Source organism: Diabrotica virgifera, chromosome 1 (assembly GCF_917563875.1).
Source record: "Diabrotica virgifera virgifera chromosome 1, PGI_DIABVI_V3a".
Classification (NCBI taxonomy): domain Eukaryota; kingdom Metazoa; phylum Arthropoda; class Insecta; order Coleoptera; family Chrysomelidae; genus Diabrotica; species Diabrotica virgifera.
Genome location: NC_065443.1, coordinates 203,171,543 through 203,448,995, shown reverse-complemented (window position 1 = coordinate 203,448,995; position 277,453 = coordinate 203,171,543). Strand labels below are relative to the sequence as shown.

Here is a 277,453-nt window from a genome sequence, read left to right as displayed (position 1 = left end):
ATAAATAAATTAAGTAAAAATGAAAAAATTACTTGTTATTTGAGGAAGGTGGAAAAACCATATGTATAACATGGGAGTAAAGTGCCTTTTCCTCCCTTGAATGATTACTGCCCTCCGCTACGCGTCGGGCAGTAAACTTCATTCTCGGGAGGAAAAGTTACACTTTCCTCCCTTGTTATACAAATAGCTATTTTCTAAGAGTCTAAAAAATTACCAAATCTTAATCAATCAATTTAATTAATATGAAAATACATACACAAATTAATTCTTTGACAAGGTTGTCAAAACCAAACTTTCAATATAATTAGTTAGCATGACGACGATCTTCGTCGTAGAAGATATAATTTTACAAAAATATGAGGGTCAAAGCCCTATATATGTTGTCCGTTAAGGAAACATCGGTTAAAGATGCCAACTAAAACATGCATGTTAAAAATATTTTACCATTATGCCCTAGGTAACATCTGAGCTGTAGTGTGACTTGATTACATGGTGGAAGTCAGGTGGCAAGTTATCTTGGTGGTTAGCATGTAAACTTCACGTAAGCACTGATGATGACTGGTAAACCAGTCGAAAACTAGTTCTGATTGTGATGTAGCCCTTTTTAGGGATTTTAAATATACCTTTTATAAAGGATTTACTATTTTTTGTATTTCATGGTATACAGCCAACTACAGGAAAACTTTTTCCTTGTGGAATTTTTATCTAAATATTAGTTTTTTCTACGAGCGTGCAAAAATGTCTACTTTCGCGCACGCATTTTAGTTTAGAAAGTTTCACTTTTCCGCACGCGTGTTACTTTTCGGCACGCGGTTTTTACTTTTCCGCACGCGTGTTAATTTAGATATGTTAATATGGCCTTAAAGTAATTATAATACATGCAATAAACTAATATTTAGATATTATTTACTAATTTATTTCAAATATATCTTATTGTGTTCCTGTTTTAATAAAATTAACGCGACAATTCGATGAAATGAAATTATTTTGACATAATATTCGAAAGTCAAATCGGTAGACAATAACAGTCGTTTTGAATCATCGTCATGGAAACCAAGATCGTCGTCATGCTAACTAATTATATTGAAAGTTTGGTTTTGACAACCTTGTCAAAGAATTAATTTGTGTATATATTTTCATATTAATTAAATTAATTGATTAAGATTTGGTAATTTTTTAAAAACTCTTAGAAAAAATATTGTTCCTAACTCTTGCAGAAAGTCTCTTTTCCGCACTCGACTGCTTGCCGAACTCCCGCTTCGCGTCGTTCGGCAAACTGCAGTCGCGTGCGGAAAATAATGACTTTCTGCACTTGTTAGGAAAATAACTATATTGCATGTATTATAATTACTTTAAGGCTATATGAACATATCTAAATTAACACGCGTGCGAAAAGTAAAAAACGCGTGCGGAAAAGTAACACGCGTGCGGAAAAGTGAAACTATCTAAACTAAAATGCGTGCGCGAAAGTGGACATTTTTGCACGCTCGTAGAAAAATAATTTTACAGATATTATGTCCCCTTGCCTCATTCGTCTATTTATTTTTATTGGTTTGGTGGTTTGATGTGGATGTTTTATTGTGATTGTTGCTTTTTCGTTGATGTTTTTCAATATTACTGTATATCGATAGTCGACCCTTCCATTTATTAGGGAGGATTGTATAGCCTAGGGTTCAATACTGTCAACGGTCTTTTCAAAATCCACAAAAGCAATATATAGCTGTATTCTGTACTCATTAGCTCGTTAAATTAGCAAATGGTCTGTTGTGCTGTATCCCTTTCTTTCAACCGGTAATAAGGTATTACCAGCTGCAAAAATTGATGATATGTTTAGATTACCAATTACCACAGTTATTTACAAGAAATCAGTTCAGTGTATGTCCGGCTCCCCTCATTACTACAGGAAAAGTTTCAGTTGTTCAAAAATCTCTTCATGAAATTGCAGCGACTTCATCTCTATGTGGTGGTCAAGGGACTTCTTCCTGGCCTTATCTTTTCATCCACTTTTCTCTGCAGAATCAATTGCAAGAGTCCATATCTTTAATTATTCCTCTGAAAGTATATGAAAATATTCTATTTCTGAAGTTTATAGGGTGTGGTAAAATTTGCTTTTCCTTATGAAAATATAGCTTCATCTCTATGTATGTGGTGATCAAGGATACAAAAAATGCTCGTGCAAAACCAAAGGTGGTTCAAAAAAGTGTCACTGTAAGGCAGCTAATATTTTATGCAACTCCAAATGTCACGGAAGTTTGTCATGCTATGCTTGTAACAAGCATAATTTAATCCAGTTGAATAACGAAAACAGAATTAACAGAAGATGTCAATATGTCAGAAAGCGATGAACTTGGGCTACAATGGAATAAACAAAGGCTCCGTTGCTCAGAATCAGTGGAGATCTGGGGATGGTTCTTTGTGGGGTGTTTTCTTATAGTTTCTTACTAACTTAAATTAGATGATATTGAAATGACAATAGAAAGGCTGAATCAAATATTGGGCGTCATGGTCTTACCAAAAAAATGGAAGACTAAAACAAAAAAAAAAGCTTTATAAAAATAACTCAAGTAAAAAATTATTTAGAGACAAATAATTATCGCAAAATACATATTTATATTAATAAATTTATATAAAGATAAATAAATATAAAACCTACCTTATTATTTCTTACTTACATAGTTGATTGTTACTTAATTGTTAATCAAGAGAACAAGAGAAGGGAGTTAGATAATAATTAATTTGTCCAAACATTATTTTAGTGCGACGGATTCGTGCAAATATTATAAGAATTGTGCATTTAATGATAGAAGCATATAATTTGGACCACATATACTACACATATAAAGGTTCAAATTTAGGTAGGAGGTTATTCAGATTTTGCCTTTTACCAAAATGGCGGGAATTCAAAATGGCGACTAGGCATATGTGACTAATAGCACGATAACTTTCGAACGAGACTTCAGATTTCAACCTAATTTGACATATAGGTTCTTTTTTTGATGTATAAGAACGAGGTCTTGAACCGGAAGAATCAGTTTAAAAAAGTTGTGTTTTTCCTGGTTTTTATGTAAAAATATGTTGTTTTTTTTTCAATTCTTTCACCCTGTATATATTAATTTTTCAAAAAGGTAATACCGGCATTGAAAACAGCGTAAAAATATTTTGAACTTTTTAGATATGTTAATTACCATGTAATAAATGCATAACTTATCTTCACATGTTCCTTTATGAGGCAGATTCGTGCAAATATTATAAGAATTATTGTGCATTTAATGGTAGAAGCATATAATTTGGACCACATATACTACACATATAGAGGTTCAAATTTAGATACGAGGCCATCTCAGTTTTTGTTCCTTTTACAAAAATGGCGGGCATTCAAAATGGCGACTATACATATGTGACTAATAGCACGATAACTTTTGAACGTGATGTCAGATTTCAACCAAATTTGGTATATAGGTTCTTTTTTGATGAATAATATCGAGGTTTTGAACCGGAAGAATCGGTTTACCAGAATTTGTGTTTTTACTGTTTTTTTTTATGTAAAAATATGTTGTTTCTTTTTCAATTCTTTCACCCTGTATACAGGATGTCTGCGTAACTTGGAACCATATGGCAAACTTTTTTAATATCAATTTTACGAAAAAAAGTCATTCTTTATAAAGTGCTCTGCATAGTCTAAAACCTAAGATGCAATCATCAGATATCATATTTTCTCAACAGTATACGAGGTATGTCAAAAAATATGAATTTCGCTCAAGAGCAAACTACCTTTATATTTCAAAATATCAAAAAATTTTATTATGAAGAATTATTTGTAATTAAAAACCATATTCAAATATGCAATAACAGCCTTCTACTTGAAAAAAAAAATTCTTAAATTACCGATTCCGAACATCATTTTTATTTATTAGACATGTAATAACTCTTTTATTAATAATTTTAGGAAAAAAAGTTATTTTTCATAAAAATCTGTGCATGGTCTAAACCTCAAGATGCAACTATCAGTTATCCAAGTTTGTTAATTTTATACGAGGTGTGTCAAATAATATGAATTTAGAAAGAATTTAGAAATTCTTTCTGAATTCATATTATTTGACTTTGACACACCTCGTATAAAATTAACAAACTTGGATAACTGATGGTTGCATCTTGAGGTTAAGACCATGCACAGATTTTTATGAAGAACAACGTTTTCTCCTAAAATTATTAATAAAAGAGTTATTACATGTCTAATAAATAAAAATGATGTTCGGAATCGGTACTTTAGGAAAATTTCAGAATTTTTTTTTCAAGTAGAAGGCTGTTATTGCATATTTGAATATGGTTTTTAATTACAAATAACTTTTCATAATAAAATTTTTTGATATTTTGAAATATAAAGGTAGTTTGCTATTGAGCGAAATTCATATTTTTTGACATACCTCGTATACTGTTGACAAAATTTGATACCTGATGATTGCATCTTAGGTTTTAGACTATGCAGAGCACTTTATAAAGAGTGACCTTTTTTCGTAAAATTTATATTAAAAAAGTTTCCCATATGGTTCCAATTTACGCAGACACCCTGTATATTAATTTTTTAAAAAAGTGATACCGGCGTTGAAAAGAGCGTAAAAATATTTTTTTGGAAATATTTTGAACTCTTTAGTTATATTAATTACTATTTAATACATGTATAACATATCTTCACATGTAGGTACCTATATGAGGCAGATTCGTGCAAATAATAATATAAGAATTATTGTGCATTTAATGGTAAAAGCATATAATTTTCACCACACATACTACACATACAAAGATTCAAATTTAGATATGAGGCCATCTCAGATTTAGTCTTTTAGAAAAATCTGCCGCCCATAGGTACATGTGATCATACGTTATGCATTTATTAAATGGTAATAAACACAATTGAAAAGTTCAAAATATTTCCTAAAAAATATATTTACACTCTTTTCAATGGCCTTATTACCTTTTTGAAAAATTTATATATACAGGGTGAAAGAATCGAAAAAGGAACAACATATTATTACATAAAAAAAAACAGTAAAAACACAAATTCTGGTAAACCGATTTTTCCGGTTCAAGACCTCGAAGTTATCATCAAAAAAAGAAATTATATACCAAATTTGGTTGAAATCTGACGTTTCGTTCAAAAGTTATCGTGGTATTAGTCACATATGTATAGTCGCCATTTTGAATGCCCGCCATTTTTGTAAAAGAAACAAAAACTGAGATGGCCTCGTATCTAAATTTGAACCTTTATATGTGTAGTATATGTGGTCCAAATTATATGCTTCTACCATTAAATGCACAATAATTCTTATAATATTTGCACGTATCTGCCGCATATAGGTACATGTGAAGATACGTTTTGCATTTATTAAATGGTAATTAACATAACTAAAAAGTTAAAAATATTTCCTAAAAAATATTTTTACGTTCTTTTCAACGGCGGTATTATCTTTTTAAAAAATTAATACATACAGGGTGAAAGAATTGAAAAAAAACAGCATATTTTTACCTAAAAACCAGGAACATCACAACTTCTTGTAAACCGATTCTTCCAGTTCAAGACCTCGATCTTATACATTAAAAAAAGAACCTACATACCAAACTTGGTTGAAATCTGAAGACTCGTTCAAAAGTTATCGTGCTATTAGTCACATATGTATAGTCGCCATTTTGAATCCCAGCCATTTTTTTAAAAGGCCAAATTTGAGATGGCCTCCCATCTAACTTTGAACCTTTATATGTGCAGTATATGTGGTCCAAATTATATACTTCAATCATTAAATGCACAATTGTTTCACATATCGGCTGCACTATTTGTCTCAATATTTGAGACAAATTTATTGAAAAATAAAAAATAATATGGACCTCTTTCTGGTTTTACAATTTAAGAGAATGTAGATTTATTACATAATCAAAAAGGTTTACATTTTAAATACCTTTCTGGGTTCAGGAATCGTCCTGTCATTGTTCTTTGAAGATGTCCAAGTCACTTCACTTATCACTTAATTTGCTGTTTAACATAGTGTTGTAAAATGTTTATGGGAAAATTTTAGAAAATAAATTTATATTAGAGACCACGAAAAAAATGCCTATTTTCGAGGGTCCTTACATAGTAGATAACGAAAATGGGGTAAATAGCTATGTTTTGAGGAAAATACCGGAAAATTGTTTTGCCTCGAGAAAATCAGTTGCAGATGCAAAGAATTTTATCGAATTCAAAATGCGGGGATTTGGAGTAAAATGTTTATGGGAAAATTTTAGAAAATAAATTTATATCAAAGACCACGAGATAATAGATTTTCATCGCCCTGTATCATCATTCTCTTTGCCTTATCCCTATGCGGGGCCGGCTTCCCTAATTGCATTTCTTCACACTATTCTATCTTGGGTCATATCAATGTTAATTCTCTTTACCAACATGTCCTGCCTTATCGTCTCCCCCCAGGTCTTCTTTGGTCTTCCTCTCCTACTCCTTCTAGGAATCTGCACTTCAGCTATTCTTCGTATTGGGTGATTAACGTCTCGACGTTGAACATGACCAAACCATCTTAACCTATGCTCTCTCATTTTGGCATCAATTGGTGCCACAAATAGACTTCCCTTAAAATACTCATTTCTAATTTTATTCTTCTTTGTCACTCCACTCATCCATCCAAGCATTCTTATTTCCGCCACATGCATTCGTTGTTCCTCTTTCTTTTTCAATGCCCAACATTCAGTTCCGTGCATCATAGCCGGTCTTATGGCTGTTTTATAGAATTTTCCCTTCAGCTTCATTGGAATTTTTCTGTCACACAACACACCACTCGCTTCTTTCCACTTCATCCATCCAGCCCTAATTCTACTGCATGCATCTCCATCTATTTCTCCATTACTCTGTAATACCGATCCTAGGTACTTAAAACTATTGCTTTTCACAATCATTTCACCATCCAAAGATACCATTTTATTTGTAGTAACTCCATCTTTAAATGAACATTCCAAATACTCTGTTTTTGTCCTACTAAGTTTTAAACCTTTTTTTCCAGAGCTTGTCTCCACTGTTCCAGTTTTTGTTCTAACTCTCTTTCACTATTTGCTATTAACACTACATCATCAGCATACATTAGGCACCATGGAATACTACCCTGTAGTTTCGCTGTTATCTGGTCCAAAACTAATGAAAATAAATAAGGACTAAGCACCGAGCCTTAGTGCAATCCTACTTTCACCTGAAATTTATCAGTCTCTCCTACACCTGTTCCAACACTAGTCGTTACTCCCTCATACATATCTCTCACAATCTTTACATATTCGCCAGGGACTCCTTTCTTATTAAGTGCCCACCACAGAATCTCTCGAGGAACTCTATCATATGCTTTCTCAAGATCAATAAATACCATATGAGCGTTGGTATCTTTATTCCTGTATTTTTCCATCAGTTGCCTTACAATGAAAATTGCATCTGTTGTTGATCTGCCCTGCATAAAGCCAAATTGATTATCGGATATTTCGGTTTCTTCACGTATCCGACTATCAATTACTCTCTCCCATATTTTCATGGTGTGGCTAAGTAGTTTTATAGCCCTGTAGTTTGTGCATTGTTGTATGTCTCCCTTGTTTTTGTAGACAGGTACTAATATACTGCTTCTCCATACGTCTGGTATTTGTCCAACTTCCATAATTCTATTAAATAGACCTGCTAGCCAAGTTATTCCTGTCTCTCCCAATGCTCTCCATACTTCCCCAGGAATATCATCTGGTCCGACTGCTTTTCCTTTCTTTATTTTTTGAAGCGCTCGAGCCACTTCCTCGTTTGTTATTCTGGTAACCATTGCTGTTACTGTCTCCGTTAACTCCACAGGCTGTCTGTCAAATTCTTCATTTAATTTATCGCTCTGTATATGACCAAAAATTGTAAATATTATAATTTAGCTAGTAACCAGTGTTTTCGCGGAAGGTGAAATCGTTAAGGGATTTGTTAATGATTCTTTGAACGGATATAGACATATTATGCGGTAAAAATTAGAAAGTACATTTATTTCGCGTTGAAATTGGCAATAGGAAATTTGTAAATGCTTCGTAGAACAAATTTATTGAGTTTAGAAGATAAGGGTTTTTGTTTAGCATATTGAAATAACAAAAAGTAATTTGGTATCTCCTAGAATTTAACAAAATGGAAAAGTTGTATGCAAATTAAATAAGTTCTTAAGAAATGAAAACATGGATGTAGTGGGTAGACGGGATATTTGTGATTGGCGGAGAATAATGGATGGAAGGGATGAGAGTGTTGAGTCTGATTTTAAGGAGAGAAAAAATGGTCACTGTGTAATTAATATCTGGAGAGGACAGTTCAGTTTTTATAAAGTGAGAAGTCGGTGTAAAGTGGTGAAATTGGCTTTGCGAGCAGATCGTGGTGAAACGAAATCGTTGACCGAGTTGAGAAGTTAATTTTCCTTGTATCCGAGGAGATTCCTGTGTTTTTTCTCTAGAACGAGTAGGCGGTGGGTATCAATTTGCACAAGATATCGAGCAGAGAGAAAACTGAATAGAGATTTCGAGCGAGTGCTGTTGTTTGTTTGTTGGTGAAGCAGCTTGGACGAGAAGGACCTTTCGCTACATCCTAGGAGCAAGTGTGAGAGAATCGAAGGCTGAGCAATCCAGGAAGAAGAAGTAAAGAAGAAACAAAAAGGTTAGTCAGAATTTTTGTGAAACGGAGAAAGTTTGTTTTATATCCACACCATATTTGTTTATTTTTTGTATTGAGCATTTCTATAGCATAATTTAGCCAATCCAAAATTTCAAAAAGAGATAAATAATCAATTCAAAAGGAAAAAAGTAAATTTTAGTATTTTTGTAAGAATAGTCTAACGAATTATTTAAATAAATTTTTTGTTGAAACAAAGGATATATCAGAATTAAAGCTTAATTTATTAGATCTTATATTTATGGTATATTGGATAAATAAAAAATATTTATAACATTTATATGACAATTTCCCTGTTTTGTCTCTGGATGACGTAAGCAACTAGAGATACTAGAAGCCACAAACCTAAGGTAATGCATTAAAATTAAAATAGTCCTGTGAATAAAATTTATTAGAGAATTAAATTTAATTTTGGTTTTGTTTTACATAAGTAATAATTAAAATAATTAAGTAATTAATCAAAATAAGAATTTGCTTATCAATCTTATAAAAAGAGAGAAATACAGATCATTACAACATGACGTCCCAACCTGTAAGGCATTAAAGGGTATATCTGGTTGCAACTTTGAAAGGGAAGACAGGGGAAAGCAGGTGATTGAAAATTTATTATTGAGTGGTCAAAAATTGATATACTTGAATTATGACATATGAATTTCCTTTAGGTACAATTTCTGATAATTTATTTATTTATTTGATATTTGCATTTGAAAGTTTTTTGAAATATTTGACAATTATTACATTGGGTAAGAGAGAATTTTCGTATCTGCAACATATAGCGTGTTTTAAAGTTTCCTATCTGGCGGGGATAGTATTTCTTGAAAAGAAATGTTTGTGACAAAAAACAAAAGCAAAGAAAACAAAAAACAAGGAGAAAATGAAGGAGATAAAGAATTGCCAGAAAAAGCAACAAGAACATTTAGAAACCAAGTTGGAAAACGCGATGCAAGAAGACATGGAAGTAGTGGAAAAAAAATCAAAGAAAACGAAAGAAAAATTGAGGAAATCAAAACGCAACAGAATTTCGGAGAAAGAAGAGAAATGGTTATACATAATACAGATGACGTGAAAATACGGTTTGGCGTGGATGTAAGAAGATTACACCCAGTGCCCTTCATAAATAGCCTAAAAAAGAAAGTACAACACATCCGAAATTTTTAAAGCTAAAGAAACGATCAGAAACCATCTTAAGTATGAGGCAGGTCTGTGGTTTGATAGCAAGGAAGAAGAATTTGACAGTTGGAAACAGTTTGAAAAAACATTTTTATATTATTTCTGGGGAAAAGTCCAACAATTGGAAATCAACAAGGAATTACAAAATGGGAAATACAATGATAGGATGGGTCTCTCAGAAAGAACATACGCATTACAAATATACAATAATGCAAAACATTTACAATATAATTATTCGTCAGAACAATTAGTCGAACTGATTGCAAGACATTTCGAAGAAACGCTAGAAGACCATATCACGTTGTAGAATTACAAAAACATAGATAGTTTGTGCCAATTCCTACAAATAAGAGAATCACGACTAAGAGAAAGAAAGTAACGAAGATCGCAAGAAGATTACAGACCCCGAGAAACACAGGAATACAGGGATAGAAGACAAAATTATAGGAGGGACTATACAAAACGAGACTTTAATCCCAGGAGGGAAAACGACAACAGAGACAACGGAAGAGGAAATTATGAATAAAAAAATCGGCATTGGAATGGGGACAGGAATCGAGAAAACCAGAATTGAAACACCACACACACAAATCAAGAAAACAGAAATAATAGTAGACAAAATGAACAGGGATATCGAGAAAATCGAAACAGATACGACAGACCAAGAGAAAATAGAAGAGAGGTAAATAATACCCAGATAGAGGAATATGAAGAAGAGAGACACTACGACAAAAATATAAGCAACGAGGAGCAACCGGCATCTTTTCACGAAGGCGCTCACTAGAAACAAAAAACCAAACAGGAATTTTTTGTCACCCGAAGGAATTTATAAAACTGGCAAGGAACAATGATAAAAGAAATGGAATAAATTTAAAGTTTGTGGATGGTTTTATTAACGAGAAACCAATTAAAATTATGACAGACACTGGCTCGGAAATAACACTGGCCAACAGAAAATTAATAGAAGTTAATTTAACAAATTTAATTTATAAAATACCTAGGGTGAACTCAGTGGGCGCAAATAAACGGACATTGGCAACAATAAATGAAGGCATACGAATACATAAAGGTACGATTGGGCAAGAAATTTTATGCACCACAATGTGTGATAATGCCAAATATGTCGCATGACATGATCGTCGGAGTAGACGAATTGACAGAAAAACATGTAGTAATTGATTTCAAAAATAACAAGATGAAACTCACAGAGGAAGATGAAGAAGAACGAGAACATTTGAAATAGGAACATGAGAAACAGAAAATGGACGAATCAGGAAAAGAAGAAACAGTGGAAATGAATTTGGCAACGAAACAAGGACAAAACAAAAGGAAGAAAAGGCGGCAGAAGAAGATAAAAGAAAATGAAACCTGGGATTCCTCAAAAGAAAAGATGAGCCCCGAAGAAGAAAAAATGAGACTAACAAAAGAGAATGAAATCGGGGATTCCTCAAAAGAAAAGATGAACCCAGAAGAAGAAGAAGTGAGATTAATAGACAAAAATAATACATTTGAAACATTGGTATTTGAAGAAGAGGGATGCGAAAATGAGAATGCAGAATACACGATAAACATGTGTAAAGAACTTGAGAAAAAGAAAGAGAAATTATCTGCGGAGAAGGAAAAGAAAAGGAGATGCGGTTGATTTTAAGAAACTATGAAAATTTAATAAATGAAGAAAATAGAGTGAAAAAAAGTATGAACATTCAATCGAGGTATATATATATATATATATATATACGGGGTGTCATATCGGCTGACGCCGCATCCCCACACCTAACCGCCATCTATTTCTATCCTGGGCATCTTCCTCTTCCAAATCTCGGTGTTCCATGGCCTTCCTTATCGTGTCATTCCAGGATAGTCTTGGTCTTCCCCTTTTCTTCCTACCTGGGGGTTTCCATTTCAGGAGTTTCTTTGGCCATCGTTGGTCGTCCATTCTAAGTAAGTGACCGAACCATTTTAGGCTTCTTCTCTCGAGCCTGTCTACCGCTGTATCGTGTGCCTGCAATCGAGGTAAAAAACTTAAAAAACTTTCGATCGAAAACATACCCGATTCCATATAAGTATCGACAACAGGTGAAAGAGGAGATTAATAAAATGTTGGAAGATCAAATCATCGAGAGATGTGACTCACCTTGTATCAACCCAATCGTGATAGTAAAGAAAAGCAGTAGAGAATTGAGGCTATGCTTGGATGCCAGAAATATCAACCAACACACTGTATCACAATATGAATCACCTTTAAACATCGAGGCCATTTTTGTAAGAATTACGGGTTCACACATATTCTCTAAAATTGATTTATAGCATAGTTTTTGGTTGATACCTTTAGCTGAAAAATGTAGAAATTACACATCATTTTCAATCGATGTAAACCGGTTTAAGGTTGCAAAGTGCTTGTGCAGCATTAGTAAGAGCACACATACCATCCTAAATCGTCATGAATATTTCATAGTCCACTACATCGATGATTTATTAATTTTTTCACAAGATAAACAAAGTCATTTGAAAATACTCAGCTATTGCCACTGCTGTCGTTGACGGAAATATTGCCCGAAATACGATATCGATGCGAGTGAGGTGTTTACATCAATTCCTCGCCGTTCCTCGTCAATGTCCTCACAACTCATTACCGAATGACTCACAAGAAAGGAACGTGATGACAGCATCGTCTTGCTCCCTTACTCACTTGCCGCTTTGCCGGAGGCAAGTGAGAGAGAGAGTAGTTGAATGTGAATACTCACTCGTCCTCGCGCTGCCTCCCTTTGACTTCTGACACAGAAAACCGACTCTTGGGGTATGTAGGTGCAATAGCAATAGCATGACGAGCAGCAGCGCGAGTGAGCTATTTACACATTCACGCTGCCCACTTCCCTGCCGAACAGGGCTGGGTATAAATCCGGTAATAAAAGTAATTCTGGAAGAATTGGATACAGCCGGATTAAAATTAAACATCGAAAAATGTCAATTTTTCCAAAAGGAAGTGATATACTTTGGTTTTAAATTTTACACAAGAGGAGTTAGTTTAGCCGAAGACAGAGTTAAGCTCATCGACGAATACCTAAGACCAACAAATCTGAAAACATTGAGAGGTTTTCTCGGTACGATCAATTATTTTAAAAAAATAGTTCCCGATATAAGTCAAAAGGAAATACTTCTAATAAAGTTATTAAAGAAAGGGATAAAATGAAATTGGAAAGAGGAACAGGAGAAGGCTTTTCAAATTTTAAAAGAAGAATTTTCAAAAGGAACAAAAATGTATCACCCCATGTATAATCTACCATTTATACTCCGAACAGATGCATCTATCCAAAAATTTGCAGGAGTGTTATCGCAAATAAAAATGGATAAAAAGTGCCAATATGTTTTATCTCTCGGGTGACAAAAACACATGAACGAAAATATAGTGTGACAGAATTAGAGTTTGCAAGCGTATTATTTTGTGTGAACAAATTAAGATTCTATTTGTTAGGAGCGAAATTCACAATCGAGACGGATCATGCAGCGTTGGTCCACATCATGAAGAATCGATTAGTGAATAACCGAATACACAGAGGCATCCTGTTATTACAGGAATACGATTTTGAGTTCAGATACATCAAAGGAAAAGATAACATCATAGCCGACGCTCTCACACGAGATGAAGACACAGGAAAAAAGGAAGCAATCACGTTACATGTGGGCTTAACACAAGAAGAAGGTATATGTTCGTTAAATGAGCTACGAACAAATCAAGAAGAACTGGACGAGGGAGAAAAAAGAAGAGCAGAGAGGGAAAATGATATATTTTTTAAGAGAGTAGACAGGAAATAACTTTATTTGGTGACACAAACATTGGCAGAGAAAATTATAAAAAAACTACATGAGGACAATGGACATGTCGGCAGCAGGAAAGTTTGGCTGGTTTTTCGAGAAAACTATATCTGCCGACAGGACCACCGTATTGCCAAGGAGATTATGGCAAGAGAGGGCAAGACGGAAGGCTTAAATTTATAATATGTAAAAAAAATAAAACACCGTAATACAAAACTTTCATTTTAATCATTCTTGAAAGAGACCGTATACAGTTACAAAAGTCAGCCATTAAATATTATTAGTAATAAGTAGAATTTTTTTATGAGTAATTAAAAAATAATGTCAAAAATTCCATCTTGCCCTTACCCTGAAGGCAGGATGGAAAGCTTGTTCGGGCAAGATGGAATGTAGAGGAAAGCACTACATTTTACAGTTTACACATATAAAACTGCCATCTTCTGTGTCGGTACACTTCACCACATACACAGAACACATCATTTTGTGAAGACTGTTCTAAATGTTGTACAATATTTTTAACTTTTTCTGTGTTTGTCCCTTTTCCTTTACCTTTTCTTTTATTCTCGCAGGTTCCTATTTCCTTCCTTTAATTTTTGCCCAACTATTATCGTCCAACTTGCCCTAAGTTGCAATTTTCCATCTTGCCCATATGCCCCTTTCCAATAATAATATCAATATTTTAAAAATGCTTTATTATTTCTCTTATTTAAATATCACTTCAGATAACCCGTACCTAATAGATACTTTGTATAAATGCATAATAATAATATGTATTATACACCTTGTTTAAATAATCGTATCACAAAAATTCAATAATTGCGTAATATTTAATTGCGAAAATAAGAATGAAGCGTGTACACTTATTAGCTGACCTGAACTGACTGAGCCGTCACAAAGGAAGGAAGGACACATAATAATTAGTTAAGGTAGGGAATAGGAAATAAATTAGGAAAATGAAATAGGTATACTGGAAAATTGTTTTGCCTCGAGAAAATCTGTTGCAGATGCACAGAATTTTATCGAATTCAAAATGCGGGGATTTGTTGTAAAATGTTTATGGGAAAATTTTAAAAAATAAATTTATATCAGAGACCACGATATCATAGATTTTCATCGCCCTGTATAGGACCAAAAATTTTAAATAATATTATTTAGCTAGTAACCAGTGTTTTCGCGGAAGGTAAAATCGTTAAGTGATTTGTTAATTATTGTTCTTTGAACGGATATTCAATTATGCGGTAAAAATTAGAAAGTACATTTATTTCGCGTTGGAATCGACAATAGGACATGTATGTCCTATGGAATTTGTAAATTATTCGTAGAAGGAGAGACAATAAACAAATTTATTGAGTTTAGAAGATAAGGTTTTTTGTTTAGCATATTGAAACAACGAAAAGTAATTTGGTATCTCCTAGAATTTAACAAAATGGAAAAGTTGTACACAAATTAAGTAAGTCCTTAAGAAATGAAAACATGGATGTAGTGAGTAGACAGGATGTTTGTGATTGGCGGAGATATAATGGATGGAAGGGATGAGAGTGTTGAGTCTGATTTTGGGGAGAGAAAAATGGGGAGATTCCTGTGTTCTGTCTAGAACGAGTAGCCGGTGGGTATCAATTTGCACAAGATATCGAGCAGAGAGAAAACTGAATAGAGATTTCGAGCGAGTGCTGTTGTTTGTTTGTTGGTGAAGCAGCTTGGACGAGAAGGACCTTTCGCTACATCCTAGGAGCAAGTGTGAGAGAATCGAATGCTGCGCAATCCAGGAAGAAGAAGTAAAAAAGAAACAAAAAGGTTAGTTAGAATTTTTGTAAAACGGAGAGAGTTTGTTTTATATCCACACATATTTGTTTATTTTTTTTATTGAGAATTTCTATAGCATAATTCAAAAGGAGAAAAGTAAATTTTAGTATTTTTGTAAGAATAGTCTAACAAATTATTGAAATAAAATTTTTGTTAAAACAAAGGAGATATCAGAATTACAGCTTAATTTATTAGATGAGAAAACGTTGAATTAAATTTTAGTATAATTTTTAAATCTTATATTTATGGTATACTGGATAAATAAAAAAATATTTATAACATTTATATGACATCGAGTGTGTTTAATTTCCCTGTTTTGTCCCTGGATGAAGTAAGCAATTAGAGATACTAGAAGCCACAAACATAAGGTAATGCATAAAAATTAAAATAGTCCTGAGAATAAAATGTATTAGAGAATTAAATTTAATTTTGGTTTTGTTTTACATAAGTAATAATTTAAATAATTAAGTAATTAATCAAAATAAGAATTTGCTGATCAATCTTATAAAAAAAGAGAAATACAGAGCATAACAATAGGTAGCACACATTTAATTATCTTCATGAAAATTTTCAGCAAAACTCACAAAAAATACAACCGGAATTACCATGTTGGCTTTTTCACAAACTTCCAAATGATATGCTGCTCATATTGACTGTTAACTTAACTTTCAACTAACTGAATAACTTCTGATTAACTTCTTGAAGTATTTAGTATAATTTTTAAAACTTAAACAGTTACTGTTTAAGTTTTAAAACTGCTTACTGCTTACAGGAACGACTTAGATAGTATATTATACAATACACCAAAAAATATTTTTCTTTTTGGCTGAAAGCGGCAAACGGCGCCATGGTCTTGACTGTACCAGCGGCACTTGCCGGTGGCTAGCAAGTCGCAAAGAGGAATAACTTCCAACACTACATGTTGCTTCTATAATCTCTACTTAGAATACACTGTCCGGCTTCGCTACTTAGAGCGAGCCGGCGAAGAAACTACTCCTTTTCCACTGCATCTTAAACTTTATCCAAGACTTCTCAAACTGAAAATTCAACTTAGAATGAATCTTAAACCTTGGACACTCTACCTCTCGGTCGATTCTCCCTACCACAATCTCCCATACTCCCATCATCCCTGACCAATAGTTGTAATCAAAAATATCTCCCATTTACTATCAACCAATAAAAAAATAAACGGGATTTCTATTTCACGCCTCCTGAAGGCAGCCATATTAATTTTTGACCAATAAATAGAACTAAACAAAAAGAGATCGGATGTTCTCAGATAGTAACAAGTTTCACACGAAACTGCTGACTTTACAATATTGCACGTGCAGATCGTAACTGCGAACTCAAAGCAATTCTGAGTATAACATAAACAATCTCAACTCTAAGATAAACAATATAGGGATAATCACTCGACTTAATTACTCAGCATCTCCTTTGAAAACATGCCATATTTTTAACGTTTCATACGATGGAATGAAACACCCAAAGATAAAATATAACACTTAATAGATATTCATATACACATCTTAATTCCCAAGAATCTGAACTCAGATATGAAATGCGAAAATTACGCAAGTGGGATAAAATTGTGTGACAATATTGAAAGCGATCTGTCTGATACATACAGAATGAGACGATAATGTTTTACATGAAAATAAAAACTACTAGTTTCTTGATGATGTGGAATTGTCGTGTCTTTGACACCGTTTCATGTTTGAATAAATAGCAGGAATTTTTTATACAATTGACAACGTTGTATTATTTTCTAACACACTATTTAACATTATAGTCGAAGAGATAGAAGCGAATTTGGTGCGTGATAAGTAATATGGAAAAACTATACGGGGACTGGTTGAATTAGTTGTGTACATGACTTTCCCCAAAAGGCGGAAACCAGAGTGGAAGACGAGGGTAGTTTTAAGGGGTCAAAGTCGCGGTTTTTATTATTTTTTTTGTGACGCTCATGATCGAGATCGAGTGCACCAAAATTTGGGAATAAGTAGGTCATGACATAACTAAGTAAAATCTCAAGGGAGATATCTCAAGGTCTTTGAGTTCGCTGACAACGAATACTGCTGCGACGATGCTGTACGAGATAGGTACCTGGTTCCCGGAATCTCCTGGAGTTTTATGAAAATTCGTTTGAAAATAGTTGAAATTTTTAGTGTCGGCGAAGCTGTAAGAGGTACCTGGTGTCCGGCATGTACGTCATCTCCTGGAGATTTATGGAAATTTATTATGAAAATCGTTGAAATTTGTTATCCAGAGGGTTTTGAGGTCGTTGAAAACGAATACTGCTTCGACTATGCTGTACGAGGTAACTAGTGCCCGGTTTCTACGTCGTCTTCGGAATTTTTTTTGAGATCGCTGGACACGAATATTGCATCGAAGATACCTGGTGCCCAATATATACATCATCACCTAGACTTGTATTGAGATTCGTTATAAAATTCAATAGTGAGTAACAGTAACAGTAACTGTAAGGTATTTTTATTATACAATTAAATTTCTTAAATGCATTTAATATTTAATACCAGAAGATGATCTGAGTACCAGGTAACTCGTACAGCATCTTCCCCCAAAAACCCCGAGATAATAAATTTTAACTATTTTTATAACGAATTTCCATAAAACTCTAGGAGACGAATTAGAAACCGGGCACCAGATTCGCGTAGGTACACGATATTCCTGTTCAGCGACCTCAAAAACCCTTGAGTACGAAAATTAAACTTATTTCCATGATTATTTTCCGAGTTGTGAATTTTTATTTTTAAACGCTTTGATATGCACTTTGGAAAATGCATTTTCCGCCTACAATGCAATTTTCATTTGTTCCTGATGCCAATAGTTCACCTTTTTTCCTAAATCTCTCCGGAATCGTATGCAAAACGTTTCATAACGATCCGTCTTACTTTAAAAAGTTGGGGGTGTAATGCTTTATTTCCTCGCCTATAATTCACAGAGATAATATCTGTCTAATGAAATTTTTAGAGTCATTGGCCGAACAGTAAATTTCATTAAAAAGTATGTTCCCCAAAATGGAACAGGCCCGGACACGTGGCTAGAAGTCAAGCAAGTTGGAGTAGAAATAAGACTAGATGAAGACCATCTAGTCCATATAAGAAGCAACATCAGAAGACCCCGACAAAGAAGGTCATCATTATCAACAGCCAGTGGCGGTTTCTCCATAAGTGCACATGTGCACGTGAACCCCCAAAATTATTTTCACATCAACATTCATATATGTAATATTTATCATTCTATAAATAACATTTTAATCTAACTATACAGTAATTGAAATTCGAAATAACAGATTCAAGGAGTTTATAAGTACAGTGGAACCTTTATAACTCGGATTAATCGGGACCGCGGCCGATCCGGGTTATTGAAAATCCGGGTTAGCCGGAGAATATGGTAAAAATTAATAAAATACGGTATACTTACAGATAAACTCCGTTAGAATTGAAATAACATGATGAAATATATATAAATATGCACAGTACCTACACATCTAAATTACTAAAAACACGCAAACACAAACCTAATCAAACGGAAGCGAACAATACAATGCTGTATTCATACAGTCACAATCGGAACGATGTTTTGTTATTATGTATTAAGAACAGTGAAAACTACGACCATTGATTAAAAAATAATTTTTTAAATAGTCTTTCTTAAACAATGCTAACACAGTTTGAAATAAAAAATAAAGGAATACTACAGACAGGTGCCTGTTGTTTCTGCCGGCTTGTGCCATGAGTCATTTTTACTATCGTATAGTTCAAATTACACAAATACACATTATCTCTCAAATATTATATTACATACATACATTGTTATTGTTGAAATGTTTATCTGATAATTAACTATTTTGATGGGAAATAAGCCACAATTAAATTGAAAAAATAATTTTATTAACATTTCGACGCCCAGACGGTTGTCATTGTCAAAATACAAAATATGTACTGAAAATCAAAATGTTTATCTGATGAAAATCAGTCCGGATTAGCCGGACTTCCGGGTTATCGGGGGCCGACTTATCGGAGTTCCACTGTATCTAATAGGTAACATTTAATTATTTTTATTCTATTTCAAAGGAGAAACTTCACGGATGCGAGGCCTTAGACAGAACCCCGCGTTCACCGCTCTCAAGGTGGTTCCTAAACCAATGACTTTTCATACCGCAAAATACAACTCATCACCCACCCCGCTACCCGCTATAGCCAACAAGTTTAGGTGGCCATAGGATCACAAGTTGGATGTGATCTTGGATTGGAATGATCTTATGGTGTTTTCAACGTGCACGGCACACGTATATTTAAATTTTGCTTTCGTGAAGTTCGAATTTCGGAACTATATTAAGAATGGAAGGATTTGTGGATGTAAATGTTAGCGTGGAATATTTAAAATCAATTAAATTTTCTTCATTATATTTAGAAGAAAAATTAAAAATGCCGAAACCAAATTTAGACCAGTAAGGATCTGCGAAAAAACGTCTATTTTTGGATGTGAGAGGTGGCATTCGGATTTTTGCAGATAAAGTTAGGTGACACCTTTAGTAATAATAATTGACTTATGCTCCTTCTCAAATATGCCCGGAACATTAATAAAAAAATTAAAATATTTAAAAATTTCGAAAAACATCGATTTTTTCTGCTTTCTTTGCTTATAACTTTAAAACGATTCGTTTTGGAACCAAGAGAAATAAAATAAAGATAATTGAATTTTGTATGACACACGACTGGTAAAAAATGTCTTAAGGTATTACCTTTTCTGCAATATAGCAATAAATACAAAATAAGGGGGCAAAATAAGTCTGTTGTTATTCAATATTTTTTAACCACTTTGGTGGCACTTAAAGCCTTGTTAATTCGCTTAGGAAATTCTTTGAAACATTCTTAAATCGTGTACCAAATTTCATTAAAATCGATCTAATAAATTTTGCATAATAAATTTGCAATCTAAATGTTTTTAAAAAAGCTCAAATTTTTTAAAATCTTTCTGAACAAAAAGTAGACCATTTAGAAGTTGGCTAATTTTTTTACATATAAAGAGGTGCTCTACCTATCTAATACACTTTACAGAATTAAAATCGGATTATTTAAGGGGCCTCAGCAATGTTTTAAATTTAGAAACAATTTTTTAGCTTATAAACAAATAGCTTTGTTTAAAAATAAAAAAATTAATTTTTAGCAATGCAAATAATTAAAACCGGTTTAATTTAACTTAAACTTTCAAATGCTGTCAGCAGAATTGCTATTTTTATTTTTTAATCAAACGTTATTCGCGTTCAAAAATTGCAATTTCTCGATTTTTTGAAAGTTCCACCGCGTTTATCTCGAAAACTATGCATCCTACGAAAAAACTTGTAAGAACATTGTTTGCTTAGAATTACCCAAGAAATACAAAAAAAAATGTTTTATTTTGCGAAAAATCGATGTTATGTAATTCCTCAAGTTCTTTGTTTATAACAATCTTATCGACATCCGGATCAACTGTTACCCAAAAAATTCGTGTTCTACGGGTCAAAATACATAAAAAAACTTGGGTAAGTCCATCTAAATAAAGGAGCCTGTAGCACCCCCTCCTGGCCACAGCATAATTTGTTTATAAGCCAAAAAATTGTTTATAACTTTAAAACATTGCCGAGGCTGCTTAAATAATCCGATTTCAATTTTTTAAAGTGCATTAGATAGGTGGAGTATTTGTTTATATGTAAAAAAATTGACAAATCTTTGTATGTTCTAGTTTTTGTTGTGTAAGATTTTAAAAAAAGTTTAGATTGCAAAATTATTATGCAAAATCTAGTAAGTCAATTTTAATGAAATTTGGTGTACCTACTGTTTTAGCACATTACAAATATTTTCTAAGCGAATTAGGAAGTTCCAAGTGTAACCTAAGTGATCGAAAATCATTGAATAAGGACAGGCTTGTTTTGCCCCCTTATTTTATATTTATTGCTATTTTGAAGTAAGGGTGATAAATTAAGACATTTTTAACCAATCGCATCTGATAGAAAATTTAATTATCTTTGTTTTATTCTTATACGACTTTGTTTTAAAATAAATAGTTTTTAAGTTATAAGCAAAAAAATGTAGAAAAAAAAACGAAATTTTTAAATATTTTATTTTTTTTATTAATGTTCGGGGCATATTTGAGAAGGAGCATAAATCAATTATTATTAACGAAGTTATCACCTAACTTTATCCGCAAAAATCTGAATGCCACCTCTCACATCCACCTAAAAACAGATCTTTACTGGTCTAATTTGTTAATTAAGAATGTACCAAAGTGCAAACGTCGGGATTATAAATGATTATTTAAAATGGAGATTTGTGTAAAAACTTACAAATTGTGTAGCTGTGAAGCACATATTTGGAGAAGAGGAAGCATAATGAATAAAATAGAAGATACGATTTTAACTATCCGGCGCAGTCCACTTAACTAAATTTTTGATTGAAAATAATTTACAAGACGATTTTTCTGAAATAATTTGAATTCTCCAATTATGTACTTGTTACGATGACAGTGACAACTGCAGAAACAGAACGATGTCTCTCTGCATTGAAACGTATCAAAACTTTCCTTAGAATAGATATGGGCCAGAATCGATTAACTGCACTCGCAATGTTTTCAATTTAAAAAAAATGATTCAAGAAATTCCAAATTTTACTGAGTTTGTTTGTGAATAATTTTTCTAAAAAATAACAGGCGACTGACTTTCGTTACAACTTGCTTGTAACATTTAAACACTAAATTATAATTTTAAGTCAATAAAATACATTATTTATTGTAATTTTTAATAAGGTCCTCTGATTTTTATAATTTGAAGACACTCAAAAAATTTTATATACGGAAATAGGGTCTCAAGGTCTTTTTATATGTTAACATTATGTGTGCACCCCCAATATTTTATACCAGGCGCCGCCACTGTCAACAGCTATTCCATCCATCGTCAGATGTAAGCCTCCCTTAGGTGTGTCCATTTATATCTGTTTGCTGTTTTTTGCATCCATTCGTGGCCAGCCATTTGCTTGATATCATCAGTCCATCTTGTTTGATGTCTGCCTCTACTTCTTTTGTTTGCCCTTGGTCGCTACTCGAGAATTCGCTTTGTCCAGCGGTTGTCTTCCATTCTTCCTATGTGTCCTGCCCAGTTCCATTTTAACATGGCAACCTTCTGGATCACATTTGTTACTTTTGATCGCCTTTTTATCTCTTCATTGGACTTGAGATCACTGGGCTTAATGTTGAGCATTATCCGTTCCATAGCTCGCTGAGTCACTTGAAGTTTGTGGATTATGCTGTTGTTAAAAGCCCAGGTTTCGGTTCCGTATGTCAGAACTGGCAACACGTACTGATCGAACGTTTTTGCCTTTAAAGTGTTTGGCAAGTTTGATTTAAATACTGTTTGTAATCGACCAAATGCTGCCCATGTTAAGGAACATCTATTTAAATCAGCCTTTAGGTTAAGCTTTGAAAGTTCTATTTCTGTCCCAAGTATACATATAACTCAACTTTTTCTATATTATTGTTGTCCAGAGGTATATTCCCATTTATATCTAGGGGGTATTCCCATCTCGGCCCACTATAATCCTTTAGTCCATTATGATACCCCAGGTACATTTTAAAAACCCCCCAGGTCGGCTCGAAGAGTAACAGGTAGATATTAGTACCAGATTAGTAGGTATAATAGTAATTTTATCTTGGAAATTTGGATTCTTTCCGAATTTAAGAAACAGTTTCTCTTGGTTGGAAATGTTTTCCGTGGAATCGAATTCGCTACTGATACATAGGATAAATAAATGGTTAGATGTTTGAGACATATTGAATGTTTGGGTATCTGCTAGGCCACTGCTCATGTAGTCATTATTAGTTTATAATTAGTTTTTATTTTTACTGGGTTATGTATAATTATATATCTACATATTTAATAAAGTTATTTTTCCATTGAGATGTAAAATTATTTGATAGTAACAAATAATATCCCATGAGCCGAGCTGGTATATTTTATATCGTGCAGTTTTAATCTTTGCGCCGACTTGGGACATTTTTAAAAGACCTACCTGTTTCTTGGGCCGAGATAGGTACTGCCCATATCTAGAGATTCGTTGGTAGATATTTAGTTTTTGATTGATTTATTTTTAATCCTATTTCTTTTGATTTGGTATTTAGGTCCAATAGCATTTCCTGCAATTTTTCTCTGTCTTTTGCTACTAGCGTAACATCATCGGCAAATCTCAGATGGTTTAGGTTTTCACCGTCTATCGGCACTCCTTTGTTTGCCTATTCTAAAGTTCGAAACATATCTTCTAGAGGTAAGGTAAATAGTTTGGACGAGATACACAAAACAAGGTACAGGATACAGAACGGCTGAAGAAGGAGAAGAAGAAGAAGAAGAAGAAGAAGAAGAAGAAAAAGAAAAAGAAAAAGAAAAAGAAGAAGAAGAAGAAGAAGAAGAAGAAGAAGAAGAAGAAGAAGAAGAAGAAGAAGAAGAAGAAGATAGGTATCAGAGTAGATGAAACTTTTTTACGCTGCCATAGATGGAAAAATATTTCGTTGCGCCTTGTTGGTCTTTTACATACATTTATATGGGATACACTTACATGAGATACATTTATGCATGATTGATGTTTACCAATCTAGAGGCCAAAAATTTGTGCTTTTACGACATACTGTAAACTAGTACAATGTAGTTAAGAAGAAAAATCCAATAAAACTAATCTACTTATACTTTAATTGTTTTAAGTGAGTAAACACAATGATGTAAAATCTTAATAGAAATTTATACTATCTAATAATATTATTGTTCTTCTAGAGCTATTTCCTTGTAGCATTTTTATAATCAACTATTTTCAATTAGAAATAAGCCACAATTTTACCGAAAAAATGATTTTATTAACGTTTCGAAGTCTGGAATTGACGGTAAACTGTTCAATTGGATAAAATCTTTTCTCGGTGAAAGATATCAGAGAGTCAAATTTCACAACCATTGTTCCAAATTCAGACTACAAAGACAAGGGCTGCCACAAGGAGCTGTCATCAGCTGTCAATTGTTCAACCTAATGATAAACGATGTGCTCGCAATGATTAGAAAGACACCTGGTGTTGATGCCCTCCTGTATGCCGATGACCTCCTAATATGGGCATCAAGTAGCAGTCTGAAAGCGCTCGAGGGAGTAATGAACCAGGCTCTCAAAAATCTAGAAAAATGGGCGGATAAAAACTGCCTAACTGTCAGTACAACCAAAACCGTATATCAAGTACTTACCCTTTCAACAAAGCAGACTGCTGTCAAGCTGACATACAAAGGAGTCGACCTGGAAAGAGAGGATGTAACAAAATACCTGGGGGTGTTTGTACATAGATAAGAAAATGACGTGGAAACCTCAAATCGACGACATTGAAGAGAAAGCCACAAAGAGATGTCGACTGCTCAAACGTCTCACAGCAACAAAATGGGGCGCCACGCAAGATGTCTTGGTAGCACCATACAAAACCTATGTCCGGCCGATACTAGAATATGGGAGTGAAGCTACAATAACTGCGAGTACAAACACCACCTCCAAGCTTGAAGTCGCCCAGAACACTGCCCTTCTCGTCATCACCGGTGCTCCAAAATCAACACCGATTACATCAATGGAAGCCCAGACCGGCATTGAACCAATACAATTCCGCAGAGAGCAACACGCGTTAACCTTCTGGGAAAGGCAAAGACGAATACTTCCACAAAAATAGGACGAATATAGACAAGCAGCCTCACGTCTTAAAACACAAACCACTCCGCTTACAGTAGCAAATCAAATCATGGAAAAATACCACAATGACCTGTCGAAAGCCGCCCCCTTCCCAGCGCAAACTACACTCGCCCGCTGTCTACCAAACACAGAATTGCGTCTTGAAAACCATAACGACCCGAAGCACTTATCGTCAGACATTGTCCTAAGGAAAGCCGCCCTAGAGACGATACACACCAATTACCCAGCGCATGAGTGGCTCCACATCTACTGCGATGGCTCCTCGATGCCGGACTCGGGAAGAACAGGAGCAGGATATGTCTCAACGTTCTCCAAAGGCTCCATAGCTGTGGGTGCCCCTCTCACCAACTATGATGGCGAAATTGCTGCTATACACGAAGCCGCTAAAAGTCTCGAGAATCTCCAACACCCCCAAAAAGTTGCCTTCTTCATCGACTGCCAAGCCGCAATCCTCGCCCTGTCGACAAATCGATATACCGACTGTGCCCAAACAATATCTTGCCGCGTCCAACTATCGAACTTGCTGGAAAAAGGGTGGCTGATTACTTTACAATGGATCCCTAGTCATGTCGGTGTTGAAGGGAATGAAGCGGCGGATGAACTTGCAAAAGAAGGCACTACTCTTCCACAGCCCCCTAGCTTCCAATCGTACACATCAGCAAAGTCCACCATTAAAAGAGGAATCAAAGCGAAGATAAAAGACCAGCAAATACAAGCCGGTGCTTAAAAATCTTGGGCCCACCTAATAGAGTCACCAATCCCTCACAACTTGCCGAGACCCATCAGTGTAGCCGCGTTCAGAACAACTACGGGGCATGACTACCTGGCCTCCCATCTACATCGCATCGGCGTCCGTGAAAATGACAACTGTCCACTATGTAATCAGCCCCAGATGGATGCTGCTCACCTCCCAGAGTGCCCAGCCCTGATAACAGACCCACCCGAGGAGGATGAAGATCGCCTACGAGAAACGGCTCGTCTATACTGGTCAGCGCGCCGCCAAATGGCTAACATGCCAAGGGTGGGCGTTGGCTAGTAAGTAAGTAAGTACGTTTCGAAGCCCAAATCGGGTTTCGTTGTCAAATTACAAAATATAGTAGTATTTTGTATTTTGACAACGAAACCCGATTTGGGCTTCGAAACGTTAATAAAATCATTTTTTTGGTAAAATTGTGGCTTATTTGCCATTGAAAATAGTTAATAATAATATTATAATCATTATATTATTATAATAATATCTAATTATAATAATTTATATTGAATTATCTTTTATCACTGACTTGGTTGATCCACTCAACAAAATAAGCTACATTGGTAAAAACATCTGGAGCTCCATGTTCGAAACAAGGCATGACCCAAAAGCTGGCAAGTCCAAGAAGAGTACCATTTTGGTATAAGGGTTCTCCTAAATCTCCATTGCAATTGTTACCGTAGGCATAGTCGAGAACACAGATATTGCTGTCTTTGTCAGCATAGAGCTGGTGATACATAGAATCTTCAAAAATTTTAATTAACTCGTTGCATCCTGTAAAAAATATTTTTATTAGTCAAATATACATTATAGTTTTCGTTTGAAAGCAGAAGCGCAAGATCATGTTAAGTTCCTCTATTTAGAAAGCCTATCGTGAAAAATGATATGAGGATATTGAATCCCAGAGCTTCAAAACTTTTAGTCGACAAGTGTGGACTCGAGACAATGACAAAGAAAAAAGCCGAATAATTATATAAATTAATTTCGAACACTCCGTGTATAAGTTTTTAAAAAAGATTTATTACAAATAATCTACAAAAATACGTCTTTAATGTCGGAGAACAGATTCTAAACTGAATTAAAAATGAAACATTTACAACTAACATGATAACAAATTATGAAATACAATAATGCTGAAATTGCTGAAACAGTATAATATGCTTCCTGGCCAACGTCCTCTAACCTTGTGTATACACTGCTGTTCCTACACTATAACTCCTCCCCCGTTAGAATGAGGCTCCGTCAGGTAGCTGAGTTTTATTTTCTCCTTGTACCAATGTTGACTTTGTTTTTCTTTGTTGTCTTCGTTTGTAAATAAAATAAAATAAAGATACGATAATACAAATATACAATAGAATAGTCCATACGCTTGGAGTGTGGAATTGTGGAGTTTCCGTTATGATAGGAAATGGTCCATTGGTATGAATTTCTTTAAGTTCTAGTGCAGGGGTTCCCAAACTGGGGGGCGCGCCCCCCCTGGGGGGCGTGAGGACATATCAGGGGGGGGGGCGCGAAAGAAGTTGAACATTAAATTAAATTTAGTTATTTTTCTAAAATTAAAAATTAACCGCTTCAAATACCTCTTTTCGACAACACTGTTGTCGCATTGATGATATGACCGAAGACATACAAATTAGATAGTTGATGCAGTAAAATAATCGCCATTTTTTGCTATTCAACTAGACGAGAGTATTGAGTACTGACATATCACAATGTTATCAGTTAATTGTTTATGTTCGGTATATTCAAAACAAAAGAATGAAAGACGAGCTACTCTTTTCTACAGAGTTGGAGACTGGAGACCACAACAAAAGCTATTAATGTTATGAAAGCAGTGTGAGAGTTTTTTGACAAACATGAACTCTCTTGGCAAAAACTGATCAGTTTATGTACAGATGGCGCACCTTCAATGCTTGGTTTTCGCTCAGGCTATTTACAATTAGTAATAGAGAAAAATGCTGATGTGATTGGGATACACTGTTTTATACATCGACAAGCCTTGGCAGCAAAAACCCTTCCAAATGAACTTATGGCTGTCTTAAAGTTGTGTATTAAAGTACTACATTAAAAAACAGTGCGTTGAATACTCGACTGTTTAAAACTCTTTGTGAAGATTTAGAAAGTGATCACAAAACACTGTTACTTCATACAGAAGTACGATGACGACTCTCAAAAGGAAACATGTTGGCAAGATTATTTGACCTTTGAGATGAAGTAATCACCTTGGAACATCAAAAGCAAAATGAGCTAAACATGGCCTTCAAAAAACATTGTACCCAAGTAATATTGGCTTATTTGTCAGACATCTTTGACTCGTTGAACAGCCTTAACCTAAAACAGCAGGGTGGAGACTCAAATATAGTAGTTACTCATTGTGATTGAGGCTTAGTTACTCAACTTTGGAGGCGTAAAATATCAGCAAACCCCTGAAATTATTCAAATTTCTCTAAAGTAGAGCCAATCTCAGAAGAAACACTCTTCAAGGACATTTATGAAGGATCAAGTTTGAAAATCCAAATATCAAACCATTTGGAGTGCCTAATTGAAGAGTTCCAGAAATACTTCCCAAACACGTGACAATTTTATTTACAGAATGTCAACTGATCCATTTCATGTCAACATAGACTCCCTCTCGCTTCAAGAAGATGCTTTGCAAATAAATCCAAATTATTTTTTGCATGATTCCTCTGCCAAATACTTTGTTATAATTGACAAACCTTCATTTTGGTTCAAATATTTCAAAGTGTATCTTAGTGTATCACGGGAAGCTCTTCATTTATATTTGCCTTTTTCAAGTAACTATATTTGTGCGATTTTCAACACCCGTGGCAATTAAAACAAAGTATCGGAATAAACATGATGTTGGTAGTGACTTGTACTGTGCACTTACTAAAATTCAGCCACCAATAAGCATACTAGTAAATAAAATGCAAGCATATCCATCGCACTAACCAACCTAATCTATTTTTCTTTTATTAATAATTTTTGTATTTAATGGAAACTGATATTGTTGTATCTTATGGCAGAATAAATAAATGTTTTGTTTTCAAGCTAATACTTATTTGTTTTTGTTTTGTTCCTATTTAGGCTCATACAATTTATTTTAAAGGGGGGGGGGGCGCGAGAAGCTTTCATTTCAACAAAAGGGGGCGTGGTACAAAAAAGTTTGGGAACCCCTGTTCTAGTGACTTCAGGTCAATTTTCATTGGTAAAATTTTGATGGGATTAAATCGAAATTTTGGTTGGTTTATTATCAGTGGTCCATAAGTTTTTTCTAAAAAGACCAATTCTTGGTTTCTAAATATTATTTTGCAATTAGAATTTTCAATAAGATATATTCCGGTTAACGTTTTAATCTCTGTTCCTTGTGGACAATTTATAGTTAATTTTTCTGGTGAAGGAAATATAGCTAAAAATTGATTTACTTCTGGGATGATTTCAATATGATTTTTTGAAATTTCGACTCGGATATATTGGCATTCAGAAGAATTTCCATTGGTTATTATTTGTTCTTCACATTTAAATTTATTATTGTTTTGAAGGTGACGAGGGCATTGGAATATTTTACCTTTAGTACATATGTCGTTGAGAGGTTTTATTATATTTTTGGATTTCAGCAAAAATTTTGTGTTTGGTATTATTGCTGAGAATTCTGATTCATGCTCTGTGGGAATAGGTAATAAATAATAGAGTTCAAATTCTAATTCAAAATCAATGGGTATAGAAAGAAAATAGGTTATTTTATTTTTGTCTATTTTACAGTTAACTTCTAATAAAGATTCAAAATTTAATATGTTTTCATATTAACTTCAAACGGAAGTTGAGATTGGTAATGGGAAGAGATTTTTCTTATTTCTGATAAGTCTCGGGATTTTATGATGCTTGGGTGTAAGGTTTTGAGCTTACAGAACGTGAGGGAGTTTTCGATATTTTCTAAAACATTGTATTGAATTAAAGATAATTAGCATTTCATTAAACAAATCTTTCAAATAGACAACATTTTCAAGATTTCCTTGAAAGTTAATGATATTTTTGATTTCTAGTATTTTAGACTTAATAAGATTTAGTTCGTTATTTTGAATGTCGACTACAGTCTGATTAAAATTTTTGATAATTTCGTGGCTTACAGAGTATTGCATTTGAAGTTGATTTTGTAAATTAATTTGGTTTTTCTTTAAATGTTCCAACATTAGATTTATCCTTTCTCCGTCATCTGAATCTAAGTTACCAGTAATGGTTTTAACTGTTGATCCAAGACCATTTATTAACCCTCTTCTTTTCCTTATATGTACTAGTAGAATGAATATTAAAATTATCTAACTTATCATCTGTACTATTCTTAACATACTGAATTAAATTAATAAAATTTTCAGTTTCTGACCTAAAGAAAGTATCATTTGAAATATTAGTTTTGAGATGGTCGTACTCAATACTTAGATTTTTGTGTTGTTCTGAAGCTATTTTCTTGTGGCATTTTTATAATTAAGTATATTCAAATGGGAAATAAGCCACAATTTTACCTAAAAATGATTTTATTAACGTTCCGACTTGGGCGTCGAAACGTTAATAAAATCATTTTTAGGTAAAATTGTGGCTTATTTCCCATTTGAATATACTTGATTATAGATTTTTGTATTCGTTTAATAATGGATTAAGATCATAAAAGTGGATAAAAGTATGACTTGCTTTTTGTAATTTGGTAGGTCCTAGGTTAATGGGTAGAATGCCGATATTGTTGCTAATATCCTTTATGTTGACGGCTGCATGCCCGACTGCGATGCACCTGTAATAAAATTATAAGGTTTTTGTTTAGGTCGTTTAATATTAGATAAGTGTATATCTTCAGTTGTATTTTTGTGTCGAGTAACGATTTTGGCTGTCTTTCTTCCGCGATTAATGCTTTTTATTTCCTCCTTTTGATATTTGTTTTTTGTTTTTCCTTTAATTTGTTTGTTACGCACAAATATTTTGGAAGGAATTATTTCAGGTACTTCTTCACGATTTAAATTTGCTTTTCCAATTAATTTTTCTTTATTTGCTTGTAAATTTTTATTTATTTCTGAATACAGTAACTTCATTTTTTCTTTATGGTTGATTATATGTATATACACCGTTCTTAGGCGTCAACGCCCTTCGGTAGGGATCTATGGGGGAGTTTCACCGAGCCGCAAGCCCTTATCCCTTGCCGTACTGCTCCCTCATAGGTCGATCAGATGCCCGCATATTCAGGTCTAAGCGCCAGATTCATATTTAGAATTTTATACTGACGCGTTAGCCTTTTTGTTTTCCGATGGCCTGGGCTGGGCTTGAACTCTCGTACCTCACGGCGAAGTGAAGTGCGGGTCAGCCGCTAGTCGCACTGAGCTATCTGATCGACTGGTTGATTATATAATTATTATTAAGTTGTTTTTCCAGATCTAAGTCGAAAATAGAAGTATTCTCTAAATGACCATTTATTATTTCATAGGGTTTAAATTTAGTCGCTGAGTGTATACTACTATTATAAACCAATAGGGCATAATTGACTTTTTGTTCTATTGGTTCGTTTTTAAAATCGTCGCATTAAATAATCTAATATGTTCGATAATTGTACTATGGAATCTTTCGGCAATTCCATTGGATTCTGGGTGTTGTGAGGTTATAAAATGGATTTTGATTTTATGAACAGCAAGAAGTTCTTGAACTAGAGAATTTTTAAGTTCGGTACCATTATCCGAAATTATTTGTTCGGGTGTATTATGAGGTCCCCAGGCATTGATTAAATACCATGTGAAATACTACAGTTACTAGGTGACAAAGGATTACATATCATCCATTCTATCTGTGTCGCTGTTTGGAATTCAGGAAAATGGCCATCTGATTGGTGTACCTCAATTTATATCCCACTACACAAAAAAGGAACTACTACCAGATGTGAAAACTACCGCACACTGTCACTAATAACACATGCTAGTAAAATATTGTTGCATATCATCAAAAACAGATTAAAAACCTATCTACATTACCAAATACCTCAGGAACAAGCGGGGTTTGTAAAGGGTAAAGGTACAAGGGAACAAATCCTGAACCTGAGACAACTCATTGAAAAGTCTAGAGAATTTCAAGTACCTATGATTATATGCTTCGTTGACTACCAAAAGGCATTTGATTGTGTAAGCTGGATAAATCTGTGGTCAATTTTAATAGAAATGGGCGCACCAATGCACCTGGTGACACTTATTAAAAATCTATACCAGTCTAATATAGCGACAGTACGACTAGATCAGAAGTTCTCAAACCAATTCAAGACCGAGAGAGGTATTAGACAAGGATGCGTGTTGTCACCTGACTTATTTAACATTTATGGTGAACATGTCATGAGGATGGTTTTAGAAGGATGGGCCGGTGGAGTAACAGTAGCTGGTAAGAAAATCTCCAATTTAAGATTTGCTGATGACACTACACTTATAGCAGCAAATGAGCAAGAAATGTTTGATCTTCTGCGAAGAGTTGAGTACGAAAGCAATAGAGTTGGTCTGAAAATCAATAAAGCTAAGACAAAAATAATGGTGGTCGACAGATTTGACACTATTCAACTGACTAACATATTACAGGAATACCAGATAGTAAACACCTTTGTCTATCTCGGGTCTAGTATAACTAACGATGGTAACTGTGAAGCAGAAGTTCGGAGACGTATTGGTATGGCAAAAAATGCGATGAGTCGCCTAACTAAAGTTTGGAAAGACAGATCTATCTCTCAAAATATCAAGATGAGACTGGTGAATGCCCTTGTATTCTCAATATTTCTATACGGAGCAGAGACTTGGACTCTTCGCGCATGCGAGCGCCAAAAAATTGATGCCTTTGAGATGTGGTGCTGGAGAAGAATGCTGCGCATACCTTGGACAGCTCATAGGACAAACGTTTCCATTCTAAACCAACTCAATATTAAAAAAAGGCTGTCCACGGTATGTCTGCAACGAATTCTGCAATTCTTTGGTCACGTAGTTCGCAGAGGTGACGACAGTTTGGAGAGATTAATTGTTTCTGGAAACGTTCCGGGGAGAAGATCAAGAGGACGATCACCAACTAGATGGTCTGACCAAATAAAGCATTCAGCTGGAAACTCATTCTGCGCAGCTCTTAGAGCAGCTGAAGATAGAGACCAATGGAGAAACATTGTTAGGAATATTGGAGGAAATCACGATCCTCAGTAATGGGGAAACGACAGGAGAGAGATTATGATGAGAGAAATACTTTATTAGGTCGTTTACAACTTCTATTCCTTGGGTGGATTTTAATTTGTAGAGTTGGGCATATTTGGAAAATGAATCGATTACGGTTAGAAATTTAGTGTTTTCTAGTGTGATTGTATCGAGATGTAATATTTGGAAGGGTTTGACTGCTGTGGGGGTAATATTGAAAAATGGTTTGATTGGGTTTCTATCGTATTTAGTTAATTGACAGATTTCGCATAGCACTCGTTTATGTAAGTTTGAATCGAAGCTCTTTGATTGGGCCAGTAATATATGTTTTTTATGCGCGACTCGGTCTCATCTAATCCTCTATGGTTTTGTTTTCCTTCGTGATAGTTTTGGATTAATTCTTTTATTTCATTGAGAGGAAGGTCAATAAGTTTCTTTGTACAGTTAATGAAGGATATTTGGGAATTTTTAAAGAATTTTTGGACGACTACGCTAAATTTTTCGTATATGGGATCCTCAAAATATAAATGATATTTTAATTTTGGGACAGTGTAATCTTTGACGAATTTTATGACATCCTTTTCGAAATTGTTTTTCGAAAATTGTACCAGAATTCTTCGCTTATTATTAAATAATATGATAATATTGGGTATTGCTGGTTCGAAGTTTACTTCGGAAATGATTATTTGATTTTTTCCTACATTTACGGCACATTCTGCGATAGGAATGCCGATAATTGGATTTTCTTGACTGGTGTGTATTGTGTTACCTTCGTCATCTGGGTCATCTGCTTCTTCGCATTCAACTATAAGTGATTCGTTTTCTACGTCATTATTTGGGGTATTAAGTAGTTCTTCGTCAAAATTCATTATATAATCCATTTCTTCTTCGGTATTTGGTTGTGTTTCATTTGTCTCATTTACATTTAATTCTATTCTGGATAGAAAATCACTATTAGTGTTTAACGCACCTTTTTTGTATACGACATTGTAGTCATATTCTTCCAATTTGAGGCGCCATCTAACTAACTTTGAGTTAGGGTCCTTTAAAGAAAATAGCCATTGTAATGGCTTGTGGTCAGTTACAATTGTAAACTTACGACCAAAAAGATAAGGGCGGAAATATTTCACTGCCCAAACAATCGCAAGTAGTTCCTTCTCAATTGTTCAGATCCGATTTTTCCTTGGCTCAATACAGCCCCTAGTGCAAAGTTGCTTGCATCTGTGGTTAAGTTGAAGAGTTTAGAAAAATCAGGGTACTGTAGTATTTGATCATTAACAAGAAGATTTTTACACATTTCAAAATACTGGGAATAATCTGAATCGTTTACGTTTATAATTGCATCTTTTTTGAGACGAGAAGTTAAAGGTTTAGTTAATTTTGAGAAATCTTTTATAAATTTTCTATAATATCCCAATAATCCTAAGAAACCTTTTAGTTGTTTGGTATTTTTTGGAGTAGGAAAGTTTACGATAGCTTTAATTTTGTCTGGATTGGGTTTTACGCCATCTGGTGTAATGATATGTCCCAGATAAGCAACCTCTTTTCTTAAAAATTCTGATTTATCAATTTGAATTTTAAAATTTGACTCTCTTAATCTCTTAAAAACTTCTTTTAAATTTGTAAGGTGTTCTTGGAGACTGGTACTAAACACTATAATGTCGTCCAGGTACACAAGACACTTTTCATTTTGTATTCCTCGAAGTATATTGTCCATAACTTTTTGGAAAGTCGCCGGTGCGTTACGCAATCCAAAGAGCATTCTGAGAAATTCGTAGTGACCGTTTTCTGTATTGAACGCAGTTTTGGGTATATCTTCTTCGGCCATTTCTATTTGATGAAATCCCGAAGCAAGATCTAAAGTTGTGAAATACTGACAACGGCCTAGTTTGTCAAGTAAATCGGAAATATTAGGTAGGGGATATCGATCTCCTAAAGTGATTTCGTTTAATTTTCGGTAGTCAACTACGATTCTATATTTAGGTACTTGGGAATTGTCCAATTTTTTGGGAACGACCCAGATCGGGCTTGATTACGCTGAGTCAGAATGACGAATAATATTTTGATCCAGCATACTTTGAATCTGGTTTTGTACCTCTTTTCTATAGATTTCAGGATATCTATAGGACTTCGAATAAATAGGTATATCGTTAACTGTTTTAACATTATGTTTTACTTTACTAGTAAAAGAAAGCATGTTGCCAGTTACATGAAATATATCTGAAAATTCTTTGATAAGTTTTAATATAGCTTCCCGTTCTTCGATATTCATGTGTTCAGTGCGAACTTTTTAAATTTTTCTGCGTATATATTATTTAGATTAGGGTAAGCTGTGCTATAATAGTTTTCTGAGAAGCTTTCAGCTTCGATGGGTGAAGTGAAAGTAACTTTACATGCATTCTCAGAAGAGTTCAAAATACTGCAAATGGCTTTATTATTTTTAACTTTTGTTAAACATTGTGGGATTTCTACGTTCCCAATTTTGGTATACGGGATTATTACATCGCCATTATTGACATTTTTTATGCCTACGGAAATTATTTGCTCCGTACGAGGAGGCACTACTATACAATTCATGCTGTCCTCGTTAATATTATGATAAAGAATACTTATTTTACTATTTTTTGTTATTAGAACATTATTTATTAAATCTATTTTAGCATTAAGTTTCTTAAGATTGTTTAATCCTAATAAACAATCAAAGCAGTCATGAAATTTAAATATGCAATAATTTAATTTCATAGGATTTTTGGTTTGGAATATTTTAGAAGTAGGAATCACAGTACAAAAATTTTGTTGGCTCCTGCCTAAAGCGGTTGAAACTTGAAAAGGTTTCCGAAAAATGGCATTTTTAAAATATTTTTCTGCTACATTTGGAACAACAAAAGACTTAGTACTACCGGTATCAATTAAAACTTTCAGATTATTTTCAGGAAAATTTATATACGGTAGTTCACTTTTTTTATTGGTTAAATTTAATAATTCTATTCTACTTGGTCCGAGGCAATTTCCTCTAAAAAATTATCATTATCTTCTTGGTATACATTTTTATCTTCGGAATTATTTATTTCGTCAATATTATGTAATTCGTCTTGAATTATATTTTGTGGTTGCATAGCAAAATAATTTTGATTTTGACTACGAGGTTTGTATCGATTTTGATAATTTTGGTTCGGTCTGAAGGTATTATTTGTAGAAACATCGGAGTTGGGTTTGGAAGATTTTGGTTTTGATTAGGTCTAAAAACGTTACTAGTTCTGCTAGTGTTAGGTTGATTTTGATTATTATTAAAATTTCGGGTTTGTGTGTTTTGATACTGAGTTTTTGGGAATTGGGAATAATTATTATTCCTTTGGTAATTATTATTTTGGAAGTTGAAATTATTTGGTGGAACATAATTAGATGAGTTTGATTTGTTTTTATTTGAAAAATTATTTGATGATGAGGGGTTTTGATTTTCGGGAGAATTATTTTGTCCCATATAGATCTGGAAATCATTCGTGAGAACATTTAAAGCTGTGTTCATATCATTAGGGTTTTTAGTACGCATAAAAGTTCCTAAGGGTTTTTTCAGACCTCGTAATAATACTCTTAAAGCCAGACTTCTAAAGTAGCTACCAAGTATCTCTTGTTCGTTACGGTTAGAACGAGTTTGCAACAAAGATATTTGTAGATTTAAGAGATGCTGTATTTTTTGGAAAAATTCGAAAGGCGATTCATTGCCTTGTTTAAGGTGTGTAATTTCTATACTAAGTGTATAAACGTGTCTTTTATCTGCATAAGTGTTTAATAGAGCATCTTTTAAATTTTCCCAAGTTTTTATACTACATGATGAAATATTTATGGCGGCTTCGCCTTTAATTTTTGCTAAAATGCTAGAAGTCAGATATTCATTTTGAAAATCGGTTAGATCGGCTACATTATAAAATTTAGTGACTATGTAGTTTTGACAAGGAAGTAATGCGACATCTCCATGAAAATCTGGGATCATTTCCAGATATTCTTTTTTGAGTTGAGGTACAGCCGGTAAAGCCATAGTTAATTTGGGTTTTGATAAAGTAATTTTTGGAAAAAGATTAGAAGTATTTTCTTGATTTTTAAATAATACATTAGTATTGTTTGAGTCAGAATCTAAATCAGAACTATCTGAATTAATCAAAATTTGTTTCTCTCTATACGACATAAATAAAGGTACTTACAGTAAGAATAGCTTCCAGCTCATCTATGCTCGAGTCCACGATGAAACGGCAGGAACAAGACCTTCACAGGAACTTCAATATTCACTTGAACTTTCCCGTCACTATTCTTCAGGTCAGGCTACTCAATTCACCCAACCAAGAGTCTATATTCGCGGTGCCGGTTATTTATTTGTTCGACTGATTATTAAATCGTTAACACGAACCGGGATTTATATCCGTTAAACCCGTTAAATCAATCCTAATGACTGCGCCAATTAACTTCGAACACTCCGTGTATAGGTTTTTAAAAAAGATTTATTACAAATAATCTACAAAAATACGTCTTTAATGTCGGAGAACAGATTCTAAACTGAATTAAAAATGAAACATTTACAACTAACATGATAACAAATTATGAAATACAATAATGCTGAAATTGCTGAAACAGTATATGCTTCCCGGCCAACGTCCTCTAACCTTGTGCATACACTGCTGTTCCTACACTATAACTTATATGTACTGCACTTATTTTTTTTAACAGACGGAACACATGGTCAGAAGCAAAAGTAATGACAATCAATATGAAAGAGTGGAGTAGATTTATAAGTCTGTAGTGAAATTGTAAATTGTACACCAAAAGGAATGAATGGATTTATAACAAAATAAATGAAAACATCCTAATCGTAGCTCTAAACGGTCATTTGAAGAGATTAAATATTCCAAAATGTGACTACATAAAAAAAATATTTCTGTAACATTATCAACTATTAACTATTAAGTGGCAACAGTAGCGCGAGAAACGTGGTCCAAGATTGCGGCTGTAATTTTGAATATTTTTTCGAGATATTTGGCACACATATTCGTAATATAATAAAGAATGGCGGCACAGCACCCAATTTGAGAAACATGTTAGTAGGTGGAAATTACTCTATAACTAAATAAAATATTGCAAAAAGGAGCCTGTACCGCCATTAAGAACAAAAAATACACTTTCTTCAAATAGACTTTTTTATCCCATGCCTAGATTTTGTGTCACATTGGATCTACTAAAAATCGATTTTCTATAAGAAGAAATCGAACGTGACTAACTCGGCAACATTTAGCACGCCTATGAGTATAAAAATTATTGTTTTTGATAGTATAATCACAGTGTATAATGTCACTGTCAGTGTCGAATTACCGACGCACTGTTGCCTCACTGATGAAAGTTCGCAGAACTTTCGAAAAACAAAAATATTGATGACGCGCTACTGTTTACTCCTAATTATATTAATTATATATTTATTATTTATGATATATTAATTAAAAATAGTATCTCTAATTTTATGATACTTACTATCAATTCCTATAATTGGCAATGCTGGTCTGTACACAAGATGATGGTAGTTATGGAAAAGATTATACGAATATCCAACGATATCGGCATTACCACTTCCCTGTGCTCCAGTTTCAGGAAGTTTAAGGTTGATCTGAACCCCCCCAAAAAAAAATTTGAAGTTCAAAAATTTTGAAAAAATTTGAGAAGGTGTATGTGATTACTAGAAGTATTTTGACAAATTTTGAGCGAACTTCATGTTTTCGTTTTCGAAAAAACTCAAAAATACTCTTTTTTTCCAAGTATAAAGCGGGAAAACCAAACATACAATTTTGTTAATTTTCTTACAGCATAAAGATATAATCCTAAGAAATACTTATGAATTTTTTGAAAATTTTTGATCTTACAGTTTTGCCATAATAGGAAAAAATAATATGTTTTGGCTTATAATAAATCTACCGGCAAGAAATCGGACAAAATTTTAATAACAACATATATAAAACTGTAAGAGTGGAAAATATTTGCAATAAAATGTTGAATATTTTTTTCTAAACATATGAAAAATCTCGTTAAACAAGAATTATATCTTGAATTGCCGCTGTGAATTTGTGCCGCCATGAAGTGACTCCATCTACAACATCGGTAATATTTATGTTCGATAGATAGCAGTACCTTCTGCTAGAATCGCGTCAAACAGAACTTTATCCTAGCAGCGTTGCCATATCAATTACTTTGTACAACAAAACGTGTTATTGTATTATAGTTAGTAGGTAATATAATACAGATATATATACTACTATAACGTCTATTTATAACGCATCAACGTGACCTTCTGAAATTCATTTAACTACTTTTCTTGAAATATTGTCAGTCCCCTTGGCCGTATTAGATTTTGATATATTTAGGGCCGGTACTTTTTGTCTCGATTAAACCCGAGTTGGCTTTTTAATGTTTTTAAGTAACATAAAGTTGTCTTTTTTATTTGTATTTTTTCATGTATCTCTGAAGCTTTGTATTTGACTATATTTTGAATTGGAGCATAAATAGTCTACTTTTGTCAAATAGTTTTTCTAATAACTACCATCCATGGTGTTTCTCTTTTGTCGCACTTATGTTTATTAAAGATTTTAATTGAAATCATTATTTTATCTTTAAAATTTTCATTGTTCATTACTTTTTGCATTTGTGGTGAGCTAAATTTAAAGGAAACCAATTGGACGATATTTAAATAGATATGGAGTAAGAGTACCTAAATAAATAACCACTTTTGAAATTAATTCAGGATAGGTTAAAAAATATTTTCACCTTCATATTAAAAATAAAAAAAGGATCAATACAAAAGAAATAATAACAATCAATTTTAAAAATCTTACATCTATATTGATTTCTTCTATGTACAAAAACAACAGAAATAAATAAATATTAGCGAAGACAAAAGAAAAAATGTGTTGACACTTAATAATATGTTAAATAAACGTATTGATTAGTCTGATGCAAGTAGAACTAGAACTGTTATATGGAGCTAATCTGGATCGGTATAAATTAGATGAGAAAGAAAAAAATCTAATAAACAGTTTCTTTGAGAGCAGAAAGAGAAAGAGTATAGAATATTAGAAAATGAAAACGGCGCGGCAGAATAATCATCGATAAAGAAGTAAAAAAGGAAACGCGATAACGATATCTGGAACAATTGTTTTATCTGATAAGACACGAAGAAAAGCCAGAAATTGCTATCAAAACTGTTTCTTTTAGCTGTAACCTTTCTGATGTTTTTGTGTCCAGCATGCCTACTACGATACGGTCTCGGATCAATTCCTCCTTCAGTTGCCCATAATTACAATGTTCTGCTAAGGTATGTAGGCTAGTAATAAATAAGGCAATGGTTTCACCTGGTTTTTGTACTGTAGAATTGAATTTGAAACGTTCATATATAATATTACGTCTAGGGATAAAATATTTGTCAAAAACATTTAGAACTTCCTCGTAAGTATCTGGAATTTTTTGAAATTGTATCAAAATATCTTCGGATTCTTCTCCCATAAGGTACACTAGGATATCTATTTTTTGTTTTTCTGTCTTTTGGAGCTGCCCTCATACCGACATGTAGCGTTCCAGCCTCTTCCTCCATGCAGGCCAAATTGCTGGGGCCAAAAAATTGAATTTATCCGGAGGGTTAACATTCAATGGTGCTGGACTTACTATACCTTGAGTATTTGCATCAGGAGTAGTATTAGTAGACATTTTCAGTGTTACTTTATGTCGGGTATGATTTCAACCACAATTGACCACAATGCAGAATATTTTCTTGCCCCTTAACCTTGCTTTGCTACTCTTGGCATGTGCTAGTGGTTAATGGGTAATATAGTTTTATACTTAAAATATACGTGCTGCACTCAACACCGCTGCCACCATGTTTAGTTGGGTTCTTTAATAATGACTATTAAGTACTCTTGATTAAGATATCTTTATTTAGTTTGATCATCTTACATCGCTTGTCCCGGTACCGGTTCCCCGGATCAGACCTAACCTAACTTAATCCTAATCCTTGTTCACCTATATGACATCTATATAGGCAACCAAAGATACACTAACAGAACAAAAACAAAAAATATAGTAAAGCAATGTGGATTGTTTGTGTGCTTGGAAAAAGGTTATCGGTATTCAGCCCGAGAATATACACCTCTAGAGACAGCCAAATCCATAAAAACATGTAGCTTGTTAAGTGAATGTCCCTAAAGAAAACAATAACTTCTTCTTTAGCCTGTTTGCATCCACTCCTGGACAAAGGCCTCCCATGAGTTTTCCACTCTTCTCTGTTTTGTGCTCTTTGGTACCAGTTTCTCCCCACTTTTGCTTTGAAGTCATCTAACCATCGTTTTTGTGGTCTTCCTCTGCTACTACTATGCTCGCGTGGTCTCCAATGTACAATGTTCTCGTCCACCTTTCGTTGTTTTGCCGTGCCACGTGTCCTATCCAGTTCCATTTCATTTGCGCAATTCTTCCAGTTACATATTCCACCTTCGTCCTGTTTCGTACGTCCCATTTCAAATATGTTCTCTCAGAGATACTCCTAACATAGCTCGTTCGATGGCCCTCTGTGTTCTTAATCTATTGGCTGATAACCCTGTAAGTGTCACGGTATCCACTCCATCAGTCATAACTGGTAGAATACAACTGTTGAATACCCTTTTTTCTAGGTTTATTGGTATCTTTTTGTTTTTCAACACATCACTGAGTCTTGCAACTGCTGCCCAAGTAATTCGGATTCTTCTAGTTATTTCTGCCGTTTGATTCTGTTTGCCTAGCTTGATCGTGTGACTCTTCGACACTTTCGATCTGACTTCCATCTAAGTCGATTCTGATATTTTGATTTGTCATCACTTTTGTTTTATTTAAATTTATTTTTAAACCGCTTTTCTTCTCAGATTCCTGTTTAAGCATCTTTAGTATGTAGATTAGTTCTTCTGTATTGTTGCTTATGAGCACTATGTCATCGGCAAATCTTAGATGACTTAAAAATTTAAGTGACAATTTAACTTTTTCTTCTAAGACATAAGGCATCTTCTAATTCAATAGTAAATAATTCTATATTCTATATCTGGAATCAATCCTTGCGTTATTCATTCCGTCTAATACGGCCCAGAGTTCTATGGAATCGAATGCCCTATTGTAATCAACAAATGCTGAATGAAGAGGGTTATTGTATTCGTTACACTTTTCGAGAAATGTCCTTATTGTCTGTAGGAGTAGGTGTTCTACGGTACTATAACCTTTGCGATATCCCGCTTGTTCAACAGGCTGGTAACTATCGAATTTATCTGATAGTCTGTTGGTCATTATTGTGGTAAGCAGTTTGTACGGATGTGGTAACAGACTTATTGGTCTGTAATTTTCGAGTTTGTGTTTGCCTCCTTTATTTTGTAGTAGAAGTAGCTGCGCATTTTGCCAAGTGGTTGGAATAGCAATATCAAAGAGGCACTTCTTCATTAGGATTTTAACTGCTTCCAAGGTAGTTTGACCTCCATCTCTAATCATCTCTTTTGTTATTCCGTCGTCTCTATATTTTCCATTTTTCATTTGATTTAAGGCATTTATAACTTCCTCGTTAGTAATAAACCATACCATAATAATAACTTTAGTAATAAACTATACCATTTATACTACAGCCAACGATCAAATGTGTAATTTGGAGAAGTGTCAGAACAAATGGAGATAAGGAGAGGGGCCAGGCAAGGTTACATACTGTCGCCGTTATTGTTTAGTTCTTATTCTGAAGAAATCACACAAGAAGCTTTGGTAAACGAGACAGTCGGCATAAAAGTGAATGGAAATTTAATTAATAACATTAGGTATACCGACGATACAGTCATAATATCAGACAACTTGGAAGACTTAGAAAGAATAATGAACAAAATATTAAGATATATGTAATGGAGAATACGGACTCTCCCTTAACCTCAAAAAACCAAAATTTATGAAAAATAGCAAGAACAACAATATAAATGAAATATTAACGGTAGGCGGCCAGCAGTCTGAGAGAGTAAAAAAATATACTTACTTGGGAACGATAATCACAGAAAATAACGATTAGACTGCAGAAATAAGAGAGAGAATTGAAAAAGCACGTGCCAACTTCGTGAAAATGAAAAAGATTTTATGCAGCAAAGATCTGATATTGGCCCTCAAAATAAGGCTAATTAAATGTTATGTACACAGTGTGCTTTACTATGGAACTGAATCATGGACATTAAATCGAAATGCAATAAATCGACGGTTCTCTTAGCAAGACAGAGACGAACTAGTTTTGGTGTTAGTGAAATAGTTTTCAGTATCTTTTCTGTTAAGTCATTTTTAATATCTTTATTATAACCTTTTTTGTCTTATTCTGAGGTATCTCATGAAACTGCTTACGCAAAAAGATCTCATGGGAATATTTTTCCCAAAAAAAACGCGAGGTTTTCGCCTTGCTTAAACATATTTTGCGGAATTTAAAATCAAAATCCTGTTATTACATCTACAGATGCATATAAAATATGATACATCCATGGCCGTCGTCCACATGTTTACAAAAAACATATTGTTTCCATAATCTATAAGCGCTAAAACAAATTTAGCAATTTCCCTATTCTACTTTGCAAAATTCATATAGTATCACAACACTTGATTATACATTTGAGGCATTCGCACTGTCCGTCAACGTGTTAAAAGGTTTATGTGTATAAACAAAATTTGTGCAATGTAATACACTTTTAGATGATTTGTCGACAGTGAATGGAAGAGGTCGTAAAATTTTATTACCATCTTTCAGTGTCAGTGTGAGATAAGATGAATTCCTTACTAACTGGAATATTTAGTTACGGAGAAACATAATATGTAATTAGTCTATGTTGTGAGGCCGCTCCCGTCTAAAAAAATTCTGATTTGGTTTCTTTGCGGATTCCTATTCAAAAATGTCCCCTTTAAATAAATCAGAAGAGTGCCAGCGAAATTTTTGGGCAAAAATTGTTAAAAAAAATGTTTCTAAACAAATTCACAAGATTACCATTTTTTGTCCAGGAAAATATTTTTTCTTGTTTTTTGGTCATTCTAAGCAAGAAAAATATCTTGTCATTTTTTTCAAAAGTTGATAATTTTCGAGTTAGAGGTGAACTAAAATATGAAAAATGCGAAGATAGACATTTTCGAGGCGTAAAAACTCATATTTAAATTATTATATTTAAGGTTGGCAAGTCCTTAAAGTGAAGTTTAAACATTCATTTTTGAAATTCTGAGTAGTAATCGGGTCTAACTTCAATTTAGACCGTTGTTTTTTAATTGTTAATTATGCGCGTCGATCCGATTTTAATTCCAATGCAGCAGGGTCTATTTCAACAATCTCCTATTTTGCACTGTAACTCTTTAGGTTTTTTGGCTTCTTCTAAACAAAAAAGATATCTTCTCATTTTTCTGAGAAGTTAACAGTTTTCGAGAATACACGTCGCTTGCTGAGAACATTAGTGACGTAACTTCAAAAACGTAGTTTGTAGCGCCTTAACTGTTAGGTCTGGATCCCGCGTATGAAAAAAAAGTTGAATAATAGCAAGCTGAAAATTTGTTAATAGCTTAAGGGTGTCTAGTCGAATAAACTTTGATATGTGTGAACACTGGAACAGGGGCAGTTTTAATTGTGGAACAGGTTAAAAATTTGGAACGGTCACAGCACGAAAACGGCACATTTATTTTGTCCGACAGAACAGACTTAAACTCTTCGAACAGAGATTAAACTCTCATGCAAAAATCAGACTGCTATTTATCACCAAATGGGCGTTTTAATGAGTGGAACATGTAGAATATGTCAAATGACAGGAATTATGACAGGTAATAAATAGCAGTCTGATTTTTTCATGAGAGTTTAATCTCCGTTAGGAGAGTTTAAGTCTGTTCTGTCGGACAAAATAAATGTGCCGTTTTCGTGCTGTGACCGTTCCAAATTTTTAACCTGTTCCACAATTAAAACTGCCCCTGTTTCAGTGTTCCCATATATCAAAGTTTATTCGACTAGACACCCTTAAGCTATTAACAAATTTTCAGCTTGCTATTAATCAACTTTTTTTTCATACGCGGGATCCAGACCTATGTATCATGTATGGATATTGCACGTAGAATATAATATGTTTTAATGTAATACCGCCACATGTTGCGAGTGCTAGGGGTATTTTACAGAAACGTTTGCACAATATTCCGAAGTATGGGAGAGTTGTAGAAGGAAGTAATAGGACAAACAATTTATGTTTTTATTTAACTATAAACAAATTAAGGAGAAGAGCATGCAAAATATTTTTATGAATACCCTTAATATTGGAGATCGATTTATTCGAACAAGTTGGGCTAAGTCAAAAGAGTATAACATCGTTCAGAAAGATAATAGAGGAAATCATCAAAACGCACAACTATAAACGAGAAACTTAAGGAAACCGTAAGAAAACACATAAATAGCTTTGAGCGCGTAGAGTCTCACTATTTAAGAGCTCAAACTCGTAGAGAATTCCTTGATGGATCATTAACCTTAGCTTAGATGTATAGATACTACAAAGAGTAACGAGAAGAAAAGCAGTTGCCATCAAATCTGTTAAAAGATGTACATATGAAACATTTTTTAACACAGAATGTAATATTTCTTTTTTTAAACCGACGAAAGATCACTGCGCAACTTATGAGGTGTATAAACAATGCAATCAAGAAGAAAAATAAAAAGGCCAAGAACAATACACACGTCACAGTCGTAGTAAAGAAAGAAGCCGAGAAGAAAAAGCAAAAAATATTACAAATCCTACATAAAAAATAATAAACTCATAGTAGCTTGCTTCGATTTGCAAGCAGTATTACCTACACATTGCGGAGATATTTCTACATTTTTTTATAAGTCCTGTCTCAATTGCTTTAATTTTACGATTTTCGAAGTAGCATCGCAAACAGTTCCTGCTGTTTTTGGCACGAGGCCATTGCTATGCGAGGAGCAAATTAAATTGCAACATGCCTCTCTAGCTATCTATCTACTTTACCTGCAGGAAAAGATATTATTTTTTATTCCGACAACTGCGTTGGCAAGAATAAGAATAAGGCGGTTTTGGTGGTACTTATGTACTTATATGCAGTTACGCATGCTGAAATAAATAACATTACTCACAAATTTTTTACTGTTTGTCATACCCAAAATGAGGGTGATTCGATGCATGCAGTAATCGAGAAAGCAAAAACACAGTTTAACTCAATTCATGTCAGTGGCCACCTCTAATAAGTGCTGCAAAAAGAAAAACGGTAGGCCCTATAAAGGGAATGAAATGGACGCTGAAGACTTTTTGACTCCAAGTACCTTTCAAAAATTTTTGGGCAAAAATTCACCAAAAATTCGGATAACGAGAAAGTAATATGGAATAATATACAAATTCTTAAAGTAGAAAAGTGTTTTCCTACAAAATCTTTTTACAAAGTTAACTTTGACTATACAACCTATAAAACTATTGACCTTTCTACTCGTCGTTTTTCTGATAATAATAATATTTTAGAGCAATATAACTCAAAACCAGCCTACGAAAAGCCTCCTACTGTAGGAGAGAAAACAAAAGAGCATTTACTGGAATTATGCAAAAAAAAATCTTATTGCAAATGTACATCAATCATTTTATTTCAATTTGTTGAGTTAATTTCACTTTGTTGTGATTTATAATATACAATAATTATAATTATTAGATAAATTTATCTAGTAAACTACCATTTATAACTTTGTCTGGTTTTCATTGTTAATCTGTATAATCGTAGCAGTTATGGTTGATGAGTTATTTAAAAATATAATGCAATACCGCCATATCTTACAAATATTTATAATGGTTAAATATTGCTTGTTTTTCAAAAAAGATATCCATTCGTGTGCTATTGAATTACTAATATTCTAATATTCAATTACTTGTCTTAAAATATCTATTTTGTAGAAGAAGAAAACCGCAGTTGTATCGGTATTGAATGGGATGTGCGATATATTAATGAGCTTTTAAGCTTCGAAAATGCGTATTATCGCATTTTTCAGATTTTAAATCGCCCCTAACTCGAAAACTATCAACTTTTGAGAAAAATGACAAGATACCTTTCTTTCCAATTTCTGGCCAAAAATTTCGCCCTCAGATTTCCTTCCGCAAAGAAACCGAAACATAATTTTCTTTCAGACGGGAGCGGCCTCACAACATGGACTAAATGTTTCTTGCTATTAACATTGTTATTAGGCGTTGATAAAATTACTGTTTAAACAATTTGGCATCATAGCCAATTGAGCCGATGGGTGTAACGATAAAAAAGTGTTCAGGTTTCTACATATTACTGAGTCATCATGTAGAAATCTACAATTAAGTTGAAAATGTTACCACAATGGCATGCTACAGTAGAGCCATCTCTAGGATCAGAAACAAATTAATTGACGGTTCATATCAACCTTAACTGGCTGAACAACGTCATTAAATTGGAAAGCCTCTGTTACTTTTATTAGAGCAATATCGTTATGACCATTACTAAAACAAATGTATCGAAAATTATATATGGAATAAAAATAATCTATGTATGTAGCGTAGAAATATAGGGTAGCCTTGCATCTTTCCAGGATGCTCGCCATTACCTCGCCAGGCATCCCACCGCGGGACTTTAACGTAAACATTTCACCAACGGTTAGGGCTTTAGAGATGATATTTCTCTAAATACAAAATGTATTTCTACAATTTAAAAAATTACAAGATATTCTAATTTAAGGTTCTCCCCTACATTACTTTCAATTACTGTCTGTATAATTTTCTCTCTTGTCTTCCATTTTTTAGTGACTTTCGCCGTTTACGATATTACCTCCGAATTCTATCCTACTGCATGGATTTTAATGAAATTTTGGGCCTAGCCTTTACTTATCTCCTAATTCAAAGTCTACCCTATGCCGATGTGTGCTTTTATCTTGGGGGTGGTTTCCAACCCACCTTAGGGGTGGAAAAATTTTTGGTTAAAATTACCACAGAATTCGCTTGAGAACCTAATTCTAAGCAAAAACTGTTCTATAATTTTTTTGAATACTCAATACTTTTTGAGATATTCGTGGTTGAAAATTGGCCATTTTCATTGAAACATGTTTCATGTTTACCTTTCGAACGGTTTTTTGCGAATACCTTAAAAACTATGCATCTAAATAAAAAACTATATTAAACATTTTTTTAGGTTATAAAAAAAAACAAAGAGACACTTGACTTCATAAGTCTTCTAGTTACAATACAAAAAGGGGAATATTAGGTGAAAATAGTTTGTTTTTTGGTACATTCTCAAATTGGTCTATTCAACTTGAAATAACAGAGAAACGGTCAACTTTAGGTGTATAATGCTACTAATACTTCTTGTAGTGCTTGAAAATAACTTTAAAATGAGCTATGTTAGAGGTTTATTACATTAAAACTAAGCGAAATATGCTGCAAATAAAATTGATAACTAATGTATTTTAAGAAAAAATGAGAAGTAATTTTAACCCCCATCCACCAATATATAAATGCATCGTTTTCAATGCAACCATTATCATCTATCCAATGATACACATACAAACTAACATCTGCTATCATCACCCACATACATCTCCATCTCTAAACTTTCATCCATATTTTCTATGACTATTTTCACCCCATCTATTCACATTATAACCAAATTTAACAGTCTCACTACTCTTTCTGGGTCCCGTTCATGTCACATTTCCATTATTATCTCATAAATCTCTAACACTCAACCCTCTCTCCTATGGTTGACTACATCATATGATGGTCTATTTGTCGAACCCTTAGAGTTCTGATTGGGTAGCCTGCAGGGACCTTGGAAAATGGTCGAATAAATCTGAGCCTATCTTATACATCCCTCCCTGATTTTGAGACATTTCTACATCTGTGTCTCAACACTTGTGATCTTTTATGGTACTTCCACATACTACGGCAACTTCCAACCATTCGAATAATATCGATAACTTGATATCAACATAAAATTGCTTTTCTAAGCCCTAGATGTTCACATAAGAGGGCTTGATAACGTTTATTAAGTTTTCGTTCCAACGCGTAATGTGGCTTGCTTATCACTTTCATTACAAAAATATTCTAACTTTTACATCAAGTTCATTTTCATTCTAACAGAGTATTTACCATAGTGGGAGCGACTGTTTTTATTGTTAATAATTTAACAAACTTTACAATCACAAAACCAACAGGGAAATTTTATCTTCCTGTGGAACTGTCATTTCTGTTATGTCACCATTCAGGATTTCCACTATCAAAGTTACTTGCTTCTACACAGCCATGATGTGAACAAGTCAAATTTAGCTCAATGGTACCTCGAGCGTGAAACCTTGGATATTTTGTACATCCATATGTAAAGTCACATCAATTTTATATGTTCATATGACGGATTAATTTTAAAGGGTTTTTACCCTAATATTTTTACTTTGGTGGTTAGCATGTATGATTCAAGTGAGTATAACCTATAGCTTTTTAAAATCATAGTCAAAATTTTAAATACTTTGCATAACCTTTCGAACGTTCGATCATTTTATCAGGTTATACACTTTTTAGGAAACACTGATGATGATCGGTCAACCGATTGAAAACTAGTTCTGTTTGTTTTATGATGTAGCCCTGTATAGGGATTTTATCAAATATACCTTTTATAAAGGATTTCATGGTTTTTTATATTATAGTGTTATTTCTATGTTCAAAAAGTTAGACGGGTTTAAAATGAATGGTTTTTGAAAAAAAAAGATCAAATTATAGAGCGCATTTTTAAATTTTCTTAAAAATCTTCCTTTTTTTCCATGTAACTTGAAAATGATAAGAGATACAGTAATGAAAAATAAAACATAAATTTATATCTAAAAAAGCCCTACATTTTTGTGTGTTTTTTTTTCGTACATGGAGGAAAAGGAAGATTTTTAAGAAAATTTAAAAATGCGCTCTATAATTTAATGTTATTTTTTTCAAAAACCGTTCATTTTAGTCCAGTCCAACTTTTTGAACACAGAAATATCACTATAATAAAAAGCATTATAGAAGGAAAACGATGTATTTAAGTTCTGATGGATGAGGGGTTAAATATACTTATTTCTTCTAATATACATTAGTCATCAAGTTTTTTGCAGAATATCTCGCTTAGTGTGATGGACATTTAGTATTGCTCATTTTAAAGGTCTTTTCAAGCCCTACAAAAGTTATTAGTATCATTATACACCTAAAATCGACAGTTTCTCTGTTATTTCAAGTTGAATAAACCGATTTGAACATGCAGCAAAAAAACAAACTCTTCTTACCTAGCATACCCCTCTTTGTATTTTAACTAGAAGATTTATGAAGGAACAAATCTCTTTGTTTTTATATAACCTACAGAAATAATTTATATAGTTTTTTTGTTAGATGCATAGGTTTTAAGGTATTCGCAAAAATCCGTCCGAGAAGGTGTAATTTTTCAATGAAAATGGCCAATTTTGAACCACGAATAACTCAAAAAGTATTGAGTTTTCAAAAAATAATTATGGAACAGTTTTTGCTTAAAATTAGGTTCTCTAGCCTCTTCCGTGGCTATTTTAACCAAAACATTTTTCACCCCAGAGAAAGGGTGCGAACCACCCTCAAGATAAAAGTGCACATCGGCATAGGGTAGACTTTGTTTCTAGAGCTATTCCCTACTTACTGTGAAAATATCAATAATACGATGTAGTAGGATGAAATTCGGAGCCAAATACCCTCATTGACTGCCCTAGTTGTAACAATTTTGGTATTATTTCATTTTCAAGAATTTCTATATTTCTTAGCCAATCTAATATTGTTCCCTTTATAAAGCTTGTTCGGTTTACATATTATTATTAAACTTTCTATTTCTTGATTTGTTCTTCTTCTATACCCATTTCTGTATATATTCCTCCATAAATCGCTATAACCGTTTTTGCAGATATGTAAAGCAATAAAGTGCTAAAATCGGCCTTACTTCCGAAAAAAAAAAAAATGACAAGACAGATCTTAATAATTCTTTTTGCATTTTATTCGTGAATGCTCCAGCAAACTTTGTGACACCTAGCCATGACATAATGCATTCTTAAAGTGCATCTAAAACAGACAATAAAAAAAATTCGAAACTCATCAATTATCGGCGGAAATGTGTTCAATTTTGTTACTCAGGGGTTTTTGGAGTCGCTGAAAATGAATATGAAGTCGTAAGTGATCTTCGGAGTATCTGGTGCCCAGGGTACCTACTGTTTACCTCGTCTGGTGGAGTTTTCGGCATACATTTTTTTTAAAAACTTGTCAAAAATCATTACCCGGGCGGTTTTTAGGTTCGCTAACGACGAATATGACATCGGAAGTGATCTCCGGAGTACCTGGTGCCCAGGATACCTACTGTTGGCCTCATCTTCTGGAGTGTTCGGAAAATTCATTAAAACATTAGTCAAAAATCATTACTCGGGGTTTTTTGGGTCGCTGACGACGAATATGACATCAGAAGTGATCTACGGGGTACCTGGAGCCCAGGGTAGCTAGTGCTTACCTCGTCTTCTGTAGTTTTTGCAAATTCATAAAAAAATTAGTCAAAAATCATTAGTTACGAGATAAACATTAGGTACCCTGGGCACCAGGTACTCCGGTGATCACTTCCGATGTAATATTCGTCGTCAGCGACCCCAAAAATCTTTTGAGTAATGATTTTCGACTAATGTTTAATGAATTTGCCGAAACCTCCAAAAGACGATGTAAATAGTAGGTACCCTGTTCACCAGGTATTCCCCCTATGGCACCAGGTATATATAAAAACCCCCCAAGTAATGATTTTTGACTAATTTTTAATAAATTTTTTGCCAAAAACTCCACAAGGCGAGGTAAACAGTAGGTACCCTGGGAACCAGGTACTCCGGAGATCACTCACGATGTCATATTCGTCGTTAGCGACCCCAAAAACCCACGAGTAATGATTTTTGACATATTTTTAATGACTTTGTCAAAAACTCCACAAGACGAGGTAAACAGTAGGTACCCTGGGCACCAGGTACCCCGGAGATCACTTACGACGTCATATTCATTTTCAGCGACCCCAAAAACCTCCCGTGTAACAAAATTGAACTCACTTCCTCCGATAATTGACGAGTTCTAATTTTTTTTGAGATGCCCTTTAAGAATGCATTTTTTGTATGCAGTTTTTCAATAATATGTCATGGGTCACAAAGTTTCCTGGCGCATTCACGAATCGAATGCAAAAAGAATTATTAAGACCCGTCTTGTCGTTTTTTTCCAGAGGTTCAGTGCTTTATTGCTTTCCCTAAGATATTTCCAGCTGATCTACTTTGCCTTGAATCTATCTGCACATACCATCAAATTAAACTAAGAATTGGTGAAGGATTCGACCGTTACCTGAAGGAAGTTCACTTTATTTAATAATAAAACACTGAAAACTTTTATTTTCAATACAGCGGAACCCCGATAAGTCGGCCCCCGATAACCCAGAAAACCGGCTAACCCGGACCGATTTTCATCAGATAAACATTTTGATTTTCAGTACATTTGTATTTTGACAACGACACCAGATTTGGGCGTCGAAACGTTAATAAAATTATTTTTCAATTTAATTGTGGCTTAATTTCCCATCAAAATAGTTAATTATCAGATAAACATTTCAACAATAAAAATGTATGTAATATAATATTTAAGAGATAATGTGAATTTGTGTAATTTGAACTATACGATAGTAAAAATGACTCACATGGCACACGCCGCGCCGCGTCAACAGAAACAACAGGTACCTCTCTGTAGTATTCCTTTACATATTTATTTCAAACTATCTTAGCATTCAACTATTTTCAATGGGAAATAAGCCACAATTTTACCAAAAAAAAAAAGATTTTATTAACGTTTCGAAGCCCAAATCGGGTTTAGTTGTCAAAATACAAAATACTACCATGGTAGTATTTTGTATTTTAACAACGAAACCCGATTTGGGCTTCGAAACGTTAATCCAAATTACTACCATAGTAGTTTATTTATTTATTTATACGGGCAAGCCCAATTCGGTAATACATTAATAAGATATTGATAATTACAGTGTTGAATATATAAGAATAAAATGAGAGAGTACAAAACATTTAAAAAGACATGACAAAGTAAAATAATTACAAAACATTAATTACTAACAAATAACAAGGTTATGACATTGTTAAATATTTAATTTGGTTAAATGGTTCTTAAAAACATCGACAGAGTTACCAAAAAGTAAAAGGTCACCTAGGGAGTTAGCAAGTCTTAGTGTTCTAGGAACAAAAGTAAAATATGAGTAATTATGTCTTCTTCTTCAGGTGCCATCTCCGCTACGGAGGTTGGCAATCATCATAGCTATTTTAATTTTTGAGGCAGTAGCTCTAAATAGTTGTTTTGAGCTGCATCCAAACCATTCTCTCAGGTTCTTCAGCCATGAAATTCGTCTTCTGCCGATGCTTCTTCTGCCATCTATCTTTCCCTGCATTATGAGTCGCAGGATGCCATACTTCTCGCCCCGCATCACATGTCCGAGGTACTGTAGTTTTCTTTCTTTAATTGTCAGTTCAACTTCCTTCTCTTTACCTATTCTTCTCAGTACTTCATTGTTCGTAACTCTATCTACCCAGGAAACCCTCATAATTCTTCTATACGTCCACATTTCAAAGGCGTTAAGTCGTCTCATTGTCTCTACATTTAACGTCCATGATTCCAGTCCATAGTATAGTACACTATATACGTAGCATTTTGTTAGGCGTACTTTAAGAGCTAATGTTAAATCTTTACTACATAGGACCTTTTTCATTTTCATAAAATTAGAACGTGCTTTCTCGATTCTGACTTTGATTTCTGCAGTGTAGTCATTATTTTCGGTTATAAGTGTCCCTAGGTAAGTGTACTTTTTTACTCTTTCGATCTGCTGGCCCTCTACTATCAAGATTTCGTTAGTATTATGGTTGTTTTTACTAATTTTCATAAACTTTGTCTTTTTGATATTGAGAGAGAGTCCGTACTCCCTACTACACCTTACTATTTTACTCATGAGTATTTGCAGGTCTTGTAAATTATCGGCTATTATTACTGTATCATCTGCATATCTGATGTTGTTAACTAAGACTCCATTTACTCTTATGCCGACTGTTTCATCTTCCAGAGTTTCTCGCATTACCTCTTCAGAATAAGCGTTAAATAATAGAGGTGATAGTATGCAGCCTTGCCTGACTCCTCTTTTTATTTCCATTTCTTCAGATGTTTCTGTTTCAATTCTTACTATTGCTCGCTGATTGTAATAGAGATGTGTTATTAGTCTTAAATCTCTTTCATCTAGGTTTTTAGTTTTTAGAATTTCCATGAGTCGGTCATGTTTTATTTTATCAAACGCTTTATTGTAGTCTATAAAACAGACGTAAAGAGAACGGTTAACATCCAAACATCTCTGTGTCAGCACGTTGAAGGAGAATAATGCCTCTCTGGTGCCCATTCCATTGCGGAACCCATATTGAGTGTCACTAATATCCAGCTCCAGTTTAGAGTGTACTCTGGCGTGGATAATTTTCAGCAGAATTTTCAAGGTATGTGACATTAAGCTTATGGTTCGGTAGTCACTGCATTCTTTGGCATTCACTTTTTTTGGCAAACACACAAATGCTGATGTCAACATTTCTCTAGGGATGATTCCCGTAGTATAGATAGCGTTGAACAGTTCTACTATTATGTCCAGGTTTTTCTCGTTGACCAACTTTATCAGCTCGCTAGGTAATTCATCTGGACCAGCAGATTTATTGGTTTTCATAGAGTTTATTGCCTGACTAACCTCTGATTTGGATATCTCTGGGCCTACATCTCCGGTTTGGCTATCTACGGATGTACTAGCTTCTCTCTGGTCATGAAATAGTTCCTCGATGTACTCTTTCCATCGTCGTAGTTTTCGTTCTGTCTCTATTATAGTATTTCCGTTTTTGTCGAGCAATATATTTGAGGTTCTTCTATTTCCTATTCCGGCTAGTTCTTTGACTTTTTTATGTAGGTTGAAGTTGTCATATATGTTTTGAAGTTCTTCTATTTCTTTACATTTTTCAGAGAAGTAGGTTTCTTTAGCCTCCCTAATTTTTCTTCTTATTTGGTTTTGAAGCTGTTTATAGCGAGTCTTATTAATTGTTTTGTTTTTTCTTCTTTCATTCATCAACTCTAGAATTTCCTCCGTCATCCATTCTTCTTTCTTACATTTGGTTGTTGTAAGTACTTTCTTACTTGGATCTAATATAGAGGTTTTGAAGAATTGCCACTGTTGTTCTACGTTGCAATTATTTCTTGGGTTTCTATCTAGATTTGTGTTGATTTCATGTTTCAAATTTTCTTTTGTTTCTTCTGACTTAAGTTTCTGTATGTTAAGTTTATTGTTGTTGCGGCTTTTTTGCGTCTTTTTTAGTTGAAGTTGAAACCTAGCAATAAGAAGACTGTGATCAGAAGATACGTCCGCTCCTGGATATGCCTTTACTGCCTGAATTGAGTTTCGATATCTGTGCTTTATTAGGATGTAGTCAATTTGATTTCTGACGATTTTGTTGTCTTTGTCAGCTGGCGATTTCCATGTATAAAGGCGTCGCTTAGGTAATTTAAAGAATGTATTTGCGACTACAACATTATGTTCCTGGCAAAATTCTATTAGGCGATCCCCTCTGTCATTTCGTTCGCCAAGTCCATATGGCCCTACATTAGGGTAGCATTTTCCTTCGCCAATTTTTGCATTGAAATCACCCATGATCACTGTTATGTCTCTAGATGCTGTGAGCTGTAATGTTTTTTGAAGTTCGCTATAAAAGTTCTCTATTTCTTCTTCATTTTTGTCAGCAGTTGGCGCATAAATCTGAATTAGGTTCATTTTTCCATGAGCTGTCAATAATTGCAACATTATAATTCTTTCGGACACCGGAACGAAGCCTGTTACTGATCTCGTTACTTTTTCACTGAGGATCATAGCAACTCCATATCTGTGTTGGGTGTCGCTGCTTCCAGAGTAATAGATTCGCCCATTGTCTGTATTGAGTTCGCCAGAACTGACCCATCTTGTATCGCTTATTCCTAATATATCGATATCTAGTCGCATCATCTCTTGCTGTATATTCCTCAGTTTTCCAGGTTCATACATACTTCTTACATTCCATGTAGCGATTTTGTAGGTGTATTTGTATATATTTAGGGAACAGGGATTTCGCTGACTAACGGCCTGGGAAGCCCTGTCGTTGCTGTTGTTTCTTCCCCTGCCGAATCTTGGCATCCGAGAACCATGATTAGTAGGTCGTTGATTGTCATTTCTGTAAGCCATGACGATTTCTAGGGATACTCCATGAGTCTTTAATGCAGTGGTTTCCCGTTGCCTTCTGCATTCTTATACCGTTGACCATTCTGTAGGGTTCATCCGCCTTCGAGACCGATTTCTCAGTCTCAGGACAAAAGAGTGCCCTGCCACTTACCAACTCATCCGCCCGAAGCCGTTGGTCAGTAAGTGGGGGATTGCTTATACCGGCAATCATTCGGTGATTATGTCTATGAAAAGAAATATGAAAGGTTTGAATTTGTCTTGTTGATCGTGGTGGAACAAACAACAATATTTTAGCAAGGAGTTCAGGGCAGTAATATATGCCATTGATAATATTAAACAATACTGTAAGATCTTTACGCTTCCTACGGACATCCAGAGAAGAGATATTCAAAAATCGTTCCATATCTGTATAATTATAATTGATGTGTTTTTTGAACCCAATATATCTAAGAAAATTATGTTGAACACTATCAAGTTTGTTCTTGAGGTATAAATAATATGGGGACCAAACTGGAGAACAGTAGTCAAGGTGCGTCCTGACTAAAGAACAATAGAGCATTTTAATAGCGAACACGTTCGTGAAATCACGAGTTGTCCTTTTAACAAAGCCAAGCATTTTCATGGATCTTTGAGTAATATTGTTGATGTGATGGTTAAAGCTCAGAGAGGAATCAAGAACAACACCTAAATCTTTAATTGAGTCTACCGTATCCAATAATTGATCATTTATGGTATAATTAAATACTGATAAATGATGATTCCGACAAAACCGGATAATGTGACACTTGTTGACATTCAAATCCATCCCATTATCAAGACACCAGTTGGCTAAATTATCTAAATCTGATTGCAATGATATTGCATCATCTTGATTATTAATGATTTGATAACATTTAAGATCATCAGCGAATAAGAGAGCAGAAGTGTTAGAGAAGCAGGTGACGATGTCGTTAATATACAGGTTAAACAAAAGTGGACCCAAATGAGAGCCCTGAGGTACACCAGAGGTTACTAGAAAAGTGTTGGAGTAATGATGATTAACCCTAACCTGCTGTGTTCTATTTGTTAGGTAACTGCCCAACCACTTCAACACAGAACCTTCTATGCCATATAATTTGAGCTTATGTAACAAAAGATCATGGTTCACCCTATCAAAAGTCTTGGAGTCAGTATACACTGAATCAATCTGCAACCCCCTCTCCAAAGCTTCAGACAAGGTATCAACATAAAGCAACAAACTAAGTTCTGCTGATTTACCACAAGAAAATCCAAACTGTTGAGAATTTAGTATCCAAGAGCAGTCATAATTAAGGTAATCAGTAACAATACTCTCAAATACCTTGGGAATTGTGCCGAGAATAGGAATAGGACGATAATTCGTTATGTCAGCTTTATTATCTGCTTTGTAAATTGGAGTGACATAGGATAGTTTCCAAAAGTCAGGAAATTTCCCCAGCTGAAGGGATTTATTAAAAATATGATAAAGCGGCCGAGACAGAATAAAAAAAAATCGTTTAAGAAAAATGGGAGAAATACCATCTGGCCCAGGTCCCTTATTGACATTAAGAGTTGAAAGTTTTTCGTATATTTTTGAAATTGGTATAATATAGGAAGATGCACAGACCTTAGACTGTAATAAATTGTCATTATGCTTAAGAGTTTTATTACTAAAATCTGAAGAGAAATGGCTAGCAAATAAATTTGCAATATCGTTGCCATTAGAGGCTAGTGTATTGTTGAGTGGCATTGAGACAGGCATACTATTATTTTTTTTCTTACTGTTTACAAATTTCCAAAAAATTTTTGGATTAGCTTGGATCGAAATCTCAGTTGAATGTATATAATTAGCATAACAATTTTTTGATAAAATTTTGCACTGAGCTCTAAGTTGACTAAAACCTGTATAATTCTCAGGAGACCTGTTACTTAACTTAACTTACCTTAACCAGGAAATTTCTTTGTACAAACTTTTTTCAATGGAACATACATATTAAGCACACAGTAAAGAATATCATAGAAAGTACCTATCATCTCGGAAAGTTCTTTATCACTTATAAGACGTATATAGACACTTATACCGCGTGTCTACTTAAGTTGGAAACATATGGGAAACTTTTTTATTATTAATTTTACGAAAAAAAGTAATTCTTTATAAAAAGTTCTGCATGTCCCAAAACCTAAGATTCAATAATCAGATCAAGTTTTCTCAATATTATACGAGGTATGTCAAAAAATATGAATTTCGGTCAAGGGTAAAGTACCTTTATTTCTCTCAATATCGAAAATTCTTATGATAAAAAGTTGTTTGGAATTAAAAACTAAGATCAAATATGCAATTACATGCTTCTAATTGAAATAAAAAATTTTTCTTAAATTTATGGATACCCAACATCGTTGTTAAATAAGTATTACAAATATGATAACTCGTTTATTATTCATTATACGAAAAAAAGTTATTCTTCATAAAAAGCTTTGCATGGTCTAAAACCTAAGGTACAACCATGATATATCAACTTTTATTAATTTTATACGAGGTGTGTCAAAAAATATGAAATTCTCTCAAGATTATAGTACCTTTATATTTCACAATATTTCAATTAGAAGGATGTAATTGCATATTGAAACATAGTTTTTTATTGTAAACAACTTTTTTAATAACGCTTTTCAATATTGTAAAAAATAAAGGTATTTTACTCTTGAGTGAAATTCATATTTTTTGACATAACTCGTATAAAATTAATAAAATGTGATATATGATGGTTGCATCTTCGGTCTTAGGACATACAGAGCTTTTTATAAAGAATACTTTTTTTTCGTAAAAGTAATAATAAAAGAGTTATCGTATGTGTAATAAATAAAAACGAAGTTAGTATCAATAAATTTGAGAAATATTTGGAAAATATTTTTTTCCAATTAGAAGCACGTGATTGCATATTTGATCTTAGTTTTTATTTCCAAACAACTTTTCATAATAATAATTTTCGATATTTAGAGAAATAAAGGTACTTTACTCTTGAACGAAGTTTATATTTTTTGACATACCTCGTATAATATTGACAAAATTTGATATCTAGTGATTGAATCTTAGGTTTAAGAGCATGCAGAACTTTTTATAAAGAATAACTTTTTTTCGTAAAATCAATAACAAAAAAGTTTCCCATATGTTTCCAACTTAAGTAGACACGCTGTATACCCGATTTGGGCTTCGAATCGTTAATAAAATCATTTTTTTGGTAAAATTATGGCTTATTTCCCATTGAAAATAGTTGATTATAAAAATGCCACAAGGAAATAGCTACAGAACAACATTAAGAAACCGGTATGGGCCTAGCGTTTGTCAAAATTTTAGGAGAGGTAGTATTTTGTATTTTGACAGCGAAACCCGATTTGGGTTCGAAACGTAAATAAAATCATTTTTTGGTAAAATTGTGGCTTATTTCCCATTGAAAATAGTTGATTATAAAAATGCCACAAGGAAATATCTTAGCATTGTTAAAAGACTTTTAAAAAAATTATTTTTTAAACAATGGTCTTTAGTTTTCACTGTTCTTAAATAACATAACATCGTTCCGATTGTGGTGACTGTATTGTGTGTAGTACAGTCTTGTATTAATCGCTTCCGTTGGCTTACGTTTGTGTTTGCTTGCGTGTTTTTAGTAATTTAGATGTGTAGGTACTGTGCATATTTATATATATTTCATGTTATTTTAATTCTAATGGAGTTTATCTGTAAGTATACCGTGTTTTATTAATTTTTACCATATTCTCCGGCTAACCCGGATTTTCGATAACCCGGATCAGCCGCGGTCCCTATTAATCTACTATGCTCCTACATTTTATAGTCTTAACTTGTAGCCGGCACTTATCTCAAAACGAATAGAAAAGGTTTAAGCAAACTTCAACCACGCCTTTAAAGGTAATAACTCATACTTCGTCAAATAGGATTCACTTTACGAAATTCTGATGACTTGTGTTCCAGCTCAATACATTCTCACGTTTTTCGCTGATTCAGCTTTTCGCACAGCTGGCCCAGTAGATACTCATAACTATATTATATAAACAACTCAGAGCTTCTTATCTCACAATGGTATGCACTATGTAAACAAATCAACTCTAAAGCAACATATTCCCGTCGCCAGAAATCAATTATAGAAGAATTTATGATCTCCGAAAGCCATCAAAACCTGTTTGAACCATTGCCGCATCCTCTGCAAAACACAAACAATTTGGGGCTCTTAAGATATCAACGCTAGACCACAGAGAATCGTACAATCAACGAAACACGCATCCAAAACCGTGAGAAGTGAATCACGTCATATTCTGCGTAAAAACAGATCATAAATGCGACTTTCGTGTGAATCAAGAAAGAATTACGTAATACGAAAGATGTCAGGAACTACGATTCTTCGATAACAAATATGGATCTTAACGGTTTGAGCATATAGGGAGGAAACAAAAAATTCAACGAATTTCGGACCGTTATAAACTGAATAAGTTGAGCAGTGGGGAGCTGTTTGTCTAAAGTTGGTCATACAGAATTATGTGTGTATTGTTACACACGGATATTTGCTGGAGTTGTTGTTTGTCCTGAAGGCTGGTGTTTTTCTTTTTTTGTGTGTGTGTTTGGCTATTTCAGTTGATATTTTTGCCTGAAGAAGATACTGGATTTTCTCTCTGGTGGTGGAAAGACTAATTTCAGGCCTGTCTTAAGCACTTTTTGATTTAAAACTTTGTTCATTATTTTTTTCTTGTTTGTTTACTGCTCTTTGTTTAATGATATTCAATTCTGTTTCGAACTTATTTTTTGACATGAAAACTTGACCAATTCTTAGCTTACATTAATTCAATCCATAGCCACATTAAAGGACATCGCACACATCTTATGGAAAATATAATGTCACTCAAATTCAATAAAATTTATACGAATAGATTCGTTTTAAATTAACGGTCAAATCTTATCATTGCGCCAACTCTTAATTATGATTAATTACGGCGCGAATTACAATTAAAATTTATCGAAATCAAATTTTTTAGTCAGTAAAAGTGTCAGTTACAATCACTATTGCTCTGGGTGCTATTCAAAAGAGCTTAAACCCCGCTGGGCCTAAGCGGATTAGTGAAACTAATCCGCTGATTTATGGAGTACCGACAATTTGGGTATTATAAAATATTTTTTCTCTCTCTAACTTATGTACGTATCCATTTGATTTCAGATTTATTTATATCAATTTCTGGTCTTATTATTGAAAATATGGAGTTGGCGCAATGATAAGATTTGACCGTTAATTTAAAACGAATCTATTCGTATAAATTTTATTGAATTTGAGTGACATTATATTTTCCATAAGATGTGTGCGATGTCCTTTACAATAGGAACAGAACAGAATCGAACCAAATATTTGCTAGACATAAAAATTCTCAGACTTGAAAAGAAACGAGTTCTCCGTATTTCATAAACCTTACATGCGTTTGCATTTGTGTATGTTTTTATTGTTTTTTTTTTGTTTGTATATGTACATCAAAAAGTGACTGGAAGGCAGGGGGCTTATGTACCAATTTACTTTACCAATAAGTAACATTCATCATCAATATTCAATGCAGTGGCGTGCTGGCCATATAAATGAATCGGTGCAATCACCGAGAGGCCGCGGCCTCTCGAGGCCGGTCAGATAGGTTTTTTTCACAAAAATTTTTAGATGTAACAAAAAAAATATTTTTTAATTTCTAATCGAATTTTAATTTTGCTAATAATATTAATAAAACATTTTAAAAAAATTTAAATTTTTTTAATGGTAAAATACAGTTAAATAAATAAAGTAAGTAAATGCTACATATAAAAGTAAGTAAAGTAAGTAAATATAGTATGTCCAACAAGTATGTCCCTATATTTATGGTTTTCCAATTTCCTTAAACATGTATGTACTCAGCAAAATAAAAAATGTCTTGCAAATTTTTTTCCGAATTATTGGAAGTATTGAAAAACGATTTGATCAAGACAAATCGTTTTATGATGTTATATGAAGAACTCGTGGATTCTGCTGATAAATGGATTGTATTAAAAAATAGGATTTTGCAAAATACTGAAATTATAGAAGATCGAGTTAATGATGAATATGTTCAGTGTACAGAAACTATGAAGGATGATATTAATATTAATCTTACTGATAATGAACATGAAGTAACAAATGACAATGTTGTTGATATTGTGAAAACTTCACCTCCGTGTGGTACTAAAAAATATATGTATAACAATTGTATAGCTTGCTGTTACGCTGTTTTGCATAAGTACAACTTATATCAGTGTACCTATCCAAATTTAAATAGTATATAAGCATTTATTAACTCTTTCAGTGACACAGAAATATTGCGAAAGAAGCTTTTCAACGTTGAAATACATAAAAAATCAGTTAGAAGTACTTTAACACAAGATCACTTGGAAACATTTATGCTAATCGGTATAGAAAAAGAAGCTTTGTATGAGCTTAAAAATGATGAAATAATCGACGAGTTTGCTCAAAAATCTACTTTAATGCGAAAATTATTGGTCGAGAGTTAAGTTATTATTTTATAAAATAATTGCAAAAGAATGTTTAGATTATTGTGTTGTAATAACATTTTAAATATTGTTGAATTAAAGTATTTGCACTGTACTTGTATTTTGTACTCTCTTGTATAATCAATTTACTAAAATTCAACTTAATACATGATTGAAAAATTCTCAAAATTTGATTTTATTCAGGAAATCATGGTTTCTGTCTTACTGCATACAATATTCGCATACATGTCATTTATTATTTGTAAAATTTTATTCTTAAATAAAAAAATATAGCAAATTAAAAAAATCATTGAGTTTAAAGTTGTATGTTTGATTTAAAAATAATTTATATTTTTGTTTTTTTTTTTATTTTATAAATAACGAATAAAACATCCTGATAATAGAAGGTAAAATGATGGGAGGCCGCTTTTCTATAAAATCACCGGGCCGCTTGAAAAGTTCCAGCACGCCACTGATTCAATGAAGCAATATAATAACTTTACTGATATGTAAGTAAATATTCTCTCTTTCACGTTTTTTACTCCATTTTGTTACAAAAATAATTCATACAGTCGGCATCAGAGTGAAGCTGGTTAACACTTCAAATTTAACTTTAAAATCTAATTTAAAACATACTTATTGTTACCTAATTAATAGCATTACATCAGCTGACTATTGTTTAAGTCATCTGCACTACTTTAATAACTGTTTGTATCGTTATACTCACTTCTAACTGTTATTTACATATTATACTGTAACCTTTCCAACAACCCGTTCATCATTTAAAAATAATCTAATTTTTTTTAGCTTAAGTGCCTTGACAAAAGACCATTGGCATGGTACAGTTAGTCAAGGTTTTTTCCATGACACTTCAACAACCAGGGCACTGAAGAGAAACAGAGAAAAATCAAGGCAATAATGGCAACAGAAAATATGAATTTCAAAGAAGCATAGCAACTACATAACAACCCGAACTACGCAAAAATAACTAGTAACAATAGATTTGCAATTTTAAATAACATTACTATTTTTCCAAGCTTACCTAACCCAACTAACAATATCTCTAATTCCACATTAAATAAACCGGCAAAACGATTTAGTAACACAATAAATACAACTAATAAACGTAAAGTAACTTCTCCTCCAATTCTATCCCATTCCTCTGCCTCAACTAGCGCGAGACCTACCCCTAAATCTAATCCGATAATCCCTAATCCTTACAGGGACGAATTTATTGATTATAAAGAGAAACTAATATTTAACTTTAGTCCAAAGTATAGATTTTCTCGAAATAGTCTTTCAAAATGACGGAACACCTACTAGAATCGGGCCAAGTGGGAACCACTCTGCCGTTGACTTGACTATCACATCAGCTACATTAACAAACAGTATAAACTGGTCAGCATACTCTGACACACTAGGATCCGACCATTTTCCTATTAGAATAGAACTTAAAAATTAATCAAAAATTGGAATAAATCCTTTATAAAAGGTATAAAATTTATTAAAATCCCTAAAGGGCTACATCAGAACAAAACGTTTTCGATTTTATTACAAAATCATCATCAGTGTAAGACCTAAAACTAAGTATAACCTATTTTATTAATGTAAAATTGATATTTAAATTCTGACTAAAGTTTAAAACAAGCGGTTATACTCACAGTCTGGATGCTAGCTGAGCCACCAAAGAAATATATATTTAGAGAGTTTGCTCTTAAAAAAAGCAGAAATACAGCACCTGGTTTAGACGGTTTTACTTATAAAATATTGGACAAATTGCCATCAAGTGCTAAACACATCCTCCTACAAATCTTTAATAATTGGTGGTTGAAACAAGAATATTGCGATACTTTAAAAAATATTTCAAAAAATATTTCATATGTCCTTTACTTAAATTCAACAAAAATCCAGAACTTCTATCATTAGTATGGTATAACTAGACCCAAACCAAGACATCCAAAGTGAAAGTTATCCTCCAACACCAAATTGTTATATATGGTCCACATAATGTTCTGAAAAAAGTCTCATCATTTTGAACGTCGGGTTTGAGGGGGAGAGGAGGAAGAAATCGGTAAATTCGTAGTTTTTTACGTTTTTCGTAAATATTTCTAAAACTATACGATTTAGCATAAACAACCTTCCATACAAAAATCTTCTACATTAAATTTTAAATAAAAAAGGCCCTATGCATAATCCTTCTAAAATAAACGGTTTCAAAGTTACGGAGGTAGTATAGTATAATTGGGCCAAAAAAAGGCCTAACCTAAACATCCAAAGTAAAAGTTTTCCTCCAACATTAAATTGTTCTATATGGTCCACATATGGTTCAGTAAAAAGTTACACCATTTTGAGCGTCCGGTTTGGGGGGGAGATGGGGGAGAAATCGGTAAATTAGTAGCTTTTTTTTAAGTTTTCGTCAATATTTCTAAAACTATACTTTAGCGTAAACAATTTTTTATACAAAAATGTTCTACGTAATATTTAAAACAAAAAAGGTCCTATACATAATTGTTATAAAATCAACGGTTCCAGAGTTACGGAGGGTGAAAAGTGGAGGTTTTCGATACATTTTATATTTTTTGAGCAATTTCCTACTGATTTTCTTTAACAGGATTGGGTTTTATAAATCAAATTTGCTATTTCAGTGGCCGATGGTATGTTAGTGATAAGCCCTTGAAGAAACGTCAACCTCACCACCCAAAATCATCATCAATTGCCCAAAAAATATAAAAAGTATCGAAAACCTCCACTTTTCACCCTCCGTAACTCTGGAACCGTTGATTTTATGACAATTATGTATACAACCTTTTTTGTTTTAAATTTTATGTAGAACATTTTTGTATAGAATATTGTTAACGCTAAAGCATAGTTTTAGAAATATTGACGAAAAACTTAAAAAAACTACTAATTTACCGACTTCTCCCCCCCCCAAACTGGACGCTCAAAATGGTGTTACTTTTTACTGAACCATATGTGGACCATATAGAACAATTTGGTGTTGGAGGAAATCTTTTATTTTTGATGTCTGGGTTAGGCCTTTTTTTGGACCAATTATATTATACTACCTCTGCAACTTTGGAACCGTTCATTTTAGGAGGATTATCCATTGGACCTTTTTTATTTTAAATTTAATGTAGAATATTTTTGTATAGAAGGTTGTTTATGCTAAATCGTATAGTTTTATAGTTTTAGAAATATTGACGAAAAACGCAAAAAACTACGAATTTACCAATTTCTCCCCCCTCTCCCCCACCCAAACCCGACGCTCAAAATGGTGTGACTTTTCTCTGAAGATTATGTGGACTATATACAACAATTTGGTGTTGGAGGAGAACTTTCACTTTGGATGTCTGGGTTATGCCATCTTTTGGATCAATCTTATCATACTACATCTTATAGGCCCATCTCCTTATTATCATGTGTAACAAAATCTTTTGAAAAACTAATAAAATTGAGAGTAGAACATCTTTTAGAAAGTAAAGCAGTTTTTACCTATTCAGAGTATGGATTTCGTAGAGGTCGAGGCACAATTGATGCTCTCATACATTTAGTTTCGGATATTCAACTCTGCTTCTCAAAAAACGAATTTATGCTTGTTTATAGATTTAAAGGGGGCGTATGACGTGGTTGATTTGGATACATTATATTCAAAAATGGTGGCATGTGGTAACGATAAAAATATTATCTGTAAATATATTAAATTTGTATGTGAACAGAAAAATATATTTACGTGACCATAATAATGTGTTACACGGTCCAAAAATATTATATAACGGTCTTCCTCAAGGCTCGATTCTAAGTCCTTTATTATTTAATGTTTACACTGCAGATCTGCATGGCCTGATAGATGACAAATGTAAAATAATACAGTATGCGGATGATATGTTTACATAGCAGCCATAAATCCTACGATGATTGTATGTTTAATCTAAAACGTAACTTTAAGAATATAGATAGGTGGGTTAAAAACATAGGATTTAGCATATCACAAGAGAAGTCTTCGATTGTATGTTTTACAAGACGTAGACAAAAATCAGAGGCAAATGCCATATAGGTGATTATGCTTTTCCCTTAGCAGAAGCGTATACGTATCTGGGCATGATCCTAGATAAAAAAAACTCTTGTGGTCTAGCCATATAAAATATGTTAAACAAAAGCCAGAGCGTGGAATTAAACTTCTGCGTTTCGTTTCCAAAAAAAGTTGGGGTGCAGACCAATATATTTCCTTAATGTTTTATAGATCCTACACACGATCCATTCTAGATTATGGCTGTATTCTTTATGGTTCTACTTGCAAAACAAATCTTTTAACACTAGACAGAATACAATATAAATCTATAAAAATCTGTCTAGGAGCTATGATGTCCTCACCAAGCCATGTAGTTCTAGCAGAAGCTCAAGAACCACCTTTATACAGGCGTAGGCAAATATTAACCAACAAATGTCTTATAAAATACAGAACGTTTAATACAACTATGGTTCACAAAATAGGTCTACTTTTGACAGAAAATTTAACAAATTCTTACTGGAGGATAAAAAATTCGCCTCCTCTTACAGAATCTTTTGTCGATACGAATCTTTACCAACCTTATATTTTACAGCTACCAAAATTTCCTTTTTCCGAGCATGACTTTGAAGTTCTGATAGACAAACCCATGGTACAAAGACGCCAACAATGAGACAAACCATTCATTATAATGCCATCTTATTCAGACTTGCCAACTTTAACAAATCTTATATTTAATTCTATACTAAGCAAATTAGGGAAAAATTTAACAATAATTTATACAGATGGATCAAAAACGGATGAAAGTACTGTGGATGGAATGGCAAAAAATACATCTGAGATATCAGAAATCACAAACATTTTCAACTTAAAAGACATATTTTCTATTATCAGAAGTGTTGGCAAGGAAAGATGGAGGTCCAAATACGAAGATGTTAAGCCGACATTAAGAAATCGTTACTTTTCTATTCATCCATTATTACCTAAAAATATACCTCATTTTAACTACAATTATAACAAAGTACATTCCTCATTAATAACCCGGCTAAAATTTAAACATGGCCATTTTAAATAGCATCTACATAGGATTGGAATCTATGAAATTCCCTTCTGTCCGTGTAACAATAAGTCCATCAGGGATCTGAACCATGTATTCTTTGATTGTCTTAATCATAGGGATCAGACTCGAAACTTATATTTGGGTTTAATTGACCTCAACATTAGCCTTCCAGTTAACATTAGCAATCTTTTATCTCATGCTGACAAATCTACATACAATATCTTAATCAAGTTTATAAACGATTCTAATATAAAAATTTACACATCTTTATAACAAAATTCTGTGGCAATTACAATTTTGTATCAATTATTATATACATAACATTACTTCGTAGTTGTACACTTCAAACACGGTCAAAAAACAGATTTTTTTGAAAAAAGTTATTCAAAAAGTTTATAAGGAAAAATTGACAATACTTTTTTTTTAACGTTTATTAGACAATCTGTTATAACATATAACAATAGGCACATTTTATCTGAGAAATAATGACATGAAGAGATTGTGACCAGCGCCACACATCTCTATAGAGATAATATTAAATTACTCTATTACATATATTAACTTAGCTACTGTAACAATATTAATGTCTGTGCGGTAAATCTAATAGTGTCTGTCTCTTTAACCGTTTTGTTTCCTGATTGTTGTCTAACAAATTAATTGCAAGCACATTCGCGTGGCTTTCAAGACGTACGATGTATTTTGCACCTAACTCCACTATCACTTCACTGACGGTTTTGGTTTCCAGGTCATTGTAAATATCCCAGTTAGTAACAAACCACGGAGCATCGATTATTGAACGTAACACCTTGGACTGGAATCTCTAAATTATGGATACATTCGACTTGAATGCTGTTCCCCAGAGCTGCAGACCATATGCCCAGACTGATTTGAATATTGTGTTGTAGACTAGCAGTTTATTTCTTATCGTGAGCTTAGACTTACGCCCTAGAAGCCAATAATGCTTACTAAATTTTATGCCCAGTTGTTTCCGTTTGTTCCATATATGGGTTCTCCAGGTTAATCCCCTGTCCAAATGCATGCCCAGATATTTTACAGAGGTAACTGAGGGAATTACCTTATTATTTATTGTTACTGTAGGTGATTCACCTTGACATTTTGTAAAAACAATATGGTTTGATTTTTGTTCATTCAATTTAATTCTCCAATTTTGTGCTCATGTATATATTTGATTTAATACTCTCTGGAGTTTTGCAGCAGTTTCGACGGGATTTTTGTGTACTGCTAGGATTGCAGTATCGTCTGCAAAGGTGGTGGTCGTTATATCACGATTTGTGGGTAAGTCGGGTGTGTAAATCAGATACAGTTGTGGTCCCAGAACACTTCCTTACGGTACCCCTGATCTGATGGGATATAGTTTTGTATAGGCTGACTCAAACTTCACTCGAAAGTATCTTTCTGATAAATACGACTTAAGGAGTGTACCTATATAGTTCCTCTGGTAAGTTCTTTTTCAGGTTATACAACAGTCCTTGATGCCAAACTTTACCAAAGCCTGGCTAACATCGAGGAATGCTGCTGAACAGTAACTTTTTCCTTCAAATGTTTTATTTATAACGTTGACCACTCTGTGAACTTGTTCAACGGTGCCATGCTCTTTCCTAAAGCCAAATTGGTGGTCGGGTATCATGTTTCTGTCTGTTAGTATTTGTAGAAGTCTTTTTTCTATTATTTTTTCCATTATCTTAGACATTACTGGCATTAAACTAATTGGTCGATATGAAGTGGGCTCATTTGGAGGTTTTCCTGATTTTTGTATAAGGATAATTTCCGCAATTTTCCATTGCATTGGGAAATGTTTTAGCCTTAGTACCGCATTACACAATTGAGTTAGCATTTTAATTGCTTTGGTAGGTAGATTTTTAATTACCTCACCTGTGATTAAGTCATAGCCAGGTGCTTTCTTTTTTATTAGATTATTGTTGATTATGTTTTGAACTTCTTTGGGTGAAGCGTGTAGTGTGTTTTCTCCTGTCGGGGTTTGGTTCTGTAGGAAATTGTAGATTTCTTGATCGTTATTTGTTGCAGCAGCTGGTATAGGTTTGAAAACTTCCTCTAGGTATTCGCCGAAAGTTTCTGCCTTTTCATTGTTTGTTCTGGCCCATGTTCCGTTGGATTTTCTAATTGGTGGGATATGACGATGTTGCTGTTTTAATTTTTTTGTAGCCTTCCATAGCGCATAATCGCTGGCATCTGACGGTGATAAATTTTCTAGGTATTCTTGAACGCTGTTATTTTTTAGTTGTTTTAGTAGTTCCATTGTCGTGCTGCTCTATTGAGCCTTAACTTGTCATCTGGATGTCTAGTTTGCTTCCAAGTTCTACTCAGATACCTTTTTTCAATTATTTTTTCTCTGACATCTATTGGACAATTAATTTTTTGTTTTGCTTTTGTTGGTGGAGGTGTTGATTTCCATGCAGCTTCCTGAATCGTTGTTGTGTAATTTTGGATTTCTTTTTCTAGTTCTTCTGGTGACTTTAGTGATACGTTTAGTTCAATATTTGCTTTAACCCTTTCTCTGAAAGCTTGCCAGTTGGTTTTGTAATTGTGTAACTTGGACAGAGGCTCTTTTTCTTTAATTCCTGAATGTACAGTTGCTACTACAGGAGTATGATCAGACTCTATATCAAAATTTGATTCGATACTTAGATATCCCCTTGAGAACCCTTTTGTAACAAAGAAATCTAAACAGTCGGGAACTTTCTGCGGGTCTGATGGCCAGTATGTAGGCTGATACGTAGACAAATGGTCCAAGTGTTGTTCTGATATGATTTGATGTAGTACCCTGCCTCTTCCAGGAGCGCACAAACTTGAACCCCAACTAGTATGTTTGGCGTTATAGTCTTCACCTGCCAGGAAACGGTTACCAAGTTGGTTAAAGAGATTACTTAAAGAATTTTTGTTAGCTCTATAATTTGGTGGGCAGTATACAGCAGCTATCGTGATTGGTCCGATCCAATCTTCTATTTCAATGGAGACTGCTTGTAGATCTGGTTGTTCAATCTTTTGTAAAATATGGTGTTTTATATCCTTTCTAATGATTATAGCTGCTCCAGCACTGGCTCTTCTTGCTGCGTCTGGATGGGCAGCATTGTACATTAAATAGTTGGATATTCTAAAACTATTTTCTGATGTTAAGTGAGATTCAGATATTAGAATTATATCTAGATTGTGAAATTTTAAAAATGCCTCAATTTCATTCTTCCGATTTATGACCCCATTGGCGTTCCATAAAGCTATTTTAAACATTTGAGCCATTAATTGTTGGATTTAGTGTTTTGCTGTACTAGATCTCTCAAATGTCTTATTTCCTTGGTTAGTTCAAGGATTGCTTGCTGTTGCTTTTCTATTTGTTGTTGAAGTTGAACGTTTTGTTGCAGGAGATAATTATTTTGCTGTTGAAGAAACGTGGTGAATTGATTGTTTGTTGACTGCGGTAATAACTCTACCCTGTTTATATTTTGAACTTGATTTTGATTTAAAGCTGCTTGTGCATATGTTTTTACCTCTGCTGGAGCGTGTGAGCTGCTTATAGGGTTTTGTGATTCTTTTTCTTGTACTTTTGGTCTTGTCACTTGATTTTGCACAGCTACACCATTACTGGAGCGATATATTCTATTTAAAATTTCAAGGTATACCTGACAACCTTTATAATTTGCAGGATGTGCTCCTCCACATAATGCACATTTTGCTGGATTGCCATCCTCTTTTTTCTTTTTGCAGGTACGGTAGTCGTGATACTCAGCACATTTCACGCAGCGAAATTGTTGAGTGCATTGGTTTCTTGTGTGTCCATAACTTTGGCATCGTTTACATTGCACTATAGTTTGCTTTTTGTGGGGTGTTTCGAATCTAACAACTGCATTTAACAGTTTTGAGATTTTAAAGATATCACCGTTATTTCGATTTCTCTCAATGTCAATAAAAAACAAGTTTTTGGGTGATTTTGTTTGTTTGTCATGGACATTCATTATTTGCTTTACCTTATGTCCTTCTTCTGCTAATGCTACTGTTATGTCTTTTGTGTCTCTGCTGTGGTGTATGTTACGTAAAACTACTCTGTACGATTTTTCTTCTGGTAGTTTATAGGTATGCCTGACGATTTTATTGTCGTCCAGCAGCTTTTTGATTGTTTTGTAATTGTCGATAGCAGTTGTCTGGATTTTTATTTTGTTTTCTGATAACAATTTGTAAGCAAAATCTGACGTAGATGAGCGAATTAATGTTAGAAGACCTGGTAAATTTGAGACTCCATATAGTATAAAAGGAGGAACTTTATCTATTTCCTTTTTGTTATTATTTCTTTGATCTGTATCATCTTCATTTGATAGTGAAGAAAAACGATTTTGTGTGCTAATAGAATTTTCAACTTCACTTACCTTTAAGGATTTCTTTTTCATTTGTGGGCTGGGCTGTTGCTATTTCTTCTCCGCTTCTTATATTCAATTTTTTGGAACTCATTTGGTTGAAATACTTCATTATCTGAATTTTCTTGCTCCATTTTTTCGTTTTCTGACAGTGAGACATTTCTTATTTGGTTTTGATTACTTGTAGTTGGCTTTACTGCATCATAATAATAATTTATCTTCTGCTGAACTTTATTTTGGTGACTTTGATCGGGAATGGCCTGTGTTGACATCGTGAATGGTGTACAATGCATTTGTTGTTGAGTGAGAAACATCCCCTGTTCGTAGTTGTTATGAGCCGCATAATTTTGTGGTACCATTGAGATGGATTGATTTGCATCAAATACAGTTGGATACTGAACATTTTGCGTGCCGTAAATGTTTGGGATGGGTTGCATTTGTATATATGGTGTCATTTCCCCTATATTCATATTTTGATACATTTTTGGTTTAATAATTTATTCACCTAATTTATTAAGTTACGCCACTGATTAAAATAGTCATACCGATTATTGTGTTTAACTTTTTCACAGTATTAGGTATTAATTGTTATTTGTTTTGTTTCTTAATGATGGGTAATTAATAAATACCTTTATACGATCACTGATAACAGCTATCACAAAGCCATAAGACACCTGCACCGGTTTTCGCCTTCAGATGCAGGTGAATGGCCTTTTTAAATAGCATCTACATAGGATTGGAATCTATGAAATTCCCTTCTGCCCGTGTAACAATAAGTCCATCAGGGATCTGAACCATGTATTCTTTGATTGTCTTAATCATAGGGATGACTCGAAACTTATATTTGGGTTTAATTGACCTCAATATTAGCCTTCCAGTTAACATTAGCAATCTTTTATCTCATTCTGACAAATCTATATACAATATCTTAATCAAGTTTATAAACGATTCTAATATAAAAATTTACACATCTTTATAACAAAATTCTGTGGCAATTACAATTTTGTATCAATTATTATATACATAACATTACTTCGTAGTTGTGCACTTCAAACACGGTCAAAAAGCAGATTTTTTTGAAAAAAGTTATTCAAAAAGTTTATAAGGAAAAATTGACGATACTTTTGCATAATTATTTATTACTAATACGAGCATTTTTCATTCACATTTTTTAAACCAATTTGAAAGTTTAGCTCATGCTCTTTCATTTGGCACCTGTAGAATGGATCTAAAATCACTTTTTTCTGACTTATGTTATTGCAAAAAAAAGATGTCTGGGAAAAACAATTTGAATAAAATTTAAACAATTAAATCCATCGCATTGAAATTTCTGTCACATATTAAGAACTAAAAAATCCTCATTTGTCCAAAATTTCAAAGCTGTGAACCAATTTTTACAACAGTTATTACGAAATGAGTATATCAACGTTTATAATACGCCATTTTAAAGCTTTTTCCATTTTTTCGAAGATGTTTGTTCTAAAAAAAACCACAAATTTGGTTTTTTGACACTAAATTGTTTATAAATTAAAATGGCCGCCAGATCATACGCAGAGAATAGTTACAATTTGTTCTTATAGGTATTACCTGGCGAAAAAACGCTTCAGTACCCTGGCTGTTGAAGTGTCACGAACAGGGTATATTTTTGCCTTATTACCCTGGCCTAAGATATTTTCGCAATATTATCTTGTAAGCAATGAATATCATAACTTACCCGTCACTGTCAAACTTGGGATATTTAATAGTTTTTTCTATATTAACTATTTGTTTATTTGAATCGGTTTCGTCATCGATGTAAATCAGTCCAGCAACGATTGTTTCGGGGTAGTTATATAGACATTGTGCTGAAGTAACAACCCAACGTTCATTGATAATAGCTCCAGTACATACATGCAATTCTTCACCAAGTGCTTTCGTTTGTATAGAAACAATAAATGGATATTGTCCTTGACTGGCAATAATACCATTATCATATATTCCTAAAATAAAATATTGATCGTTGGTGTAGTCAGTAGATTAGATTAACAAAATTAACTAAAAATGAATAACCATTTTCAATTTCGTTGCAACACGAAACTACAGCCGCATCATTATTCCATTTCAATCAGAGAGTGTAGAAAGCATCTCTACCGGTTTCAAAACTTATTAGTCTCTCATCAGGAGGCACATATGCTGCCCTCTCTGACTCAACTAGGACAAACCCCGGCGTGCAGTCACGCATTGCAACGAACGTAATAGCAGGGATGCCCTAGCGGCAACTGATAGCAAAAAACTAAGTTCTAATAGCACATAAAACAACATCCAAAAATGTTATTCTACATCCTACCAGATTGAGAACAATGGGAACCTTCTCTGGTAACACCTCCGAGGCTTGTACAATTTGCAAGTCATAACGGATGCTGAGACTAAGGGAGATGAGGGAATTTTACAATTTATAATTCACATCCCATCTGCTCAGCGCGGTAAAGTTCCAACGAGAATGGTTACCTGTAGAAGCCTCGGAGGTGTTAACAGAGAAGGTCCCCATTGTTTTCAGTCTGGTAGGATGTAGAATAACATTTTTGGATGTTGTTTTATGTGCTATTAGATTGAAAACTTAGTTTTTGCTAGCAGTTGCCGCTAGGGCGTCCCTGCCATTACGTTCGTTGCAATCCGTGACTGCACGCCGGGGTTTGTCCTAGCTGGGTCAGAGAGGGCATATGTGCCTCCTGATGAGAGACTAATAAGTTTCGAAACCGGTAGAGGCGCTTGCTGCACTCTCTGATTGAACTGGAATAATAATGCCGCTGTAGTTTCGTGTTGCAACGAAATTGAAAATGGTTATTTGTTTTTGATTTACATGTTTACTCTGATTGGAGTACGAAGGGAACCATTCTCGTTGGAACTTTACCGTGCTGAGCAGATGGGACGTGAATTATAAATTGTAAAATTCCCTCATCTTCCTTAGTCTCAGCATACGTTATTGCTTGCAAATTGTAGAAGCCTGGGAGGTGTTACCAGAGAAGGTTCCCATTTTTTTCAGTCTGGCAGGATGTAGAATAACATTTTTGGATGTTGTTTTATGTGCTATTCGATTGAAAAATTAGTTTTTTGCTAGCAGTTGCAGCTAGGGCATCCCTGCCATTACGTTCGTTGCAATCCGTGACTGCACGCCGGGGTTTGTACTTGTTGGGTCAGAGAGGGCAGCATATGTGCCTCTTGATGAGAGACTAATAAGTTTCGAAACCGGTAGAGGTGCTTGCTGCACTCTCTGATTGAACTGGAATAATGATGCGGCTGTAGTTTCCTGTTGAAACGAAACTGAAAATGGTTATTCATTTTTGATTTACATGTTTATTCTGATTGAAGCACGAAGGGAACCATTCTCTGAGTCGATGGGACGTGAATTATAAATTGTAAAATTCCCTCATCTTCCTTAGTCTCAGCATACGTTATTGCTTGCAAATTGTAGAAGCCTGGGAGGTGTTACCAGAGAAGGTTCCCATTTTTTTCAGTCTGGCAGGATGTAGAATAACATATTTGGATGTTGCTTTATGTGCTATTGGATTGAAAACTTAGTTTTTTGCTAGCAGTTGCAGCTAGGGCATCCCTGCCATTACGTTCGTTGCAATCCGTGACTGCACGCCGGGGTTTGTCCTTGTTGGGTCAGAGAGGGCAGCATATGTGCCTCTTGATGAGAGACTAATAAGTTTCGAAACCGGTAGAGGTGCTTGCTGCACTCTCTGATTGAACTGGAATAATGATGCGGCTGTAGTTTCCTGTTGAAACGAAACTGAAAATGGTTATTCATTTTTGATTTACATGTTTATTCTGATTGAAGCACGAAGGGAACCATTCTCTGAGTCGATGGAACGTGAATTATAAATTGTAAAATTCCCTCATCTTCCTTAGTCTCAGCATCCGTTATGGCTTGCAAATTGTAGAAGCCGGAGGTGTTACTAGAGAAGGTTCTCATTGTTTTCAATCTGGTAGGATGTAGAATAACATATTTGGATGTTGCTTTATGTGCTATTGGATTGAAAACTTAGTTTTTGCTAGCAGTTGCCGCTAGGGCTTCCCTGCCATTACGTTCGTTGCAATCCGTGACTGCACGCCGGGGTTTGTCCTAGTTGAGTCAGACAGGGCAGCATATGTGCCTCCTGATGAGAGACTAATAAGTTTCAAAACCGGTAGAGGTGCTTGCTGCACTCTCTGATTGAACTAGAATAATGATGCGGCTGTAGTTTCGTGTTACAACGAAATTAAAAATGGTTATTCATTTTTATTTACATGTTTACTCTGATTGGAGTACGAAGGGAACCATTCTCGTTGGAACTTTACCGTGCTGAGCAGGTGGGACATGAATTACAAATTGTAAAATTCCCTCATCTTCCTTAGTCTCAGCATACGTTATTGCTTGCAAATTGTAGAAGCCTGGGAGGTGTTACCAGAGAAGGTTCCCATTTTTTTCAGTCTGGCAGGATTTAAAATAACATTATTGGATGTTTTTTTATGTGCTATTAGATTGAAAAATTAGTTTTTTGCTAGCAGTGTTGCAGCTAGGGCATCCCTGCCATTACGTTCGTTGCAATCAGTGACTGCACACCGGGGTTTGTCCTAGTTGGGTCAGAGAGGGCAGCATATGTGCCTCTTGATGAGAGACTAATAAGTTTCGAAACCGGTAGAGGTGCTTGCTGCACTCTCTGGTTGAACTGGAATAATGATGCGGCTGTAGTTTCGTGTTGAAACGAAATTGAAAATGGTTACTCATTTTTGATTTACATGTTTACTCTGATTAGAGTACGAAGGGAACCATTCTCTGAGCAGATGGGACAAGAATTAAAAATTGTAAAATTCCCTCATCTTCCTTAGTCTCAGCATACGTTATGGCTTGCAAATTGTAGAAGCCTGGGAGGTGTTACCAGAGAAGTTTCCCATTTTTTTCAGTCTGGCAGGATTTAAAATAACATTTTTGGATGTTTTTTTATGTGCTATTAGATTGAAAAATTAGTTTTTTGCTAGCAGTGTTGCAGCTAGGGCATCCCTGCCATTACGTTCGTTGCAATCAGTGACTGCACACCGGGGTTTGTCCTAGTTGGGTCAGAGAGGGCAGCATATGTGCCTCTTGATGAGAGACTAATAAGTTTCGAAACCGGTAGAGGTGCTTGCTGCACTCTCTGGTTGAACTGGAATAATGATGCGGCTGTAGTTTCGTGTTGAAACGAAATTGAAAATGGTTACTCATTTTTGATTTACATGTTTACTCTGATTGGAGTACGAAGGGAACCATTCTCGTTGGAACTTTACCGTGATGAGCAGGTGGGACATGAATTACAAATTGTAAAATTCCCTCATCTTCCTTAGTCTCAGCATACGTTATGGCTTGCAAATTGTAGAAGCCTGGGAGGTGTTACCAGAGAAGTTTCCCATTTTTTCAGTCTGGCAGGATTTAAAATAACATTTTTGGATGTTTTTTTATGTGCTATTAGATTGAAAAATTAGTTTTTTGCTAGCAGTGTTGCAGCTAGGGCATCCCTGCCATTACGTTCGTTGCAATCAGTGACTGCACACCGGGGTTTGTCCTAGTTGGGTCAGAGAGGGCAGCATATGTGCCTCTTGATGAGAGACTAATAAGTTTCGAAACCGGTAGAGGTGCTTGCTGCACTCTCTGGTTGAACTGGAATAATGATGCGGCTGTAGTTTCGTGTTGAAACGAAATTGAAAATGGTTACTCATTTTTGATTTACATGTTTACTCTGATTAGAGTACGAAGGGAACCATTCTCTGAGCAGATGGGACATGAATTAAAAATTGTAAAATTCCCTCATCTTCCTTAGTCTCAGCATCCGTTATGGCTTGCAAATTGTAGAAGCCGGAGGTGTTACTAGAGAATGTTCTCATTGTTTTCAATCTGGTAGGATGTAGAGTAATACCTTTGGATGTTGTTTTATGTGCTATTAGATTGAAAACTTAGTTTTTCGGTTTTTTTTTAATTAACTAAATTGAATCTCAGAAAATGTATGGACATAACATATTTGTGGATCTCTATCTACAATCCTGACCCCCTGGAGGGAGTGTAGTGGTCGACGTGATGTCGTGTATTGTCCGTCTCCAAAGATCTCTGTCTCTGTGTAATGAGTCCACCTTTCCCTGTATAATAAGTCTTTCCGCGTTTCCTGCGTTTGCTCTCATTATACATGTCGAATTGTTTAAGATGGACTTTACTGGAGATTCGATGGCTAACTTTGAACTATCTTAAATTTGAATCATTTGTTCTACTGTCGGTCCAGGGAATTCGTAACATTCTTTAAATATGTGAATATTAGGCCAAAATGTCGATACAACCTATTTAGGTTACAGCTTCTGGTTATGATTTAAGAAAGCACTGCCATGGGTCTGGATATGCTCGGAGAGGCTATTCGGGGGTAATGTGCATGCTGTGTCTTAAATAGCCGTAGTCACAAGCTGAAGACGGAGTCTTGCCCCACTTTAGGATATCAGCACATCTACCGCAGAGATTTGAGTCTATTTAGTATCACCTATGGTTTGCGATTCAAATCAAAACCTGTGCCAGCTGATCAGGATAAATTACTCCATGAATATGTAGTCCTATGCTATCTTTCCATATATCCTTCCAACAGTTTTTCATCATTAGCTGCTAACAGTAGCCTGGACGTTATTAGAACCGAGTTTCTTTATTTCAGCCTATCCTTTCCCAAATTGGGAGTATAATGATTTACAATGTATAAACTTTGTAAATCAAGATTTGGGATTTACAATGTATATACAGTGTAAATCATGATTTGGAAGTGCTCCTCGTAGTCGTAACTCGTAACATTCAAGTCTCTTGGTTTGTTTTTCTAGTGCACCTTTATTGAAATTTTAGTATGAGTAGGAAGTGATATGTGTGGAACTAACCAAAAATCTTATTTTATTTATTTTCTCCTGCTACCAAACTTTGCGTCCTGGCTGCAAAACTGTCTTATGCCGCAAGTGGAATTTTGTAAATAGAGCTATTTATTATTTATTACAAATAATAGGATATTGTACAACAAGTGTAAAAAAATACATATTTCTCACGAGCGCAGAAGTTTGTTTTGAGGCACGAGGCGAGTGCCGCCAATCAAGCCAGGGAGAAATATGTAATTTTCTGATCTGTTGTACATGTACACTGTATTTTTTCTATGGATGCGGTTTTGTCAAGAGTTCAAACTTCAAAATTAAATAATTTAGGTGCTTTAGGTATATTATATGCATAAATTGAAATAAAATACATATACTTACATGTAGGTATTTAATATTTTTAAAATTTATATACGTTATTTATTTAAAATTCTAATTAACAGTTATTTTTGAACAATTTTGAAAGGTAATTCCTGGTATGTTTTGATTTGGCACATTTTATTTGTCAACATTAATTGTGTTTGTATTGTGCATGTTAACATGGAAACGGCGATCATATTTATATGGAAAACCGTAGGAGAACCCGTGAGAAAAAAATTTCTCACTGCAATGGCCGACTTTTCTCACTGCATGATAAATTGTTCGTTTTGAATGTATGTAAGTAGTGAGAGAAGTTGCACATTGTATAGCATCCATAGAAAAATATCATTTACATTATAAAAATAAAAAATTTTTAACTTCTGTTAAATAGACTAGTACTGAAACTTGGTGTTCTTCGATTAGGTCTGGATCCCGCGTATGAAAAAAAGTTCATTAATAGCAAGCTGAAAATTTGTTAATAGCTTAAGGGTGCCTAGTCGGATAAACTTTGATATATGGGAACACTGGAACAGGGGCAGTTTTAATTGTGGAACAGGTTAAAAATTTGGAACGGTCAGACCAAGAAAACGGCACATTTATTTTGTTCGACAGAACAGACTTAAACTCTCCGAACAGAGATTAAACTCTCATGCAAAAATCAGACTGCTATTTGTCACCTGTCATAATTCCTGTCATTTGACATATTCTACATGTTCCACTCATTAAAACGCCCATTTGGTGATAAATAGCAGTCTGATTTTTGCATGAGAGTTTAATCTTTGTTCGTAGAGTTTAAGTCTGTTCTGTCGGACAAAATACATGTGCCGTTTTCGTATTCTGACCGTTCCAAATTTTTAACCTATTCCACAATTAAAACTTCCCCTGTTCTAGTGTTCCCATATATCAAAGTTTGTCCGACTAGACACCCTTAAGCTATTAACAAATTTTCAGCTTGCTATTAATTAACTTTTTCATACGCGGGATCCAGACCTAGATCTTTTGATAGTGATGGGGATGGATAAATAATTAGATATTTTTATTGTAAATTGTAAGATTTGTAAGATTAATCGATTTACCTATCCTTTTGGGTAAATTAGGAAAAAACAAAGAAAAGTTATTTACCAGCAATTTTATTGCTATTTTAGTAAAAATTGTGGCTTATTTCCCATCAAAACTAGTTAATTGCAAAAATGGCACAAGTAAATATCTTCAGAACAGAATTAAATTACGATGAATTTTTATTTGGTTGTTTTTGGCTTAAAGTTAAAATCTTAGGAGTTACTCTAGTTACAGAGCAATAATTGAAAACAAAAGATTTCGGCGAGCTTTGTTTATAACAACTTACACTACCTAATTTTTCCTACGGGAATAAAATCAAAAGTTCACACCGATCTACCACAATAGTTATTTATGATATAAGTGTTAAAAGTACACGTTTAAGGCACGCATGTGAAAGTTTGCAGAATGAGCGATAGCGAGTTCTGCAATTCACATGAGTGCCTTAAAAATGTACTTTTTAACACGCATATCATACAATATCTTTTCTACAAACGTAATTACAGGACAATATCTACAAAAACTTTTACTTGAACGTGACTGACATTCCATTTTTATATTTTTTTGACATTACATCAAAATTGTCTATACGGTCAATACGAACTGCAGTGCCTTAAAAATATTTTTCTACAACCACTATTCAAAGTGCACTTTTCTGCACGGTTTTATGTTAGCAAACTTGATATTTTCTCACAGTATAAGATATTTGACATTAGTGTGCAGAAAAGTGACGTTTCTGTGTCGCAAAGTGACGTTTCTGTGCCGCAAAGTTCTTTTCTGCACAGTTGACTACCTCATTCTGAGTAACGTTATATTCTGTTTACATCCGTGGACTACCGCATTCTGAGTAACGTTATATTCTGTTTACATCCGTGGTTAAACTTTAGACAAATATATAACCTATAAGACAATTATTATATTTAACTATAGCATAGAAACTAAATTATGGATGTTACAACTGTTTTATTTTACAATTTTATTCTTATTAAACATTTTATAATTATCAAATAACGAATAAGGATTTAGCAACCTGTGCAAGAGACGTCGAATGAAGTAGGTTTTGTGTAAATCCGTGACTGCATAAATATAATGTCAATAATGTGTAATAATTGTTTAAATTTAAACAAATTAAGGCAGTGCATTAATTTTTTAACTGATTTCTGTGAAATTTATTTAGGTATAAGGAATTTAAATTGATTAGTAGGTATTAATTAAATACAGTTTAAAATTTATCACATAATCGTCGTTTGGAAATTGTGATTTTTATTTTTAGGAAAAACTGTGCTTGTAGAAAAAGTATAGTGTGAAACACGTGCAGAAAGGTAATTTCTCACTCGTTTGAATTGCGGCACTCGCTTGAGCTCGTACCGCAACTTTTCAAACTCGTGAGAAATTAGTACTTTTCTGCACTTGTTGCACAATATACTATTAAAGCACTAGTGCCTTAAAGTAGCATTTTTAACGCACGCATGGAGTGCTAAAAATTGCATTTTAACACGGTTGTAAAAAAAATTATTTAAAATATAAATAAAAAAATGGTTGTTGTTTGGCAAAACGCGACTTAACACGGTTATTTATGCATCTCGGGCGCAAATTTTGCTATCAGGAGAACAAAAATAAAATAAGATCTTTGGTTAAAAAAATCCACAAAATCGTAAATATGTAATATGGGACTAACCAAAAATCTTATTTTATTTATGTTCTCCTGCTACCAAACTTTGCTTCCGTGCTGCAAAACTGTCTTATGCCGCCAGTGGATTTTTGTTGTTCGTAATTAAGAGGAAAATTAGCGATAACAGGTAGTGAAAACGCGTTCCAAGATTGCGGCTGTAATTTTGAATATTTTTTCGAGATATTTGGCACCCGTATTCGTAATATAATAAAGAATGACGGTACAGAGCCCAATTTGAAAAATATATTAATATGTGGAAATTACTCTGTAATCAAATACAATATTAAAAAAACGAGCCTGTACCGCCATTGAAGAGCAAAAAAATACACTTTCTTCAAATAAACTTTTTTATCCGATGCCTAGATTTTGTAAATTTTAGTAGTTCAAAATGACATAAAATCTAGGCATGGGATAAAAAAGTTTATTTGAAGAAAGTGTATTTTTTTGTTCTTCTTAATTAGTCCGTTCTTTAACGGTAAAATATAGCAAAACCTCTAAATTTTAAAGAACCGCTTAGATTGACATGAAATTTGGCACACACATAGCTAACATGTCAAAGAAAAAAAGTGATATTGTGCCGATATGTGCTTTTGCCTTTGGGGTGGTTTTCACCCCCTCTTGGCGGTGAAAAAATATTCGTCCAAAGTAAGTCAGGAAATGGATAAACTGGCTAATTTTAAGTAACTTTTGTTCTATAGAGTTTTTTCACTAAGTCAATACTTTTCGAGTTATTTGGCAGTGAATATATTAATTTTTTCAACAAAATAACCACGCTTTTAGACGGTTTTTCGCAAATAACTCAAATAGTAAGTATTTGGTCGAAAAAAAATTCATAGTAAAAATATAGCCTGTAAAAAATTTTAAAAAATGGTGTATATTTCACGTCTTTATACCTAGCAGAAGCAGAGTTATAGCTAATGAAAAATAGGTTCATATTCATCAAATTCCAAATGGAATATTTTAACGTGAAATAACCAAAAATGAAGCACATTTCTGGGAAAACCCATTAAAACTTATTTAAAGTTTTTAAAAAAAGCTTCATTTTTGTTTTATAAAAAAAATTTCTAGCATCAAAAGTAAACAAGTTACGCTCAAAATAAAGTTAGTAAATAAAGTTAGTTTTTGTTTTGGTAAAAAATTTGAGAAAATCACCCCCTAATTAGTATCTTAAATGAACTTAATCGTTACGACTTCACAAGTTTCTTGACTCGTGTATGTATTGTTTATATGATCTGTAAGTTTCATCGGTTCAAAGTCCTTATTATTGAAAACGCTGTAGTTAAAAAGGTTGAATGAGTCACTGATCACGAATGTATGCAAATTTAGAAACACCAAATCCTAATCAATTTTTGTCTTACAGAAAAACAAAAAAATACATGATAGTCAGAAAAGCAATGCTGACTTTTTTTGTTTTTCGAAATTTTTGGTATCTCTAACAATTTTTAAGTTATTTTAAAAAAGCATATTTTTCAAAACTAAAATTTTTAAAAATTTTACTTTGAAACCAAATTTTTTCAAAAATAAGCACTTTGAATCAATGAAACTTACAGATCATATAAACACAACATAAGTAAAATAATTTGTGGAGCGGTAACGATTAATTTCATTTAAGTTGCCAATTAGGGGGTAGTCTTCCCGATTTTTTTTTTTGCCAAAACAAAAGGGACCAACTTTATTTTGAGCGTAACTTGCTTAAATCCAATGCTAGAAACTTTTTGTAAAAACAGAAATAAAGCATTTTTGAAACAATTTAAAAAAGTTATAAGGGGTTTTCCCCAAAAAGTGCTTAATTTTTTGGATATTTCACGTCGAAATATTCTATTTGAAATTTGGTGAATATGAATATATTTTTCATTGGCTATAACGCTGGTTCTACGAGATCCAGAGACCTAAGGCGTACACTATTTTTTTTTAATTTTTTATAGGCTATATTTTGCTAAGAACGTTTTTTTCGACAAAATACTTACTTTTTGAGTTATTTGCGAAAAACCGTCTAAAAATGTGGTTATTTTGTTGAAAAATGAACATATTCACTGGCAAATAACTCGAAAAGTGTTGACTTGGCGAAAAAGCTCTACAGAACAAAAGTTACTTAAAATTAGTCAGTTTACCCATTTCCGGACTTATTTTGGACATATATGTTTTCAACCCAAGATGGGGTGAAAGTCACCCCCAGGGCAAAAGCAGACATCGGCACAATATCACTTTTTTTCTTTGACATGTAAGCTATACCTATGCCAAATTTCATGTCAATCCAAGCGGCTCTTTAAAATTTAGAGCAAAAACCGTGAAAGAATGTACTAAATGGCGGTACAGGCTCGTTTTTTTAATATTGTATTTAATTACAGAGTAATTTCCACATATTAATATATTTTTTAAATTGGGCTCTGTACCGCCATTCTTTATTATATTACGAATACGTGTGCCAAATATCTCGAAAAAATATTCAAAATTACAGCCGCAATTTTGGAACGCGTTTTTGCTACCTGTTGATCGCTACTGTATCACCTTAATAAAAATAAAATCATGTACCGGGTGTCCCAATAAGAATGGCTCTAGGCAATATCTCAGGAACCGTTTATAGTACAGCTTTGTGAAAAAAATATTTATAACAAAAGTTGCCTCGGGAAAAGCCTGGAAATTATTTTCATAATTGTAGGTCCACCGCTAGAGGGCGTAATTGAATATTCAAAATTAAAAAGTCAAAATTATACAAAATTTACCTAATGAAAGGGTACTGGAAATCCGATCATCGTATTCTTCATAAAATTCTGCGCATATTTGGTTTCACAAGTTTAAGTCTACCTTTGCAAATAAGAGGTGGGGTGAGTGGAAACCTTCTTATAAAAAAAATGGCTGTAAGTCGGGTTCTGCTAAAACGAATTTTCCAAACTTGTTCTTGTTGAAAACAGCTCTTTTTCGTCAATGTAAGAGTCTTATTTTCGAAATAGCCTAATAAGTAATAGGCCAGCTAGTTGGGGTTATTTAATTATTTTTGGAAATCTAGTTTTCTTTGGAGAATATTAAATACAAGTATGCATTTTTAATCTTGTATAACAAAATTAGACCAAATTAGCAACATAATACCGAAAACCGCATGTCAATACTTTTTTTCTATCTCGAGATATCTTAAGAAACGTGTAAATTTTAAACAACTGGTTATGTCACCGGTAAACGATGTTAAGGAAAAGTAGTGTGCTATGGAAAAAACAAAGAAACATTTTCCAGATGTAAACGTATATAATTAATTGAAACAGTAATAGGACAAACAACACTATAAAAGATAACAACGAAATAAAAACAACTACTTACTTATTGACGACCTAAATGTTCAAATTGTTGCCCATCATTTTCGATGCAAGCATTTACTCTTTCAAGAGTAGATTGAACAGCAGTCTCAATTTCTGCTCTCGCAATGCTTTGAATGGCGTTTCGTATTCTCTAGATCATGTTTTCTCGAGTAGTGAGCCTAGCGGCAAAAACAAGAACTTTAATCCGTCCCATAAATAAAAGTCTAAAACAGTTAAATCTGTTGCTGTTCAATCTACTCTTGAAAGAGTAAATGCTTGCATCGAAAATGATGGGCAACAATTTGAACATTTTGGCCGTCACTAAGTAAGTAGTTGTTTTTATTTATTTGTTATATTTTATAGTGTTGTTTGTCTTATTATTGTTTTAATTAATTATATACGTTTATATCTGGAAAATGTTTATATATAAATCTACATTCTATTATTTATTCTTTCCCACCTTATTTAGACGTATACGCTCTGAGCTTCACTGGTGTCGCTCCTGGCGGATTACTAATTCAACTTTCACTGGTAATTTTTAAATTTATTATTTAATTGTTATCGCTTAATATTTGCAACGCTAAAAAGTAATTAAATTATAACAGATTTTTTTAAGATTTTGTTAATCCTTTTGACGTTCTATTGATGAAATATTAATTTCTTACTTCGGATACTTTCACAATTATCGTGTAGATGGCGCTAAATTAATTTATAATTACATATTACGGTACATTAAAAAAACGTAAATTCAGTATTTAAAACGTAAGTATATTTAAGGTAAAAATATATACCACAGCTTTGACCAACTAATATTTTTTATAATTAATGTTTTTAATTTTAATTTTAAATTAATTACTTTGACATTTATGTCAAATTTCCAGTAAACGTTTGCAGATTTTGCCACTACTGGCGCTCGCGAATTTATAAATATCCCCTCTACGTACGAGCTCAGAGCGTATAGAACAAGTTTGGCAACTGCCACTGTGACAGTGACAATTTTAGTTGGCATACTCCTCTGATCCGTCTAAAGATGGGAAACAATAAATAGAATGTAAATTTATAGGTTATTTGGCTAAATTTCCAACCTCCACTAGTTTCATTTCTTTTTAATCTGTTTTCGATCTTTTGCGTTATTTTGCCGGTTATTAGCGCACTCATCACTGTATATTACGATTTATTGGTACACACTACCAGCATTTCAGATGTCCAGTTTCTCCAAATTTCTTCTCAATTTTACTAACGATGAACTGTGTGATAGGCGTATTCGGACATTTTATATTAAATAAATTACATTCTTGCGTTCTGGTTTTATCCTCATATCCAACTATAATTATTTATGCTTCGTTTCCGAATAACGACGGAGTCAAACAAGGAGGGGTATTGAGCCCCTACTGTTTATCTGTGTAATCGACGAAGTAATTAAAAAGTGCTGACCAAAAACAAAAAAGTATACCATAGAATACAGAAACCTACAACAAATAAAAATCGAAGCCTGTGTATTTGCAGATGATATTGTTATTGTGACAAGAACTGGAAAAGCTCTGGAAGAAAACACAAAAATCTGGGAGGCAGAATTAAAAAATTACAATCTAATAATTAATACAGAGAAAACAAAAGGGGTGGCAATATACAAGAAAGAAGTTAACCTAAATATTGAAATCCAAGGCAACAAAATATAACAGGTAGATACATTTAAATACCTTGGAATAATTTTAAATAAGAAGGGACACAAGAAGACGAAATTGGAAATAGGATAAAAGCATCCACAAGAACATATCATTCCCTGTATAAAACTTCTTAAATAAAAAGGAAATAACAAGGAAAACCAAAATGATAATTTATTTAAAACAATCTACGTACCCATCACTACATATGGAGCAGAGAATTATGTATTGAACGACAAACAAGAAAAGAGAGTGCAAGCCGCGGAAATGAGGTATTTAAAAAAAACCGTGGGAGCTAGGAGAACCGATAAAAGACGTAGCGAAGATATTAGAAGATAATTAAAAGTAAAAACATTAAATGAAAAAATTCATGAAAACAAATTAAAATGGACTGGGCACTTATTTAGAATGAACGACAACAGAAAAGTTAAAATGACATGGGAAGCGAGGTCGATAGGGAAAACAGGAGAGGCCGACCAAGGAAAACGTGGAATACAAGTGTGATGGAAATATTGAAGAATAGAGGAACATCGTGGCAGGAAGATAAAAAATTAATTAGGGGCCGAAAAAAGTGGCGTAAGTTCGCAGAGAATAACTAGTAAAAAAGACACCTCGACAACTTCTGGTATAAGAGGATCATCGATTATGTTATAGAATAAAAAAAAATAATGTTTTTTGCGTTTAACTAGCTACAAATCTGTTTTATTTTAATATTTTTTCTGAAATTTTTAATAGGATATATTTCTCATCTTTCTGAACACAATGGGACATGTTTAAAGCTTTTAATATAGACGTTATAAATCCCCAAACTAACGCTTATTTTTCGAGTTTCTGGCCGTGGGTGGTGAATGACTAATTTTGGTCTTAGTTTATGTTTTTGATGGCGCTGAAAACTAAAATGATGTTTATCTTGAATTTTAAGTGAGGGAACATTGTCAAAATCGCAATTTTACCCTAAAAATAAAAAAATTAAATCACGTTTCCCTTAAAAGTAAAAGTTGCATCAGTTTTTTTCTATAAAACATTTTGATCTCAAATTTTCTTTGTACTCTATATTTTAACATAGACGTGATTAAAAAGCTGCATTTCAAATTTGGTCACTTAACTTTGCGATTCCGGAATCTACACCTTTTATTTAAAAAAATCATAACTTGGATTAGGATAAGACTGAAAGCTTCAAGCAGCTCCCATTTTCTTCAGAAAGGTGAGAAATATATACATACTATAAAAATTGCGAGTTAAACACAAAAAACCTTACTAGTTTTTTTTTAATTTTTGGGGTAAAATTGCGATGTTGACAATGTTTTCCCGTTTAAAATGCACAATAAACTTCATTTTCGTTTTCAGCACCATCAAAAACTTAAAGTAAGACCAAAATTGGCCACTCACCGCCATACTTCTTGTTGTGTGAATTAATTTAATTCAAAAATGATTTTTGGGCACTCTATAGAAATAATTAGATATGATAAACAGTGATGAGCGCGCTAATAACCGGCAAAATAACGCCAAAGATGGGAAACATATTAAATTGTGAGATAAAAAAAAAATAAAAGTAGTAGAGGTGTTAAATGTAGCGGTAGTAACATATAAATTGACACTATATTGATTGTTTCCCATCTTTAGACGTATCAGAGGAGTATGTCAACTAAAACGGTCACTCTGACAGTGGTACTTGCCAAACTCGTCCGATACATCTAAAGGTGGGAAACATGGAAACAATCAATATAATGTCAATTTATAGGTTACTATCGCTAAATTTAACATCTCTCCTAGGTTCATCTCTTTTTATCTCACAACTTAACATGTTTTCCGTCTTTTGCGTTATTTTGCCGGTTATACTGTGTACAGTGATGAGCGCGCGCGTCATAATAACGGGCAAAATGGCGCAAAAGATGGAAAACATATTAAATTGTGAGTAAAAAAGAAATAAAACTAGTAGAGTTATTAAAATTTCCGATAGTGACATAATATTATACATTATTGATTGTTTCCCACCTTTAGACCTTTCAGAGGAGTATGTCAACTAAAACTGTCACTGCGTGACAGTGGCATTTCTCAAACTCGTCCGATACGTCTAAAGGTAGGAAACAATCAACATAATGTCAATTTTTAAGTTACTGTTGCTAAATTTAACACCTCTACTACTTATAGGTTCATCCCTTCTCCATCTTTCGCGTTATTTTTCGGTTATTAGTGCACTCATCACTGTATAGTTTGTAGGACACTTTGTTATTTATGTATCTTTCCGCAAGGTTCCTATTTCTCGGTATTCACATTTTGAAAATGAAAAAATAAATATGTATCTGCTGCTAAAAAATTAAGTAATACCCAATGACTTGCAGGTTCAGAAATGCAATTAAACATATCAAAGTATGTACTTCTCTTGATTCTAAGCTTAAAAATGTTCGCGATCAATTTAACCGATTGATTTGCCACTATAAAAGTCAAAATTATATATTATTTGCTACTAATTGTAAGAGTATTTGCTACTTCCACAACAATTTGTAGTCGAATCGCATAGGTACACTTTCCAGGAATAAATTGCTTCAATGAGTTATGCCCATATTATTTCACAATCCTTTGTTTTACTTTATTTTTATATTTATTAATCAAAATAATACAGTGGAACTCCGATAAGTCGGCCCCCGATAACCCGAAAGTCCGGCTAACCCGGACCGATTTTCATCAGACAAACATTTCAACAATAAAAATGTATGTAATATAATATTTGAGAGATAATGTGTATTTGTGTAATTTGAACTATACGATAGTAAAAATGACTCATTGCACACGGCGGCAGAGCGACGTTCATTGTCTCGGATTATCGGAAACAACAGGCACCTGTATTCCTTTATTTATTTCAAACTGTCTTAGCATTGTTCAAAAAAGACTATTTAAAAAATTATTTTTTAAAAATGGTCTTAGTCCCCACTGTTCTTAAATAACATAACATTGTTCCGATTGTAACCGTATTGTGTGTAGTACAGTCGTATGTATCGCTTCCGTTCTGTAATTGTGCTTCAGATAGGTTTGTGTTTGCGTGTTTTTTTGTCTACGCATGAGTTTTTTTTACCAAGACATTAACAATACTCTATACAACTATACGTAATTTAGATGGGTACTGTGCATATATATTTCATGTTATTTCAATTATAATGGAGGTTTAACCGTATTTTATTAATTTTTACCATATTCTCCGGCTAACCAAGATTTTCGATAACCCGGATCGGCCGCGGTCCTGATTAATCCGAGTTATCGAGGTTCCACTGTATTCGTTTTAAAATTATATAGTTACTACAGAAGATTTTCTCCTACCTATATATAATAATATATTATAAAACTTTTTATGAAAATCACAATAAACAAAAAATGTAGATGTAGAATTAAAAAAAATACCACTAGGTACTAGTGCACAGATTCATATGCGACTGAATACGGAAATACTGCACATTTTGATACCAATTTCCAAGTATTTCTTCTTTAAGTGCCATCTCCGCGACGAAGGTTGGCAATCATCATTGCTATTCTCACTTTTGATATTACAGCCCGAAAGAGTTCAGTTGAGCTTGAGCTGCATCCAAACCATTCTCTGAGATTTCTCAGCCAGGACATTTTTCTCCTACCTATGCTGTGCCTTCCTTGAATCTTTCCCTGCATAATTAATTTTAGGAGTTCATATCTGTCACCACGTGTTATATGACAAATGTATTTAAGTTTTCTTATTTTGATAGAATCCAATATCACCCTGCTGTTCTGTATTCTCCTTAGTACTTCCTCATTGGCTATTCTGTCTGTCCAGGAGACTCTCAGCATTCTTCGATACGTCCACATCTCAAATGCTTCCAATCCAATAAGTATTAGTGTCCTATTTAAAGATCAGTAAAATAAAACTTAATGACGATTCAATCATTTATATTACCGGGATTTATTTATGAATGTGGTTCTAGTAAACGATAAAAAAAGACCGATATGAAAGTTTTATTATTAAATATGTATGTAAATCTAAACGAAGTGAGCAAATTTGTCTTGTCCCATGTTTATAAATTTTTATTGAAAGAAATTGCAAATATAATACAAGAAAAAAATAAAATATAATTCGGTTTACTACTCTCCAAAAGATATATGGAAATTTTCCTTTAAATTTAAACAAATTTTAAGGGTTAAAATAAATAAAATTTTCAGTGATCTATAAATAGGACGTTGGCATAATATAATGGGTTCGATAGTTCTTATATAAAGATATCGAGAATATGTGCCATCTATTCGATAAAGACTATACCAGTAGACCGCACTAAGTAGAAAATTGTATAATTCCAAGTTCCAATCCAACTAACCACAGATCTTCTTTCTCCATTTCTGTTATCCTGCTACCAAGTTTGGGCCTCCAGGCTGCAACTCCCTAGGCCACACTTTTTTTAATCATTCGTTTGTTTGTTTTCGTGTCGAGCTGTCGAGTGTGTTGTGGATTTTGTAGCGAAATTAATCTCAGTTAGTTCTATTCCTAGTTCGAGTCAGCTCAAACGGCTGGTTTTAGTAAAAGTTGATTATATCATTTTATATTTAATATAAAATGAAGATTTTTATTCAACATTTACTAGTAAAAGTAGACCCCAACTAGAAAAGTAGGTATATTTTTCCCAATGCCATTTAGTTAAAGTTGGTTCACACAAACAACCGATTTTAGAAATTAAATGTTACTGGATATGAATATGTTTAAATCGTGATAAATAGTTGACACAGTCAAAAGAAAGAGACGAAAACTCATCAAAAAATCACGTGAGATTATACTCGTGTAATCTACATTTACTGAATCGATCCAGTAATAGTCAACTCAAACTAGTAAGAGTTGATTCTATTTTTCCCGCGATCCACTTTTACTAACAAGGTTTAGGAAGAGTCTACTTTAACTAGTAAAAGTTTTTTTAATTAGCTAATGCCTCGACAACTAATGGCCATTGGCATGGTAGGTACGGTGAATTTTTGCAGTTAGGTACCTAGTGTCATGTGTAGTGTGTGTGTTGAATAAGTGTCTTGTTACTTTGCAAAGTCGACGTCATTGTCTTTGCAAAGGTCTGCGGTCTCTCCGGTGAGTACCGATCCCACAAGGACAGAAACTAGTAAAAGTTGAATTAAATTTTTCAAATCAACTCTTACTGCTCGTTTTAGTTGGAGTTGGCTCGAACTAGGAATAGTCAACTCTAACTGAGAATCAACTTGAACTGTAACATACCTATGTAATATCGATTTACATAAAGAATAAAATCCCTTTATATTTTTGTTTATTAAATAAAACATGATGTGTGCAATGCTAAAGATGATCTTAATAATTAATCCTACTTTCTTTGAGTGTACAAACAACAACAACCAAAAGTTATTACATTTATAAATATACACATTAATAAATTTGATAACTTATTTGATTGTTTTTCTATGAGCATATCGTCGGTATACTGCAAAAACCAGATAAATGGCAAATTTTAAAATATTGAGTTAAGTATACCAAAATTCTCAGCTTTTTACGCTCTACCTACATGCAGGTAAAACTCAATAAATGATACGACTTACCATTCAGCAGATAATTTGTGTAATAAACAAATAAGTTACACCTAACCAACTTTTAATTTTCAAATAAAACAATATATCGCTACTTACTTCCATAAAATCAAAGTTCTGTTGCATGTAAAACCAACTAAGCGCAAATTTATATTTGCCGGACAACAATATATTTCTACTGCTGTATATCTACCATATTCAATAAAAAGGCGATAAGTGTCTTTAATACAGTATGATTTATTTTAATTTACAGGTAAAACCAGGTAAGTGATTCCGCCTAAATCTTAAATTTAGGTTTAATCAGCTAGGTCTCTTAACTTTTTCAAACTAATGATAGAATATTATTTCTGATATATGCATCTTTCACTAGCATATCGAATATCAAACACAACTGGTCCGCTTAATTCAAAATAAAGCACTAAACTTTAAAAACGTTTTTTCTCGATTTCGGTATTTCAACATTTACCTGGTTTTCGTAGTATACTGACGATATTATGGAGTGCGCCCCAGATTGAAATTGGTCTGTGTGGTAAGATTAGTTTTAAACTAATTGTTACATTGTCTACCTATCTATAGCTCTTTGTTAGTTTTTATCCTATATTGACCCGCTGCTTCATCAAGCACAGGCCCAAAGATCTTCCTTTTTCTGTTGGGATTTTTCTTTCCCAAATATGTAGCCTCTCTTTGTCTGCCTCTGTTTTCGTCCACGTTTCGCTATATCACTACGAGTTGTATGATGGTTTTATTATAGTTAGTTGTATCTTATATGTCTTGTTAGTTGTTTCGATTTTATGAGGTTTTGAGGGGCTTAAAGACATCTGTTGCGTATTGTATCCAATTGTTTATTTCTTGGGATCCGTTATTGTCTTCAGTTATGGTTGTTCCAACCAAGATATGTACTTAAATTCTTGGACGCGCTCAAAGTTAAAGTATATTTATGAGTTTATGTCATATTTGCATATTACGTTCTAACTGGCTAAATAACCAAAGCCAAGTAAAAAACCAAAATCATACAACAAAAATAAAAATCCGAATCTGAATGGCTACGAAACATTTAACAAATTAGGGTACAAAACAAAATAGTTATTTATGAAACAGTTCGTGAAGTATGTTTTTTGCGAACTCACGCGATGTTTAGAGCACGAGCGACAACGGAGCGAGTGCTATACATCGCGTAAGTTCGCAAAAGGTACTTCACGCACAGTTTCATACACTATTTTATCTACGATAAACAAATAAAAAAACTGTAACTCTTCGTCACTGGAATTCATTTCTGTTCTACAATTTTTAGAACTTTGACATTTAAAAATTGTAACTACAATAGGAAAAATGAAAGAATACCCATGAACGAACATATAAAACACGCTGTATTTTCCTGTCACCGTGTCATACCAAAAATTGGCCAGCGCATATACATGTAATAATTATTATTATGTGTACTTGCGCTGGGCAATTTTCTTTGTGACACGGTGACAGGAAAATACAGCGTGTTTTATATGTTCGTTCATGGGTATTCTTTCATATTTCCGACTGTATGTATTTTCAAACCAAAAAACTGTCAAAACTTTTGTTGTAATTCGTTGCTCATATTGTCATCACCATGAAAACGCGAAAGTTAAGGATATTTGATTATATGAAAGTGTGCCAAAAAACAATGCGAAAAAGTAAATCCCATTTATAATACATTGTTACTTCACGCACACTTTAAACCCTTCACGCACTGCTATCAGTTCTCAAGATGGCGCTGTAAGTGTAGGTTGTGCTAGGTTGGCTCCTGTATATAATTGTGAAAAGTAGTGGTTAATATTTGTTAATAGTTAAAATTTATGATATTTGGTCTTCGTCAAGTAATTATGACCGAAAATATAAGAAAAGCCCGTCAACAACAGAAGGAGCAACAGCAACTTGAAAGTCAGGTTAAACGACTAGAATCTGACGTGAAAGGTGGCATTGAGGAACTAAAATCGCTTATAGGAGAACAAAATATGGATGAGAGTTCCAAACCCAATTCCAGTAGTAAGAATATCTTAGAAAGAATTAAAATGCTGGAAGATAATTTTAATAGATCCCTTAACAGTATCAAAAGCGAGATAGAAAAACTAAGAGACACGTCTAATTCCTCTAAAAAAAGGATGGAATATCAACATCAGAACTACTTGCTAAACGGTATTGTGTTTAACAATATTCCAGAGAGTGAAGAACAACTACATCAACAGGTAGCAAAAATCATTAGTAATAAATTAAACATACAAATATCCGAAAACGATATTAATTTTTGCTATCGAATTGGCAAAAAACAAGAACGAGCTGTCAGTCAAAGGAAACCTCGACCAACGGCAGTTATGTTTATAAACAAGTGGAAGCGTGATCTAGTGTTCACAAACAAAACAAAATTGAAAGGCAGTGGACTTGTTATGATGGAACTCCTCACAAGAGAAAATCAAGCTCTTTATAAATACGCGTGTGACAAGTTTGGCTATAAGTGCTGTTGGTCGTGGAAAGGCCAAATTTTTGCAAGTGTCGGTGGTGAAAGGAAACAAATCACGAGTTTGGATATGGGAGACTAAATCATAATTTAACCAGTGAGTAAAAAAATTTATTTGTTGATTTCTTGCTATTAACAAAAAGTTGAGCTGTGGGGCCAACTATGTGCCATTTTTGACAATCAAAAACACAAACTTAACGTAGAGTCCTAGTTTTTTTTTTGTTTGTTTTCCCATTAATTACTTGTTTCTGTTTATTTATTATTGTAAAAATAAATGTACAGTTCTACAAATTTAAATATTATGCCTCTACCTATTAGTGCGATATAATTATTATTCTCATATTAAATTAGATATTAATAAATTCTTCTTTTTATATTATGATTACTTTTGGTCATATTAATGTAAGATCACTGACTGCACATTTTATTGAATTCAAAAACTGTGTTCTCTTAAAAAAATTTGATGTACTAGCAGTTAGTGAAACTTGGCTTACAAATTTCATTACCGACAAGGATATAGGTATAGATGGGTATAATGTGATAAGAAGGGATAGAAATGGAAATGGGGGAGGTGTGGCATTCTATGTTAGATCTCAAATTAAATATAAAGTTCTACAAACAAATAATAACAGTATTGAACACCTTTGCTTGGAATTGTTCGTAAGTAATAAATCGTATGGATTCTGTGTTGTATACAAACCACCTAAATTTAATGTCCGACATTTTTTTGACGAGTTTGAAAATATTCTATCTGATGTTTTGCCGTTGATTGAAACATTTTATTGTACTGGTGACTTCAATGTTAATTTGTTAAATACTGATTGCCCTGATACTAGAGTTGTCTGTGATTTTTTTGAAACAATGGGGTTACATCAAGTCATAGATCAGCCGACTAGAATTACATCTAGTACGGCAACCCTAATTGATTATATTTTAACTACAAAACGAAGAACAATTCTTGATGTTGTCGTGGAATGTGTTGATTTTAGTGACCACGAGTTGTTGATATCTAATATAAATATAGAGATTAAAAAGAAAGAAATTGTTTATAAGACTGTAAGAAACTTTAAGGCGATAAATCAGACCGTATTCTATGAGGAATTACAATCTCTACCGTGGCGAAATATTTTTGATATTGAGGGTCTTGATGATAAAGTCGAGTTTCTTACCAATAATATAATATGCTTACTGGATCGTCATGCTCCCTATGTAACCTATAAGATTTCGAAAAATTATGCACCATGGATGACTGACACTTTACGTATTATGAAAAAAGAAAGGGACAAAGTATTGAGTTTATACAAGAAATACAAAAACATCCAAACTTGGGAGGAATACAAATCAATTAGAAATATGTTTACTTTAGCTGTCAGAAGAGAAAAAAAGGCTTTCTATTCAAAAAAATTGGATAATAAAAACGGGAAGGATCTTTGGAAATCCTTAAAAGTTATAGGTCTTGGTAGGGAAACTCAAAACAATACGCAACTGTCAGAAAATTTAAGTGATATTTCGGCAATGAATGACTACTTTATAAATTGTGTTCCCAATATGAATCCTAATTTAACACTTAAAAACTTTTATAGTCATAATTGTCGTGTGGACATGGAGGCAAATTTTTCATGTGTTGAAGAAAGTGACGTTTTAAATGTCATTAAAAGTATAAAGAGTGCTGCTACCGGATATGATAAAATAAATATACTAACAATTAATATGTGCCTTCCCTTTTTATTGCCTTATTTGACACACATTATTAATGCTTGCATTCTAAGAGCCGAGTTCCCGTCAATGTGGAAAGTTGCAAAAATTATACCGGTACCGAAAACAACTAATCCGACAGGATATAACGAAATCCGACCAATTAGTATACTGCCCACTTTCTCAAAGATACTAGAGAAAATTCTAAATCAGCAACTACAGGTTCACTTGAGTCAACATAAAGTTCTACCAGAAAATCAGTCTGGTTTCAGAAGGGATCACAGCTGTACTAGTGCCTTGTTAAAGATAACTGATGACATATTTGATGCCTGCGATAATGCTTTAATCACAGTGCTGATACTTCTGGATTACTCAAAAGCATTTGATACGCTTGATCATTCGCTATTAACTTCAATGTTTAAGTATATTGGTATGTCTCAGCGGGCATCGGATATGATATCTAGTTATCTCAGTAATAGAAGTCAAGCTGTTCATTACAACGGTAGGACATCAAACTATCTTAATACAAATAAAGGGGTACCACAGGGCTCTATTTTGGGTCCCAAATTGTTTAGTATTTACACTTCAAACTTTCCTGCAAACTTTCTCTCTTGTAACCAACACTATTTTGCTGATGATACTCAAATATATTTATCTTTTAAGCCTGATGAGTCTGAACAGGCAGTGGCAGCAATCAACTATGATTTAGAAAGAGTTTCTCAGTTTTCGACTAGCCATTGTCTTCGACTTAATAACAACAAGTCGGTAGGCATAGTGTTTGGTTCAGCGGCGCGGAGAGAAATCTTTCTGAGAGACTTTGCTCACATGATCACCATCGATAATTCTTCAATAGAGTTTAAGGAAACTGTGAAAAACTTAGGTTTACATATAGATCAAAACCTAAGATTTGGTGGTCATGTGGCCAAGTGTTTGCAGAAAAGTTATTTGAACCTGAAGTTTTTATTCCAATCTCGTCATATATTTACTAAAAAATTAAAAAAATTGCTCTGTGACACTTTGGTGTTATCACACTTTAATTACTGTGATACCATTTATAATTCCTGTATCACAGAACGTGACAGTTATCGGATACAAAAAATGCAAAATTCTTGTCTGCGTTTGATACATGGTATCCGTAGATATCAAGCAATTAGTTACAAACTTAAAGAAACAGGGTGGTTAAGTATGAAACATAGAAGACATGTACATTCAGCTTGTCAATTCCAAAAAATTATTATTTTCAAAACCCCCCCGTATCTCTATAATAAAATAAAATTCCGTACTGATGTACACAATATTAACATAAGGCATAAAAACACCATTTCTATTCCTTATCATCGTACACAGCAATACAAGCGGTCTTTTACATATCAAATAGCCCAAGTTATGAATAAATATACTACTGGTACTAATTTTACTCAAAACAAATTTAGAAGGTTCGTTATTGAAAAATTAGGAAATATTGCATAGGTAGAGTTGGCTGACATGGTATGAGTAGAGCTTACATTCAAAGCGCATATTGGTAAACTAAAGTTAATTAATGTTACATTTTGATTTATTTTTATTTAAATGTTAGTAGGTAACCTATTATACATAATCCTAGATATTTTTTTTTATTATTTGTTTTGCCCAGGTTAGCTGAACAGACAGGACATGTATTCTGCCCCGCATTATACATCTCCTGAACTGAAACTCGCCTGGAGCTTTTTTTAAACTAATATTCATTATGTGAATAATATTATAGAATGAATAAAGGCCTTTATTATTATTATCCAGATTTAGCCATACGGCTCACACTCCCTCTAAGGGGAAAATTGACTCATCCCAGATACCTACGGTATCAAAAGGATTGAGCTCTGGTGGGACTCTTTCCGTGTTATCGAGCCCTAGGTAACTTGGAATGCAGGTGTATCTCCCAGAAATTTTCGTACGCATCTGGCCGTCGCGAGTAGTACAGCTTTCTGCATGGTCTTATAAAGATGTTCATTCAGACCCAGCTTTTTTATGCTTTCGAGGAGGGTCTTCGGAATGACTCCAGTAGTAGAGCTAATAATTGGTATCGTCTGGGTACTTTGCATTCTCCATTGCCTTCGTATTTGAATTTCCAGATCTCTGTACTTGGCGATCTTTTCAGTAAATTTACTACGTAGATTATTGTTGTTAGGTATCGCCACATCAATTAGTGTTGTTTGTCTTGTTAATTTATTAACTAGTACGAGATCTGGTCTATTATGTGCCACTGTTTGGTCTGTGAGCACAGTGCGGTCCCAGTATAGCTTGTAGTTGCCATCCTCAAGCATACTCTCGGGGACGTATTGATAATACGGGAGATGGTCCGTTTGGAGAAGTCCCAGCTTGATAGCTATCTCTTGATGAAGGATTTTTCCCACTGCGTCATGCCGTTCCTTGTATTCAGTTGCAGCAAATGCCTGGCAGCCCCCTGTAAGATGTTGGATGGTTTCTTGGGCTTGACATCCATATCGGCATCTGTCGTTTTGAACCTGAGGGTCTTTGATGATATATTTCAGGTAATTTCTGGTTGGTATAACCTGATCCTGAATGGCCAGTAATGAACCCTCCGTTTCAGGGAACATCTTTCCTGACGTCAACCAATAGTTCGACGCTGTATTGTCGACATAGTCTTGGCTGACCTCATTGGGATGTCGCCCGTGCAGAGGTTTACCCATCCAGGTGCGCATTTTTTCGTCTTTAGTGAGGTGGTTTATGCGCATTTCTGGTTCCCTCAGTTTGATCGGCGTTGTGTCATCTACTGCGCAAATAGCGCGATGTAGAGTAGATGTCTCAGCTTGCATCTGAAAATAAGATCTTAAATTAGCAATTTGTTTATCTAATTGCTCACCTATATCCATAAGTCCTCTTCCTCCTAGATTCCGTGGTAATGTCGTTCTTTCTACTGCACTTTTAGGATGGTGTTTTTGTGCCTTTGTGAGGTGTGTTCGTACTTTTCGCTGAAGATTTTCTATATCTGTTTTTGTCCACTTAACAATACCAAATGAATAGCTAAGCGCGGAACAAGCGTAGGTGTTTAGTGCCTTAAACAAATTTTTACTGTTAAGCTGTGAACGAAGCAGCTGTTTTATCCTTCGTATAAACTCAGTAGTTATCTCAGTTTTCATTTGCTTATGGTCAATTTTCCGCGCCTGCTTTACTCCAAGATATTTGTATATATCGTTTTCACCCATGGCCTCGATGTTCTGGCCATTCTGCATATCGAATCCACCGGGCTGTATCTTTCCTCTGACTATATTTAAAACGCGGCACTTGTCTAGTCCAAAGTGCATATTAATATCATTAGAGAATGTTTCTACTGTTTTTAGCATTTCTTCTAGATTGTCTCGAGTAGAAACCATTAATTTCAAATCATCCATATACAACAGATGATTAAGCTTCGCTACTACAGTATTGTTGTTTTTAATGCTAAAACCTGAGTCAGTGGAATTTAATAGCTGTGATAGAGGGTTCATAGCCAAACAGAACCACAATGGACTCAGCGAGTCTCCTTGAAACAGGCCCCGGTTGATTGCGATATTTTCCGTTTCGATATTGTTTTCACCAGGTATTCGGAGGTGAATTTTAGTCTTCCAACTTGTCATTATATGCCTTAAAAAAGTCACTATGTTATTATCGACTTTGTATATTCTCAATATATCTATAAGCCATTCATGCGGCACTGAATCAAAGGCCTTTTTATAGTCAATAAAGGCAGTAAAGAGGTTCCTTTTTTTGGTGAATGCCTGGTTAGAAATGACTGAGTCGATGATAAGTTGTTCTTTGCAACCCATAGAACCCTTAGCGCATCCTTTCTGTTGAGGCTCTATGATATTGTTTAGAGCACAGTGTTGGTAGATACGCCGGGTTATACAGGATGTGACCAATTTATACAAAGTTGGAAGACAAGTAATTGGGCGGTACTTGGCTGGATCTTGGGTGTTATTTTGATCCTTCGGTATTAAATAAGTGGTTCCCTGAGTTAGAAATGATGGTATTTCCTGCGGGTTAGAAATAACATGATTAATTAATGTTGACAAGCACTCATGAATACTCCAAAACTTCTTAAGCCAGAAGTTCTGAACTCCGTCTGGTCCAGGAGATTTCCAGTTATGAAGCTCTTTGATGATATTTGAGACCTCATCGGTAGTGAATGGTTCGTAGTTAGCTGTGACGTAGTGGCGACAGTTGTGCTTCGTATCTTCTATCCAGCCAGCATTGTTGTTAAGAGCAGCCGGTGTGGAAAGTTGATTTCCCCAAAACTCATGAATCTCTTCTTGGCTTGGGTAAGACTTGTCGACACTTTCTACGGTGGAATTGAGTTTTCGGTAGAACGCCTTCTCAGAGTTCTCAAAAAGTGCATTGTCACATTTTCGGTTGTTACTAACTTTATACCTTCTTAATCGACCTGAATAGACGGAGAGTTTTTGTTTTAATGTATCCAGACACTGTTGGGCTGTGTTATTTTCCGGATCGTATCTCGAGTGTCTTGCAGTGCTCCGCATTATTTCTTCAGCTCTCTTAATGACTTTTCTACTTGTTACACCTCTTATATATTCTGTTACTTGACCAATATCCCTACGCAGTAATTCAGTTTTTCCGAGAAGTCTTTTTTCCCAAGGTGCAGTCCTGTTACAAGTCCTTCCGTTATTAGTACCCCGTCTTGTTCTGATCTTAACGCCCATTACATTAGCAATTGCTGTTGCTGCACAGTAGATTAGCATATGCAGATATTCCAATGAGTGGGCTTCTACGACATAGTTGGGTAGGACTTCAGTGTTCACAATTTGTATCAGCGCACCTAGTTTCTTACAAGAGTTTATTCGTGGTAGCGGTGGTCTGCTAAGTGGATTTGTTCCATTAAACTCTTGTACAGCACGAGCCATTTCGTTTGCTAGACTATCGCTCAACTCGTTGTTTTCCTGCTCTGTATTGTCAGGTTGAGTTTCTGCTATAGGAATCTCAGGAATCTGCTCATCAAGAACCGCATTAGGGACTTGATCTATAACTAGCTCTTGGTTATTAATCTCCCGTTCGACTTTGCTTTTGATCGTATTGCGTCTAGTCTCTGGGATAAGGTTGTTTCTTATGATTACCCGGTATTGATCTGATATTCTTTGCTCCGATACTTGAATATCTGGGTACTCCCTGCAAAATTCGGCATACAGCTGTTGTCTGTAGCCGATCGTTTCTTGACCGAGGTTTGTCACCTTATAATAGGAGCGCAAAATGCTTTCGTTAATGGACACAGTCCATTTCATGCGCTGCCTCGGTCGTCCCGCTTGAGTGAGCGCCGGCTGATGTTCCAGCGCAGCACCTTCAGCGAGTGGAGCTCTTGCTGTTGTTTGGCTCGCTTGTGGTTGTTGTTGTTGTTGGGCTGTAGCTGTTTGTGTGACAGGGGCCAGCCTCCTCAACACCCTGCCACCGACGTCCCGCATGCTGTCACGTCCAGCGCCGGCTCCAGACGTGCCCTGGCGATCCCCAGGCAGCGATCCTAAACATAAACCATAATTCTCCATATTAATGGGTGTGCATTTTATACCTACTGCCAGGTGTCAGTTTTTGTTCCACGGCAAGTATCCCTGCTACTCTCTGGGTATTGGCGCTACGAATATCCAGAAAGTATCCCCCATTCGCAGGGGGCCGCGCCTGATAGAAGAACTGACAAAAAACTCCCACAGGTTATTATTATTATTATTATTATTATTATTATTATTATCTATAATGACAGTTTTCACAAACTAAAAACTTATACATAATATGACATAGAGTGGATAAAAATATTTATTGTTTATTTAAAATAACTATAGCCTGTGTGTATAAAATATTATCACATTGTTACTTCTTTCATGAGACCGTTTGCTAACCATTAAAATCTTAGTCAAAATGGCATTATAATCGAATCTTCACGTACCTTTAATTTTGTTATCATTATGTTTTATGTGTTTCTTTTTGTAGGATTATTGAATTGATATTTATTTTCGTCTGGAGGTGGTCATGACCCCCGTGACACCAACTTGGATCCACCAATTTATACGATAAATACTAGACCAGTGGACCGCACGAAGTAGGACATTGTAAGGTAATTGTATGATTCCAATTTTCAACCAAAAGTAACCACATATCTTTTTCTATTTCTGTTATCCTGGTACCAAGTTTGAGCCTCCGTGCTGCAACAAATGCCGCAAATTCGTGTCGAGTGTCTTATTTCTCTGGTTTTTGTAGCCAAATTAACCGCAATAATAAAATTTATTATTATGTATTTAATAATGTTGATTTACATCAAAAATAAAATCCCCTTATATTTTATTTAAGTATAATAATACATGTTTGCAATGCTAAAGATGATCTGAATTAATCCTGTTTTCTTTGAGTGTGCAATAAAAATACCAACAGCAACCAAAAATTATTATAAAATTTAAAAAAAATTTCCGTTTGGTTGTTTTTCTATGAGCATGGAGTGCACCCCAAATTGAATTTGGTCTGTGGCATGATTAGTTTTTAAACCAATAGCATTCCAATAGAAGCAAATTATTTTTGGTTTTTATTTAGTAGTATGTTTATGTCACCTTTATATATCATCTTTATATAATATGTCATCTTTATGTATGTCATCTTTATACAGGGTGTCCCAAAAATAACGGAACGGTCGAATATTTCGTGAACTGAACATCCGATCGAAAAACTGAAAAATAAGTGTTAAATAATTTTCAAAAATATATCGAATGACTCCAAACACCACCCCCATTCCACCTCCTGGAGGTAGGGGGGGGGGGGGGGGAGGAAACTTTAAAGTCTTAAATGAAAACCCCCATTTTTTATTGGAGATTTGGATTCCTCATGAAAAAATAAGCAACATTTGTTGGAAACGTGTTTTCAAATTGTGAATAGATGGCGCTATAATCGGTAAAAACGATTGATCGTGTTACCACAGGTAAATTAGAGAAACGGTCTGATATCTCGGGAAATACACTTGCAAATGAAAAATCAGAAAATACGTGTTAAATATTTTTCAAAGACCTATCGAATAACACCAAACGTGACCTTCCACTCCACCCCCTGGAGGTGGGGCGGGAGGTAACTTTAAAATATTAAATGGGAACCCCATTTTTATTACACATTTGGATTCCTCAAGAAAAAATAAACAACATTTGTTCGAAACATTTTTTCGAATTGTTGATAGATGGCGCTATAATCAGAAAAATATGATTTATTAGCGCCATCTATCAACAATTCTAAAAAATGTTTCGAATAAATGTTACCTAATCTTTCATGAGGAATCCAAAACTGCAATAAAAATGGGGGTTCCTATTTAAGATTTTAGAGTTACCCCCACCCCACCTCCAGTTTCTATAATTTACCATAGTGGACGATAAATCGTTTTCTCCGGTTACAGTGCCATCTATCCACAATTCCAAAAAAAGTTTTGAATAAAAGTTGCTAACTTTTACGTAAGGAATCCAAATCTGCAATAAAGGCTGGGGATTTCTGAATGATTTTTGAAAAATATTGATCACGGATTTTTCGGTTTTTCGATCCGATGTTCATTTCGCGAAATAGTCGGCCGTTTCCCTACTTTTGGGACACCCTAAATAATATATTACGTTGTAACCGGATAAATGACTATACCAAAATCACAATAAAGATGCACTAGAAATAAACAAACCAAGACACTTAAATGTTACGAGGATCACTCCCAAATCATGATTTACAAAGTATATATGTAAATTGTAAATCCCAGACAGTGGCGCTCTCAAGGGGGGCGATCGGCCCCCCTCCCCCCCCCCCCCCCCAGAAACCTTAGTTTTCTGAAAAATTGAGAAGTTAATATACATATTAATCCGAAGTGTGAGATCGAACTAATGCATTGCTATTATTGCACAAAATAATTAAATAATCTAACAGTGTGAAAACGTCCGTAGACAGATTATTTTAATAGCCTACGGTTAGTTTTGATATAACGTAACAACATCCTGGCTTAAGAACTTACGGGAATGGTTCGAATGCAGTAGTGCAGAGATATTTAGAGCGGCAGTCAACAGGGTCCGCATTGCCATGATGATTTCCAACCTTCGATAGAAGATGGAACTTAAAGAAGAAGAACAACATCAAATACGGTACAGTGACGTTTCTGTAATGTTGTCGTTGAAGTCACAGTGGCAGTGGCAACACTGTATAAATCACAGAGAATAGAACAAATCTTCTTCAGTCAGACGTTGCTTGCTAGCCTTGCTAGTTGCTACATATTGGCCGTGTATCAATGCCTGGCAAAGTCAAAGGGCTATAAGTGTCAGTTTGCTCAAGCGTTTCCTTTTCCATGTGCAACTGCAAAAGACGACATCGACATGGTAAGTTTGTTTTAATTATGTCCTTAACTCATTCGTATTTATATCTTTAGCTACCTTGGGTTTAACTTAAGGGTTTAAAAGAAAACCTGTAGTTTTGGTGTACCGTAGGCTATAGAGAATTATTCACAGGCCTACCGCTTAGGCTATTAACTCACAAACAAACGTAACATTTTAAGAAAACTGAGTGCCTTTTGAGGGTACGGAGTACAATGTATTATGTACAGCCTATCAAATTTACCTTCATTATTTTGTATTTATCGTAAAATATTGCGATTTGCATACTAAAAGAGGCAAGTAGGCGGTAAACTCTTACAGTGCAAGTGCAATGCCACCATACAATCCAATCTAGCGTGAAACATGTCAACTACGAGCCTACAACACCCATTGAAGTGGTTTTAATTAGTGCCGCATGACTGCAGCACCCACCGGCTGTCTCCGTGCATATCTACCGAAGCTAAATTAGCTAACCTCAGTTTTCGGTGCTGCATCCGGTAGCTCTGAGCCCGGCAAATTTAAACTCAGATACGAAACTAATAAAATCTAACATAGTTTGAGAGACATTTCAGTTCTGAGATGTGATTCGCAATGAAACTAACTACTGTTAGACCATGTTAGATTGTACTTATAGTTTTTATCTTAAAAAAAATATATATATTATTTAATAATTTAGGTTGTTTTAATAAGTATGATCAATAGTTTTGAACTTATTGTCTCCATAACATCATTTTTATGTCTTTATTCACGAATAATAACTTGTTAACAATAATGTAATAACTGATTCTATTATTACAGCCCTAGTAATTCATCTTTCAAATGTATTTTTGAATAACAGTATTTGATAATTTTATGCTATTATTTTCATAATTTTTAGCTCAATTAAATTGTATTAAATCAAGCACTAAAATAAGAATACGTTAACAATTTAATTTTTTTCGAATGTCGTTGTTGATATTTTATTTGATTTGATGTACACCACTTAACACATTCACTGCGTCAAGTGCATATGGGATCTTTGAATAAACATGGGAACGTATGCAATTTTCATGTTTTAACAGGTCGATCGCAGTGAATGCGTTAATTGCATTGAGCTATGTAATGTGTTCTATTTCAGGAGAGCCAGAACAAATTGAAGCTGAAGACTGCACCCGATACAACAGCCCGAAAAAGGAAAATTGTCGATTTTTTCCCAAGAAATACTACAATGAAAAGCTCCAGAACCAGTTTGCTGTGACAACAATGAATTTCCATCTACCTCTACATCATCAACAATTAGTAAGGATTGTAATAAAATGCCAAGCTCCGACTTTAAAGACAAGATTACTAGCAGTACCGGTACAAATAAAACTGACATTTCCAACTATATTGGAAAACAACCTGATGATCATACCATATCTAAAATTCTGGGATCAGACAATATACCCCCTCAAGGGTATTCCTATCCATTTTCTGAACACATGAAAAAGGGGAAATTAGAAAAACGATTTCTTAATAGATCGCATTTAACCGATGATCGGTATAAAGGCTGGTTGACCTATTCAGAGACTAAGAAAGGACTATATTGCAAATATTGTCCCTTTTTTGCGTTTCAGGGTGGAGTTCACAAGAGCACACCACTCCATAAATTTGTCTCAAAACCAGTGACAAACTTCGCTAAACTTTTAGGTAAAGATGGTGACTTAGAATCCCATGAGAGTGCCGAGTACCACAAGGAAGCGGTTATGAAGGGTCTTAACTTTTTGAAGTCATACCACAATCCTTACCTTGAAGTAACAAATCAGATTTCTTCGTACAGACTTCAAAAAGTACAAGAAAACAGACAAAGACTATCCCCTATAATTGAATCAATTATCTTTCTTGGAAGGCAAAATATTCCCCTTCGCGGCCATAGGGATCATGGTGAAATTGATTTAGATAACAGTGCAATTTCCAACGAGGAAAATTTTCGAGAACTTCTTAGATTTCGGGTTCAATCTGGAGATAAGGTATTGGAAGACCATCTAAGAACAGCATCGTCAAGAGCTACGTACATCAGTAAAAGAACCCAAAATGATCTTTTTTTTCTTTGTGGTCAAGAAATTCTAGAAGTTATCAAGAGGAGAATTCACGATGCACCATACTACAGCATCATGTTCGACGAAACAACCGATATGTCACATACATCTCAAATGTCATTGACTCTGCGATATGTGAACAAAGGAAAAGTAAGAGAAGATTTTGTTAAATTTATTGATGTAAGGGCTTCTCTAGTAGAAGAAAGCAATACAGAAACCGTAGATGAAGAACCAGAGATAGATGAAGAAATGAATAAAAACATTGACCCAATGATGGGGGAAATTGTTTTATCAGGGTAAACGTTGGGTAGACTGGTGCTAAAAACAATGAAAGAGCTTGTCATTAGACATAAAAAAGTGTGTCGGAATATGCACGGATGGTTGTAGTGTAATGATATCAGAATCTAAAGGAGTTGTGCAAGAAATCAAACAGGAAGCCAAATTTGCCGTTAGAGCTCCTTGTTTCAATCACAGTTTAAATCTATCACTGTCCAAATCATCTCAAGTTCAGGCTGTTAGAAATGCAACGGGTACCATACAACAAACAGTTTCGTTCTTCACCGTCTTCCTCAAAGAGAAATCACGTTTTGAAACACTATGTAGGTGGCCAGCTACCTGGATTGTGTGAAACACGTTGGGTGGAAAGGCAAACATCGTTTTTGCAATTCAGACTTAAGTTCCCTGAAATCATTCAAGCCCGGGAATCAGTAGCTTCATGGCAAGATTTAAAAGCTGCATCCAAGGTGAGAACCTTGATTTGTGCCTACTGAACAGTACTTTCATTATCACTGTAGTGTGTATGTGCAACATATTTTCACTTACACTGCCTTTTAGCAAGCTACTTCAAAAACCTGATATTGACTTGAAATGTGCATTGAAACATTCTACGGACATGACCAAAGCACTTGCCAATCAACGGAACACAGCGATTGTTTGCTTTAAAGATTTGTTCCAAGAAGCAAAGGACATCGCCGAGAAGACAAATTTTGATATTAGTATTCCAAGAATATCACAAGTTCAGAAGAATCGAGCCAACCACGCAACTAAAGACCCAGAGACATACTTTAGAGTATCAGTGTTCCTTCCCATTCTAGACTCTGTAATAGAAGACACAAAGTCTCGTTTTCCTAAACAAACATTGGAGTTGTACAATCTTCACGTATGCATGCCTGAATACCTGATAACCAACTCTGTTCAGGACATGTCTGAAAAAATTGAGTGTTTAGTAAGGAGGTACAGTGAACTTTTTGATATGTCTCAAGCTGAAATGAAATGCTTATTGAAAGGTGAACTACAGCTTTCGGAAATGCAATGGAAAGACACGGACGAATTTCCAAAAACAGCGCTGGACGCGTTAGACAGTTGTAACAGAGATTTGTTCCCTACAGTCAGCAAGCTACTTCTAGTCTTAGCTACACTTCCCATCAGCAATGCTTCTGCTGAGCGTAGCTTTCAATCTCTAAAGAGAATAAAGTCGTGGCTAAAAACATGGATGCGTCAAGACAGGTTGACTGGACTTGCTCTACTCCATGCCCATCGAGACATCCCTGTAGACCCAACGAAATTTTTAGAACGATTCGCCAAAAGTGGCCATCGAAGACTTGAATTCGATTTGTAATTACATTCTTTTTAAATCCTTATAACTTGTTATTTAATTGATGGATTCGACCGTTACTTGATGGAAGTTCATTTTATCTAACAATAAAACACGAAAACGTTTGTTTTCTATACTTCCACAAAATTTATTATATCTAAGTGACTACAGCTGTTTCGGCGGAGTGCCTTTCTCAAGTAATATAGTTTACAATTTGTTTGCCTTTTTAATCTTCAACTGAAGATGTTGAGGAGTGGGGAGCTGTTTGTCTCGAGTTGGTCATTCAGAATTATATCTGTATTTTTCAGTTTATTAATTTCCATAGATTCTAAAAAAGATAGCTTAAGGCCTTTATTTTGAATATGTAGAATTTGAAACTCTTCATTGAAAGAATGATTATGATCTAGAAGGTGAAGTGCGTATGTAGAAGTGTCTGTTTTTCTATTGTTGAATGCCCTTTTGTGTTCTGCTATCCGTTTGTCAAAAGTTCTGCCAGTTTGACCGATGTACGTTTTCGGACAGTCACCACAAGTTAGTTTGTACACACCACTCTGTAGTTGCTTTCTCTTTCGGCTTTTATTGTTCTTAATATATTTGCTTAAGTTGTTGTTAGTTCTGAAAGCTGGTGTTATTCCTTTCTTTTTTATGTATCTGGCTATTGTTGTTGTTATCTTGCCAGTATATGTGAGAGAGCAGAAGGTACTGGGTTCTTTCTGTGGTGGTGGATACACTAATTTCAGGGCTTTCTTATGGAGTTTTTGGTTTAAAATTTTGTTAACTGTTTGTTCGTTATAGCCGTTGTTTACTGCTATTTGTTTAATGATGTTTAGTTCTATTTCGAAGTTATTCCTTGTCATGGGAACCTCTGTCAGTCTATGTATCATGCTATGGTAGGCTGCTAATTTGTGTTGTGTAGGATGGGATGATGAATTGTGTATAGTTGTGTCAGTATGGGTAGGTTTATGATATATGGAGAACTCATGTTTGTTGTGTAGTCTGGAAATCGTTACATCTAGAAAGTTTATAGAGTTATTCTGTTCTGTTTCTACTGTAAACTCAATATTATTATGAAGTGAATTAATATATGATAGAAATTGGTCAAGTTGTCTGTTAGTTCCTGTAAAGCATACTAGTATATCATCCACGTATCTCCACCAATATAAGAACTGTTTAAATACGGGATGTTTAGAAATTGTTGTTTCAAGTTGGTTCATAAATATATCTGATAGCAATGGGCTTATGGGTAATCCTCTAAGCCCATTGCTATCAGATATATTTATGAACCAACTTGAAACAACAATTTCTAAACATCCCGTATTTAAACAGTTCTTATATTGGTGGAGATACGTGGATGATATACTAGTATGCTTTACAGGAACTAACAGACAACTTGACCAATTTCTATCATATATTAATTCACTTCATAATAATATTGAGTTTACAGTAGAAACAGAACAGAATAACTCTATAAACTTTCTAGATGTAACGATTTCCAGACTACACAACAAACATGAGTTCTCCATATATCATAAACCTACCCATACTGACACAACTATACACAATTCATCATCCCATCCTACACAACACAAATTAGCAGCCTACCATAGCATGATACATAGACTGACAGAGGTTCCCATGACAAGGAATAACTTCGAAATAGAACTAAACATCATTAAACAAATAGCAGTAAACAACGGCTATAACGAACAAACAGTTAACAAAATTTTAAACCAAAAACTCCATAAGAAAGCCCTGAAATTAGTGTATCCACCACCACAGAAAGAACCCAGTACCTTCTGCTCTCTCACATATACTGGCAAGATAACAACAACAATAGCCAGATACATAAAAAAGAAAGGAATAACACCAGCTTTCAGAACTAACAACAACTTAAGCAAATATATTAAGAACAATAAAAGCCGAAAGAGAAAGCAACTACAGAGTGGTGTGTACAAACTAACTTGTGGTGACTGTCCGAAAACGTACATCGGTCAAACTGGCAGAACTTTTGACAAACGGATAGCAGAACACAAAAGGGCATTCAACAATAGAAAAACAGACACTTCTACATACGCACTTCACCTTCTAGATCATAATCATTCTTTCAATGAAGAGTTTCAAATTCTACATATTCAAAATAAAGGCCTTAAGCTATCTTTTTTAGAATCTATGGAAATTAATAAACTGAAAAATACAGATATAATTCTGAATGACCAACTCGAGACAAACAGCTCCCCACTCCTCAACATCTTCAGTTGAAGATTAAAAAGGCAAACAAATTGTAAACTATATTACTTGAGAAAGGCACTCCGCCGAAACAGGTGTAGTCACTTAGATATAATAAATTTTGTGGAAGTATAGAAAACAAACGTTTTCGTGTTTTATTGTTAGATAACTTGTTATTTTATTACTTATAACCTAATAAAACTATTACAATGTATAACGTGAACCTCCTTTTCTCCATTCTAATAGACTAATTTGTATTGTATATTTATTGTAAATTTTAACATTTTAAAAGGTCAAATGTGTTTTGAGCTCTTTCAATTCCAGCGTAAAACTAACATTGTCAGACCAAACCTCTGAAGTTTGACGTTTGTTCGTGATAAAGTAAAACCACCTAAATCGTCAAAGGTTTAGAAAGATGAGAATTGCTTCAGAGGCTTGCCATTGAAAAATACTATCACCCACAAACCTTTTCTATTAGACTTTGAGTTATTTTCAATAGTTCTAAATTGGTTTTTGATACAATCACAAGAATACAAAATATATTTTGAATATTTTATTTGTAAGTTAGCCGAACAATATTTACAAAAAGCTTTAGAGACTAGCTTTTTTATTTTTTATTATAGTGTAAAACTGTTTCCACTCATACTAATTGTAATAATAATAAGTGATTTTCCTTTTTCTCCGTTCGTCACAACCACTAAGTGACAGTCAGTCCATATTCGGTCCATCAACTGTTCAAATGAATAAAATGCGAAGGACGAAGTAGTTTTCAATCCTAATAGTAAATTATTAATATTGAAAATATTAAAAGTATTACTAAAAGATTTTTAAATTGAAAACTTATTGGTACACTTTCCTGGTGACTGGAGTCATTGGAGACTTTCCTGGAATTCTACACTATGCAATTCACATCCCCCGTCTGCAGCTGGTAAAGTTCCAACGGAAAAATGCACCTAGTTACTCTACGGAGTAATACGACTATAAAATAAAATAAAAATGTATACCATTTTTATTCAGTTGCAATGCGAAGGCAAAACAATCTTACTTTTCAATTAGAATACGGAGTGCAGTCCAGTCCCTTGAATCGCGATTTTCGGCTCTTATTGGAGCCTTCATCGGAAGGAACGTAGGCACTGTTCTCCCTATTTTAACTGATTCGTATCGAGAGGTTTTCCCACCCATTGCAACTGAAGTGATGATAGTAGGTGGCTAGCGCCATCTGGCATTGAAAGACGAAGTAGTTTTCAATCCTAATAGTAAATCATTAATATTGAAAATATTAAAAGTATTACTAAAAGATTTTTAAATTGAAAACTTATTGGTACACTTTCCTGGTGACACCTCCAAGACTTCTACAATTTTCAAGTCAAATGGATGCTGCAGTGAAGACGAGAGGAAAGGAATTCTACACTATGCAATTCACATCCCCCGTCTGCAGCTGGTAAAGTTCCAACGGAAAAATGCACCTAGTTACTCTACGGAGTAATACGACTATAAAATAAAATAAATTTACTATTTACTATTATTTACTAATAATTTACTATTTAATAAAATTACTATTAAGATTGAAAACTACTTCGTCTTTCAATGCCAGATGGCGCTAGCCACCTACTATCATCACTTCAGTTTCAATGGGTGGGAAAACCTCTCGATACCAATCAGTTAAAATAGGGAGAACAGTGCCTACGTTCCTTCCGATGAAGGCTCCAATAAGAGCCGAAAATCGCGATTCAAGGGACTGGACTGCACTCCGTATTCTAATTGAAAAGTAAGATTGTTTTGCCTTCGCATTGCAACTGAATAAAAATGGTATACATTTTTATTTTATTTTATAGTCGTATTACTCCGTAGAGTAACTAGGTGCACTTTTCCGTTGGAACTTTACCAGCTGCAGACGGGGGATGTGAATTGCATAGTGTAGAATTCCTTCCCTCTCGTCTTCACTGCAGCATCCATTTGACTTGAAAATTTTAGAAGTCTTGGAGGTGTCATTAGGAGAGTGTACCAATAAGTTTTCAATTTAAGAATCTTTTAGTAATACTTTTAATATTTTCAATATTAATAATTTACTATTAGGATTGAAAACTACTTCGTCTTTCAATGCCAGATGGCGCTAGCCACCTACTATCATCACTTCAGTTGCAATGGGTGGGAAAACCTCTCGATACGAATCAGTTAAAATAGGGAGAACAGTGCCTACGTTCCTTCCGATGAAGGCTCCAATAAGGGCCGAAAATCGCGATTCAAGGGACTGGACTGCACTCCGTAGTCTAATTGAAAAGTAAGATTGTTTTGCCTTCGCATTGCAACTGAATAAAAATGGTATACATTTTTATTTTATTTTGAATAAAATGCCTTTAAAACTCTCAAAATCTTGCCATATTTTTAAAAATTTTCCGGACCCCCTTTCCGGCTGCGGGGCTGCACCCCCCAGACCCCCCTGCAACCGCCCCTCCCAAAATCTGACTCTGAGACCGCCACTGATCCCAGATCATGATTTACAAAGTTGTAAATCATGATTCGGGAGTGCTCCTCGTAACATTCAACGTGTCCTGGTTTGTTTATTTCTAGTGTATCTTTATTGTGAATTTAGTATATTGCCAAGTAAAAAAAAATCCAACAAAAATCAAAATCCTAATTTGGATGGCTACGATGACATTCGACAAATTGTGCCAGATAAACAAAAAAAATTTATTGTTTATGATTATGTATAAAATTTATATTGCGCATATTTAACCAGTTTTTTTTCTTTTTTCACTGTCTTACAAGTCTAGATACTTACAAACAAATAAAAAAACATAAAGGCCTACAAATCGATGAAAGGCAAATATATGCGTATACCACTGCACGGAGCCATTAGTAAACCATTATAATGGAAGTCTGCTGGTTATGAATCAGAAGAGATTAAATAAGCAGATCTATCTATTTATAAGCGAGATTCCTACAGCCTCTGCCGCTTCTCGCATTGTGCCCGCCATATTTTTCTGTCCATCCTTTCGTCTTCTTTGATGACTCTATCTCTTATGATGTGCCGTATGTTTTCTTCCCAGGCAACTGAAGGCCTTCCCCTTCTTCTTCTTTGTTGTGATATGTAATTTAAATTCTATAGTCTCGTTTCATACACACTACTACTTCTATCCATTTTCTATCTTTTTTCGTGATCTCCCACACTTCTACTCCATAAGTCACAATAGGCTCTACCAAGGTACGATAGATTGTCAATTTCGTTTTTGTCTTATATCTTTGGACCAAAGTAGAGAGCTTAGAATGTTTACCGCTTTTTTGCCCTGCTGCATTCTGTTTTCGATGTCTCTTTTGGTAGTGCCTTCTTTAGATATTATAGATCAGAGATATTTATATTCTTTACATGTTTTATGTGGTTCTAATTTCTACAATAAAATTTTAGATTTCTTTGCCAGAGCTTTAAATTTTGCATTTTTGAGTTAAATAATATATTTATTTAGTAACAGTTGCGGTTTCACATACATAAATAATTTATTATGTAATACAGATTAGTTTAGTAAGAAGCGAACGCAGAAGTAACGCCAGAAAGACATAGTTTCAGACTACCTCCTGTAACTTAGGAACGCATTGTATTATTACAATATCATATGCAGGGTGTTTTTAAATAAGTATGATACCCTGTAAGGGGTAATTCTGCATGAGAAAATAATGACAGTTTGCTACATATGTTCGCAAATGCTTCGTTTCCGAGATACGGGTTATTTAAATTTTTCTTATAAACTGACGATTTATGTATAGCTCCAAAACCTGTTAAGATATGCAAATTAAATTTGGAGGTTTTTAAGAGGTAGTTAATGCGCATTGTTTGACATACAACTAAGAATTTTATATTCACTATTGGCATGCATACGGGTAATATGACCCGTACGGGTAATGGTCTGAATTTTTTTATAGAAAAAATTAGTACACTACTGAGATATTTCAAATTAAAAATCATTTTTAATTCCTCGTTCAATTTACAACAAAAAATCTCTCTTGCCTTTTTTTCATATCAGGTGCCGTTTTTATGCAAAAAAATAAAACATCTTAACGTTTACAAAGTATTTGAAATAAGTTTCTATGCATATTGAAACTATCTCGAATACTTTGTAAGCGTTAAGATGTTTTATTTTTTGCATAAAAACGGCGCCTCAAATGAAAAAACGGTAAGAAAGATTTTTTATTGCAAATTGAACGAGGAATTGACAAATGGTTTTTAATTTGAAACATCTCCGTGGTGTACTAATTTTTTTCTTTGAAAAATTCAGATCATTACCCTTAGGAGTCATATTACCTGTATGCGTACCAATGGTGAATATAAAATTCTTAATTGTATGTCAAAAAATGAGTAATATCTATTTCGTAAAGCCTACCAAATTTCATTTGTATATCTCAACCGGTTTAGAGCAATACATAAATCGTCATTTTGTAAGAAAACTTTCAACACCCCGTATCTCGGAAACGAAGCATTTGCGAACATACCTTTATTAAGAAAATTGTCATTATTTTTTCATGTAGCATTACCTCTTTAAGTTTGTCATACTTATTTAAAAACACCCTGTATGTATGTCGTGCACAAAAAACTTCTTTGTTTGTTCTTTGGTGTTAAGAAAAAATTTTCGAGACTTTCTACCAAAAGAAAATAATTTTTACTAGTGTAATAATCTCACTGAAAAAAATGGGATGATGAAATCATAAATTGGATTACAAAAAAAATGTTGACAATAGTCGTTTTAAATTGTTGAATACTTACCACTAACTACTCCGAAAAGAGCAAGGCAAAAACAAAACGCTTTTCTATACATTCTTTGAAATAAACTAGCGTATAATATTATGTATAACTTTTCTCTAGTAGATTTACTATTTAAAACAATTTTTTGAAACCAGTGATTGATATTTATGTGCTTATCTATCTTAAACTTATTATTAAAATGAATAAAGATTCATATCTTAGTTGATAAAAAACCAAATTTTTATAGTTAGAATCGATTTCGAGAATTTTAAAACAGGTCGATTTTTATTTTTAAGTTATGAATTGTTGGCATCTACATCATACTAGTAACGTCATCCATCTGGGCGTGATGACGTAATCGATTATTTTTTAAATGAGAATAGGCGTTGCGTGCTAGCTCATTTGAAAGATTATTTGCTAGAAAGTTCGGCCGCCTGGACGAGTTAAGAAATCAGCAGTCTAAAATTGGAAGAGTAATACGATTGAAAAATGGTCCTCGATCTTTGCTGTATATGGTGACCAGGAAGTCTTATACGGACACGCCAAGCTACGAGAACATAAAATGACGTTTTTTAACTAATTTAAAGAAAATTGTGTGTAATTACCCACTTCGTGGAGTGAGCATTTTATTCTGACATTGGCCGAAGCGAAATACCCAGAACACGTTGTAGGTAAACGAAAGTACTCAATTACCGAAATAAATACGTTCACCGGAGATTGAGCATACCCATAACACCCATAACCCGAAGTGGGTAATCTATTTTACCCACGTCCGGTTGTGAATATTTGAAATTTGCGCAAACGCCGAATAGCTAGACAACCATACCCTACACTAATTCCATAATAAAAAGTAAAATCAAATCAAATTTTCCTTGAAATTCCATTTATTTTAATTAAAAAAATAAATAAACAATAAAATACAACAATAATCTTATTATTGAAAATAGAAAAAAATATTAAACGTTTTCATACATATACGTCTTTTATGTGAGTATTTTTCATACATGTACCACTTTCAATGCTTATTACACACATCTTTTCAGAAAATATTCACTTTACTTGTTAGCACAAGAAGTGCTAACGTGACATTTAGAATTGCATTTTATGTTTGATTTTACACATTTGCAAGATTTGCCCGAACACTTCTTCTTGCATCCACATCTGATGAAATCTTGTTTGGACCCGGATGACATCATTACTTCTATACAGACATTGAGCCGTTCATCAGGTACATCGATGTTATTAATAAATTTATTAGGAGCTACCTGGAAAACTGAAACTACCCTTTCTAGAAAACTGTTTGTCTAGAACTGCATGCTTTGTACCTCATATACTCACAGACTCATATAAATACATAAAGATATCGCACACCTAGTTCAATAGTGCCACAAGTGCAAAACACAATATTCTCGAGAAATGAGCAAAACGTTCTGTAGCAAACTCGTTACCCACATAACAATGATGTTCGCATCATGTTCTAAGCATATACTACCAACATTCGTCGGAGTATATTCTTTTTAGTATATGTGTAGTACAAGCATAGCATCTACCTTAAAAAACATTCTAAATTTCATGTTTTTTGCATATACTTCAAAGTATATTCTCGTACCGAATATACTAAGTATATTCGTGTACGTAGGATCTCGGAATATTCGTAAAAGTTTATTCTTAGAATATACCTTTATCGAATATTCTTAGCACATACTTATAAGTACATTCTTAACACATACTTATAAGTAGATACTTTTAAAATATCTTAAAAATAATTTGTATGTATAGGAAGTATAATATTAGCCTTATAGATTATCAACTTCGTTATTTTTTAGAATACATAATTAATAAAATTTATGTATGTAGGTAGTATTGGACGAATTTCATTTCAAAATTGTTGTAGGGTAAAAAAGTTTAAACATTAATTGTATTAATGTTTACATAGATACTATTAAAAATTCGTTTTCATAATTGAAATGACTTTACCATTTCGAGTTTATCATGAATCATTAGTGTTTTTACATCCTTGGAATTTGAATTTAGGTACATTCAATTCAATAGGCCATTTCGCAGAACCAAAACGTGCCAAACTGCACAACCAAAGCAACCAAAGGCTTTGGCGTTGCCAACCGTCGAGTAAGCTTTTTCCGTCAACTTACCTTAAAAATTCCCACTTTTATAAAAAAAAACTTCCCTCCTGTTTACAAAATCTGAGAAGATATGTTGAATTATTTTCAAATATTTTGATTTTTTCTTAATATTTTACAATTTGGACTGGAACAATAATTCCCTTTTGAGTTAACTTTTTCCCTTTATCACCTTTTCTGTTGAAAATTCCCGCAAAAAGGGAAATTTCTATCCGTTTGGCAACACTGACCACCGATTTTGTTATTCCACAACATTCATAACCCCCCCCCCCCCCCCCATCATATTCTGACCATTTCTATTCTTACCTGAACGGATCAGGGATAGGAAAAAACCGTAAAATGAAAACAGGCATTATTTCATTATTTGTATCATCTATGGATCTATGCAGGCAGTGTTAAGGATGAAAGCGAATGATGTAGTACTAGGACTAAAGAACATACATAATCTGTTTATTTTGTTTGCGGTGCTTCAAAATACATATAATCTATTTTGATAACTCAATATTACTTAAATAGGTAAGTACATATAAGTATTATATAAATTTTAGTTACTTATTATGCATAGTTTAGTTTAGCTAAATATTATATAATGATTTATATAAATAACTAAAATTTATAAATATGTACTTACTTTTTAAGTGATATTGTAGAATGTAGGTACTAACTACATTCTCATTTGCAATTAAAATATGTAAATAGATATTTGGTAGAACCAGTAGAACCTAAGATGAGATTAGGTGATGCTGAAAACATACTTCTAAGCAATATAGCAGTTGATAGCACTTTCTTAGAATATGTATTCTTAAAAATATAATATTCTTCCCATACAAAGATGTGCGGTAGTACGTTCTTAGTATATAAATAGAAGGTTTATAGCACTTCCTTGGAATATTCTAAAAAGTACCTTCTTGGTATAAACTAAAAAGATGTGCGGTAGTATGTTCTAAGTATACACATAGAAGGTTTATAGCACGTCCTTGAAATGTTCTAAAAAGAACATTCTTGGTATATACTGAAAAGAAGTGCGGTAGTACATTCTAAGTATATACATAGAACGTTTAAGTACTGTAATGTAGTATATACTCAGTATCTGCTCTGCACATTCGCAATGGTAATTACGCACATTCTCAGTATATACTTTTTCTGAAAAGTATGTTCTATGAATCTACTAAGAACATGAAATTGTTATGTGGGTATGCCCTGTAAATAATTTATTTTGAGAATGACTGGCTTCAAATTATACAGTTATTCGCTGGATCTTATTACAATTTATTAAAATTGTGAAGAAAGTCATTGTTAAAACGATACCTAGGAGATACGGCGGCAATATAATGAAAAAATCAATTGATTTTTGCAGTTGTGGCCATATTGAACGTATTGAATAATTACATCGGTTGTATTGTGGCAGTGTATATTATCGCCACATCTCCCAGTTATGTCCATATTGCATTTTCAAAACCTCCAAAAACCCTACAGTAAAATACCGAAGTAACTTACTTTATACTTATCCAAAACAATATTTTAGTTCAGGCTGTATTGCACAAGATGGGGCATTATATGTATAGGCAATATTTTACAGCCTTAACACAAAAATCGAATTTTTTGCAGTTGTGGACTAGGTGTGCGATATGTATGTAAACGTTTAATTTCTTTTTTTTTTAAATAATAAGATACTTATTGTATTTAACTGTTTAGTTTTGTTTTTAATTCAAATAAATGGAATTTCAAGAAAAATTTCGCAAATTACAAATACCACAACCCGACGTGAGTAAAAAAGATTACCCGCGTCGCGTCGGGTTATTATTGTTTTGCTCAATCTCCAGTGAACGTGTTTATTTCGGTAATTGAGTACTTTCGTTCACCCACAACACGATCTGGGTATTTTTCAGCTGTCAATGCCCGAATAAAATGTTCACTTCGCGACGTGGTTAATTCACGTTGTCCACATCGCGAAGTGAGTAAAATTTCGGAGTATATAATAATTTAAATTATAAATAATATTAATAATATATAGATAATATTATAAACATAATACTAAAATATAAAATATGTACTAACTCGATATGTTACTGACTTACTAATCGTGGTATTTTCTTTCTATTGCTTCCTCTTTTAGTATGGGTTAAAGTCGGAATTTGGTATTAGATTTGAAAATAAACTAAATGTAAGCCCAAATACTTACGATGTCGGGATAGTATCACGAGGTTTTTCCTGATTTTCCCTCGTGATTTACTAAGGAGTCTCTAGCGCCAGAATTTTATTGCCACCGTTGCATTTGGTTGTCTTTTTAAAGACAGATCACATGCTATGAATTTTTGTGGCGGATATTCTTGAGTTCGGTTGATTTCATGAAGTCAAATGAACTATCTTGTAGTAAAGTCGTCTCAGGAACGCAACTCATCAATATTGGCAATATCATTTTAAAGTATTCTACTTTAAAATGTATAATACATGTCTGAATTGCCGATATAAATGAGTCAGATTAAATAAATTATTAGAACAATTTTTTACTAAGCAACATTTTTGTTTATTTTAGTATTATTTTGTATTTTGACAACGACACCTGACTTGGGCGTCGAAACGTTAATAAAATCATTTTTTTGGTAAAATTGTGGCTTATTTCCCATTGAAAATAGTTGATTATAAAAATGCCACAAGGAAATAGCTTCAGAACAACATTTCTATCCTATGTTTGTAAATTTTATATATCTTCTTTTAAGGTATTACTGCTTCCATTTAAGGAAAGTTGTAATTTTTAAGATCTGTGTCAAAAAATTAGCTTGCCATACTTTATAATTTTTGCTCCTTTCTCTCCTGTATGGGCTTTCTGTGAGTGTTAGATATAACAAATATTATTTCTTTATTTTCTATCCTATGTTTGTAAATTTTATATCGTCTTTTAGGGTGTTACTGCTTCCACTTAAGGAACCTTGTAATTTTTAAGATCTGTGCCAAAAAATTTGCTTGCCATATTTTATAACGTTTTTCCTTTTCTTTTTTTTTTGCCTTTCACCACTAATATTTTTTTATTCTCATATTTCTTTTTTTACGTTTTTCCAATAATACTAGGTATAGGCATCTTTCTCCAAATTGTATTAGAAGATTATTATTATGTTTCAATAAATTTTCTTTTACTTTTTTTCCTGAATATACCTTATTCAAAATATTTCTTTAAATTAAAATCGTCTCCAATTAGCCCGATCAAAGAGCAATCTTATCAAAAAAAAAAAAAATAAAGGAAGGCTGAAAATTTGGGAATAGGTAGTTGAAATTGTCTATTATTATATAAGAAAAAGTTTACAATTCTACATCTCCTCCATTTTACAAAAATGGAGGGGATTACCACTTCTCGGGTGAAAAAATATACATTCAAAATAAGTTCGGAATTATATAAAATGACTAATTATGAGCAACTTTTGCTCTATAGAGTTTTTTCACTAAGTCAATACTTTTCGAGTTATTTGCGAGTGAATATGTTCATTTTTAACAAAAAAAAAATGTTTTTGGAGAGTTTTTCTCAAATAACTCAAAAAGTAAGGATTTTATCGAAAAAAATATTCTTAGCAAAAATTAAGAAAGTGAAAAAAAATGGTGTATGCATAAAGTCTACATACCCACCAGCAGCGGAGTTATAGCTAATAAAAGTAGGTTCTTATTCGTCCAATTCCAAAATCGAATATTTCGAAGTGAAATTACAAAAAAACGGAGCACTTTCCTGGGAAAACTCATTTTAACTTTTTAAAAGAGTTTAAAAAAGGTTTATTTTTGTTTTTTAAAAAAACTTTCATCATTAAAAGTAAGTGGGTTACGCTTAAAACATTGTTGGTCGCTTCTATTTTTTGGTAAAAAAATCGCGAAAATCACCCCTTAATTATCATAAAAAAGAAAATTAATCGTAACCGCCTCACAAGTTACTTTGCTTATGTATTCTTTATATGATCTATAAGTTATTTATTTATTTATTATGCTCAACAGGCCGTGAAGGCCTAGGGCTGAAAGATTTAATTTTTCCTTACAATTACTATTACATATTTATATATAATGCTATATCCTATACTACTATAATATATACAATATTACATTTGTTTGTATAAAACACTTAATACTACACTTAACATTATAGTCTTTCCATACATTTCTTCACCACTTCCTTCCATTGTTTTCTGTCCAAAGCTTTTTCTTTCCAGTTTACAATATTACTTTGTTTTAAGTCTTCATATACGCTGTCCTTCCATCTCCTTCTTGGTCTTCCTATTCTTTTTTTTTGTATTGGCTTATGTAATAGAACCATTTTTGGCATTCTCGCCTTTCCCATTCTTTCTATGTGTCCTAAGTATCGGATTCTCTGTGCTTTGATTGCCGTCGTTATTTTTGGTTCATTATATAGTTCTTCAAGTTCCTTATTATTTCTTCTTCTCCATTGACCGTCTATTTTCACGCCTCCATATATTGCTCGTTGTATTTTCCTCTCCCATCTTTCTAAAAGGTCTATTTCTGATTTTTTAAGCACCCATGTTTCACATGCATATGTAGCTGTAGGTCTGATAACTGTTTTGTAGATTCTTATTTTTGTTTTTCTTGACACATCTTTGGATTTCATTAATGGACGCAATGCTCCATACTTTTTGTTTGCTTTTGCTATTCTTGCTTTTATTTCCCCTTCCCCATGTCCCTTTTCATCTACTTTTACACCCAGGTATGTAAATTCTGAAACTCTTTTAAATGCGCATACATTTTCTCCTTCTATCTCCAATGTGAAATTGTCTTCATTTTCTTTATCTGTTTCTCCCATTATCATGTATTTTGTCTTTTCCTTATTTATGAGAAGACCAAAAGGTTTGGCTTGTTTTATTATATTGCTCATTAATTTTGTTAGCTCTTTCTTACTTGTCGATAATAATGTTAGATCATCTGCGAATGCAATACATTGGTGGCCATTTTTAAAAATCGTTTCCTGTGTGCTTATTTTACTTTTCCTGATTATTCCTTCCAGTATTACATTAAAAAGAGTCGTTGATAGTGGGTCTCTTTGTCCTAATCCTTCCTTTGTTTCAAAATTATTTGATTTATGTCCCTTCCATGCTATTTCGTTTGTGGAGTTATCCATAGTCATCTTTACCATCCTGACGATTTTACTTGGTATGCCCATTTCTTTCATTAGTGCGTACATCTGTTGCCGCTTTACCGTATCATAGGCCTGTTTAAAGTCGACGAACAGGACGTATACTGCTATTTTATGTTCGTAGCACGTAGTTTGGATTTCTTTTAACGCAAATATTTGGTCTGTCGTCGACCTATTACTTCTGAATCCTGCCTGATATTCGCCCAATATCTTTTCCGTGTATTGATTCAGCTTTTTTCTTAAGATGTTTGTCAATATTTTGTACACGACTTCTAGCAACGCGATACCTCTATAATTTTCACATCTCATTTTATCACCTTTTTTATGTATGGGGCATATCCTTGCCCTGGTCCATTCTCCTGGCATTCTTTCTGTTTCCCATATACTTTTTATCAGGCTATGTATCTCCTTGTGTAGTCTTTTTCCTCCTGCCTTTATCATTTCCGCCGATATTTCCGTTATTCCTGGGCTTTTATTGTTTTTTAGCCCTCTTATTTCATTTTCTATTTCTTCCCTCGTAGGTGTTTCTATTACTATATGGTCATCTTCAATTTCCTGGATTGTTCCCCTTTCTTCTTCGTTTTTGTTTAAAAGTTGTGTAAAATAAGTTTGCCAATTTCTCATTATTTCCCCGGGTTCATTTATTAATATTCCTTCCTCATTTTTCATATATGGGTTATGTTTCTGATATCCCCTTTCCATTTTTCTTGTTTCCTGGTAAAAGGATCTTATTTCCTTTTTTTGGAATTTTTCCTCTATCACTTTGAGTTTTTCTTCGTTGTATTTTCTTTTTTTATTTCTGCATGTTCTCTTCATAATTCTCTTCAATTCTCTATATTCTTGTGTGCTAATGTCACTATTATTTCTTAAGTTTTTTATTCTTATTTTTCTAATTTCTTCTGCTATTTTTTGACATTCCTCATCATACCATTCTTTTGCTTTTTGTTTTCTATTACCTTTAATTAATATTTCTTTACTGGTGTTTAAAACTGCTTCTTTTATGCTTTCCCACTTTTCTTCCGGGTCTAGTGTTTCTGGTTCTTCGTTTAGTCTGCTGGTTATTTGTTGTTCGTACTTCTTCTGTGTCATATTATCTTTTAGTATTGCTGTGTTGAATTGTTTTTTGATTTCTTTGTCCCTTTGATTGTCTTTCTTTATATTAGCATTTATTCTATAGGCTGCTCTTACCAAAAAGTGATCTGAGTCACATTCCGCTCCTCTCATACTTTTTATATTTATTATATTATGGGCGTGCTTCTTCTCTATTAATATGTGGTCTATTTGATTTATTGTCCTTTTGTCAGGGGAAATCCACGTTCCTTTATGTATATCTTTTCTGCGTTGGTATGTGCTTTTTATTACCATTTGTCTTTCTGTGGCAAAACCTATAATTCGTTGACCATTATCATTTGATACATCGTGTTTACTGTATTTTCCTGTTATATTTTCATATATATCCTCTTTTCCCACTTTAGCATTGCAGTCTCCCATTACTATTTTGATATCAAATGCTGGTAATCTGTCATATTCTCTCTCTAGTTGCTCATAGTATGCATCTTTGTCTTCTTCGGTGGCGTCTTCTATTGGTGCATGTACATTTATTATGCTTATGTTTCGTTGATTCCCTTTTAACCTGATTGTGCACATTCTATCTGATATCGGCTTGAAATTCATCACTCTGGTTTTCCATCTTTTCTGTATGATAAAGCCTGTTCCTAGCAATCTGTTATTCCCCCCACTTTTAAAAAATACTATATCATCTATTTCTACTATTTCTGTGTCTAATTGTTTTGTTTCTTGTAAAGCTAATATATCTATTTCATATCTTTTTGTTTCTCTAATTAATTCTTTAAGTTTTCCCGTTTCATAAGTGCCTCTTACGTTCCATGTTCCCAAATTAGTTTTCATTTTCTTGTTTTTAATCCCAATCGTCTCCTTGTCCATTGCCGTTGTTGCTACCGTTTCATTTACGTCGTTTAGTTTTTTTGGTTTCTGTTTCGGTTTTCTATTTTTAAGAGTTGTTGCTGATGTTTATTCCATGTCCATACCTCCTCATTTATTTTTATTTTTTGAAATCCTACCTTGACGTTTTTTCCTTCCAATTTAGCCTCTTTTGCCTTCGTTCTGATTTTACCCTGTATCATCCGTTCATTTTTGTCCATGTCGTCATTAATATATATTTCTTTTCCCTTTATGTCTCTCAATTTGCCTTTATTTTTCATAATTTCTTCTTTGTCCGTTGCATTTTTGAGTGCTTTTAGTGCACTGCATAACTTTTAGTGCATTGCATAAAAAATCTTGGACGTTATCTTTTGTTATGTTTTGATCGTAGGTATCCATATCTACTCCCTGCAGTATTATATTATTTCGTCTTTTGTCCTTTTCCATTCTGTCTATTTTATTTTCCAATTCTTCCACTTTTTGTTGGGTTTCTCTGTTTTCCTGTTTCAGCTTTTCATTTTCTTGTCTGAGTTCCTTCATTTCCGCTCTGTACTCTTTTTGTTCTTCTCTTAGTTCCCTTATTTCCATTGTGATAATATTTAGGCTCTCCAATATTTTTTCTAGTTGCCTATCATTCCCAGGCGACCGATGTACTTTTTTACTTCTGCTATCGTCTGCCTCATCTTCCGATTCATCTCCTCTTTTTCTTGTCTTTTCGTCCACACTATACTCGTTCTCAGCCATTTTGTACGTAGCGTTAACTGGGCACACCCGTTTCAACCACGCGGAGGTATGCCCAATTATCCACGCACCAAAATTGCTTTTGTTTTTCGGCAGGTGTTTCTATTTTTTTTAAATCCGGCAACACCGCTTGAAATTTGACCAGCGTTCGCCAGTGTTTATAAGCTTATCTGTTAGCTGTTAACCTCACTTTTATTTGTCCGTTTAGTATTTTATACTATTTTTTACCGTTTTTACTTATATTATTCTTGCATTAGGTAGGGCACAGTTTATACCTTACCTTTTTCACTCACTCAGCATTCAATGTTCGCTGCACCACGCGAAAATCGGGTAAAATGCAGGCGAAAATTAAAACACTTTGTTTTCTATCTAATGCCACGTTGCCATCCGATCTATAAGTTTCGTTGGTTAAAATTGCTCATTTTTCTAATTTTGAAAAAAATGTCATTTTTGTTTTCAAAATAACAAAAATTATTAATAACAACAAAATTTTCAAAGAGTAATGAAATGTACGTTTTACTTTTCTGAATATTTTGGATTTTTTGTTTTCCCGCTAGACAAAAATTGGTTATGCTATGACTGTTCAAAATTTGCATACACTCTTGATTAGTGACTCGTTTAAGCCATTTTAACTACAGCCTTTTCAAACACACGCACTTTGAACCGATAAAACTTACAGATAATATAAAGAATTCATAAGCAAAGTAACTTGTGAGACAATAGCGATTAATTTTATTTTGGATGCTAATTAGGGGGTGATTTTCGCGATTTTTTTACCAAAAAATAAAAGCGACCAACAATATTTTGAGCGTAACTCACTTACTTTTAATGGTAAATGTTTTTTTTTAAACAAAAATACACCTTTTTTTAAGCACTTTAAAAAAATTAAAAGTTTTCCCAGGAAAGTGCTCCGTTTTTTGTCATTTCACTTCGAAATATTCGATTTTGGAATTGGACGAATATGAACCTACTTTTCATTAGCTATAACTCCGCTGCTGGTGGGTATGCAGAGTTTACGCTTACACTATTTTTTTCACATTTTTATAGGCTATATTTTGGCTAGGAATACTTTTTTCGATAATATCCTTACTGTTTGATTATTTGCGAATAACTGTCCAAATACATTTTTTTTTTGTTAAAAATGAACATATTCACTCGCAAATAACTCAAAAAGTATTGACTTAGTGAAAAAACTCTATAGAGCAAAAGTTGCTCAGAATTAGTCATTTTATACAATTCCGAACTTATTTTGAATGTATATTTTTACACTCCCGAGAAGGGGTAATCCCCTCCATTTTTGTAAAATGGAGGGGTGTAGCATTGTAAACTTTCTCTTATATAATAATAGACAATTTCAACTACCCATTCCCAAATTTTCATCCTTCCTTTATTTTTTTAAGTTTTTCGTAAATGTGTGTGTTCCTTGATCGGGCTATATTATTACTTCCAATGTGTTGTTTCCCCTATTATATTTCTTATTTCATACCTAGAAGGCACTTATTTTAAACCAAACTTTTCAAAGCAAAATAGATGAAATTAGGAAAGAATATTGAAATGAAAACATCTAAAAAATTGAGTTAATCCAGTTTATATTAACTTTTATTATGTACAAGAGAACAAGAAATTCGGTACAAAACTAAACAGTACATACAGTGTCTACTTTATGTTACATAAAAATTATATACAACTATCATAATAAATATATACAAATATTTTAATAAAAAAATGCAAGAAATGAAGATGCAACATAAAAATTATGTTAAAACGAAAATATACAATGTAAAAACTGATAGTCCTGGATCCGGCGTATGAAAAAAAGTTGATTAATAGCAAGCTGAAAATTTGTTAATAGCTTAACGATGTCTAGTCGGACAAACTTTGATGTATGGGAACACTGTAACAGGGGAAGTTTTAATTGTGGAACAGGTTAAAAATTTGGAACGTCAGCCTACGAAAAGGTTCCATGTATTTTGTCGGACAGAACTTCCAATTGATTTGTTACCATTTCATTAAACTCTCATGCAAAAATCAGATTGGTGTTTATCACCAACTGGGCATTTTAATGAGTGGAAGACACAGAACATGTCAAATGACAGGAATCATGTTGGTTAGTAATAGCAGTCTGATTTTTGCGTAAGAGTTTATTGAAAGGGTAATAAATTGGATCTTCTGTCCGACAAAATACATGGTACGTTTTCGTAATCTGACGTTCCAAATTATTAACTTGTTCCACAATTAAAACTTCCCCTGTTCCAAGTGTTCCCGTATATCAAAGTTTGTCCGACTAGACACCGTTAAGCTATTAACAAATTTTCAGCTTGCTATTAATCAACTTTTTTTTCATACGGGGGATTCAGGTCTATGATAGTAGCAGGACAAGCATAAAGAAAAAGAAAAAATAAAAATAAATAAATAGTTCTATACATAATATTCAAAAGAATTTAAAATAAAATAGTGGACTAAATGATACATCACATTCATTAAATATTAAAAAAATAACGTACTCAAAACAACATAATATCAAATAAATATATAACTTTTCAGATAAGAGACATCTATAGAGCAATCGAAAACAAACCTAATAGTCCGGGAAGATTGTCGGAAAATAGGCCATTTTTGGGAGAAGTTATATACCAGCAATTTTATTGCTGGAATCGAATCTTAAGGTTGCATATATTAGTAATATCGGTAGGCAAAGTTCGCAGAAAGTGTGCTATTTTGTTTATAAACAAATTACCGCTCCGAAATCTTCTTTTTTTTTAATTATTGCTCTGTAACTCCAAATATTTTAACTTTACATCAAAAACACTCCAATAAAAATTCACCGTAATTTAATTTTGCAGAGAGATATTTTTTTCCGATTTCCGTTGACGAAAATATTCCTCGGAAAATCCGGGTTTTCGCAACAAAATCTTCAATTTTTAAATAAAATTTTAGGAAAGTAATTATTTATCGATAATTAAATAGCTTGGTAACATAAAAAGCTTTTTTGTAGTAGATTATATTTCCGGAAGCCGGCGACAATCTAGCAAATAGTTTAGCAAGAATTAAATTTTTAATTAAAAATTTATAGGCGCAATAATAACCAGAATTATTATCATACACCACAATAACTATGATTTTCGTATAGAAAGGCACTATACCTACAGTTGAGTCCGCGAATCTTTACCCGTGCGTCATCATTTAAAGCATACGAAATAACTTGATGATAAGTCGGAAATTGAAATTTACTAAACGCAACAGCAAGTCACTTACTGTCACTTGCTGTTGCGTTTAGTAAATTTCAATTTCCGACGTATCATCGACTTATTTCGTATGCTTTAAATGATGACGCACGGGTAAAGATTCGCGGACTCAACTGTAGGTAGGTAGGTACCTATCTAACGAACTTTACGGAATTGAAATTGGACTATTTGAGCACCTTCAGGAATTTTTAAACAAATTTTTGGCTTATAAACAAAAAGAATATCTCGGCAACTATAGAATTAAATTAAATTAATTAAAGAAACGGTGTTGGAAAGGACGCAGAAGTACGCTTTTTTTTAAAGCAAAAAAAGTTTAATTGTGAGGAGTGGTTCGGAGATACAACCTGTCAAAGTTGACCGGCATTTTTGCTTCGAAGTTATAAACAATAGGAGGGTAATCTTCGAACCAGTACCTTTTTTTGGTCAGGTCGAACAGTTACTGTTCGATAGAAAAAATAGAGCAGAAATCTATTAGGGTAGAATCGAATGTCTAAAGATAAAAATTTAGTTCCTACGAGTATAGATGTTAATGTTCCTACAGATGTTAATTTCATGTACCTTTAAATTGTATTCAATATGAATAATATAAATATTAATGGTTTGAATATATACACAAAGAACCTAATAATAACGTAACTGCTGATATGCTTGTAGTTACTGCACTATCTGGCATGTTCCTCACTGGACTTACTTTGTGCAGCACTTTCCTATCATTTATCTCTTGGAGGGACCGGAAGGTTTCTTTTAGAACTGAATCGTCATCGGTGCGCATGTTTTCAAATACTTTCACCTAAAAAAATACCTTGTTATATTAAGTATATTAGAGAAAAATTGGAGAGCTGATCATATATTTTAAAGAAAAAATGCGTAAAACTGCTGTTGTCAATATTTTTGATGTGTGTTTATGAGGTTACTGTATACAGTGTATAAAAGCCAAATGGAATAAATTCATTATTTCGTAAACGAGAGATTTTGTAAATAAATCCCGAAACAGGTCGATTTTTTCAACGAACACTTTTCGTTTATAAATTCTCAAAGTCTCTTCGTTTGTTCGTGCGTCACCGCTCCTGCAATACTTAGAGCTGATTTACTGATGGATTCTCATGTAGTTTTGTCTTCTGAATCCAAATCTGAAAACGGCATTTCGATATCTCCAACAATCTTCGAGATAACTGACTTCAAATTCTGAAATGTGACGTCACAATCCTTCTTCAAATATTTATTTTCTGTCGACACACTAAAGTTTTAATTTGAATTTGTTAAACAAAGAATAGGTTATTTACATTTGAGTTTGACACTTCGTCAATGTCAAACTAAATTTTAAATTAGGTATTAATAAAATATAAATGAGATTTTGATAGTGAATTTAATTATTATATAAAATAAATAAGATAAAAATATAATTTGAGTATATTTTGAAAGCAATAATTTATTAACAACTTTAAAAAGGTTTGTACAAGTATACGGCCTCCTCTTTAACAGAAGTACCTAATAATAAATGGACTGTTCCATTTCCATCTAATGTTAACGATTCAAAACACTTTACTACACTTCATCAGTAATTACATTTTTCCCAAATTAAAGAAAAATAAAAAACAATAATTAAAAGGAAAAACCATGAAATCCTTTATAAAAGGTATATTTGTTAAAAGCTTAGAATTAATAAAGTTGAGCTTGCTATAATGGTTACAAATCTCCTTTTTTCAGTATTTTACATTGGAAGGTGTTCTTTAAGTTGACTGGAACATTTTTTGGAGTTTTGACAATGCAAAATTTAGGAAATACATTGCTGTTAATACACTGGGAGATGAACCATATATCCAGCTTGATAGTACATCTTTTGGTGGCTAGACGCATGTATTGATTAGCCAAGTTGACCATACCGTCAATTTAAAAAATCCACGAGGAAAAATTTCCTGTAGTTGGCTGTATACCATTTATTACAAAAAACCATGAAATCCTTTATAAAAGGTATATTTGTTAATACAAATATACCTTTTATAAATAAGGGAGTGCAATTAGAACGAAAACATGCATTGTTTCGAAAAAATTCAAACCAGCTTATATTTTTCTAAAACTGTTTTAGTTAGTTTATATACATATTAAAGTAAAAAATTCTACTCGCAGATTTGGCCGCTAATTGTTTATTAATTGTTTAAACAATAACAATTTTTGTATAAATAATTTTAAAAATATCGTTGAATTCATCATCTTATTTTGATCAAATATGTATCTATTTTGTTTTTGATTATGCTGAATCCGAATATGGCATTACAATTTAAAAATTCTTATACAGAAGCTCTTATATAGTATGTTTGCTTAGCTAGGAACCTCATGCCAAACTTTTTTATTATCAATTTTACGAAAAAAAGTTATTCTTTATAAAATGCTCTGGATAGTCGAAAATTTAAAACTCAACCGTCATATATCAAATTTTATCCATTTTATACGAGTTATGTCAAAAATATAAATTTCGTTAAAGAGTAAAGTATGCACCTTCATATTCCAGAATATCAAAAAATGCTATTATGAAAAGTTGTTTGAAATTAAAAACTGTTTTTTATACAATTACATCATTCTAATCGAAAAAAAAAATTTTTTCAATTTTTTCTCAAATTACGGATACCATCATCATTTTATTACAATTATGATAACTAGTTTATTATCAATTTTACGAAAAAAAGTTATTCTTCATAAAATGTTCTACCTGGTCTAAAATTTAAGATACAACAAACAGATATCAAACTTTTGCAATTTTATACGAGGTATGTAAAAAATATTAATTTTACTTAAGAGTTAAGTGCCTTTATTATTCACAATATTTTAATTAGAAGGATGTAATTAAACACTGAAACATATTTTTTAATTCCAAACAACTTTTCTTAATAACAATTTTTGATATTGTGAAATATAGAGGTACTTTACTCTTGAGTGAAATTCATATTTTTTGACATACCTCGTATAAAATTAATAAAAGTTGACATTTGACGGTTGCATCTTAGATTATATACGATGCAGAGTATTTTATAAAGAAAGAAACTTTTTTCGTAAAACTGATAATAAAAAAGTTATCAATAGGTTTCAAGTTACGCAGACATATATAACGCAGACTGTATAAGAACTAAAAAAAATTTTTTTGTTGAACATTTATTATTGTTGAAGCTTATTATTAAATGTATTTTAGGTAAGTTTTATAGAAAAAAAGTTTTGATCACTTTGTATAAACATTTTTTAACTGGTAATTTTCGGTTTTTGTATTACATTTTTGTTATCTTTCTTAATTTTCTCAAAAAGAAATAGTGTATTTTATTTCTAAAGTAAAATAGTTTAGTGCATTTTAAAGATTACATCCTAAGCTTTATAAAGCACCTATAAAACTGTAATAAATCATAAATCTGTTCGAACTTGAGTAATATCGTCTTAAAATGGTGGTAATTCTGTAAAACTACGAAGTTTTAAAAAATTATATTTTTTGAGACGTCGTATCATTTGAATTAAATTTTTGAGATTTTTTTTGAGAGAAACATCGTTTAGTAAGCTGTCTGAGTTACACATTTTTATATCATTTTTAAACCAAACTCATGTAAGTTTCACTTTCCACCCACACCATAATTATGCCCATACATTTTATTTCTTTTTGTTACAACCATAAGATAGTTAAATTATTCTTCTTTCATGATCAATTTATAAAATTTCATTTGATCCATTAGTAAAAGAATTACATTAAAATAACTCAATCGTGCACTTCGCCGTACGCTAGTTTAAAGTGCGCCAATGTTTGTGAGAAGGGTGACTTTAGAGTTACAAATAAAAAATTATAGAAGCTACAGATTTAATTTTAGAAAAATCTTTACGAAAAATTTTTTTTGTAGAATTTTCTGAATTTTTCAATGGTCAAGTCAGTTTTTTTTTATATTTTATATTTTCGGAGTAATTTAAAAAAAACATTTAATTTCGCAGTTCATTTGTTTAATAAAAAATTAAGCACCCACTTTTCGAGTAGAACTTTTTGATATGTTGTGTATTAAACATTTCTTAATGAAATTACAAAAAGTTCTATCTTGTTTGATTTTTCCGAAGTGAAAATCTATATGCACTCCCCTATCCCCTAAAAGGATTTCATGGTTTTTTGTAATAAATGGTATACAGCCAACTACAGGAAATTTTTCCTAGTAGATTTAATAATTAAAAGTTTTATGTAACTTTATTTATAACTATATATTAATTATAATTATTATGAAAACTATTTTTAATAATAATTTTCTATACTAAAACTTGAAAAGTCAAAGTTGAGGTAAACTGACAAGTAGTTCTAAACATATCCGAATTAATCATTATCATAGACATGCACTGTATAGCTGTCTTTGTCCTTCAAAGCCCACTATCATGACAATAATTTTGGATCACTGGATATTTATGTCCATAATATATAAGGTGTCACTTAAGTTGTACATATATTATGGGAAACTTTTTTATTTTTAATTTTAGGAAAAAAGTTATTCTTCATAAAGGGTTTTCCATAGCCTAAAACCGAAGATTTAACCATCATATATCAAATTGTATCTATATAATAAGAGGTATGTCAAAAAATATGAATTTCGCTAAAGAGTAAAGTATCTTTATTTATTTCACAATATTGAAAATTGTTATTATGAAATGTTGTTTGGAATAAAAAATTATGTTCTGATATACGCAATTACATCCTTCTAATGGAAAAAAATATTTGAAGATTTTTCTCAATTATATGGATACCAACATCATTTTCATTTATAACTCTTTTATTTTTAATTTGACGAAGAAAACTTATTCTCCAGAAAAAGCCCCTCATGGTCTAAGATTTATGATGCATTTATTATAATATATCAAATTTTATTAATTTTATACGTGGTATATAAAAATATGGATTTCGATCAAGAGTAAAGTACCTTTATTTAAAGTTCACAACATTTAAATTAGAATGATATAATTGCACATTTAAACATAATTATTAATTCTAAACATATTTTCATAATAGCAATTTTCCATATTATGAATTTAAATACGTAAATAAACAAAGTTTTCGTTATCATAATGCTCGCATTTTCGGCTTGTTATTTAAATGTGTTATTTTCGCATGTATATCACATTAGTAACGTCATCGATCTGGGCGTGATAACAATCGAAATCGTACAATCGCGAAATAGTTAACCAATTTATTCCATTTGGCTTTTACACACTGTATATAGAAAAATATCGGATTTTCTTATAACAAAAATTTTTAATAAATAAATTTTTTATGAATTGAATTTTTATGAAGATGTATGTATTGAATGCTAGATTCAATATACATAAATCTCTGGCATGACCCAATTATAGAGAACTTTCCAGTAGGGACGTCTGAAACTTGACAGTTAATAACGGCGATAGAATTAAAGCTTCATCTGCCAAATTGGCTGTGATTTATTTATGGCCAATTTCACCAACCACGAATAGTAGTTTATTCAATGAATAAAGTTATTCGACCAATGAAAATGATACATCTACATTTCACCAGTGTCAAATAAGATTATTTTAATTATTTTTCAAATAAATATTTACTCTTCGAATAAATTAACAAGTTAATCTCGCTTTAAATATCAATAACAAAGAAAATTCGTCATTAACTTTAAATTATCAAAATTGTATTTTATATCAAAAACACAATAAAAATATATTCGGCTAATAAATTTTATTCGACGAATACCTATTTACTGATTTGTTTGTTGTTGGTGAATTCGGCCTTTGGTCACCATTTAGTGGCGGTCATTTATTCAGCCAAATAACGTGGATGGATGTAGCGTATAACAATAAGGGCAAATTAAAGAATTGTTTTATCAAAATGGATGTTCTCTTCGGCCAATGGGGTGTTCGATGAGACTATTCCCAGTATCGTGGATAAATCGCTTACATTTACATGAACTCGGTTTTTCACAGTGCATAAACCTGATGATTTTTGGTTCGTGACATCGTGACTCAGGAGTTGGAGGTTCAGCAGGTAAACGACCATAGACAACAACGTGTGTTAGCTGAATTAGCTTTAGAATCTTTAGAGATGAAGCCCATCTTTGGATAAATAGTTTGCAAAAAAAACAGAATTCGCGAATGTAAGAGGATACCAATTTAAATGAGATCCAAGAGCGTCAAATACATATTTCTTTGAGAATGACGTTTGCCAACCCATTACGATTATTGTCAACATCTTTTGACATGAATTGCGTAATATGAACACTAACGATATGTGGCTTTAACAGGACGGTACTATGTGACATATAGGCTAGCAGCAGGCACCCCCAAAATGACCAGGTACTTACCACGGAGAGGTGAATGGCCAATTTTAGAGATACTGTATGTTTTTGACTATGCTGAAAACGAAAATGAGATTTATTTTGAATTTCATAGGGGGAACATTGTCAAAATCGCAATTTTACCCTAAAAATAAATAAAAATAAAATCATGTTTTTTGCGTTTACCTCGCTACAACTCTGTTCCATTTTAATATTTTTTTCTAAAAGTTCTACAGCATATATTTCTCACCTTTGTGAAGACTATGAAAGTATCTGTAGTCTTTTAGTCTTTTCTTCATAGAAGTTATGAATTTTTAAAAATCAAAGGTGTAGATTCGTGAATTGCAAAGTTAAATCGCAAAAATTTAGTGACAAAATTTAAAATTTATCTATTTGATTACGTTTATGTTAAACCATAGAGTTCATAGAAGTTTTATGGGGAGTTTTAGGTCTAGATGAGTTATAAAAAAATATGATATGCTGCAACATTTAATTTTAGGAAAAAAGTGGTTTAATTTTTTTTTCTATTTTTATAGCAAAATTGCGATTTTAACAATGTTCTCCCATCTAAAATTCAAAATAAACTTGATTTTCGTTTTCAGCACCATCAAAAACATAAAGTAAGACCAAAATTAGCCATTCACTACCAATGATCAGTATCTCCAAAAATTAGCGTTATTTTGGGGATTTATAACGTAGATGTTAAAAATTGCACCATTTGTTTTCTGTAAAACATTTTGATCCAAAACTTTCCAGAAAACTTCTTTGTACTCATGTTTTATTTTTGAATTTGATTTAAAATCTATATCTCAAATGTTGACAATCAAATTTTGCGATTAAACTTTGCAATTCACTAATCTGCACCTTGTACTTTAAAAGACTCATAACTTTTACTAGAATAAGACTAAAGGCTTAAAGCAGAAACCATTGTCTTCAAAAAAGTGAGCGATATATAGTGTACAAACTTTAGAAAAAAATATTAAAACGGACCAGTGTTGTAGCGAGCTAAGAGCAAAAAAAACGTGATTTCATTTTTTTTTATTTTTAGTGTACAATTGCAATTTTGACAATATTCCCCCACCTAAAATTTAAAATAAATTTCATTTTCGTTTTCATCACGGTCAAAAACATAATTTAAGACCAAAATTAGCCATTCACCACTCATGGTCAGTATCTAGAAAAATAAGCGTTATATTGGGGATTTCTAATGTCGACATTAAAAGTTGCGTTATATTTTTTCTATGAAACATTTTGATCCAAAACTTACCAGAAAACTTCTTTGTACTCTCTCTATTATAACATACACATCATTAAAAAGCTAAATTTTAAACTTCGTCACACAACTTTTGCGATTAAACTTTGCAATGCACAAATCCGCACCTTTTCCTTTGAAAAATTCATAACCTTTACCTGGATATGAAGAAAAGCTTTAAACAGGTACCGTTGTCTTCAGAAATGTTAGAGCTATATACTGTAATAATTACAGAAAAAAATATTGAAATGGAACAGAGTTGTAACGAGGTGTGTAAACCCAAAAAAACATGATTTTATTTTTTTTGTTTTTGGCGTAAAATTGCGATTTTGACAATGTTCCCCCACATGAAATTCAAAATAAACCTCATTTTTGTTTCCAACGCCATCAAAAACATACAGTTTGACTAAAATTGGCCATTCACCTCTCCGCGGTCAGTATCTCGAGAAATAAGCGATTTTTGGCGGTGTTCCGTTCGTCTTGCTCCCATTGGTTTTAATCTGGTAGGATGTAAAGTAATATTTTTAATATTATTTTATGAGCAATTAGATTGAAAACTTGGTCTTTTGCTAGCAGTTGCCGCTAGGGCATCCCTGCCATTTCGTTCGTTGCAATCCGTAACTGCACGCCGGGGTTTGTCCTGGTTGGGTCAGAGAGAGCAGCATATCTACCTCCTGATGACAGACTAATAAGTTTTGAAACCGGTAGAGGTGCCTGCTGCACTCTCTTATTGAACTAGAATATAATGGGGCTGTAGTTTCGTGTTGCAAAGAAATTGAAAATGGTTATTCATTTTGGATTTACATGTTTACTCTGATGGAGTACGAAGGGGTCTCGTTGGAACTTTACCGCGCTGAACAGATGGGACGTGAATTAGAAATTGTAAAATTCCCTCATCTTCTTTAGTCTCAGCATCCGTTATGGCTTGCAAATTTTAGACCCATTGTTTTCAATCTGGTGGGATGTAGAGTAATATTTTGAATATTATTTTATGGGCTATTAGATTGAAAACTTAGTCTTTAGAATGAATAATGTTTGTAATGTTTGCTGTCGTTCTATATCCAACGTAACCGCTGAGAGAAGCTGCCCATTTGGACCAAAAAGGAGTTTAGAGAAGATTAATAAAATAATTTTATACGAACTATCTACTGCTCACCTGTTCTTTTGAAATAGGAATGGTATTGGTAAGCACAGTCCAGATGATGCCTTCAGTGCAATTTGGAGTTGTCAGGGAACCATCATATCTGTAATAACCTGCCAAGTCTCTGGGTAAGTAGTTCTTGATTACAAATCCATCGATTTCATCTGGTTCGTTTAACTTAGTCACCAATGATGTTATTTTATTTAGAAGAGGATCCAAGTCTTGATCGCTGTCTGGCGATAACTAAAAATAAAAAATAAGAAATAGTCAACGTTATTTTAATGATGAACATGAACATAGTATAATCAATGCATATGTAGTAGTCTAAGAGCTGGGAGCGGATTTTGTGCGTGATAAGTAATATGGAAAAACTATACGGGGGTATGTTGAATTAGTTGTGTACATGACTTTCACCAACGGGCGGAAACCAGAGTTGGGGCCGAGGGTAGTTATAAGGGGTCAAAGTCGCGGATTTTATTATTTTTTTTATGACGCTCATGATCGAGAGGGTGCACCAAAATTTGGGAATAAGTAGGTCATGACGTAACTAAGTAAAATCTCCAGGAGTGAAACGCTGCGTGGCCGACAAAGGGGTGGGACAGGGGTGAATTAAAAAAAATGTAAGGGGTTTTTTGCGACGTTTGTGATTGAGATAGTGCACCAAAATTTGGGAATTAGTAGACCATGACATAACTAAGTATATCCCCAGAGGCGGAAACCAGAGTGGCGGACGAGGGTAGTTATAAGGGGTAAAAGTCGCGGTTTTTATTATTTTTTTTGTGGTGCTCATGATGGAGATAGTGCACCAAAATTTGGAAGTAAGTAGGTTATGACGTAACTAAGTAAAATCTTCAGGGGCGGAACGCTGCTTGGGGTACAAAGGGGTGGTAGGCAGGGGTGAGTATAAAAATATATGGGGTTTTTTCTGCCGTTCGTGATGGAGATAGTGCACCAAAATTTGGGAATAAGTAGATCATGACATTACTAAGTAAAATCTCCAGGGGCGGAACACTGCGTGGGGGACAAATGTTGTGCCGGGTCACAAAAAAAATAATACACACTGCGACTTTACCCCTTAAAACTACCCTAATCCACAACTCTGGTTTCCGGCTCTGGCGCTTTCACTTAGCTAAGTCATGGTCTACTTATTCCCAAATTTTGGTGCACTATCTCAATCTAGCACGTCGCAAAAACCCCTTATATTTTTTATATTCACACCTACCCCCACCCCTTTATCGGCCACGCAGCATTCCATCCCTGGAGATTGTACTTAGTTACCTCATGACCTACTTATTCCCAAATTTTGGTGCATTGTCTCGATCATGAGCGTCACAAAAAAAAATAATAAAAACGGCGAATTTGACCCCTTATAACTACCCTCATGCCCAACTCTGGTTTCCGGCTCTGAGCATTTTACTTAGCTATGTCATGGTCTACTTATTCCCAAATTTTGGTGTACTCCCTCAATCACGAACGTCGCAAAAAAACCCCTTATATTTTTTCTATTCACCCCTGCCCCTCCCCTTTGTCGGCCACGCAGCGTGCCACCCCTGGAGATATTACTTAGTTACGTCATGACCTACTTATTCCCAAATTTTGGTGCACTCTCTCGATCATGAGCGTCACAAAAAAAAATAATAAAAACGGCGATTTTGACCCCTTATAACTACCCTCATCCCCAGCTCTGGTTTCGGGCTCTGGAGATTTTACTTAGTAATGTCATTATCTGCTTATTCCCAAATTTTGGTCCCAATCAGGAACGTCGCAAAAAACCCTTTATATTTTTGAAGTTATACTTCTTTACGGGCGTAATGACGGTGAAATTTTATATGGGAAAACCTAGCGACCGGGCGCATGCGCATTATAACTTTGTTCTGATTGGATGTTCAAATGGCATGACAAAAATTATCCAATATGGCAGCTGTGGCACAGCTGTGGGACTGTGTTTGGTTATAATGTATGCTTGTTGCGTTTTAAAATTTGTAGGAAGAGAAACAACAAACAAAAAGTTAGTTAATGGTTATACTGCCTTTTTAAATAGTTTTCATATTATATTTTTGGACTTATTTACATAGAAGAGATGATTGTTGCATGCCAATGTGAAAGCTCATCAAACTGTGCCTAGTATGAGTGCCGCAGATCTCGCTTATTCAAAGCTAAAGAGTCTTTCACTGGTAAGTGTTTTATAAATAGTTGATCAAATTTTGTTATGATATTTGAACATAGCCACTTTGCACGACGCAAGTGATTGCGAAATTTATTAGTCGTTATACGGGCTCCGATACCTACCTTGAACCTACCAAAATACATAAGTAGTATGTAATACTTTTATTTACATAATTTGATTCTTCTTACTCTATGTTTTGTTGTATTTTTTCAATTCTAAATCATTTCAATTCAAAATCAAAATAATTTGATTTACATAAGTTAAAAATGTCAAAAGGTTAATCTGTTTAGTTAGACGATCTTCGCACGTAATGACAAGCTGTCTCTATGGCGAAGTTTTAATGCGAGTGAAACCCAATACAACGCAAATACCAGCCGCGTGGTAAGTTGGTTCGAATCCCAATAGAAACTTTTATTTTTTTATTTTTTTTTATACATTTTATGATTGTAAGTATATTTATTATATAATTTTATTTTCAGAAAATACGTATTTAGTTAAAAAAATTTCCGACAATTAATGTTCAGAAATCATTTGTGGCATTTTTAATGTGTTTGTGTGTGTTTTATTTTTTTATTATTTCAATTTTTGGCACTGTTTTAATAAAAATGTTTGAGAAGTAGTAAGTATAAATTAATTTAATATTTAAATAAAATATAAATAAAAAGTATATTAATTTCGTTTATAATCATATAATCATATAATCATATAATAGAAGTATAACTTCTTACGTGCGTACAAAGTACACACACATTCTTTTTTTATATTCACCCCTACCCCCACCCCTTTGTCGGCCACGCAGCGTTCCGCCCCTAGAGGTTTTACTTAGTTATGTCATGACCTACTTATTCCCAAATTTTGGTGCACTATCTCGATCATGAGCGTCATAAAAAAAATAATAAAATCCGCGACTTTGACCCCTTATAACTACCCTCGGCCCCAACTCTGGTTTCCGGCCGTTGGTGAAAGTCATGTACATAACTAATTCAACATATCCCCGTATAGTTTTTTCATATTACTTATCACGCACAAAATCCGCTTCTATCTCTCCGACTATAGCGTTTTATACGTGACCGAAATGTCCCCTGACATATTTTCTGAACTACAAACATTAATATTGTTCTGAAGATATTTTTTGTGGGGCATTTATGTAATTTATTCTTCTAATTTATAAAATTTAACTTAAAAAATGATTTTATTGGAGTTTCGATATCCACATCAAAATACAAAATATAACTAAATTAAACAAAAATTTTGTTACTTAGTATAAATACCTATTCTTCTAATAATTTAATTTAATCCGACTAATTCATATCGGCAATTTAGACATTTTTACACATTTTAAGGTCCGGTTTCGCCAACAACAAATCAATCAATGAATAGTTATTTGTGGTTAGAATTTATTAAACGTTTATATTTATATTTTGTTTCAATATAATTTTAATAACTTAAAGTAAAACTGGCGAATTTACCTTCTTAAAAATATTATAACGAGATTATCTTGCCAATTTATTCGAAGAGTAAGTAAGTATTTATTTGATAAATAACTAAAATAAGTCTTATGTGAAGTTAGTAAAATGGAGAAATGTCAGTTTATTGGTCGAATAACTTTATTCATAGAATAAACTACTATTTGTCGTTGGTGAAACCGGCCATAAAGTAGAAAAAATTATTTTTTCTACTATACCTTTTTATGAGTTGCGATCCTGGGACGACTTTATTGAAAAATAATTCATTCGATAACATGAAATCAACTTTTGAAACGTCAATAAAATCATTTTTTAAGTTAAATTGTGGCTTATTTCCCATTTGGAATAATAAATGGTAAACTTTAAAAATGTCGGATAGGTGCCATTTTGTTAAATTTTAATTAATGATGTCAATATTGATTGAAAGCTCTATTTATGTTATTTAGGTACGACGTGCAGTCAGTGAGGGTATTTAGCTCCGACTTCCATCCTTCTGCAGCAATTTATTTGATATCTTCACTGTAAGTAAGGAATAGCTCAAGAAACAAAGTCTATCCTACGTCCAATGGCGCATTTATCTTGGGGTGGTTTCCACCCCTTCTCTGGGGTGGAAAATTGTTGGTCAAAATAACCACGGAAGTGGCTATCAAAAGCTAATTCTAAGCAAAAACAGTTCTATAATTTTTTTGAAAACTTAATAATTTTTGAGTTATTCGTGGTTAGAAATTTGCCATTTTCATTTAAAAATGACACCTTTTCAGATGGTTTTTTCGCGAATACCTCAAAAATTATGCATCTAACGAAAAAAACTATATACCTAAAACATTTTCGTAGCTTATAAAAAATCAAACAGATTCATTTCTTCATAAATCTTCTAGTTATAATACAAAAAGAGATATGGTAGGTGAGAAAAAACTTTTTTTGTGCATGCTCAAATCGGTGTACCTACTCAATTTAAAATAACAGAGAAATTGTCGATTTTAGGGGTATAATGCTAAGGGGAATATCATTTGTAGTGCTTGAAAAGACCTTTAAAACGAGCATTGTTAAATGTCACCAAACCAAGCGAGATATGGTACAAAAAAATTTATGACTAATATATTTTAAGTTAAAAATCAGAATTATATTTAACCCCTCATTCACCAGAATTTAAATGCATCGTTTTCATTCTATTCTACAATACCTTTTATTATAGTGTTATTTCAATGTTCAAAAAGTTGGACGGGTGTAAATTGCATGGTTTTTAAAAGAAATAAGATCAAATTATAGAGCGCAATTTTAAATTTTCTTTAAATCTTTCTTTTCTCCATGCAACTCGAAAATTATAAACAGATCAGCAATGTTTTTAAATTTTGCTTTAAAATTATTGAAATTAATATTAAAATGAAATCCAAATTAATAATACCAAATTATATTTTTATTTTTTAGAAGTAACATTTTTTTATATTACTCCTTTTGGCATATATAATATCCGAGAAAACCCAGACGAACAAGTCAGTCAAGTTGCAAAAATACAAAAATCCAAGCATAGGGAAAGAGATATCTACTCGCAGTTCTGCTACCCTTATGCCAAAGTCTGCAATCCGAACTGACGCTTTCTTTGAACTGAAAAGTGAAAAAGGACGCTGGTAGTATGTAGTAGAGTAGAGGATCCAATATTAGGTCGATCTGCTCTTATCTGATTAATGGATAGAAATTATTGGATAAATAAAGTTAACAATAATTATAATTATAAAAAACAAGGGTTGCCTGGGCTAATTTTGTTCTGACTATAATAATTAAAGGATTACTTTTTTATATAAATTAAAAAAAAACGACCCCGGCAGATATTATTTTAGATTTTTTGGATCATTCTAAATAAAAACAAGGTGTTTTTCCTGTTAAGTTGATCGTTTTCGAGTTATAAACAATTTAAAACTAAAAAACGAAAAATTACGATTTTCCAGGCTCAAAAGCACAAGTAACAAATATTAATGTTTAATCATCAAGTTAGTCCTATCGCCAGTAGGGGTACAACGGCCTCCTTAATTTAGATGGAGTTATTCAAGTTCTTTTTATGTATATTGACCCGTAGAACACAAATTTTTTGAGTAACAGTTGATCCGGATCTCGATAAGTTGTTATAAACAAAGAACTTGAGGAATCACATAACAGCGGTTTTTCACAAAACAAAACATTTTCTTGTATTTTTTGGGTCATTCTAAGCAAAAAATATTTTTACAAGTTTTTTCGTAGGATGTATAGTTTTCGACATAAACGCGGTTGAACTTTCAAAAAATCGAAAAATTGCAATTTTTAATCCCGAATAACTTTTCATTGAAAAATAAAATAGCAATTCTGCTTAACGCATTTTAAAGTTCAAGTCAAATTCTATCGGTTTTGATTATTTTCATTGCTAGAAATTAATTTTTTTATTGTTAAACAAAGCTATAAACACATAGTGCTTGAATGATGTTTTTAATGCATTTCTCATTTGAAATCGAACGAGTAGGCGCGCATACAGACAATTTCTACGTCGATTAAGTACATTAAAACGCATGCATTGGGCACGGGAAACACTAGGTGTTTGTAGCTTTGTTTACCAATAAAAAAAATTAATTTTTAGCAATACAAATAATCAAAACCGATAGAATTTGACTTGAACTTTCAAATGCAGTAAGCAGAATTGCTATTTTATTTTTTAATCAAAAGTTAGTCGGGTTCAAAAATTGCACTTTTTCGATTTTTTGAAAGTTAAACCGCGTTTATCTCGAAAACTATGCATCCTACGAAAAAACTTGTAAGAATATTTTTTGCTGAGGATCACCCAAAAAATACAAAAAAATGTTTTGTTTTGCGAAAAATAACTGTCATGTAATTCCTCAAGTTTTTTGTTTATAACAATCTTATCGACATCCGGATCAACTGTTACCCAAAAAATTCGTGTTCTACGGGTCAAAATACATAAAAAAAACTTGGGTAAGTCCATCTGAATTAAAGAGGCCGTTGTACCCCCCTGGCGACAGGACTAAGTACCTAAATTCAAGTTCAAACCTTCTTCTATGCTAATAAATCCTGATAAAAATTTATGCCATGTTTTATTCTAAAATATATCTTTTAATTATTAATAAGGAAGGCTCCTTATGGAAAGACGGGCGATCGGGCTACATTAACATCTAAAAAACAATGTTTTAAAATAAAACAGGTCTAAAATAGTTTTCAATAACTGATAGAATAAGGTTTGAGCTTGAATTTAGGTACTTCACTATTTCAAAAATGATCTTTTTTATTTATGTCTTGAACCTTGAAAATCGTCATATTTCGTTCCTTTTTCAGTATTAAATTGTTTCGAACTAGAAAAAAATCAATTTAAAAGAAAAATTACGTAAGACCTTTTTTGTTTGGAGTTATCCAAAAAATCTGAAATAATATCTGCACGCGTCGAAAAATTCTTTTTAATTTATAAAAAATCATTTTTGAATTTTATTAATTAATGTCAGAACAAAATTAAGTCGGTCATCCCTTGTTTTTTATAATTTTTCTTCTTGTTCTTCTTCTATTGTATAGACATGACTCTGTCTGTTTTTTCAATGTGCCTCTAGTAAGTTGTCGTTCCATCGTTTTCGTGGTCGTTTAAAAATTTTAACATACTAAATTACATATCCAATAATTTTTATCCATTAAACAGATCGGTGCAGATCGGCCTTATATATCGTACTATGTATTTGACTATTCTAATTGGGAAATAAGCCACAATTTAACTTGAAAAATGATTTTATTTATTGACGTTTCGACTTCCACTTCGGAGGCCGTTGTCGAAATACAAAGTTATTTATGAAACAGTTCGCAAAAAGTACTTCACGGACAGTTTCACACAATATCTTATCTACGATGAACAAATAAAAAAACTGTAACTCTTCGTCACTGGAATTTATTTCTATTCTACCATTTTTAGAACTTTGACATTTAAAAACGCTAACTTCTTTCAAACAACAAAACTGTCAAAACTTTTGTCGTAATTTATTGCTCATTATGTCATCGCCATGACAACGCGAAAGTTAAGGATATTTGATTATATGAAAGTGTGTCAAAAACAGTGCGAAAAAGTAAGTCCTATTTAAAATACATTGTTACTTCACGCACACTTTAAACAGTTCACGCACTACTATCTATAATGCCAGTTTTCACTTTACAAACTAAAAACTTACACATAATATGACAGAGTAGATAAAATTATTTTTCAAGTTAAATTCTGGCTTATTTCCCAATTATAACGGTAAATTATTACTTTAATGCCACAAAGAAATAGCTTCAGAACAACGTATGTAAGTATCTTAGCTTAGACTATTGATAGAGCCAGCCACCAAAGTTCTTCAAATTAAACACACCAATTTCAATGATAAGAATGTGTCACTAATTACTCATTTGTTATTAGAAAGTTTGTAAACGTTATTAGAGAAGTTTTTGCACCTCTTATTTTGCAATTCCGTTATGGTTATCGTTATACTACGTCTGCGCAGTAGCGAATATATGATCCGTTATCGTTATTAAACATAAGGGATTCCGTAATTTACGGAGGTTTAAAGTAGTGCTTATCGTTATCGTTATAGTAATGGTTAACTTGCTTTGTTGCCAGAATGTGAAAAAATCAGTAAAATTACATTTACATAGATTCTAATTTTGATTACCTATAAATTAAAATACCAAAAACTGTTCAAGTATATGCTTAAAATTACAATAACGTTGTGAAGTGAGGTTATGTTTAAATAACCATAACGATGACACGAAAAACCTACTTGACAGGCTGCAAAAACTCTGCTTTTTAACGTTGCCGTAATCGTTATGCTTAATAAAGTTAACCATAGCGGAGCCAAAATCAGCGGTTATTTTAAGAGGTGCAAAATCTCTCAATTAAATCAATCCGAATCTTTAAATAACCTGGGCCTAGATTTTTGACCCTTCACTTCGTTATCGAACGTATTCGCTTTGTATCTGTTTAGTATACGTAGCGAATACGTTCGATAACGAAGCGAAGGGTCAAAAATCGAGGCCCTGACCGAACACAGGCATATCATACAGAGTCATCGGACAAAACGTAATCACGGATACAGTGGAATACATTACAGTATTGCATCCAGTACTGGGATACAGAAAACCACTGCGCATCCGCTAGGAAAAATATTCCGATTCGGATTTGCATGCAAATTTGCATGTTGCCAGGACCAAAAGTTGGTCAAAAATTTTTTAAACGTTTTTTTTTTGTTTTTTTCTAAAATTATTTTTTGCATGGAACAAAGTTTTTTTAGATTTTTTGGATCATTCCAAACAGAAAAGGTCTTTAGTGACATTTCTCTAAAGTTGATAGTTTTTGACATATACGCGATTAAAAATTGAAAAATTGCGAAATTGGCCATTTTTAACCCTCAAAATCTATGTGAAAAACTGAAAATTTGAATGTTGCCAAGGTAGGTAGATATTTTTTAAACATCGACTGATGAAAACCCGAAGAGTTTTTTGCAATACAATATTCAAAACTCCTTTGTTTTTTAATTGCTACTCAAGCGTGCGCGACACTATTTTCCACCGACAGTATGGTGCAAATGAAAGGAATAAATTCGTTATTTCGTAAGCCGGCGACTTTAAGGAAAAATCCCGAAACAGGTCGATTTTTATTTTTAAGTTATGATATTGTAGCATATATGGTATACTAGTGAAGTCATCCATCTGGGCGTGATGACGTAATCGATGATTTTTTTAAATGAGAATAGGGGTCATGTGCTAGCTCATTTGAAAGGTTCTTCAATTCTCTATTCAGTAATATAAACATTTATATAATTATTTATACAGGGTGTCCTTCTACATCTTTTTTGGTCAAATAATTTAATTTAATAAATTTTTTTTGGACACCCTGTATAAATAATTATGTAAATGATTAAATTGCTGAATAGAGAATTAAAGAACCTTTCAAAGGAGCTACCACACGATCCCTATTCTCATTTAAAAAAATCATCGATTACATCATCACGCCCAGACAGATGACGTCACTAGTATACCATATATGCCACAATATCATAACTTAAAAATAAAAATCGACCTGTTTCGGGTTTTTTCCTTAAAGTCGCCGGTTTACGAAATAACGAATTTATTCCTTTCATTTGCACCATACTGTATACACATGCAACGGTGGAAAATAGTGTCGCGCACGCGTGATTAGAAACTAAAAACAAAGGAGTTTTGAATACTGTATTGCAAAAAACTCTTCGGGATTTCATCAATCGATGTTTAAAGAATATCTACCTACCACGGCAACATTCAAATTTTTTCACATAGTTTTTGAAGGTTAAAAATGGCCGATTTCGCAATTTTTCAATTTTTAATCGCTTATAATATGTTAAAAACTATCATCTTTAGAGAAAAGTCACTAAAGACCTTTTCTGTTTGGAATGATCCAAAAAACCTAAAAAACTTTGTTCCATGCAAAAAATATAATTTTACGAAAAAAACAAAAAAAAACGTTTAAAAAATGTTTGACCCACTTTTGGTCCAGGCAACATGCAAATTTGTTAAAACGGGTCCTATTTGAGTAAGATTGTGCAAAAAATCCGAATCGGAATATTTTTCCTAGCGGATGCGCAGTGGCTTTCTGGACTAATAGTTTATTTTTTATTTCTATGGCGTGACGTGACATTTTTGGTTTTTAACATATCAAAGTAAAGTTTGGTTAGGAGTTAGGCCTTTATCATTAACAAGCATTTTTCAGAGTGAGTTATGAGGAACATTACTATACGGAATAACAAATGACCATTAAAACGTGTCTGCTTTTATTTTTTAATAATGTACAGGGTGAGTGAATTTTGACAGCAATTTCTATTCGTCATAACTTTTGAGCGGTAAGTTCGATGTCTCTCATATTTTGGTCAAAATACTATTAACATCAATCGATTTGTTCAAATAGACCAGGGCATTAAAAATAGAAAACACAGGAATAAATCGATTTTTAAATTCAGCACCTATCGACTTGCAACTTTTTGCATTGTGTTTAGAATGACGTCAGGAAAAAAGTCTACAATAGAAAAATAAATGGAAAAGCATAATTGCATTTTACAAAGTGCATAAAATGCATCCAAAAGTGGACAGAAGAGCCAAAATCACTATATTAAGGGCCAGATTTTGTTATCCGGGGGTTCTTGGGGTCACTGAACACGAGTAGGCAATCAGAGTTAAACCCGGGGAGTTAAATCCGGGGATTCGAGGGTATTCGGCAATCAATTGATGCAAACAGATTACTCGGAAGTTTTTGGGGTCGCTGAACACGAATACGCCATTAGAACCAACCCCCGAATCACCTGATGCTAAGTGTCACTGCTAAGGTACGCCATCTTTTTAGTCCAGTCGGGTTAGACGAATAACAGGCCTATCCTTGCGTTAAGAGCTGCCCCAAATTTTATTTTTCTAATCTTTAGGGAGGATCAATATTGGTATAAATTTAAAATCTTGACTGAATTCCACCGTTGCGTTAGCCGCCATCTTGATTTTAAACGAGAACCGTTTTTGCTCAATATTTCCGCCATTTTCAATTTTTTGACAAAAAGTGTGGAAACTGAAATTGTTGAAGATGCGATTTTCTATAATTTCATTTATTATAATTTTTTTCGTGCGGTCGATATTTTCCGAGTTATGAGGGGAAAATTTTGAGAGTTGGAGCATAATTATTGAATTATTGAATTATCTCGTTTATTATTAGTTTTACAACAAATATGTACCTATACAAAAATGAAGAAAATTAAATTCTACACAATTTTGGTCTCTTTCATTTTTTTGATAAAATTAATATTTAAGGTAGTACGTATGCGGTAATGGCGCGAGCGTAAGACCGGATTGATTTTATAGCAATTGTTTTTGTTCAATATCTACGCCATTTTCAACTAAAATTGTTTAAAATATAATTTCCTACAATTTCTTTTTAACAATTTTTTTCATGCGGTTGATATTTTCCGAGTTACATGGGAAAATACTAAAAAGTGGTGGGGGGAGCATAATTATTGAATTGAATTTTGTTTCCGAGCTGCCCCAAATTTTATAATTCTATCCTTTAGGAGAGATCAATAGTAGTGTAAATTTAAAATCTCGACTGAATTTCGCGGTTACATTAGCCGCCATATTGATTTTAAATGAGAAAAACAGTGCTTAATATCTCCGCCATTTTCAACATTTCGACATAAATGGTGGGAAAGAAAATTGTTGGAAATGCAATTTCCTACAATTTCTTTGGCACAATTTTTTTATACAATCAATATTCTCCGAGTTAAGGGGGAAAATAATGGAAGCGGAGGGGAAGCATAATTATTGAATTGTCTCATTTATTATTAACTTTACGACATAATTGTACATAAACAAAAATAAAGAGAGTTATATTTTATACAATTTTTGAAACTTCCAATGAAACATCAACCAAACTAAATATATAAAAGACATAAAAGACATTATATGCATTAAGTTCACTTAATTTTATTAACTAGCGGATTTTATTGGTTGAATTTGTCTGTCGATATTTTAAGTTTTATGTCAGCTAATATATCGTGATGTTTCAACAATTTTTTTTTAAATTTTGGACCCTGTTGGGGGGAATTTTCCCATTTCCCCCTCTTGTAGACCCGCCACTGGTTCTCTCGAAAAATTGTAGTAAATCGTAATTGCAACAATTTCAGTTCTTACACTTTTTGTCAAAAAGTTGAAAATGGCGGAGATATTGAACAAAAAAAATTGCTACAAAATCAATCAGGTCTTACGCTCGCACTTTTACCACATACGTACTACCTTAAATATTGATTATATCAAAAAAATGTACGGCATCAAAATTTTACAAAAATTTAATTCTCTTCATTTTTGTATAGGTATATATTTGTTGTAAAACTAATAATAAACGAGATAATTCAATAATTCAATAATTATGCTACAACTGTCACTATTTTCCCCTCATAACTCGGAAAATATTGACCGCACAAAAAAATTAAAATATATTAAAAAAATATAAAAACAATATTAAAATATATAAATAAATTATACAAAATCGAATTTTCAACAATTTCAGTTTCTACACTTTTTGTCAAAAAATTGAAAATGGCGGAGATATTGAGCAAAAATGGTTCTCGTTTAAAATCAAGATGTCGGCTAACGCAACGGCGGAATTCAGTCGAGATTTTAAATTTATACTAATATTGACCCTCCCTAAAGATTAGAAAAATAAAATTTGGGGCAGCTCCTAATGCAAGGTCAAATGCTATCCCGACTGGGCTATTTAAGATTAGGACAAGACGAACACACATATTGGCATACTGAGCTAGACCAGGGTAGACGATAGCATTCTTGGATGATTGAAATATTATTCAGTATTGTTTCGATTGTCTGGGGTAGCCTATAGTTATCTGCTTAACTGGTTTCAACCGTTCCTCATCTGAAGTTTTGAGCGGTTTGGGCACTAAATTGGTGCAAACAGATTGCTCGGAGAGTTATTGGCGTTGCTGAACACGAATATCATTAGACATAACCTATAAGGTCATTACTAAGATACGTCGTCTTCTAGAGTTTCAAGGGATTTCGGCACAAAATGTATGCAAATACATTACTAGGGTATTTTTGGGGTCGCTAAACACGAATACCTCACAACCGACCCCCAGACTACATGGTGCCCAAGGTCACTGACAAGGCACATCATCTGGAGTTTCGAAGATTTTTAGGTACCATATTTGCAACAGATATTCTTGTTCAGCAACTCCAAGCCCAAAAATCTCCAGAGTACTCTGTTTGCATCAATTTAGTGCAGAAAGCCCTCAACAGTTTATATGACGTGCCTTAGCAGTGACCTTGTGCATCTGGTGGTCGGTTCCTATGACGTAGTCATGTTCAGCGACCCCAAAAAATCCCGAGTAACCAAATCTGGTCCTTTATATACCTACTGATTTTGACATATTTATGCACTTTTGGATGTATTTTATGCAATGTAAATGCAATTCAGCATTTCCACCCATTTTTCTATTGTAAACTTTTTTCCTGATATCATTCCGAACACAAGTCGATAAGTGCTGTATTCAAAAATCGATTTATTTTTCCTAAATGGTCTGGTCTAAAACTAGAAAAAATCGGGTCAGGGTTTAAAAAAATAGTTTGGCCCATAAAAAAAATCCATCCTATTTACGGTTTTTGAAAACTCTGAAAAGAATTTTACAAATTGGACAAATAGGCAAATCAAATGGCATAATTTATTTTTAATTTATTTTTTACCCATTTAAATACCTAATTTTTAATGAAAAAAATCAAATTAGACTGTGAACTAAAAAAGTTTGGCAAACTGAACTACATATTTGAAAAATGGTTCTTGCAAAAATTAAACTTTTTGAATAACTATTTAATGTATAATTATTAATACAATCACAACCCATGCTATACATTTTAAATAGTACAACCATTTTGCCAATTTCGAGAATTTCAGATGGTCCAAGTTGTTTTGAATATTACTTAAAATATCGTCTTGTATAATATTAGTTTTTCTTTTTAAATTCTGGTAAATATTGATTCTCAATAATTGATTGTTCCATAGTCCAATGTGTCCATAAGTGTGTTCCAATTTAATTTTTTAAATATGTAGAGGGGATCCGTAGAAGCTTAAGTTCAAGTTTTTGGGGTCGCCACCCTTGTCAAACCTTGCCAAAGTGGTTTCGTGCTATATCTCCTAAACTACCAACCCTACGGAAAATATAATAAAACATAAAATGTAGCAAATTAAATTTCCTACAATTTTGTTTTTATTACTTTTTATCGTTAAGTGACCAACAAAAAAGATATAAACAAAAATAAGTAAAAAATTTTTAGCAAGTTTCTTTTTGGAGGTTATAACTTCTTTTCAGTTAGTTTTACAATAAAATAACATTTAAGCAATTTTGTAGAGGGTTTAGCGAACAATTTCCACTATAACGTTGTTTAATTCTATTTATTTATCTAGGTTTTACAGCGCTCCAAACTTGACCAGATTCTCGAATTCTCATAGGGACACAATAAAAATAATCGTTAGGCGTACTAGCCTATCTATATATTTTTTTATTCATACAATTTATTATAATTTTAACGTTCATATGCTATTATTAATCTGTTTTTGACCCTTCTCCCAACTAGAAAACTCAGAACCCTAAGCATATATAGAAAAGGCACAATAAGTTGTTTGAGGACAAATTCGCCGGTCCAGAAGAAGAATGACGCAACCGCAAAATGCAAAATGCCTCAGAAGAGCCAAAAAAATGATTTTGAAATATTTAAAATAGGGATTAAATGAAGAGTAATCGTCCAGGAGCATCGGTATGGCGTTTGTTTTTTGTCAACGATGGCTTTTATTTTCATCGATATTGGTTCGAATTTCATTATCTTAATTTAATCGCCCCATCTTCAACCCTATCTACAGTTGCGTCATTATGCGTCTGAAACAAGGTCTAACATAGCGCGTATTTCAGTAACGACGCAACTACCCTATAGTGGCTCAGCACATTTTTACAGTTCGGTCGTTTTTGTATCATCTGTACATAGTATTTTATAAGTTAATTACCTACGCAATAAACAGGAAATGACAAAATTTGCAGTTACATCAGTGGCGTAGCGTGAGTGTCGGCCGCCCGGGGCGGAAGACAATTTTGCCGCCCTCTTATTTAGGTATTTTAATTTATAGTATACTATACATTACATACATTAATTATAGAGAACTTTTCGGCGAGAACAGTTATCATTATTTTGCATTATACAGGTTGGATTTTAAATAAAAAAGTTTATCTAAGTTTTACAATCACGTTTGTTAATACAAAAATTCTTTTACTTTAACTAATTAGATACATTGATATAACTTAGGTACCGGTACCTATCACTTAAGATTAGGTACACCTTGACGATCGACAAAAGTTCTAATTAAAAATCAATTTTTAATTAGAACTAGAACGATACTATAATGTTATATTTTTATTTTTATTGAAAAGTAATATGAGTATTTGTTAGAATTAAAAACAAAACTTCCGTCTTCAATTAACAATTTATACGTCTACTTTTTTTAAGAGCAAAGTCTTTTATTGCACCGTCAATGTCTATCGCATCACACACCTCTTGCTCAATAGACAAAATAGCCAAATTAGTTAGTCTGAGCGTGTGCTCACTACGGAGACCAAAAGATTTTATCCTCGCTCCGACCCTCGCTCTCTGGTATTTATATTCGTGAATTCTCGCATTTAAAATAATGTATTTATTTTACATAGCGATCGATAATATAGTTTCGATCGCTATGTAAAATAAATACATTATTGTATATGCGAGAATTTACGAATATAAATACCAGAGAGCGAGGATACAATCCATTGCTCTCCGTAGTGAGCAAACCCTTAGAGTACTCATTGTCGATCTTAAATAATTTTTAATCAATTTCAATTTTGAAAAACTCCTCTCGCAGCTGGCATTGCTTGTAGCAACTGTGAAAAATATTCGGAACATTATTAAAATATTGGGCACAGTATCTTCCACCTTGGATTTAACAATAAATTTAAATATTTTAAGCGAGTCTGCATTAATCAATTTCGTTGCCTATAGCAGCAACGAAAGTCCGCAGTCGAAGTTTTTCCAGCTTGAAACCCTGCTCGTCAATTTCGTCAGATGCGTAGTCTAGATTACATTCAGTGTTGTCTGGATCTAATAATATAGCCGTCGTTAGATAAACAAACTTATCCGTTAAATCCTGTTGCTGTTGAAAAGGCTCACGAATTTCTACAATAACTCTATCTCTATCTAACGAACAAAACAGCTTTCGTCTCAACTCATTTTCACAAGACAAGTTAGCACCTCTAGTTCCGTCATCAAAAATATGCTTTCTTGTTATGCGCCTCCGAGGTTTTATGGAAACTCCAAGTTATTCACACATATTTTTGCATAATCTACCTACAGCGCCATTTGCTCATTCCTCTCTTTTCTCTGTCAATATCATCTGCAAAGCATTTACTTTCTGAGCGCACAATCTTATGTCAAGTCCTTTTGTTTGTAAATATTTTTGTGCATCATTCACTGCATGTAGCATCGGTTGCCACAGGCCCAAAAAACAAAGAAAGGAAAATGACTGCATCGAAACTAGTGAAGCACCTGCATCTGTCTTAGTGTTTGTGCCTCTGTCAGTTTTTCCAAAGTGACGAGAATGTCTTTGTAATGATGCCATGTCACGGCATCGCCTCTTGCACTCCACCGCGTGTCTTGAATCCTTTTTTTGCCTGTAGCTGCTATCAGAACTTCCCAACGATGTGTCGATAAGGAAAAAAAGAATAGCAACGTTCTAAATTGCCGAAAAAAAGTTGTGGTGATTGTTAGTCATAAACGGGGAATTTCGACAAGTCAGTATAGACGTTCTTGCCAGTCACTACAAAATATCATTCAAAGAAAAGGAATTCATCGAATTCGTCACAAAATAAGTAATTAATAATGAAAAATTCCGTGCTCCTTTCAATCGGTCCGAATTTGTAGTTGCGATAAAAATATAAAATGGTTCAAATATTTACAAAATATTTTTATTATTTATTGTTAAATTTTGCCGCCCCTAAAAAGTGCCGCCCGGGGCGGGCCGCCCCTGCCGCGCCCACTACGCTACGCCACTGAGTTACATCATTATTCTTCCGTACCGGACTGAATATCTGCCTGCTATTACTTTCATTATTATAATTTTTCCTAGGTGGCGCAGCAGTCGGTTCCCCTCTACTTAACTTATTCTTACAATTGTGCTACCTATTTGGCCACGTGCAGTCGTATTAAAAATTGTTAAAAGTATTTTGAGTTTTATAGATAATACTATCGAGAGTCTTGTGGGCAAAATTTATATTTTTGTGATTACATAAGCATTTTGTGTTTTTTGTAAGCGCGCATCATGAGTGGTGATTATTTTATTTGTAAGAAACCTCTGGGGAAAATTATTTGTCAGTGGGAAAGTCGGGCTATCTTTACTTACTGTTGTCGGCGAACGTTTTTTGTCTCTTTGTATGGCGGAAATAAAGACGTTTCTCTGGAAATCCTGAGATACAAACGATTCGCTAAAACAGTGACCAAAAATGTATTTATTCTGTCCTCACTTATTCCAACACAAGATGCAGTTTGTTTCCACAGACTCCGAGTGTATCACCAGATTCAGTCATGGCTCGGTAAACATTGTGATCCAGAAGATTGGGGCTGGAAAAAGCATGGACAATTTTGGATACCAATCCAAACTTCCAACAAACCTCCAGTACCCCTGAACTTATTAAATTCATCTTTTGCAGATGTAATGGAAACTGGAAGTGCATATGGTTGCCGAAAAGCAGACCTCAAATGTTCAGCAGTGTGCCCCCACTGTGGTGGTGAAAGTTGCAGTAACGTCGTGTACATATCAACATTAATTATTATTGAAGCAAATGAATTGGAAGATGAATTACCGACAACGACGCCAACTCTAACTCTCATTATACCACAAAAATTCACCTCGGATACTGATTCAGATCTTGACTCGCAGCCTAAACCATCGAAAAAAATGAAAAAATAATAACTATGATAGATGTTTTTTAAGATATAATAATAAATAATATTATTTTGTCTAGAAATTGTCCGTGGATTATGCCTATTGGGGATACCACACAAAAAACGCGCCTCCAGAGTCTACCTCATAGGTGGCGGGGCAAAGGGTCAAAAATAGTTTAATAATAGCATAGGAATGTTAAAATCATAATAAGTATATAGATAGATAGAAAAGTAAGCCTAAGGTTTTGTTTTTATTGTATTCCTATGAGAATTCGCGAACCTGGTCAAGTTTGGAGCTCTGCAAAGCCTAGATAAATAAATAAAATTAAACAACTTTTTAGTGTAAATTGTTCGTTGAAAAATCCTCTACAAAATCGCTATAATGTTACTTTTCCGCAAATCGCCAGGAAATTTTGACATTCCTGTCAAAATTTCTTGAAGAAAAAGTCAGGACTTCCTTACTGTAAGGAAATGTCATTTCCTTACTGTAAGGAAATGATATTTCCGTACAGTTGTTAGTGTTAAATTTATAAGCGTCAAGTTTGACAATTCAACCTCAATACGTTTCCATAGTAACCCAAGTAATTTTATTAGGAATTTCAAAGCACCATTTATTTGGGAATAAAATTATCGCGTTTTTTTTTAAATCAATCAATATCTGTCGAATTTTAAACGATTTGCGGAAAAATAGTATGTTTACCTCGTAGGAAAAGCCACATTCCTGGACTCTGTGTTGCTAAGTCTCGGCTTGCGCCTCGACTTAGCAATCTTCACAGTCGTCCAGGAATGTTAAGCTTTTCCTACCCGGTAAACAATGTACTATTGTTGTGAAATGAACGGACAAAAAGTTATTTCCTCCAAAAGGAAACTTCTTACAAAATTTTCTCTTATTTTAGTTTATAACTTTTTTGTTAAGAGCGCCTAACCTTTGGATCGAAAGTTCCGAATGGTAGTGAGTTCGAATCTCACCAGGGTCTGGAATTTTTTCATTTATTATAAATTAATAAATGAAAATAGTTTCTGTCCTTGTGGGATCGGTACTCACCGGAGGGAACGCAGACGTTCGGATACAATTAGCGTCTCTTTGCAAAGACAATGACGTCGACTTTGCAAAGTAACAAGACACTTACTCAACACACACACTACACATTACACCTGAGTTAGTGATAAGTTACACAATTACGTGACTAAAGGTTCTAGTTCTAAACCAACGCCAGAATCAGAGAAAAAAAAACTTTTTTGTTGGTCACTTGACGATAAAAAGTAATAGATATAAAATTGTAGAAAATTTAATTTGCTACATTTTAGTGTCGTTAAATTTTCTCTAGGGTTGCTAGTTTAGGAGATACAGCGCGAAAGCCCTTTGCACCCCTTTTTCCAAGATGGCGGCCGGGGAAAAAGGGTGGCGACCCCAAAAACTTTAACGTAAGCCTCTACTAAACCCCCTACGCATTAAAAAAATAAAATTGACCCCTCTAAGAAATGTAACCCTAAATGTAATATTTCAATGGACTAATTAAATAATTAAAACTAAAATTTTACAATTAATTCCAGAAACACAGTTAGAAACAACAACTAATCCAAATAGCTTACATCAAATAAAACAGCAAACACAGCTACCCCACCAGGATGCTTTAAGCCTTCTTGTAAATTAGCCCACTTTTTGTCATAGTGAACAAGATGCAATTCCAAAGGAAATCTAAAAGTTATGAAAAACAAACGTGAGAAAATATAATATTTCAAAATTAAGTAGCTTACCTGTAGCGATCGATAGTATGTTCGGATTGCCAATGAAAATGAAGATGGTCCAACTGAAAAACATTTGGCAGCCCCCCTCCACTTATTTCTGGTATTGGATCACGTACTTTCAGCCGAACTTCCGCTGAAACATGTAAAATAAATTTCAGATTAATCTTTTTTTTTTTTTTAATTTTAGGAATAATAGAAAAATCAGTAGACCCCGCTAGCAAAATTATTCCGATTCGATTTTTTTTTTCACAAACTCACTCAAAAAGAGGTCCTTATAACATATCCACAGGGTGCCATGCGGTGCCGTGGTCGAAAAATTGTTTAAGCAATTTTTTTTTTAAATTCACAAAAATAATATGTTTATTTCGAACAATTTTTTTTTAGATAATTTGGGACATTCTGAGCAAAAATGGTCTCGTCATTTTTCTCTAAAATTAATTGTTGTCGTGTTCAATGCGATTAAAAATTTGAAAAATGGCCATTTTTAAGGCTTAATAACTCGATTAAAAATGATTATTATGAAATTTAAAAAGTGACCAAATCAAGTTTCAAACCCTTTCTTCAAGGTCCTGAAGATATTTTTGTCATTATTTTATTACAAAGCTGTTATTTTTAATTATTAACAATTAGCGCTATAGTCCAGGATGTATCGTCGCCCTCGTTAGTGAAATTATTCCGATTCGATTTTTTTGCACAAACTGACTCAAAATAAGGTCCTTATAACATATCCACAGGGATCCGGGCCGTGCCGTGGTCGAAAAATTGTTTGTACAATTTTTTTAAAACAAATTTACAAAAATAATTTTGTCACTTCGCACAAATAGAGATAGATAATTTGGGACATTCTGAGCAAAAAAGGTCTCTTGTGATTTTTCTCTAAAATTGATTGTTGTCGAGTTATACGCGATTTAAAATTTGAAAAATACGAAAATGGCCATATAACTCAAAACAATCAATTTTAGAGAAAAATCACAGGAGACCTTTTTTGCTTAGAATAACCCAAATTATCTAAAAAAATCGTTCGCAATGAAAAAATTATTTTTGTGAATTGTTTAAAAAAAATTGTTTAAATCATTTTTCGACCACGGCACCGCCCGGCACCCTGTGGACGTGTTATAAGGACCACTTTTTGAGTAAGTTTGTCCAAAAAGATCTTATCGAAATAGTTTCGCTAACGGGGGCGACGATATAGTCTGGACTATATGGGATGTTGCATGTTACAAATATCGTTCGGATATTGCTTTTGGTATGCGAGCTTCCTAAGTGCATTGAAGACATAAATTAACCGCTGATATGTATTAGACCATGCTGTACTGTTGGCCCCGTTAGGTAAATTATTCGGATTATTGGACTATAGCGCTATTTGTTAATAATTAAAAATAGCAGCTTTCTAATAAAATAATGACAAAAATCTCTTCAGGACCTTGAAGAAGGGGTTTGAAAATTGATTTAGTGACTTTTTGAATTTGATAATAATAATTTTTAATCGAGTTATTAAGACTTGAAAATGGCCATTTTCGCATTTTTCAAATTTTTAATCGCATATAACTCGATAACAATCAATTTTAGAGAAAAATGGCAAGAGACCTTTTTTGCTCAGAATGGCCCAAAGTATCTAACAAAATATTGTTCAGAATGAAAAAATTATTTTTGTGAATTTGTTTAAAAAATATTGTTTAAACAAATTTTCGACCACGGCACCGCCCGGAACCCTGTGGATATGCTGTAAGGACCTCTTTTTGAGTAAGTTGGTGCAAAAAAATCGAATAGGAATAATTTCGCTAGCGGGGGCGACGATACAGCCCGGTCTACAGGTTTATCAATAAAATAACAATGAATTATACTATATCGAGTTTTCTTTATTTGCTTTGAAATACAATTTAAATACAGTAAGTAACACTTAGCATTTTTGATAAACGAACATGTTGTGTAAAAAGAGTTTTAGTCCAATGACTATCAACTCCTTCTGGGTTTATTACTAATAACTAAACTAAGTATAGACACAGACACTTATTTTCTAAATGATAAGTTACACAGTAGGGTGGTTCGAAAAAAACTTTTTTTCTTATTTCAGATCGCTATAGTGCGCAAAAGTTGCCATTGGTATAGACTTGAAAAAACCACTAATTATTATTTTTTTATTAATTTGTCTTCCGGTCGCGCAATGCCATCGAAGTTAGCAAAAATTGTGAAAAATCTTAATTTTTCATATTTTTTTTAAACAGGCCAGATGGTTTTAATTGCGTTACTATACCATGAATTGACTACTAAAAGTATGTAAAATCAATATAAATGCACTTATTATACATTTGTTTCATATCTTCCGGTCACGCAACATAAGACAAAATGAGTAAAATTAGTAGTTTTTGCAAAATTTCAAAGTTTGACTGTTTAGTACAATTTAATAATACGACTTTTAGAGATGCTATAGTTTAATTCAATTACAATAATATATTTAAAATCCAAGCATATAAGATACATTTTGATATTCAAGTGGAATTCGGTTGCGCAGCTTCGTCAAAAACAGCAGACTACTGAGAGGCGAGGCGAAAGTGTTGAATGCCATCGAAGCTCGCGCAGCCACAAATAGAGATACATGTGGGAAGACCTCTACAATGGAGTATTTGTCTTCTCCATTACAACGAAGTGCCATTCTGCCACCTTTTCCAACACTTAGATGGAAATTCAACAGGCACTATAGGATATCCGGACCGATTGGAAAGGCCCTACCTGATTGTGAAAGACTACCAGTTGTTGTTGATTTTAATCGTTGGCATCGCTGAGCGATGCAATAATGTGGTTCTAATATAGCCGTCTCTGGAACTGTCTCCACACACTTTACTTGAAGTTTCGGTCACTAGCTTAACGCATCTTTCAACTGCCTGTGTATGGCATGGCAAAGTAAATATATATCTATACTCATAACAAGCTTGAAGTCATTGCTCACATACTGTTTTATCTCTTCATTAGTCAATGTTCTTAGCAGTAGAGGGGAGTCAGTGTACTGGTGTTCCATTTGATAATTTCGTAATACTATTTAGATTCAAAGTTTAAGTTTGGTGGTTTAAAGATTCTGATAGAGTCACTTTCAGATATTGCTTGATTTTCCTTCATGATACGCCTAAAGCCCAGCTCTCGGACATGGTTTCTGTCATTAGTTACCATAGCCAAAAGTAAATTTTCGGGATGGGCAAAGTAAGCATTCCGTTGTAAAACGGGATCAACAACTTGAAGCAGCTCTTCTGGTAAGTACCTTGAAGATTCAGTGATTTTGTAATCATGTCTAGGCCCATCTGTGAATTTGTGGTTTATTTTTGTGGCAAACCACAGAAGCATATTATAACATTTGAGAATAAATGTGACAATCTCTCTCAGATTTTCAGAAGGGTTGGACACACTGATGTAGAAACGCAAAACTCGGTTTGCAGTAGTAAGCCATCTTGAATGTGACGTTGGGCTAGGATCACGTACCCACTACAAAGTCTTCTGAACAATGTCCTGACTTGATGACTTCTGACAATTTAAGCAAGTACAATTATCGGTGCTTGCTAAGAATACGCTTGTCAACTTTTGGAATTTCACAATCAATAGGATTAAAATCAATAAGTGGTAGGCTTTCACAATCAGGTAGGACCTTTCCAATTGGTCCGGAATATCCTATTGGGTCTGTTGTATTTTCATCTAAGTGTTGGAAAAGGTGGTGGAATGGCAGTTCGTTGTAATGGAGAAGACAAATACTCCATTGTAGAGGTATTCCCACATGTATCTTTACTTGTGGCTGCGCGCGCTTAGCTGGCATTCGTCACTTTCGCCTCGCCTCTCGGTAGTCTGCTGTTTTTGACGAAGCTGCGCGACCGAATAACAATTGAATATCAAAATTTATCTTATATGCTTAGATTTTAAATATATTATTATAATTGAATTGAACTATACCATCTCTAAAAGTCGTATGATTAAATTGTACCAAACAGTCAAACTTCGAAATTTTGCAAAAATAACTAATTTTACTCATTTTGTATTATGTTGCGCGACCGGAAGATATGAAACAAATGTATAATAAGTGCATTTATATTGATTTTTTATACTTTTAGTAGTTAATTCATGGTATAGGAACGCAATTAAAACCATTTGGCCTGTTAAAAAAATATATGAAAAATTAAGGTTTTTCACAATTTTTGCTAACTTTGATGGCATTGCGCGACCGGAAGACAAATTAATAAAAAAATAATAATTAGTGCTTTTTTCAAGTCTATACCAATGGCAACTTTTGCGCACTATAGCGATCTGAAATAAGAAAAAAAGTTTTTTTCGAACCACCCTATTACACAGTCCCCACAGTTCAATGCCGTATGTCTAGATGGGCTGGATGACTGCTTTATACACTAATATTTTGTTAGATAAAGATAAGGTGGATTTTCGGCCGAGTAACCAGTAGTGTTTTTTGAATTCCATTCCTAATTTCTTCCTCTTCATCCAGATGTGTGTTCTCCATGTTAGCCCCTTGTCAAAATGTAATCCAAGATATTTTATAGTATCATTTTTACGAATGTTGTTGTTATGCATTAGAATATTCGGTGTTTATTTGTGACATTTAGTTAATACTACGTTAACTCGGATTTTGCGTCGTTGATTTTTATCTTCCATTTCTTAGCCCATATTTCAATTAAATGTATGTTTTGTTGCAATATTTCAGCTGCCTGTATGGGATCTGGGTTTTTTTTATCAGAATTGCAGTGTCATCTGCGAATGTTGCGATTGTAGATTCTTCTTCAGTTGAGAAATCAGCTGTAAAGACTGTGTAGAGAATTGGTTCCAAGAACAATATCGAGTTAAAATGTTTTCCCAAAATTTAATTAGGCATAACTAATTAAGTAAGAAAAAATGTTAACTATAGATTAATTTACCCTTGAAGCTAAATCTAATCTGTAACAAATGTTGTTAAATAACAACGAAAAATAACATTTTTCCCCATTTTTTTACTCTGACTTTTTTTACTAAGCGAAAACAAAAATCATTAAAAATAATCATTAAACGGAGAATGGTACATAATAAATATAGTCTAGTCGCAACATACGGGGTCCCGTGAGAAATTCTAGCTCGCCGTGATTTGATGGTGGTATTATAGGTTTTTTGAGTCGCTGAATCCAATGGAAGTGGTCTGGAAGCCCAAATATGGTGCGTTTAATTGTTATTTAGAAATTGGGGTAAAATTAGGTATTTTTCAGGTATTATTAGAAGCCCTGTAAAGAAATTGATAGTGTTAAGGTCTTCTCTGGTATATTTTTGGTCGCTGAATCGAATGCGACTAGTCGGGATTACTCAAAATATATTCCTATTTTGTTAATAACAGAATATTTGTTTATTAGCTGAAAAGCTCGAAATAATGCGCTATCTACCGCAAATTTGTAGTCTTTTTCATAGTATTTTTATACGCTAAATCGATTGCCACTATTGTGATAGCTTAAACCACGTTCCGATTTTGTTATTAATAAATTAATTCAAAAATAACGTTTTATAGTACGTTTACTCACGGTTTTTGCTCTAAATTTTAAAAAACCACTTGAATTGACATAAAATTTGGCATACACGTAGCTAACATGTCAAACAAAACCAACGATATTGTGTCGATGTGTGCTTTTACCCTGGGGGTGACTTTCATCCCTTTTTGTGTGTGAAAAAAAAACCTTAAAATAAGTCCGATAATAAGTGGATAAACTGATTAATTCTAAGCAACCTTTGTTCTATACAGTTTTTTCACTAAGTAGAGTTATTTGCGAGTGAATAGGTTTACATTTAAACAAAAAAAACACGTTTTGGGTGGTTTTATAAGCACTTTCGAACTGATGAAACTTACAGATCATATAAATACAACCTAAGTAAAGCAACTTGTGAAGCGGTAACGATTAATTTCATTTGAGATAATAATTAGGGGGTGATTTTCTCGTTTTTTTTACCAAAAAAAAAAGGACCAACTTTATTTTGAGGGTAACTTGCTCATTTTTAATACTAGATACTTTTTCAGAAACAGGAATAAACTTTTTTTAAAAGCTTTTAAAAAGTTGTAATGAGTTTGCCTTAAAAAGTGCTTAATTTTTTGATTATTTTATGTTGAAATATTCAATTTGGAATTTGACGAATATGAATCTGTTGTTCATTAGTTACAACTCCGCTTCTACTGGGTCTACGGATGTCACACCTACACCATATTTTTCACTTTTTTATAGTCTATATTTTAGCTACGAAATTTTTTTTAAATACTTAATTTTTGAGTTATTTGCAAAAAACCGTCTAAAAACGTGGGTTTTTTGTTGAAAAATGAACATATTTACTCGCAACTAACTAGAAAAGTGAAAAAACTGTATAGAACAAAAGTTGCTTAGAATTAATCAGTTTATCCACTTCCGGACTTATTTTAAAGGTTTTTTACCCCCTAAAAGGGGTGAAACCCACCCCCAGGGTAAAAGCACACATCGGCACAATATCACTTGTTTTGTTTGACAACATTAGCTACGTGTATGCCAAATTTCATGTTAATCCAAGTGGTTTTTTTTTTAATTTAGAGCAAAAACTGTGAGTAAACGTACTATAAACCGTTATTTTTACAATAATTTATTAATAACAAAGTCGAAACGTGGTTTAAGCTATCACGACTACTAGCAATCGATTTAGCGTATAAAAGTACTAGGAAAAAGACTACAAACTTACTATAGATAGCGCATTATTTCGAGCTTTTCGACGAATAAACAATTATTTTGTTATTAACAAAATTAAAGCATCGTTTGAGTAACCACAATTAGTCGCATTCGATTCAGTGACCAAAAATATTCACCAGATTCTCCAGACAAGACCTTAACACTATCAATTTATTTACATAATTCTAATCATATTAGAATAGGCTTCTAATAATTCCTGAAAAATACCTAATTTTACCATAATTTAATAATAACAATTTAACGCACCATATTTGGGCTTCCAGACCACTTCCATTGGATTCAGGGACCCCAAAAAACCTCTAATACCACCATCAAATCACGGCGAGCTAGAATTTCCCACGGGACCCCCTATGTTGCGACTAGACTATAAAATTCTCACATCTTCCCAAAGTATGAGATAAATCAAACTTTAAAAAAGAATGTAACGACATCAGACATGGATATAACAACCAAAAAATAAATGAATAATCAATTTCAATTTGTCTTTCAAAGAGTAAAATGTTAATTTTGTATTATAAAATATTATCCTTACCTGAATGACCGTTATTTTTTACCAAAATAGCTGTTTCCCTTCCGTAACCAAATAAACTGTATGGAGAAAAATCAGCTTCTTCCGCTATCGATTTCGATAGAGGTATGGGACTCTGCTTTGATCCAGTCTGGCACAATGCAGCCCAATGCCCTAAAAGGATTTGGAATGTTACAATTGATACTAATATACATAAAAAATATATCCTATCAAACTAACTTTTTAAACATCCAGTAAAAAAAATATGAAAAGAGCTAATATACAGGGTGTCCCGAAAAGATTGGTCATAAATTATACCACAGATTCTGGAGTCAAAAATAGGTTGATTGAACCTAACTTACCTTAGTACAAATGAGCACATAAAAAAAGTTACAGCCCTTTGAAGTTACAAAATGAAAATTAATTTTTTCCAATATATCGAAAACTATTAGAGATTTTTTATTGAAAATGGACATGTAGCATTCTTATGGCAGGAACATCTTAAAAAAATTATAGTGAAATTTGTGCACTTCATGAAAATTTTATGGGGGTTTTGTTCCCTTAAATCCCCCTAAACTTGTGAGTATGTTCCTATTAAATTATGATTGTAGCACTATTAGTTAAACACAATGTTTCTAAAACTTTTTTGCCTCCTAGTACTTTCTCTAAAAGCCAGTTTTTATCGAGATATTCTGAATATTTTTTAAGTAACCACATATTTGTATATGGTTAAGTACGATTGTAGAGACCTGGTAATAATAAGATTTATTTATAATTTACATTTTTAGGTATATTTTGAACCAGATTAAACAAGGAGCCACATCTCGATAAAAGGTGCCTTATCGAAAAAACACTAGGGGCAAAAAACACAGTGTTTAACTAATGGTACCGCAATAATAGTTTAATTGGAACGTACACAAAAATTTGAGGGGCTTATAGGAACGAAACCCCCATAAAATTTGTATGTACACATATTAAAAAAGAAGCCGTACCTCGATAAAAACTGGCTTATTGAAAAAAAATTAATAAGAGGCAAAAAAAGTTTCAAAAATATTCTGTTTAACTAATGGTACCACAATAATAATTTAATTGGAACGTACACAAAAGTATGGGGGGGTTAAAGGGAATTACATAAAATTTTTATGGGGTTTTTTATCCTGCCATAAGAATGCCACATGTCCATTTTCAATAAAAAATCTCTACGAGTTTTCGATATATGAAAAAAAAATCGATTTTCATTGTGTAAATTTAAAGGGCTGTAACTTTTTTTGTGTGCACTATTGTATATAGGTAAGTAAGGTTCAATCAACGTATTTTTGATCCCAGAATCTTTGGTATAATTTATGATCAATCTTTTCGGGACACCCTGTATATTTTTTATTTTTTTATTAATTTGTTATTTCTAATTTTCCCTAATTTTTCAGTGGAATTACTGGTATGCAAAATGTTATTGTCACGATAATCGGATAAAATAAGAGGCGTGGCTTTAATGTTGGTGCCACCATTGGTGATCTTTTTCTTTATTAATTCACTATAACAGACCACCAAAACACGAAATAATGGATACAATGCAAGGCCCGATGTTTTGCGAGACTATAAAGGCATCAATAATGTTGTGGCGTCATATGTTCTTGGCACAAGAAAAGAAAAAGGAGAAAGGCTGATCTAATTATGCCAAGAGACGGATATGGTTGTAACGAATACATTTTTTAAATTACATAAAGACGTTAAATTACATGAAAAGCTTCCGGTGAAACCCGAGAAAAAATCATAATAAACCAAATTGATTTTGTCAACATTCTATCACCTCAACAAAAACATATCCAGGCACAGATATTGTCTTCTCTAATAATAGCCTATTAGTTGCAAATATCAACATACGACTCAAAATAATTCATATGAAAATAAGGCCCTAAAATAGATTATAAAAAAACTGGAAGAAAATAACATCCAGAAAAAAGTAAAAACAGAGATCAATAAGAATTTTGGGAGAAAATAGTTGAATACACTACTAGCGGCATACAAGAACAGTAGAACGAAATTAAGACATGTATTACATTACCACACCTTAAAAGAAGCAAGAATGGAGAACATATATTAGTTTACGTTAGGTATTGTAACCAAAAAATTGTTAAAATTGGAAAAATTCTTTGTAAAAGGTATAAAATTTGATTAAAATCCCTTTAAATGGCTAAATCATAACAAAACGTTTTCGATTTTATAAAAAAATCATCATCAGTGTTAGATAGATTGGATGCTAGCTGAGCCACCAAAGAAAAATATTCGGGTAAAAACCCTTTAAATATAACATGGATGCATTAAAGGTGCATACTTAAATAAAATGCATTATGATGGATACATGGCAACAGGATAATGTCCTTAGGTAATGTATTGAATTTCCCAACACGTTTGTTGTTTCGAACAAAAAATTGTTGTTTATTGTTTCGAACCCTGATCTGACTGAGTGATATCTATGATTACTTACCTTCATCCTGATATCTCCAGTCCGAGCCAGCAACAATATCTGAAATGAAAATAAAGTTTCAGTAATCCGTCTGTCTTTTTATTATTTTATTAATCAGTATCTAACGAGATATTCCTTATAGCTAATATCCATCTCTGTTTCCCAGTTTGACTATGAAAATAAAAAAAAATCTTGAAAATGTCCATTGTGTAACTATTGAGAAATTTGTGTTTGCCACTAATCATTCAATCTTCGCTTGTCCACTGCTGGACATAGATCTCCCTCATAATTTTCCATCTATTTCGATCTTGTGCCTCTTGCATCCAATTCCTATAACAACGCTTTAGATCATCAGTCCAACGTGTTGGTGGACGACCTCTGCTTCGGTAGGCATCATCTCTTGGTCTCCATTTCAGTATCCGCTTTGTCCATCTAGTATCTGCCACTTGACCTGCCCAGTTCCATTTCAGTGCTGCTACTCTCTACTGCATCAGCCACTCTTGTTCTTTGTCGTAACTGGCGGTTTGCCCAACATACCAACGTTTTCAGGCGGTTCACTGAATGTTTACAGAAAATGTTGCATGGGTTTTCGCAGATATTAATAAAAAATAATTCAATTTACTGCAATACTCTAACAAGTTGAAAAATATTTGCGTAGTATCGAGACAAATTATTAGTATTTGTGAGAGTCTGGTGGTCAGTTGTAAACAATTTTCATCTAATAGTCTAAGATCCGAATAGGAGGTCGAAATGTACCGTACCCATCTGCTTGCCGCACACAAGGACGGATCACACATTTACGGCGACAAAACCATTTTATAACTTTAAAGTCTTTATTAGGCACTAAAAGTCTTTATTAGGCCCAAATTCTATAAAAAAAAAGTAGTAAGTGACCTAGGATTTTACATATTGATTGTAAATAATTGATTTGTAGGTATCTAATAAGCATTTTTTTGTTAGGTTTGAACATAAGAACAAAACCTACCTTTTAATTATGTATAAGTAGTTAAAGATCACAATACACAATTTATAGGTACCTATACTTCTACTTAAAACTCCTAGTAAGTACATACCTACCTTACCGAGGAATATTGACAAATATGTAAGCGTATAAAAAAATCTAGTTAGATCTTAAATAAGTGTTTTATTTATTAATAATGACATATAAAAAGTAATTACACAAAATCAATTACAATAATTAATCGATAATTTCAGTGCCTTCGTCGTCATGCTCTTCGGTTTCTGCGATGTCGTCACTTGCCAGAAACACAGGCATTCGCAGCATGCTTCTTACTACTTCATTATAATATGTCGAAGCTTCCTTTTTTGGTCTTTTTCTAGTATTTGTGATAACAGGATCGGAGGATATCAACACCCAGTTGAATATGTCGGCATTTGTGTTAAGCCGAGATGTCTTTCTGGAGTGAAACTGACGAAGATTCTTGTAGCTTTTTTGGCTAGCTTCTAGTACATCCTCCGACATTTGATCAACTGGTAGAGGCAGAGATTTTATGATGTCCGCTCCATGAAAAAGTATTTTATGAACACTTGCGCTCATTTTATACCATCCATAAGACGACACCGCCAACTTAGCTGTTTCTAAGCAATATACTCTAAATTTTTCTTCATCTATATAATGACAACTTGAAAGAGTTAACAATATATTGGCAAACCGTTCGATTAACTCTTTAGAAAGGCCGGTAATTTCAGCAACAATATCTGGGTTTTTAAAAAAATTTCTGGCTGTGTTGCCGTCATTGCTGTTTCCGCCACCCTGCTTTGGCTGGTCAACAACAAGTCCCATTTTGGTACAAAATTCTGTACTCATATTATCTTTCCTGCGTTTAACTATTGCTTTGGCTTCGTTTCCTCTCGCTTGCCATTGTTGTGTTTCAAGTTTGTAGACGATATGTAGAAGATATTCATAGGTTCTTAAATAAGAATGTAATATTGATAACCCGAATTTATATGAATCTTGATCACAAACCCTTTTATTTAAGTCTTCGATGTTGTTCATGTTTACAGGAGTGGCCTTACAAACATTGCACGCCTGTGTACTCTTTGTCTCAGTAAGAACATTGACCGTCTTTCCGTCGACCATTGTGCATGTGAAAATATGTTTAATACTAATCATCCGTTCACCAAGAGGTACAATGGATGATGTTAATTGCAGGATTTTTTTTCTCTATTTCATCATATTCTGTTTTTGTGTTTAGATCATTTTCTCTTTTTAACTTAAAGGACAAGGGGCGACAAAATCTTGTAGACGATGTCATGTTATTTTTCCAATAAATTTTCTTATGATTGTCTTCTGACAATTCTAACGGAACCATAGTGCATAAAATAATATTTGAGTCCGAATACATGGCATTGTTGATAAAATTTTGTTTATAGATGCTGTGGCCTCCGCTGCCATCTAGACCCCATTTATAATACATATATAAAGTTTCAGTGCTGCCTATATTGTCCAGAATTACTTGTGTCTGAACCTGGGTTAGTCTCTGGATTGTATGGTTCACCAAATCTTGAACTGGAACTACCGCTTCACTCTCACCAATTCGAATGTTTGGCGTATAACACCTCTTTTTCGCTTCCATTATAGTGTGATATGAGGGATAGATGTCAGCACCCCTTTTCTTGGCACCTAGCCGCATTTGGATATATTGTTCCTTAGTAAGTCCAAGGTCTACCATTAACCCCAATGCTTCGTCAGGGGTGTAAGGCATTATACTTGGCGATGATGACTTATATGCCTTTTTCATTTTTCTTAACCTTTTGGGAGTTGAAGTGGCAGCCATTTCTATTACTTGAGCAGCTGTCCTCTTTCCAGACTTCAGAAGACTTGTTTTTGCAGCGGAACACAGTTTTTCTGGTGTATTTTTGGAAATAAGAGATTTTATTTTTCTTACCTTACTTCGTCTTGATGAAGCTTCAAATAACTTTTCTGGTCTGCCAACACGATGAGATGAAGTTCCAGGTTGTGGTGTTGGCGTATATTGACGACACGCAATGATGGTCTCCGGAATATTCAGTGTTCCATTGAGCCATAAAGCTTCTTTTTTGATAAAGCGCTCAAACATGCTTTTAGAAGCACGCCATTTTGTGAAAAGTTGACTTACAAACACTTTCACAATGTTTTTTAATTGCTTTTCCACAACAATTGACATATCGTTGCAATTATATTGTTCCTTGATATACTGCACTAATCGTTCATTACATTTAGAATGCGAAAAATTCAAAAACTGTTCATTTCTAAGTACAGTAAATAGTTCATTTTTCTTCACTTTACTCGAATTACAGCGAACACCTACAAAGAAACAGCTATAATTAACAAAGGGGAAACAACGGGAAGCAAACTATAACTAGTTTACAATGACAATAGACTGAACAAGCCCATAAGTTATAAAAATCTGCTTAACTATAATTAACAAAGGGGAAACAACGGGAAGCAAACTATAACTAGTTTACAATGACAATAGACTGAACAAGCCCATAAGTTATAAAAATCTGCTTAACTATGCGTAACTTTTTTTAAAACCCTCTTAAATTACGCACTTGTAAGATTTTTATTAATGAAAAATTAGTGTCTTTCTGTACCATTAAAAATACCTAATAAAATAAATAATCATAGCAGTGAGTTAGTAGAAAATGAGGGTCTTACCTGTGTCTTCACTATCCATGTTAAAGAAAATAAAAATATGTAGCACGGAAATCTTAGCGAGAGTAGTTACTGCGACGAAATTTCGAGAGCAACTGGCCTTTGAAAGCGCGTGAGAAATATGGTCAGTTGTCCGGGCTGTACATTCTTTTGTGTTGCTACCTGCAAATCCTTTTGTTAACTAATTGAAAGGTGGGTTATTTGGCTTGAGGAATGTGCATTATTTATTATATTTCAAGTTGCTCGAAAAATCTAGTTTTGTCGCCGTAAATATGTATTTTGTCCTTGTGTGTGCCGGATGAAACATTTTTTTATTAAATTTCATACATAGACAAACACGACCAGCATGGCTTGCCCATCAAAATCGTGTCAGAGCTATCCTTAAAGGGGGGCCGTAGGGGTTAAAATAAACATTTTAAGTACATTTTTGTAATTTTTTTTTTGAAAGTATTATAAAATTATTTCAACACTATCTCCCTACCTTCGACTCGCTTTGCAGCATCTTCGCGCCAGCGCGCTTGAGCGTAGTGAGAAACGGTCAACAGCTGTTCTCATTTTCTTTTGTAAATTAATCTGCGATTCAAAAATATACTCCGGTTTTCATCACTTTACGATTTTACAGACAAAAAAAATTTAAAATAAAAGTTGACAATACTTTAAAAGCGTTTTTCTCAAAACTGCTTTTTTCAAAGCCTGTATAGACATTGTAACTCAAAAACTACTTGACCAACTCACCTGGAATTTTGTACATGTTTTCTTTAGACATTTATTGAGGTAACACTGTCAAGATATTTTCTGTTTTATGGTTATATTTTGTTTAACAATAATAAATATGTTGATTTTCACCCTTTTTCTTTAAAAAATTTCGTTGTTTTGACTTCTGAGTGATACTAAAAAGTCAAAGATCATTAAAACTAAAAGAAACTTGACAGCATTACCTCGAGAAACTCTTAAGGTAATAAAATATTTTTGAATTTTTTGTCTACCATGATCCAATGATAAATTCTGATGTCTACCGCAAAATTCATTGTTTTTTGAGGTGTCTAAGGTACTAGTACACTTTAGAAGTCCAGAAATAATCATTTTTTTCAAGAATTTTTTTTAGAACTCTTAGAGAGTGCAAAACATATATCTTTTTTCATTTATGCACGTACACTAATATTGTAGAGAGCGCAAAATTCGAGGCCTCGAAAAATGATGGCGGACAGTTAATCTCAGGATATCTGAAACAAAAAAATCGTACTGCATTTGAAAAAGGAAGGTTTCTACGTGACAATTTACCACAAATTGACTAAAAAATAAAAAATAAATATTTTTTAACCAAGAAAAACTGAAGAAAAACAGGAGATTTTTTCACAAAATCTTTTAAAATTTCCGTAAAATCTTTTTTTTGTGGAATTTTTTACTAGCGGTGGTAAATTGTCACGTAAGAAGACTTCGTTTTTCAAATGCAGTACGATTTTTTTGTTTCAGAGATCCCAATCCTGAGATTAACTGTCCGCCATCGGAATTTCTTTTTTTCGAGGCCTCGACTTTGGCGCCCTCTACAATATTAGTGTACGTGCATAAATGAAAAAAGATATATTTTTTGTATTCTCTAAGATTAGATATTAATACGTAAAAAGTTTTATGTTCATTTTTAATAAAGGTTCTGAGATCTTGAAAAAACGTTTATTTTTGGTAAATAATTGATGGATTCGACCGTTACTTGATGGAAGTTCATTTTATCTAACAATAAAACACTGAAAACGTTTGTTTTCTATACTTCCACAAAATTTATTATAACTAAGTGACTGCAGCTGTTTCCGAACTAAGGCACTCCGCCGAAACAGCTGTAGTCACTTAGTTATAATAAATTTTGTGGAAGTATAGAAAACAAACGTTCTTATTTTTGGTCTTCTAAAGTGTACTATTTGCCACCGTTGGCTTATTTTTAATATGTTTTCTTCAGTTTTTTTTAATATTCTTTGAATTATACTTAATATGCTTATTTAATTTAAAAATAAAGTTATTCTCTCACACTTTCAAAAAAATTCACAAAAATGTGCTTAAAATGTTGATTTCAACCCCTACGGCCCCCCTTAAGGATAGCTATGCCACGATTTTGATAGGCAACCCATGCTAGAAATATTTGTCTATGTATGAAATTTAATAAAACAAATGTTTCATCCGGCAAGCAGATGAGTACATTTTGACCTCCTATTCGGATCCCGTACTATAAGATGAGTTCAAATCATATTTAATATCAGCGAGAATATATATGTTTGGACACCATGGGTCTAAATTTTATTTTTATTTTCGTTTATACGTGACACATTTGGTAAAAAATTGTTTAAATAAGAATCCACAAGGAAGAATTTCCTGTGTAAATAAGCGTGATAATAGAATGCTGACTTGGGAAAAATGTAGTCCGGATATAATTTCACTTCTGAAGATTTGTTTGTACTTGAGTTTTATTATATTCACGATAATGTGTTTTATTAATGGAATATTCGCAAAAATAGAGAGTATTGAAAATAAACCTCGTCCTCGCCCTCAAAAAAAAATGACCAATAATCTTTATACACAGCCTAAAGGTGCACTCATTAACCCTAAAATTGTTTTTCTAAAATTATATCTGAGTTTCACTGTGAGTTTTCTCCTCTACAGTCATATGAATCAACTTCAACTTCTTTCTACATTGAAATACGCATTAAAAAAGTTCAAATGTGTTATGCGCATCTTTCCGGATAACCCCTTTCCTAAAAGGTAGGTGGAAAATAATGATCTTGAACTTGCAGGCCACAAGAAAGAAGTGGTCGTCCTTAAAGCTCCAAGAAATGGGCTGGACCTGATTTTCCAAATAGGTAGTAGTCAACTAGAGCTGACGAAGTGTGCGAGGTATCTAGGCATCGACCTGAACAGAGGCCTAAGATACACAAAAGACCTGTTAAAATTGGTTAAGCAGGCGGATGAACAGATGGCAGCTATCCAAAGAATAATACCTAATATGGGAGTGCCCAGCAGCAGTACCTCCAAGTGGTGCACTCGACGCTTTTATATTAAACCCCCGTCTGGATCAACGTACTAAAATACAGTGTGTCGCATTTAAGATGAAGACACCATTATCGGGTATATTTCGGCTAATAAAATAGGGTAGGCGGAGAAGTAATCAACAATATTAGATACGCTGACGATACAGCCATTCTTACTGAAAATTTACAAGATCTTCAGACACTACTAAATCTAGTCAGTGAAGCAAGCTATCGGAGAGGCCTAAAAATCAACATTTCAAAGACAATGTGGATGGCAGTTGGAAAGATTAATATAGATCAAGGTCAGCTTTCTCTTGATGGAGAGGAGTTAGAACGGGTAAATCATTTCAAGGACCTTGGCAGCTGGTTAAATGTAAATTGCGACTCTGATGAAGAGATAATAACTAGGATCGAAAGATCATGGAAGGCTTTTATGACCTGGAAACCAGTTTTATGTAACAGAAACCTGTCGATGAATATTCGAAAGAAGGTGCTGAAATGTTATGTGTGGTCTATCCTATTGTATGGTTGTGAGACATGGACGTTAAAAACCACAATGCTAAACAAAATAGAAGCATTCTAATTGTGGTGCCATCGACGAATCCTAAAGATATCGTGGGTTTCGCACACATCCAATGAAGATGTTCTTCAAATGCTGAATTCAGAACGTCTGCTCATAAGCATCATAAAGAGGAGAAAAACACAATACTTCGGCCATATAATTAGAGGACCTAAATACCATCTGCTTCGCCTTATAATACAAGAAAAAGTGGAGGGAACGAGATGGATTGGTCGAAAGAAATTTCATGGCTGCGTAATATTAGACAATAGTGTGGCTGCACAGTAGAAGAATTATTTCGCGCAGCAGCCGATAGAGAGAGATTTCAAGAAATTGTAAACATGATGACGGCGAACGTCTGAATAGAGACACGGCACCTAAAGAAGAAGAAGAAAATAAATACAGATTTGAAATTTGACACAGTGAAACAGGTTGATGGTTCACATTTTTTAAGGTAGTCGACTGAAATTTAAATTTTAAACCCGGCATACACGAATCCACAAACAGGGTGAATTTTAGCTATTTTGTTTCACGTTAGAGATATCGGAAAAATTATTTGGAAAAGTTGTTACAAATATTATTATAACTCAACATACCTAATTTCATGACAAAATTCATGCTTTTAGTTTTTCATTTTTGTAGTGAGGACCCTAAAATTGCATCTTTATTGTCCCGAGATACATCTCGGGACAGCCAATTTTAGTTTTTACGATCCTGACTGCAAATACTGAAAAAACTAAAAGTGCAAATTTTGTGATGAAATTTGGTATGTTGAGTTATAATAATATTTGTAAAAACTTTTCCAAATAACTTTTTTCCACTACTAGCGCGCAAAAAGTCTACTTTTCCTCACGCGTTTTAGTTTGGAAAATTTTACTTTTCCGCATTACTTTTCATCATTACTTTTCCGCACTGAATTTACATACATATTGTGCTTTAGTGCCCAATTGCTTCGCATGTCTTAGTTCGAAGATAACGTATAACTCAAAATTACTAAATATTAGGTAAGTTTAATATAAAGTTAAATTTTTTACAATTTTATTATTATCTAATCAAAATATGTAATATTAATTATTATATCTATTTATTATTTACAATGTTTATATTGAACGTACAAATGGTTGCATTGTGCTAATTAATTAATTAAGTTGGTTTAAAGAAAAAAGTGCAAATAGCTTAAAAGAAGAAGTGTTTTTAGCTCATTTTATTAGTCTATCCAAAATCTGCAAACCAAATACTTTGTGATCACCCTATTCCATGCTCAAGGCAGTATTAAAAATTGAAAAAAATGTCAACTCATAAAAATGTTGTATTCTTTCTTGTACCTGTTTGCTGATTTTTCCGGTAACAGATCAAGATTATTTACAACGTCGAGAATAGATGGGGGTAGTTGTTCGTCACTTGATGCCATCTAAATCACTGAATTATTTCAAAATTCGTAAGTAAAGATGCGTGGAAATTTTAAAGTGTGTGACGTGATTTTTGACAATAATTGCTTTGTTTGACATTGTTGCTATGACTTTAAAATATTAAAACCTGTATTGATATAGACATAGACCATTAATTACTGGATAACAGGTATTTAGGCACCGCATTGACTTTAATTCGGGATTATTATAACTTATTAGCGTTACTTTTTAATTCAATTAATTGATTAAGATTTGGTCATTTTTTAAACGCTCGTAGAAAAAATATTGTTCCTAACTCTTGCGGAAAGTCTCTTTTCCGCACTCGACTGCTTGCCGAACTCCGCTTCGCGTCGTTTGGCAAACTGCAATCGCGTGCGGAAAAGTATGACTTTCCGCACTAGTTAGGAAAATAACTATTTCCGATATCTCTAACGCTAAGCAAAATATCGAAAAACACTGTGGAGTCGCAGTAGGCCTCGTTTAAAATTTAAATTTCAGTTGACTATTTCAAAAAATGTGAACTGTGCAAAATTTCAAATCTGTATTGATTTTAATAGAAAATTTTTCTTGGTAAAAGGGCCACAAATATCGCAACGTGCTATTTCTGGCCCTTTTAGGGGTTTTTACATAAATATACCTTTTACCAAGAAAACATTTTCATTAAATTTACTTGTAATTAATGGTATACAGCCAGCTACAGGAAATTCTTCTTTGTAGATACGTATTTATTTTGGTAGCCGAAATATAGGGGTATCTTCATCTTAAATGCAACACACTGTATAATCTGATTTTAAATGTAAATAAAGAGGTTTATCTTTCAACATTAAATTGCAATTAGATAAATTATTTAATTCATAAACAAATAAAACGTAAAAATTTTTAAAAAGCGGCTATTTCAAACGTTTATACAGAGTGGGCCAAAGAAAACAGTCCACCTCGATATTTGTCAGTATCAATTAAATTTTAAGGAAATGACGAAACAGGTCGATTTTTGATCTAAGAAGGACACCTTTTTACGGTAGGTACATACATCTGTCATTTGTTAAGCCCCTCCCTTCTACTTTCTCACCACTTATTTTTAAATAGGGAATAGGGGACGTGTGCTAGCTCATTTGAAAGTTTATTCAAATCTCTATTCAGTAATATAAATATTAAGATAATAGTAGAAAAACATTATGTTGTTTTATATGCCATTAGAGTGAAAACTTAGTCTTTTGTTAGCAGTTGCCGCTAGGGCATCTATGCCATTCCGTTCGTTGCAATCCGGGAATGTACGCCGGGGTTTATTTTGGTTGGATCAGAGAGAGCAGCATATGTGCCTCCTGATGAGAGACTAATAAGTTTCGAAACCGGTAGAGGTGCTTGTTGCACTCTCTGATTGGACTAGAATATGGTGCGGCTGTATTTTCGTTTTGCAACAAAATTGAAAATGGTTATTCATTTTTGATTTACATGTTTATTCTGCTTGGAGTACGAAGGGAACCATTCTCGTTGGAACTTTACCGCGCTGAGCAGATGGGACGTGAATTATAAATTGTAAAATTCCCTCATCTTCCTTAATCTCAGCATCCGTATGGCTTGCAAATTGTAGAAGCCTCGGAGGTGTAACCAGAGAAGGTTCCCATTGTTTTCAGTCTGGTGGGATGTAGAATAACATTATGTTGTTTTATATGCCATTAGAGTGAAAACTTATTCTTTTGCTAGCAGTTTCCGGGAATGCACTCCGGGGTTTGTTTTGGTTTTATCAGAGATAGCAGCATATGTGCCTCCTGATGAGGGACCAATAAGTTTCGAAACCGGTAGAGGTGCTTGCTGCACTCTCTGATTGGACTAGAATATGGTGCGGCTGTATTTTCGTTTTGCAACGAAATTGATAATGGTTATTCATTTTTTATTAACATAATTATTTCTACAGGGTGTCCAAGAAAAAATATTTTAATTAAATTAATTGACACAAAAAGAAGAATGTATGTAATTTATTTAATTCAAAATACATTCTACTGCTGTTACAAAACAGAAAAAATTATTTTTAATAAATAAACATTGTTTTTCACTTAATTTCAATGTTCAAGCTGCCACCCATCTCTGCCTCTTGGTAGGTTGAATATTGAATTTAAGCAACAAACAATGTTTATTTATCAAATAAACATTTTTTTCTGTTTTCTGTCAGCAGTAGAATGTATTTTGTGTTAAATAATGTACATACATTCTTCTTTCTGTGTCAATTAATTTAATTCAAAATAATTTTTCCTGGACACCCTGTACAAATAATTACATCAATGTTAATATTACTGAATAGATAATTGAATAACCTTTCAAATGAGATAGCACAATACCCCTATTCCCTATTTAAAAATAAGGGGGAGGGGAAGGGAGGGGGTTGACAAATGACATGTCTAGACAATGTGTGGACAATGTGTCCCCCTTAAATCAAAATTCCACCTGTTTCTTCATTTCCTTAAAAGCCAATAAATAGTGCCAAATATCGGGGTGGACTGTTTTCTTTGGCCCACATTGTATTTCAGTAAATTTTTAATGTGTAAACTTTTTTAGAGAATCATTTTAAAGAAAATCGCATAAATTCGCATTCTCACGATTCGATTTTAGGTGATCAAATTTAGTGAATCAACTAAAATCGAATGAGAATAGCTGTGAGAAAATATATGTTTCAATTTTAATCGATCAACTTTTGTTGATTGGACAAAAGATTGATCGAGTCAAACTTTATCGTTCAAGTTATGTGTCATCGACATTTTTCAGACAAGTTGAATCACGTTCGAAGCGTATGAACATTTGTTGGTCGACTCACTAAAGTGATTCAAGTCGACCATGAGTTTAAAGTGGTCAAATAGTGTTATGTTCAGATTTTTATATCCTTCTCTATCTTCCAAAGCAAGTTATTTTAGCAGAGTTTCTAAAATACCACATTCACTTCTTCTTTTAATCCAATTTCGAATTCAGAAACGACGTTTTTTGTGTTCTTTGTTCCGTCTTAACATAATTTTTGTCAGTTGCTGAATCAGTAAACTACTAATAATATTTATACTTTTACATATAACTATACTTTTTATTGAAACTAATTGCTTCAATTTTGTTTGAAATGAGTGAACAAAAACTTGACCGATTTTAGTTGATCCACTAAAGTTGATCAACTAAAATCGAACCGTGAGAATGCGCCTTCATCATCATCATCCTCTTGGTGCTACATATCGAGATAGATATGATAACACCTATTTGCAATTATTATTCGCCTTTTTATTTTCTCAGATGTGATATTATTGGGGTTAACCGATGTCTCTAGATATATGAACTCTTTGACCGCTTCGAAGTTTTGGTCATTGATGATTAGATCTGCGTCAACATTTCCAGCTCTTGTGTTTGTGTTAGTCGCCATGAATTTGGTTTTATTTTGATTTATATGTAACCCCATTTGTTCTGCTGCTGCTACGAGATCGATCGTAAATTACTAATAATATTTTTAATATTTTTACTTATAACTATACTTATCGCCATTTTATTAAAACTAATTGCTTCCATTTTTTTTTTGAAATGAGTGAACAAGAACTTGACCGATATTAGTTGATCCACTAAAATTGATCAACTAAAATCGAACCGTGAGAATGCGCCTTAAGCTTTCTTTGTTGCAGTGCAAGTTGATTCTCAATTAGAGTTGACTATTCCTAGAGTCAACTCAAACTAAAACGAGCGGTTCTTCTTCTGACTTCTCCATCCCCTTACTCCAATTTCCCTTAAATCTTCTTGCAAATTTTCTTCTTCTTCCGACCGGCCTAGTTAGCATGATTTATCATTTCTATAGAAAATTTAATTATCATTTTAGTAGGGGAGGAAAGTATTTTGCAGTCACTCGAGCGTTATGGTGACCTATTGGGTTGTGAAAATTAGGTCTTAAAACCAAAAAAAGTTAAGTAAAGTTTTCCATTTAAGTGGGGACTTTAAATTTTTTAATTTAATTTTCCATTTCCAACAATCATTTTTTGCGATCATAGCGCCATCTATCCCTAATTCGAAAAAATGTCTCGAATAAAAGTTACTTATATTTACGTAAGGAATTCTAATCTGCAATAAAAAATGGGGACTCCAATTTATATTTTAAACTAACCCCCTACCCCACCTAAGTGGGAAGTCGTATTTGGTATCATTCGATAGCTTTTTAAAAAATATTGAATACGTGTATTTTGCAGTTTTTCGATCTGATGTTTATTTCGCGAATTATCGAGGGGCTCCTATTTAAAATTTTAAAGTTACCCCCACCCCTCTCCGTGGGGGTCGTGTTTGGTATCATTCGATAGATTTTTAAAAACTATTGAACATAATATATATTCTTTAGTTTTTCGATCTGACGTTTATTTCTCGAAATATTCGCTTTTTTCTTGTGAAAATTTGTGACTCACCCATTTCGTTACACCCCGCTCAAACCGTCAGATTTTTGAAATCTACACTGTGCTGCATATACTTAACTTACCTTATCTTAATCTGACGATTTCGAGTTTTTCTATAGGATAGATTTTTTTCGGACTCCCCTTAACGAACTCCCCTGTATTAAGAGTCCATATATGGTTTCTCCCCATGTCATAATCTGACGCGCTCGAGTAACTGCAAAAATCTCCGTTTGGACTCCCCTACCATTTTAAGTTATAACCAAAAAACCGAAATTTATCTGGATCTCAAAAACGTATAGCTCTATTCGGTAACACCATTTGATTTTATTATTTTTATAATTTCATGGATAACTCCGACTGGGACATGAAATTATGATTGACAGAGATAATCAGATCCATGAACTGAAGAGAACATGAGCAAGTATTGGACATGGGCATCGGTATTGGGTGGGCAAGATATATAAAACTAAGATAAACTTGTAAGAGTGAGCTGCCCATACGCCAGAAGAGAAAGATATTTGATCAATGCGTCCTCCCAATGTTGACACACGGAGCAGAAACACTTACCTCGGTTACAAAAGCCTCGGCTACCAAACTGAGAGTCACACAGAGAAGAATGGAGCGGTTCATGTTAAAAATAACAATGCGAGACAGAGCAAAGGATGAAGAGATCAGGGGAAGAACCAAGCTGACTGACGTCATCGAAAGGATAGCCAGACTAAAATGGAGATGAGCAGGACACATAGCCAGAATGACAGATGGGCGATGGAAAAAAGGTTATTGGAATGGAGGCCAAAGGAAGACAACAGAAGAGTCGGTCGACCACATACAAGATAGACTGGCGATTTAAGAAGGCTAAATAAAATCTGGATGAGAGCGGAGCAAGATAGACAGGGTTGGAAACACGAGGAAGAGACTTATGTTCATCATATGGACTTATGGACTTTTGAGACTGGATGAAGATGATGATGAATTAACTACACCAATATTACAACCGGTTAAACTCCTTAGATCCCGATTAAACGACATAGTCAATGGCCTATACATGAATCATTTGTATTATTTATTCTTCGAATTATCTAAATAATTAATTTTTGTATGGTATCTTTGGTCCCTCATCATCATCACGTAGCGCTACAACCCTGGGTGGGTCCTGGCTGACTGTACAGCTTTCTTCCAATTTGTTCGGTCTTCCATCAACCTAGGATCAAATGGGATGTTCATTTTTCGAAGATCTGCTTGGATGTTATCTCTCCATCGCATTCTGGCACGTCCGAGTGGTCTTTTGCCTGTAGGAATCTCCTCCCATACCAGTCTTACAAGTCTCTCGTTATGAAGTCTGTGCACGTGGCCTGCCCATCTTAGTCGCTGTGATTTAATTTCTTGGACAATGTCGGTGTCATTGTAGAGTTCTTTTAAATCGAAGTTGGTTCTGATCCTATACTGGTTTGTGTTAATGTCGTGGTGAGGTCCGAAAATTTTTCTAACTATTTTTCGTTCAAAACGTCTGAGCTTTTCTTCGTTTGATTTAGTCATGGTCCACGTCTCGTAACCATATGTTAGTACAGGTCTGACGATGGATTTATAGATTTTGATCTTTTAACTTGTAAGATTTTTTGATTTTATAAGCTTATCCAGTGCGAATAGACAGCAATTTTCTGATTGGATTCTGTCTTTTATTTCTTCAGTAACATCGTTGTCAGCTGTTATTATGGTCCCCAGATACTTAAAACGTTGTACTCTTTCGAAATTGAAGGTGTTGACCGTGACATTTTGTCCTATCCTGTCTCTTCGTGTCGTTCTATTTATACACATATATTTCGTCTTCTCTTCATTGATCCTCAGCCCTACTTCGCTTGTTGCTCTTTCCACCTTGTTGAAAATGGCTTTTGTGAATAGGATGGAGTCTCCAACGAGATCAATGTCATCTGCGTATGCTAGTAATAACTTGCGACCTTGAACCGATAGCAGTTCTGTTTTTATTTCGGCCGACCTCATGGCTTTCTCTAATACAAGGTTAAAAAGTAGTGGAGATAACGCATCACCTTGTTTGAGTTCACTATTGATTTCGAAGCTGTCAGACAGTTTATTATTTACACGTACTTTTGATATTCCACCCTCCATACAGACTTTAGTCATCGGAATAAGTTACTTTGGTATTGAGAACTCCGCCATGGCATTCCATACTTGACTTCTTTCTAGGCTGTCATATGCCTGTCGAAAATCTATGAAGAGATTGTGTATGGGTCTGTTATACTTCCATCCCTTTTCTAGAAGCTGGCTTAGCATGAGTAGGTGATCTATTGTGGATCTGTTTGCCCTAAAACCGGCTTGATATTCTCCTAGGACATTTTCAGCATAAGGGGTTAGTCTACTAAGAATGATGTTTTAGAGGATTTTATATGCCGTATTTAAGAGTGAAATTCCTCTGTAATTCGCGCATTTTGTTTTGTCCCCTTTTTTGTGGATGGGCACTATGATGTTTTCCTTCCATCTTGCTGGTATCCTTTCTTCTAACCATATCTGTGTTACTAATTGTTGGATTTGGCGATGTAGTGTTTCTCCACCATATTTCAGAAATTCTGCTGGTATCTCGTCCGTACCCGGCGCTTTGTGATTTTTCAGCTTATTTAAGGCCTTTCGGGTTTCTTCTAAAGAGGGATTTTCGACGGGCATGTCTGCTCTTATATAGATCTCTTCTTTGTGCTGTTCTTCCTGCATGATGTTTAGAAGGTCCTTGAAATACCCTTTCCATTATTCTGTTAGTTCTTTATCGTCGATAATCATATGGTCTTGATTGTCTCTCAGTGTATGGATAGAATTGGTTCTATGTCCTCTTTTCTAAGTGGAGATTGCTTTATTGAATTCTCTGGAGCCTGGTTTGGGTCGGTCTCTCTCCATAGCTTCATATTTTTATTGTTCATAGTTTCTTTTCTTTGTGCGTATCATTTTTCTTGTTTCTTTTCGGCAGTCGTCGTATTCCTTTTTACTTTTGTCTGTTTGTAGTTGTATCCATGTCTTCCTTGCTGTTTGTCTTTTTCCCAACTGTTTCCGACATTCATCATCATACCATGTTTCTGCCCTCTTCTGTCTACTCCTTCCAAAGATTTTGTCAGCTGTCTTGTTTCAGAGTTCAAGGTTTGTTCAAGTTGTTCTATATATTTTTGATGTTTCTCTGTGTTCTGCATTTCGTCCATGTTCCATTGTGGATTCATTGTTGTTTTGTTGTATTTGTGGCTATATATTCTGGATTTGACTTTTGCTCTGACTAAGTAATGATCTGTGTCTCCGTCTATTCCTCGGAGGCTTCTTACGTCTATGATATTGTTTCCATGTCAGGCATCTACAATGATGTGGTCAATTTTGCAGGTTTGCTTATGAATGTCTTTATGCGGAAACATAGTTGACTTTATTAGCATATTATTAGCTGCTGCAGTTTCTGTGAGTCTTAAGCCATTGTCGTTGGATATATTGTGAAGGCTGTGTTTACCGATTGTGGGGTGTAGGCAAGGCTCTTTGCCTATTTTAGCATTAAAATCTCCGCAGAGTATGCTCATATCTTGTTTGGGCATCGTATCTATCACTCTTTCTAGGGCGTCGTAGAGGTCATCCTTGATATCTTCATCCTTCTCTTCCGTTGGCGCATGAGCTGAGATGATCAAAATGTTGTATCGTTCTCCTTTCATTCTGATATAGCATATCCTTTCGTTTATAGGTTTAAAATTTAGTATATTCTGTACCAGGCCGTCTCTAATCACAAAGCCCGTTCCAAATTCATGTCTTCCGTTTTTGTTACCGCTGAAGAAGATAGTGGATTTACTTATTTTTATATTTCCATCGGCTGGCCATCTTATTTCTTGGACTGCTGTTATATCCATTCCTATGTTTTCCAGTTGTTCCACAGCATTTGTAGCAGCTCCAGGTCTGTACCAACTCTGGACCTTCCAAGTTCCGATATTCATAGTCCTTTTACATTGAATTAGTCGTTTTTTGTGTATATAGTATAGTGAGGGTGGGTAGTTAACCCTCCGCTCAACCCTCCTCTTTTACCCGGGCTTGGGACCGGCTGCAGTAAGGTGATTTCCGAGCTACTCAGTCCACCCGTTACTCACCCTACCCCAGGCAGAGTTGGTCCCTCGTACTGATATAAATTTCACAAATATGTAATACACTCCTGGCCAAAAAATCCGGACAACTTAAAAATGGGTCATTTTTGATGTCTCGAATCTCCTAAGCCTGTTGTCCGATTTTAGTGATTTTTTTAGTATGTTATAATAGTCTTATCCTTTAAGAATCTCGATGTAGTAACATTGTTGCTGAACAGGTAACTGGCATTATATACCGGGTGTAATAATAATACTGTGTTTTTTCCTCAAAATTCGGAATACCCTGTGGAATATTCTAGCAGTTAAAAAATATTAAAATTAAAACTTAATTGTAGGCTTAAGCTTTCTTAACATTCTTCTTTTTGACTCATTCACTTATGTTGGATAATAAAAAAGTTAGGTAGGTACTTAACAACTAGCCATGTTGTTCATCAATACAGGGTGTTTCTAAATAAGTGCGACAAACTTTAGGGGGTAATTCTGCATGAAAAAATAATGACAGTTTGCTTTATAAACATATGTCCGCAAATACTTCGTTTCCGAGATACGGGATGTTGAACTTTTTCTTACGAAATGACGATTTATTTATTGCTCTAAAACTGATTGAGGTATGCAAGGTAGGTTTTAAGAGGTAGTTATTTCACATTTTTTGACATACTTAAAATTTTATATTCACCATTGGCGTGCATGCATACAAGTAATATGACCGCGTAATATGACCCGTATGCACGCCAATGGTGAATATAAAATACATAATTGTATGTCAAAAAATGCGCAATAACTATCTCTTAAAACCCACCAAATGCCATTTGCATATCATAACCGGTTTTAGAGCAATAACTAAATCGTCAGTGTGTAAGAAAAAATTTGCTACACCCGGTATACAATGACATTTATCTGTTCAACAACACTATTAGGTCTGGATCCCGCATATGAAAAAAAAGTTGATTAATAGCAAGCTGAAAATTTGTTAATAGCTTAAGGGTGTCTAGTCGGACAAACTTTGATATATGGGAACACTGGAACAGGGGCAGTTTTAATTGTGGAACAGGTTAAAAATTTGGAACGGTCAGACCACGAAAACGGCACATTTATTTTGTCCGACAGAATAGACTTAAACTCTCCGAACAGAGATTAAACTCTCATGCAAAAATCAGACTGCTATTTATCACCAAATGGGCGTTTTAATGAGTGGAACATGTAGAATATGTCAAATGACAGGAATTATGACAGGTGATAAATAACAGTCTGATTTTTGCATGAGAGTTTGATCTCTATTCGGAGAGTTTAAGTCTATTCTGTCGGACAAAATAAATGTGCCGTTTTCGAGGTCTGACCGTTCCAAATTTTGAACCTGTTCCACAATTAAAACTGCCCCTGTTCCAGTGTTTCCATATATCAAAGTTTATCCAACTAGACACCCTTAAGCTATTAATAAATTTTCAGCTTGCTATTATTCAACTTTTTTTTCATACGCGGGATCCAGACCTATATTACTACATCGATATTCTTAGATAATAAGGTTATAACATATTATTAAAAAAATTACTAAAATCGGACAATAGGTTTAGGAGATTCGAAACGTCAAATATGACCCATTTTTAAGGTGTCCGGGTTTTTTTGGCCAGGAGTTTAACTTATAAAACGCAAATCATGTAGCTTAATAAACACATCATAATAACATGTCTTTGAATAATTACTAAATAATGCAACTTAAACATAAAAAACTAATCAAATTCAATTGCCAATATTGTATACAGTTTTTTTAAATATTAATAAATTTAATTAAGATATTATACATGTAGGTAATGACCCACATAATCAGTCAAGTACGGGTATGCGACAAAAACACAAAAATGTAGCTATTAAAGAAACTATACTTAATATGTTCTGAAACTGTTTTCTGATTAAGCCGCAATAGGGAACTTGCATACAATTTTAAATTCGAAAAAAATGTTATAAATCACAACAGAACATAATTTAAAACATGTATCAAAGATAAAAAAAATTTGTTTGTTTTTCGTTTGGCCCCTAAAGACAATTAAAAATTCAAATTATACCAGTCAGCCCAAAACGCGTCGTGACGTCATCGGGCTATATCTTTACATTCTGAACCAACAAACTAAACAATATTGTATATAATTTTAAATTAGACATTATAAACGTCAGTAGAAAATGCAGTTATGTGACGTTACAAGTGTTTTTGATCGTTTGAGCTATTCAAAGAAAATTTGTACTTTTACAAAATGGTTTTATTTTCCATAGTAAACCTTCTTTCCTGTCCTTCAATAACTTTATCAAACTCCAATCTCAACAAACTGGTATATATTATTACAATGACATACGATAAAAATGTCATAAGAATATAAATATTTTTCCTTGGTTCCGCGACTACGGGCTGGCCAAATACCCAAGTAGGTGGAGGCCAATAAACTAAAGAAGAAGCAGAAGAATATACCTAAACCATATATACCTAATAGAATAGAATATACCTAAATATAACCATAAACGGAACCATATAGTTAAACTGTGTGACGTCACGGGTCGTTTGAACTATTTTAAAATACAGAAGACTTTAAATTTGTACTTCTAAGTTATTATGAGTTTTTGAAGCGTGAAATTTTGGAAATCTCATTTTTATACAAAACTGAACATTATTATGGAATAAAACAATGTGCAAGTTCCCTATTGACTAAATGAAAATTTGACGTGTGACATCCGTCAAATCATAATCTTTATTATAAGTGATGGAATACATCTCTGGCGTACACATATCTTTGAATGGATACTCTATCTATTAACTGATCTATTTTTATATTACTTGCTTGATTATAGTACATATTGTTGATGATTTAAAGGCTCTTGTAATCTACTAGTGATTTTACCCGTGCGTCGCCCGGGGATACAATTAATTTCCTGCTAAATTCACTGCAATCAAGTTTGTTTACTTCCTCCTACTTTATTGTATCTTCCTCCAATTTTTTCTGCCTTTCTCTATTGTTTTTGATCTCTCCGATATTTTTTCTGACTCCCTCCAATTTTTCCTGGCTCTCTCTATTGTTTTCTGACTCTTTCTAATTTTCCTGACACACTCTAATTTTTACTGATTTCCTCTAATGAGTCTCTCTCAGTCATTCCACTTTTTATACCTTTATGCTTGCTTGGACAAATATTTTAAAATCGAAATTAGCCAAATCGGTTCAGTTATTCTGGAGCTGTTATAAAAAAGATGGGTATAAAAAAATAAAATCACGTGTATTAAATGTCATTTAATGTTTATATATCGACAAATGCACCAGACAAACGGCACGACACAGTGGCTTACTGAGTATGGTTCCGCGACTTCCGCGGAACCAGGGCCCGGGCCCCGCAGGTGCCCGCTCTAACAAACTTTTTTCTTTTTTTGGTTCTAATTTGATGGGGAAATTTTGAACTACACAAGTACAAACTAGGAAATGTAACTACTTAATAAATTTAAATTTTTGTGTAGGTACGTATAAATAAAAACGAAGAATACCTATTTATAAAAAAATTTGAAGAAAACAAAATTTATTAAGAAACATAGGGAAGGCTTTTGTAAGATTGCTTACTCGTTTTACCAGCCTACCGAAGCCTTTGTTTTAACACTTGTTTAAAGACTAACCGCGGATACATGAATAAGTTGTAGGTTGATCAATGCAAGTTTTATAGGGTGGGTTATAAAAATAATCCCAATACAATAGGGTCGATACTCGTATTTATAGCACCCTCATCCATCAGCCTGTGATCAGTCATGTCAGTATGAACATTAACTTACTGTTTTAATAGTCCATTGTTTTTTTTTAAGTTTCTTACATCAAAAGTAAGTAAGTTAAGATCAAAATAATGTTGGTATCTTTATTTTTGGTTGGTAAAAAAATCGTGAAAATCACCCTCTAATTAGCATCCGAAATGAAATTAATCGTTACCGCTTTACAAATTACTTTACTTATGTATTGTTTATAAGATATATAAGATTCGTTGGTTCAAACTGCTTATTTTTGAAAAGTCTGTAGTTAAATGGGCTTAAACGAGTCACTAATCACGAGTGTATACAAATTTTGAACAGACATATCTTATATAACCAATTTTTGTTTTCAGGATGAAACAGAAAGTCCAAAAAGTTGGACTTTTTGGACAAAAAGTACAAAATATTCACAATAGTAAAACCTATATCACCAATAACTTTTTTTAAAATAATTTTTTTATTTAAACCAATTTCTTTTAAACCGCTTTATACCGATAAAACTTACAGATCATATAAACAATACATAAGTCAAGTAATTTGTGAAGCGGTAACGATTAATTTCATTTGGGATGCTAATTAGGGGGTGATTTTTACAAATGTTTTTACCAAAAAAAAAGGACTATCTTTATTTTAAGCTTTATATACTTAATATTGATCATAGAAACTAAAAAAAAGCAAAAACTTTATAAAAGTTGTGATGAGTTTTTCCTGAAAAGTGCTTCATTTTTTGGTTATTTAACGTTGAAATATTCGATTTATAATTTGACGAATAAGAACCTACTTTTCATTACCTACAACTCTGCTACTCCTGGGTCTACAGATTTCGTATAAACACCATTTTTTTTTTCACTTTTTTATAGACTAGACTTTATTTTCACTAAGAATATTTTATTCGATCAAATACCTACTTTTGGAGTTATTTGCAAAAAAACCATATTAAAACGTGTTTTTTTTTTGTTGAAAAATGAACATATTCACTCACAAATAACTCGAAAAGTATTGACTTAGTAAAAAAACTCTAAAGAACTAAAGTTGCTTAGAATTAGTCAGTTTATCCAATTCCGGACTTAACTTGAACGTGTGTTTTGATACGTGGGTCTTGAATTCACCCCCAGGGCAAAAGCACACATCGGCATAATAGGTATCACCTTTTCTTTTGTTGGCATGTTAGCTATGTGTATGCAAAATTTCATCTTAATCTGAGCGGTTCTTTAAAATATACAGCAAAAACCGTGAGTAAATGGGCTATAAATTAGCTTGAGTTTTTATAAATATATATTTTATGAGGCAGACGGGATCAATGTGACAACTACAGAGGCATCGCTGTAACGAACTCGATCAGCCGAATATACGGAAAACTGATTAAAAATAAAATCGAAAACGAATATAAAGATATAGAAGCTGAAGAACAGGCAGGATTCAGGGCAAGAAGATCAACGGTTGACCATCTGTTTTGTATTACACAGATTATTGAGAAGAAACTGGCCGTCAACCAGGAGGTGTATCTGTTATATGTGGACTTAAGAAAAGCGTATGATAGCATCCCACAAAACAAACTATGGGAAGCATTAGAGAAAACCAATATAAGCGCAAATTTAATAACAGCGACGAAACAATTGTATACCAAAACTGCAGCAAGGGTGAAAGTTGGAAGCAGGCTATCGAGAGGATTCCAAATTAGCAAAGGCCTAAAACAAGGGTGCTGCCTTTCACCGACATTATTTAAGATCTACCTCGAGCAAACTCTAAAACTTTGGAAACGCAAATGCAAAAACATGGGATTACCGATCAACAACAATACAATATACACTTTGTCCTTTGTAGACGACCAACTTGTACTAGCGCAAGACTACGATGATATAGAATATATGACAAGGAAATTAATAGAGCAGTACAAAAAAGGCGGTTTGGAAATAAACATAAAGAAGACCGAATATATGTGTATCGGTGGGACACAGCAGGACCTTACACTGGGGAATGGCGAAATTATCAAACATTGCGACGCATATAAATACCTGGGTATGACCATCACACAAGAAGGAAACGTAGACCGGACGATAGAAGAAAGAAACAACCAGGGAAGAAAAGCAATTACTCTTCTCAATAGCATCTTGTGGGACCAGTCAATATCAAACAACAAACATAGAATATACAATACAATTGTTAAGGGTATAATCACTTACAGCAGTGAAGTATGGCAAATAAAAGAAAGATACAAGAGAAAACTTGAAGCAACAGAAATGGATTTCTGGAGGCGCTCAGCAGGAAAATCAAGATTAGAAAGGGTAACCAACAACAGAATTAGGGAAATAATGAATGTGAAACACACAATAGTAGATGACATTAGTACCAAACAGCTTAGATGGTATGGACACGTACAAAGAATGTCCGAAGAACGACTCCCGAAACAAATCCTAACGTGGACCCCTCATGGTAGACGAAAAAGAGGAAGACCCCGCCTTAGTTGGAGAGAAGGCATAAATCGAGAAATGAGAGAAAGAGAATTGGATGAAGACCTTTGGATGGACCGAAGTGAATGGCGACTAGGCATCGGAAGACGTAGGAGAACATTTTAAAACCGATATATATATATATATATATATATATATATTTTATGATATATGATGATTTATATTTATTGTTTATTAAAAACTTTTGATATACAATGTGTCTTTTTATTGGGCGGGCGGGCCCGCATCTTAACTGGAACCAGGGCCCGCTGATCTATCGGTACGCCACTGGCACGACATGTCGCTTTAGGGTTTTATAAGGTTAAATATTCGCATATTTTAGGATTGCCAATAATAATTAATTGACTTGTGTTGAACTTTATCAAATATGTAAAGCAATCTATCTCTCTATCTAAACAGCCCTAAACATCCATCCTTGGATATAGGTCTCCTCTTCCTTCTTCCATGGCTCTCTATCTTGCACAATTGGCATCCATTTTGACCCGCGGGCATGCTTCTTCAGGTCATCTGACCATCGCATTTGTGGCCTTTCCCTTTTTCGTCTGTGGTTCCACGGTCTCCAATGTATAATCGTCTTAGTCCATCTTTCATCCTTCTGTCTTAAGGTGTGTGCGGCGAATATCTTGGGTTGTGACATCTTTCACTTTTGTTTTGTTCTGGACTCATTCGTTTCTTTTCCTCTCTGATAGTTTGATGTTCATCATTTGTCTATCAGGAGAGAGAGTATACCTACATTGATTGTTTTTAGGTATTGGGGGTATTTTATGTTCCTTAAAATATAAGATAATTTCCGAATGATGCCCAAGCTAATCTTATTCTTCTCTTTGTTTCTTCGGTCTGATTTTCTTTATTTAATTTAGTGATTTGTCCTAGATGTATATACTCGTTTACTTATTCTATTCTTGTTTGTGCCACTATAATTATTAGTTCTTCTTGTTGATTGGTCTTGGTTTTTTGTTTGACTGTAACTTCAGTCCTATCTTTGTCAATTCTCTATCTAGTTCTTTCATCATTCTTTGTAATTCTTCACATTTTTCTGTTATTAATACAATATCATTAGCACATCTTGATTCAGATATTGCCCGTTTATGTCAATATCCAAGCCATCCCATTGTAGTTGTTTGAACACATCTTCTAGTTAGAGCTTGGCTTGGTAAAGCAATACTTGGAATAATTTATTTCATAATCAAAAATTTAAGCAGATCTCATTGTTAGTATTTCAAATAGCCGGAATTCTTACCTCTAACCTGTTTCTTAGTATATCCCAGACAAATAATTTTGACTAGTTTATTTGAATATATAGGGGTGAGGCAGATAACTGGCCTATTAGAAATATTTAGAGAACTAAAGGCAACAGAATCATGAAAATTGGAATAAAGGGGTTTTAAAGGATGAACTATTAAATGAAAATATTTTCATCTCTTTGCAACTTCCAGTTATACCGGAAGTGGCTTATAACTTTGTTTTTTAAATGGGACACCCTGTATATTTTTACATTTTTGGATTCTCCTCAATATTTTCTTTCCTAAAATATGGGATTTTGTAATATTATATAGGGTATTTTAAAAGATATTTACGTTTTTTTATTAATTTCGTAGCAATATTCACACCCTGTAGAATTGTAATAGTTTGACATTAAAAACTCTGCTTACGTTCAAGTAATTTTTAATATAGTCTATTATTGTTAAGAATCATTAGTATAGCTAATTTTGAAATTTTAGTATACAGGGTTGGTCGAAACTCGGAATGAATATTTTCTGAGTTTTTTTTAAATAGAACACCCTGTATTTTAGTATTGTAATGAAATGATATTTCATAGTACTTTTTTATTTTATAAGTATTCCCTATACCTAACTGCTTTAATTTGTGAGTTATTGGTGATTCAAGCTAAACATTAATTGTAACAAAAAATACGTGAAATTTTATTAGGTTGGCCGTGAAAATATTCAATCACAAATAATTTTTCAGAAATAAATACATATTAATCCAGACTGATGCTTAAAATTACCAATAATGGTTTAGCTATCAAAATACCTACGTAGTTAACATTGTTGGTGCGATTAACAATTAAGCACAAATAAAAGCAGTTAGGTATAAGGAATGCTTAAGAAATAAAAAAGTACCATAAAATATCATTTCATTACAATACTAAAATACAGGGTGTTCCATTAAAGAAAACTCAGAAAATACTCATTCCGAGTTTCGACCAACCCTGTATACTAAAATTAAAAATTTAGATAACAATAGTAGACTATATTAAAAATCATTTGAACGTAAGTAGAGTTTTAGTTGTTAGACTACTATAATTCTACAGGGTGTGAATATTGCTACGAAATTAATAAAACAACGTAATTAACTTTTAAAATACCCTGTATAACATTACAAAACTTCATATTTTAAAAAAGAAGACATCGAAGAGAATCCAAAAATGTAAAAATATACAGGGTGTCCCATTAAAAAAACGAAGTTTTAAGTAACTTCCGGTATAACCGGAAGTTGCAAAGAGATGAAAATATTTTCATTTAATAGATCATCCTTCAAAACCCCTGTATTCCAATTTTCATGATTCTGTTGCTTTTAGTTCTCGAGATATTTCTAATAGGCCAGTTATCTGCCTTACCCTGTATACTGATACAGTCATTATTATACATAAAATTTTTATTACCACATTTAAAATAGATCTTTGTATTTAGATTTAAGTAATTTTTATATGATCTAAACTTTTGAATAGTAATAAAAAAAATATTTTCTCATAAAATCACATAAAATTCGCTTCAAAATGTGTATGTTCAATGTATACATCGTTATATATTTATGTGAAAATAAAATTATAGAGTGAATAAATGTACTTTTATTATGGTTAAAAGGTTGTAATGTTTCGAGAGTTTATAAGAATGAGGTGTAAAAAATAAACAAAACTATAGAAGCACATAAATCACTAAAATCACTATAAACAAAAAATATCAGAAAATTTAATGTTCTGGTTATCTTTTATTGAAATAATTGCAATAGGGCTACTCTGTTCCATTTACTCGATTACTTGGTATTGAATATTTTTTTAAATATTTTTCTTTAACGCTAGAAAAAAAAACAACAGGCGGTCTTCAAATTACTATTATTTCAAATTAAACGGATAATACTTCTTTTGTTATTACGAACTTCTTATTAAATGCATTGTGCTTTTATTTTGAAAAGTTCGTCGTAGTTTGATCGATTTTTATTATGTTAGACATATTCGTTCCCCTGATTTTACCAGAGTTCTCTCTTTTGCCATTTCAACCATCTCGGTCCAGCATGTTGTTAAGTTTATGTCATCCGACAACCTAAGTGATATTTCTCTTTGACGGTTATGATTCCAAGATATCTAATGTACATATAATTATTGTCTTCAGTCGGTTATTCTCCTGTCTTAGGGTGTACCCAGCCAATTTCCAATTAACTTTTGCTACTTGAGGGGAGACGTTATTTTAATTTGCATCTACTACGAATCCAGCTGTTCATTTTCCTATCTGACAGACTAAAGTTTACCATCTGTCTTTCCATAAATCTTAGCGTTTTCGATATCTTTTCTATATCGCATTACAAACCAACTAGACCAAAGTAAAGAGATAAAATGCAGAATTGAAGCAGCTTGCAACATTTCTAAAAGTGAAATCATTCTTCTGTAACCACAGCTTAAACCTAAAAATAATTCAAAGAATTATCAAACGCTATATTTGATCAGTATTATTACATGACACCGAGACCTGGACTTTGGAGGCTAATACGGTCAAGTTCAACACCCCGAGGTATGAGCGGGAACACAAAGTGTATCAGTACTCTTACATTTTACTCTTTTTCAACTTGTCTTGAGTAAAATGCCTTTAATCTTTCCTATCAGCCTCTCTTGGCTAACTCTTGTTTCTTCTGACGCCGAATGGCGATTAGGTTTCCGAAAGCAGACGGGTCACTATATTTCCTTCTACTACACCCTCTAGTAACCGAGCGATTACCGGTATAAGTAATCCCACATCTACCGGCCAATGGCTTCGGGCGGATGAGCTGGTAAATGGCAGGGCACTCTGTTGTCCTGAGACTGAGAAATCGGTCTCGAAGGCGGAGGAACCAAGACAGTGGTCAACGGCATCAGGATGCAGAAGGCAACGGGAAACCACTGCATTAAATATCCAAATGGATTCCCTTGTAAAAAAACCATCAATGGCAATGTTCAAAACGAAATATTCCGGAGTAAAATGTTCCCCAATCGGATCTCCAGGGGGAACAGTGGCGAACGAAGTCGTGAAACTTAAAAATACAGTTATGAGAATAGCTACTTGGAATGCAAGAAGCTTGTATGCAGCCGGGAAATTAATAGTCGTAACAACAGAAATGGAAAGGAGACATGAGAAAATACTTGGTATCAGCGACGTACAGTGGAAAGGATCCGGCAAATGTCCAACTAGAAACGGCATGTTCTACTATTCGGGAACTTATGGTACAAACCACCGTTATGGCGTCGGAATAATAGCCGAAAGGGAAGTCAACAAATCGGTACTAAGTTTTACCCCATATTCAGAACGAATCATAGCAATCCAACTAAAGTCGAACAAAGGAAAAATTAACATTATTCAAGTCTATGCACCGACAGCAGAGAAAGAGGATGAGGAAATAGAAGAATTCTACAAGCAACTAGAATACATCCTGGAATCGACCAAAAAAGAAGAGGTCACCGTAATCATGCTCGATTTCAACGATAAAGTTAGTAAGGTGAAAACTGATGGATGCACTGGTGAACTTGGACTTGGACAACGAAACGACCGAGGTGAACGTCTCGTACAATTTTGCCAAGAAAAATAATTTGTAGTAATGAACACAATGTTCAGATTGGCAAACCGTAGATTGTACACGTGGACATCACCAAGGGATAATGCAGACAACATCGTCAGGAATCAAATCGAGTGTATACTAATCAGAAGCCGGTTTAAAAACTCACGTCTACAAAAACCTATCCAGGCACTGATATAGAATCGGATCACAATCCGGTGGTGGCTGTAGTAAATATAAGATTCAAGAAACTACAGGAAAATGCAGCTAAACAAAAGATAGACGTTAAGCAACTGAAAGACGCAACTATACTGGAAAGGACAAGAGAACAGGTAAACAACAATCTTAGAAACCTCGCTGCAAAAAATAGGAACACAGGCAATGTAGAGGACAAATGGATGGAGACAGAAAAGGCCCTTATGACAGCTGGTGAAGGATTCTTAGCTCCAAGCAAAATTAAGAAAAAGGAATGGATGACAAACGAAATTTTGTACCTCATGGAGGAAAGGAGAAGAAATAAAACCAAGACAAAATACAAAGAAGTGAACCATGAGATTAAGAGAAAAATTATAGAAGCCAAAGAGAAGTGGGTTCTAGAAAACTGCAAGGAAATAGAAGAATATGAAAGAAAGTACGATAGCTTTAACATGCATAAAAAGATCAAGGAAATAACAGGTAAAAAAGTGAAACAAGCATCCATCGTAAAGGACAAAAAAGGTAAAATAATTACAGATTTAAATGAAAAACTGGAAAGATGGACAGAATACATTGAAGAACTTTTTGCAGACGAAAGACCAGAAATAGCAGTGGCAGAACCTACAGACGACACAACAGGGCCTGAAATCCTAAAAAGTGAGATAGAATATGCTTTAAGGAACACAAAAGGGGGTAAAGCTGCAGGACTAGATGAAATTCCTGTAGAATTGTTGAAACTTATAGACGACGACACACTTGAAATAATGGTGAACCTCTTTAACACAATTTATAGAACAGGCATCATACCAAAGAAATGGCTCTCCTCTACTTTTGTCAAAATTCAGAAGACAAATAACACCAGAGAGTGTTCAGACCACAGAACTATAGCATTGATGAGCCACACACTAAAAGTAGTATTTTTAAAAATAATTCACAAAAGAATATTTAATAAATTAGAAGAGGACATAAGCGCCACACAGTTTGGATTCAGAAGTGGACTGGGAACAAGAGAAGCTTTGTTTGGTCTGAGTGTGTTAATGCAAAGATGTTTGGATGTAAACCAAGACCTTATCGTAGGTTTCATAGATTTTGAGAAGGCCTAAGTAATACAGAGGATGTCCCGTTACCAAGGGCATCCAAAGTAACGTTAATTGGCAAGCTGAAAATTGATCTAAGACTCAATGGTGCAACGCATATGTTTCGTATGTTGAGCTTAAGGCCCGTCTTAAGCTTAAGATCTATAGGGCACCCTTGTTTTCTATAATTGTTAACATACTAAATTACATTATTATTTTTACATTTACAATTATTACAATTACAATTATAATTTTTATCCATTAAATAGATCAACTATTTTCAATGAGAAATAAGCCACAAAAAAATGATTTTATTAACGTTTCGACGCCCAAGCCGGGTGTCGTTGTCAAAATACAAAATAATATTGATATAATAATACAAAATATAATATTTTGATAACGACACCCGACTTGGGCGTCGAAACGTCAATAAAATCATTTTTTTGGTAAAATTGTGGCTTATTTCCCATTGAAAATAGTTGATTATAAAAATGCCACAAGGAAATAGCTTCAGAACGACAGTAAATAGATCGATGCAGATTGACCTTATATGTCGGATCCTCAACTAATACACATCGTATCTGTGTCTGTGTATTGTGTATATTTACACAATTTACCTTTTTATCAATAGCATTTTATTATAGAAATAAATTGACAGCATATTTTAACTTTTAAATGTTTGATTTGATACACGTACAAAAAACAAATTAAATTATGCATTATTATTATTGTTTCATTATAGATTATAATGGTGTGTCATTGTTATTATTATTAATTTAAATTGTCATAAACTTTTATGTGGAGACGAAACATTACAATAAATTTTGCAACATAAAACCTACAGGACTGGCAAGGTAAAACGGAAGACGTTACTAAAGGACTAGATGGAAAAATTTTTCTTTTTGCTGATGATACCAGTATCACTTGGAGCAACTCAACTATTGCATCTCTTCATGAAACTATAACTTCGGATCTACTGACGATAAAGACCTGGTCTGACTCTAATTTACTCTCTTTTATTGTAGATAAAACAGTAGCACTATCCTATATAGGAGCTCTTCAACCTTTGCCTCTTAATAACAGTCAGATCAGTACCGTTGATTCTGTAAAATTTCTTGGTATTTTTTTAGACAGCAATCTCAAATGGTCCCTTTATATCGATTCGTTAAGTAAGAAACTCGCCTCAGCTTGCTATGCAATAAGATCTGCCTCAAGGGAACTCAATTTAGCATCTTCTAAAATAGCATATTTTTCGTTGTACTAGTCTCATCTTCGATATGGTCTTCCTTTTTGGGGTTCTAGTACAGCTGCTCTATTTGATGTTATTTTTAAATTGCAAAAAACAGCAATAAGATATCTGTTTGGCCTCAGAAGATCTACACATTGCAGAAGTTACTTCAGAGATCACGGAATTTTAACACTTCCATCTTTATATATTCTAGAAACGGTTTGTTTAATTCGTAAACACCTTCATGTCTTTCCAGCAAGGCCCAATCATCTTTACTCCACCAGGAATTCAATCTTTGATATTTATTTACCGATCCCATCCACTGAGTTTTTAAAGAAATCTATATTATATTCCGCAAAAAAACTTTACAACCATCTCCCTTTACAATTTAAATCTGCAACATCTATCCCAAAGTTCCGTAAAATGACAAAAGCCTATCTATCTAAAAGACCATATTATTCAAGAGAAGAATTTCTTAATGAATAACTAAGAAAATTGGGTTTCACACGCAGTAGCTTAAACTGTGAATTCCTAATGTTGGATTTTATTTGTTGTAAGTATGTTTAATTTGCAATTTATATATATTTTGCAATTAATTGTTTTTGTCTTTGGTTTTATATCTTATATACTGTATATTGACGATTTATCTAATTTTAGTATATTGTAGTTGTTATTTGTTATTTGTTATTGATGTTATTTTTCTTTGGACTGTATAAAAATTTTGCTTTGTCCATAAAATTGTAAAAATTTTCACTGACAATAATACAATAAAGCATATTTCTAACTTCTAACTAAGAATAAAAACAATATGAATATATGTCACTATGGAAGCAAAGGAGCCACCTAAGAAAATCACACTATCTGAAAAATTTGTCGACATTTTTAGCAGCGTCCATACTATTAATGGTTCTTCATAACCGCTCACGTTCACGTTGTGGGTCTTCTACTCCTATATAATTTTGAACCTTAATAGAATATACTAATTATCAAAGGTAGTACCACGAGTCCTCTAAATTTTATCGATAAATCTTTTTGTTTTCACGAAAACTTCTTTATTTGGTAAAATTACGAAAACAAACCGAATGATAAAATCACGAGTCCGAAGGACGAGTGATTTTATCCATTCGGTTTGTTTGAGTGATTTTACCCTAAATAAAGAAGTTTAAGTATGAAAACGAAAAAATTTATCAAGCAAAATTTAGAAGACGAGTGGTATTTGAAAAGATTATTTTGTGAACCAATATGTATTATTAGTAAATACGGGCATCTGTGAAATATTTTTAAGACAACTAGGATCAATGCCTTAAGTAGGTTATAGATAAATTATTTTATGATTTAAAAATGGACCAATTTATTTACTATATTGTTAATACATAAAAAACTGTTTAAATCGAAAATGAACAATTATTAAAAACATAATTTTTATAACTAATATGAGATTTTCCAATGTCGTTCGTAACGTCTAATCTGTCGTCACTTTCAGTATCATTAATTACAGTCGCAGTTGATGTACTGGCAATGCACTCAGTTGTAGTAGTTTTTCTAAGTTTATTAATAATTTTTTTATGATGTTCTTCATTAACTTGTAAATAAGGTTTTAACGAAGAAGCTGTGGCATGTCCAGTTATTTTTATTGCCTCCTGTTCTTGAATTCCTGCCTTAACAAGATGAGATACTACACTGGATCGGCTTGAATGATTTGTTACTTTTCGGTTTTGTGTGTCCAATCCTCATTTTTTTGTTGAAATCGGCAACAAAATAGAAGAATTAGTTCTGTGTTCTTTGTACGGTTTACATCGGTTATGTTTGACGTTTATGAAAAGTTTAGAAATATTTATTTTGAAAATAAAAACTGTAGAAAATCTGAGTATATCGTGGTTAGTGTTTTTAAAATATCTATGTACCAGGGCTGTTCATAAATTAAGTTAGTAAACACAGGTATGTACGTATTATGTGAAATTTAGGGTACCTTAAGTTTTATCAGGGAAGAGACTGTTTTATCAAGGAAGAGGCTGTTTTATTAGTATTACACTCAATTATTGGCTAGAACGACGCGTGGTGATTGACTGAAAAAGCAAAAACGTCAGAATTTGACAGGTTAAAAAAATAATCATTATTATTCTGGCTCTACAACCCTGTGTGAATGTTAGCCTTCTCAAGAGTTTTCTCCAGTCGTCCCTATTCAACGCCTCTCTCCGCTAAGCACACATTCCCACATTTCTCATGTCTTCATTGATGTTATCAAGAAAGCATGCTCTGGGTCTTCCTGTTCTTCCTGTTCTGCCTGATCTATCAAGAAGAGTTTTTCTGTCTGGGTCATTTTGTTCGGCTCTACATGCCCTTTCCAGATGTCCCATCTTCATATATTTTACGATATCTTGTTCCTGGTATACGCTATAAAGTTCGAAGTTGTATCGTCTTTTCTACAATCCATTGTCATTCTACACTCCATAGATTCGCTTTAGTACTTTTCTTTTGAAACATCGCAACATTTTTTCATTACTGTTTGTTATAGTCCAGACATGTGAACCATAATATGTTAGGACTGGCCGTATTATTTTTTTGTACAGATTTAACTTTGAATTTCTCGATATAACTGAAGAATTAAGGAGATTGAGGACAAAATTGCACCTGTAAGAAATACAAATTCTGCGATTTATCTCTCAGGTACTGTTATTTTAGTATGATACAATTGATCCAAAAGATGGCATAACTCAGACATTTAAAGCAAAAGTTATTCTCCAATACCAAATTGTTCTATATGGTCCACATAATGTTCAGAAAAAAGTCACACCATTTTGTGCGACGGGTTTGGCGGGGAGAGGGGGAAAAATCGGTAAATTCGTAGTTTTTTAGGTTTTTCTTCAATATTTCTAAGACTATGCGGTTTAGCATAAACAACCTTCTATACAAATATTCTACATTAAATTTAAAATAAAAAAGGTCTGTTGCATAATCCTTCTAAAATGAACGGTTCCAAAGTTACGGAGGTAGTAGATTATAATTTGTCCAAAAAAAGGCCAAACCCAAACATCCAAAGTTAAAGTTTTCCTCCAACACCAAATTGTTCTATATGGTCCACATATTGTTCAGTAAAAAGTTACACCATTTTGAGTGTCCGGTTTGGTGGGGAGATGGGGGAGAAGTCGGTAAATTAGTAGTTTGTTTACGTTTTTCGTCAATATTTCTAAAACTATGCTTTAGCATAAACAATGTTCTATACAGAAATATTCTACATAAAATTTCAAACAAAAAGGCCCTATACATAATTGTCATAAAATCAACGGTTCCAGAGTTACGGAGGGCGGAAAGTGGAGGATTTCGATACTTTTTATATTTTTTGGGCAATTGATGATGATTTTGGTTGGTGAGGTTGACGTTTCTTCAAGGGGTCATCACTAACTCATCGGGCACTGAAATAGCAAATTTTATATACAAAACACAATCCTGTTAAACAAAATTTCTTTCGTCCGTAATAATATTATAAATTGCCCAAAAAATATAAAAAGTATCGAAAACCCTCCGTAACTGTAGAACCGTTGATTTTATAACAATTATGTATCGGACCTTTTTTGTTTTAAATTTTATGTAGAACATTTCTGTGTAGTACATTGTTTATGCTAAAGCATAGTTTTAGAAATATTGACGAAAAACGTAAAAAACTACTAATTTACCGACTTCTCCCCCCCCCCCCCCCCAAACCGGACGCTCAAAATGGTGTAACTTTTTACTGAACAATATGTGGACCATATAGAACAATTTGGTGTTGGAGGAAAACTTTTACTTTGGATGTTTGGGTTAGGCCTTTTTTTGGACCAATATTATACTATACTACCTCCGTAACTTTGGAACCGTTCATTTTAGAAGGATTATGCATAGGACCTTTCTTATTTCAAATTTAATGTAGAACATTTTTATATAGAAGGTTGTTCATGATAAACCGCATAATTTTAGAAATATTGACAAAAAACGTAAAAAACTACGAATTTACCGATTTCTCCCCCCTCTCCCCCCATCCAAACCCAACGCTGAAAAGAACAATTTGGTGTTAGAGGATAACTTTCACTTTGGATGTCTGGGTTTGGGTCTAGTTATACCATACTATTTTCAGTGTTGACGAGAGCTCCCAGGTATACAAATTTGTCAAATGCTTCGATGACGTCGTTTTGTATATGAGGAGGATTAGGATTTCTAGTTGTGTGCTTATTTTCGTATACATCATTCTGTTGATGTTTATTATTCAACCCATTTTTGTAACCAATTCTTTTAGTGCTCCCAGGGCATATTTTACCACTAGGCACGTGAGGCACCTGCCTCGGGCCCTTATTTGAATAGGGCCCGGAAAGATCACCAAACAAAACATGTTTATTACAATAACAAAACAAATTTTCAAAATTCTTTCATTTTACGAACAGGCAATGATAAATGATAACCATAAGAGTTATAATTAAGTTTATAGGCGGAAGCTTTCGGCTTCAATGCTCTTTAAATGCATTCATTTTTTCAAATCCTCAAAAAACTAATCAATATTTTTAAAAAATTTAGACGCAGAATAAAAGATTACATTATTACCGAGGGCCGAATGTCCCTAAGAATAAATAAAAAGTTTCTTTTGAATAAGATATATACAGTGGAACCTCGATAACTCGGATTAATCGGGACCGCGGCCGATCCGGGTTATCGAAAATCCGAGACAGCCGGAGAATATGGTAAAAATTAATAAAATACGGTATACTTACAGATAAACTCCGTTAGAATTGAAATAACATGAAATATATTTATAAATATGCACAGTACCTACTCATTAAAATTACTAAAAAAAACACCAAATACAAACGTAAGCAAACGGAAGTGAACAATACAAGACACACAATACAGTCACAACGATGTAATGTTATTTAAGAACAGTGAAAACTAAAGACCATTGTTTATAAAAGAATTTTTTAAATAGTCTTTCCTAAACAATGGTCAGACAGTTTGAAATAAAAAGGAATAGGTACTACAGACAGGTGGCTGTTGTTTCTGCGGCGTGTGCTATGAGTCATTTTTAATATCGTATAGTTCAAATTACACACATACACATTATCTCTCAAATATTATATTAACATACATTTTTATTGTTGAAAGGTTTGTCTGATAATTAATTAACTATTTTGATGGGAAATAAGCCACAATTAAATTGAAAAATACAAAATATTGAAAATCAAAATGTTTATCTGATGAAAATCGGTCCGGGTTAGCCGGACTTCCGGGTTATCGGGGGCCGACTTATCGGGGTTCCACTGTATTTAAAATAAAAAATCACACTCAATTTTCTCTTTTTTCACCCATGTAACTTATTAAAATAAATATTATCGAAGATTTCAGGGACTTTCGGCCCTCGGTAGTAACGAAATTTTTCATTCTGCGTTTAAATTTGTCAAAAATACTTATTAGTTGTCTCAGGCTTCGAAAATAAAACGAATGCATTTAAATAGCATTGAAGCCGAAAGTTTGCGCCTATCCCCTTAAACAATGTTTAATTGTTTAAATATAAATTTTATTTAACGTTAATAAAAATTTTATTTTCTTGTGCAACTATATTTCTATTAAATAATTAATACATTCAAAGAAGTTATTATTATTATTAAATTATATTTAGGGGCCCCAATATTGTGTAGTGCCTCGGGCCTGATTTGAAGTAAAATAGGCTCTGAGTGCTCCATATGCCTCCCGTACAACGTTTTCCGCTCTTCCAACAATATTGATATCATCAGTATAGGTAAGGATTTTCAATGATTTTTTTTATCTTGAACCTTACTCTTCTTCTTATTCTTCTTCTTGTTGTTGTTCTTCTTCTTCTTCTTGTGTAGACGTGACTCTGACTGTTTTTTCAATGTGTCTCCAGTCAGTTGTTATTCCATCGTTTTGGTGGTCTTCCCACTTATTGTCTTCCTATTGGGGAACTGTCTCTCGTCGTCCTTACCACTATACTTGTTGTCATTCGGCTTATGCGGTCTTTCCATTCTACTCTTCTGTTTTTTACCCAGTTATAAATTTTGTCCACTTTGCATCTCCGTCGTATATCTACACTGCTAGCTTTATCCCGTAGTGTATTACCATCGATTTTTCGAAAGGTTTTTCATCTCTACTGTTTGTAATATCTTTCTATCCTTTCTGTATCAGGTCGTGTTTCTATCGCGTATGTTATTATAGGTCTGATGACTGTTTTGTAAATTCTGCCTTTCAGCTCTTTTCCGATATTTTTATTTCTCCATATTGTTTCCTTCGGGTAACCGGCGGCTCTGTTTGCTTTATTCACTTGTTCTTCCGCTTCTGTTTCGAGCTTTCTGTATCTGAACAGGTGTTTGTTATTTGTGACATATGTAGGTATTACTTTTTCCAGAACCAGATTGAACAGTATTAAGGAGAGAGGTTCTCCCTGGCGGAACCCCTCATTTGCTTCAGTTCAGACAGTTCCCCGGATTCTTATTCTGCATTCAAATTTTTTAAGAGTTAGTTTTATTAAATTTACCAACTGATTTGGTGCTCCTCGCTCTTTCAGTGATCTGAATATTTCTGTTCTATTTACAGAGTCATAGGCTACCGTGTAGCCAATAAATATGTGATGAGTGTCTAAATATGTTCTATATTTTCTGCGTTTCCTAAAATTCGTCTCAGGAGAGCAGTCTGATAAATGTGCATACTTTTGCATTATACTTAACTGAGTACATAATTTTGGTTGACCCTGAAGAAGTAAATATTCGAAGAATACATCTTTGCAAAGCCGATTAGGTGACTTATCAAATTAGGTGTTCCGTGACGGTTTTTATTTAAAGAATCGCCGGTTACCTCATTACGCCAACACTGATGACATAACGTTAAGCCCATATCACAGTATAATGCTAAAGAATCATTAGGGTCACTCTCGAATTTGACGGTTCCAATTTTTTAATCCACTTCTGAGCAAAATTTTGAATATGCGATGATAACGATCAATCACGGCAAAGTAGGATGCCGTTAACTTGTAACGGTACCAAAGTTATTTGAAATTTCGATCCAGTTTACATTTGTAACACTTTCTTACACCCTATATGCCATAATCGTTGGGACCGCGTTTTGCGTAGAATTGGATCTGTGAGTTCTTTTCGTTCTCACAGTGATTGAGTCGATAAATTCTTATTTCCTCACATGATGTGTGTTTTGACGATCGTACGGTTCTCAGAATTTTTAGCGGTGAATTGTATCATCCGATATTGTTTTGTTTATCTTCGGCTAGCTATCAAAAGGATTTAATGACTTTTGAGACAGAAAGACTGGGAAATGTTTATGTTAGAGCTGAAATGTCGTCATAAATAACGTCTATAGCATTGATAAAATCCTCAAGTGTCTGAGTTCTCAAAATTTGGCCGTTATAATAGTCAGCGATTTCGGTGAGAACCAGAGATCTGTTTATGGAAAATAAGCGTTTTTTTATTGGCTACGAAGAAACATTACCGCCTCAGTAGGATGCTCTTATTATCATTTTCTCGCTATCTTATTGGCAGAAGAGATTTTTGGTTTATTTCTATTGGATAAACGATCTGATGTTAGTAGAATGGGAGGTAACTTATTTTTTTGAAAGAGGGAACCCAGGTTTGAAGGAGAACTAAAAAGTTAGTTCTGTTAGGGCCGCCATCGAGTTTAGTTTGGTCTGACAGTTAGTTCTGTTAGGTCCGTCATCAAGTTCAGTTCTGTTAGGGCCGTCATGGAGTTAAGTTTTGTTTGGAAGAGAATTATGTTATAGTCTTCATCAAGTGCAGTTTAGTTTGGAGATGCAGTAAGTTTCAGTTTAGTGAAAGTAAAATGTAGTTACAAGTTCTTCGGCCGGCTGAAAGAACTCAGCCCGGCGACGCATTGCGTGACAACGGAACTCCGGCAATTTTAGCTGTTGTTAGGCTATGGTCGATATTGTTTACCGCTTTTGGTATCAGTTTTTTTTTCATGCAAGCAGAAGTTAAGAAGTTTTCTTTTGATGTTACTAGTTCAACACCCCAGTTACAGCCTAAAGTTTTCTAATATTTTTTGTTTCCGTTAATGAATTAGATAACAAATTCTTTTTTAAATATTTTTGTTCGAGTAAGTGCTAATTTATTTTGACAATGCTGAATTTTTCTACAAAAGTTTTTTAATGAACTATAAAAGTTTTTTAATGAACTATGGAGTTTTTTTTATGAATTATGGAGTTTTTTAAATGAACTATGGATAACCTGATGTACCTTTGTTGCATCAATTTAGTGACTTTAGTGAAGTGAAATCGCGCTTTGGACTTAACAATCACCAAAAAAGATCAGGACTGATAAACAAGGTATATTTTGTAAACTATTTTATTTTTTTTTTTTTGATAATATCGATCTCTATTTGTAGACCGTAAGAGATCACAAATTTAGATCCATTTATTTTTGTTTTAATAAATAATGTTTAATTTGCTAAATACAATCTTATTATTTCTCTTTTCCTTTTCTCTTGTATCGTAAGAACAATAAAGAATTGGCTAAGTATATAGAGTAATATAAGGTAAGTTACGTTATAAGTGTTTTGTATATTGTGTATATTCTGTGTGACTGTTTTTGTTTTATTTTGCTTAGCTATCTATCTTTCCTTTATTATTTCTATTTTTTGTATAATTTTTGGTTCCCTTTAGGTAACCAGTGGCGCAATATATTTTATTTTTTTTTGACATCCTTATTTTGATTTTTATAATTTTTTTATTTTTTTGTCTAAGCTAATAAGAGTACACTAATAACACCCCTTAAAGATACACCCCCACATCTCTTCCGATTCTGAGCTTACCGTGGACATGTCCTTCATTGTGTAACATCCCCTAATATGACATAACAACGTCTTGTCAAAATTCTATTATCTTTTCATGTTATACAAATTTCACCCTCTTTTGGGGCATGTTACAAATTTATCTGCCCAAAGGACTGAAAAAGATGAATTTTATGACATTGTCACCAAATGGAAAATGGAACATAGAGAACAAAAGATTTTTACGACGAGTGATCTTACTCATTATTTAGCATTGTACTGTGCCTATATATACAGTGTGTTCCAACGACAATTTGACCCCCTCCTCCAGTAACTCAGAAACCAAGAGTTTCTTCACAATTTAAAAAAACACATTTCATACAAAATTTATGCCCCCAAATGTAACCTTCTATTGCCCCACATCAACCCCAGTGTCTTTTTTAAAAGCAAATGCGAGTGGTACATCATTAAATGATCAAATTTTGAAAGGTAATTTTTTTCTCTACACGACCCTCTTTTCTTAAATTGGCGGAATAACTTAAAGATAATTTTGGATTTAAATAATTTATAATAAATTTGTTAAGTCCAAAATTATCTTCAAATTTGTTATGTAAATTAAAAAAAAATAGAATGTTGTCTAAAGAAAAAAATTACCTTTCAAATGATGTGCCACTCGACCACACTTGCTATTTAAAAAAAAGTATAGGTTGATGCGGGGCAGTAGTGGGTTACATTTGGGGGCATGAATTTTGCATGAAAATTCGTCCCCCTCCCAATATAAATTTATGTCTTTTTTTAAATTGAGTTTCTGGGGAGGCGGTAAAATTTTTGTTGGAACAGACTGTATAAATAGCAATTGAAGGCAATTTAAATATTCAAATTGAAGTGTTTTAAGTTTTTTTTAAGTCGTCTATTTCTGAAGTAATAATTTTTCCCATACTTTTGCATCACACTGTATAAAATTACAACATAATAAGTATAACATAAAAATTTCTAAAACGATTCTAACAAATACAAAGGTAACGAAGTACAAAAACTCAAAGAAGTACCACAAAATGTATATATTAAAAGGTCATACAAGGAAGCGTTTCGGCTCTTCCCGAGCCATCATCAGCTTAAAAATACAGAAACAAAGACAAAGGACTGACCAGACCAGGAAGGAGAAAGAATCTACTAGTTTACATTATCTATGGTTATCAAAACTTTATTATTAGATCTTTTATAAGTTATATTGACATTATGTTGTAATTTGAATATAATTTTTTTTTTAAATTCTTGTAAGACTTCCACGTTGGGAGGAACCATCTTGCGAACAGCTTCTAATGGATACTTCTCTTCATGTTTTTTAAATACAAAGGTATTTCTCTGATTGATTATTTATGCTTTATAACTTTTTACTATAATTTTTCAAAAACGACTTGTTTTATTCTGTTAGCGCAGTCACTGAAGGTTTTCACCTCCGATTTCGTTGAACCTCCATTGATTTTCATGAAAATTGGTGAGTAATTAGAGGATACCTCAGGGAACAAAGGTGACATGATGCCAACTTGCGCTTTTACCCTGGGGGTGGATGTCACCCCTTCTCGCGGGTGAAAATTATTTTATTAGAAATAATACCATAAGTCGATAGAGGGACAAATTGTAAGCAAAATTTGTTATATAAAGTTATTAAAATAAATCAACACTATTTGAGTTATTAAAGACCAAAGATTTTATTTTTTCGTAAAAAATGCATGTTTTAAATCGGTTTTTCACGTATAAATCAAAAACTATAAACTTTTGCAAAAAATTGTTATTACTGAAATTGAAAATAATAAAAAGTTGAATACATTCGTCACATAAAGAACTAAACTAATGTTAGTTCAAAGTGAGTTATTGGCAATTGAATGTGTATTTTTTTCGACGAGTACTTAAATCTAAGTATTCAAGCTTAAATAACGGGAAAACGATGCATCGTATAAAATATTCCTGCTAAACATTTGTCAAAGTACTTCTGAATACCTATCAAATGAGCTTCAGAACAAGGTAATAGCGTCAAAATTAAGTAAGTTACAATGAAAGTAAAAGAACCGTTTCGAACTTTTTAGGACAAAGTGAAAAATACATAAAACATACTAGGTCTGGATCCCGCGTATGAAAAAAAAGTTGATTAATAGCAAGCTGAAAATTTGTTAATAGCTTAAAGGTATCTAGTCGGACAAACTTTGATATATGGGAACACTGGAACAGGGGAAGTTTTAATTGTGGAACAGGTTAAAAATTTGGAACGGTCAGACCACGAAAACGGTACATTTATTTTGTCCGACAGAACAGACTTAAACTCTCCGAACAGATATTAAACTCTCATGCAAAAATCAGACTGCTATTTATCACCAAATGGGCGTTTTAATGAGTGGAACATGTAGAATATGACAAATGACAGGAATTATGACAGGTGATAAATAGAAGTCTGATTTTTCATGAGAGTTTAATCTCTGTTCGGAGAGTCTGACCGTTCCAAATTTGTAACCTGTTCCACAATTAAAACTGCCCCTGTTCCAGTGTTCCCATATATGAAAATTTATCCGACTAGACACCCTTAACAACTTTTTTTTCATACGCGGGATCCAGACCTATACGCCATTTCCACAAAAATTAAAATTTATAGTAATCCTTACAAGAACTTCTTTATATTAGCATACATAAGTAATGTTTTCGATAATTTTGATCGGTTTTGAATGTATATGTTTGAAAAAAAGATATAATTTTAAAAAATCATAATTTTTAAAATTATTGTTTTTCTCATATTCTGTTGATAATACTTCAAAAATACTCAATATACGTAAAAAATTATATTATATAACCAACTTTTAGTTTTTTCTGTGTCAAATATTTTACCTGTTTTACTATTTCTATAGGATAAAAAATAACCGAGATAGAAACGTTTAAATCTTAAATTTTGCTGTGGGAACCATGCAACTGGTGTCATTTAACCTTTTATTTTTAAAAAAGTAAGGGGTTTAAAATATTAGGTTCAACGTGCTTAAATAGCACTTGGAACTAACTTTCAAAAAGTTTTTAGATGAACCTGATATTTTAAACACGAACGGAGTTATTAAAAAAAACCATAGCATTTTTTAAAAAAAATTTTAAAACCTAAATTTTGAAAAAATTTTGTAGCATAAATTTTAACGCTATCAACATGTTCGGGGGCTCATTTGATAGATATTTTTAATTACTTTGACAAATGTTTAATAAGTTTATGTTATAAAATGCACCAATGTTCCGTTATTTCAGCTTGAATACTTAGAGTTTTTTACTCGCCGAAAAAAATATACATTCAATTACCTATAACTCACTTTTAGTTAACATTAAAAGGTTTTTCTAGTAATAAGTTTATTTCATTTTTTATTAGCTTCAATTTTGATAATTATAACTTTTTTGTAAAAACTTACACTTTTTGAGTTATTGATGAAAAATTGGTTAAAAACATGCATTTTTCTCAAGAAAAATTAAAATCTTTGATCTTTAATAACTTAAAAAGTTTTGATTTATTTTAATAACTGTATATAACAAATTTTGCTTGAAATTTGCCCTCTATTGAATTTTGGGGTTATTTTTAATAAAATAATTTTCACCCCCGAGAAGGGGTGGCATCCACCCCCAGGGTAAACGCTTAAGTTGGCACCATGTCACCTTTTTTCCTTGAGATATCATCTAACCACTTACCAATTTTCATGCAAATCGATGGAGGTTCAACGAAATCGGAGGTAATAGCTCATATCCACCTTCAGTGACTCCGCTATGTGACACTAATTTTGACTAAACGTGAGTTTAGATTTTAATGAGCGGCAGGGATTTTGTAAACAGTATTTTACTTTTAACGCTGGAGTTAAAATTCTTTTAGATTAAATGGCAGAAAAGGGCATTTGTCGGCTTTAAAAGTGATGTTGATCGCATTAGTTATAATCTGTTGTGGCATTAACATTGTAGAAGAAGTTTTAGTACAAAATATGCAAATATTATAAAAAGCATTACAACAATATTCATCAAATGATCTAAATATTTTAGAAAAACCGTTGCATTAATAAAATAAAATAGTTACAGAGAACTTCGCTTTATTAAATAAGATTACCATGCATATTATTTGTTCATCTCTGATTTTAAAATTGATTTTATTTTATTGTTTTATTTTTTTTAACTGCTAGATAAAGAAAAAGGATTGATTTTAATTAATCGGAATATCAATATACTTGTATGTACTCGAGCAGATGTAGGAAATATATTAACAAAAATTACCAAGCACATAATGACAAAGGAATAACACCAGCTTACTGAACAAACAATAACTAAGGGCGTAGGTGCAAAATTTCGGCCTCGATGCTCTTTAAATGCATTCAATATTTTCGAATTCTGAGAGAAAACTAAAAAGTATTTTTGAAAAATTTAAACGCAGTATGAAAGACTATATTATAACCGAGGACCGACAGTCCCTTAGAGTAAACAAAAAGTTTCTTTGTTTTGAGATATTTGGCATTAAAAAACACACTAAATTATATCATTTTTTTTTCACCCCTACAACTTACTAAAATAAAGATTATAGAAGTCTTTAGAGGCTGTCGGCCCTAGGTAATAACGTAATCTTTCATTCTGCGTTAAATTTTTTTTAAAAATACTTATTAGTTTTCTTAGGATTCGAAAAACATTAATGCATTTAAAAAGCATTGGAGACGAAAATTTGCGCCTACCCCACAAAGCAAATATATTAAATACAACAAGAGCCAAAAAAGCACGTACATAGCGTATACAAATTTACATGTGGCGACTGCCGAAAAACTTACATCGATCAAACTGGTTGAACTTTTAACAAACGTTAAGAACGAGAACCAGAAGTTAAATCTTGGCTTCTGCATTGGACGTCCTGAAGAGACATTATACTTAGGAAGAAGCTGAAATAATCATGAGCACAAGGGTACTTACCGGGGAAAACCCATTAAGGGAAGCTGGGACACAGAGTCAAAAAAATCCTTGAGGTAAACGTGACACAGAGTCAAAAAGACTCTTGGGGCAAATGCAGACACTCAGGTCGAAAGGACCCTTGGGGGTTAGGTTAGGATTACTTACCGGTGAAAAGGCCCATTAAGGAAAGAGGTGACACAGAGTCAAAAAGACCCTTGGGGTAAAGGGGACACAGGGTCAAAAATACTCTTGGGATAAATGGGGACCCTCAGGTCGAAAATACCCTTGGGGGCTAGGTTAGGTTGAGTCTTTTCGTCTCCCAACGATGCACATGTGTTATGGCGAGCACGCCACTGTGTGCGTTTTTATTCCAAATCTAGTCTACATCGGAGATGAGAAACACCCACGCTGATAGTTTTGAGGTGTCAATGATATGTGCCAGGACTATGAAATATTTTAAGAAATAGTTTGTATTCATTAATTTAGTATCGTTTTGTACCCTGTGTTAACATCTCAATAAACTTGTGCATTAACTTCAGTAGTTTCTTTACTTAATTCTCCAACGAACACACATCATTTCATACAGAATAAAAGTAGCGCAGTCAGTAGATTTTAGTAATTGGAGAATTAGTGACTTAGTATTTGAGTTCCGAGTGTAAGGCCACGAGCAAGAAAAACTGAAGGAACCCGTAAGCAATTTTGAAGAATTTCAAATTTAAGGCCACTTGTTGTGTAAAGCCACAAAGTAATTCGGAAGTTCTGGGGAGGCGCAACTAGCAACTTCATGAAATCTCCTCAACCAGCTTCAGTGAAAAGCCACTCGACCCTGGAAACAGTAAAGCATTTCCACAGAAGAAGCAACAATATCCCGGCTACTATACCGACTACATACAGTTTAGAATTTCGACAAGTTCCAGTGTAAGGCCACTTGATCTGGAAAGTACAACGTGCTTACACCCGTTCTCTACCCGTTCCAGTGTAAATCCACTTGATCTAGGAAAGTGCAACGTTCTCCACCCGTTCTCTACCCGTTCCAGTGTAAAGCCACTTGAGCTGGGAAAGTGCAACGTTCTCCACCCGTTCTCTACCCGTTCCAGTGTAAAGCCACTTGATCTGGGAAAGTGCAACGTTCTGCACCCGTTCCGGTGTAAGGCCACTTGATCTGTGAAGGCGCCACGTTCTTACACAAGACAGAGGAAGTACTTGAGGTTCCTTTGTTTCATGTGTCACTACCTGCCCTGTGCGGAGCATGTATAGAGAGGCTCTACACTACAAGCCAAAACTTCGAAGCTGCAAAAGAAGCCCTTCTTGGACACCCCAGCTTCGGTCTTCAAGAGGGATGTGTTACGGCGAGCACGCCTCTGTGTGCGTTTTTATTCCAATATCTAATCTACATCGGAGATGAGAAACACCCACGTTGATAATTTCGAGGTGTTAATGATATGTGCCAGGACTATGAAAGATTTTAATAAATAGTTTGTATTCAATAATTTAGTATCGTTTTTACCGTAAGCTGTTAACATCTCAATAAACTTGTGCATTTACTTCAGTAGTTTCGTTACTTAATTCTCCAACGATCACACATCATTTCATACAGAATAAAAGTAGTGCAGTCAGTAGATTGTAGTAATTGGAGAATTAGTGACTTAGTATTTGAGTTCCGATTGTAAGGCCACGAGGAAGGAAAACTGAAGGAACCCATAAGCAACTTCGAAGAATTTCAAGTGTAAGGCCACTTGTTGTGTTAAGCCACAAAGTAATTCGGAAGTTCTGGAGAGGCGCAACTAGCAACTTCGTGAAATCTCCTCAACCAGCTTCAGTGAAAGGCCACTCGACCCTGGAAACGGTGAAGCATTTCCACAGAAGAAGCAACAACATCCCGGCTACCATACCCACTACATACAGTTTAGAATTTCGACCAGTTCCAGTGTAAGGCTACTTGATGTGGAAGGTACAACGTGCTCAACCCGTTCCAGTGTAAAGCCACTTTATCTGGGAAAGTGCAATATTCTCCACCCGTTCTCTACCCGTTCAAGTGTAAAGCCACTTTATCTGGGAAAGTGCAACGTTCTCCACCCGTTCTCTACCCGTTCCAGTGTAAAGCCACTTGATCTGGGAAAGTGCAACGTTCTCCACCCATTCCGGTGTAAGACCACTTGATCTGGGAAGGTGCAACGTTCTCACACAAGACAGAGGAAGTGCTTGAGGTTTCTTTGTTTCATGTGGCTCTACCTGCCCTGTGCCGAGCATGTCCAGAGAGGCTCTACACTACAAGCCAAAACTTCGAAGCTGCAAAAGAAGCCCTTCTTGGACACCCCAGCTTCGGTCTTCAAGAGGGAGGTGTTATGGCGAGCACGCCACTTTGTGCGTTTTTATTAAAATATCTAGTCTACATCGGAGATGAAAAACACCCACGCTGATAATTTCGAGGTGTCAATGATATGTTCCAGGACTATGAAAGATTTTAAGAAATAGTTTGTATTTATTAATTTAGTATCGTTTTGTACCCTAAGCTATTGACATCTCAATAAACTTGTGCATTTCCTTCAGTAGTTTCGTTACTTAATTCACCAACGAACACACATCATTTCATACAGAATAAAAGTTATGTAGTTCATTGAAACGAGGCAGAGGTAAAAATATTCTACGGACAATTTTACGAGGAACATTATTTGTGGATATATTTGATTTTTGACCGAGAATTATATGTGGGAATTTTTTGTCTGGAAAATTTTGTGGATATTTTTGATCAGGAATTATTTGAGCAGGAATATTTTGTGGGGATATTTTGTCCAGGTATTATTTGTCCAAAAAAATTTTATGGGAATTTCTTGTCCGAGATTTTTTGTCCAGGAATCCTTTGTCCTAGGTACCTTCCTTGTTCATCCTGTACTTAGGACCACCAGGCAAGAGCGGAATTATACATGTATGTTTAATAGAGAAATTTCTCTAATATCTCTATTAATTATCTAATTAATGTTGTTCTGAAGCTATTTTCTTGTGGCATTTTTACAATTTTAACTATTTAGAATGGGAAATAAGCCACAATATTATTAAAAAATGATTTTTATTAACGTTTCGACGCCCAAATCGGGTGCCGTTGTCAAAATACAAAATACTATTAATATAAACAAAAATGTTGTTGCTTAGTAAAAAAATTCTTCTAATAATTTATTTAATTTGACTTTTTAATAAAAGTTTTATTAAATTTTAATTTTTAGCGTCGAAACGTTAATAAAAATCATTTTTTAATAATATTGTGGCTTATTTCCCATTCTAAATAGTTAAAATTATCTAATTAGTATAGTATAGTTGATCCAAAAGATGGCATAACCCAGACATCCAAAGTGAAAGTTATCCTTCAACACCAAATTGTTCTATATGGTCCACACAATGTCCAGAGAAAAGTCACACCATTTTGAGCGTCGGGTTTGGGGGGGAGAGGGGGAGAAATCGGTAAATTCGTAGTTTTTTAAGTTTTTCGCCAATATTTCTAAAACTATGCGGTTAAGCATGAACAACCTTCTATACAAAATTGTTCTACATTAAATTTGAAATAAAAAAGACCCTATGCATAATCTTTCTAAAATGAATGGTTCCAAAGTTACGGAGGTAGTATAGTATAACTGGTCCAAAAAAAGGCCTAACCCAAACATCCAAAGTAAAAGTTTTCCTCCAACACCAAAATGTTCTATATGGTCCACATATTGTTCAGTAAAAAGTTACACCATTTTGAGCGTCCGGTTTGGGAGGGAGATGGGAGAGAAGCCGGTAAATTAGTAGTTTTTTTTTAAGTTTTTCGGCAATATTTCTAAAACTATGCTTTAGCGTAAACAATGTTATATACATAATTGTTATAAAATCAACGGTTCCAGAGTTACGGAGGGTGAAAAGTCGAGGTTTTCGATACTTTTTATATTTTTTGGGCAATATTTATGATATAACTATACCAAAAACCCAGACATCCAAAGTGAAAGTTATCCTCCAACACCAAATTGTTCTATATGGTTCACATAATGTTCAGAAGAAAGTCACACCATATTGAGCGTCGGGTTTGGGGGGGAGAGGGGGGAGAAATCGGTAAATATAAAAAGTATCGAAAACCTCCACTTTTCACCCTCCGTAACTCTGGAATCGTTGATTTTATAACAATTATGTATAGAGCCTTTTTTGTTTTAAATTTTATGTAGAACATTTTTCTATATAACATTCCTTACGCTAATGCATAGTTTTAGAAATATTGACGAAAAACTTAAAAAAACTACTAATTTACCGAATTCTCGCCCATCTCCCCCCCAAACCGAACGCTCAAAATGGTGTAACTTTTTACTGAACAATATGTGAACCATATAGAACAATTTGGTGTTGAAGGAAAACTTTTACTTTGGATGTCTGGGTTAGGCCTTTTTTTGGACCAATTATACTATGCTACCTCTGTAACTTTGGAACCGTTCATTTTAGAAGGGTAATGCATGGGGCTTTTTTATTTCAAATTTAATGTAGAACAATTTTGTGTAGAGGGTTGTTCATGCTAAACCGCTTAATTTTAGAAATATTGACGAAAAACGTAAAAAAACTACGAATTTGCAGATTTCTCTTCCCCCCCTCTCCCCCCCCCCCCAAACCCGACGCTCAAAATGGTGTGACTTTTTTCTGAACATTATGTGGACTATATAGAACCTGGGTTTGGGTCCAACTATACCATACTAAATAGAGACATTATGCAAATCAAATCTCTTATAGTTATTTAAATTTTAACTAAAATAAAGAAAATAAAATAATAAAATCAAATATAAAAATATGTAGTCATCTATTTTTATTTGAATGAAAACAAATTATATGCACTTTTCCATTATTATACTTAATAAATAAATCCCCGAATTCTTAGACATATAATTAATTTGAATACTATTAAACAAGATCCACGCCTCTATCCTAATATATGGTTTGTTATTGTTTTGGAAAGTGAAAGATCTTATCATGCTGTTTTTTTTTGTATACTCTTGTTGACTACAAAAAGAACTATGCATATGCCAAAATACAAAAATAACCGCTTTGAACCCGCTATAAATTCATAGACAGAAATATTGTAATTTTTAAAATCTGTGTATCTATGTTTATTGGTAATTTTGTACTTTTTATTATAGTATGATAGAATTGATCCAAAAGATGGCATAACCAAGACATCCAAAGTGAAAGTTATCCTCCTACACCAAATTATGCAATATGGTCCACATAATGTTTAGAAAAAAGTCACATCATTTTGAGCATCGGGTTTGGGGGGGAGAGGGGGGAGAAATCGGTAAATTCGTAGTTTTTTGCGTTTTTCGTCAATATTTATAAAACTGTGCGGTTTAGCATGAATGACCTTCTATACAAAAATGTTCTACATTAAATTTGAAATAAAAAAGGTTCTATGCATAATTCTTTTAAAATGAACGGTTCCAACGTTACGGAGGTAATATCGTATAATTGGTCCAAAAAAGGCCTAACCCGGACATCCAAAATAAAAGTTTTCCTCCTACACCAAAAATTGTTCTATATGGTCCACATATGGTTCAGTAAAAAGTTACACCATTTTGAGCGTCTGGTTTGGGGGGGGGAGATGAGGGAGAAGTCGGTAAATTAGTAGTTTTTTTCAAATTATCGTCAATATTTCTAAAACTATACTTTAGCGTAAACAATGTTCTTTACAAAAATGTTCTACAGAAAATTTAAAACAAAAAAGGTTCTATAGGTACATAATTGTTATAAAATCAACGGTTCCAGAGTTACGGAGGATGAAAGTGGAGGTTTTCGATACTTTTTATATTTTGTGGGGCAATTGATGATAATTTTGGGTAGTGAGGTTGACGTTTCTTCAAGGTCTTATCACTAACATACCATCCGCCACTGAAATAGCAAATTTGATTTATAAAACACAATGCTGTTAAAGAAAATCAGTAGGGAATTGCCCAAAATATATAAAAAGTATCGAAAACCTCCAGTTTTCACCCTCCGTAACTTTGGAACTGTTGATTTTATAACAATTATATATAAGGCCTTTTTTGTTTTAAATTTTATGTAGAACATTTTTGTATAGAACATTGTTTACTCTAAAGCATAGTTTTATAAATATTGACGAAAAACGTAAAAAAAACTAGTTGAAAGACTGATAAGTTTGTACACACTTGAATGAATAAGGGAAAATGAAAATGTAGTATGTCAAAGTGTGTAAATAATTTTATTTCCTTAGCTGAGCGCTTTCGACATAAACGTCATCATCGGAGCTAATGCTAAAATAAAAAAAGAGATCTTGTAAGAACAAGAAGTACAAAACTCTTTTTTTAACTTACGTCAAATACTAAAAAAGTACCGCTACATAGAGGTGTAAAAAAGTGCATCTTAGGAATGTACATTTGATTTTTAAATTTTGAATGCTAGCTTAGTCCTCCGTACAACAGCAAACAGCAAAAAAACAGAAAGAAACGGCCACATACACGTTGCACAAAAAAACATATATATATATATATATATATATATATATATATATATATATATATATATATATATATATATATATATATATATATATATATATATATATGTTTACAAAACATATATATATATGTTTTTTTGTGCAACGTGTATGTGGCCGTTTCTTTCTGTTTTTTTGCTGTTTGCTGTTGTACGGAGGACTAAGCTAGCATTCAAAATTTAAAAATCAAATGTACATTCCTAAGATGCACTTTTTTACACCTCTATGTAGCGGTACTTTTTTAGTATTTGACGTAAGTTAAAAAAAGAGTTTTGTACTTCTTGTTCTTACAAGATCTCTTTTTTTATTTTAGCATTAGCTCCGATGATGACGTTTATGTCGAAAGCGCTCAGCTAAGGAAATAAAATTATTTACACACTTTGACATACTACATTTTCATTTTCCCTTATGTAAAAAAAACTACTAATTTACCGATTTCTCCATCATCTCCCCCCCAAACCGGACACTCAAAATGGTGTAACTTTTTACTGAACAATATGTGGAACATATAGAACAATTTGGTTTTGGAGGAAAACTTTTACTTTGGATTTTTAGGTTTTTGGACCAATTATACTATACTACCTCAGTAACTTTGAAACCGTTAATTTTAGAAGGATTACGCATAGGGCCTTTTTTATTTCAAATTTAATGTAGAACATTTTTGTATAGAAGGTTGTTTATGCTAAATCGTATAGTTTTAAAAATATTTACGAAAAACGTAAAAAACTACGAATTTACCGATTTCTCCCCCCCTCTTTCCCCCCCCCTCCCCCCCCCCCCCACAGCCCGACGCTCAAAATGGTGTGACTTTTTTCTGAACATTATGTGGACCATATAGAATAATTTGGTGTTGGAGGATAGCTTTCACTTTGGATGTCTGGGTTTGGGTCTAGTTATATCATACTATTAGTAGATTTTAATAGTTCATTATACTTCTAGATAAACTAACTAATATTATTTTCTTCACATCCTTTCCTTATGATTTATTTAAAAATCAAAAGTCTGCTTCCAGTTTATAGACAAATTATCCAATTATCCAATTTGTCGTTGCAATAGTCTACAACACTATTACAACAAAGTAAATATATATCCATTATCAGAAGAAGTGAATTGTTATCTGCAAAGAGAAATATCGGCGCTCTAGTGATAAACGCATGTGATTAATGTAAATAAAAAATAATATACGGTATGGTGCAAATGAAAGGAATAAATTCGTTATTTCGTTAACTGGTTTAGTTTCGTAAACTAAAAACGACGCGAAGCGGAGTTCGGCAAGCAGTCGAGTGCGGAAAAGAGACTTTCCGCAAGAGTTAGGAACAATGTTTTTTCTACGAGCGTTTAAAAAATGACCAAATCTTAATCAATTAATTGAATTAAACAATAACGCTAATAAGTTATGATAATCCCGAATTAAATTCAATGCAGTGCTTAATAGTCCAGGGTAATAAGGTTTTTTCCATGACACTCGAGCAGCCAGGGTACTGAAGCGTTTTTTCGACAGGTTATACCTATAAGAGCAAATTGTAACTATTTCCTGCGTAGGATCTGGCGGCCATTTTTATTTATAAACAATTAAGTGTCAAAAAATGGCATTTTTTCCCTTTTTTTTTTCAAATCAATGGAAAACATTGAAAGTTATGTTTTTTTAGTACAAATATCTTTGAGATTATGGAAAAAGCTTTAAAATGACGTATTACAAAGTTTGATATACTCATTTATTGTTGATATAATTGCAAAAAAAGGTCGGAATTGCAAAAAAATTAATTTCGCAATATCTATTGTAAAAATTAGTGTACAGCTTTGATATTTTTGTCATATAAGGGTTCCTTGGTGCTTAATATGTGATAAAAATTTCAAAGCGATTCATTCAATTGTTTAAATTTTATTCAAATTGTTTATCCCAGAGAGTATTTTTTTTTACAATAACATAAGTCAGAAAAAAATGACGTTAGAACCATTCCACAAGTGTCAAATGAAAGAGCATGATCTATATTTTCAACTTGGTTTAAAAAAAGCGAATAAAAAATGCATTTATTAGTAATAAATAATTATGCCAAAGTATCGTAAATCTTTCCTTCTAAATTTTTATTTTGTTATATAAGAAATTATATATATTTATTACAAGTTTTTATCAATTATGATATAAATAACATTACTTGGTAGTTGTACACTTAAAACAGGGTAAAAAAGTTAATTTTTTTTGGAAAAAGTTATTCAAAAAGTTTATAAGGAAAGATTTACGATACTTTTGCACAATTATTTATTACTAATAAATGCAGTTTTTATTCGCTTTTTTTAAACCAAGTTGAAAATATAGTTCATGTTCTTCCATTTGAAATCTGTGGAATGGTTCTAGCGTCATTTTTTTCTGACTTATGTTAGTGCAAAAAAAATGCTCACTGAGATAAACAATTCGAATAAAATTTAAACAATTGAGTGAATCGCTTTGAAATTTTTATCACATATTAAGCACCAAAGAACCCTCATTTGACAAAAATTTCAAACCTGTACACTAATTTTTACAGCAGTTATTGCGAAAATATTTTTTTTTGCAATTCCGACCTTTTTTCGCAATTATATTAACAATAAATGAGTATATCAAACTTTGTAATATGTCATTTTAAAGCTTTTTCCATAATCTCAAAGATATTTGTACTAAAAAAATCATAAGTTTCACTGTTTTCCATTGATTTGAAAAAAAAAGGAAAAATGCCATTTTTTGACAGTTAATTGTTTATAAATAAAAATGGCCGCCAGATCCTACGCAGGAAATAGCTACAATTTGTTCCTATAGGTATTACTTGTCGAAAAAACGCTTCAGTACCCTGGCTGCTCGAGTGTCACGAACAGGGTATATTTTTGTCTTATTACCCTGGCCTATAAATACCTGTTATGCAGTAATGAATGGTGTGTATCAATACTGGTTCTAATATTTTAAAGTCATAGCAACGATGTCAAACAAAGCAATTATTGTCAAAAAGCACGTCACACACTTTAAAATTTCCACGCATCTTTACTTACGAATTTTAAAATAATTCAGTGATTTAGATGGCATCAAGTGACGAAGAACTACCCGCATCTATTCTCTTTTAAAGTTAACTTTATATTAAACTTACCAAATATTTAGTAATTTTGAGTTATACGTTATCTTCGAACTAAGACATGCAAAGCAATTGGGCATTAAAACCACAATATGTATGTAAAGTCAGTGTGGAAAATTAATGCGGAAAAGTAATGCGGAAAAGTAAAATTTTCCAAATTAAAACGCGTGCGGAAAAGTAGACTTTATTGCACGCTCGTAGAGAAAATACTTCATTTACGAGCAATAGTTTAAAAGTTATTCATTCTAATTGTTTTTTTTAACAATTTATATGATTGAAATTAAAAATAACAGTAGCTATTTAAAACAATGTTTGGTTATTTTTTATTTTCTTTTGTGCATATTAAAAGTTAAAGTCTTCATCGTTCATGCGGTATCCGTAGAATTACCGTATCTTTAATTTATCTCTTATGTACAGTTTACCTGGCCAAATTATTAGGCCAAGCAAAGAAAAATTTACTATATGAAGTTATTTCTCTCATAATTATGAATATTTGAAAAATTACCGTTTTGTTCCTTTCTTGTGAATATGTATTAACTTTAAGGTACGTATCCATTAGGTTTGCTGCTCCGCGCTCTCTGAAACTGCTCTAATCGATACGGCATGCGCTCCTTTACATATAAACCGCCACCGATTGGAGCGCCGAGGCGGAGCGCGCACTGTTGCATGGTCCAGAAGCGCCAACGTATCCACTATGTGGAGCATTTGCAGAAGCGCGGAGCGGCCAACTTCATGGATACGCACATTTATGTGTAATGGAGCGCATGCCGTGTCGATTGGAACAGTTGCAGCGAGTGCGGAGCAGCGAACCTAATGGATACGCACAGGGCCGTCTTAACCCGGGGGTGCAAGGGGTGCAAGGCACCCGGGCGCCAAGTCCAAGGGGCGCAAGCCGAACACTTGCTAAACTCAAACTTGAGGATTTTGTTCTTAAAAAAAACTAAAAATAACAAAAACATTAAAAGTGCACTTTCGGTATTTTTTACAACGGCTATTACAACCTACGATATGCAAATGAAAATATGAAACTCATTTATATTATTCCGACAATAATTTCGAAAAGGTGACGTGTACACACTATTTTGACCCACATTTTGACCAATATTCAATGTCGAGTGACAATGAATCACCATCTTGTAAAAATTATCAGTGTGTCCGATTCTGTTGACAAAAGTATAATTGCCGTTTGGGGAGCTATGTGCAATGCTGATTTTCAAAAACCTAATTTTCTTCATTACGTCTGCGACAAGAAAGACGTTCATTACGTTTCTAGAAAGACACGAGAAAAGTTGTAGTCACTTAATTTCTATAAAGAAATATGTAGATCTAAATAAAGACTTACTAGAAAGTTATACAGAAGATTTTGTCAATCAAGCAGCAGTTGAACGCGAAAGAAAAAGGTGGACGTCGGTTTTAGAAAGAATTATCAGTAGTAATTACACGAGAGCTCTAAAATTATCGATATGTATCCCGAGTGATAGTTTGACAATTTTAATTTCACGACTCGAAGGGGAGTGAAATTATGTCAAACTGTCACGAGGGCAAAACAAATCGACAATTTTTGAAAGCTCGAGAGTAATTTGGTAAGATTATTTCACGAATAAAACTGTCTTCTTAATGATTTTAACTAATATTTTATTGATATTTTCATCTGAATATTTGCTAATCTTGTTTTTGGTGCCCTCTGTGACAAGTTGTAAAACATTAATTGTCAGTAAATTAACAGTAGTAATTGCACGGGAGCTCTAAAATTATCGATTGTTTCCCGATTGACACTTCGACAGTTTTGACGACCCGAAGGGGAGCGAAATTATGTCGAAGTGTCACGAGGGCAAAACAAATCGATAATTTTTGAGAGCACGAGAGTAATTCGGTAAGATTATTTCATGAATAAAACTGTCTTTTAAATCATTTTAACTAATATCTTATTGATATCTTCGCCTGAATATTTCTAAACTTGTTCATGGTGTTCTCTTTAACTAACAAGATGTTAAATCATTAATTGTCATTAATGTCACTGAATTTTTGCGTGGCAACGAAGGGCATCTGACGTCATACTTGACGACGTGAAATTATTGAAAAAAAAATTACCACTGTAATTTTTATTTTTGTAGCTTTTTTTCTATTGGTCAGATGCTTGATCAAATTAGTAAAGATTTAACCAACAACCGCACTGACACTGCGTTTGAGCAGATATTAAATGACTCGGTATCAATTGCAAAAGAACTAGATTGCGAAACTAAATTTTCTGAAACTGTTCGTCCACGTCCCCGAAGAATACATTTCAATTACAATGCTGCAGTCGACCTCTTTTAGACCCAAAACAAAATCTTAAAGTAAACTTCTGTTATTATTTGTTGGAAATTGCCATTGCAAAATTAAGTGAAAGATTTGAAATGTTGAGGGAACATAATTATAATTTTTCTTTCTTGGGAAATATATTGAGTTGGAGAAACTCTGAAGAAAACTTAAAAAAAACACACACAATGTTTAAATTACAAAAAAACTAGCGCATGGAAATAACTCTAATATAGATAGTGAAGATCTACTCCGTGAGTTAGAATTGTTGCCAATATTTTTGTTGATATAGACAAAACTCCACTCGATATTTTAAGTTATAATATATTCTAATAATTTAGTCTCCGTTTTCCTAAACATTTCTACCATGTCTAAGGATATGATATATTTAACAATTTAAGTAACAATAGCTGCAGGAGGAAGGTCTTTTTCTAAACTTAAATTTATCAAAAATTTTCTGGGCTCAACAGTGAACCAAGACTGATTAACAAACTTAGCTTTAATAAGTATAGAAAAGCAAGTAAAATAAAAACTTTAAGCTAAAAAAATTGACTTTGATATAATTATGTACTTTAAAAAGGGTATAGTTTTATAAGATTTGTCTTTTTTGAATACTAAAACAATGTTTTAATACATAAATAAAGAAAGCAAAAGCAAACATAATTAATTTTAATTTTAGCGTACAATATAATCTTCTGACAAAAGGGGGCGCAAAGATGAGTCTTGCACCCCGGCGTCGTGTATGCTTAAGACGGCCCTGGATACGCACCTTAAGAGTTAATATCTGTGGCTTGGTGCAAGAAGTGCCTAAGTCACTTTTTTTCACTTTTGAGATTTTTGGCCTAAGTGTCTTAAAAAGCACAACGGTTTCAGTGCAAAACATGCCTAAGTCTATCTAGCCTTAAAAATCACATTTTCATCAAATCAAGAAATATCTATGTCTCAAAGTCTCGTTTAAAGTTAGTATAATACTAGAAATGCCTATGTAGACATAGGTTTTCTGGTTAAACTGAAAATTGGTACAAGAAATGCATAAGTCGACTTAGGGATTTTGGAGATTTAAATTTTTAATGTCAGAACTACCTATGTCGTAACAATCACTTCTTGTTTAAATGTATGGTTTTTGCACCGGCAACATCGCAACGTCTGCTGAACGGTTATTTTACCAATATTTGATTTGTGCACTCTATGTCTAATTTGAAGAAAATAAAGTGGTCGATTTGATTTTAGTTTTTGCCGTTGATTTTAAGTTATTTTTGTGACTAAATTAAGTTCGGTATTAAAAATTGAAATAGACAAGAAGTGTAGGTATAAAATGTATTCACGGGGAAAAACTTTAGTGCAAATGTGTGTAAGGAATTCTGATAATGGTAAGTTGATATCAAGTACCGTTCATTTAGCCCTTGATTAGAAGTCAGTAGCCTGTTATTAAACTATATACAATACTGGCAAAGTTTTTATATTTCGTCAGACCGTTAGTCCAAATTCCAGAGAATATACACTTTATTTTATTCAAAACATAATTGCAATAAATAAATAAAGGACACATTTTTTCAATAAAGTTACACATTATATTGGTACATAAACAAATTATAAATTCAGTAGATAATTTTTATTTTATTATTATAATTTTAAACAAGTTATAAATTATTTTATTAGAAAATAATATTCACATGAAATATGACATTTTTTAAGATGATTTTTCTTAATAGATCTTCTAAGCACACATTTTTATGCGCTTGCGTCAGTATCAGCCATTTTTATAGTATTGTTTTTATTTATATTTATTTTTGTAAACAAGCATGTGAAAGTACCTATGGACACATAAGTAAGACTGTGGGGATGTCTGTGACATTTTAACCACCTTTTTAATTGCGTACAATTATGGGCTTAAACGGAATTATAAGAAAGTGAAGCGCCATCAACGCTATTGAATTGCCGCTATTTCAACAACGGCTGCGCACGGCCTCGTGGCATGGTGAAAAGTCAAAATTCTGTGCGTAATACATCGAAGCGCAGTTGCCAAAACTTTCGGATAACTTATATCTGCCGTAAATATCCAAATATTTTACATAAATAAATAATATTTTTGTATCTTTTTCAGAAATCAAATTAGTACTATAATTGATCTTCTCTTTTTTTATTAGGATACAATTATTATTATACAATTATTAGGCTAGATGTTTTGTGTTCATTCTAGTCATTTTTTTTGTACATAACCACTTCTCTTCTTCGCTTTGTTTATGGTTTAGTACTTATTAACAGCTGAAATTTAAAAAAAATCTACATGTTTATATTTAAACATATTGCATTAAGAAAATTTTAAATCCATTACAAAAAAAATTGAGTAGGTAACTTAATCATTTTGTTCCAGACATATCCACAAATCAAGTTTCACCAGATAATACCTATGGTGAGAGTACTTCATCGACCTCCGCTGGATTACATTCACCACCATTAGAAGACATATCCACAAATCAAGTTTCACCAGATAATACCTATGGTGAGAGTACTCCATCGACCTCCGCTGGTTTACATTCACCCTCATTAGAAGACATATCCACAAATCAAGTTTCACCAGATAATACCTATGGTGAGAGTACTCCATCGACCTCCGCTGGATTAGTTACTCAAACAGACGAAGATTATGAGGACGCTGACGTACACAATAATTTGAATTTGTCTGATAGTTCAGATAATTATGAACCCTCTGAAAAGTCGTCATCTCAGTCATCTGGTGATGAGTTAGTTGAGAATCTTCCCAACACTCGCATAAAAAAAGGCAAAGGAAGAAACGCATTAACAAAAGAAGAGAAAACAAGGAAGAGGAAAGGAAATTCAAGTGGTTGGCAGCGTAATAAGCGCCGGAATGCAAGAAGCAAGGGAAACCCTTATATTTCAACGGCAAATAAGTTTATTCCTGGAAAATTTTTAAAACCTGCTTGTTCATGTAAACGGAAATGTGCAGAGATACTTCCAGATAATATTCGACTGATTTTTCAACAATTTTACGCCTTAGACTTAAATTCTCAAAACCAGTTCATCGCTCAGAACTTTAGCGAAGTTGAAAAAAAAGTTGAAAGACTTCGACACAACCGACAGCCAAGCAAACGACAGTTTAGCATTTTTTATTTTTAAAATAATGAGGGACAAAAAGTTAAAGTTTGTCGTACTATGTTTTTAAATACTCTCGATATAAAGCCAGGAAAAATAAAAGTATTAGCCAAGAAGAAAGAAACTGTACAAGTGGTATCTGCCCTGAAGACCGAAGAGGAAGGCATGGACACCAACAGAAAGTCACTGACGAAGCAATTACGATAATAGAAGACCATATTAAAAGTTTTCCTTCGTATGTAAGCCATTATTCAAGATCGCATACTGAAAAAAAATATTTGTCTCAAGATCTAAACATTTCGAAAATGTATCGGCTCTACAAAGATCATTGTACTTTCCATAATCTAACACCTGAACTAGAGTCATTTTATAGAAAAATATTCGCCGAAAAATTTAATTTGTCATTTCACCCTCCTTCTAATGATACTTGTGCAAAGTGCGATCGGTATAATTCATTAATTGATACAACTTCTGATTTACAAGAACAAGCAGTTCATAAAGAGAATTATAGCCAACATCTTGCCATGGCAGATCGAGCATACAAGATGAAAAAAGATGATAAAATCCGAAGCTGTAATTCTGAAAGTGTTGCATTTTTGTCATTCGATTTAGAAAAATGCTTAGCTACACCCCTACTTCAAAACAATATTTCATTCTATAAAAGATCATTGTGGACTTTTAACCTCACTATCTACAGCTGCATAAATAAAAATAAACATGCCGTTTGTTACGTTTGGGATGAATCAATAGGCGGTAGAGGAGGACAGGAAATAGCATCTTGTTTGAGGCACTATATCCTTTCCTTACCGACAAATATTAAAGAAATTAACATGTATAGTGACTGCTGTTCAGGACAAACAAGAAATATTTATGTGACTGTTATGTTGTCTCTTTTAGTAGAAGATTTTAACAGAAATGGAAGAGATCTTGTGATCAATCATAAATTTCTTGAACCGGGACATACTCATCAAGAAGCGGATACGATTCATGCAGCTATTGAAAAAGTCAAGAAACATACAACTGTCAAAATAGAAGTACCCAGAGACTGGGCAAACTTAATTAGAATGGTTCCGAGAAATCCTTCTATTGAAGTAATAGAAATGGAACTAAAAGATTTCCTAAACTTCTCACACATTCTAAAAAATCACTATGTGCATCGGAAAATTAACACTGACAGCGAAAATATTTCCTGGTTTCAAATAAGATGGCTACAATATCGCACGGATGCACTTTCAAAAGTTTCTTATAAAAGTTCTTTTGATTCGGATTATTTTAAGGTAATAGATTTATCAAGAAAGAAAGCAACATGTTCCACACGTTTAGCTCAACTGTCTGGCAGCAGTACTCCACGCGAAGCTACGCTAACGCCACTAACCAATCAGAGAATTCCACTATCAGATAAAAAAATTAAAGACCTCAAGGACTTAATGCCTTACATTTCTGAATCCAGCAGGTACTTTTACGAATGTATTTTTACTGGACCAGCATCAGCCCAAGCTGTAGATGATGAATATTTACCTGACGAACGCATATATGAAGATGATATGTAAACACCAGGAATATATTTGTCCATGTTTATTTTTAAGTAGAATATGTATTACAAATAATTTGTATTAAATTGCCTATGTCAATACACAATTAATAATTTACCTAAAATTTTTATTTCAAGAAATGACTATGTCACTCAAAAATACAAAAAAAGAAGAATTTTAGTTAAATTTTTAACTACAACTTATAAACTAATTTATTATCTCAACAAAGTCACATAATCGGTGTCAAAAATATATTGAATAAACTATTTGTACAACAGCAAAATTTTGAGGGAGACAAATTCGGCCGTATTGAAAAACATCAAATTTTGACTTAGGCACTTCTTGTACCAAGCCACAGATATTCACAAAAAAGGAACAAACCAAAACTTTTTCAAATATATTCATAATCGTGAGGGAAATAACTTCATATAGTAAATTTTTCCTTGCTTGGCCTAATAATTTGGCCAGGTACTGTAACATTACAAAAACATTACCTCTAGGATAAACAATTTGAATAACTTTTAAACTAATTATTGGATAGAGTTGAAGTTTTGAGGGTTCATTAAACGCTATAAGAACCTCCTTTGAGAGCAATCACAAAAGTGTAAGTTAATTTTTAGAAAAGTTTTAAACAATTAACAATTAAAAAAATTAATTTTAAAAATTTTTGAATACACCATTTTGAAGGTTTTTTGAAGGTTTTCAACAGGTAGATAAAACGTTTATATAAGTATAAATAGATACTTGTTCAAGGGTAAGTGAAAGTTCGAAAAAAACAGCATTGTTCTCACTAAATTATTAATAATTAAAAATCAACGCCGAAATTTATGCAGAAAACGTATATAGTTGCTTACTATCGGTATTAACGGAAAAACGCCGTGAAATAACTGGCTATTGTGATGTCCTGAACGCGATCTCTTATATATTCCTCTAGACTCTAGATTAACGTAGGCACAAAATTTCGGACCAATTCTTTTTAAATCCATTCATTTTTTTCGAATCCTGAGACAACTGATAAATATTTTTGAACAATTTAAACGCAGAATGAAAGATTACATTATTACCGAGGGCACAAAGTCCCTTGGAATAAACAAGAAGTTTCTTTTGAATGAGATATTTGAAATTAAAAATCATACTAAATTTTCTCTTTTTTTACCCCTGTAACTTATTAAAATTATAGAAGTATTCATTATAGAAGTTTTCATGCACTTTCGGCCCTCGGTAATAATGTAATATTTTATTCTGCGTTTAAAGTTTTTAAAAATACTTATTAGTTTTCTCAAGACTTGAAAAAATTAATACATTTAAAAAAAAAGCATTTTTAAATGTATTTCTTGCGCGAAATTTTGCGCCTGCGCTCTTAAGAGGAAACAGTAGCGATCAACAGGTAGCGAACAGGTAAGAAGAACAAAAAAATACACTTTCTTCAAATAAATTTTTTATCCGATGCCTAGATTTTGTGTCATTTTGGAACTACTAAAATTTTTTACTTCATTAGTAGTTCCAAAATGACACAAAATCTAAGCATCGGATAAAAAAGTTTATTTGAAGAAAGTGTATTTTTTTGTTCTTCTTAATGGCGGTACAGGCTCGTTTTTTAATATTGTATTTAATTACAGAGTAATTTCCACATAATATATTTTTCAAATTGGGCTCTGTACCGCCATTCTTTATTATACAGAGTGTCCCAAAAGTAGTGGAACGGTCGAATATTTCGCGAACTAAACATCGGATCGAAAAACTGAAAAATACGTTTTCAATCATTTTCAAAAATCTATCCAATGACACCAAACACCAACCCCCACTACACCCCCTGGAGGTGGGGTGGGGGGTAACTTTAAAATATCAAATGGAAACCCCTAAATTTTCTTGCAGATTTGGATTCGTTACGTAAAAGTAAGCAACTTTTATTCAAGACATTTTTTCGAACTGTGGATAGATGGCGCTATAATTGGGAAAAACGATTTATCCTGATACCATAGGTAAATTATAGAAACGGTCTAATATCTCGAGAAATACACTTCCAAATGAGAAACCAAAAAAACAGGTTTCTAATATTTTTCGAAAACCTATCGATAAACACCAAAAATGACCCTCCAACCCACCCCCTGGAGACGGGGTGGGGGTAAATTTAAAATCTTAAATAGCAACCCCCACTTTTTATTGCAGATTCGAATTTTTCATGAAAAATTAAGCTACATTTATTCGAAACATTTTTTAAAATTGCTGATAGATGGCGCTAATAAATCGTATTTTCCAATTAAAGCGCCATCTGTCAACAATTCTAAAAAATGTTTCGGATAAATGTTGCTTAGTTTTTGATGACGAATCCGAATCTGCAATAAAAAGTGGGGTTGCTATTTAAGATTTTAAAGTTACCCCCCACCCCACCTCCAGGGGGTGGGTTGGAGGGTCATGTTTAGCGTTATTCGATAGGTTTTCGAAAAGTATTAAAAACCTTTTTCTTGGTTTCTCATTTGGAAGTCTATTTCTCGAGATATTAGGCCGTTTCTATAATTTACCTATGGTATCAGGATAAATCGTTTTTCTCAATTATAGCGCCATCTATCCACAGTTCGAAAAAATGTCTTGAATAAAAGTTGCTTACTTTTACGTAACGAATCCAAATCTGCAAGAAAACCTAGGGGTTTCCATTTGAGATTTTAAAGTTACCCTCCACCCCACCTCCAGGGGGTGTAGTGGGGGTTGGTGTTTGGTGTCATTGGATAGATTTTTGAAAATGATTGAACACGTATTTTTCAGTTTTTTGATCCGATGTTTAGTTCGTGAGATATTCGACCGTTCCACTACTTTTGGGACACTCTGTATTACAAATACGTGTGCCAAATATCTCGAAAAAATATTCAAAAGTACAGCCGCAATCTTGGAACGCGTTTTGGCTACCTGTTGATTGCTACTGTATCACCTTAAAGTTATTTAATGATTTTATATCAATGGAAATTATATTAATGATAAGCAAGATAAAACTACAAGTGAGATCAATTTTAGGAGTGCAATACTTTTACCTGTAAATGTATTTAAAATAATAATTTCTATTTCTAATGTTTACATTCTATAGCTGTTTTGACTTTTTTCGATAAATCACCCAATAAAAAACAAATCCAATATTTTATTAGCAATTAAAAAAAAATAACAAACAAAACAAAGTCACTAAACTTCCTTCAGTAAAATAATGGTAATGTGATCAAATAAAATAAGATGTTTCAATATAAACCAAATTGCAAAACAAATTATTTACCTGTAGCCAGATTGAAAGTCGTAGTCAAAATACCAATATATTTTTTTTAAATATTACATAAACTATTACATCCTGTTTGTAGGAAAAGAAGGTTACACACAAACTAAAATAATTCTTCTTAGACCTTACATTTTAAACACATTTTAAATTCTAAAACTTAAAATGATATTTTTGATTCGCTATTTATTAGCACGTTTTTTTGCAAATGTTTATTTGACAAAAAAACATTGTTTTCTCTTAAATTATTAAATGTTCAAGCTGCCACCCACCTGCCTCTTGGGAGTTTAAAGATTTAGTTTAAGGTGGTAGGCGCAAAATCTTGGTGCAATGCTATTTAAATGCATTTTTTTCGAATCCTGAGAAAACTAATAAGTATTTTAGAAAAATTTAAACGCAGAATGAAATACTACATTATTACCTAGGGTCGAAAGTCCCTGAAAAAACTTAATTCTAAATGTTTCATTCAAAAGAAACCCTTTGTTTATTCTAAGGGACTTTTGGCCCTCGGTGATAATGTAATATTTCAGTCTGAGTATAAATTTTTTTAAAATACTTATTAATTTTCTCAGGATTCGAAAAAAAAAATAATGCATTTAAATAGCTTTGTTCAATGAACATTTTCTGTTTTCTGACAGCAGTAAAATGTATTTTAAATTAAATAAATTACATATATTCTTCTTTTTGTATCAAGGACATTTGTATATTCAGGACAGCGGTGTTCGATTCACAAAGATGATTTCCACCAAAATTTCTTCCAATCTTTATTTAATAATATATTATTTTCATGCTCTATATTTTGTTGTATTCTAATATTTAATTCCACAAAAATCAAACTAATTTGATTATTGTTTGTGAAATATTGTTTAAACAATTGCATATGTTTAAAAATAATAAACTTTTATTCTCTAAGTTAAAATATATGAACAAAGAAAGTTTTTACTAAAAAAAAGTGTTATTTCAAACGACAGAGTATGTGTTTTTATTTTGCAATAAACAAATTTATTTATTTATATCGAAATGTAATTAAAATTAAAATTTATCAATAATTATCAAAGGTCATTGGAATGCCCAATCAGAGCTAACGTATCCGCTGCCCTGCGCCTAACACCAAAAATTAATGTTTATTTAAAAAAATTATTGACGTCGTGGTAGTTAACCTATTTTAATTTTGCAAATTGCAAATGAAATGTACGGTATTCTTTTTTATGTAAAAAAATATTCAACTTACTGTCTGCTTTATTTTCAGTCCTGCAACCTTTTGAAAAAATGAATTTTTTTTGCGAAAGCTGGATTGCAAAATTTGTTAAACCATTGATTATAGACACGGATTATAAACCGTGTTTATAATAAATGGTTAAACCAATCTTATTAAAATTTACAATGTTGTTTTACTATATCATAAAGTTTCTCTGGGTAAAATATGAAAGTACTAAGTATATCATAAATGGTTGAAAAACGTAAAATGCGAATACTTGTTTTTTTTATGTTTTGTTTTTGTTATTGTTTTCTTTTTCGCAACTATTGCTATTTTGCAACAAGGGTGACAATTTTTAAAATTTTTAACCAATCCTATATTGTAGGAAATTTAATTACGTAACTTTTATGTTAGTGCAACTTTTCTCGGAAATGAATACTTTTAAAGATATAATCAAAAACGAAGAAAAAAATCAAATTTTTCCTTAATTTTTTGACATTTTGATTATTTAAACAATGTTCCTGACCTATTTGAGTGGGAGGATAAATCAAATATTATTATATGAGTTATTTTCAAGCAATTTCTGCAAAAAAATATGAGTCACCTCTCAACATCCAAATGTACTAATATTTTTACAGATGCGCCCTGGTCTACTGTCCTAGTAAGATTTAAGACGGTTTAAGAAAAGGGATTTAAACCCATAGTATCATACGTGGTAGGCATAAGTCAATCCGTTACAAACTATTCAACAAACATCTAAAATTAAATTAAATAAATAATTAATTAAATAAAATGTCATGACAATTAAGGATATGTAATTCCCCTTTTTCATTCATTTTTCATTGAATCTGCTCCTTTCTCTACATCTTTTTCATGCTATTGCTAAATAATACATTTTATTTAATTAATCATATCTAGAGGGTAAAGTACAGGGCAAACGATCAGTAGGAAGACACCATTACTCTTAGGTGAAAGACCTGAGGAGATAGTTTGACTGCTCATCTACAGAAATCTTTTGTACAGCAATTCACAAAGCTACAATTGTCATTTGGATCGTCAACTTTCGAAAGGAGACGGCGCCAAAGAAGATCTTTACTATTACATTGGCTCTAGCCCTTATATAAATTATAAACTTTTTCATGATTTGATTCTAGTTCAGTGCTTCTACATAAGTGCTCTGATGAGAATAAGTTGAATTCGAAATACGTATAATAGTCGAGGAAATAAAACTGAAAAAGTTGTAAAACCTCGCAATGTTTTCGTCTAGCATCGATTTGTACAAAACTTTGGTATTAGGCTCATTACATCCTCTAGTTCATTTTCTATATTGAGCGGTTTTAAACTTTTGGTTTTTTGAGGGTGAAAACTACCCCTAATTGTAAAAAATTATAAAATAACATTTTAAACTGTAATATTGTCAACATTTGGTTCCTATTAGTTACGTAATGATTGTTTTATGCTTTAAGATATACTATCATAATATTTCAACCCTTAAAACCACCCTTGTTGGAGCTATATATAAAAAATTTACTTATCATAAAAGAATAATTTCGTCTTGCATCGACTTACATAAAAATTTGGGATTAGGATTATCTCACCATTTACTTCATATTCTATATCATGCTTAAGGGGGTTGATTATTTTTAGGGGTGTAAACTACCCCTTATTGTCAAAATTTATATAAAAACATTGTAAACTTTAATATGGGTAAAATTTGTTTTTGATTGGTTAAATAATGATTGTCTTATGCTTTAGGATATAATATCATAATATTTCAACTCTTAAAAACTACCCTTAATAACATAACAATTTTTATAAGTAAATAATTTAATGCATCTATACAGAAAAAAGTAGAGTTAAAGAATTACAAAAACATTTATTTACACCAAAATACGTCAGTATTTTTAGTCATCTTCCAGTATACGAAACGGTTCTGTGGTATTATACATACATTGAAAATTATCCATAAGCGGACTATTCGAATTTTTCGAAAAAAAAATCGTTTTATTAACATGGCTCCTTTATTTTTGGCGATAAAAAGTTTTTTCAAAATTGATTTTGTAGGATTTTTGAGGAGTTATAAGATTGTGTAAACTAAATTCCGTAAGATCCCTTAGTTTTTCATTGGGGTGGGTTTAAATGGCTCGAATAAGGGTGTGTTTGCTCGTAAATAGAGGTTTTAAACAGCTATATCTCACTAACTATTCACTGTGATGAAAATATGTGCAAAAAGAAATTTTAGTTATTAAAAACGCTACAATTTAGTAATCTATCGTTTTTTCGTATCTCCAGTATTTTCGGAGATATTTTGAAGTAAATGGTGAAAAATAGGAAATTGCAAAAATCAATTTTTCTTTAAACTGCAATTTTTCTAAAATTAGGCCTTTTAAATAGGTCAAACTTCTTAAGTGTATTAATAATATTAATATAAAAGGATTTAAAGAAAGGTCAAGACCAATTTTTAATTAGGAGGGTAGTTAGGTGGTTGTTTTCATTGATTTATTCATAGACAAAAGCAGGTACCAACTTTTTTTGATCATAAATCGTTTAAGTTCCATGCTAGAAACTTTTTATTATTATTTTGTGAAAGGTCTAACTGTATACTTGAAAAAATATTATATAAATTTTCCTCGAAAAATGCAAAGTTTTTCCGTTATTTGGCTTTTAATATTTCAAATTATGCATTTGACGAAAAAAGCTAAATTTTAACATGCCGTATCTCGGTTTGTATTGGTCTTAAAGATACTACAGAGAAAGAATTTGGTTTGTGTTATTAAAAGATACAATTTTGATATCTACAGTTTTTTTGATTAAATGCTTATTTTTCGAGGTATTCTCAAAAAACCCTCTAAAAAAGTCGATTATTTCGTTGAAAGACTGTGACTTTCAAGCGAGAATAACTCGAAAATAGTAGTTTTACGAAGAAAATGTACAAGTAAAAGTTTCAAGTAAATCCATGCTGGACGAAAAAATTGCGACCCAAAATGCTTCATTTGCTGGACTATAAGCATATAGTAGAAGCCCTATTCTATAATCAAATATGAATCATCTTTACTTTTAGTTTTTCATATGTGTCTCCTTCATTTAACTTAATTTTTTTCATCATTCTCAAAACTATAAAAAGGAAAGAATCCCTCTCATTGGCTGTATACCATAATAAAAATTACTAAAGAAGTAAACATCTTTCCTTGTAAATGGTATATAATTTATTTAAAAACTCTTTCTAAAAAAGATCCAAGTTGGAGTCAAAGTAGATACATCACAAGTACATCACAAACAAACGTTTTCGGACTAATCAGTCCATCATCAGATTAGACTCAAGATCCGAAGCAGTTGAAACTAGCTACTGAGGTAGGTCGAATGACCTTACCAGTATAAAATTTTGGCCATCTAGGTTACATTAAAAACGACAATAAGTTGATGTTAACAGAATAAAGTAGGTATTTTAGATCAACATGGTGTCTTCATCTTAGCTTCAAAATCTTAGCTCCAAACCATGAAGCATGAAGCTAAGGTGAAGACACCATGTTGATCTAAAATACTTTATTCTGTTAACATCGACTTATTGTCGTTTTTAATGTAACCTAGATGGCCAAAATTTTATACTGGTAAGGTCATTCGACCTACCTCAGTAGCTAGTTTCAACTACTTTGGATCTTGAGTCTAACCTGATGATGGACTGGTTAGTCCGAAAACGTTTGTTTGTGATGTACTTGTGATGTACCTACTTTGACTCCAACTTGGATCTTTTTTAGAAACAATTTTTAAATAAATTATATACCATTTATAAGGGAAGATTTTTACTTCTTTAGTAATTCTCAAAACTATTTTTCTCTCTCACTTCTCTATTTTACTTCGGTCTTATTTGTTCATAATGTATATTTCTTAACAAGACTAAAAAACCGCTAAACACCGTAAAAATGAGTGGCTCATACAATATTCCAGCTACAAAAGAGCTGATAACTAAAATGTATTTTCATTTTGATGGAAAATAAAATTTTAAGTTTATTTTACAGATTTTTCCATAATATTTGCTAAAGAAGTAAAACGCTCTACAAAAGAGTAACTTTGATACAGTTTGCATTTTGAAGCTCTTTTGTGGCGCGTTTTACTTCAAATTTAGCAAATATTATGGAAAAATCTTTTAAAATAAAACTAGAATTTTATTATCCATCAAAATGAAAATACATTTTAGCGCCACGTAATATTCATATCAGCTCTTTTGTAGCTGAACTATTGTATGCGCCACTCATTTTTACAGTGTTTAGCGGTTTTTTATTGTTGTATCAGGAGTTTTTCAAAGTGATTTATAAATTAAATGTATGAAGTTTATTGTAATGTTTCTCGATTCCACGTTAAGCGTTATAAATGGTCGCCTTTCTCGCATTATCTCCCAAATGATCTAGTGTCCATTGAGTGTACACTAGATTTTTTTTTCTATTCGAAATAGATTGAAAAAAATGTTGGGATGGCCGGTAAATGAACTCGGATTGCCCGATTAAATTTAGCGTCGTAACCACTACAACTACATAAACCATTTCGGCGATAATGGTTAAATGGATTATACTTTTGGAGCTCGATAACTTCGAAACGCCTTAACCGATTTTGATCATTAAACATGAGTTTGAAACATATTGACAAGTAGTATCTGATGCATCCAAGGTCAAACTGAAATTATTACAGAAATTATTGAGCTTGAAAAACTGTTTTTCCCGTACTAAATAGATTTCATCACACTTATGAAGCCTATAACTTAAAAATTCGAATTTTCACAGTTATGAGGTAACCACCGCTAGACGCGTCTAGAGTCCTCTTACAAACTCTCAGTTATAGGCGCAATTCGTAGGTTGAAATTTTGAGTAATTGTCGGAAACCCAAAATTTTCAAAATTTAGTTTTTCAGTTTTTCGGCTATACTGAGCCGTGTGTATGTCTGATCATGACCGATTAGACACCATTTGAAAGCTTAACTCAACTCTATTGATTTGGTGTATTTGCCGTTTTCCTGCGTCTCTTTGAACCTAAAGGCTGTATGACACTATGCATTTTATTGTATCATTTCTAATATCGTTTCTGATTTTAGAAAGTTATGTATCGTTTCTTGTACGTACATTTGTGCCCTGTATGACACTATGCAAGTTCTTGTATCGAAAATTGTATGAAATTCGGCACGTTATTAGTCAAAATTTTGTTTGGCACCTTATGTCACGTTACATAGGTATGGTCACGTATGGTGGTACTGCGTCCACAGCCGATTTTAAGGATTTTATACAATTTATAAACTTTTAAAAACTTATAAATTTAACATTTTAATGTTAACCAGAATTTTGACGTTGACTGAGGTTGATTATTTGTGTTTTTATTTTGTTTTATTATTTGTGCTAAAATATTTGCATTAGAATTATCTCAGTTTGATCCACATTAGGAACTACATACTGTATTTTCCTCTATTCAAAAATTATGCAACATGAAATCCAAAGTTATATTTTGAACTTTACTCGGAGCTAAATATATGGTTATTAGTAGAACAGTAGTCCATATATTATAAAGTATCAATAAAAGATTTATAAATAATACCTACAAAAACACAACTAAATTCATCAAGACATTCCCATTTTCAGCTGCCATTATGACATTTAGATGTTTTACCAGCAGGTTTTACGTGTTTGCTCTTTGCGCAGAAATTGGCGCAGTTCTTGTACAAGAATCTGTGTCTGACACAAATTCTTGTATCGTTTCTGATATCGTTTCTTGTATCTGTGTATAACACTATGCATTTTTTTGACATATCAGAAACGATACAAGAAAATGCATAGTGTCATACAGCCTTTAGATGCCTTGAACCTTTCCTTGAACACAAGCGTCAAGCACAATTCCGATATCAAAATCTCATTTTGACAGGGTTAATGCTGTCGAAGTGATTTCTATTCACTAATACGATTGTAGAGATTCCGAAGTAGTTATGGAATACCGATTTGGATTATTTCTATTCGACTTCTGCGACGTTCTAGCGATGTTCTAGCGACTTCTATTCGATTTGACTTAATTCTATTATCGAAATCAACTTAGCGATCGTTTAGCTTAGCTTTCGCGATAAAAACGGAAATTATAGAATTCGCCCTCTGATCCTCTCTTGAAACACAGAAAAAAATATTCATATCCGTGTAACTTTTCCACACACATACACACATGCATACAAACATATTCCCCTTTTTAAATATAAATTGAGTCATATTTCTGAGCTCGCTAACTTTTGAATGGTATAACTGATTTTCAAAATTAAACATGCGTTGGAAAGCCGCAAAGATCGTACTTAAATTTTTGGCGAAGAGAACGAAAAGCAGACCCTAAATGGGAAGGGTCGTAAAATCCACACCTTTGGACCAAAATAGTTGGTTGACATATGGATGGGCGAATCTTTTTCTAAACTTTAAGATGGGATTTGGCCCAATTTTCAATTCAGTCAGATTTAGAAAATCGAAAATTTTGTGTATATACAGGGTGTTTGGTAAAGAATGGGCCATAGCTTAACCTTTCTGAGGTTAAAAAAGGTCGATTTAATTATTACCCAACGATTTTATTACTAAGTAATTAAATTGGTTGGTTGGTTGGTTTTTTCCCAACCTACCTTAGTACGAAAGTTGATAATAACAGAAATAGAGGGTCTCAAACTTAAACTTTTATTTTTTTATTTTTGAATATATCCTGATGAGGCATGAGATAACAACACGAAATTTGGTAAGTGGGGTTTTTTGGGACGAAAAACCTAAATTCCTCATCAAAAATTATATATTACTCAGAGGACGTCTTTCAGCGGTAATTTATTACGTTTAATTTTTTTTATCCCCAACTCTACATAATTGTTATGATCAAAACTGTATTCCTCTATATTATCTTAAAAAAGGTTGACTCCATTTACCTCGCTAAACTCAACCGATTTCGAGATAAACGCATTTCAAACCTTCTATGCAAAATTCAATTTTTTGAATTTAATTGTACTTATTAAAAACCATTTGACATATCCTTGTCATACTTGGTAGCAAGTGTAAGTACTGTACATCCTACTAAATTGTATTAAACAAACGTTTCTGGGTACCACCAGAGGCGTATGACGGGGGAAAGTAAATGGTTGGCCCTTCACAAATTCTACGCCACTGGCAGAATTGTTATTTTAGTGCAATTTTTGGAGTCTCCAATACTTTCTATGTAAATATTATACTTTTCATTCGTAACGATAAAGTTAGTTTTCGAGATATTTAAAGTTAAAAACGAAGGGGCATAATACATTAATCAAATTAACTGTGCCATTTCATTTTTAACTTCAAATATCTCGAAAACTAATGACTTTATCGTTACGAATGAAGAGTATATTATTTTCATAGTAAGTATTGGAGAATCTAAAAATTATCCTAAAGCAGTTTCGTCAGTGGCGTAGAATTTGGGAATGGTCAACCATTCACTATCCCGTGTCGTACGCCTCTGGTAGTAGCCAGAACTATTATTTAACATAATTTATTAGGGTGTACAATACCTACACTTTCTGCCAAGTATGATAAGGATATGTCAAATAGCAGCTTTACAGTACCGGGTACAAATAGTTCTTAACGTTTTAAATAAAGAATAAAATTATTTAAAGAAAACTAATACTTTAAAACTATTTGACATATCAGTGTCATACTTGGCGGAAAATATAGGTATTGTACACCCTACTAAATTATGTTAAATAATCGATTCCGCCTTGACCCTTCCCTATCCACCGTCGTACGCCTCTGGTAGAAGCCAGAAACGTTTGTTTAATACAATTTAAAAGGGTTTACAGTACTTAGAATTGCTGCCTAGTATGACAAGGATATGTCAAATGGTTTTTAGTAAATGAAATGCAAAAAATTGAATTTTGCATCGTAGATTTAAAATGCGTTTATCTCCGAAACGGTTGTGTTTAGCGAGATGAGTGTAGTATACCTTTTTTAAGTAAAAATAATAGAAGAATAAATGTTTTAATCTCAAAATTATATAGAGCGGGGGATAAAAAAAATTGAACGTACTTAATGAGAGCGGAAAGACGTATGTGGCGCCCTCTGGGTAATATATAATTTTTGGTGGGGAATTTGGGTTTTTCGTCCCAAAAAACCCCCTCTTACCAAATTACGTGTTGTTATCTCATGCCTGTCAAGAAATATGTATTCAAAAATAAATAAAATAAAAGTTTAACTTTGACACCCTGTATTTCTGTTACTGTCAACTTTCACACTAAGGTAAGTTAGCTTAAATCAACCTATTTTAACCTCAGGAATCTAAGGTTAAGCTATGGCCCATTCTTTACCAAACAGATGTCGCATGTACGGGGGTTGTGCGCTCGGTAGTTCTCGCCAGAGAACTACCATTCTCTGGGATGTTGTTGTATATATTACAATTTATTTCAAATTTACAAAAAACTCCTTGGAGGAAGGAATAACCTATGTCAAAAAATGTTAATAACAAGGAACAGGGGAAGACGAGTGGTACTATGTACTTGGGAAATTAAAGAAACAATCAAAAATCTAGTTCTCTCAAAAAATTTGCTAAAGTTTCATTTAAGAACATATAGATTGTAAACAAACAATTTGCTTATATATAGTTTGTTATCAATGTATTAAAAGGTCCTCATTATTACGTTAAAATGTATATTTCATTATAATTTATGTTAAATACCCTGAATTGCTGACGCTAAACATTAACCTTGCTGAAAACATAAAAAACTTCTGAAGCTTTATAAGAAGTGTTAGTTTTCACGTTATCATGACTGTCTGTTATTATGTAGATAAAACAATAATAATAAACAAAGATGAAGCGGTAGTCATTCAGAAAATACTACAATTTTCAGAAAAATTAAAATAATAATCTTGAAAAATATGGTAGAAACAAATTTGAATAGAAATGTTGCGAAAATACAGAGTGTCGCTGATGAAGACACCTATATTTCACCCCTATATTTGGGATATCAAAATAAATGCAGATTTGAAGTTTTGCACATTCATATAGGTTGACTGCTCACATTTTTAAGATATTCAACTGAAATTTAAATTTTAAATGCAGTCTACGGCGACTTTACAAACAGGGATTTTTTTATATTTTGCTTCGCGTTAGAGATATCCTAAAAAGTTATTTGAAAGTAGGTGAGCAATTGCAAACGATTTCGCCGAGTTTTGTGGACGAGGTGCGCGGATTTGTACTAAATTTTAGTAAGTTATTGTACCCCATAAAAAATATTTTCCTGAGAATTATAGCCCCCTAGGTCTCATATTGCCTGAGATAGGGGCCCAGAAACGGCCTAACATTGACCTTTTAAAAAAAAGGCAGCGAAGGCAGCATTTGAACAGGGCCCTTTTTGTGCAAAACAGCGTTTTTTGAAATTTTCAGTATAGTGCAACTTTTTTCTTCCTATTTTTATTTGGCCTGAATTTTTTTTGGGAGTAGTTCTCTATATGTGTAATAACTCTAGGTACGGAATTTCTTGGCCCGGCCCTCTATGTCTTCGTTTTAAATCAATGAAAAATCAGGTTTTTTTGTACTGAGTAACTCAAATTACCTAGTTTGTAGGACTCAGTTTAATAGATTCGAATAATATTCCAGGCTGTATACTCGCCGCCTTTAGGTAAATTATTCCGATTCGTTTTTTTTTGCACAAACAGGATGCCAGGCGGTATCGCGGTCGGACAATTGTTTAAATAATTTTTTTTAAACACATTCAAAACTCGAGTTTTCAACACATTCAAAACTCAACTCGAGACAAACAGCTCCCCACTCCTCAACCTCTTCAGTTGAAGACTTAAAAGGCAAACACATTGTAAACTATATCACTTGAGAAAGGCACTCCGCCGAAACAGCTGTAGTCACTTAGTTATAATAATTTTTGTGGAAGTATAGAAAACAAACGTTTTCAGTGTTTTATTGTTAGAAATATTTTTTTTTACTTCAGACAATTTTTTTTACTTTCTTTGGTTCATTATGAGCAAAAAAATCTCTTGTAATTTTTCTCTAAAATTGATTGTTGTCGAGTCGCGAAAACGGGAATTTTCAAGGCTTAATAACTCGGTTAAAATTATTATTATGATAGTCACAAAGTGACCAAATCAAAGTTTAAAGCCCTCCCTACAATATTGTGAAGAAACTTTTGTCATTATTTTATTACAGAGCTGTTATTTAAAAAAAAATAACAATAGCGCTAAGCGTGTGTCTCTCGCGCACTCATCACTCGCCTCAATACGCGCACAACGCTCATTATTGATAATTAACAATAAAAGCTTCGTAATAAAATAAGGACAAAAATTGCTTCAGGATCTTGTAGGGAGAGATTTATTCTTTGATTTGGTCACTTTCTGACTGTGATAATGATAATTTTAACCGAGTTATTATGCCTTGAAAATTTCCATTTTCGCGTTTTTCAAATTTTAAATTGCGTATAACTCGACAACAATCAATTTTAGAGAAAAATCATAAGAAATATTTTTGGTCATAATGAACCAAAGAAACTAAAAAAAAATTGTCTGGAGTGAAAAAATTGATTTTTTGAATTTGTTTAAAAAAATTATTTAAACAATTTTCCGACCGCAATACCGCCTGGCACGCTGTTTGTGCAAAAAAAAACGATTCGGAATAATTTACCTAACGGGGCCGAGCATACAATCTGGACTATTATTGGAATCGATTAAACTGAGTCCTAAAAACTAGGTAATTTGAGTTATTCACTACAAAAAATCCTGATTTTTCATGGATTTAAAAGGAAGTTTTAGAGGGCCGGGCCAAAAAATTCCGTACCTAGAGATTATTGTACATATAGATAACTACTTCCAAAAAAAATTTCAGGTCAAAAAAAAATAGGAAGAAAAAAGTTGCACTAGGCTGAAAATCCCAAAAAACGTTAATTTTGCAAAAAAAAGGGCCCTGCTCAAATGCACATATCTTCGCTCCCTTTCGGCATAAAAAATATACCTAGAATTATTTTAAACTTTGCCTTAATACTTATTAAATTATTTAAATTATTTTAAACTTTCGACGTCGCGTTCAAATTTGGCAATAGAATGAAAAAGATAAGAAAATATCAATTTTTTAAAAATTTGCTTCGCACTTAATGAGTTCCCCAAAATTAAGCTCAATATTTAGAAATTTGAAAATTTATTTGTGAATACTAGACGTCGAAACAAAAAAAAATCAGTTTTAAAAATTAAATTTACTTCAAAATGTTTCTGGATATCGTAATTTAAAAATAACGCTCAAAACCTTTAAAAGGTCAATTTTAGGCCTTTTCAGGGCCCCTATGAGACCTAGGTGGCTATAATTCTCATGAAAATATTTTTAAAGAGGTACAATAACATACTAAAATTTGGTACAAATCCGATAACCTGGTCCACAAAACTCGGCGAAATGGTTTGGAATTGCTCAGGTCCAAATATTATTTTAACCCAACATACTAAATTCCATGACAAAATTCGCACTTTTAGTTTTTTTATTATTTGTACATAGTCAGGACCCTAAAATTCCCATAGAACTGCATCTCTACTGACCAGAGATGCAACTCGGGATAGCCAATTTTAGGTTTTAGGGTCCTCACTACGAATAATGAAAAAACTAAAAATGCGAATTTTGTCATGAAATTTGAAATGTGGGGTTAGAATAATATTTTTAACTAACTAACTCAAATAACTTTTTCCGATATCTATAACGCGAAGCAAAATATCGAAAATGTACCCTGTCTGTGCAGTTGCAGTCAGGGCCACCGTGATCTGGCGTGCAACGCATGCGACGCACGCGGGCGTAGCCCCAAAAATTGCGCCAAACCGAGGGTTTGGCAAATAAGAAATATTTATTTTAACGAGATATTCATTTTTTATACAATTTTAATTTTATATTTTTATCGAACATCTGGAGAAATTTCAAAAATAAAAAACATATTGTGTTATTAGTGAAAAAATAATTAAAATCTTATTTTATATTTGGTGTTAATAATTTACTATTTTTTAAAACAGTATAATATCGGAATACCTATTTTGCAGTGCTTATTCGTAGATAGTAAAAAATTTGTTTACAGGTCAAAACTTGTTGGGTTGTAATATTCTGTCCAGATTTGAAACTTGCGTGGCTTGCGTGGATTTGAAATTTGGCATTGAGGTTTTTTAAGACGAGGAATTCAAATTTTGAAAAATAAATGTGGTACAGGATAGATTATATGGTTTGGTAATATTAACCATCCAGCAAGAGCTCGTCAATAAAATTGACTTTAAAGATATTATAAAAGAATATGCTGCCATCAAATTTAGAAAAACGCACATTTAATTCAATTTAGAGTTAAGGGCGTTGTCGCAAAATTTCGCGCCAATGTGTATTGTGCAATAGTGCAATAAATACATTTTTTTTTCGAATCCTGAGAAAACTAATATGTAAGAATTTTTTGAAAAATCTAAACGCAGAATGAAAGAGAGCCGAAAGTCCTTGAAAACTTCTATATTGTTTATTTTAATAAATTACAGGAGAGAAAAAAAAAAGAGAAAATTTAGTGTAATTTTTAATTTCAAATATCTCATTCAAAAGTAGGTACTTTTTGGTCATTCTAAGGGACTTACGGCCCTCGGTAATAATATAATCTTTCATTCTGCGTTTAAATTTTTTAAAAATAGTTATTAGTTTTTTTAGGATTCGAGAAAAATTAATGCATTTAAAACAAATTGGCCCGAAATTTTACGCCTAAGTCCTTCACTAATATACATATTAACGTTTTATTTGTATTTTGCCATTATCAGTAAATTAGTTACAAGAAAATAAAATTTGAGTTCTTACAATTTCTGTTGTTTTATTACGAGTAAAAAATACATAATTATAGATTTATTTCATAATTGGATATAGGTAGATTTAAAGGGCGCCAAAATATATCCAGCACGCGGGCGCCGCTCAACCTTGCCGGGGCCCTGGTTGCAGTAGGCCGCTTTTAAAATTTAAATTTTAGTTGAATATCTTAAAAAATGTGAAAATTCAATCCGTATGACTGTGCAAATCTTCAAATCTGTATTTATTTTGATAGCCGAAATATAGGGCTGTCATCATCTTAAATGCGACACACTGTACAAAGATCTCTTTATTGAAAAATAGGTAACATAGAAAATGCAATGTAAATGACACAGGATATGTAGTTCGAATAAAAGAACTTATATATCTAAATTTGTTCATCATGTCTTTAAGTAGGACACTGTCGAATGCCTTCACTAGATTCTTCATCTTCTTTGGAAGATGGACCAGCATGGCCCATTTTACTCTATCTGCATCGGTTCTGAAGAGTTATTTTGTTGTTTTTCCACTCCACTGCTTTAAATTTCTAACCAAGACGTCCTGGCTGAAAACGTTGTCGACGAAAACCTGGACGTTCCAAGTCCTCTTGTTCCTTCCACTTTCCCTTGTAATCGCATCAACTTATATTTTTTATTTCTTAATATGTGACCAAAGTAGCTCATTTGTCTTTCCTTCGTAGTGTTGAGTATTTCTTTTACTTTATTCATCTTTCTTAATATTTCCGTGCTTGTTACGTGTTATGTCCATGATATTTTCCACATTCTTCGATAACACCACAGCTCAAAGCTGGCAAGTTTTTTTTCAGTTGCGTTCGTAATTGTCCAGGCTCCAACTCCATATAAAAGGACACAGAATAAATAGCATCTCAATACTGCAGTTCTAAGTATTATATCCAGTTTTCCATTGCATAATACTGTTTTCATCTTATTGAAAAGCCATGTTTTGAGCCATTCCATACGTCTCGTAGTCCGCGTAGTGTCATCAACAAAAATTTGCAGCCCAAGTAAAGAAAATTTCTTCACTTGATTAATGAAAAATATATTATATTGGCATGTTTATTATGTTCTACTGATTTTTCTGTTAAATGCCTTAGGACAAAACCGGCATATGTGCAAGATCTTCATGATCGGAATACTTATTGTTCGTCCTCTATACAGGGTGTTTCATTAATAATTGTTCATATAACAACTGGGGAAACCTTAGCATAAAATACGAAGAATTAACCTAAAATACTTAAATAAAATGTGGTTCCTTACTGAGTTACAGGGTGTTTTACCTAAAAATTTAAAAACCATTTTTGCTCAGAATTTTAAAACTATTCGACGTATCCTTTTCATACTTGGCCACTATCCCCTGTCGTACGCTTCTGGTAGTAGCAATAAACGTTTATTTATCTTAATTTAGTAGGGTCTACAGTACTTACACTTTTTGCCAAGTATGATATGATAAGGATACGCAAAATAGTTTTAACGTACTGGGTACAAATAATTTTTAAATTTTAATTATATGAATCATATCATAATGGAATCAAAATAACTGTGCCGTTTCATATTTAACTTCAAATATCTCGAAAACTAATGACTTCATCGTAACCAATGAAGGTTATATTATTTACGTAGAAAGTATTGGAGAATCTAAAAATGACACTAAAATAGTAATTCCTCCAGTGCCGTAGAATTTGAGAAGGATCAACCATTTACTATCCCCTGTCGTACGCCTCTGGTAGTAGTTAGAAACGTAAAGTGTATAGTAGTCGTACTTTCTGCCAACTATGAAAAGGATACGTCGAATAGTTTTAAAGTGCTGAGCAAAAACAGTTTTTAAATTTTTAAATAAAACACCCTCTAACTCAGTAAGGAACAACATTTTATTTAAGTGTTTTAGGTTAAATCTTCGTATTTTGTGCTAAGCTATTTCCAGTTACTATATGGACAATTATTAATGAAACACCCTGTAGATGTAAGGCAATTATTCTTGGTTATAACCCTTGTATGTTTTAAAGTTGTGCTAAATAAGTTTATGCAACTACAATTCGAGGAAATCTCCCTTTTTAAACATGAGCATGGTGGTGCTAGTTCGCCTTTTATTTGAGATTTTATTTTGGTAGAGAATAGAGAAAAAAATATCGAAGGGGGAAAACGTGGAGAAAATCTGTAGAAAGAGCAACAAAATCTTGAATAGAGCTGAAGACAACAGACATAGATCGACAGTGAGTGGTTTGTATTCTCCATGATTCAGTAAAAGTTAAAGGAACTATGGCAAGGTAAATCATACAACTAGAATTAGAAGGATTGTACACAAGGTATGTCGTATTGGGGTCAAAAGTCTCCAATTAACGGATTAATTTTAAATGTGTCTTCCAATTTTGCTTGTGATTTGCTCGCTAAATGAAACAAGTTAAGTTACTAGACTAAAAAATAAAATAATACTTTTAATCTTTTTTTCCTTTACGTAGTATAGTGGCACAATAATCTAGGAATATGATTTTCGATTTGAGTGCGAGAGGTCATAAATTCAGTAGTATTTAGTAATCATTTAAAGTAACTTGATGAAATACAACGAAGTACTATTAAGATTATTATTTAAAAACAAGTAAGAAAATTATAAAACTCTAAATATATCCTTATATTTTATTACTTGTAAATTTAAATCCTTGAAAACCGTTTATCCTTGTTTAAATCTCCGTTATATAATCACATTACCAAAAACGTTGTTTATATTATAATAAATCTTGTTAATTTCATAAATGTAGGTAAATTGCAATAAGTGTAATACATTAAACATGTGTATACGGTGATCCTGAAGGTGACCTGAATAAAAACACAATTATTTTTTTGATAGAATAACAATAACAGCTAAACCATTAAATGCAGTTCCCTTGTTTTAACCATTGGATCTGCACGTAAGAATTATTATTCAAAAGAGCATCTATCAGAAAATATGCAATTTTTATTTACTATTACAACATCAGATATGAACAGTTACAAATAATCTCCATTAAAAAATATTAGATTATCTATAAATATCTATATAGTACCTACACTATTTCATAATTAATTCAATGATAATCAGCATGAGTTTAATGCATTTGAAATCGATTAAGTAGTATTTTGTGATTATCATACAATTACTTTAAATTTAAAAATTTATCAGATCTACACTCTCCAGATTTTCAAAAAAAGTTTCATAATCAATGGCAACAACAACCTATGTTGAAAATGGCAAATGTTTATATTCCACTTTCTCCGTTTTGAATCTTTCCTTTTCAGTTTGCAATTTCCATCTTTGAAATAACCTCTAGCAGTTGGCCTTACCATCGTTTTTTGGTCTTCTTCTTGTTCTTCCAGTTAGTTATCTTTTTACTAATTTCCCTTCTCTTCGTTGTGTGTGTCAAACCATCTCAATCTGTGTACATTAATACATTATATTATATCTACCTTTCGGTTATAATTTCATATTTCATGGTTCATCAGACGTCAGTATTCTCATTTTCCATTGTTTTTATTGGACCGTGTACTCTTCTCAAAATTTTTCTTTTCTTGGCTTCTGTTCGTCCTTTGCTTCAGTAACATTGCTTCTGTTCTATGTGCTTTCAAGGGTCTAATTTCTGCTCTTTATATTTTTAAATAGAAAAAGACTGTATGACTTGTACACACTTCTATATAAATCAAAACGGCAACAGGTGTATGTTTTCAAAAAACTGATAGTGTGTAAAACCTTTATTAAAAGTCAGCTAAGTACTTTCAGCATATAAAAATGCCATCACCAGAGCTTTCGTCGTATAGGTATAAATACCTCAAAAGGATAGTAATTGTTGACCAACACATTACATTTAAAATTGACCCAGGGCTAAGCCTCTGGTCATGGGTAAAAAACCTTTGAAATATATAAAATATCACGTTAATGTGAGTACTACACAATGGCTACCATTTTACATTGAACAGCTGTTACTGACAAAGCTCTGATGATGGCATTTTGATATATATGCTGAAAGTACTTGGCTGATTTTTAAAAAAGGTTTTACACACTATCAGTTTTTTGAAAACATACACCTGTTGCTGTTTTGATCTCTATATTTTGGTCTTTGTTTTTTTGCTCAAGGTTTTGTCTTTAAATATTTGGTGATAATTAAAATATACCCCTTTTCCACGGGGTATATTATGCATGGGAATACATCCCTTATCACCCACCAGTATTTAAAGCAACGGATCCCCTGAAAATTTATCTTCACCTATTTTCTTTTTCTGTTATTTTTTTATATTCTTATGGTTATTAAGCATATCTCTGGTATCTGCTTCTCTTATCAGCGTTAGAAGTCTTTCTTCCAATAATTGTTATCTGTATGTATATTGTCGAAGGCTGTTCGAAGTCGATGAATAATATGTGTAGTTCTTATCAGGTTCATGGCTTCTTTTGTTGATCTCCGCTTTCTAAATCCCTATTGATACTATCCTGTTTTTTTCTATCTAACAATTTAATATATTTCTTATATGTGGTCAGAATCTTATACGTTGTGTTTAGTTGTTGTACTTAGTTGAATCCTCCTTCTTAAATATTGGTGTGCCTCCACAATCCGACACAATGTATATTAAAGTTGTAAAAAATTGATGTTATGTTGAAGAAAAGAAGTTAAACACTTTTGCTGAAATCGTATAAGGAACATTTTTTAGAAAAAACACTGAAAATCAGTCAAACAATATAAATTTTATTTTACGAATATTTTGCAAAACAATACTCCCAGTTAAAGTCTTTAACTTAACTTCTTTCTTTTGTATAGACATGACCGTCTGTTTTTCAATGTGTCTCCAGAAGTTGTCGTTCCATCGTTTTCGTGATCTTCTCACTGATCGTCTTACCTTGGAGAACCGTCTCTCGCCGTCCTTACTACTTTATTTGTTGTCATTCGGCTTATGTGGTTATTCCATTCTGCCCTTCTGATTTTTACCGGATTTGCTGTTATAACCATGCTTTTTGTCTTTTTTTGGGGAAATTAACATATTTATTAAATTTTCTGGCGGTTATATTAAACTGGTTCAGCATTTGTAAATCATTTTCACTTTGAAATAACATATTAGTGTTGCATCATCTGCATAGCAGATTATTTTGTTTTTCTCCCATTTGGTATCCTTTTTTAGTTTTTACTTTTTTTATTATTTAATCCATGATTAGGTTGAACAATATAGGTTTCAGAGTATCCTCTTGTCTTATCAGATTGCGAACTTCAAGTAGGTCAGTTAGTTTATTCTCTACTTTTACTTTTATTGTATTGTTCTCGTAGATGTTTTCGATCGTTATTCTGTTTTGTTCTATTATTTTTTGTATTAGTTTAATAGTTGTTTATTCAGTCTTGTCCTGTCCTCCATACTTTAGGAGTTCGTTCAATATTCTGTCCTCTCCTGGTTAAAGTCCTATTACATAATTCTATCCATGTTTGGTATATCCATTACTGAAAAAATTTGGTATGCGCCTTCTCAGAGGCATCTTTCAGTGCGTCCCAGTTTTTCGATTTCATTCTAACGCATTAAGTTGGAAGTGACAGGTTTTTGGCCTTAAATTGATATTAACAGATTACTCATGGGTTTTTGGAATCGCTAAACACGAATATGCCACTAGAACCGACTCCCGAAGTACCTGGTTTCCAAGGTCAATGAAAGGCGCTCCTGGAGTTTCGAAGGTCTTTGGTACTACATTAATGCAAACGGATTAGTTATAGGTTTTTGGGGTTGCTGAATACGAATACGCGATCAGCACAGACTCAGGAGCACCTGGTGCCTAAGACAGGTTTTCTTCTCGAGTTAAAAGCCTAAGAGTAATCCATTTGATTCCTCCATTTGATTCCTCCGAAACTCCAGAAGGTAACCTGTCTTAGGCACCAGGTGCTCCTGTGTTTGTGCTGATCACGTATTCGTGTTCAGCCACCCCAAAAACCTATAACTAATCCATTTGCATTAATGTAGTACAAAAGACCCTCGAAACTCCAGGAGCGACCTTCATTGACCTTTGAAACCAGGAGCTTCGGGAGTCGGTTCTGGTAGCTCTGGTGGCTCTTAAATGGCTTAAATAATATCTTAATAAAAGAAGTCAGTTTGTAAGGGTTGACACGAAGACGTCTTCTTGCATGCCATTAGAATGTGGGGTACCTCAGGGTTCAGTTCTAGGCCCTATATTGTTTCTGATATACATAAATGATATCTCTAGTCTGAACATTAAAGGTAAAACATGTCTCTTTGCAGATGATACTAGTATTACTTGGTTACGGATATTATGGATCTTCGCAATACCATAGCTACAGACCTAGTCACCATTAAATCGTGGTGCGATTCGAATCTCCTGTTATTTAACGTTTCTAAAACCAAAGTCCTACCTTAGAACAGTATGATGCAACCTTTAGTAATTAATAACAACAGTCTAGAGGTAGTTGAATAGGTGAAGTTCTTAGGGCTTATTGTGGATAAGTCTGTAAAATGGAACTTGCACATTGATGCCTTACACAAAAAATTAAGTTCTGCTTGTTTTGCGCTAAGATCAGTAGCTACGGAAATGAATTTGTAAACATCTAGGACCGTTTATTATGCCCTTTTTGAGTCTCATCTTCGGTACGCCCTTCGATTCTGGGGTACGTGTTGTGCGACTCAATTTGAGCGTATTTTTAAACTACAAAAGAGAGCTCTTCGTTACTCCCTGAGACTCAATAGCAGAGTTCATTGCCAAGAATACTTTAAAAAAATTTAAAATATTAACTCTTCCTTCTTTGTTTGTTTTTGAATCCGTTTGTTTAATCCGCAAACATGCATCAGAAAGTCCAGAGAGGCCCACTCACAACTATCCCCTTAGAAACGTGGAGCATAATCTTTATCTGTCAACCTCACGGTCTGAGCTTACTTAACTATACAGCATACCTTACTTACTTTTAGCATATTCGTGTTTAGCGACCTCAAAAAACCCTCCAGTAACTCTTTTGCATCAATTTAATGCCGAAAACCCTCGAAACTCTAGAAGATGACGTCCGTTGAAGGTCAAGGTCAAAGTAAAGGGCGCCATTGGATAGCCAGGAAAAAATCCTAGACTACTAGTACTTTTCCTTGATCCAAACTTCTACATGTTGCCAGATGACCATTAACTCAGGGAATTGGAATACCCAGTAAATCTTATAATTTTCCGAATTTTTGCCTCTATATCTTGAAAATCCTTCATACGATTGAGTTGTGCCCATGAGAACTTTTTATCAGGATGATTCAAAGATTATTTTCCCAAAGTATGAACGAAATCCACTGAGACCTAATTTCCATAAGGTTTGTGCGGGGTACTTTGCAGACAAATTTTATTGTAGAAAATGTAAAAAATATACATGATAATATAAATTTTGAATAATATAAAAGATAATTTCCATATTTATTTCTTTATTTGATGGGTATCAAAAAACATTGCATGTAAATTTTTTTTGACTCACTAACTCAAACCGAATGTCTTGAATAAACTGATTACAAATCGCACAAAACTGCTTTGCAAAGGTATACGCAAATTTACGCAAATGTATAAGGTGTCGAGATTTGCAGAACGTGATGTCTCATTGAAGTCTCACCGGCCCTGTAATCAGACACCTGCCGGTGAGGCACGCAAGTTTTGCCTCAAATAAAAATACCAAAAAATAGGAAATCGGTGTAATATTTGAATGAATAATATTCGCAATGCAAAATATTTAAACGTACCATTTATTTGTTATGTATACCCATGGTCAACGTGTTAATGATTTTATAAATTCACTTTATAAAGCAAGCTGAGACACTTAATAAATTTTCTGGATGATTTAGTTTCTAAAGGGGTACTGAATATAAAACTACACGATACGGAAACTCTAAATGTTATTCATGGGTAAAGAAAAAAAATATTCTTCTTTTTTCTTGGCTGTACAGCTTTAAATGAGTCTTGGGCGCGTTTACTATTTTTCTCCACCCTTGCCGGTCTTGTGCAATAATCTCTCATTGTTATACACCCATCTTCAAGCCCTTCTCCTCCACTGGGCAGACTGGGCATGTGCCGAGGGAACCGCGATCTATTGGAGCCCCCAGTCTCTACTCGATTACTAAAGGATAACCGAATCGGTTATTTAATCACGGAAAAATATATACATGAAATCTGGAGAGGGATAAAGATTACTTCGAATCGTCTGCCAAAGAAAAATAACCGGGATCTGACTATAAAGACCTATTCCAAAAAACCAGACGTAGAAGCTCACGTCACACTTTTTCTGATGACTCTGCCCCATCATGCATCAGTTCAATTGAATGAAAAAAATATTCAAAGTCGAAACCTATACCCCCATATTTGATACCCTGGGCGTTCATCTAAAACACAGCGATTCAGTTTGAATAAGAACATTTAGACCAGGGCATTTAGCACAAAATAAATAAATTTTTAAAATACAGCACCTAGAGACTTGCAGTTTTTTGGAAAAAAGTCTACTATTCAAAAATGGGTGGAAATGCATAATTGCATTGTAAAGTGCATAAAATGCATCCAAAATTGCATAAACATAAAAAGAAAGTCAAAATCAGTATATTTACAAACAAAATTTACAATTTGGGGGGTCTTTCCGGTCACTGAATACGATTACGCAATGAGAACTGACCTCCTGATCACCTGGTGCCCAACGTCAGTGCAAGAGACGTCATCTTCTGGAGTTTCGATGGTTTTCGGCATTAAATCGATGCAAACAGATTATTCACTGGTTTTAGGGGTCACTTAGTACTAATATGCCATCAGAATTGACCTCCGGTGTACCTGGTGCCCAGGGTCGCTACTAAGGCAAGTCATCTTCTGGGGTTTCGAGGGTTTTCGGCATTTAATTGACGCAAATGGATTACTGGACGGTTTTTGAGGTAGCTAAACATGAATATGCCATCAGAACCGACACCCTGTGTACCTGGAGTCCAAGGTCACTGCAAGGGACGTTATCTTCTGGAGTTTCGAGGGATTTCGGTATTAAATTGATGCAAACGGATTAATTACGGGTTTTTGGGGTCGCTAAACACGAATATGCCATCATAATTGAACTTCGGAATACCTGGTGCCTAAGGTCACTACAAGGGACCTCATCTTCTGAAGTTTTAAGGAATTTCGGTATTAAATTGATGAAAATAAATTACTCGGAGGTTTTTGAGGTCGGTAAACACTAACATTCCATCAAAACAGACCATTGTAGAACCTTGTGCCCAGGGTCACTGCAAGGGGCGTCATCCGCTAGGTGTGGTTTTCGGTACTATATTGATGCAAACAGATTACTTATAGTTTTTTGTGGATGCTGAACACGAATACCCCATCAGAACAAACACCGGAGGAACTGGTGCCTAAGGCACGTCATCTTCTGGAGTTTCGAAAGTTTTAGGTATAGGTGCTCAATTGATGCAAACAGATTACTCACGGGTTTTTGGGGTTGCTAAACACAAATACGCCATCAGAAGAGACACCGGAGCACCTGGACCTAAGGCCCGTTATCCTCTGGAGTTTTGAGGGTTTTTGGCACTAAATAGATTCAAACGGATTACTCATGATTTTTTGGGGTTGCTGAAGACAAATACGCCGTTAGAACAAACACCGGAGCACCTGTAAACCGGATGTAAACGAATTGCTCATGGGTTTTTGGGTTTACGGAATACGAACTCTACTATGTTGATCTATTTATTTTTGTTATATGAGTGTTACTATGCGTTGACGTTATTAGTGATTACCGTAATCACAAGATACTTTAGAGTTCCCCATGTAAGTCATATTCGTGTTCAACAACCCCAAAACCAAAAAAGGATCCATTTTTCACCAATTTAGTACCGAAAACTCTCAAAACTCCAAAAGATAACATGCTTTAAGCACCAGGTGCTTCGGTGTCTGTTCTGATGGCGTTTTCGTGTTCAGGTACTTCAGAAACCAATGAGTAATCCGTTTTCATCAATTTAGTACCGAAAAGACTCGAAACTCCAGAAGATGACCTGAATTGGCACCAGATGCTGCATGGATTGGGTCTGATAGCAGATTCATATTCAGCAACCCCAAAAACTCAAGAGTAATCCGTTTGCACTAATTTAATAACGAAAACTATCGAAACTACAGAAAATAACGTGCCTCAGGCGCCACGTGCTCCGGTGTCTTTTCTGATGGCGTATTTATGTTCAGAAACCCATGAGTAATTCATTTGCATCAATTAAGTACCAAAATTCCTCGAAACTCTAGAAGATGACGTGCCCTAGGTACCAGTTGCTCTGGTGTCTGTTCTGATGACACAATCGTGTTTAACAAGATGACGCCCCTAGCAATAACCTAGCACCAGGTTCTCCGGGATTTGCATCAATTTAATGCCGAAATTTCTCGAAACTCCAAAAAATGACGTCCCTTGCAGTGACACTGGGCACCAGGTGCTTCGTAGGTCTATTTTAATGGCATATTCGTGTTTAGCGACCTCAAAAAGCCCCTGAGTAATTCATTTGCATCCATTTTATGCTGAAAACCCTTGAAACTCCAGAAGATTACGTGCCTTAGTAGCGATTCTGGTCACCAGATACTCCGGAGTTTAATTCTGATATCATATTCGTGTTTAGGTACTCCAAAAACACGTAGGTAATCCATTTGCATCAATTTAATACCGAAAGCCCTTGAAACTCCAGAAGATGACGTCCCTTGTAGTGACCTTGGGCACTAAGTGATCGAGAGGTCTGTTCTGATGGCATATTCGTGTTTAACTACTCAGAAACCCCGGAGTAATCCATTTTTATCAATTTAATGCCGAAATCTCTCAAACTCCAGAAGAGGATGCTCCTTGCAGTGAGCTTGGGCTTCAGGTGCACAGGGAGTCGGTGTTGATAGCATATTCGTGTTTAGCGACCCCAAAAACCCGTAAGTAATCCATTTGCATCAATTTGATACCGAAACCCCTGGAAACTTCAGAAGATGAGGTCACTTACAGTGTCCTTGGGCACCAGGTAATCCTAAGGTCTGTCCTGGTGGCATTTTCGTGTTTGACCACCTCAAAACCCCCCGAGTAGTACAGTTGCATCAATTTAGTGCCGAAATCCCTCGAAACTCCAGAAGATGACGTGCCTTAGTAGCGACACTGGGCATCAGGTACTCCGGAGGTTAATTCTGATATCATATTCGTATTTAGCGACCCCTAAAACCCGTGAGTAATCCGTTTGAATCGATTTCATGCCGAAAACCATCGAAACTCCAGAAGATGACGTCTCTTGCCGTGACCTTGGGCACCAGGTGATCCGGGGATCAATTCTGACGGCGTAATCGTATTCAGTGACCCCAAAAACCCTCCAAATAATAAATTTTGTTCCTTAGTATACTGATTTTGACTTTATTTTTATATTTATGCAATTTTGGATGCATTTTATGCACTTTACAGTGCAATTATGCATTTCCACCAATTTTTGAATAGTAGACTTTTTTCCTGACGTCATCCTGAACATAATGCAAAAAACTGCAAGTCTCTAGGTGCTGTATTTAAAAATTTATTTATTCGGGTGTTTTTAGTGCTAAATGCCCTGGTCTAATTAGTCAACGCTTTGGATTATAATTTGTTCACTTGAAAACTCTATATTCCGAAGAATTGAGACAAAGTTGCAAAGAATTTGCTGAATCACGTCTATGAAGATGTGAACGAGAAAAAGTTAGAAAGAGAATAATCTGCATTTAGCAGAATACTTAAAAATTAATCAAAGTAAAAATGAAGGAATTGATAGTATTCTGAAAATACATCATCTTTTAAAAGAAAACAAAATTGAAGACATCTTTCCTAATGTAAATGTAGAAATGGCACTGGGAATCTTTTTAAATATGATGGCAACAAACTGCACTGGGGAACCTTCTCCAAATTAAAACGAATAAAAAATGGATTAAGAAGTACAATGCTTAGAGAGAGATTAAACAGTTTGTCGCTAATGTCGATAGAATTAGTCCTGTCGCCAGGGGGGGTACAACGGCCTCCTGTATTCAGATGGACTTACCCAAGTTTTTTTTATGTATTTTGACCTGTAGAACACGAATTTTTTGGGTAACAGTTGATCCGGATGTCGATAAGATTGTTATAAACCAAGAAGTTGAGGAATCACATAACAGCGATTTCTCGCAAAACAACACATTTTTTTGTATTTTTTGGGCCATTCTAACCAAAAAATTTTCCTACAAATTTTTTCGTAGGATGCATAGTTTTCGAGATAAACGCGGTTGAACTTTCAAAAAATCGAAAAATTGCAATTTTTGAACCCGAATAACTTTTGATTAAAAAATAAAATAGCAATTCTGCTTACCGCATTTGAAAGTTCAAGTCAAATTATATCGGTTTTAATTATTTGTATTGCTAAAAATTTATTATTTTATTGGTAGAAAAAGCTACAAACACCTAGTGTTTGAGTGATGTTTTCAATGATTTCTCATTTAAAATCGAACGAGTAGGTAGAATAGGTAAAAGTGCAAGCGGGTCTATTTCTACGTAGCATGCATTAAAACGCATGTATTAGGCACGGGAAACACTAGGTGTTTATACCTTTTTTTAACAATCAAAAAATAAATTTTTAGCAATACAAATATTCAAAACAGATATAATTTGACTCAAACTTTTAAAGGCGGTAAGCAGAATTGCTATTTTATTTTTTATTCAAAGGTTATTCGGGTTCAAAAATTGCAATTTTTCGATTTTTTGAAAGTTCAACCGCGTTGATCTCGAAAACTATGCATCCTACGAAAAAACTTGTAGGAACATTTTTTGGTTAGAATGACCCAAAAAATACAAAAAAAATGTTTTGTTTTGCGAGAAATCGCTGTTATGTAATTCCTCAACTTCTTTGTTTATAACAATCTTATCGACATCCGGATCAACTGTTACCCAAAAAATTCGTGTTCTACGGGCCAAAATACATAAAAAAAACTTGGGTAAGTCCATCTGAATTAAGAAGGCCGTTGTACCCCCCCTGGCGACAGGACTAAATGTAATATGCACAAATACATATGTTTTAAAGATGTGATTAACGATATTGCTCAACTCAAATCTAGAAGAGTGCCTCTTAAATCAACATATACAGGTACTTACTAGGACAAATCGTAGATTCTAATAATTACTTTGTGTGTATTACATTATTACATATTACATACAATATTACATCTATTCATAATACATAATAACAAAGCTAAAACTTTGCATAATATATGTTCTTTTTTATTCTAACAAAATAGTGCTTTGCTTTATTATAAGCCAGAGGCCCCATTTTACTAATGGGCCCAAGGCCTCTAATAGGTAAAAGACGGCCCTGTCCATCTTACGTATGTAGATAACTCGTTACTGCATCCTTCCATCTTTTTCTTGGGCGACCAACTGACCTTATTCCATCGTGCCTTTCACAGAAGGTTGTGTTTGGTAGTCTTTCATCATTCGCTCTCAGTATATGTCCTGCCCATCTTTTACGATTTTCCTTGATGTACCGTATTATGTGTTCATCTTCATAGAGTACTTCGAGTTCCTGGTTGTGTCTTCGCCTCCACTCTCCTGTTATCCCATCACTACAAGCCCAAAGATAGTCCAAAGACCCAATCTCACTTACATACGCTATTATGGGACGAATTAAAGTTTAACATAACTTTGAAAGTAATTTTCATTTAAGTAGATAGCGTCGCTAGGGAGTAATATGCTTTATTTCCATATTTGAGTTCTTAAAATCTTCGAAATTTTATTCATTTATTGAAATTTTTGCCTAATTCTTTGTCTTGGATTTTTACTTCCTTCCTCATTTCCCTCCTTTAAAAAACTGAGTAACAACCACAACAAGTTCTGCTAGAGCATCACAAGATATCTCACGTTTTCAGGCGTACATAATAAAGGGCGTCTAAAGAACATTAGAAAATATGCCGACGAAGCAGTAGTTTCTTCAAATAACTTGTATGGTTTGCAAAGAATAATGTCCCATATGTCAGATATCAGTAGAGAACATGCACTTGATCTCAATACGTAAAAAACAAAATAAATGATAGTCATTAAACGCGAAATATTAATTACAATCGTTTATGGAAAAATCGGGTTTTAGTCATCTTCGACTACCTGTATGTTAAGATTTTGCTGATTTCGGTTAGATGCATCATATGTCATGTTAACTAACGACCTATCAGGATACTTAACATTGGGTTGATGTCTTGCAAAGCCTAAACGCCATGACACACTGGTTATATGAGCACAAGTACCCATAGTTCTCACACCCGATTGACAGGAACACCAACCGTCTAGGAAAAGAATATTTGGTGTTTTGTAGCTGGCCGAAACTTAGAAAATATTCGAACTCTTACGCATCCCAGTCCATCCATATTCTCATCAATTTGAAACTGTTCGTCACTGTTTGTAATTATTTTATCTTGTATGTAAGACGGTGACAGTTTAACCTGATATATTTCAATCGTCAGGTCTTTTAGTTACTCTAAGTCGAAAAAACAAAAGTTGGCAAAATCGTGATTATGAAGCCTTATGCACTAACCATTTCTTCTAGTTAGATTGTCAGTCTCAACTCTAGCTTGTACAACGTTAGGAATTAATAACCTCTGTAATAATTGTTGTGCAGCTTCACCTGTAGCACCTTTTATGTGGATCGGTAGGTGATACATCTAATAGTGCACCTACGGTATGAAACTTCAAATTCATAAATAACTTATGTGCAATAAGTTCCCATAATTGTCGTAATTGTCGAGTTAATTAGGTTGAATTTAAAAATATATAAACATTCTCAATTTCTTTGAAACACGAAAATGCAGCAGCTGCATAATACTATGGTCAAATCTGAGAGTGCAGGAAGAGTCTATACCGGTTTCGGGAGTTGTTTCCCCCTCATTAGTAGTCCCATATCCTCCTCTCTCAGATTCTTCCACGTACTTTAGGCCTTTCCGAATTGCAAAGAAAGAAATGTCACGGATGAACTAGGGCCATCTACCGAAAACAAAGTAAGTTTATCAATCGAAGTAGCACAGAAAACGACAATAAATATCGTCTCCATACCACCAGATTGACAACAGGTGGAATACTTTCTTTGGTTACACCTCCTGAGATTTTCAAAATTTATAAATCATGCAGGATGCCGAGGAAATTAAGATGAGAGAATTTTAAATAATTCACAACTCATCTGCTCAGCGTGGTAAAAGCTCCAACAAGAAAGATTCCTTAATACTCAAACAAAAGAGTAAATGAATTAAAAATGTATAAATATTCCCAATTTTTTGCAACACGAAAATGCAGCAGCTGCATAATACTACACCGAGAGAAAAAAATTCTTGACATAAAGAAACTTTATTAATATTTAAGAAAGATCGACTTGGCATATTGCCTAAGAAATATATCTTTGTATGTAAGATATAATTTTCTAAAATATTTCAAATAAATTCTACTATAGCCAAAGAAATATATCTTAAACATGATTGAACTATCACTTTCTGGCAAACTTTAAACCCATTTATCAGAAAGAAATTACACTTGATGTTAATTAATTTTATTAGTCATAAAAATATATTTTCTACACATTAGAAAACTATTCTTTCTGAGCAATAATATTTCTTAGTAAGGAATATTATTATTTTACTATTAATAATTAATTTATTTAATGTTTATTTAATTTATTTAATTTAAGAAATATATTTCGCAGAGATAAACGTATATTTAGAGTTAAGTTAATATTTCTAGAAAATAAAGTGATATTACATATGGCGAAATAAATCATTGTATTGAGGTAAAATCATTATTTATTAATAAAACAAGATATAAAACGTTATTATTACATACAAATATTTTCTCCACTCCTAAACCACTGGCTTCTACACAACAATAAAAGGATGGAGAGGCAAATCCAACTTCCTCAAATTTTCCTTCTTTTGTTAATAGCACTTTGTATATCAGCAATTCACTAAAACAAAATCGTTATGAAGAAAGAGTAAACTTAATTTAATAAAAAATTTTTTATAAAGATATAGATATTTATTTTGACAAATTTAGGAAATACAAAAAAAAAACAAATACACGGCCCCACATAAGAACTATTAATACTAATAATAATCAATCATATTTAGTTCAAACATGGCATTATTTAACCTACACATCTTTGTTTATTTTTTCTTTTTGTTAATGAAATATTAATTATTTATCTGTATAATATTAAGTCACACAATAAACATTGTTTAGCTAAAACAAGAGGGAAAATACAACCAATGTAAAACATTGAAGCAGACATAATAATATGTAATTTTCTTAATTTTTATAATCTAAAAGAGACAGCATACCTAATCATTAAGAAATTTTATTACGTGAAAGTATTATTAGTTTACATCTAAGTCATTTAATACATATTAACTAATTCACGGTTTTCGGCAATAACATTTCTTAACCATAAACATATATTTCTTTTAGACTAACCGATTTCTTTATCTCAAATAAATTAACAGAAAAAATCCTCAGCGTTGCACCCGCCATGTTTGATATAGCGTTGTATTGTATATTTTTATAGAAGACGATACATTCAAGAAACCTATTATAGTTGATACATAAGTATACACATTTTTAAAAAGGTACTTACATGTATGAAATTCTACCATTTCTGGAAGGCCCCGCAGTTGGTTAATAACTCCTTTCTTAATATTGTTCTGAAGCTATATATTATATCATTCTGTCCCAGCTTTAAATTGTGGCATATTTCCCAGTTAGAATAATAAGCTCCTTTATTTCAGAGTCGTCCATCATTATACCTAAAAAGCATATAAAGATACTATTATGTTTCTTTTTTAACCATTCGGATACGCAACAATATTATTATTACATCTTAAATTACTCAATTTACTTTTATTTAATACCTATATATGTACGTACCTTCAAAATATCCGTTAATTTTTAAAGTACACCAATAAATCCAACATCCATCTATATGAACATGAACATATCACGCCATCTTGACAAACACTGACGACTAAATCATAAATAGTTAATCTGCGCAATTCTTTTGTGGAAGAAAATCTCTTTGCAAGTAACATTTCGGCATTAATGACAAAGTTTTTATTTTATAACCACAGTTACTACAAAGGGTATTTCTGAAGAATTATTTCTTGTGGTTTAAAATATTTATTTGATTGCAAGAAAATTTCTTGTTCACAAATATAAATATGGATTAACTTAACACTATATTTCTTATACTGCAAAATATTTGTAGTTTTCAATTTAAGAAATAAAAACTTTAGTATTAGTCCAGGGCGCATCTGTTTTGAGATGGACGTTGAGAGGTGACTGAAATTTTTTTGCAGAAATTGCTTGAAAATAAATCAAATAATAATATTTGAGTTATCCTCCCTCTCAAATAGGTCCGGAACATTGTTTAAATAATCAAAATGTCAAAAATTTAAAGAAAAATTCGATTTTTTCTTGGTTTTTTGATTATAACTTTAAAAGTATTCATTTCCGAGAAAACTTGTACTGACATAAAAGTTGCGTAATTAAATGTCCTACAATATAGAATTGGTTAAAAATTTAAAAAATAGTCACCCTAGTTGCAAAAGTAGCAACAATTACGAAAAAAACATACAAAAACAAGTAATCGCATTTTACGTTTTTCAAACATTTATGCTACATTTAGGACCTTCATATTTCACCCAGAAAAACTTTATGATACAGTAAAATAATACTGTAAATTTCATTAAGATGGGTTTAATAGATTTTGCAGAATAAATTTTGCAATCCAGCTTTCGCAAAAAAAATTCTTTTTTCAAAATGTTACAGGACTGAAAATAAAGCAGATAGCAAGTTGAATTTTTTTTGCTTATAGAAATGTACTGTACCTTTCATTTGCAATTTTCAAAATTAAAATCGATTAATTACCACGGCGTCAGAAAATTTTTGAAATAAAATATAATTTTTGGTGCTACGCGCAGGACAGCGGTGTTCGATTCACACAAGTTGATTTCCACCATAATTTTTTCCAATCTTTATCTAATATATTATTTTCTTACTCTATATTTTGTTATATTTTAATATTTTAATTCCACAAAAATCAAACTAATTTTATTATTGTTTGTGAAATATTGTTTAAACAGTTGCATAGGTCTAAAAATAATAAACTTTTATTATTTAAGTTAAAATATAGGAACAAAGAAAGTTTTTGCTAATAAAAGTGTTATTTAAAAGGATAGAGTATGTGTTTTTATTTTGCAGTAACCAAATTTACTTATTTATATCGAAATGTAATATAAATTAAAATCATTATCAAAGGTCATTGGAATGCCCAATCAGAGCAAACTATCCGCTGTCCTGCGCGTAGCACCAATAATTAATGTTTATTTAAAAAAATTCCTGACGCCTTGGTGTTAATCGATTTTAATTTTGCAAAATTGCAAATGAAAGGTACAGTACACTTCTACACGCAAAAAAATTTTCAACTTGCTATCTGCTTTATTTTCAGTCCTGTAATATTTTGAAAAAATGAATTTTTTTTACGAAAGCTGGATCGCAAAATTTATTTTGCAAAATCTATTGAACCAATCTTGATGAAATTTATAGTATTGTTTTACTGTATCCTAATGTTTTTCAGGGTGAAATATGAAGGTCCTAAGTGTAGCATAAATGGTTGAAAAACGTAAAATGCGAATACTTGTTTTTGTATGTTTTTTTCACAATTATTGCTATTTTGCAACAAGGGTGACTATTTTTTAAATTTTTATCCTATTCCATATTGTAGGAAATTTAATTACGCAACTTTTATGTCAGTACAACTTTTCTCGGAAATGAATACTTTTAAAGTTATAATCAAAAAACCAAGAAAAAAATCGAATTTTTCCTTAATTTTTTGACATTTTGATTATTTAAACAATGTTCCGGACCTTTTTGAGAGGGAGGATAACTCAAATATTATTATTTGATTTATTTTCAAGCAATTTGTGCAAAAAAATTTGAGTCACCTCTCAACGTCCAAATGTACTAATATTTTTACAGATGCGTCCTGGTCTATATAAGAAAATTAAATGTAACCATTAATGCATTTCTTAGTATTGAAGAAATTATCTGTAAGAAATTATTGATTTGTGTTTAAAAAACTCGTTTCTTTATATGTGAACCGGCATGTTTAAGTTAATAGGATATGTTAACTTTTAAGAAATATTGCTCAAAGAAATCGGTGTTTTAGGAGAAAAGAAATTGTTCTCTCGGTGTATTGTCAAATCTGAGAGTGCAGGAAGAGTCTATACCGGTTTCGGGGGTTGTTTCCCCCTCATCAGATCCATATCCTCCTCTCTCAGATTCTTCCACGTACCACACTTTAGGCCTTTCCGAATTGCAAAGAAAGAAATGTCACGGATAAACTAGGGCCATCTACCGAAAAACAAAGTAAGTTATCAATCGAAGTAGCACAGAAAACGACAATAAATATCGTCTCCATACCACCAGATTGACAACAGGTGAAATACTTTCCTTGGTTACACCTCCTGAGATTTTCAAAATTTATAAATCATGCAGGATGCCGAGGAAATTAAGATGAAAGAATTTTAAATAATTCACAACTCATCTGCTCAGCGTGGTAAAAGCTCCAACAAGAAAGATTCCTTAATACTCAAACAAAAGAGTAAATGAATTAAAAATGTATAAACATTCTCAATTTCTTTGCAACACGAAAATGCAGCAGCTGTATAATACTATGGTCAAATCTGAGACTGCAGGAAGAGTCTATACCAGTTTCGGGGTTGTTTCCCCCTCATCAGTAGTCCCATATCCTCCTCTACTGATAAGACTTCTGATGAGGGGGACACAATCCCGAAACCAATATATACTCTTCTTGTACTCTCAGATTTGACCATAGTATTATACTGCTGCTGCATTTTCGTGTTGCAAATAAATTGAGAATGTTTATACATTTTTAATTAATTTACTCTTTTGTTTGAGTATTAAGGAATCTTTCTTGTTGGAGCTTTTACCAAGCTGAACAGATGAGTTGTGAATTATTTAAAATTCTCTCATCTTAATTTCCTCGGCATCCTGTTTGATTTATAAATCTTGAAAATCTCAGGAGGTGTAACCAAAGAAAGTATTCCACCTGTTGTCAATCTGGTGGTATGGAGACGATATTTATTGTCGTTTTCTGTGCTACTTCGATTGATAACTTACTTTGTTTTTCGGTAGATGGCCCTAGTTCATCCGTGACATTTCTTTCTTTGCAATTCGGAAAGGCCTTAAGTGTGGTACGTGGAAGAATCTGAGAGAGGAGGATATGGGACTACTGATGAGGGGGAAATAACCCCCAAAACCGGTTTTAGACTCTTCCTGCACTCTCAGGTTTGACCATAGTATTATGCAGCTGCTGCATTTTCGTGTTGCAAAGAAATTGAGAATGTTTATACATTATTAATTCATTTACTCTTTTGTTTGAGTATTAAGGAATCTTTCTTGTTGGAGCTTTTACCACGCTGAACAGATGAGTTGTGAATTATTTAAAATTCTGTCATCTTAATTGTTCAGTAGTTTTCTAAAGATAAGACGAAACTTCAGTTATGCTGATATTGGATAAGTGTAAGCATTCACGAAAACATGATAATTCTTATGCCGCTCTAGCAGCATATTTTCTATCGCACTTCTTCAGTTTTCTGAGGATTTTCGGAGGTTTTCTGAATACGATACATCTATTTTTGACCATGAATTCATATGCAAATATTCGTGAAGAAAATAAGTGTCTCTTCTTTCAATAATAAATATTTTCGTTCACTTAAATTCAATAACTTCAAAAGGCTGTAGCTTCAGAATAATAGTTTTTCATACCTGGGTTCCATGGATTTTTTAATCTATGAACTGAGAACTATCATTGACCGTACTTTCGTTCGCAAACATAAGGAGTGTTTCGGGGTCCTTTTTGATGTTGGGGGGTAACGTAGCTCCTCCGCGCGCCGACCAAAAAGTGAATCAGTGTGGTGAAAAGTGTGATGGAAGTGAATGCTGTAAGTTATGAATAGAGGGTTGAAAAATTTTAAAGAAAAAACTCCATTTTTCTCATTTTTTTAAATAATTTCTGTTTTTAAAAAAATAAACATTAAATTTTCAATTTATATCAAATATTATATGTAAAATTGAATAATGAAACTTTTACCTTCTACAAGTTTTTTGTTGGGGCAATATCTCTCAATTTATAGGCGAAAATATGAGCGCAAAACGCAAAAATTTGATATCTAGGCATCACGCTATTTTACTACGAAAAGCTCGAAACAGAAGTGGAGGATCAAGTGAATAGAGCAAACAAAGCCGTAGGTTGCCTGCTTGAAGCAATATGAAGAAATGACAATATCGGTAAAGACATTAGAGACAGAATTTACTAAACAGTCATCAGACCAATAATTACATACGCGGCAGAAATACGAACTGATACAGACAGGACAAAAAATTGCTCGAAACAGCGGAGATGAAAACCCTTCGAAAAATAGATGGTACGACAGTAGCGTGTTAAGTACAGATATACGACGGAGATGCAAGGCGCAGAACATTAATAACTGGGTAAGAAACAAAAGAATAGAATGGAATGACCACATAAGCCGAATGACAACAAATAGAGTAGTAAGGACGGCGAGAGACGGTTCCCCAATAGGAAGACGATCAGTGGGAAGACCACGAAAACGATGGAATGACAACTTACTGGAGGCAGATTGAAAAAACAGACAGACTCATGTCTATACAAAAAGAAGAAGAACATCAGAAAAAGATTATAAAATATTCTTCATCAAGCTACCTTGGCAGTGACTGGTGAAATATTAAATTTTATTATTAATTGTAATCGATATATTGTACATGTCACAATAAGATTGGTCATAAATTATACCACGATTTTTAGTGATAAAAATAAATCGATTTGGCCTTACTTACCTATATGCAAAAGTGCACACAGAAAAGTTACGGAGTAGGTAGTAAATTTATAAAATAAAACCGAATTATTTAATATTGCTTCAAACCAGTTTAAAACTTTTTTATGAAAACTTATATCATGTGTTAGCATGCCATGGCTAATAAAACCGAAGTAGCGAACATGTTTTAAAAAATTAAATCATTAATAACAAAAATTAAAAGTTACACCATTTTTTTTCTATAAAACATTTTCATCTAAAACTTTCCAGAAAATTTCTTTATACTCTACGTTTATCATAAACGTGATTAGAAAGCTAAATTTCAATTTTTTTCACTCAACTTTGGCTATTAAACTTGAAATTCAGGAATCTGCACCTTTGGTCCAGGGTCATAAGGTTTTTTCCATGACACTTGAACAGCCAGGGGGGCATCCATAAACTACGTCGTAAAAAATTTGGACTTTTTAATACCCTCCCCCCCTCCGTCGTAATTCGTCGTTTAGAGACGACCCCCCCCCCCCCATGTCGACGTCGTCATTGCAACTCACGACCCCCCTTCATTGATTTAAAAAAAATCAATATTATTTCTGGTTTTTTTTTAAATCAAATATGAGGGGGTACGCGTACAATCTTGGTCCAATGCTATTTAAATGCATTAATTATTTTCGAATCCTGAGATAACTAATAAATATATTTGAAAAATTTAAACGTAGAATAAAATATTACATTATTACCGAGAGCTAAAAGTCCCTTAGAATAAACAAAAGGTTTCTTTTGAATGAAATATTATAAATGAAAAATCAGACTAAATTTTCTTTTAAACCCCTGTAACTTATTAAAATAAACATTATAGATGTTTTCAGGAACTTTTGGCCCTCGGCAATAATGTAGTCTTTCAATCTGCGTTTAAATTTTTCAAAAATCTTTATTAGTTTTCTTAGTATTCGAAAAAAATAAATACATTTAAATAGCATTGGACCAAGATTTTGCGCCTACCCCCTTAAGTAATTAAAATTAATAATTCACTTAAAAATAATGTAATTTAATAAAAAATATATGAATACAGTATTTAGTTAAGCACATATACTTTATAACATACGTTACTACTTATAAATAAATAATTTTAAAAGTCTTTTTCTTTTCCCAACCATTCACTGATATTATTAATCATATTATTTTTTTCTTCTTCTTTAATTTCTACGGGGAAAGTCACTTCAGGATCAATATTTTCTACGTCGATCCATTCTAAATATTCAGATTCATCAGAATCTTTCAAAAGACACAAAGCCGTAATATTTTTTGCTTCCAGCCGTTGTTCTGTATATAGAAGCGATTGTTTAAACCCAAAGAACAATGTCTTATTGTTTTGCTGTCCTGTACAAAAGTGCTACCTAATATTATTTTAACGCTGTGACTGATAATAAAAACGAAATGAAAAGTATGCGATAAAAGTATCTATAATAGAATTATTGTTTTTAATTTTAACAAAGGTATATTTATTCGTAAACGTTTTGTTCTATTTTCAATTTCATATCAAAAACTATACGTTTTTATATGAATATCTGATACTTTAATGCTGGTAGAAGCTAGTAAAAAATTATTTTTATAGACACAATAGCGACAAATTTAAATATAGCTACCAATATATTAAACGACGTCGAATGGTCACTCATACCCCCCCTCCCCCCTGTCGTATTCCGTCGTAATAAGCAAGCCCCCCTCCCTCTTCTCAACGACGTAGTTTATGGATGCCCCCCAGGGTGCTGAAGCATTTTTTCGACAGGTAATACCTATAAGAGCAAATTGTAACTATTTCCTGCGCAGGATCTGGCGGCCATTTTTATTTATAAACAATTAAGAGTCAAAAAATGGCATTTTTCACTTTTTTTTCAAATCAATGAAAAACAGGGAAACTTATGGTTTTTTTAGTACAAATATCTTCGAGATTATGGAAAAAGCTTTAAAATAACGTATTACAAAGTTTGATATACTCATTTTTTGTTAATATAATTGCAAAAAAAATTTTATTGCACACGTTAATTTCAAAATACACAATATTTTTGTCCGTGAGTGTATAAAAATTTCAGAAAATATAATATTAAGGCCGAACAGAGGTGTACCGAGTTAAACGCAAAAAAAGTGATTTCATTTTTTTTTATTTTTAGGGTAAAATTGCGATTTTGACGAAAATATGACCAAAATTAGCCATTCACCACACGGTGGTCAGTACCTAGTCATTTTGGGTGTGCGTACCGCTGGCCTATTACAGTTTTTTAATGGCAAATATGCACTTGGTTTTAGGAAAGAATAACACTACGGAAATTTGATCGAGGCAATTTTTTTCTTCATTTTTTAATTGGGTGAATGTCAACGGAATAGTGCGATGGCAGCAAAATGTTACGCAAATAAATACCCTAATAGAAATTTAACGAGCAGGCTCATATTTCCAGCAACTGGGACTTAACAAAAACAGGTGCGTGGTAACAGTGGCCGTTCAAAAAACCGGGCAAATGATAATACTATTCTAGGCCTTATTGATGAGCACCCAAAAACGATCATCACGGTGATATCTGCTGAATTAGAAGACGAAAATAGACGGAACGTAACCTTTATAAAGAATATTTTATTCACCGACGAAGCAACCCTCACAAGAAATGGAGTCACTAATAATGAAAACTTTTTGCCTGAAAATTGGCGGAGGATTAGTTTACAATATCTCCCTTAATAATGCGCCAATTTCAATGTTTGTTTTTAATTTGGGGAGCATATGAAAATAATAACATCTGCATGACCATTTTGCAATAAATATTTATTAATTTGTTAAAAACAATATTTTTTCAAAAATTGTTTTATCTAATATTGTGATAAATAAAAGGTGGCACCAGGGATGACCACAAAACAGTAATAAATAAAATTTATATTTAAAGAATTTAACAAAATAGTAAAATGTTGTTAAAGAAACATAATAACTTTTTTCTTTGTACAAATCATTGGCAAAATCTCGTAGAGTTAATAAGAAAATATATAAAAATATGGAGGACAACCTTTATATAAATATGTATATGTATACATATAAGTGAATAAAAATTAACAAATATATACACAATTTTCAGTGTACTACCTGCTTTAAAGTTATAAAATTAAATCTAAAATACATCTATATTTTAATGTTGTACAAAGAAAAAAGTCTTGTCTATGTCGGTTCGCTAAACTCAGACACAACTGGCTAGTGATTTCAGTAAGTAATTTTGCCAATTTGGTAAAATTGGCAAAAAAAAAATTACTAAATAGTTAATAATTACTAAGTAGTTAGTAATTTTGCCAATTTTGGCAAAATTGGCCAAAAACAAAAAATTACCTACTAAAATCACTAGCCAGTTTTGTCTGAGTTTAGCGAACCGACATAACAAATTTTTAATGCTAATTCAGTATTATTTTGTTAGTCTTTTGTGTCAATTTTTAATTATCATATCTAGAGAAAAAAAAATTGAAAAAAAACTGTTTATAACAAATTGACGAATATTTATTGTAAAAAGTGTTATTTAGATGTTATTATTTTTATATGCTATCCTAAAAAAACATTGAAGTTGGTCCATTATTAACGAAGATATTGCAAAATACTACTGCACTACGCTTCATGCAAAAAGTTTATGTAAGGCCGCTACGAAAATCATTATCCTTTAAAATATTTTAAAATTTCAACTCTATGTATAAATGACATTGTTGAGTAGTAGGGTTGATAAATGTACTCACGCACTTTAAAGTGTTACAATTGATAAATAAACAAATTATGAATTTTTAAACTTAGAAAAGCTATCTCGGCAAAAAATGGATCTAGATTTTTTTTCTTTTGTAAGTGTGTCAAAAATTACCAGGAACATGAATAACGAAAAATAATTTAAAAATTTTTAATCCCGGCGATGTTATTTAAAAAACAAATTACACCAATTTTCAAACACCATTTTGGAGGGGTGTTTAATTGAAAATTCCACACCTGTAATTTTGAACCAATCAAAATACGTTATTTTGACAGATCACCATGGCAACGGAGGTATTTTATCGGAAATTTTTTGCTCGTGGGGTACCCAACAGCGAATTATAGTGGAAATTTTTTGGCGTTTACAATAACAGAACATTTTTGACAGACTGGTTTTTATTTGTTTACATAATTTAGTTTTGATTCATTTTAGTTACAAAGCTAAGATGTTTTCTATATTCTTCGGACACCTCCTCTCTTCTTAATGGCGAAAATGCAGGACTTTGAATGTTTTCAATTAAGTTTCTATGTCTAATAAAATATATATAATATTTAGACACTAATTTATTTACCTTTTTCCCATTCAGTACTTTCAATTTTGCGTAGTTTAGTTTTAAAAACGCCAAAAAATAATTTTCTATCACTTGTAGTTACTCAAAACTTATGTAAAATTGAAGAATATACTATTTTCTATCTTGAAATGGTATTCCCATTCAACTACAATGAGTAGAAATTACGAATTTGAAAGCCTAAATAATTGCTGACAAAGCTATGGCGCGCTATTAATCTGTTCATGCAGCTTTGGATTTTCAAATGCAAATTTGGTGTGGAATTTTCTTACCGAATACCACGCGAAGTCAAATTAATATCCGAAAATTTTTTTTTGATCATGAATATTTTGAAAATTTCCCGAGTCGCAGACGAAATAATTTGACCTCTAGTGGTATTACTAGTGAAAATTCCACACCTGTAATTTTGAACCAATCAAAATACGTTATTTTGACAGATCACCATGGCAACGGAGGTATTTTATCAGAAATTTTTTGCTCGTGGGGTACCCAACAGCGAATTATAGTGGAAATTTTTTGACGTTTACAATAACAGAACATTTTTGACAGACTGGTTTTTATTTGTTTACATAATTTAGTTTTGATTCATTTTCTATCACTTGTAGTTACTCAAAACTTATGTAAAATTGAAGAATATACTATTTTCTATCTTGAAATGGTATTCCCATGCAACTACAATGAGTAGAAATTACGAATTTGAAAGCCTAAATAATTGCTGACAAAGCTATAGCGCGCTATTAATCTGTTCATGCAGCTTTGGATTTTCAAATGCAAATTTGGTGTGGAATTTTCTTACCGAATACCACGCGAAGTCAAATTAATATCCGGAATTTTTTTTTTGATCATGAATATTTTTAGAAAATTTCCCTCGTCTGCGACTCGGGAAATTTTCAAAATATTCATGATCTCAAAAAAATTTCCGGAAATAATTTGACCTCTAGTGGTATTACTAGTGAAAATTTTTTTAGCTCATACAGTATGGCGGCGTAACTTGGAACCTATTGATAACTTTTTTATTATCAGTTTTACGAAAAAAGTTATTCTTTATAATATACTCTGCATCGTATATAATCTAAGATGCAATCATCAAATATCAAATTTAATTTACGGTATACGAGGTATGTCAAAAAATATGAATTTCACTCAAGAGTAAAGTACCTTTACATTTCACAATATCGAAAATTGTTATTAAGAAAAGTTGTTTGGAATTAAAAAATTTGTTTTAGTGTTCAATTACATCCTTCTAATTAAAATATTGTGAATAATAAAGGCACTTATCTTAAGAAAAATTAATATTTTTTACATATCTTGTATAAAATTTAAAAAGTTTGATATCTGATGATTTTATCTTAGATTTTAGACCAGTTAGAGCATTTTATGAAGAATAACTTTTTTTCGTAAAAGTGATAATAAAATAGTTATCATAATTGTAATAAAATGATGATGAATATCCGTAATTTGAGAAAAAATTGAATTTTTTTCGATTAGAATGATGTTATTGTATATTTGGACATAGTTTCTGATTTCAAACAACTTTCCATAATAGCATTTTTTGATATTCTGGAATATAAATATAAAGGTACTTTAATCTATAACGAAATTCATATTTTTGACATAACTCGTATAAAATTGATAAAATTTGATATCTGATGGTTGAGTTTTAGATTTTTGACTATCCAGAGCATTTTATTAGGAATAACTTTTTTTCGTAAAATTGATAATAAAAAAGTTTTCCATGTGGTTCCTAGCTAGGCAGACATACTGTATAAGAGCTTCTGTATAAAAATTTTCAAATTTCAATGCCATATTCGGATTCAGCATAATCAAAAACAAAATAGAAACATATTTGATCAAAGTAAAATAATGAATTCAACGATATTTTTAAAATTATTTATACAAAACAATTGTTATTGTTTAAACAATTAATAAACAATTAGCGGCCAAATCTGCGAGTAGAACTTTTTACTTTAACATGTATATAAACTAACAAAAAAAGTTTTAGAAAAATATAAGCTTGTTTGAATTTTTTCAAAACAATGCATATTTTCGTTCTAATTGCACTCCCCTATATCGAAAATATACATAAAAGTAAAAAAAATGAGATCTTAAAACTTGTATACTCTATCGGCAACAACCGCGTTTTGCAATTAAAAAAATTTTTATTTTTTATATACAATTTAAATATCTCATAAACTACTTAATATTTATCAACCGATGTTTTTTTCAGTTTATATTGGTACCATCGCGCAACATTTTCTGTAAAACAAAATGTTTTATAGTGCTTATTTATAATGCAAATAATATTGTTTTGAAAATTTGTTTTTCAATTTTGATTCACAATTATTTAAATAAATTAAGAGTTAAATTTAATTTAGTAAGTCTTATATAAAAGATTGTTTACTGTAGATTTGTTGTAAAAGGTATATTTTAATTTAATTTATTTTCCTCGTGGATTTTCTTAATAAGAACATGAATTGCCGCGGCAGTTATACAAGTAAATTTTGTGCAAAAATTACCCATTGTTAAATATTCAAACAATGATCCCTGATATGAATCATAGACTTTCTTGAAAATATCTTTTGTTTGGACCTAAACTTTAATAAAAAATTTATTCCAACCTGTACGGAATTACATTTTGATTTTATTTTATTGGGCTATAACATTTAACACAACTAATAGAATAAAATCTACTTTGTCTAAGGCTAAAACTAGAAACAGAAGAAACGAGTCAAAGCAAACAACAATACTTTATTTAAAACTAAACTCAACAATGAACAAGAAAGAACAAAAAATTGTTTTTTCTTGTAAAATATAGGTAAATATATCTAATAATACAATTAATGTAACATTAAATTCTAAGATATAATAAATTTGTTTTGTTTTCAACAGAACAAAACAAAGTAGTGCGTGTGAGGATTAAAAAAAATTGAATTTTGAAACCAGCTTCTGCAACTTATGAAAATAAGAAAAGACTAATACCCAACAGAAATTAGGTTCAGAGTAGTTTGGTTAACTTAGATTAACATACCTACAGAAGGAATTACTTTTATTTTCTTAAGAAACCAAAAAAATATTGTTCTGAATTAGAAATGCAACCAATAATAATAATAAATTAAAATATAAGTACAAGAAAACGAGCTATAACGTGTACGTTAATTTTAAATCCCAACATAACTTAGTAAGAATAAATCTAACAGTCTCTAATAGTTTGGACCCACAGCATCCGTAGTCAATATCTCGCTAACAGGCACCACTAATATTTAATAGAAGCAACAATACACCCAAAAAAGGAACTATTAATAAACTAACCTGCGGTTATCAGAACGCAAACGAAATAAATCGCCACCATCGTGCCTATGCCTGTACCACTCCGCAAACAAACACTCTGTATGTAAAACTGAGTCAGAACGCTGCGAAGGCAGGAACTATATTGGCAATTCGCCCCTGCGTGGAGATGATCGCTGCATACGCCCACAGCTGAATGTGTCTAATTGACAATCGGGGCAAAAAAAGCAACTAATTGACATACCTGGTTGTTTGATTGGGTATCGATTAAAGGATTAATCATTTGTGTACCGGCGTTCTAAGGATTCTTCGATGTTTTTTTCAATGTGAATACGTCGCGGTCGGAAAAAGGGTTTTGGAATCGGAGAATTCGTTTCTGTAAATAGGTAAATTTGAATTTGTGATAAGATATGATAATATAGTTGACTAACAATTTTACAGGGATTGGAAATAGCAAATTGTTTGTAGGATTATCTAATTAAGAATTAACTACAAATACAGGGCCGTGCCGTGCTATGATGCGGTGAGGCAGCCGCATCAGGCGGCATCACAAGGGGGCGGCATAATCAGTTAAATCTAATATATATATAATCAAATTCCCTTCTACCTATTGGTGTCGGGATTACAATAATAACTTAGATATTGTGTACAAATTTACGCCACTGTCTTCTATTTTGTGCCAATACTTTTGCTTCTTTCCAGGATTTGCCTCTCTTTTGTAGAACTTTTCCAATAGCTTGGTCCCATGTTTCTCTTGGTCTTCCTCTCTTCCTCTTGATATTTACTTTCGCTTCCCAAATCATTTTTACCGGTCTTCTATCGTCTAGTCTTTGTAAATGTCCCCACCAGCTGATTTGTCTTTTTTCTATGAATTCTAAGATTGATTCCACCTCCAGATCCTCCCTTATCTGCTCATTTCTTACCCTGTCAAGTCTTGTAACTCCTCTCGCTCTTCTTAGGTACTTCATTTCCGTCGCTTGTATTCTGCTCTTCTGCTTCTCTGTTACTGTCCACGATTCACAACCGAAGGTGAGTATGGGTCTATATATTGCCTTAAAAACTTTCATTTTTGTACTTTGCGCTATTTCCTTTTTTCCTATAAAAGTTGTGTTCATTGCATAATATGAATGTATTGCTTTCTCTATACGTTTATCGATTTCTAAACCTTGTTGACCTGAATCTTCAATTTTTACACCCAGGTATTCGAAGCATTCAACTTGTTGTATATGTATACCATTGATCTGTATACTCACGTTTTCTTTAGTTTCTGCTACTACCATCACTTTTGTTTTTGTTAGGTTTAGTTTCATGCCACTTTCTTCTAATATTTCACTCCACGTTTGTAAGTTTTCTTGTAGGTCCTTTTCTTTTGTTGCCATTATAACGATGTCATCTGCAAAAGCACACTCTGATATTTCGATCGGTTGTAAGTTTTTGTATCCTACAAATAGGTGTTTTGTTCTCTGACTACATTTTTTAATTATTTCGTCCATAAACAACGTAAACAATGTTGGACTTAGTCCTCCTCCCTGTCTTAGACCATCTTTTGTTATAAAATTTTCTGACTTGAGGTTTCTAGTTATAACACAATTCGTCGTATTTTTATATAGACATTCAATATTTTTCCTTAGTTTGGTTGCTATTCCTCTTTGTTCTAGAAGCGACCATACTTTTTGCCGAGGAACAAGATCAAACGCTTTTTGTAAGTCGATAAACGCAAAATATGCTTTTCCTCTTCTGAGTTTCGTTTTCTCAATGATCTGTTTAATAGTGAAGATGTGATCTTGCACACTTCTTCTTTTTCTAAAGCCACTTTGAGTTTCTGCTAATGTTGTATCGATTATCTTTGTCAGCTTTTCTTGTAATATTTGTTCGTACAGTTTCATCGCCGAGCATAAGAGCATTATGCCTCTATAGTTTTTGCATTCTTTTTTATCTCAAGATTTAAATATGGGTAGTATCAACGAGATCTTCCATTCTTCTGGTATTCTTTCAGCTTTCCATATCTTGTTTATTAATTGTAATAATATGTGTTGTCCTTGTACTCCCATATATTTGAGCATCTCAGTTGTTATTTTATCATGCCCTGGTGACTTTCCATTTTTCATTTTTGCC

At 33.2% G+C, this 277,453-nt stretch overlaps 2 protein-coding genes and 2 long non-coding RNA genes across 4 annotated transcripts; 1 reads left to right on the top strand and 3 right to left on the bottom strand.

The window, feature by feature from the left end:
• Nucleotides 1-24,206: 24,206 nt before the first annotated feature.
• On the bottom strand, nucleotides 24,207-116,308 carry LOC114331927 (trypsin-1). Its single transcript, XM_028281619.2, has 5 exons — nucleotides 116,172-116,308; nucleotides 74,245-74,509; nucleotides 47,647-47,717; nucleotides 38,701-38,826; nucleotides 24,207-26,773 (listed from the first exon to the last, which is right to left on the bottom strand). Exons 1-5 carry the CDS (start codon nucleotides 116,221-116,223, stop codon nucleotides 26,511-26,513), a joined length of 777 nt encoding a protein of 258 aa, XP_028137420.1. The 5' UTR covers nucleotides 116,224-116,308; the 3' UTR covers nucleotides 24,207-26,510.
• Nucleotides 116,309-127,664: 11,356 nt separating this feature from the next.
• Nucleotides 127,665-275,635, bottom strand: LOC114331925 (putative carbonic anhydrase 3). The gene is made up of 7 exons (XM_050646337.1): nucleotides 275,363-275,635; nucleotides 167,653-167,691; nucleotides 165,192-165,341; nucleotides 157,956-158,079; nucleotides 157,791-157,896; nucleotides 138,048-138,275; nucleotides 127,665-130,127 (listed from the first exon to the last, which is right to left on the bottom strand). The coding sequence occupies exons 1-7, from the start codon at nucleotides 275,400-275,402 to the stop codon at nucleotides 129,930-129,932; spliced, it is 885 nt and encodes a 294-aa protein (XP_050502294.1). The 5' UTR covers nucleotides 275,403-275,635; the 3' UTR covers nucleotides 127,665-129,929.
• LOC126881784 (uncharacterized) lies at nucleotides 218,228-218,513 on the bottom strand. The gene is made up of 2 exons (XR_007696989.1): nucleotides 218,359-218,513; nucleotides 218,228-218,298 (listed from the first exon to the last, which is right to left on the bottom strand). It is a non-coding gene; the product is annotated as an uncharacterized LOC126881784 (long non-coding RNA).
• LOC126881786 (uncharacterized) lies at nucleotides 218,639-218,924 on the top strand. The gene is made up of 2 exons (XR_007696992.1): nucleotides 218,639-218,793; nucleotides 218,854-218,924. It is a non-coding gene; the product is annotated as an uncharacterized LOC126881786 (long non-coding RNA).
• Nucleotides 275,636-277,453: the final 1,818 nt, after the last annotated feature.

Excerpts from the sequence above, each read along its gene's own strand:
- LOC114331927 (XM_028281619.2), bottom strand. The coding sequence starts at position 116,223 with ATGTATAGAAAAGCGTTTTGTTTTTGCCTTGCTCTTTTCGGAGTAGTT. Across the intron at positions 47,718-74,244 it reads CCCAAGTTTGACAGTGACGG|TAATGGTCATAACGATATTG; the intron begins GTAAGTTATGAT and ends CATTTGTTTTAG. Across the intron at positions 38,827-47,646 it reads TAATGACGTTGTTCAGCCAG|TTAAACTTCCTGAAACTGGA; the intron begins TTAAGGTTGATA and ends TTCAGATCAACC.
- LOC114331925 (XM_050646337.1), bottom strand. The coding sequence starts at position 275,402 with ATGGTGGCGATTTATTTCGTTTGCGTTCTGATAACCGCAG. Across the intron at positions 158,080-165,191 it reads AAAAAATAACGGTCATTCAG|CGGAAGTTCGGCTGAAAGTA; the intron begins GTAAGGATAATA and ends TACATGTTTCAG. Across the intron at positions 157,897-157,955 it reads CATACTATCGATCGCTACAG|ATTTCCTTTGGAATTGCATC; the intron begins GTAAGCTACTTA and ends CATAACTTTTAG.